The 276828-nt window shown below is 51.5% G+C and overlaps 5 protein-coding genes, 2 long non-coding RNA genes and 3 pseudogenes across 18 annotated transcripts; 4 read left to right on the top strand and 6 right to left on the bottom strand.

The window, feature by feature from the left end:
* Positions 1-4089: 4089 nt before the first annotated feature.
* LOC113913736 lies at positions 4090-18282 on the bottom strand (annotated as a pseudogene).
* On the top strand, positions 18093-21189 carry RNF26 (ring finger protein 26). The gene has a single exon (XM_027581360.2). The coding sequence runs from the start codon at positions 18652-18654 to the stop codon at positions 19954-19956; it is 1305 nt and encodes a 434-aa protein (XP_027437161.1). The 5' UTR covers positions 18093-18651; the 3' UTR covers positions 19957-21189.
* A 1359-nt stretch (positions 21190-22548) lies between these two features.
* C1QTNF5 (C1q and TNF related 5) lies at positions 22549-24812 on the bottom strand. Its single transcript, XM_027579455.2, has 3 exons — positions 24301-24812; positions 23750-24006; positions 22549-23411 (listed from the first exon to the last, which is right to left on the bottom strand). Exons 2-3 carry the CDS (start codon positions 23961-23963, stop codon positions 22894-22896), a joined length of 732 nt encoding a protein of 243 aa, XP_027435256.1. The 5' UTR covers positions 23964-24006; positions 24301-24812; the 3' UTR covers positions 22549-22893.
* A 39-nt stretch (positions 24813-24851) lies between these two features.
* On the bottom strand, positions 24852-29913 carry LOC113914315 (membrane frizzled-related protein). The gene is made up of 13 exons (XM_027579454.1): positions 29860-29913; positions 29646-29748; positions 29434-29547; positions 29142-29315; positions 28778-28991; positions 28216-28346; positions 27958-28083; positions 27686-27762; positions 27173-27321; positions 26533-26663; positions 26255-26386; positions 25436-25563; positions 24852-25344 (listed from the first exon to the last, which is right to left on the bottom strand). Exons 1-13 carry the CDS (start codon positions 29911-29913, stop codon positions 25120-25122), a joined length of 1758 nt encoding a protein of 585 aa, XP_027435255.1. The 3' UTR covers positions 24852-25119.
* A 6018-nt stretch (positions 29914-35931) lies between these two features.
* On the bottom strand, positions 35932-60178 carry USP2 (ubiquitin specific peptidase 2). 7 transcript variants are annotated; one of them, XM_027579165.2, is made up of 15 exons: positions 59996-60143; positions 58933-59222; positions 57883-58490; positions 51179-51996; positions 39584-39634; positions 38951-39074; positions 38655-38766; positions 38442-38552; positions 38201-38265; positions 37878-37981; positions 37706-37786; positions 37481-37559; positions 37167-37274; positions 36862-36982; positions 35932-36580 (listed from the first exon to the last, which is right to left on the bottom strand). In XM_027579165.2, the coding sequence occupies exons 4-15, from the start codon at positions 51953-51955 to the stop codon at positions 36493-36495; spliced, it is 1821 nt and encodes a 606-aa protein (XP_027434966.1). In that variant the 5' UTR covers positions 51956-51996; positions 57883-58490; positions 58933-59222; positions 59996-60143; the 3' UTR covers positions 35932-36492. The 7 variants fall into 7 exon arrangements, with proteins under 7 accessions (XP_027434966.1, XP_027434968.1, XP_027434967.1 ...); XM_027579167.2 differs by lacking the exon at positions 58933-59222 and having other exon boundaries at positions 59996-60116; XM_027579166.2 differs by lacking the exons at positions 57883-58490; positions 58933-59222 and having other exon boundaries at positions 59996-60140.
* On the top strand, positions 43464-214511 carry LOC113914188. Of its 4 annotated transcripts, none has more exons than XR_003517404.2 (6): positions 43464-43608; positions 59294-59508; positions 59975-60401; positions 178672-178730; positions 212398-212529; positions 214202-214511. It is a non-coding gene; the product is annotated as an uncharacterized LOC113914188 (long non-coding RNA). The 4 variants fall into 4 exon arrangements; XR_003517402.2 differs by lacking the exons at positions 178672-178730; positions 212398-212529; positions 214202-214511 and adding exons at positions 110601-110663; positions 114893-115188; positions 116313-116715; XR_003517403.1 differs by lacking the exon at positions 214202-214511 and having other exon boundaries at positions 212398-212977.
* THY1 (Thy-1 cell surface antigen) lies at positions 74799-80165 on the bottom strand. Of its 3 annotated transcripts, none has more exons than XM_027579173.2 (4): positions 80066-80165; positions 77749-77809; positions 76911-77246; positions 74799-76338 (listed from the first exon to the last, which is right to left on the bottom strand). In XM_027579173.2, exons 2-4 carry the CDS (start codon positions 77783-77785, stop codon positions 76226-76228), a joined length of 486 nt encoding a protein of 161 aa, XP_027434974.1. In that variant the 5' UTR covers positions 77786-77809; positions 80066-80165; the 3' UTR covers positions 74799-76225. The 3 variants fall into 3 exon arrangements, with proteins under 3 accessions (XP_027434974.1, XP_027434973.1, XP_027434975.1); XM_027579172.2 differs by having other exon boundaries at positions 79976-80133; XM_027579174.2 differs by having other exon boundaries at positions 80009-80105.
* Positions 89244-89342, bottom strand: LOC113915563 (annotated as a pseudogene).
* A 36503-nt stretch (positions 214512-251014) lies between the features above and the next one.
* On the top strand, positions 251015-256542 carry LOC113914190. The gene is made up of 3 exons (XR_003517405.1): positions 251015-251091; positions 254044-254135; positions 256221-256542. It is a non-coding gene; the product is annotated as an uncharacterized LOC113914190 (long non-coding RNA).
* A 16615-nt stretch (positions 256543-273157) lies between these two features.
* LOC113915163 lies at positions 273158-273416 on the top strand (annotated as a pseudogene).
* Positions 273417-276828: the final 3412 nt, after the last annotated feature.

Genomic DNA, 276828 nt, shown 5'->3' on the forward strand with positions numbered 1-276828 from the left:
TGGCTCAGGTCGTGATCCCAGGGTCCTGGGATCGAGTCCCACATCGGGCTCCTTGCTCAGTGAGGAGCCTGCTTCTCCCTCTTCCTCTGCTGCTCACCTTGCTTGTGCTCTCTCTCTCTCTGACAAATAAATAAAAATCTTTAAAATAAATAAATAAATAAATAAATAAATAAATAAATAAATAAAAGTACTTAAAAAAAAAAAAGCATAGTGATCGCTGTATACTGACCATGGAGTGATGGCCAGAACATCATTTTAAATTAAAAAGCTAGTTAGAGAACACTATACAGAGAATGCTACCTTTTCTGTAAGAATGGATGAATATTTTATATCTTACACATCTATATTTATTACTTTCAAACAGAAACATTAAAAGGACCAAAACCAGATAAAAATAGTTACCCATATAGAGAGGTGGAAGGAACAGGCCTACTCCCCGTATTTGTGGGGCCAGGTCGGAGTACAAGCGAGGGCTCACATATCCCTATATTGAAATATTTGAGTTATTTGAAAGCTAACTGTTAAATATGCTTTATCCCCTTACCTTGACAAATACACTTGACAAAAGAAAAAAATATGTAAAGTGATGGCTTTTGTATGACTTAAAGTCAACAGAATATCCAGGGAAAAGTAACTTAATTTTTTTAAAGATTTTATGTTTAAGTAATCTCTACACCCAACGTGGAGCTTGAACTCACAACCCCGAGATCAAGAGTCACATGCTCCACCGACTGAGCCAGCCAGGCGCCCCATAAATTAACTTAATTGTTATTGCACATGCCTGGGTATTCTCATGATGGGCCAGCAATGTTTGGATGGAATAATACAGTCATATACAACTCATAAATTATGTTTTTTAAAGATTTTATTTTATTTATTTGACAGAGAGATAGAGAGAGAGCACAAGTAAGCAGAGAGGCAGGCAGAGAGGGAGAAGCAGGCTCTCCACTGAGCAGGGAGCCCGATGCGGGGCTCGATCCCAGGACCCCAGGATCATGACCTGAGCCGAAGGCAGCCGCTTAACCGACTGAGCCACCCAGGCGCCCGACAACTCATAAATTATTATATATTTATTCCATTAAATTAATTTTTCTTGCCTTAATTTTGGCAAAATCTCTAATTGTATTGTTATAATAAAAATTTTCTCTTAGCACCTGGGTGGCTCAGTCGTTAAGCGTCTGCCTTTGGCTCAGGCCATGGTCCCAGGGTCCTGGCATCAAGCCCCGCATCCAACTCCCTACTTGACGGGAAGCCTGCTTCTCCCTCTCCCACTCCCCCTGCTTGTGTTTCCTCTCTCGCTGTGTCTCTCTCTGTCAAATAAATAAATAAAATCTTAAAAATAAATAAATAAAATTTATCATTATGCATATTCTGTTCCCAGTTATGCAAATTAATCAATCTTGCTTGAATTATTCTTGTTCTTAGTTGTTTAAAAAATTAATTCGGGGCACCTGGGTGGCTCAGTCATTAAGCGTCTGCCTTCAGCTCGGGTCATGGTCCCAGGGTCCTGGAATCGAGCCCCGCATTGGGCTCCCTGCTCGGCGGGAAGCCTGCTTCTCCCTCTCCCTCTCCCACTGCCCTTACTTGTGTTCCCTCTCTTGCTGTGTCTCTCTTTGTCAAATAAATAAAATCTTTAAAAAAATTAATTCTAATTTAGAGAAACATTGCTCCAAACTGAAATTATTCCTAATATTTTTAAACCAGTGTTCTGAGGGGTGTCTGGGGGGCTCGGTCGGTTAAGCATCCAACTCTACGTTTTGGCTCAGGTCATGATCTCCTGGTTCTTAGATCAAGCCCCGCATGGGGCTGAGTGCTCATCAGGGAATCTGCTTCTCTCTCTCTCTCTCTCTCCCCCTCCCCGTTTCCCCACTTGTGTGTGTGCATGCACACTCTCTCTCTCAAATCTTAAAAAAAAAATCAGTGCTTTTTTTTTTTAAAGATTTTATTTATTTATTCATGAGAGACACAGAGAGAGAGAGAGAGAGAGAGAGAGGCAGAGGGAGAAGCAGGCTCCCAAGGAGCAGGGAGCCCGATGCGGGACTCGATCCCAGGACCCTGGGATCATGACCTGAGCCGAAGGCAGACGCTTAACCATCTGAGCCACCCAGGCGCCCAAAAATCAGTGCTTTGATTCAGAATTGGATCATAAACTTTACGTCATGTTCAAACATTATATAGGCATTATATATGATAAATATTTTGTCCCAGAAAATATTTAAAATATTTTTCATATTAATCTTTGTCATTTATATTGCAATTTTCATCGTCTCTTAAAGCAATATCTAGATCCATTTGGTGTTTATTGTTTTACTCTTTTAATGTTTTTTTAAATTTTTTCCTCAGAATTTTATTTATTTTATTTTTAAAAAGATTTTATTTATTTATTTATTTGAGAAAGAGCGAGAGTGAGAGAGCACAAGAAGTGGGAGGGGCAGAAGGAGAGGGAGAAGCAGGCTCCTTGCTGAGCAGGGAGCCCGATGTGGGTCCTCCTTCCCAGGACCCTGCGATCATGATCTGAGCTGAAGACAGATGCTTACCTGACTGAGCCACCCAGGTGCCCCAGAATTTTATTTTATTTAAAAACTTTTTTTTAAGGATTTTATTTATTTGAGAGAGAGAGAATGAGAGAGAGAGAGAAAGCACATGGGGCGGGGGAGGGTCAGAGGGAGAAGCAGACTCCCCGCCGAGCAGGAAGCCCGACGCGGGACTCGATCCCGGGACTCCAGGATCATGACCAAAACGTTTTATTTGATCCTAGCTGACCCAAAATGTTACCCTGTGTACAACACAGTGATTTGATATCTCTATACATTGTTATTTTTTAAAGTTTTATTTATTTGACAGAGCCCCACATTGTTATTTTTTTTAATAGAAGACCTAGATTTCTTTTCTTTTTTTTTTAAGATTTTATTTATTTATTTGACAGAGAGAGACACAGCGAGAGAGGGAACACAAGCAGGGGGAGCGGGAGAGGGAGAAGCAGGCCTCCCGCGGAGCAGGGAGCCCAATGGGGGCTCGATCCCAGCACCCTAGGATCATGACCCGAGCCAAAGGCAGACGCCTAACGACTGAGCCACCCAGGTGCCCCGAAGACCTAGATTTCTTAAACTATTAGAAAGACAAAACAATTATCACTGAAGTACTCTGAGGACTTGATTCTAATTTCACTTATTGTTATGGAAACCAACCTAAGCCCTAAGCGGTTAGAAATTAAAGGATATAACTAACCTAAGAGGTATTAACAAAACAGACTGGTGAAACATGGTGAAAGGAATAAAAGCTAGTCAGAAGCATCTGTGTTAGTGATATACCATGTGGCCAGGATGTTTCCCAAGAGGCTCCCTAAAGATGCCTGAATGAATTAATCTGGGTCCCAAATTAGTAAAAAGACCCTTAACCCTGTGAAAAATGAGCAGAGGCCAGGATTTCTCTGAGATCTCTTTGTCTTTCTTTTTAAGGGGCAAGGGGACCCTTAGGCTCTAAAATGGTATATCTTAGATTCAGCCTCCTTCCTTCCCATCCAGTCTACCTACACCTTCAAGCGCCTGCGCATTCTCACCACGGAGGCCTGCCAGGTTACAGAAGATGCATATAGTGAAGGCAGGAACTCTGGGCCTACTCAGAGGGCACCTATACACACAGAGTTTTGGGGTAGATGATAAACTACAAATACCCTGTAGGTTAATTCACCTTTGTTAATAAAGGTCATAGTTTCTTTTGTTGCTGACAACTTTTTGTCTCAGTATAGTCTGTCTCAAAAAAGAACTGGTTCAGGGGCACCTGGGTGGCTCATTTGGTTAAGCAACTGCCTTCAGCTCAGTTCATGATCCTGGAGTCCCGGGATCGAGTCCCGCATCAGGCTCCCTGCTCGGCGGGGAGCCTACTTCTCCCTCTGACCCTCCCCCGCTCTCATGTGCGCACTCTCTCTCTCATTCTCTCTCTCTCAAATTAAAAAAAAAAAAAAAAAGAACTGGTTCAGGTAAATTTTGGAGAAGGAAAAGGACTTTCATCAACACCCACTCCACAGGAGAAGAGGCACCACGTTCTTCCCTAGTTATGAGCAGAATCCCACAGCTGCATAAATCATTCTCAGTGATCACCATCTGCATCCTCAAACTGTCCAGCAACCATTGGTGTAGTTTACCTCCATCCCATCTTCATAATCTCTTCTGAATCTTCTGTCCGGACTCCACTCGCAGACTGAGAAAGCATTCCTTCTAATCTCTCCAATGTGGCTTGGCCTTCTGCTGTTAAATGGGATAATCCTTCTTCATAGGTATAAAATGTAGGGATGTCTCCCGCCCTTGTTCATATATTCTTCTCCATCATAACCATCTCAATCCTCAGGGTCAGGATGCAAAGCCTGGCATTCACACACTGCGGTGGACATTGCCTCCCAGGCTGATTTATCACTAGGCACAAATCTAAATTCAGCGATAGGTTCAACCTCATCATCCCTGTTTTCTTCAGCAACAGATTCTTTTGATTCTTGTCCACATTGGGCATTCACCATGACATACAAATGCTCTTGTGGATAGGCATTTCGGTCCCTGGCCACTGCATGCAAGCTAATGGTGGGGGTATTCCAGTGAGAATCTTAGTCAGCCGGGCAGCAGGAAGCTTTTGGGGAAGCTCATTGCAGGAGGGAGCACGGAGACACAGGCCGGTAACTCTATACATTACACTGCGTTCCCAAGTATAGCTCCATCTGTCCCGTACAATGGTGCGACAGTACAATTGACTATATTCCCCGTGCTGTGTTGTTATTACTTTTTTTTTTAAAGATTTTATTCATTTGAGAGATAGAATGAGATAGAGAGAGAGCATGAGGTGGGAGGGTCAGAGGGAGAAGCAGACTCCCCGCCGAGCAGGGAGCCCGACGCGGGACTCTATCCCGGGACTCGAGGATCATGACCTGAGCCGAAGGCAGCCGCCCAACCAACCGAGCCACCCAGGTGCCCTGTTGTTATTACTTTTTAAAATAATTCTTCGGGCGCCTGGGTGGCTCGGTTGGTTAAGCGACTGCCTTCGGCTCAGGTCATGATCCTGGAGTCCCGGGATCGAGTCCCGCGTCGGGCTCCCTGCTCGGCGGGGAGTCTGCTTCTCCCTCTGACCCTCTTCCCTCTCGTGCTCTCTATCGCTCATTCTCTCTCTCTCAAATAAATAAATAAAATCTTAAAAAAAATCAAATAAATAAAATAATTCTTCAAGGCAGAGACCTTAAAAAGAAAACTCTGAAAAGCAGTATGTTGCTACATTTCTTCAAATCTCTCTTCAGCTGAGATTGTAACTTGATCGTGGCCAGAAGATAGTCTCTGGATAAGACATTGGTTTGGGGAATATTTGCATGTGAATCTTTTCCTTTATGGTCATGCAAACATTTTTATTTCCTTGTTTTAGTTTCCATATGTATACATGTAATTCTATTTTGAAATACTGTCAAACATTCAGAAAGTTGTAAATAGCGGAGAGTCCTTGTATACCCTTTACTTAGTGTCACAGGTTATTAACATTTTACCACGTTTTTTGCTTTTTTATTCTCTCTCTAAATTAAAATTTTTAATGATTTTTTTTGGTAGTAATCTCTACATCCAACGTGGGGCCCTAAGTCCCAACCCTGAGACGAAGAGCTGAGTGCTCTACTGACTGAACCAGCCAGCCACCCCAGAAATTTTATTTGGTAGGGCGCCTGGGTGGCTCAGATGGTTAAGCATCTGCCTTTGGCTCAGGTCATGATCCCAGGGTCCTGGGATCGAGTCCCGCATTGGGCTCCCTGCTTCTTGGGAGCCTGCTTCTCCCTCTGCCTCTCTCTCTCTCTCTCTCATGAATAAATAAATAAAATTTTTTTTTTAGATTTTATTTATTTATTTGAGAGAGAGAGAATGAGAGCCAGAGAGCACGAGAGGGAAGAGGGTCAGAGGGAGAAGCAGACTCCCTGCCGAGCAGGGAGCCCGATGTGGGACTCGATCCCGGGACTCCAGGATCATGACCTGAGCCGAAGGCAGTCGCTTAACCAACTGAGCCACCCAGGCACCCAAATAAATAAAATCTTAAAAAAAAAGAAAGAAATTGTATTTGGTATATGTGTGTGTATGTGTATAATTACTTTTCTTATGAATCATGAGAGTAGATTGCATACATCATGCTCTTAGGTCCCTTAATACTTCAGTATTTCCTAACAAGGCTATTCTTTCTCACTTTTTTTTTTCAAGTTTATTTTTTTTAAATCTCTACACCCATCATGGGGCTCGAACTCAATACCCTGAGATTAAGAGTCACACGCTCCTCCAACTGAGTCAGCCAGGGGCCCCAAGAAGGCTATTCTCTTATATAACCACGGAACAGTTATCAAACTTAAAAGATTTAAGTTGAGGGGCACCTGGGTGGCTCAGTCATTGAGCATCTGCCTTCGGCTCAGGTCATGATCCCAGGGTCCTGGGTTTGAGCCCCGCGTGGGGCTCCCTGCTCGGTGGGAAGCCTGCTTCTCCCTCTCCCGCTACCCCTGCTTGTGTTCCCTCTCTCGCTGTCTCTCTCTCTCTGTCAAATAAATAAATGAATAATCTTTAAAAAAAATAAAAGATTTAAGTTGATACAAGACATGTCTACTCTGGGGCGCCTGGGTGGCTCAGTTGTTAAGCGTCTGCCTTCATCTCAGGTCATGATCCCAAGGTCCTGGGATCAAGCCCCACATCAGGCTCCCTGCTCGGCGGGAAGCCTGCTTCTCCCTCGCCCACTCCCTCTGCTTGTGTTCCTGCTCTCACTCTCTCTCTCTGTCAAACAAATAAATAAAATCTTAAAAAAAAAAAAAGACATGTCTACTCTATGATCCATATTCCAGTTTGACAAAAGTCTCAAAATAATGTCCATTGCAGCGACTGTGTCTCAGCTTCGGTGCAGGATGCATCCAGAACTCTATTACACTGAGTCCTCAGGCCTCACTGTTCTCCTTTCATCTGCGATGATCCCCCAAACTCTGTCTTTCCTATTTGCCAATTTAGATTTGTCTGATGTATCCCTGTGCTTCAATTATGGGGATGCACCCAGGCTGGAATACTACATGAGGAACACGGTAGTATCCCTCAATGGTTCTGGCCCGAACAGTGTTCAGTTTTCGCTCTGATAGTTTTGCAGTGGTTATTTTCTACCTCCAGCCTCCCTCCCTGTGTATGGGTCAGCACCGCACCATAAACAGAAGCCCTCCTTTCTCATTTACTCATCTGTCTTACCAGTTTAGACTAATGGATTCCTATTTTATTCAATGGGTTTTATTCCTACTGTCCTTATTTATTTTGAAGCTGAAATTAGCCCAGATTTGGCCATCTCCCAGCTGGCTCTTATATCCTTTGACATTCCCTCCCCCATACACCATAATTTTTGGCACTATTTTCTTTCTGGCACACCAAGTTTACCTTGTACCTTCTCTGCCCGCCCTGTAATCAACCATTTTCCCAAGGAACCTCAACTCTTTTTAGTGGGGAATGGTAGTTAGAAACCAAGATCTGGGCATCAGATATGCTCCTTGCTACTGGGTATTACTGTTTCTCAGCCCTTTCAGTGGGCAGAGCTGGGGAAAAATATGTCATATCATGTACATATAATATAGATTATATATATATAAAATATCTATAAATAAGATAATACATATGTAATACAGCTAAACTAATACATATTATATGTAATATATATCTAATCTATTATTCTTTTTTTAAGATTATTTATTTATTTATTTGAGAGAGAGAGCACAAGCAGGAGGGGCAGAGGGAGAGGGAGAAGCAGACTCCCCGCTGAGCAGGGAGCCCGATGCAGGGCTTAATCCCAGGACCCTGAGATCATGACCTGAGCAGAAGGCAGACGCTTGACCGACTAAACCACCCAGGCTCCCCTAGACCTAGCCTAATCTATATAGTATATATATATGTGTGTGTATAATATATATATTGTTAGAAAGCATCATCCATGCTGGTAACTTCCAATGCTGATCCAGCTCCGGGGGATTCTACCTCGCCTTCCTGCATTCCATATTTATGTCTCCCTTCTTCCAAAGAACTCTGGCTCCCAGCAATATTTCAGACTTGCTACACCCACACCACTACAAAAAGCAAAGCTAATAAAAACAGTTCAAGAGGTCTTTTCTTCCCCCAGGCTGAGGGTGTAAAATTAGTTCTTACTTGTCTCATTTCTGGATGATTATAGTATTCATATGAAATATAGTTGGGTTCATTTGTTTCTGTTTGCTTTCAGTTTTAGATATTTTTTCTCATGTTTGTTGATTTAATTTTAATTTTTTATTTTATGTTATTTTTTAAAGATTTTAAAAATTTATTTATTTGGGGGCGCCTGGGTGGCTCAGTCGTTAAGTATCTGCCTTCAGCTCAGGTCATGATCCTAGGATCCTGGGATTGAGCCCCGCATCGGGCTCCCTGCTCAGCGGGAAGCCTGCTTCTCCCTCTCCCACTCCCCCTGCTTATGTTCCCTCTCTCGCTGTGTCTCTCTCTGTCAAATAAATAAATAAAATCTTTTTAAAAAAATTCATTTATTTGACACACACAGAGAGAGAGCGCACAAGCAGGGGGAGCGGCAGGCAGAGGGAGAGGCAAGCTCCCTGCTGAGCAGGGAGCCTGATGTGGGGCTCGATCCCAGGACCCTGGGATCATGACCTGAGCTGAAGGCAGATGCTTAACCAACTGAGTTACACAGGTGCTCCCCCCACTTTCTTTTCTCTAACAGCTGCATTGTACTCCACTGGATTTACCTACCATAGTTTTGTCAAACAATCTCCTCTTTGGACTTTTGGATGATTTCCAATATTTTGCAATGTTACAGATAATGTTACAATAAATTTTTATTTTGTTGAAAGTGTCTTAACAGTAAATTCCTGGAAGTGGATTGCTGGGTCAAAGGGTAAAGGCATATGTAGGTTTTTTTTGTTTGTTTGTTTGTTTTGTTTTGTTAGTTATGGTAAAAAAAAAACAAAACCAAAAACCCACATGACATAAAATCTACCATCTTAACCATTGGTAAGTGCACAGTTCAGTAGTGGTAAGTATATTCTGTTGTAAAATAGATCTCCAGAACTTTTTTTATCTTGAAAACTGAAGCTTTATATCCATTAAACAAAAACTCCCCTTTCCCTCTTCCTTTAGACTCCAGTAATCACTATTCTACTTTGTTTCTAGAAATCTGACTACTTTAGATAGCTATATAAGTGGGATCAGACAGTATTCATCTTTTTGTGACTGGCTTCTTTCACTTAGCATAATGACTTCACATTTCATTCATGCTGTAGCATGTATCAGAATTTCATTTGTTTCTATGGTTGAATAGTATTCCACTGGATGTGTAGACCACATTTGATTTGTACATTTATCTGTCACCAGATGCATGGGTTGCTTCTACCTCTTGGCTATTGTGAATAGTGCTGCTATTAACATGGGTGTGCAAATATCTCTTTGAGACCCTGCTTTCAATTCTTTTGCTTATATGCCCAGAAGTGGGGTTGCTGAATCATGGGATGGTTCTATTTTTAATCTGTTGAGGAAACTCCATACTGTTTTCTATAGTGCTGCACCACTCCACGATCTCACCAACAGTGCACAAGGAGGCTCCAACCCCTCCACATCCTTGCCAACACCTGCTATTTTCTGTTTCCTTGATAGGAGCCATCCCACTGGGTACAAGATGACATCCCACCTCAGCCCTACTAGTACCACTCTGATGACCAGAGATGCCAAGCTTCCCCCCATTTGTCAGCTGGCCAAACACACATCATCTTTGGAGAAATGTCCATTCAGGTCTTGCACACAATCCCCTCCCCCATGTGACTTTCTGCCGTTGAGTGGTAGGAGTTCTCCGGACATCAACCCTCATTAGATACATGACCCGCAAGCACTTTTCCCCACTCTGTAGACTGTCCTTGCTGCTCTGTTGATTGTATTGCTTGAGGCACAAGACCCTCCACATTCAATGTAGTTCAATTTGTCTAATTTTTCTTTTATCGCTTATGTTTTTGGTGTCAGATCCAAGAAGTCACTGCCAAGCCCAATGTCATGAAACTTTGCCTGTGTTTTCTCCTAGGAATTTCATAGGTTTGGGTCTTATGTTTAGGTTTGTATTCCATTTTGATTTAATTTTTGAAGATGGTATAAGATAAGGGTCTAAACTCATGCTTTTGCATGTGGTTGTCCAGTTTTCCCAACACCATTTGTTGAAGAGACTGTCCTTTCCCCATTGAGTGGTCTTAACACTCCTGTTGAAGATCAGATGACCATGTATGCAAGAGTTTATTTCTGGGCTCTCTATTTATTGGTCTATATGAATGTCTGTCTTATGCCATTACTACACTGTCTTCATTACTGCAGCTTTGTAACAATGCACATGTAGATATTGTAGATATTGCCAAACTCCTCCCCATTGGTGGGTAACATTTTGCTTTCCTACCAGCAATGTACCAGAGTGCCTGTTTCCGCAGAACCTTGCTAACAGAGTGTCCTGTCAAGTTTGTGTCCTTTTAAGTTTATTAGAATGTAGCTTCTTTAGATTTAGAAAGTATTTTAGAATTTAAAAGAAGTTATTTAATCCCTTGGGAAGTAAAACAACTACTAGATAGTTATATGCAAAAGAATTAATCTAGACACAAACCTTCCATGTTTCACAAAAATTAATCTCATAGACCTAAATGTAAAATGCAAAACTATAAAACCTCTTCCATCCAAGTGCTAACCAGGCCTGACCCTGCTTAGCTTCCGAGATCAGACAAGATCGGGCACGTTCAGGGTGGTATGGTCGTAGACAGAACTATAAAACTTCTAGATAACATAGGAGAAAATCAAAATGCTCTTGGGTTTGGCATGACTTTTTGGCATGATCTATGAAAGAAAAAATTGGTAAGTTGGACTTTGTTAAAATGAAAAACTTCTGTTTTGTGGAAGACAGTGTTGAGAGACTGAAGAGACAAAAAGCCACAGACAGGGAGAAAATATTTGCAAAACACATATCTAATAAACAGCTGTCATTTAGAGGCGCCTGGGGGGCTCAGTCAGTTAAGCATCTGCCTTCGGCTCAGATCATGATCTCAGGGTCCTGGGATCGAGTCCCGCATCAGGCTCGCTGCTCAGCAGGGAGTCTGCTTCTCCCTCTCTCCCTCTGAGCTCTCCCCCCACCCCAAATAAATAAATAAATAAAATCTTTCTTAAAAAAAAAAAAAAGAACTGGTATCTACAATATACAAAGAACTTTAAAAACTCAACAGTAAGAAAACAACCCAATTAAAAAATGGGCCAAAGACCTTAACAGACACCTCATAAAAAAAAAAATGTATACAGAAGATGTGGCATATATCTATACCTATATATACACATACATACAATGGACTATTACTCGTCCATCAAAAATTATGAAATCTTTCCATTTGCAATGACATGGATGGAACTAGAATGTATTGTGTTAAGTGAAATAAGTCAGTTGGAGAAAGACAAATACTGCGTGCCTGGGTAGTTCAGTCGGTTAAGCATCTGTCTCTTGGTTTCAGCTTAGGTCATGGTCTTGGGGTCATGGGATTGGGCCCCACACTGGGCTCCATGCTCAGCACGGAGTCTGCTTGAGATTCTCTCTCTTCCTCTCCTTTTGCCCCTTGTACTGCTCGCTCGCTCTAAATAAATAAATAAATAAATAAATAAATAAATAAATAAATAAATAAATAAAATCTTTAAGAAAAGGAGATATACAGACAGCAAATACCCATATGAAAAGATGTCAATGTCATTTGTCATTGGGGAATTGCAAATTAAAACAACAATGAGATGCTCCTACACATCAATTTCTGACGGCTAAATTTCAGAACACCAACCACACCAAATACTGGTGAGGATGTAGAGCAATAGGAACTCTCACTCATGGCTGGTGGGAATGCAAAATGGTGCAGCCGCTTTGGAAGACAGTTCGGTGGTTTCTTACAAAACTAAACTTTTTTTTTTTACCATATGATCAAGCAATTGTTCTTCTTGGTATTTACCCAAATGAGCTGAAAACTTCTGTCCACACAAAAACGTGCACGTGGATGTTTACAGCAGCTTTATTCATCATTGCCAAAACTTGAAGCAACCAAAATGTCCTTCAGTAGTACAATGGATAAACAAATGGGTAGGTACATCCATAGAGTGGAATAATATTTTTTTAAAGATTTTATTTATTTATTTGAGAGAGAGAGTGAGAGACAGCACAAGCAGGGGGAGTGGGAGAGGGAGAAGCAGGCTCCCCGCAGAGCAGGGAACCCAATGTGGGGCTCGATCCCAGGATCCTAGGATCATGACCTGAGCCGAAGGCAGACGCTTAACCTTCTGAGCCACCCTGGTACCCCTACAGCGGAATATTATTGAGAGATAAAAGTAAATGGGCTATCAAGTCACAGAAAGACATGGAAGAACCCTGAATACATATTGTTAAGTGAAAGAAGCTAATTTGAAAAGGCTCTGTACTGTAAGATTCCAATGATTTGACATTCTGGGAAAGGCAAAACTATGGAAACAGTACAAATATTAGTGATGGCCAGGAGCTGGGGTAGGGAGAGGGAGGGAAGAGATGAATAGGTGGAACAAGGGGGATTTTTAGGGCAGTGAAAATATTCCATATGACACTGAATGGTAGATACATGGCATTATACATTTGTCAAAACCCATACAGTCAACACTAATGGAAACTATGGACTTCAGTTAATAATAATAATAATGTGTTAGGGGAGCCTGGGAGGCTCAGCCAGTTAAGCGTCTGCCTTCAGCTCAGATCATGATCCCGGGGTCCTGGGATCGAGCCGCACGTCGGGCTCCCTGCTCAGCGGGGAGTCTGCTTCTCCCTCTGCCCCTCCCGCTGCTCGTGCTCTCTCTCTCTCGACTCAAATAAATAAATAAAATTGTAAAAAAAAATAATGTATTACTATTGCCTCATCAGTTGTAAACAAAGTAAAATAACCAAACCGATTTAGATTTTTTGGCTAAACTTTTGTCAATATTATTTATATGTATATACATATTTTAGAGAAGGAGAGAAGAGAGGGAGGGGTGGAGGGGTGGAGGGAATGGGAGACAGAGAATCTTTTTTTTTTATTATGTTATGTTATGTTAATCACCATACATTACAGCATTAGTTTTTGATGCAGTGTTCCATGATTCATTGTTTGTGCATAACATCCAGTGCTCCATGCAGAATGTGCCCTCTTTAATACCCATCACCAGGCTAACCCAACCCCCCACCCCCCTCCCCTCTAGAACCCTCAGTTTGTTTTTCAGAGTCCAGGGAGACAGAGAATCTTAAGCAGGCTCCACACCCAGCGTGAAGCAGGGCTCGATCTCACCACCCTGAGATCAGATCTGAGTCAAAATCAAGAGTCGGATGCCTAACCAATGGAGCCACCCAGGTGCCCCTCAATATTTTTAATATTACACAACAGTCCATCTCAAATATCTGCGAATAGTGCATATTCAAGAGTAATTTCGGGCGCCTGGGTGGCTCAGTTGGTTAAGCGACTGCCTTCGGCTCAGGTCATGATCCTGGAGTCCCTGGATCGAGTCCCACATCGGGCTCCCTGCTCAGTAAGGGAGCCTGCTTCTCCCTCTCACCCTCCCCCCTCTCATGTACTCTCTCTCTCTCATTCTCAATCTCTCAAAATAAATAAATAAATCTTTGAAAAAAAAAGAGTAATTTCATTTTCCACCCGAGACCATAATTTGCTCTTTGAAAATCTGTTGTTTTGCTTCACTCTTCAAGTTCTTTTTATATCTCATCTACATTAAATCTACTTGTTTCAACAGCTCCTAGCCAGGATTCCCATCATGTGTCCCAGAGAGGTAGTAAGGCCAAAGGTGATGTATGTCTTTCCAAGATGTTTCATCTTTGGGCAGATCCAGAAAACATTGTATATAATCTTTCTATTGTTCAGAGAATGCCATCATGGTCAGCATAATTGATGTGAGCTCTAGTAACAAGTTCAACCATGTGCCATACACGGCACGTGGCACAAAAATGCTTCTGGATTTTTGGTTCAAAAAATGACCTTGTTCACCCTTTACCTTTGCTAACCGTGTCAGTCCTATCATCATTGACTTGCCCTCAAAAAAAAATTTTTTTTAATTAAGTAGGCTCCACGCCCAGCATGGAGCCCAACACAGGGCTTGAACTCATGACCCTGAGATCAAGACCCGAGCTGAGATCAAGAGTCAGATGCTTAACCGACTGAGTCACCGAGGCACCCCACCCCCAACAATGTCTTAAATCAATGCCTAAAATTATGGGGTGCTTTTTTTCAGTCCTTTCCTTACGTCAAAACAGAGCTAAAACCTATTAAATACGTATGCATGTTTCATTTAGATTTATATACACATTTAAAAAATCTGAATTAATATTGCAAATGTTCCTCAGCTATTGCATTACTTTCTGAGTACTTCTGGAACCATAAATTAGAACAAGAAGAAAAGCAAGAGGATTTGACTAGGTAATTAATGTATTTCTTTTCTTACCTAAGCACTTCAACTACTCAAATCCTCCCCCACATAAAAATTCAGGAGTTTTGTTTGTGGCATTTGGACACACTCACCTCCTGTTTCCAGGACATTATGAGATTCAGAAAAAGGCTTTTTTGGGCCTGAACAGGGTCATTAGCAGAGCTGATGTTTAGGGTTATGAGTTCTGCTGGGCCAATGCCAAGCCCTGGATCCTGAATGACAAAGGAAAACATTTTTTGGTATGTTGGTGATTTGCGGGGCCTTTAGCTGGTGCTCGGAGGGAACAGGGTGGTGGGGGCAGAATGAAAACAAACCTATGAATGTACCTTTTAATATAGTTTTGACTTTGGGAAGCTGTGAATGATTTGTATAAGTCAAAAGCAAAATTAGATCAAAAAGGAAAAAAAAATCCAACTCTAAAAACCATGGAGGTAGTATAGATTATACTGAATGCTTGATGGGGAGCCAATGGGGAGGGTGATAGTACACATAATACCACAAACAAGACCTCTGAATTGGACGTTCTTTCATGGTTTTACCCCATCTCTAAAATCCCCTTTTATTGTCCCTGTGAGCATCTCCCACCTAGCAAAACAAAATCCCTACAGTTAGCCCTACAGCAGAAAGCAGAAACCTGGGGGAAGGTGCCCGAGGGCTTTAGTTGACCCCACTCCCCGATACAACTTCCATTATAAAATTCTGCAAGGATACCTCTAGGCATTCAGTTTTCTTAAGATCTGGCTGCAGATCTTCTCCATCACTGCAACTCACACTAGTAAGCAATTTGAACTTCTTTCTTACTGTCAGTTGGCGTTGGCTCTTTCCACCAACATTCTCGTCTTCTTTCTCCAGCCTCTGGACAGATGGTGACTCCCGTTTTGGCAACTGTGGGTTTGAAGAGGCTCTTACCTGAAACGCAGTCCTGGAGGAGAAAGAAACATGATCAAGTTAGTAGAGATGCCACTTGACTCCAAACCCAACCACCATTTCCGCGGTCATCTCAAGGGGAATGGTTTATAATCGTTCAGCACAGGGAAGTACATTGGCTTTTTTCAAGGGGGCATCATCCCAGCACTTCTTTTGCATTGTGTTCACATGGTACTTTTCAGCTTAAGAAGGGAGAGCATTTTGTAGTACAGCAATTCATTTGTCACAAGAATTGTGGCCGCACATAACCTCTGTCTGCCACAGCTGTGTCACCAGCTGAGTCAAAGGTTATATAGCTCATTCAAAGTGGCTTTGGTGAGGGGGGCCTGGGTGGCTCAGTCCTTAAACGTCTGCCTTCGGCTCAGGTCGTGATCCCAGGGTTCTGGGATCGAGCCCCGCATCGGGCTACCTGCTCCATGGGAAGCCTGCTTCTCCCTCTCCCACTCCCCCTGCTGTGTTCCTTCTTTCGCTGTGTCTCTCTCTGTCAAATAAATAAAATCTTAAGAAAAACAAAAAACAAAACCAAAGTGGCTTTGGTGAGTCTCAAATCACTCAGAGGGGAAGCTTTGGTCCCCAACTAATGGAAATACTGTTTTAGAGGATCTTGCCGAGAAGGTCTTTCTTGCTGTGGAAAGCTGGCTGGTTAATTGCACACAGTGTAGGCACAGCAAGTTTGCTGAGTTTGGTTTTGGACATGTTGAGTTTGTTTGTTTTTTAAGTGTGTGTGTGTTTTTTTTTTTTTAAAGATTTTTATTTGTTTATTTGACAGAGAGAGAACACAAGTAGGGGGAGCGGCAGGCAGAGGGAGAAGGAGAAGCAGACTCCCCGCTGAGCAAGGAGCCTGATGAGGGGCTCAATCCCAGAACCCTGGGATCACGATCCGAGCCAAAGGCAGATGTTTAATCGACTGAGCCACCCAGGTGCCCCTGGACATGTTGAGTCTGAAGCACCAGTGCAATATCCAGGCGCTGTCTATGTTGCAACCTAAACTTTGCAAGAGAGATTCAGGCTGAAGGCACAGATTTGGACATCATCAGGTAGGAAGGAGAGGGAGCCATGAAAGAATACAGGAGAGGGTAATGTCCAGGGGCCCAGGGTGGAGGAAGTGGCCAATGGTATCAAGTGCTGCAGGAAGACAGACTAGGAACACAGGAGGTGTTCATTGAACAGCTAACATTTCTGAAGAGGACAGGTTACGGGTGGGGAGATCAAATATCTTGAAGGGGAGGTGGGTGTATTTGCCAGGATTAGAAATTGGGGGAAAAGGCACAGTTGGACAATAAAAGCATCAGCAGCAATAACCACAACAGACCATGCTCTGAGCAGGAGGCTAAAACAAATCCTTATATTATTCTCCCTTGTTTAGAGAGATTAGCATTTTGTGGTTAGAGTTTAGCTTGGGTTGGGGGTAGAGACAGACTGTGCTGTAAGGTCAAATAACAAAATAGGAAGTTGTAGTCTGATGGCTAAAGAAAGGGAGAGGAAATCCCAAGAGGAAGGGAAAACATGTCTCCCCAGAGAAAACAATAAGTTAGGGCCTGACAGGTGTGAGAGAGAGGCTGGGCAAAACCAGTGGAATTTTAGAAACTGCAGTCCTTGCTCTGCACTGTGCTGTCACCCCTGGTGCAACTGACACATCTCAGTTAAGGCTTGCTGCATAACTCAGCTTCCTATCAGTGGGGCTTTGGGGGGTGAGGGATTCAGGTAGCGTTTGGGGTTTGGTGGGTGAAGGGGGACGAACACTTTTAGGAGTTCAGGCCAGGATGGAGATGAAGCGCTCAAACAAGCAGGAAATTAAAGCGATGGTGACCAGGGGAAGGATGAGAGCCTCAAGTAAGTATCTTGGCATTAGTAGAGAATACCAGGTTTCCCAACAGATTTGGGATGGGGTCTCAAATATATTTTGAATATTAAAGGAAAGGATAACTTATTGAGGAACCTAGAGCCGCCCAGGGGTAGATATCTAACTAGAATGTTTAAGTAAACAATTTAACAGGGACTAGTGAAGGACTGTGAGCTATTTCTGGTCTGTGGTCTCCTTGTCGTAAAGACAATGAGATAATCTCCTGAAGATGCGGAGAAAAGCTGATGACGCTGGAGGAAACAGTTTGGAATAGCAGTTTGGGAATCCCCTGTAACAATACGTTTCCCCTTGTGACCGGCTCGAGAGCAGGCACACCCTCTTAAACATTTTTTGTATCCAGTGTATTTGCAGGAGCTCAATAAATGATAGACTAAATGAATGAATGAATGAATGAATAGAGGAGGACGAGGCAGCGAGTCTGAGGAGGGTGTGGTGGCGGTGCAATCCCGGAGCCCAGCTCAGAGGTAGTAACCTTCAACTCTCCCTAAAAAGTTCACGACCGGGGGCCAGGACGAAGAACAGCACCGGTATTTGGCCCCGTCCAAAATCCTGCTCCGCTTGGGGGCGGGGCTAGGAGGAAGGCTTAATCCGCCTCTGCCCGTCAATTGACCAATCGCCGCCTCAAGGGGACGGGGATTTCAATCTATCCCCGCCCTTCCCTTCGGAGAGTAAATACGTTTGGGCGCTGTTCAAACGGACCAATGAGTGCTCGATGTTTCCTGCGGGTTGCTTCTCAACGATTGGCCGGAGTTCGTCGTTCCGCCCCCCTTGTCACGCTTTTTGCCCCACCCCTTCGCACACAAGATGGCGGCGCCCAGCGGAGTAGAGGCCGCGATTGGGGTTTGCTGAGGCTGACTCCCTTTCCCACTACCGCGTTGGACGCAAAGCGCCGCGAGCCCAGAGGACGGGGGCCGGGCGGGGACAGGGGTACCTGCGTAGCTGGACCGCGAGCCCGCGCCCAGCCTGCGCCGCCCCCACCCGGCCCCGGCCCGAAACCATCCGTTCCCGGCCTCCTCTCGGTCTGACCCACTGCCCGGCCCGTGGTTCGCCACCACCAGGCCTCCAAAGCTGAGCTCTCTCCTCCAGCCTGGGCTCACCTCCACTTTAGAGATGTTTGGCCTCTTCCCTCCCAGACAGCCCGCCTTCAAAACCGGGACTCCTGGACTGGCGCCTGGCCCCCTTTCCCTCCACTGAGACTCCACCTCGCTCTAACCCACTTCTTCCTCAGATTCTTGGTTCTCCCTGGCTTGGAGACTGCTCACTTCCCTTCCAGATTAATCCCTGACGTCCCCAAATATTATCAGCCTTGACACCCCCCCCTCAGCCTGGAGCCAGACTTCCTTTTGGATTAACCTCCACAGCCCTATCATGGAGGCTGTGTACATGATAGTGAATGGGGTGGGCCTTGTGCTGGACCTGCTGACCTTGGTGTTGGACCTCAACTTCCTGCTGGTGTCCTCCCTTCTGGCTTCCCTGGCCTGGCTCCTGGCCTTCATCTACAACCTGCCACACACGGTACTGACTAGTCTTTTGCACTTGGGCCGCGGAGTCCTGCTTTCATTGCTGGCCTTGATCGAAGCCTTGGTCCGGTTCACCTTTGGGGGCCTGCAGGCCTTGTGTACCTTGCTGTACAGCTGCTGCTCTGGCCTGGAGAGCTTAAAGCTCCTGGGGCACCTGGCGTCTCACGGGGCACTGAGGAGCCGGGAGATACTGCACCGGGGTGTTCTCAATGTGGTCTCCAGTGGCCATGCTTTGCTGCGCCAGGCCTGTGACATCTGTGCCATTGCCATGAGCCTGGTGGCCTACGTGATCAACAGCCTGGTCAACATCTGCCTCATTGGCACTCAGAACCTTTTCTCCCTGATGCTGGCGCTGTGGGATGCAGTAATGGGGCCACTGTGGAGGCTGACGGACATTGTAGCTGCCTTCCTAGCCCACATTTCCAGCAGCGCTGTGGCCATGGCCATCCTCCTCTGGACCCCCTGCCAGCTAGCACTGGAGCTCCTAGCATCAGCTGCCCGCCTCCTGACCAGCTTCGTGCTTGTCAACGTCACCGGCCTGGTGCTGCTGGCTTGCGTGCTGGCAGTGATGGTGACTGTGCTGCACCCGGACCTCACCCTGAGCCTGGCCACCCGGGCGCTCAGTCAGCTCTGTGCCTGGCCATCCTACCACCGGCTCCGAGAGGATGTCGTGCGGCTGTCTCGCCTAGCCCTGGACTTGGAGGCCTGGCGCCGGGTCTGGAGCCGCAGCCTGCAGCTGGCCACGTGGCCGAACCGGGGAGGGGCTCCTGGGGCCCCTCAGGGCGGCCCGAGGAGGGTGCCTTCAGCCAGGACCTGGCGACAGGACACTCTTCCCGAAGCAGGGCCCAGATCAGAGGCAGGAGAGGAGGAAGAGGTCGGGATGGCCAGAGCAACACCTGCCCGTGGCCGGGAGAGGCTCAATGAGGAGGAGTCTGTAGCTGGGCAAGACCCCTGGAAGTTGCTCAAGGAGCAAGAGGAGCGGAAGAAGTGTGTCATCTGCCAGGACCAGAGCAAGACAGTGCTGCTTCTGCCCTGTCGGCACCTGTGCCTGTGCCAGGCTTGCACTGAAATCCTCATGCGCCACCCCATCTACCACCGCAACTGCCCGCTCTGCCGCCGGGGCATTCTGCAGACCCTCAACGTCTACCTCTGAAGACGCCTTTCCTGCCTGCCCACTCTTCCATGCTCCGTGAAGCCACCTGCGCTAGGACAGCTTTAACACCTGACCTCTTGGTTCCTGGCCTGAATCCCCTCCCGCCCCCATGGCCGTCACGCCGAGCCTCCAATCCGTACGTCCAGGACACTGAGATAGGCTAACTCTGGAAGACTATGAGCTGGGTGGGGCAGGGTAACAGCTCTTCCTTACCCAGTGCGTCCCTGTGTGATGCCAGAGGTGGTGAGTGTGTCACTATGCAAGGCCCTGAGACTGCTGTGGACTCCCCTCCAGCTTGCCAGGGCCCATCCAGATGCCAACCTTTGGGGCTCCCCCTCTACTTCTGGTTTTTCTTTTGGGAACTTGCAGGTCCTCTCCCTGGCCCCTCCCCATTTCCTCCCCAGCTTCTGCAGCCACAACACATCACTGTGGTTTGGATGTTTTGGTAACTCAAGGGCCTTGGAACGAACTTGAACCTTTGCTTTCAGCCAGAGCACCTGTGCACTGGTAGGCCTCGGGGATAGTATCTCTCAGGTGCCCTTAGAGTTACCACTTCTGCCTGTCTTGATCTTATGAGGCTCCCTCCCAACCCGATCCAACAGCTAGGATCAAGAGTTTACCCCTCGGGGGGGTGGGTGTCTGCACCTGGCTTTGGGACCATATTACCCTCTGGCACCCCAGCTCCACTGGGAGCCTCAGGAGGGATAACCAGATTTCTACTCCTACCCCTTTCACTCCCCACATCACAGAGAACAGTGGCATTTCCCTTCTGTTTGTCTCTCCCGGGCATTGGGGAGGGCAGACTGTGCACATTTCACTAGGGTCCAAATACGGAAGGGGCCAGCCTAGGAGTATGCAGCTCCCTGATGGGTCTGTCTGGCCCAGATGGGTCTGCCGGCCCAGTTTCTGGTGAATACATTTCTGTTGACAGCTCTTGACAGCCTCGGTGTGCATCCTTACAGGGGTGAGCAGTTGGTCACAGTAACTGATGCTGCAGCAGGGTCCTTCAGTCCTGCTGGAGTTACTGTGGTCTGTGGGGGATCTGGTGGGGGAGGAGATAAGATAGGATGTGAGGACTATGCCTTGGGGAGAGCCCGTGCCAGGTGTGGCTGGATTAGCTTTCGCCCCCTCCAGTTTGTGGCCCTCATACACCTGGCTTTTGGAAAGCCCTCCCTATCTTTCCTGCTTTTGCCAGAATGAAGCCCTAGTAGAGAGGAGTGTGAACGTTCTCATCCCCTGAGTCAGCTTCCCAGCTTCTCAGTGCTGCACTTCCCAGGAGGGAATTTGGGGTTCTTGCTGCCCGGAGTCCAATCTACTGTCTGATCCCTGGAGGAGCCTGGTGCTTGTCTTTGTTTCGCTTGGGCTGGAGCGGGGCCATGAGGCCTCCTGGCGGAGAGCTGGGAGCTGAAGCCCAAGACCCGACCCCAGTCCCCACCCTCATATCTGCCCTCACAGGCCCAGCAAGAGGGAGGGGGGACACTCCCACATAATTGTATGTTAAATCTAGGAGCATAATGCCAGGGGCAGCCTTCTGGAAGCTGTGGGGCGGTTCTGGGGGGGAGGGGGAGGAAGGGTAGGTCAGAAAGAAACTGAGAAGAGGCCCCTCACATTCTCTGGGGTTGAGAGGCTGAACTGATTGTGGGTCTGGCAAGCCCTGGTTTGTTAGTCACTGGGGTGGGGGTGGGGCTGGGGCTGGCTTCTGAAGGTCAGAGGAGGGGAACCTTGAAGGGGCTTTGTGGCTGGCCTCAGACTTAGTGGCGCGGCCCACCCAGGCTATGCCCAGCACGGTGGGGGGAGTTCACCACATCCATCTTGGGAGTTGGGAAGCCTGAGGAGGGCTTTTCTCCCCTCCCCCCAACCCTAGAGAGGGAGCTGAGCAAGGGGAGGCTTGGCTCCTTCCAGTCTCTGTTTAATGTGAGGATAAACATTTTATGAGAGAAGATAAACTTCCTGAGCTGGGAGCAAAGGACCCCCTTCTCCTGCACCCCCATCCGGAATTACATTAGCGACCTCAGTACCCGTCCTCCCCCTAACTACCCTAGCAGTCGCGAGCTCAAGCTCTCCAGGATCTTTGCTGCATTCTGGGGTTGGGACGCCCCCTTGTGGTCAGCTCAGAAACGACTTATCTCTAGCCACCCCGGAACACACCACTTCCCTGGCGTGGGGGACAGAGAAATAGCTTTCCAGTCACCTAGAGACCGGGCAAGCAGCCAGAGCAGTCACAGCTGCAAACCCGGGGACCCCGACTGTTGATCAGGGTAGGGGTGTGTGTGGTGAAGGTAGCCCCCGCGCAGTTCATATGACATCTCTGAGTCAGAAAAAGGTGGCCAGAGCCCCATGCCAGAAGGGCACCCTCCTCAGCCAAGCACTCCTGTCCACATCCAACACAACTCAGGGGACAGCTCTACGGAGCGGCTTCTCATTCCCCGGGGCCTGCTTCCTGGATCTCATGCCCCAGGGCTCACCCAGCCCAAGAGCCCTTCCTTCTGCCTGAGCACCACCCTGCATATCTTCCCCATGTTCCCTCTCCCCTCCCCCATCCTCACCATCAGGGCATCCCCACCACTAAAGAAGGCTGAGCTGAGCCAGTAGGACTTTTTTTTTTTTTTATTGAATAATCTCTGAGAAAAGGGCCCAGGAATAGGAGGGACAAGGGAGGGCCCAGAGAAGCAGAACACCAGGAAGAGGGCACCCCCACCTCTGGGATCCTGGGCCAGAGCAACTGGGGGACCCACACCTGCCAGCACAGAGCGCTCCTTTGGTTTTGGGCAGAAATCCAGCCACTGCCCCTCACTGCCAGCCCTGATCTCAGACAGCCTCTGTCCCCATTCTCTGCCAGCAGCAGGACTGGAGTCGTTCACAACATCCCAAGGGGGGGGCCAGCCCTCCGGGGATGATGTGGCTGTCAGTGTCACACCGCTCACTTTCCAGTGGGCATCAAGCAAAGACAGGGGAGTTGTGCCAGTCAGAATACACCAGAAATCCCGAGAAGGTGCTGTCTGTCTTGATGCTGGCATAAATGCCAATGTAATCGCCCACGCCCACCTGCACCCACACCTGGTCCTCTGGCTCCAGCCTCACCATGGCGCCCCCAGAGAGAGAGGCTGGTTTGGGCCAGCCCCCAAAAAACTGGAAGAAAGAGGCGATGGACTCGCCATTCTTCACCAGATCGAACTGCAGGCTAGCCCGGTAGACGGTGGCGTGGACCGCGAAGTAGTAGACCCCGGGCACCTGGCAGGTGAACTTGCCGGTGGTGGCGTCGTAATGTCCCTGCTCGTTCACCAGCACGCGGTCGAAGGGTAGGGGCGCGTCGGATGGCGGAGGCACGCGGCTCTCGGAGCGCTTGGCGCTGAAGGCGGAGCGCGGAGGCACCGAGCACTCGCCCGCAGGCCCGCTGGCTCCCACGGGTCCCGCCTCTCCTCGCGGCCCGGGCTCCCCCCGGGGCCCCGGCAGCCCTGTGGGGGTGCGGGGCGCGGTTAGGGCCAGAGTGGCGGCGGCGGCTGGGGGCGCGGGGGGCGCCGCTCAGCACCCTTCCCACCCTGTCTGAGGCTCCCGGCCGCCGCTTCCTGGGCGAGGGCCGCCCTGCCGCTCGGCCCCTTCCCCCCCTCCCCAACCCCGGGCCCCGCCGCTCTCAGGAGACGGTCCCCGGAGCTGCGGCCGCCGCGCGCTGCGTCACCCTCCCAGCGACCCGCTCCCCGAGCCCGGCGGCGCCCCCTGGCGGGACCACGAGCCCCAGCCCTCGGCCCGGCGAGCGCGGACCGCCCCGTGGACGGCGACCCCGCCGCCTTCTTACCCGGACTCCCGCCCTCGCCTTTCTCTCCCGGAGCCCCGGGCGCGCCGTCGCGGCCGTCGCGGCCGTCGCGGCCGGGCAGGCCCTGGCTGCCGTGGTGGCCCGGCGTGCCGGGAAGGCCGGGGTGCCCCGGGCACAGGCTGGGGATCTTGTTGTCGTCCAGCGGGGGCGAGCCAGCCGCCAGGCCCAGGAGCAGCAGGGCGACGAGCGGCCTCATGGCGCTGGCACGGGGGCTCCGGCCGCCGGGGTCCTCTCGCAGTCTGCGGGCCAGGCGGGACGGGAGTCGGGACCCAGAATCCCGGCACCAGTCTCGCTCCCCGCCCCGGCGCAGCCGGGTGGGTCCCCACCCCACTGCCACGGGCCTGAGACTGAGCGGCCGCCGGGGGGGATGAAGGGGGGGCGCCCCCAGAGCCAGGGACCCGGCGGGCGCCGGCGGGTGGAGGGGGACAGGAGAGGCTGGCCGCTCCCCCCCACCCCACCCCGTGCCCCGCCCGCGCCGACTTTCCCCCAGCCCTTCCCGCCCCCACCCCCCTCCCACGCTCCGCCACACTCACCCCCTCCCGTCTCCCGGGGCCTCCGTGGGGCGCTCGCTACTCCGGACCCTCCAGCTGACCCCTGCCCCGCCTCGGCGCGTCTCCCCTGCCAGGCGTCCCCTGCCCTCGGCGTTCCCCTGGTCCGGGTGCACTCCCTGCCGGCTCCGCTCTGCTCCTCCCAGACTCCAAGAGGAAACCAGTTGTTCAGGGGCCAAGAGCTCCCGGCCGGGAAATAGCAGGGAAATAACTCGTGGTGTCGCCCGGCCGCCGGCCAAGGTTTGGGGGAGAAAGGAGGGGGAGGGAGTCTTAGCTGGGCACAGGGAGGCAGAGCTGTGCGAGACAGACACTCGGGGCACCCATTGCTCCAAGGAGCCCAGAAGGAGAGATGGTGCAGTGCCACAGACCAAGGACAAGACTAGTCCAAGGGAAATAGAAGCTGAGAATGGAGGGGGAGAGTTCTAGAGGCGGTTGGACAACTGGATCCCCAGGACTCAGAACAGTGCCTGCCACATTACTAGGCACTCAATACATTTTTGTTGAATAAGTGAGAGTCAGAAGAAGGCAGGTGGTGGAGAACCTGAAAAAGTAGGTCTCCCCAGAGGGGAAGGCAGTAGATTGGAAATTGGAGTCAGAGGCTTGGGTGGGAAGCAGTCCTCACGGGCAATGGCACTGTGTGGCGTTGGGGCAAGGAAAGGGACAGGGAAGCTTCCATTAGCCCTGCGGAGGACTTCTCTTTCCTTCCCTGGGAGGCTCCAGACAGGATGGGCAGAGTCCCCTGCCTGCCCGCCCTGATCGACAAAGGTGGATGGGCAGGCAGAGGGGCAGGGGCCTGCCTCAGGGTCAGGGCTGGGCACAAGCCTCCAGGCCAGCCGCCTCAGGTAGCCTGTTGCAGTTGAAAGGCCAGGGGGTACCCAGTAGAGCCAGGCCAGACTGGCACTGGCGCTCAGCCTCCTGGCAGACAGAGCGGCAGGGGGGAAGGACACTGCCTATGGGGGTGCAGTGGGGCACAAGCAGCCCGCAGAGGAGCCTCCGGAAACTCTGGTAGCAGGGCAGACTTGTCAGGCTCTGTGGAAGGAGGAGATCAGCCCTCAGGCACCCCATTCCCGAGGCTCCCTCCACTTTCCTGTGGGTCCCTCCTAATCTCTGCCTAGAGCACCTTGTAACCTCTGAGGATCTCCATCACTTCCTCCTGGGTGGCTATGCCCACCCAGACGTTTGGGAAGGCTGTGGTGTTGTAGCTCAGACCGATGCACATCTCCACCTGGACGGGCTCGCAAGCCAGCTCTGTAAGGGAAGAATTACTGGGGGAGGGTACACAGGCTGGTGACCTGGGGGCAAGTCACCCAACCACTCTATCTGGGTCATTTGGGGGTTGTTGTGGGAGTCAAACGAGATAACATGGGGAGATGCTTTGCACACATCACAGGTGCCCATTATCCACAAGAGTCTGCCCAAACATCCTTCACCAGCCCTGGGCCTGATGCAGGTGTCTCTCTGATCTCGGGAGCATGGGGCACTGACATTGGCAGGGCCTGCTGGGCATCTGGAAGGAACTCCCCTGCTCTCACTTTCATCGTCATCTTCTTTTTTGTTAAGTAGGCTCCACACCCAACGTGGGGCCTGAACTCACGACCCCAAGATCAAGAGTCGCATGCTCTATGGACTGAGCCAGCCGGGCGCCCCTCACCTTCCTCTCTGAGGTGGGCTGTATAGGGGGGCTCTCTGTGTGACAAGGCTGGGCTGGTTCTTGAAGCCCCAACCATCAACTCCCAGATTCCCACTTGCCTTGGGGGTGACGTTAAGTACCATTGCCACCACCGGGTGAGAATCCCTCCCGGACTCTGTGGAGTCCCCCCATCGGAGAGGACAGGGGTGAGCTGTTATACAGTGTGCCAGTGGGGTTTCTATGAATGGGCCCCAGCCTGCTCCAGCCTCCCCACCCCGCCCCCGCAGAGCTGTGGGGCGGGCCTCTCACCTGGGGGTGGGAGCAAGGGGCTGCTGCAGCTGTCATCACTGCTGTCCAGGCAGCGACTCCACGTGTCACACGTCCACTGCACACTCTTACACCCTCCGTCATGGCAGGAGAACTCTCCGGGCCCACAGGGATCTGTAGGCATAGGGGGCATGGCGGTGCCTTGGGACAGGCCTGTGCCCCCACACTGCCTTCGCGGTGCCCTGAGTGGGGTCCAGAGCCCTTCCTCGTCCTCCTGGAGGCGCCTCCACAGCCACACCCGCTCACCCAGGGCCACCTACTCTCTGTGGCATTGAGGGCCCGGTAGGTGGCAGAGAAGCCCCCGGTGCTGATGCCACGGTCTGTCCTAAAGAGCACCACCAGCTGCTGGTGCGAGGAGATGAGGCGAGGTGGTGGCTCTGCTCCACAGAACCTGCCAGAGGCAGAGAGCAGACCTGGGCAGGGGGCCCTTGGCCTCCCCCACCGCCGCCCGGGGGTGTTCCTGCAGGCCTCCCTCCGAGCTGGTGCTCTGGGCCGTGCCAGAGGGGGTGGGACACATGGCAGCTGACTCATGGCACTTAGGACCTGGGAGGAAGACACACATATTCAGTAGGCAAAGAATTAAGCAAACTGCTTGAACTTGAGCCAGTCGGAGATGGGAAACACCAGTGAGGGTTTGAGGGGAAGTGGGAGTGGGCCCCACGGGGCAGGAGAACCAGGCAGGGAGGGTACAGGGAAATGGCCTTCTGCACAGGGGCAATGCCAAACAAAGGCTTTGGGCTGAGGAAGGACAAGCCTCTTCCTAGGGTGACGGTGAAGAGACCCCTGGCTTAGAGCGGAAGGAACTGGAAGCCAGGGAGAGGGCAGTGTGAATCTGCAGGAGGTCTTGACCGTGAGACTGCGGAGGATGGAGTTTCTCCGGGGCTCCTGCTTGGCGGCTACCTTCCCAGGAGGCCAAGGGCCCCTGCGTCGCTGGTCTCATACACCGCCACATAGTCCAGCCTGCACTCGTCCTGAGCTTCCAGGCTGAAGTTGTGGAACCGCAGTTCTAGGCCGTGTCCTGCAGGCACCGAGATGTGCCAGGTGCAGAGCTGGGGGAGGGCACGGATGGAGTCGGTCAGGGCTCCTTCTCCTGTCCCGCTCTGGCCATCCAGGCAGGGCTCCAGAAGGGCTTTCTCCCTGCTGCAGGCCAGGCAGGGCGCGGGTGGGGGCGGCCCACCGAGCTGTTCCGCATCGGTGGTGGAAGGGCCTTTGAACTTGGCTGCTCTCAGAGAGTTTACCCAGCACGGGAACGTCGGTTAAGCACTAAATGCTGTTCCCTCACTGCCTGTTGGAGCTCTGACCTTCCCAAGAACCAGGCAGCGTCTCCCAGGCTGTTCCCGGTCACACTAACCCGGGTGCGCAGGTGTGTGTCCGCATGTGCCCCACTGCCCTCCCCGTGGCGCCCCGGCTTACCTGCTGGTGAGGGTACCTCTGCGGGTCGCTGGGGGCAGAGAAAGTGCCCTGGAGCCCAGTCAGATTCCCCCCGCACCCTGCAGAGAGGAGGAGGGGCCCAGGAGTTTGCCAGGGTCTGTGCCTTCGCCCCTGCCAGGCCCATGAGGAAGCAAGTTCTGGGCCAGGAGAATATCCGGGCAAGTTTGGGGCTGGGCCAGAGCTGGGGAGCCCTGGCCGGACCCGGGTCGGATGCCCGAAGACAGTACCCGCGCTGTGCCCGGCGGGGCCCGCACCCAGGAACTTGGCACTGCAGCTGGTTTCGTCGCTGCCATCAGCACAGTCGGCAAAGCCATCGCACACCGAGTCAGGCAGCAGGCAGACGAGCTGGTCGCAGGGGAACTCAGCGTGAGCACAGCTCCCTGGGGAGGGGCGACTGGATTCAGAACATCCCGGAGACTCCACCTCTTTCTTGGGGGCGGGGCGGGGATGTCTGGAGGGGAGGGAAGTGGGCGCTTGGGAGGCAGCCAGAGGCGGGGGTGGAAGACACTCACCGTTACCGGGGGTCACAGCCTGGTACCAGGCATGGAAACCAAATCCTTGCACGCTGCTGTCAGAGACGAATGCCACCCGGAGGCGGCTGGCGTTGGTGTTGAGTGTGGGGGGAGGCGCCCTCCCACACACTCTGCAAGGGGCCAGGTTGGGGGTGATGGAGGCTCAGAGCTCAGGGCCAGCCGGAGTGGAGGCTGCCCAGGCCCTGCGGTCCTCTTGCCTCAAGCCCTGACCTGGGGAGGATGGGGTCAAAAAGGGTCCTTTCATTTCCCAGGGAGCTCTGACTTTCCTGACCAGCACGTCCGTCCGTCCGTCTGTCCGTCCGACCGACCGTCCATCCTGCAGGCATTTCTTCCTGGGCAACAGAGGTGGGAGCTCCATCTGACAGAGAGGGGCAGTGACCTTCCCAAGGTCACACAGCAGGCTGATGGCAGAGCTGGGCCCCTGAGGTCAGGTTTCTCCGTTTCTTCCCAGTCCAGCCTTTCCCACTGCTGCTCCCCGGTTCTGTCCTCTAGACAGTGGTGCAGGGCAGGGGTGAGATCTCCTGGGGGCAGGGGGACCCACCTGAGGAGGGGGCCTTCAGGCTCAGGGGAAATTTCCAAGCGATCGAAAAGACAGGAGGCCACGCTCTCCATGCTGAGCGCTTCGATCTTGAGCTGTATTGCATGGTCTGCGGCCACCTGGATGTGCCACACGCAGTGGGCGTTGGGTGGGTAAGGGTCTGGGTAGTTGGGGCTGCTGAAGAAGCCCCTTGGGCCAGGAAGGAGGCCCCCACAGGCTGCAGAGATGAAGGTTAGAGTTCCGAGGTCAAAAGGAGAGAGACCCTTTTATTTCCAAGGCTCCCCTTCCTGGCCACCGCCCCCCCCGCCCCCCCCCCCCCGCTGCCATCTTGGGCTCTTCTCCAGGAAGATCTGCCCTGGATACTCACTGGGCTGGGGTGAGGGGCTCATGCCTATCTCCTCCAGCTGTCCTTTTGGGTTCCCAGATGCCAGAGAGGTGGTGGTGGTGGAGGGGGTGGTGGGGGTGGTGGTCCCGCTGGGGGTCAGGCCTTGGGCAGGCAGTGGCTGATAGGAGGCCCCAGACAGGGGTGTAGCCGACAACTCTGGAGGGGCGAAGATGGGGGAGTGGGATTCAGAGGAGCCGGTTCCCCAGAGGTGATGGATACAATGGCTCGTGCAATGTCATTCAGAAGCCCTTCTCCCAAGCAGGCCGGTGCTCACGGGCTAGAATGATGGCCGCCAGAAGCCCAAGCAGCAGGACCAACACGCAGGCCAGCAGGAGGACGCACAGCCAGGAGAAGCGGCAGTCGCGCTGCAGCCCTCGGGGCCGCCGACCTGTGGGTGGGCGGGAGGGCTGGTGAGAGCTCTGTCCTCGCTCCGGGGCCTTTCTGCGCCCCCCCGCCCCCCCGCGGGCCACTCCCTGAGATGGTTACCGTGCCAGGGAGCCGGGATGCTGTGGCCAGCGTCCTCCCGCGAGGCCGCTGGAGGCCACGGTGGCCCCGATTCAGGCTCAAAGGCAGGATTGCAGAACTCAGTCTGAAAGGGAAAGACTGGGGGTCTGAGGGCCAGTGGCCGCGCTGCCTGGCTCGCATGTGCCCCGGGCACGGCCGGCTCTAAGCGGGGAGAGTGGTCCTCTGTGACCCTTACCTTGCTCAGTTCTGTCGCCTCCACGCACAGGATGGTATCTGAGCGTTCCTTCATGGCTCGAGGCTCTGCATGGCTTTCTAGGAGTCCTTGTGGTCACCCAAGACCGCCAAGGGCCCACTCCCTGATCCCAAACTGCCTATCAAAGGGGTAGCCTCTGCCCCCTTCGGGAAGGGGCTGCCAGACTAGACTGACTCTCAGACTGCCCTTGGCTGACTGGTCCAGGCTACTGGCTACTCCCGGTGCTGTGGAAGGAGGCAGCCAGAAGGAATTCGCAAAGGCATGAAATGGTCCCTTAATCCAACTCAGCTGAGGATGCTAAGGTCAAGCGCTTGGCTCAGGGCAGCAGTCCTTAAAGGCACAGACCACGGTTGAGGACACCCCGCAGAGGACACGAGGCGCTCGTGGGGTGGGTGTGTGTGTGACCAGGGGAGCTGGACACCCCCCTTCCGCACCTCACCCCAAGTACTGAGTGAGCCCCCGAGGGGGGCTGGGAGGGAAGGAGGACCATGGCAGGCATGTCCAAGGCCTTGGAAGCTGGGCGTGAGGGTTTGGCAGCTTTAGGTCTAGGAGCCCTGAGGGGTCTGGACAAGAGCAGCTGTTCTCCCATCCAGGGCCTGGGGCGTTAGCCAAGTCGGGGTCTTTGGGAGGCCCCTGTGAGAGCACCTGTGTGGCCAGGACCTGGAGCTAAGCCAGTCCAGGAAGCACATGGTATGTACGCGCGGCTTCTGTCTGCGCTAATGTGACTAGGCGAGCAGGAGGGGTGGGCTGCCTCTTCCCCGGGGCCCGCCGGCCTGTGGAGGAAAGGCAGAGCAGGAGGAGGAAGAGGGGCCGAGTCCTTGGACAGGGTCGGCCGGGGCAGGCCCTCAACTGGGCTGCGGAGCCTGGCAGTTGGTACCATCTGCTGCAGGATAGAAAACCCACACTGTGCAAATTAGACCACTTCATGCCTCTTCCTCCGTGACGACAGTCTCTTGGAAAAACCCAGCCTGGCCCAGCTGTCCTCAGGGAGAAAGCAAAGGGCTTGTTAACCTTTCTTGTGTTAGCCATGCTTGGGCCGCGTTGGGCAGGGTCGGACGAGGGAGGCAGCATCATCTTCGTGGCTACCATTTGCAGAACATTACATAGTAGGCCCTGGGCAAGAGGCCTTACATGTTGTTTCCCTCCCTGGGTCACGCTACGAGGGAACGTAGCCACCTCACAAATGACAGCACCGAGGCTTCCCCAGGGTCACACAGCTGGTGCGATACAGAGCCAAGAGTGGAATCTCCAGCTAGGGAAATCCAAAGTGCGTGCTTGGCAGGACACACCTCTTTCACCCTCCACTGGGGCCGAGGCCTATTGGCAACAGCAGGGGACAAAGTGAGGAACCCAGAGGGGAGAGAAGAAACAAAGGAGACAGACTCTGTGGTCCTCACGCAGCTGTCCTCATACTCAGGGGAGACCCTTCACCCCCTGGTTCTTCTCCATTCACCCCCTGGGGAGCCCTGGGCTACTTGTGGAAGGGGGGGGGCAAGACTTTTTCCCCGGACCCTTGGTTGGGGACTGCTTTTCGAGGGTTTGAGAGGTCAAAAGTATTTCCATAACGACACTAAAACATTATTTGCCTTTTCATTTGTGAGCACAGAGCAGCTTTCCAGAGGCTGTGCTGGAAGCTTCTCTCTGGCTTTGCTGTTGTCCGTGGCCATCCTCTGGGCAAGGGCAATTAGGATGCTGCTCCAGCGGTGTCTAGCTCTCTTGGGCTTCGGCGTGGCTCCCTGTCACTCCCCCATGCTGACCCCACACAGCCTTCTCTTCTCCTTGACTCTCTGTGGCTCTTCTGTCACCAGGAAGGGTGAGGCCAGCCTGAGCTTGGCTAGAACATTCTGGGACTCCCGGCTCCTTAGGTTTCTCTCCTGCTAGTTCTCTAGCTCAAACTTCCACTCCAGCCAGACCAGCCTCTTCACTGGCCCTGGAACATGCTGTGTCTTTCCTGCTAAAGACAAGTTGCCCAGGCTTGTCCTCTCATTGAGAATGCCTTCTTTTTTCTTGTTCCCAGGGCCGGCGAAGGAGGTGTGCATTAGGGCCTGACTCTTCTTCCCCACCCAAATCTGTCGGTCATGCTCCTCCTCCGGTCCTTGTTCACTGCCACCCCTAGCCTTCACCCTCATCCCCTGGTTTCTGGATCTCCCCTAGTCTCTAGGAGCCTGGAAGACTGCAGCTCCTTTCCAGACCACCTTCCGTGATCTCCAAGAGGCAGGCCAAGCCAAATATCAGGCAATCAGAAATGCTCATCCCTTGGATTGGATTGTCCCTTCTGTGGCTCTACTTCACTAATTCTGGTTTGGGCAGCACTGTACTTTGCATTCCTGAGCCTTTATCATATGTTGTTCGGAGGAGAAAAGAAGGCACAAGCATCCTGAGAGGCTAGGGGAAGCAACGTTGGCTGAGCATCACCCACTAAGAGACTGTGAATGTTGATGGCGCAGTCCTGCAAACGTGGGGCTGTTTGTGGGACATGGACATTTGAATACCCAGTGTGCTCCCAACACAGCTCTGAGTAGGTATTGTCATGCTCAGATTACAGAGGGGGAAACTGAAGCTCGGGGCGACTAAGTAATTGGCTTGGACTGTAAAGGCTGGTCTCTTTCTGCTGCCTCCCGCTCAGGTGCTCGTTTCTGCCTCTAGAGCGATGAAGGAAGGACAGGGGCCCTCAGTGGTGCTCGGCCCAGACTCTGCCGGGCCCAGGTCTGTGAGAGATCATGCTGGTTTTGCTCTTGGGTGTGTGTGGATGGAGTTGGGGAGTTTCCTTGCTACCCTGCTGTTCAGCTCAGTTCCTAACAGACACAAGGTTGGAAAATTTGCTGCAGAAAACCCTGCAAAAAGCTGTCAATTATTCACCCAAAAGGCGGAGTACTCAGAGTACTCAGATGGAAAGAGAACTGTCCTGCCTCTGCCATTGACAAACCAGTGGACTTGAGCCAGGCTTCTCTAGCGCTTGTGTCCTCACTGGCCAAATGAGAATGTGGACAAGGTGACCTCTATGGTCCTGACTCTAAAGCTCTACAGAAAGGAAAATGTATTTTCTGAGGACTGGTCGTTAAAAAAGAATTTAGAGTAACTCTCAAAAACTGAGACCAGAGGCACGAAAGGCCCCGACTTGGGACTTTGAGGCACGTATTTAGAGAAGTGACTTAGGAGGAAGACACTTGAGCTGAGAACTTCAAGGTCCAATCTCCTTAACGCAGATGAGGCACAAGGCCCAGAAAGAGGGACGTTCTTGCTCAAGGTCACACAAGAGAAGTTGCATGGGGAGAGCCGCCCTTCCTCCCCAGGGGGAGGCCTGCTGGAATGCAAGCAAAGAATGGGGGCAGAAATCCCAGTTGCTAGGAGGCAAAGCTGATGGATAAAGAAACACAGGGACAGATTGTGTTTGGGATCTGTGTGGCGCTGGGACGTGTTGCCATGGGAATGAGAAAGCGCCACAGGTTAAGTGCAGAAGGGAGAGCTGGGAGCAAGGGTGGAGCAGCGGGCTGAGACCCTGCCTGGGGCATTACCTGTAGTCCTCTGCTCGCCTGTGGAAAACAACAGAAACCACCTCTGCTGTCCACATCCAGTGAAAAACTAGTCAAGGGAGAAGCGTGGCAAGTTACACTGGTTTGGGACTCACCCGTCCACTTTGCTAGAAGCCTGTTTCCATTTTGAAGACCATCCTGTTGACCTGTGGTTTGGGGGGGAAATCATTTGCATTTAAAATCTTGCCCTGGGTCAGGCTGCTTCCAGGGCAGGCCAGGGAGAAATCCTAGGGTTTGAGTCACTGTTTTCCCCACTTCTGGGAAACGCCCAGAAGCAATGCTCCCACCACTGTCTCATCCCATAATGTGAGTCTGACAGCAGGCACTGCTGTCTCAGCAAGGATGGAATAGACAGGCCTTGATTTTTCAGTGTCTGGAGCAGGGAGGCAGCTAGGAAAAGTCCCGATAGAATACTCTAAGATCAACTGGAGGAGGCTTCAGCTTCCAGAGTTCTAAAATCAGTGGCAGAGGGGCGCCTGGGTGGCTCAGCTGGTTAAGTGTCTGCCTTCGGCTCAGGTCATGATCCCAGGGTCCTGGGATCGAATCCCGCATCGGGCTCCCTGCTCCGCGGGAAGCCTGCTTCTCCCTCTCCCTCTGCTGCTCCCCCCTGCTCATGCTCTCACTCGCTGTCTCAGATGAATAAATTTAAATATTAAAAAAAATAAAATCAGTGGCAGAAAGGGAAAGTCTGAACAGTAAGTACTAAGGGCTAAAAGATAAAACCAAAGGAGACGAGTCCCCAAGTGCCCCAAAGAGGCAATCTCTTTAAAGGGTTAAGTCTGTTTAAACCTTGAAAAAAGCACTTTGGAGAACAAGACCTTTACCGTCAAAGCGGCTCTTTCTAGGTATTAATAGGGCAAGTTGAAGTCTCCTGTTTATCAAGGGCCAAGTCTTGATTCTTCCACATCCTGGTACAGCCCCTCTGCTCCGAGAGCAAACCTGGTTACAGCCAGCCTCTGCTGGAGCTTGTCCTAGGTCTGTACGGGCACCCAAGTGTCACGAGAACCGCGAGTCCACATAAAGAAGCGTCTGCTGGCTACGCATTTCTTACGGGTGAAGGCGGTGTTGGGCTTATGTGGGAGACGCATGCTGAAGTAGTTAGAGGTAGTAGTGACCCCTCACCCCTACGCGTTTTGCCCCCAAGTATCTAGAGACAAGTGTGGCAACCTTAACTGGTTAACTGATGAATCCAGATGAATCGAGCATTCAAAATGTGTGCTAGTTCAGTTTTGTAGAGTTGAAAAATTTACACTAAACAGTGGGCAACGTGTTCGAGAGCTTGGAATTCATGGTCTAGTCGAAGCGGTAAAAATACGTGGTGACTAATTTGCTCAGAGTGCTTCCTGGGGGCAGACCCTTCCCAAATCAAGATGCCGTCACTTACCAACTTCTCAAAGCTATTATTTATTCTATACAAGTTTCCACTGGACATCAGACATTCTTCTACTCTTGCTTACACAGTAAACAAGTGCACATCAGCCCTTTGGCTCAGGTTCACAGGGCTTCCCTGGGGAAGGGGGTCAGGCCAGTTAAACTTGGGGCGTCTTTCTCTGATGCCTCCTTCTGGGAGCACTGGAAAGCTTCAGGCTCCAAGGGGCACAAGCTGGGCCCAGCGGTGTGGATGCACAGGGCTCTGTGCCTTGGTGCTGAACAGCTTTACTCTCTGTGAAGCACCGAGTTTTGTCCAACTACTCAGGGCAAAATCATGCCCGTGGGAAAGAATGGTACAGCTGAGGCAAGATGTCCCCATACACCCAGGCTCCCGCTCCCGGGGTAGGACTGAAGACCGATGCCAAGAAGGGCTGAGGGGAGGCATGGGCATCCCTGAGAAACTCGGTCCAAAGGGCCTATGTCTAGGAGGCTCTGAGAAGGGGTGGGGGCACGAAGGTCAGGAAAAAGCACGTTAAAAGGGAATAAATTAAAGGTGAGAGAAACTCTAGGGATAAGGGGCTTGTGCTATCCTTCAAACAGCTGGGGGAGCAGACCAGGGGTGGCTTAGAGGGAGTGGGCAGGAAAAACTTGATACACTACCAGAAGAAATCTCCTTCTACCTACTCTCCGCTCCACCTCACTGCAATGCAAACCGAGCCAGGGGCTAAGGGCATGACCCCCATCTCCCCCAGCGGGGTTGAACATGGCACTGGGGAAAAGGGAACAGGCTGAGGGATATTTCAGGGAGGGGCAGTTACCCCCTGGTCCCCAAATGCTATAAGGCACAATTCTTGGAGGCAACTAGATTCCATCCAAAACATTAAAAAACAAAAAACAAAAAAACCCCAAAACTTGTTAGATCCCGGGTCTACTGTGGCTGTGCTTGGGGCCTGGCCAACACCCACCTAGCACCACTGGGGGCTAGCATTAGAAAAGCTGTACTTGAAGGAAAAAAAAAAAAACAAACAAAACAAAACGACCAGCACAACGTCCCAGCTGTGAAGAGGTGTGAAGGAGAGCATCTCCAGTCTGAAAACTTTAGTTATGGTAATTAAAAAAAAAAAAGTTGGGTTTCTAAAAACCAAAATCAGCTTTTTTCAAAGTCATCCTCTTGTCTGTCCCCCTGGAGTTAGCAGCGTTAAGAGGGCTCTTGGCTCATGGGTGTTTTTCTTGCTTCTGGACCGGTGAGCGGGGTCCAGGTGAAGACAGGTGCCAGGTTCGGGCGCCAGTGCTTCCAGGCGGCGATCCTCCCAGCAGGCTCCAGAGGGCGCTGTCTTCTCGGGAGGAACTGGGGGCTGGAAGGGCAGCAAGTGGACCAGGATCTTCTCCCCACAGACCGCCGTTGTTTATTACACACAGGAAAAAAACCACAAGCTTAAAAATGCAAACAAGAGAAGCCGAGGGCGCACTGGGCTGGCTCCAAGCTCTGTGTCTTGTCGATCTTCGTGCCAGGTGTGGCTCAGGAGCTCCCGGCTCCCAGCTCCAGACCCTGACCAGGCTGTAGCAACTCCTGCTCGGCAGCTTTAGTTTACTTTATTTTTCTCTTATTTGTCAGGTTTTCTTTTTTTCTTTTTTTGTCTTAAAAAAAAAAAAAAAACTTAGGGTGTGGGGCCACCACAGGGAAGGGAGAAAGGGATGTAGCTCCTCGCTGCTACATGCGGGAAGGTGGACTGGCCAATTCGTAGAAGAGCAGATAGGCGTCGCTGGTGCGCACTTGGCTGGAGGACATGGGTGTGACGCTGTGGAGAGAGGGGTGGAGGGAAGTCAGAGCCCTGGAGGGGGGGCCACTGGGACACACACAGAGTGGCTGAAGGACCGTGAGGGCCCATCGCTCCTCTCCCTAGGTGTCCCCGAAGCCAACCTCTTCTGCGGTGTTCTAAGAAATTCTGCAAAGAGGCAGTAGACTTGGACGTATCACATGGACTTTTGGCTCCGACTTCTATCCAAAGTGGAAGCCACACAGGTGGGTGAGGTACAGGTGTCTGGCAGCCAGGAGCCCTGCCTGAGAGCTCTGTCTCACCTGGAGTCATTGAAAGTGTGCCATTCGCCTGTCACTGGACTCCGGCAGTAGGCCGTATAATGGCCGCCCATGGTGGTTCCAGAGTGATTGGACACAGCGTACAGGTTGTAAACAGCGTGGTCTGAGGGGGAAGTACAAGGTTTCAGGCCCCCAAAGCATTCCTTGCCCCACCTCCCCTCTCCTTCCTGCCTCTATTCCTGATTTTCATAACTTGCTCTTCAGCAGCTTCCTTCTACCTCTTGGCCTCTCATCTGGATTTTAGGCACCTGTGCTTTGTTTCTGCCCTCCCAGCTAAAAATACTCACTGGTGTTTTCTGAGGCAAATTCTCTCAAGTCCAGGTCTCTTAGTGGGAAATTCACAAATGTTGTGAGCTTGCTGGTTCGTATCCTGGATTCTGAGAACCGCTTCAGATCTGGGGTTGACGTGAGTCAAGGACAAGAGAGGGTGGCGAGGGTAGTCAGAGTTAAAGGGGACTGAGTCCTGAGAGGGTGAAGTGCTTCTCAGAAGCAAAAGAGCAAACAGGGAAAGGAAAGTCTACCAAGTTGCCTTTTTCCTACTCTGTTCGCCCTCAGTCACTCCCTAAAGGCAAGCCCTTGCCATGGTGGGTGGTAAGGATACGGAGCACCAAGATCTTTGGGAACCTCTGGATGGAGAACTTCTTTATACACCGTTTTCTGGCTCGGCAGCGGCAGCATGTCTGCAACACACGACAAACAGGGCAACAGAGGACTCGGGGGGTCGGGGGCCAAGCCCAGTAACCCGCAGGCTGCATCTGCTGCGGACGGGCCTTCCCCGAGTGGTCTCTTGGATGTGTGCTCCTGATCCTACGGAAGGGGGACTTACTGGCTTTTCATCACCGTCAAGCACATCCTCTTTGGTGAAGAGCCTCATGCAGTCCGTTAAAGTTACCTCAGGGTAACCTCGCTGCGAGAGACAAAGAGTAGAAGTCACAGAGATGGACGACATGAGAAGGGAAGAGTGGGCGCTTCCCACGTGGGGCAGCAGGGGCACACACCTTAGCGATGGGCAGTGAGAGGTCCCAGAAGGGGTCAAAGACTGTAGAGCAGTAACCACAGTCTGTACACGTCAGGGAGCTCTTTAGCTGTCCAACGAAGAGGTCTGCAGGAGAGATGGGACAGCGGAGCTTAAACCTGGAGAAGGAGCACACGTCTTCTCTGGGCCGCGTGCCTGCTCAGCGCTCCTGCCTCTGTCCCTGGGCCACCGGGCAGGAGGAGGGTCCCCTGAGAGGAGGACTCTTAGGGCTTTTCACGCTCAGGCTCTGCTCAGGCAAAAGCAGTTAACAGGGAAAGCAGGCCTTCCTCCCATTCATGCGCTTACCCCCAATCCGACTGTCTTCCCGTTCTAGATATTTCCTCCACATCTGTCGTCCTTTCTCATCATCACTAGGAACCAGAGAGAGGGAGACAACCAGGTCAGAGCTCATGCCATGAGAAGTTTACGGGTCCATCAGTCTAACTCCTTAATATTTAAAATTCTCTCCAAATTATCACCCCCAAAGAAGTCAGCCCAAAACGCAAGTTCATTCTCCCGCCAAAAACCCACAGCATTCTCCTCTTACGGAAGATGATCGAGGTTCTCAGGGTTGGACTTGGGCCTCACTGTCACTCGGTTCACCTCGTTGTGGAGCCCATCCAGAAGAAAGCGAAGAAACTCCTGAGCATCTTGCTGACTGAGTCCAAAGGAAAGAGAGTGAGCAATACCTCTCATTCCAAGAACCAACCTGCTGTGCCTGGCACCCACCCCGGGGAGGACACGTCTGCAAGGCTCTTACTTATAGCCAACGAAGCGTGGCGCATATCTCTGGATCTGGGTCTTGAACTCAGATGGGCTCACCACATCATTGGGGGATGAAGTCCATATGGTCTGGATTAGTTTTGCAAACTCTATTGGAAGGAGAGGGTAGAGAGGGGGCATGGAGGACAGGTGAGACATTTTCTGTAAAAAACTCAAACTAGAATTCCACCAAAACGAAGGCAAAGAGAGAAAAGTAGGAGGGATACATATAACACCCAACTACTAATATGGCAAGAGCGGTGTGGAGCAAGTGTCCGGGGCCGGACCCCTCACCTTCCACGAGGGCTGTGTGTGCATTGCTGCTGTGGCCGAGATCCCGCATGTAGAGCCTCTGGAGGCAATAATCCCTCAGCTCCCGGGTGTTGCTCAGGCACTGCAGAATGGAGTTCATGAAGCACTGCAAGAGATCACCCACTCCGTAAGACAGAGCCCGGTCTGGCAGGTCCACTTACCCAGTACCAGAGGCCCTCTGGTTCATCTACCCCAGAAATGAACGCTCCCACAGCCTCAAGTTCCTCTTCTTGTAAGGGAAAAGGGAGTCATGAGGCCAATTCCCGCTGCCCGCACAGGTGACGTAACTGGTTATTGACTGTAGAGGTGTACAAAAGGGTGTGGGTGAGCTGGACAGAAGTGGGTGGGAAGTGATGGATGTCCTTCAGGAGAAGGACCCAGGAAAGTAGCCGACAGTGAAGAGGGCCACTCCCCTTTAGCAGTGCTTCCTGCCGGGGACCGGGAGAGAGGCAGAGCGCCAGCCATTCTGTAAAACCCACCAGCCAGGATGGGCAGGTATCAACTGGCCTCTAGAGGATAGGGAGTCAGCAGGAGACAGGAGGGAACTTCTGGTCAGATGTCCACTGGGACAGTAGGAGGTGGCCTTAGGAAAGAAGTGGGCTGGGAAGAGCTTACCGTGTTCCCAAGGTTTCGAAGACCAGCCAGACCCTGGGCGCTCTTAGAATTCTGTAGGCAAAGAACACAGGGCATATGAGGCTGAAGGCGAAGAGGCTGGGCCTGTGTGCTAGGCTTGCTCATGCAACTATCTGCTAGCTGGAGCCAGGAGCACCAGGCACACACATTATTCTCTCTTCAACACACAACACAAATATTCTTCAGGGCTTTTCTTTCTTTTGTTGACATGTGTTTTCCCCCAATCTGTACATGCCTCTTCATTCTCTGCCATACTGGAGGCTGGAGATTAGAACCAGAGCCTAGGAATTTGTGTATTTGATTCCCGGCTACAGGGAACGCCGGGTCCCACATCCGGGCACTATCTCAAATGACCCACTTTTCTACCCCTAGATGTCCAATACATGAAGCAGCTGTCGTAACGGGCACTTCAAGGAGAGCTTGAAATGTTCAATGACAAAACATCTGAAGTGCGTTTAAGATCTTCAGCTGGGGAAAACTGAAGTTGGCCCGCCATTCTGAATTGTCGGAGACAGGTGGAATTCCTTTCAGCTGAGCTCATCTCCTAAAGGCTGATTAAAGCCTGGGAGAATCCTCCTTGCCTGGCTCAGGTTTCAGCATCCTGACAGGTCCCTAGCTGAGAACCCTTCTGACGGCAGACTGTGGCCACGCAGAGGTAAGCGCCTGGCTGAAGGTGCCACTCCTGTTCTTGTCCCTATTGTGGAGGCTGGTGAGGGGGTCTGGAGGGAGACAGCTGCTAGGTCCAGGTCTCTTGGCTAATTCTGGCCCCACCTCCAAGGAGTCAGAAAACCTTCGGGCTCAAAGGGTTAAAGAAACAGTGTGCAGATGAGCCTGCCACCCCCTCTCTCAGGGAGGGGACCCGGGAGCCGGCAACTCTGGAGCAACACTGACTGGGGCATGCGTGGGGCCAGCTCAACCCTGATCAGAACAGGAGCCTGAAATAACTCAGCTAAAATTACTCATGCCGTGTGCCGACAGCCTCTGAAGCTGTCAGCAGCTCAAAGCCCATGAGGTTGTCAGCTCAAGGCGGTGGGGAGGGGAGAGGCAGGCTGAAGGAGGGCTTTTCTCAGGAATTGCCCTGCTGATCCCACAAGTAAGAGGATCCCCTCTTGCCAGTGATCAGGTCTAACACTAACAGGTAGGAAAGGAAATATACTCCGGAGAGAGACCTGGTTTCCACCTGCAGTTAGCGAGCAAAGCTTACTGGCAGCAGGTGGGCATAAGCATCCTTGAACTCTGCCAGTGCTAGCAGTATATGGCCCCAAACACAAAATTTAAATCTTACCTTTCTGACAGTCTAAACCCTGATGTTCCAGTAAGAGGACCACAACAGAGATAATTCCCTGGACAAAGACCTTATCAGTATTTTCAGGTAAACCTGGAGAAGGACTCCTCTGGGGCCCAACAAAAACACTAAAGTCTCGGTGTTGCCCATTCGGAACTAAACGTTAAAGCCCGTCCACAACAGGATACCTGTCCTCCCCTCCCCCAAGATCCACCCTCACTCCTATTTTTGGCGGTGCTTGTTAGTTCTTACCCCCTGTGCCTCAGACAACATCTGTCTAAAGGGCTGTGGAAGTAAAGCCTGGTGATCATATCAATGTGCACCAAAGTGCGTCTCCAGCTGAGACAGTCCCTCAGCCCTAATGGGGGCAGGGCAATGGAAAATTAGAGGCGCCTTTGTACCGAGGCACTTCTGTGGTGTTGACACTTTTAACTCTGACCCAGCACAGTGAGGGTCAAGAACAACACATCCCCACCTATGGTTACTGTTCTTGAGGATCTACCTCTACTATTGGCCTGGCAGGTGGAGAGATGGGGAAGGCTCCTTTAAGGCTTTGCCAGGACCCTCTGTTCGTTTTTCTTTTTGTAGGGGGTAGGGGTGGCTCGTGCCTTTGTCTAAAATTTCCTAAGTTCAAAACTACTTGCCAATTTCTAAGCGTTCTGTGTAGAAGGCGGCTGGATGAGAGGAGTTGGAGGGTGGGAGTGGAGGGGAGAGCAGGGCTGTTCTATGCCCAGCCAGATATTCTTCTGCCATGAATAGGAAATCAGGAGCTCCAGGGAAAGTCAGCACTTTCCATTCCAGAGAGGAACAAAATGTCCCAGGAGTGACCTTTCTTATGGGGAAAACAATCCTACCTCAGGGCCAACAGGGAGAGGCTAGAACTCGAGAGGTCGGGAGAGACCCCACACAGTGAGCCTCTCACAGGGAGAGAAGGAAATGACTCCAGCGGCTATGTGGAGTGCATGTGCAAAGGCTTGAAAGAGTCTGGATCAAGAACTTCCCTAAAATTAGTCGTCAGCAAACCTAACCTTGACTTAGGGGCAACCACTGCTCTAAAAAGTCGATGCCACCTCCACGGTTAGTAAACAGACAGCATTCACCCTCCGTGAAGGAGCAGGGGGCTCAGGGAGAGCCCGCTCTGGGTTAATGGGGAGGAAACGTTTGAGGAGGGGGGTCATATAAGCAAGGCTGATTGAGGTTTGTGTCTTCACACTCAAGACCCCAGTAAAGGGCCTTCCTGCTTACTTCACCTGTGCCATGAGGGTCAGCCATGAGTCCTGGCTGCGGCCAAGGAGCCTGGTGTGGCCCTGGCACGGGGCAGTGCACGCACTGCCAACTCAGGAGCCGGTGCCTGTTACATAAGATCTGTCAAGCTCTGGCCCCTTCTCCCTTCCCCAAGGGGGCAGTGCCCAACCTCCAGCCCCAGCATGACCCTGGGGAGGCTACTTCATTTGAGAGATCCACCGCCCACTTAGCAGAACTGGGGGAGGGCCGAAAAGGAAAGAGAAGCTGCCTTCTTTCACCTGTCTGCGACTCCTCTGCCCTTCACAGGGTCAAAGGACCCCCGTTACCAACCCTTCGGAAGAGCGCCCTTGGGGACCAGTGAGGAGGGGCCGGCTCTTTCCCACCAGCCTTTCTTGCTGGGTTTTAGCCTTGGAGGAGTCACGGCCGCAGAGTCCAGCGTGCTGCCGGCTCCCTCACACAGAGAGAACTAGTCAAGGTTACGCTTTCCTGCACCTGTCCTGAGAGGTGCCAGGAATTAAGAGCCCGAGGGCCACCTGGTGCCCGGGTCACGAAGAGGGAGAGGAAGAGGGGAGGGGGGGACCTCAACCAGGGGAGGGGGCCGCGAGTAAGCCTGAGATCACCTGGGGAGGGGGCATTCCTTGCCGGGAGACCCCGGGAAAGGAGGGGTGGGGCTGGGAAAAATCGGTCCCCCACCTCCGGCGCGGGGGGGCGGCGCGCGGCAGATGGGGGTGGGGGGGCGTCCGGGGGAGGAGGCGGAAGCCCAGTCCCCCGGCGTGTGGGTCCCAGAAAGGGGCCCCGCGTACCTTGGCTTTGTTGAGCAGGAGCCCCACGAAGGTGGAGAGCAGCAGGGAAGGGGAGAGCGGGGAGCGCGGCCGCAGCTCCTTGGCGAGGGCGGGAAAGGGGGAGGCCGGGGGCTCCTCGGGCAGGGTCACGGTGTACGAGGTGCGCATGCTGGGGGGCGGGCGGCGGGCTCGGCCCCACGCCTAACGTTGGCAAAGGGGGCGCGGGGGAGGACCGCGCGGTGCCACGGCCCGGACGCTGAGGCCGGCGAGGCCGCCACAAGACACCGTCCGCGACGCCCGGCGGTAACCGCTCCGGCCGTCCGACCGCGCGCTCCTCCGCCTCAATCTCCCCGGCGCGCGCCGCCAACCGCCCCGGCACCCGGCTCTCGCGCTCCGGCGGACTGGCTGCCCCGCCGGCGCCTCGGGGCCCACGACGTCAGCGCCGGGGGGCGGGGCCACCACTGCGGCCCCGCCCCGGGGCCCGCACGCGGCACCGAGCGCGGCCGAGGCCCCGCCCGCCCCCGCGCCTCCCGCGGTCCGGTCCCCCGCCCGGGCCGCCCCCCGCCCGCTGACCCCGCGGGCCCGACCGCCGCCAAGACCCGCCGTCCCCAGGAAAGGCGGGACGGGCGCGCCGAGCCCCGCGCCGGCCTCGGGGTCGGGACTCAGGAGGACCCCCACAGGACCGTGTCAGCCGGGTGAGCTTTCCCCCCGGGCCGCTTACAGTTCCTGACTTCTGGGGGCTGCCGGGCATTTGGCTTCACCCGGTGAAAGTTCCGTGCTCTCCTCGGGGCGGGGAGGGGGGGAATGCACTTGCGCACAAACTTTTGCACTTCGTTCAGGGGGGACTCAGGCCCTCTTGGAGCCCGACACCTACACAGCTCGCGAGGGTCGATGGGCCCCTGGGTTAGAAGCATGGATTTCCCTGGCGTCGGGACTGAGCCCCCCCCCATCTCTCCCCAGTCCCAGTTGGTCCCATTATCAAGAGAGGCAGTGCCCCTATTTTATAAGGTACAAGAGGTCACTGTCCCATTTGGCCCCAGGGAAGAACATTTTCTGGCTTCTTCTATCCAGTTACCCAGCACCAACTCTCACGGAATCTGAAATTTTGATTTGTTTTGGGAGGTGGGAAGAAAGTACCACGGTGGTGGGGAAGCAGGTGCTCAGCTGGGGTGGGGGCGAGCGTACTGCTCTGACCCTGAGGGCTTCGATGCTTGAAGAGCAGAGATCTTTGCGTTTTATTTCGGATGCTCCCCACCCCCACCCCCCCTCACCTATCAGGGACCCACACAGAATCTGCCTAGAGAAAGTATCTTGTTTGGAGCCCGCTGGCTATTTTTAGCCAGTATTTTTAGCATTTAAAAATACTCAGAAGCAGCAGCGTGTGCTGTTACTCATCTGTGGCCTCCTTCTGTTCCTCTTGGCATGCTCATCGCCACATGTACACGCGCCCTGCACACCCGACTGCAGCCACATGGGGAATGTGTCCAGGACACATGTATGGAGTGGGCATGAGGCAGGAGCGGCAGGGCATTCTACTTGCTGGTCAGTGAGGGCACCGGTGTGAGGATGGTGAGCTCCCCAGTCCCTGTCCTCACTCTGTGACCAAATCCCGGACGCACTGCGCCAGGCTTTCCTCCCTGCTTCCTTCTTTCTAGGCACGCCCTTTCTAGTGAGTCCCACAGTGTCCAGCAACGCTTGCATTTGGTTACACCACACTTCTGCCCCCGAGCACCTAGAGCACCTGACTCTTGCGTCCGGTCCAGAAGCTGAGGTAGCTCTGTCTGTGAGGCTGTCCACAGGCTCTTTTCATTGTCACCACCCTCGCTCTGCTCTGATCCCTGCTGCTAACCAACCTGCTCTTGTTTCTCTGCTTCAGCACTTGCCTTCTCTCACTTAAAAGACAAAACTGCCACTGATTAAGTACTTACTAAATGCTAGGCACTGGCTAAGTGCTTTATATAGATTATCCCAGTTAACTTGCATAATTAACACAGTGATGTAGGAACTATTATCTCTATTTTCTAGATGAAGGTCCTTAAGTCCTGAGAGGCCAAATGACTTGCCAGAACCACAAAGCTAATAAATGACAGTGTGGGGCTTTGAACCCCAACCTGTCTTACGGCAAAACCCGTGCTCTTAACAATTACCAGGAGATTCTGGAATGCTCTTCCTGCTCCCAGCCAATTACCTGCTTGTAAAGTCTGCTCAAAACTTGTGTTTTCCACCGAGCCCTCTCTAAAGAACTCCATCCAGCTCGAAACACCCCATTACTGCATACCCCCCCCCCCCGGTCTCCTGGCGTTCTGCTTACACTGTGTTAATTTATCTTAATATGTTTATTTTTGTTTTATAAGTGTCTTTAAGGCTTCTGTAAATGGTTTTAGATCGGGTGTGGCTTGTGCCATCACACTGAAAAATCTCCTCAGGGGCAGGGCTGTGGGTTCTCTTAGTGGGTGCTTAAAAAATGGTGTTGATCTCATCTCTAAGTGGGGGCCAGACCAGGCTCTTTTGGGTATCCTGGAAATGCCACTGAGCCTCACAGGGTGGGGTGCGTCCCGATTTGCCCCTTGAATAAGCGTGCTGTGGTAAGCACTGTCTTAACAGCTGCTTGCCCACTGGAGCGTTTGGCCTCCCGCCCCATGACTTAGGCCAGCAATGTGAGTACTCCCACCCGAGGACATCCTGGCATTCTGCTAGCATGCTCACTCCCTCTTTCCTGGGAGGTAGAAGGCTAGGGGCATCGCTGGGAGAAGGGAGGCCCCGATGAGGAAAGCTACCTGCAGGGGAGCTCTTTGAGAAGCCTGGGGTGAGGGGAAAGAATTCATCTAGGGTCCGGTCTTGTCGAGCAGGTCTGACTGCTGTAGGACACAACCAGCAAGGCACTGTGGCTCATTTCTCAACTGGCCAAACCCCCATGACACCCCTTCTCCTCAATGCCATTTCTTGAAGTGGGATGGGGAAAGGATGTAGTCTTCTGGGATCTGAATCTGGCTCGGGCTCCCTGACTCTCTGCCTCAAATATGCTGAGCTGATCTGAACAGGACTCATTCCTACAGCCTGAGGCTGCCATTTCTCAGAACCTGTGCTTGGCCTGTCTTCCCTGTGGTTAAGAAATCTTCTTCACCTCAAACCCTTTTTGGCATGGATGGAGTATAAATAAATTAGAGTCAGGGTTAGCTCTGTGAGGGCAGGACCGAGAGTGTATCTGGCTTCCTCAGGTCTCAGTGGTGGCTTGGTTCAAGGGTTTTGGAAACACTGCTCAGACCCAGGCGAATGCTTCCCCGCAAAGCATGCACCTGTCATTACCCTCACAAATGGATAGACTGGTGGCTTGATTGACTGAACTGGGAGGGGCTCAGAGTCCTTGTTGGGGGTTGGGCTTTCAGGCCACAAGTGCCCCTGGGGACAGAGGGCTCTCTGCTTCCCTGCATCACTCCAACCCCGGGAGGCCAAAATCTCTGTATTCTTTTGAGCTCTAGGGCAGGCTGGCCTGAACCGGCTGGATTCCAGAGGCCCACCCACTTCCCTCTCTTGCTTTTATTTCTGTGTGGGTGCCAGTTTTACCTATCCATTGAGGCGAGAGGGTGCAGGGGGCCACGTGTGCAGCTCAGGCCCCGAACATGATGTTCATTTCTGTAGCTGCTGGTCAGTGGAGCGGCTCCCCCATGGGCAGGGAACGTTTTGCCAGGCTTGGATTGACTTCTCCATTGCTGAGCCCCACCCCAGCACCATGTCACCTCATGAAGACATCCTGGAGCGGGGGTGGAGGAGAAGGCAGGGAGGACAATGCTGGGCGTGGGCCGAGCACCTGCACCCGGGTAAGGCAGCACTGGGGCCCCCAACCAGGTCACAGCACACAGCCTTGTCCTCAAGGGATGGAGACCATGGGTGCCTTGCTGACTCTAAACACAAGCCCAGAGCGCCTGTCCTTTCTCAGCAGCTAGTACTGGTCCCGGCCAAGGGACGCTTTGGCTTAAGGTCTCCTCTGAGCGACCTTCCCATGCTGTCAACAGAGATTCAGGCCCTCAGGAAGTTCAGCTTCCTCAGGGCCCCTGAGTGGGTGAGGGCATCCCCAGGGTCTCAGGCTGCTAAGCCGGACAAACAAGACAGCGGGGAGGCACGTCAGCGTGGCTGAATAAACAGACTGAGGAGGCAGGGGAGGACAGAGGAAGGTCACACTTCTCCACTTCTCCCCTGGGGCCTCGAGGACAGTTCCTGCCGCCTTCGACTTGTTCTCTTTGGAGGAACCCCTGCTCACTGCAAGGCAGCAGTTAAGTTCAAAGTCCCACCCGAGAGTAAAATCACATGACCTCCGCTTATATAATCTCCCTGTCACTGAACAGCTGGGAACCCGAGGCTTCGGGAGATGAGTCAGCAGCCCCTTGGCAAATAGGACCCAGGTACTCTAGGTTCCCAGCAACAGGTTTCAGAGCAGAGGGCAAGGGTTTGGAAGAGGCTGCGTGGGGAGAATAGGCGGGCAGGCTCTGAGCCTGGCTCCCTGGTTCTGCGTCTGAGCAGCAGGTTCTCGGCCTGATGACTGTGCTCTGCAGGGCCCTGGGCCAACCGCAGCGTTTCTTGGGGGGAGAGCAGAGGGTGGCCTGGGCAGGGCAGGGCAGGGGCAGTGTGAGGGCAGGGCTGAGGCTGCAGGCAGAACGCCAGGGCTGGGGAGGGAGCAGTTGGAGGGCAGGAGCGCAGGAGGATTAGGATGGGCTGCAGGGCTTAAAGCGCGGCCCTGGCAGGGCTCAGTGGGAACAGCTTGTCCTTCCATAGGGGACAGGACAGGTGGGGCGGAGGGGGGCCGTAACCGTGCTGGGCGCTCGGGCTCCTGGCTTTCCACGGGGCCAGCCCACCTGGCCTGGCTTGGAGTCCCCACAGGTGATGGATGGGGGGGAGGGGCGGGTAGTGAAAGCTATTTTTTTTTTTTTTTTTTTGCCACTTTTGAACTATCAGTCCCTCCCCTTCAATCGGTCTGCATTTTAAACAGAAGGTGGAGCCTGGGGCAGCTCTCATTATCCTAGGCTGAGCTGCACCCCCCCATAGACTGGTGTTTTGTTGGGGCTTATGCAAGCATGGGGGGGTTTTCAGGATTCACATCCCCCCCTGTAACAGTCCTTTACTTACGCTCAGCTGAGTCTGTAATATTCTAAGTTCACGTTGGCTGTTAACTATAAATGAGGGCAATGAGCCTGGTTAGAACTGTTCTCCTCCCTGTTTGGGGCCTCACAAAGGACTTTCCTTTGTGAATGTCAACTGTAGTTCAAGTCAGCTACCCGGAGAGCCCCTGGGGCCAGGGCCACCCCAGAGGACCCCAGAGGAGTCAGATCACACTGGACCCTGCCACATGATACAAGGGTGGTCCCCTCCCCGCTCCACTCAGCTGCCAAATGCCCCCTTTCTGTCTTCTCCTTTTCTACCAACTCTTCCATAGCATTTTATAGGTTTCAGATTCCTTCACGTCCACTGTTTGCTTTGAGCCTCATGACAGCTTGTGAGGTAGGCAGGGCAGGTACGACCCATCCCTTTTATGGATGAGGAAACAGAGCTCAGATGAGAGGTGCCTAAGGTTAAAGAGGCAAACTGTTCCTTCCAGCCTCAGGTGACCCCTCCCTTTCCCACCACCTACGACACTTAATGACACCTGGGGCTGCCTCCTATTGCAACTATTATAAGAACTTATTTCCCCAAGTAAATTGTGAGTGCACCGAGGGCAGGGACCATGGCTTGCATCTTTCTTGCCACCCCAAAAGCACCTAGAAGGGTACAAGGAGGACTAACATTTATCGAGCACCTACTATGTGCCGTACAACCTTTGACTCCTCACAATGATCTATGAAGTGGGAACTATGGACACTCTCATTTTATCGAGGAAACCGGCTCAGAAGTTAAGCAACTTCTCTGAGGTGGCACTGCTGGTAAACTGAGCCCCAAAATGAATGACTGTGAAGTTTAGCACCCCAAATGGAGATCTGAAAAGACACTGGACCCACTTTTAGAAAGAAGTGCCGGCCCCACGGGCAGGATTGTTCTCACCTCAGGAGATGGAGCCGGCCGCAGGAAGTAAGGCTGAGAACAGCGAGGAGGGGGGTGAGGCTGTATCAGGGGCCCCATGAGGGGCCCTGCCCATTGGCAGTGTCTTCTTGAGTGTGAGCTTAGGGTGAGACACTAGCTGCACTCTAGGGTGTTCCTAGCTACTTAAGTGTGCTGTGAGCTATTTCTGGATGGGAAGGAGGGATGTTAGGGTGGCTGAGTTTGTCCCAGGACAATCTGCCACCCCTCTGAGGTCCTCTCTCAAAACTCTCCTCATCTGGCCCTGGAGGTAGAGGAGGGGCTGAGGTGTCTCCTGTGCGGGAGAGGGGGGAAGGCAGCAGACTCCAGGGGGGGGAGGGTTGAGATACGTCTGTGTGAGAAAGAGGCAGAGCGCCAATGGAGTTTGACCCCCCAAAAAGGAGAAGACCCTGCTCTCATGACTGGGGCTGAGCGTGGGTCTGCAGTTTAGTCTGTGGAGAGCAGGTCTTCAAACCTCAGCATGCTTAAAGGTTACCTGAAGAGCTTATAAGAAGGACAGATTCCCAGGCGTATTCCTAGAGAGTTTGATTCAGGGGATCTGGGTGGGGCCCAGGCCCCTGAAGGATAAAGCCCTGCAGGTAATTCCTGCAGACTTCACTTTGAGGAACACTGTGTACCGTAAAGAACCTTTCTCTTCTGAGCAAAGGGAGGGAGCCTCCCAGTGGCCTGTAGGGCCCATCCACTAAGAGCTGCTTTCTGATTGCCGCCGAGATGAGCCACACCAGACACATCTAAGTGAATCATGCTCCAGTCCAACCACATGTCCCTCTGAGAGTACGTACTTCTCCCAGGCCAGGTCTCTTGTCCCCCATTTGTCTTCCACACCAGCCCTCCAACGTAGCCGGCCGTGCCCTGTCAGGTTCTGAATGCTCTGGGAGATACCAACTTTCGTGTCACCCACGGCCCTTCACACAGACAGCCCAGCACGGCCAAGACTCTCTAAGTAACGTTATCAAAGCTGTCCCCTCAAGCCCTTTAGTTATGACAAGCTTAAGGTCTATGACCCAAAGCCCTGCACCTATCTTGCACCCCTGCTCCATTTATCTGGACAGGCCCACCAAGCAGCATTTATTTCTTGCTGTGGCACAGCTATTATTTCCAAAAGGCACCTGTCCTAGAAGTAGGGGACTGGTACATAAGGTAATGAAGGAAACACAACACCCAGCTGTCCTGCCCATTGGCTTGTTTATCTGCCCGCCCATCCATCCATCCATCCATCCATCCATCCATCCATCCATCCATCCATCCACCCACCCACCCACCCACCCACCCACCTATCCATCCATCCACCCACCCATCCGTGCAATCAGTAGGTTAGCTGAACTCTGCGCGGTGCTAGGCACATGGGGAGGCATCTAGAGATGTGATTTCTTTCTTATCCTCTGAGATTTTGCCACCTGATGGGTACACGAATAACTAAAGAAAAGGCAGAATGTAGTCAGTGCCCCAGAGAGGTGTGTTCATGGATTAGAAGCAAGTCAGCCCTTACTGTCCCTGGCAGAGCCTCTTCCCTCATTCTAGGCCAGGCAGGATTGGAATACAGAGGTATGGGATTGTCTAAAGCCTTAGACAAAAATGTCTCCAGCATTTTCTCCAAAGACACATGAAAAGCACTGCTGTCCAGATATCCTGGTCCTGAGCCGGGACTGGTGCCCATCAGAAGGGAGCCCCTCTCCCCCTGATGTCTTATGCCCGAGTGGTAAGCCAGGTCCCCAGGCTGGGAAGTAAAAGCCCGAGCAGGAGGAGAGATGCAGCCAGAGCAGGGAGGCCTCTCTTACCACAGGGAGCACTGGTGGTTTGGGGGCCTCAGCATTCAGTCCAGGGTGGTGCAGGGCCTGCGGGGGACCCTGGCATGCTGGGTGGCAAAGTGGAGGGTGAGCACTGCAGTGTATGCGGGGGTAGCCGAGCATTTCCGGGAGCACTGCTGGATCGGTGTCCAGTGCATGGGTCGTGAAATGGGTTTCCTAGGGAGAGTGGGAAGGCCCCTGAGCAAGGCACCGAGCCGCAAGTGTACCAGACATGCTGAGATGGCCTCTCCGGCTCGGGCTACAGGAGCAGCTGTCATGAGGGAAGGTCTCTGGGAAGGAGACCTTTGCCTTTGATCATCAGTCAGATGGGGAGTCCTTCCCTCAATCTGGGTCTTCTACATCATCTGCTGCCTCCCCAGCCCATCACCGGGTCCCCAGAGGGGAAACTCACCATGGTCTCTCGCCCTGGGGAGCTGGAGTGGCTGGACCCAGGGGCCTGGCCTTTGCTCTTCTCCCACAGACTGTAACGGCCACTGGGTCGGTAGGTGGGGCTGAGGACTTCGGGGACTCGTGAGGGAGGGGCCTGCATGGGCACCTGAGGCGCACTGCCCTTTCGGCCATAGTTCTCCAGGTAGTCGGCCAGGTACTCCGAGTGGCTGGCTGCCTGGTAGAGCCCCTGCAGGGCACACAGCTCCTTGCGCGTGCGGGCCAGCAGGGGGCTGCGGCCCAGGTTCCCAGGGTCGATCCGGTAGCTATCTGAGGTCCGGAGGCTGGAGAAATCCCGGGCCAGGTCTGATTGACTGTTCGACTTCTTTTGGGTTAGGGTTCCGCCCTGCTCGCGGGCAGTCACAGGCAGGTAGCTGAGGGAGTTGTTGGTCACTCCATAAGGGAATCCGCTGCCCCCGCTGAGTCCACTCCCTGAAAGCCGCTCAGTGCCCCGAGTCTGACTCTCGGCCCGCTTACCGCCCCCGATGATGTCAGTTCTCAACAGGGGGCGGCCCCTGTCATAGTCCAGGATGGAGGAGGGACCATAGGTACGGGGACGGGTGAGGAAGCTGGTTGGGGGGCCTGGCTTAAAACCAAGCTTCTCCTTCTCCAGGAAGGAGGCAGCCAGGTTGGCCCCATAGGAAGAGGGAGTGTAGGTGCCATAGCCCGATTTGGCATAAGGGGCCTCTGTATAGCGGGCCGATTCTGTGTAGCGCTTCAGGGTGGAGGAGAGCTGGGACATCCTTCAGGGCGGCACTCAGTGGGGACTGGGAGCCTCATGGGCTGAAAGGCAAGGAAAGCAGTTGTCAGAGGGCCCTGCCACTTTCAGGCGCCCTCATGTGTGCTCTTCATCCCCAGCTGGCCGGGACCATCACCCAGAGACCACACGGTCCATTTCCACGAGGGGCTGGCCCACCGCTGAGAAACACACCTGTGCACATGGGTACACACACACGCACCCGTGTATTCACACCTGAGTGAGAGCACAAGACGTGAGCCGGCTTTTACAAACCACACCGGGCCGTCAGTCATCAGGCTGCTCCGAGTGCTCCCTTGCAAAGCCCCAGACATGAGAGTGGGGGCTGCCCTCCCTCAGCAGCCCTGCAGGTGACCCATAGTATTCTAGCCCAGGTCTCGTCTGCTTCCTCTCTTCAGCTTTCGGGGGAGGTGCTACCGCCCTCAATCCCTGGATTGAAAATGCTGGACATTTTAAGAATTAAGCCTTAATTCTTTCGGCTGAAAGGAGGGGCAGGAATCTTTTTGGAATCATACGTTGTCTGAGCTGGAATGGCCCGAGGATCATTTGGTCAGATCCCTGGTGAGGAAAAGGAGGCTCAGGAGAGGAAGCAGTGGGGGCTAGGAGAGGTGGTGGTGAGTGAGCATGTGGTAGAAAGTGGACTTGACCTCAGTCTCCAGATCTAATCCCACAGTTCTTCCCTGGACACGGGTCACCTGCTGTGGTGGGGAATCTTCGTGTGACAGAAACTACCCTCTTTATGGATCTAACTCACGTGTTCTATGTGGAGTTGGGGTCCTGTGACCTCCCAGGGGTCCCTCTACCAACATCCAAGTCAACCGGCTCGTGGTGATCACTTGCGCAAAGGGGGCCCCCTAGAGGCTAAAATCCTTCACTACAGGCAGTACCCCCTGTCCCCTCACCCCGCGGCTGGCGCTGGGGAGGGTCTGGTGAAGGCACACAGGAATCTGAGGAGTTGTAAGGGTCCTAAAGTCATCTCTGTGTGTGTGTGTGTGTGTGTGTGTGTTTTAAGATCATTTATTTATGTGAGAGAGAGAGAGAAAGTGAGAGAGTATGAGTGGAGGGGGAGGGGCCGAGGGAGAGGCGGAATCAGACTCCCTGCTGAGGATCGTGACCTGACGACTGAGCCACCCAGGCACCCAAGAGTCCTCTGCTTTAACGTCTCCGTTGTACAGATGGGAACAGCGACACTGACTTGCCCAAGGTCACAACGAGCAGAGCCAAGACTGGCATTCAGGTCTTTCAGGTTTCTAGCCCAGTGCTCTTCCTACTGGACCTTGATTCACCCCTCCCCATCACGTTTAGGCTCACCTGGGGACCACCAGAGTCCTCCCCATCACCCTAAGTGTGAGGCTTCATCTAAAATGGAGCTGGGGGGCAGGCAGGGGTGTTTTGGAGGGAGGAACAGGTAGGATCAGGACCCTTGGACATCAGGGGTTCTTGGGGGCTCCTGTGGCAGGGGCGGGGCTCCTGCGGGGGGCGGGGCTCCTGCGGGGTGGGGGCAGGGACCTCTAGGGACCTCAGAGTAGTGGTACAGGGCTGGTTTCGGCTTGCCCCATGACTGGCTAGCTGGGTGATTTTGCACTAGTCATTCAGCCCCTCCGAGCCCCAATCTCCTCACCTGTACAATGAGTATAATCATCATCATTATGGTCCCTACCTCACAGGGTTGTTGCGAGGAATAAATGAGATAATAACATGTGGAAGTCCTCAGCTCTGACAGTGATTATCATCTCTTCCCCCAACCCCTGCCAGGCTCTGGGCCCCTCCTTCATAGGCCTATAATAATGTCAGGGCTGGCTGTCTCCCAGCCTGGCCTGCTTCTGACCTCAGCCCAGGGTGCCAGGCTTCCCTTGCACCCCTCAGTGAGATGTGTGGATGAGCAGGCGGTGGGCAGAATCTAGCCATGCTGCAGACACTGGCTCGGGCAGCCCACAGCCTGCCCCAGTCTGGCAGCCCCGCCCATTTGGGCAGAGAGGAGTTGGTGCCAAGCCCCAAATGCTGATGGCTTGGCAGAGAGCCCCAGAAACTCAGTCCATGCAGGGCGTGGGATAGGTGCAGGGGTGGGAGATCAGCAGGTGGCAACCTCCATATGGATCCCAGAACAGAACTTCTAGACCCTGCCAGAGACCAGCAGCAGTTTTCAGTCTGGGCTGCCTCAGAAAGGCCTGGTCTACATTTACACTTTTTCCATCTGGCCTGGGGACCCTCATCTTCATATACATGCCCTTGCCCACTGCGCTTCCACCTCCAGCACAGCTCCCACTACTTTCTAGGAATAAGTAATTGGAGGGGGACCTTGTGCAGGGTAAGAGGGGAACCACAGCTCTCCTTCCATCTGCTTGGCTTTCTGGGGTACAGAGAAGAAAGAGCGTGCAGGCTGAGGGAGGCCGGGGGAGACACAGACAGAGGCACCGGGACGGGGGTGTGGGACGACTCCTGCTCTATTTCACTTTGGAGAAACTCCATCAATAATTCAAAGTAAAAGAGACTCCAGGTCTCAGGAACTGGGCTCTGGGACACGGGGCAGCCAATCAGATATGGCCTGCCCCCCCCCCCCCCCCCCCCCCCGGGGCATGAGCTCATGCCTCCTCCCCATGGCTCTTACTCCTCCTCCTCCACACTAAGGCTCCCAGGGAATTGGTATTCTGCAGGCAGTGCCCCAAACTCGTGACCTCTCCTGGCCCCGCTAATGACGCAGAAGTGCTGGGGCCAAACAAGGTACAAGGGACAGGGACAGACAGCCCTGGGAAGGCCTGCAAGTATTCCTTGGGAAGGGTTGGGGCTAGAGGTGGAGTCACACCTTGACTCCCAGGAGGCCTCCTAAATCCCCGCTCTCCTGTCTGCTCCAATCTGGCAGGCAAGTGGCAGACCATCCCCCCTCCCCACCTTGCCACAGAAGCCCTGGGGGGTCATGCCATCACCAAGAGCTCCCTGGCAGCTGCCTTTCAGTGCTGACACTGGGCTTAGAGTTCCCCTGTCTGGGCAGAGGGTCCTTACTGGGGCTGAGGCCTTTAGCATGCCTCTCCCCTCCCTAACCCCTAGTTTCACTCTTGAGAAAAGTGTCAACACCTTCCAGGTGAGCTGAGACAGCTTGGGTTGGTGCCCCTTGGCATTACCTGGCATGGCTGTCCCTGGAGACCGCAGAACACACCACGGGTGGGAGAGCAGGCTGGGCCCAGGCTGTAGCCTTGCTGCGCAAGATAGGGACAGGACGGGCACTCACATGGCTTTGAGTCTCCTCGTTGCCACAGGAACGGCCTGGACTGAATGGCCCTTTCATAGGGCAGTGGGAGGCAAGCCGATTGGCTGGGATCCCCCGTCTCCCTCTCTGCCGGGCATGGGGCCCCTGCTGCCCGTCTCCTTTTGCTGTTTACCCAGAGTTGGCAAGTATAGGCATGTGGCTCTAGGCAACTCCTCCCCAGGTGCCCGCCACCTCGGACAGCAGGGGCACTCCACCTGCCAAGCTCCTCCTTCATGTCATCTCTTCCCCAGGCACCAGGCACCTCCGCTCTTCCCTGCTCTGCCAGAGCTCCCCCTCACTTTGCTCAGTTTCCCCCTCTTGGGAGGTGCAGCTGCATTCCCTGCACAGAGTGCTCAGCTTCCTGAAAGGACACGTGAGCCCAGCGACTCTGACCCGCCAGCAGCACCGAACACCTCCGGACCAGGCACCGTGCTGAGCGCTTCACCCACAGCTCCTCGCGGGTCATGCAGCCTTCCCTGGAGCACTGCCTGCCCGCCCGGTGCTCCTCTAAGAGCACTTCCTGCCCGGCGTCCCCAGAGCCTCCGCACAGTTTTAGGTTTTCATTCTTTTGGAGAATGAATTTAAACTTAGAAGCATTGTGTGAAGGTTTAATGATTTACATTAAATCGAAGTTAGTATTTTTATTCGAAATTCAACAAATAGGGAATGAAGTAAAGAAACTTTTAAATGAAGCGTTTAGCTTTCCTATTTCTGAAGTTCCTGAAGTTTGAAACTGCACGAAGACTTTCGGGACACCACGTACCAATGTGCTAATCCTCACGATCGCCCTCAGCAGTGGGTGCCATCCTTATGCCCACTGGCGGATGAGGACACCAGCGTTGGCGGAAGTGACGTGGATTTCCCAAGGTCACGCACGCGAGCAGTGGCAGCGTGGGACTGGCACCTGTGCTCTGCCTCCCTAGCAGCCACCCTGAAGCCAGCGCCCCCCACCTCACACTTCCCTGGCCTCTCCCTGAGCTGGCACGGGGCAGGACCTGTGGCACGGGGCCCGGAGGACGCAGGCATCCACTGTCTAGGCCACGGTGTGGCAGGTACAGGCTCCCGGAGGAGGCGGCCCTTCGAGTTTCCACTGCGGGCAAATGAAAGCCAAGCCAGGTGCAACCCGAGCGCCAGTACAATCCTGATCAGCCAAGAGATGGTCCGGGAGGCCTCCGTTTCACCCACAGCGCCGAGCTCCCGAGTGTTTCCCGGGCACTGGCATTTAGCGCCAGCCAGGGCTCTTGGCCCGAGGCCTGGTTATGGACATGGCCCCCAGCCTCCTACCCTTGCTGCAGCTTGGCCCACTCCCCAAGGTCCCCAGGCTAGATGAGTCAGGGGTTAAAATGAGCCCTGTCTCCCTGGGGCAGCGAACCCCCCCCCCCCCCATGCGTCAGCAACTGTCATTTCCTGTTGCTCACCTGAAGGGCTCCCTAACCTGCCCAGCCAGGGGAGGGACTGGCTCCCCAGGAATCTCAGGCACTCCTGGCCCCCAGGGTAGAGGATGGGTAATGCCCCACATCCCAGCAGCCTTCATGGCCCCTCTCTGCCCAGATCCACTCTGCTTTCTGGGGTGAAGGCGTGTCGGCTTCTGTGGTCTCACTACTGTGGCTGGATAGAGAGCCCCTCGCTGGGTTTCAGAGGTGCACCTCAACAGAGATCAGTCCTTCCCTCCTACCCAGGTGTCCAGGCCAGGTAAGTGGGGAGTCCCAGCCAGTCCCGCCAGGTGCTTGGGAACCTCCACAGTGGTGACCTCAGAACTTCCCAAAGCCACTTGCTAACACCCCCGGAATGAGGCACTGCTGATGTGCTGACCTTGAAAGATAAAGAGGGCTAAGAGAGGGGCCCTGTCTCCCTTCATTGACACTCTCTGACCCTCGCTCCTATCTGCTTGGGCAATGTCTGGGCACAAGCATCAACTCCTAGGTTGAGGGATGTCCTGGCAGGTGTGGTGGATGCAGGTTGGGTGGAGGACCCAGGTGGGGGCTGTTTGTGCTTGCATGTTCCAGGAGCTCTGTGGACACCTCTCAGTCCCCGGCAGTCTCAGTCTGCCCCCTCCCCGCCAGCCTATCATTAGTAGCTCTGTCTCTCAGGGGCTTGCAGCCAGCGGCCTACCAGTTTAGTGCCTAATCCTCTTGCATGCCTTGGCAGGGGACCATTCAAGAGAATTTGGGTCCAGCTCTGTCTCTCTTGCTCCCAGTAGTTGCCCAAGGGCTGGGAGAGGGAGGAAGGGATGAGGGAGACTGGAGATGAGGGTGAGATCCTGACTGGTGGAGGAGGGGGTGGGCCCAGGGTAGTATCTCAATAGCACGCTTCTTGATTTCGGATTTGAAGGGGGTGGCCATCTCTGCACTTCCAAGAAAAGGCGAAGGAATGGGCCTACAGGCGGTATTGGTATCTTTAACTTCTCTTTCCTAATCACTCTCTGTTGGGGGGTCTCCTGGTGTCCCCACCCCAGGGGACAGTCCCAGTCTTCCTCCATTTCCTCCAGGCCTTGTCTCTCCTCTGTCCTTGCTGCCCCTGCCTGCCTCCTCTGAGCCTTCGCCGCCCGTCTTGCCCCAAGCACACTCCAGGCCCAGTTAGGGCAGCCTATCACATGCTCCCCCAAACACACTGGGCTGTCTGGACAGTGGCCCCATGAAGCTCGCATAGTACAGGGGCAGCTACTGACCTGTGTCCGGGGGCCCTGGACAGGATCTGGGGGCTTCTTCTTCCCCAGAGAGGCAGGGAGCGCGGTGGAGAGCCCAGAGGCTGGAGTCTGACTGGGGCTGGGTAATCCGGAGCTCAGGTTACCGACTCCGATATATATAGTATCTTATCTGACCTCACAGAGATGGCGAGCTCAACTCACTTGCATTCCAAGCCCGGGGAGAATTAAAGGGGCAGTGGCAGGCCCTCCCTCGAGGTGCTGCCCTGATGGGCCAGTGCCAGGCGAGGAGAGGGTGCGAGGGCTCTCTGAAGGGGGACATTCTGAGGTGGAACAGAAGGGGGATCCAAGGCGAGACAAGTGGAAAGAGGATAGAGGGATGGGGGTGCAATGGAGAGATGAGGAGGAAGCCTTGGTGCTAGTCCAAATCCTCCCTTTCGAGGTGGAGTAGACCTAGAGATCCGGGGGGCGCACAGGTAGTGAGAGGCAGGTGGGACCTGCCCTCAGGTGTTCAGTCCAAACTCTTTTCTAATGGACCTCTACGCCTGGGCTTGTAGTCCAGTTCTTTCCCTTCTATTGGCTCTGAGACAGTGGGAAAGTCACGTAAGCCGTCTGAACCTTAGTGATTTAATCTGTAAAACAGGAGTAAAAAGTATAATAATGCTATACCTCACAGTTGTGAGGATTAAATAACATAATATTTGTAAATTTCCTAGCACACGGTAAAAGTTCAATAAATGACAATAATGATTATACTGAATACTTCCACTCATTATTCTAATTAGCGGCAGTCTTTGTAGTAGCACCTACCACGGAAACCTTCCTAGGGAGAATAGGGCCTCTGGGCCACCCCTTGGGAGTGCTCTGTTCTAATGCCAGACAACAGCCCCATGGTTTTCTATCCCATAACTGGCAAGGGCAAATGACTCTTGCTATATTCCCAGAGGTCCAGCCCATCCAGTGGAGAAGGGCCAGGCCTATTTTGGCTCCTTCCCCCTTTGCCTAGCAAAATATAGCAAGCCCAGCTGCCCGAGGCTACCAGGAGAAAGGTGCTCTGGGGTGGTTCCACTCTACCTGTCAGAGTGCTCAGGATTCCAAGGCCACAGAGCTGGGCTGGGCAGGCTCACAGGAGGACGGAGCAGGATTCTTAACCTCTTGGGCCTTGGTGCTCTTGTCTGCTCCCAGTCTGTGTCTCCTGTTTCTCGATGGCTCTCCCTGAGGACTGGGAGTACCCAGGATGGTGCCTCCACCCTGTCTCAGCAGAAGCTACTGACTCAGCTTGGGTCCCGGTGATGCACTTCAGAGGACGCCCTCGTCCCCGGCCCTCATTCCAGTCCTCATTCCGACTCCAGTTTGGCGTGCATCTACAGTGTCAAAGGAGTGGGGGAATGCCCCAACCCCAGCCCAACCAGCTCTCCTTTCCTCCACTTTACAGGGTTGGACTTGGGGGAACCTTCTCATGAACATGCCTGGGGAGGTGAACATCACCACGATCTCCAGCTCAGCCCCATTCTAAAAGCAGCCGGATTGGGAGGCAGACATTCACTCCCCAGAGGACAGCTAGAATGGGTTGGCCAAGGGCTTGCCCTGCCTGTTAAGTAGAAGTTACTCGCCTTGGAGCACCGCGTGCCTGCTTCTGGTTTGGGATTGGTGAGAATTTCAAAGATGCCTCCTTCTGGTTTGGGATTGGTGGAAAATCTCCCCTTCCACTTAACTGCTGCCCTACCCCCACCCTCACCCCTTTGGCAAACTGACCAGAGACAGCCCCCAGGAGCTTTAACAGGGCGGAGTAAGTGAACCAGACGCAAACGTGGGGAAGGGGTTGTCAGTGTCCAGGCGTCACTCTTAGGCCATATACCGCGCAGGGCACAGAGACGCGGACCTGCCCAAGCAGCATTTCCTTAGAACGCACTGATCAGCACACAGATGGCTCTTCCTGGCACCCTGGGGTGTCAGCTGGCAGCCCCCCTCCCACAACTGGCACCCACAGCTGGAGCTCCTCCGCACAGTTGGCGCTCGCTGTACATGTCTGGTGCCCATTCTACCCAGGCTGTCGTTGACACCTCACTTTTCTGAGCCAACAACGGCGCTGACCTCCACATCCCGCCTCCCTAAGTCTCCGACAGGTGGCACGTACCTGCCTCTTCTCCGAGGATGGACGAGCGGAGCCGGGCACAAGCATGGAGCTGCGGGTGAGTCCCGGCTGGTACTGGCGCGGCGCGGTGAGCAGCAGCTGACGCAGAGGGCTCCCTGGCCTCGGCTCCTGCCCGCCTCTCCCCCACCTCCGCCGGGGGCCCGGTAAGGACCTCCCCGGGAAATCGGCGCCACCCAGCGGGCAGCCGCCTCATTGCGCCCCGGCCGGCAAAGCCACGCCGCGCGTCTCGCGTCACTGAGACGCGTCACGGCTATTGGCTTGTTCCTATTGTGGCGTCAGGAGAGCCCCGCCCGGCCGGGGTCTCCCAGGCGACCGGTATATACAGAGAAGCACGTGGAGGAAAAGCGCGCGAGCTCAGAGGGGGTGGAGCGCGACAAGAAGTGGACCGGTATGTGGCAGGACGGGGACAGCGGGGAAGGTACTGGGGACGAGGAGGGGTTGGGGAGGAGCCTCAGAATTTGAGCCCTAGGGTATATATATCAATTTCCAGGTTTGAGGGAAGGCTAAATGGTCCGGCTCCTTCCCACGGGTCTGGGAGGGGGCCTGTTCTTCTGCCTCTCCTTTTCTCTGGTCTTAAACACACCCTCTGCTCATTTTGCTAACACGAAACCAGTGGTTGTGGTGATGATTGGTGATGGCGCCCTGAGTGGGTGAACAGAGGCACTCAGGTAGTGGAGGGGAGTCTTTTTACTTTTTCAAGAAAAAGCCGAGAGACGACTTTGACGCTCCCATTCGTTGTATATCCCATGGTGTTGAAGAAAATCGCACAGCCTGGTAGATTGGTGCCAAGGCAAACCCAGGTTTTCAATTTCACCTGGATTGTCGGTCCTTCGAAGTGTCCTCAGCTCCTTCTCCCGTTCTCCATGGCTGCCAAAGCTGTCCATCTCCACTCTCCTCAAGTCCTTCCTTGTCTTCTATGTCCCAGAGAAACTGTGGCCAACCAGGAGGGAAATACTTAAAGTTCTGCCTTCGAACCTATCTGAGTCCGTTCTTACCTCCGCTCCGGGGCAGTGAAAGAGGAGGCTTCCCTCTTCTTGTCCAAAGTGAATCCCTTCTGATCTCAACTCTTCATACTCCCTTGGGGCCCTCATTCCATCACATTTTATGGATAGCTGTTGCATGTACTTGGTACCCTTCTAGGCACAGAGGAAACAGCAGTGAACAAAACAGGCAAAACTTTTGCCTTCAAGGAGTGTGCATTCTAGGAGAAGCAGAGGACAATAACAAAATAAGTGAAATCTCTAGTATGTTAGATGGCAGTAGGAGCTATGGAAGCAGATAAAACGGGGGGGGGATACAGAGTGTATAAGGTGTCATCAGAGATGGTCTCAACGAGATGACATTTGAGTGAACTGAAGGAGGTGAAGGAGTGAATCATCTGGCTAGCTAGGAAGAATGTTCTAGGCAGAAGGGGACTGTAAATGCAAAGGTTGTGGTAAGGTGGAAACACGCTTGCCATTTTTTTTTTAAACATTTTATTTATTTAACTGAGAGAGAGAGAGAGAGAGAGACAGCATGAGAGGGAACACAAGCAGGGGGAGTGGGAGAGGGAGAAGCAGGCTTCCCGCGGAGCAGGGAGCCCGATGCGGGGCTCCATCCCAGGACCCCGGGATCATGACCTGAGCTGAAGGCAGTCGCTTAACCAACTGAGCCACCCAGGCGCCCCGTCACACTTGCCATTTTTGAGGAAGAGCAAAAGAGTCGGTGTGGCTGGAGTGAAGAGAGGGAGCGTGAGAGATGAGGTCGATGAGAGCAGGCAGGGATTGCGCCACGTAGGACCCTAAGGCGATTTTGATGACTTCCACTTTTACTCTGAGATGGGAGCCATTGGAACATTTTGAGCAGAGGATGGACATGGATCTGACTTTTGTTTTAACGGACTCCTTTCAGCTGATGTATGAGAACACATCTGAGCCAGAGCAGAAGCAAGAGCCCATTTAGGATGTCACTAAAATGATCTGGTGAGGGATGGTGGTGTCAGTGTGGTAGGTAGCAGGAGGGTGGTGAGGAGTGCTTGGGTTCTGGATGTATTTGGAACGTAGAGCCAATGTTTTCTGATGGGTGAGGTGGCGGGCATGAGAGAAAGGGAGGAATTTTTGGTTTGAACATTAACTGAGAAGGTGGGGTGGGGGGAGGGCAGGAGCTTGGTTTAATACATATTAAGTTTGAGGTATCTATTAGGCGTGTCAAGTTGTCAAGAAAGCGGTTGGATGTACAAGTTTTGCAGGGTCTGCGTTGCAGATAAAGAATTGAGAGTCATTGACACGTGGGTATTGTTTATAGCCACGAAAGTCACTAAGAGAGGAAAAATAGAGAGGTGCCAGGACTGAATCCTGAAGCTCTCTGACATTAAATGGCTTTAGAATTGAGTAGGAACCATCAAAGAGACTGAGAAATGGCTATGAGGTAGAGAAAAAAAAAATCTGAGGGATGGTGTTACACCGGAAGCCCAAAGAAGGAAAGTTACCGTGGAGGAGAGAAAGATCTGTTGTGTCAAATGCTGTATATGGATTAAGTAACACGAGTCTGGGAATTGATTTCCAAGGGCGTTGGTGACCTTGACAAGAAAGGTTTTGGTGGAGTGGTGGGGTGAAAGTCTGTGGATGGGCTCAAGGAAGAATGGGAGGAGAGGGATGGGGTACAGTGTGGGCAACTCTTTGGAGGAGTTTTGTGGTAAAGGAAGGAGAGAGGTTGGGTGGGAAGTAAAAGGAGAAGTGAGGTCAAGAAACTTTTATTATTTTTATTTATTTATTTATTTATTTTGAAGATGTTATTTGTTTGACAGAGAAGGACACAGCGAAAGAGGGAACACACGCAGGGGGAGTGGGAGAGGGAGAAGCAGGCTTCCCACGGAGCAGGGAGCCCGATGTGGGGCTCGATCCCAGGACCCTGGGACCACGACCTGAGCTGAAGGCAGACGCTTAACGACTGAGCCACCCAGGCGCCCCAAGAGACATTTTTAAATGGGAAAAATAACCGTATGTTTGTATGCTGATGAGGAAGAGCCAGTGCAGAGCAAGCACTGGTGATGTGGGGGAGAGAGAAGAGCCCGAGCAACGTCCTTGAGGTGGTGGGAGGGGAGAGAATCCAGTACAGAAGCCAGGGCACAAAGCTTCCATCCAAAGGTCAAAGACAGAAGGCACTATGCAGGGCCGATGGATGTGGTGGAAGTGAGAGGGCACCTTTCCTGACGGTCTCTTTCTCTCAGTGAAATAGGAGGCAAGGTCAGCTGAGAGTGAGGATGAAGCGGGAGGGTGTGGACATTTAAAGAGAGAGGAGGAGTTATAAACGAGTTGTCGAGGGCACTGGTTCTCACGTGAGTGTGTAACAGAATCATCTAGAGAGTCTGTTAAAGCCCCGCCCAGACTTTCTGATCCCGGAGGTCTGGGGTGGGCAGGAGAACTTGCATCTCTGACAAGTTTCTGGGTGCTGCAGAAGCTGCGGGCAGACAGCCCTCAGAACCACGGTGCCAGAGAGCGGGACAACGGCCCGACTGTGGAAGTACAGTGTGGTTGTCAGCATCCAGGGCCCGTGTGAGGTTAAAGTCAGGGATTGAAGGTGTCTCCAGTGTTCTTTCTCTTCACACTCACAGTCACTGTCACAGCTTCCGAGGCCTGTATCTTTAAAACTTTCATCTTCTACTGACTTCCCCTTTGCCGTGGAATAGTCTCTTAAATTGTTCTCCTTTTAGAAATGACCGTGTTCGACGCAGATTCTAGCCCTCTCCTCTTCACAGCTCTCTTGGAAGAGTCGTGCTCCCCGTATTTCCCCACCTCCCGGCCCATGCAGTGCCCACGAGTCTTCTCCCTCCCAGATGTCAGGACACCTCCCTCCCCCGGGCATTACGAGCTCACGAGCTCCCATGTGCAATCCTAGTGGGCCTGTTTAATTATAATCAGTTACTGGATCTCTTGGAAATTTGGTGCCTCCCACCATTTGCTCCTTGAAGTCCTCTCTTCGTTTGGGTTTTGTGATATAAGGCTTTTCTGGTTTTCCTCCTGACAGCTCCTTTCTCCTCTTTGCTTCTAGTCTAGCTTATAGCATGTGGTTGTCCCATGTGCAGATTGTAGATTTCCTGAGGTGACCTCTGATTCCTCTGGTTACTCGCTCCGAGGCCTGAAACATTGATTATCTGTTTCGTCACATGTCAAAAAATGAGGTTAGTAGGAAGACCTGCCCCGTGGGGTTGCCTTGAGGATTAAATGAGTTAATATGCGCGAAAAAACTCAGCAGTAGTGAGCACATGAGATCACTGTGATCCGCTACTCACCCATCAGCTGCTGCATGTGTGGACCCCATGACGCCACAACCCATAGTTTCAGGTAGACCTCATTCCTGAGCACCAGTCCTCATTACCTGGCTGCCTCCCGGCATACCTGTGGATACCCCATCAACATCTCACCCTCGACACATCCAAACCTTCAACTCATCATTCTCCACTCAGTTTGCTCCCATTCCTTCATTCCCTACATCTGTGGAGGGTGTCCTCTATCCAATTTCCTAGCCGGACATTTGCTGGTTTCCAACTATTCCCCCCCCAGAATTCTTACAGAGGGATTATCTTAGTCTACCAGCTCAGAGGTGCAGGAAACATAACGTTGTTTTTCTGTAATATGCCTACATTTCTACTGGGAGTGGTGGACACTTAGTTTCAAACGGTTGAAGGAGTAGCCCCTCCTTTCTCCAAAGGATTGCCTGAATCTTGGGAGAGTGTCCTATATGTATTTGCCAGAGCACTAGAGGAAGTGGTCCTTGTTCTTAAATGGACAGCCAGGTATCCACTGAGATGTCTACTGCCTGGTTCCTGCTTGCATGGCTTCTTTGGGTCTGGTGTCTCTGCTACTCCCAGGTTAGTCTTGCACGCATAGGAATCATTCTGGGGTAGCGAGAGAGCGTGTGACGCTGTCAGGGTTCCAACTGCCTCCAAAAGAGGTTACCCTCAGCAGTCATTTCCTCTCTCTGGGCCCGGGTCTCCTTTCTGAGGCTCTACCCGGGATGTTGGGGTGGGGCCCTATTGCTATCAGATCTCAGAAACCGCTTGAGGTCCCTGAGGACAGAACCCACCGACTTCTGTGCTCTTATTTCTTCCCCTCTGGCTCTAGTCTGCTGGGGGTAATGCCAGTGGGAGGCCCGGCTTTACCCAAGGTGTTGTCCCTGCATCTCTTGTATAGGTTTCGAGTCCTTTCTGTTTTATTAAGGGCCTAGGCAATTAAAATCCAAAAGCCAGAAGGGGCTTCCCATTTTTTCCCCCTGGTTTTTGCTGTCTCATCCCTTTACTGAGGCATAAGCACAAAGGCTTGGCTGCTTAAAGTGAGACTATGTGGAAAAAAACCCACATCCTATTTAGAAATATTATCTCACCACACTCCCTACATCTGCTGGGGACCACATCTTCTTTTTTTTTTTTTTTTTAAAGATTTTTTAAATTTATTTATTCATGAGAGACAGAGAGAGAGAGAGAGAGAGAGAGAGAGGCAGAGGGAGAAGCAGGCTCCCAAGGAGCAGGGAGCCCGATGCGGGACTCGATCCTAGGACCCTGGGATCATGACCTGAGCCGAAGGCAGACGCTTAACCATCTGAGCCACCCAGGCGCCCGGGACCACATCTTCTTGATTCTGTTTCTTTTGTTCCCCTCTCCATCCCTAATGCTTTTCTCTTCTTTCCAAGTTTTTATTCTATTTCTCCTGGCTCAGGCAATATTCTTCTCCCCCCCAACCACTGATAGTCGAGGTGCTGAAACAGTCGGAGGTTTTGCATCTGAATACCCTTGATGAAAAATCAGATTAGAAGGACTGAGTGATCCTATGAAATGCCTTATACATATTTTATGTTCACTAACATCAAACACTAAAAACGCAGCACGCTAAATAAAGGCGGTATCAGTAACATTTTACAGATCTTAAATTAGCAGTAATGTCTATATGATCGTCCCTGAGTGATTGCACCTTTTTAGGATTGCCCCCACGGTTTCAACAAGTGTGGTAAATCTAGTTTGTTTTGATGCACGTGCTATATAGTTGGGGTTCTCCTCATGCCAAGTTTCTTCTCCAAACATCCAGTGCCTTCCTGGCTTCCAACTGGTATGGCCCCAACCAACTGGTCCCAACTGGTCCCTTCATGTCTTTAAGCCAGCTTTGGGGAGACTTCTACATGGGGAACCTGCCCGAGACTGGGCTCTATGATTTTTGGCACCTTGGTAAGGAGATACAGGAAAAGCCAGCATTTAAAAGTTGTAAGCAGTTTTCAGTTTCTAGAGAGAAAGGGCCTTCAATTCACCTTAGGGCTGACCAAGTCTTTGCTTTGGGAAAATCACTACAAAGTGCTTTTAGTTTTCTCAGTGTAAAGCAAGTATCTACCACTGGGCTGAGAGGAATGTTAAATCTGGTGGAATGGGAATTGTGTTCTCACCTTTTGCTTTTTAGAAGGCAGTGGGGAGAGAGGCATTTCTTTGCCCTCAGTTTATCTCTTTATTTTTAAAGATTTATTTATTTGAGAGAGAGAGATTGCAAACACGAGCAGGGGGAGGGGCAGAGGAGAGGGAGACAAGCAAACTCCTCACTGAGCGGCCCCTCCCCAACCAATGTGGGGCTTGATCCCAGGACCCTGAGATCATGACCTGAGCCGAAACCAAGAGTCGGACCCTTAACTGGCTGAGCCACGCAGGCGCCCCTCTTTGCCCTGAGTTTTGAGTGTTCTGTGCAGAACACTGTTGGCTGGGTTGTGGCCCAGCAGGTGTTTACAGGAACCAAGGAGCAAGACAAAGGGCACTGGGGAGGACAGGAGGTGATAGACGTGAGAAGGAACCGGGTGGACTGTGAGCATCCTACAGACCTATTGATGTCCCACACAGCAGGCAAATATGGACGTTTCTGAATGTACTGAGTTGGCATGTGCTACGACTATATGAGTAGCTGGTTAGGGTTAGAAGCGTACCACGCCTTTGCGGGTGAGGGTGTGTTTGTGTTCCTCTGAGGGACGTGGAGTTCCATGGTCGGTTGTGCTGCGGCAGGAGGTAAAAGAATATGTGCGGGGGTGCCTTAGACTAGCGGTAAGAAGAAACTTTCCCCTCCGTGGGCCTCACGACCCTGTGTTCTGGGCTCAGAGGTGTTGGTGTACTCGGAGCATTCCTGGGGCTGGAGGTGAGTGGGGCTGAGAGGTTTCCCCTAAGGGCCCTTTAGTTCTGCCTCCTTTTCATGAGTTCAGCCCACTGCTGAAGGGCAGTGGTTCAGGCAGCCGTGGTTCCCATCTATTGTCCAGCCCAGCTCTGTCCAACAGAACTTTCTGTGAGGATGGAGATGATTTCTGCTCTGCCTGGTGTGTCAGCCAGTAGTCACATATGCTTTCAGGCGCTTGAAATGTGACTGGTCTGACTGAAGAGCTGAACATTTAATTTACGTAAATATAATTCCTTTAAGTTTACATCTAAGTAGCCACCTGAAGCTAGTGGCTACCGTGTTGGACAGCTCAGGGCTAGATGACGGGAAACTATGAAGACGTTAAGCCCCAAAACCTGAGCCCAGAGCTGTGATGACGGCTGTTGTCATCTCAGGACACGAAGGTTCCGAGAGGCTGAGTCACCCCCACATGAGGGGTGGAGCTGCCCCAGAAGGCCCTACAGCAAGAGGGGGAGTGTCCTGACTGTCAGGGCTCATGCCCAGAAATTTAGTGGCTCAAAACAACACAGTCTATAGGTCAGAAGTCCTGGTGGGATCAGCTGGTTCTCTGGCCAGAGTCTCACGAGGCCAAAGTTAAGGTGGTGTTGGGGCTGGCTCTTATCTGGAGGCTCAGGGCAAAAATCCACGTCCAAACTCATTTAGGCTGTTGGCAGAATCCAAATCCTTATGGCTGTAGGTATGAAGTCCCAGTTTCCTTGCTGGCTGCTAGTTGGGATCTCTCCTGTCTGCTCCCAGAGGCTGCCCACATTCCTTCTCAAGTGGCCCCCAGTGGAATGTTGAATCTCTCTTGTGCTTCAAATCTCTCTGGATGCTTCTCTTTCTCTTCTGCCACTAGCCAGAGACTATTCTCTGCTTTTGAAGGGATCGTGTGATTATGTTAGGCTCGCTCTCTTTCTCTCTCTCTCTCTCTTTTTGTGGGGGGCAGAGGGAAAGGGAGAGAGAGAATCTTAAGGGAGGGGTTAATCATTTTTAAAAATTGTTTTTAAAGATTTTCTTTTTTTTATTTATTCATCTGAGACAGAGAGATAGAGAGCATGAGCAGGGGGAGGGGCAGAAGGAAAGGGAGAAGCAGGCTCACCGTTGAGCAGGGAGCCCGATGTGGGACTCGATCCCAGGACCCTGGGATCCTGACCTGAGCTGAAGGCAGAGGCTTAACCATCTGAGCCACCCAGGTGCCCCTGGGTGGGGGGCTTAATCTTAATCGATGTGGGGCTCGATCTCACAACTCTGAGATCGTGACCTGAGCCGAAATCAAGAGTCGGATGCTTAACGGACTGAGCCACCCAGGCGCCCCAATAATATCCCTCTTTTAAGATCAACTGTGCCATATAACATAACACAGTCATGGGGATGACATCTCATCTCATTTATGGACTCCAGGGATTAGGAGGTAGGGAATCTTGGGAGGGTATTTTTAGAATTCTACCACGCCCACTTTTTGATAGGACTTTTTTATTTTTTATTTTTATTTTTTAAAGATTTATTTATTTATTTATTTGACAGAGAGAGACACAGAGAGAGAGGGAACACAAGCAGTGGGAGTGGGAAAGGGAGAAGCAGGCTTCCTGCTGAGCAGGGAGCCCGATGCCGGGCTCGATCCCAGGACCTGGGATCATGACCTGAGCCGAAGGCGGACACTTAACAACTGAGCCACCCAGGCGCCCCTGGACTTTTTTATATTATCTACTTTTCTCCAACCTGTCTCATCTTCCCTCCGTCTTCTCAATCAGCCGATGACCTTGCTGCTTGTGTGAAAACCCCTGACCTTCCCACCTCCAGGTTCACAAACCTCCCCACCTCCCCACGTGCCTCTTTGCCTCTCCTCCTCCTTCTAGATCCCTTCCTCTGGGCTTCCTAAGGACCCAGTTTTGTTGTTTTCTTCTTCTTCTCTTTTGTCAATCTTTCTCTGCTCCAGGAATAATCACCATCAACATACAGCCATGCTGTAGTATCTCCTATCTTAAAAACAAACCAAGCTCTCCTGGACTCCACCTGCAACACCAGTCACAGTCAGACTTCCTGGAAAAGCAGCCCACACTCTCCCACTTACCCTCACTCATCACTGCAGTCTGGCTTCTGTTACCAGAACCCCATTGAACTGCTCTTGTTAAAGTTACTGTCTGGTTATCTGTTGCTATATCACAAACCACTTCAAAATTTAGTGGGTTTCAACAATTTATTAATGTATGTCATGCTGCTGTGGTTGATGGAAATTCTCACTTGAGGTTTCTTTCTCACGGGTTGCGGTCCATAGGAGCTGGGCCTGGAGTCATCCAAAGGCTCAGCTGAGCTGGACTTCCCAAGACAGTGCACTGACATGACTGGCAGTTGATGGTGGCTATTGGCTGGGAGCTTAGCTGGGTCTGGTGACTGGAGTGCCTACGCATGGCCACCATGTGACTTAAACTCCCAGAATGGCAGCCGGGTTCTAAGAGGGAGCGTCCCAGGAGTGAGCATTCCTGGAGAACCAGGTGGAAGTTGCAAGGCTTCTTATGCCTAGCCTTGGAGGTCATGCAGCATGACTTCTCCCGTATGCTGTTGGTCATAAGCAAAACACAGGGCCATGCCAGGTTCAAGGGGAAGGGCTTACAACAGGGGCATGGTTTATTGAGGGGGCCATCTTTGGAGACTAGCTACCATGGTCACCAACAGCTTGGTCCTCTTCATCTTCTTGACTTTTTTTTTTTTTTAGTTTTATTTAATCATCTTACTTGACTTCTTAACAGCAGTTGACCTAGTTGATTGCTCTTTTTCAAAACTTTCCCTTCTCTGGCTCCACAGACCCCTGGCTTTCCTCTTCCCTCTCTGGCTCCTCTTTAATCTCCTTTGCTTCCCCCAGAACTTGAAATATGGGACCACCTCAGATTCTAGGCCTAGGCTTGATTATTTCTCTATAATGTCTCCCTGCATAATGTTACTTGTCCCATGGTCAGTGCCTACCACCCAAATGCTGATGTCTCCCAAGTTTTACCTCTAACGCTACCTTTTCTCCTCTGCTCAGAACTGGGATATCCAGCTGTCTTCTTTTTACTTCTCTTTGGATGTCTGATGGGTATTGCTGATTTAATACATCCATTTCTCCACCCCCGTACTCCCCCAGCCTTTTCTATCTCAACAGATGGCATCATTATCCATTCACTGCCCAAGCAAAAACCTAGGGGTCATCTGGGATTCTTTCTCCCCTCCTTCCAAGACTTCCACTTCCATCCAAACCACTAGTAAGTAAGTCCTCTCTGTTCTTTGGGGCAGGCATCAACATATTTCTTTAAATATATTTTTTATTGCCTAGCACTGATATATTTATAGAGAAAAAAGAGTATTATATTACTAGGTTTATCACATAAAAGCAGTCTGTTTCCCCATTCTGAATTCTCGTTTCCCAAAGCAACCACTCTCAACTATTTTGGTTAGTTTTTCTGCCATTTACGTCTGTACTTTAGAATTTCTCATATAGATAACTCTTTCCTGCGTTTTCAGTTTTCAGTATTATCTGTTTACTTTCACCCGTGGGAATGAGGTTTAGCTTTCTTATATGCCTGTTTTGTGCCCCCCCCCAAACACACTTACCCTTCTTGCATCTCCAGGACTGTGTTATCACAACTTTTGGTTAAAGTTTCGTGCTCATGACAGTTCAGTGTTTATACATGAGAATGACTACGTGAGTGTTGTTTACAGCCAAGCTGAGTAATGTGCTCTGATAAGAATTCCTTTATTCCTCCCTCCGGAGTTAGTACTTGCCATCTCTTTTTGGGTGTGTGCTTGCTGTTGAGAATTAAAAAAAAAAAATATTTACAAATAATTATACATTTATGGGATGTTGCAAAAATAGCATAAAGAGGTCCTGTGGACCCTCCACCCGGTTTTCCCAATGGTAACATCTTACATAGCTGTCATACGTTAGAATGGGGAAACATGTTGTAAAATCCACGGACCTTATGCAGATTTCACCAGGCCTCTCAGTTTTAACTGCGTGTACCTGAAAGTCACCACTTCCCTCCACTTTGGCCGCTACAATTCTTGTCCAAGCTGCCGTAGCGTCTCCTAGGATTGCCATAACAATCCTTCTACTGTTCTCCTTCTCCAATCCATTTCCCACTGAGCAGCAAGAGGGATCGTCTAAAAACATTATTAGGTAGGTCAAATCCTTTATCACCTCCCTGTCGCCCTTAGAATAAAATGCAGACTTTTCACTGTGACCTGCAGTGCCCCAAGGGACCTGGCTCACGCCTGCCTCTTCAGGGACATCGGGGTGTACCATCTCTTGCCTGGACACCTTGAGCACGCCCTTACTGTTCCTCTCAGCCTGCACGCACTTCCTACTGTTCTTGGAAAGGCAGGCTTCTCTTCCAGGTCTCTGCCCCACAGCCCCCTCCTCAGGTTCTCCCGGGTTGTCTTAACTAAAGTGTCCCTTTATCACCTCCTACATGGAGATGATCTCAGTCTATACTCATCAGACTTACTCATTGGTTTACTTAATGTCCATCCTCTGTAGACAGTGTTGGTTTTGTGGGTAAGGAACTTGTCTGTCTCGTTCACTGTTCTGTTCCCATCATCCCGCCCAGGGAATTATACTTTCTGGCGTGGAGTGTGCACTTAGTGAATGTGTGAATGAATACTGATTGGGTCGGGGCTCCTGATGATGAGCCCATGTGCTCAGGGAGCTGTTATAACAACCAGCCATGGTGAGTTGCCCTAGAAGAGAGGCAAAGGCCTGTCCTCAGACTGAACCCACAATAGCTTCCCCTCTCTCTTCCCATGTTTTTCAGGATATAGAAGAAATAAAATAACGTTTCTTTCTTTGTAATCAGCTTATAAAATCGTAGAGCCTGCTTTTTGTGCTAACTCCTACTCATGACTCCTCTGGGAAGCCCTTTAGCCTGGCTACTTACGTATTCCCATGGTACCTTCGAGAGGTCTCATTGACATTTAATGAAATTCACCCATTTTCAATATGTAGTTTGATGAGTTTTGACCCAGCAAACATGCATTCATGTAGGCATTCCAGAAAGTTCCCTTGTGCCTAGGCTGCTGCTGCTGCTTTTTATTTATTTATTTATTTATTTAAAAGATTTTATTACTTATTTGACAGAGAGAGACACAGTGAGAGAGGGAACACAAGCAGGGGCAGTGGGAGAGGGAGAAGCAGGCTTCCCACTGAGCAGGGAGCCCGATGCGGGGCTCGATCCCAGGACCCCAGGATCATGACCTGAGCCGAAGGCAGACGCTTAACAACTGAGCCACCCAGGCGCCCCTAGTTCTTTGCTTCTTACTGGACTGTAGATTTCCTCAGCCAGAGGCTGTGTCTTACCTCTTGGCCCAGAGCCAGGTCTTTAATGTTTTTATACAAATAAATGAGTCCAGCCCAACCATGTGATTTGGAACAGTAGAGAAGTGAGGCATTGAAGAGTGAAGTGACCAGGGTCATCCGGTCCTGGCTCCCATCGAATTCAGGAAACTGCTTTCCTGCAGACTGGGCAGGTGGCCTCCACTGACCATGCCCACTGCTGGGCGCTGCCCACCAGCCAGGGCCCCTTCCGGCTGTGGAGCCACACTCGGCCTCCATGGAACTCTTCCACTGGTCCCATGTTGCCCCCCTACACCGTGTGTCCACTTTCTACACCTTTCCTCCAGGCAATGATGTCTCCTGGGAGTCTTCATAGGACATGCTCCTCTCTGAGGGGTCGGGGGGAGTATTCGGAGCCTGAGTCTCCTGAAGCTGAGAGCCCTGGGCAGGAAGGCAATGCCACCTTTGTCCTGGGCTGCGTGGGAGAGAGCTGATGACCCCCACCCGTGCTTCGCCAGGACTCCGAAGGGATCCAGCTCCAACATTTCCTCTTCACCTGAGGTGGCTGCTTTCTCCTGTAAAGACAGACATGCCCTTCACAGCATGGAAGCTACAAACACTGGGAGGAGGCTGGAAGATGCAGATCACAGGTCCCCTGGACACCATATAGATTTATTGGTTGGCCGGTGAAAGAGTCCCTGCGTTCTCCTCATGGTGACCTCCTTGCCCTTCCCGAGGAAGTCCCTAGATGTTGGAGAGACCCTTGCACTGTGTCCTTTGCAGCTAGTCCTCTGTCTGCATGGATGATCCAGTCAGAAATGGGGGTGTAGAAAGGGGCTCTGTTGCTATCGGCCAAGAAGAATTCCATGCCCCAAGGTAGGGACCGAGATGGCTGAAGGGGACATAGGAGGGGGGTGAGGAGGAGTGGGGGATAGGTTGATGGGTTGGGGCCTGGGGCATGTGTGCAGGAACCAGGACAGGCCCCAGCCCTCTTCAGAATTAGCCATGTCACTGTGGCCATCCTGCAGCCTCTATAAGACCTCCTGACTTGCTCAGAGAGGACCAGATGGCTGTTGTGGCCTGCCTCTGAGAGCCCACAGCATGTTCTTTCTTGACTTACATGGTGAGGCCTAATGGCCCAGACTTTAAGCTGTAGGGTGCCTGCGCCCGCCCATTCTCCCCTTCTCTTTTCCTGCCTTCCTAGAGCCCCTGGTTCTCTGATGGCCTCTCTGTGGCTTCTCAAGCTAGCCCCACCCGATGCCGGCCTCAGGTTCTCCTCCCCCAGGTGTGGCTGCAGCACCATCTCCCAGGACCCTCCCTCCGTAGAGTGTGGCTGCTAAACTCCAGGGGAACCACACCCCAGGGTATGACAAAGGCCCCATAGGAGGCTCTACACAGTGGTATTCTCAGAGACGCTTCACACATGGCTTCCCAATTCCTTCCAGAAGCTCCTTCCAGCTTTAACTCTTACTACCCCAAGGGTGGCATTCAAACTCCCTTCCCCCACAAAGGCTCTTTTTATTTTCTTGGCATGGCACGTGAAGCTCCAAGCAGGGCAGAGCAAGAGGAGCCTGTGTCCCCTGGTGTTCTCTGGAGACCCCAGGCTGGCTGTGCCATGCTGAGTGGTGTGGGCCTCATGGTCGGTGATCCAGGCAGCTCCCTCTCCAACTTGCAGGCTTCTCTTGCCATCTCTGGGCGTGGTCACTGCACGGCCACTGGCAGGGCATGGGCATCGATAGGAGGTGTCAGGGAAAGTGGGGGCCAGTGGCATGAATTTAGACCCTGGGCCTTTAAGTAAGTGCTCAGAATCAGCCTACATCGTGAGGAATACCAAATGAATAAGCCTCTGGATAGTGTCCACCCCCTTCTCCCACATTTCCTGGCAAAGCCGGTTGGTTAGGCTTTCTGGGGGGCCCTGGGACCACCCCGTGGTCCCATTCTAGCTCCCAGCACCCCCAGGATGACCGCATGTTCACATGCTACTCATTGACTTTTAGGGGAGGGAGCCAGGCCCAGACTGCCCCTCCCCCACTCCCCCCCCCCCCCAGTCCTGGATATAGGCGTGTGTCGGATTTAAGAAGAGATGCTTGTCCTAACATCTTGATGATGTGGGCTGCCACTGTGCCACCTCCCATGCTTCCTCTCGGTGCCCCAGTACCTCCCCTCTCTCTAGCAGATGTCACTTGAGGGGGCGTTTCTGAGAACAACCAGATCCAAGAAAAAAAAGCAGACTCTACCCCGTAGCACTTGTTAGCCTATTGGGCCATGTGGCTTGGCCCACATATGGGCAGGTTTGTCTGTCGTTCCTGCCAGGTGAGTCAGCGGAGATGGAACATTCATTTATTGGGGCAAATGTTCCATGTTAGAATGGTTCTGAAAAGTCCAGCATGCAGTGCTCCCTGCCCCCCCCAATCCTCCAGGTCCCCGAGAAACCAGACCCGGGGGCAACAGGGGAGGGGAAGGGCTGATGAAGGCAGGGAAGAGGGAGAGTTCAAGGTGGCAGTTCGGAGCTCCTAGATGCGCTGCTAGGGGAAGGGAGGCGGGCCTGGGGACAGGCGGAGGAGCAAAGCAGAGGAAGGCAGGGAGGCATTCTCCAGAGGCTTGGTTTTATTGTGCAGTTCTCTTTGTCCTCACTGACACTATGAGCTGTGGTGCACTATACAGTCACAGGACAGGGTACAGCTGCCGGGATGGGGGCGGGGAGCTGGGTGTTGGGAAAAGCCATCTGTCAAGGCATGTCCTGCCTACAGGTCTCACTCCATGGGCTGCCTCAGACCCCCTCCAATCCCCCAGGTCCCCGAGAAGCCAGACCTGTGTGTGGGGCAGAGGGCTGTTGGAAGGCTCAGCCGCCAGCCGGCAGGGAAAGAAGAGCCTCCCAAACACTTGGGCCAAACTCTCCTCTGCTCTGGGACTCCGCCTGGCCTGGCTTACTGCCTCCAGGTCAGAGATCTGGAAGCTCGTAGGACCTTGGGACAGGCTGGGAGGAGGCTGGTCCTCTGCCACCCTCTCAACTGCTGGCTGAGGCAGTGAGGGACAGTAGGCTCTTAATTTTATTTTCATCAGGTAGAGAGGGATGATGGGCCCTCTCTTCTACCCCGTCTCCAGCCCTCCATTAGCACTGCTCCCAGGCAGAATCTGCTCTTTCACTGGGCCACGCCAGGCCCAAGGCCCCTAGGGAACCTCTGCAGTGGTAAAAGGACTGCTTCTTGCTGTGGCAGAGGATGCTCCTGGAGACGTTCAGTTCTTTCCTCTTGTGATGGGCCACAAATGCTTGGCAGTGCCCTCACATCCGGGGTCTTCGGGCACCATCCCCGCCTGCTGAGGGATGTGCCCAGCCCAGATGCACCTCCTCTTCCTCCAAGTCTCTCCCAGGCTGCTGGTCCTGGTGGGCAAGGATGACCGCCCCTTGCCCCCCTAGGACTCGGACCCCTCTATCCTTCTACCCCCCCATGCCCTCACTCCCCATCACGTCCCCAACCCTGGCTTCCCTTTTCATAAATTCCCAAAGAAAAGGAAGGATAAGCCAGACAGAAGCAACTCTGGCACCAAGAGTACCAAAAAAAAAAAAAAATAAAAGAAAGAAAAGGCAGCCAGTGGCGTGCGGAGAGGGTGTGAGGTGGCGGGGGGGCGGGGGGGCGGGTAGGTGATGCATGCGGCAGTGGGATTCCTTATGAGGGGCGGGGTCCCCGTTGCTCCTTGAGATGGGTGAGGGATGCGGGGAGGGGCTCAGCAACTCGTCTCTGGACTGGGCGATCACAGGGAGATGAAGTCCATGGCCTGCAGGAGAGGCAGGGAGAGCAGGAGCATCAGCAGCCCCGACGTGTTCTGGGCCAGCAGGCTTATGCCCTCACACTTGACCAGTTTGTCTGTGGAGAGAGAATGGGGGGGGGAGGGACAGGGCAGGAATGAAGAGGGACTGTGATTCAGGCAGGCACAGGCCCGGAGCTGGGGCCCATTCCCTTGGGCAGGCTGGTGTCACGATGTCTTAGCTGGAACCAGGGCCAGTCTGCTCTAGGAGAACCAACCATTTTTCCCATTTGCAGGTTCCTGAGCTCTTGAACAAACATCATATTAAATCTTTTATCGAGCATCTTCAAAAGGAAACTGTGGGTGAGGTAGCTAGTGTCATCCCTGTCTTCTGGGGGGGGGGTGGAGGAGGATTGGGGAGGCCAGGTGATCTGCCAAGTCATGGTAGGAGTGTCTGCGACACCGTTCGGCCTGTCTCACTGTGCCCCCAACCTTTCCCCCCATGCACACAGTAGGCAGTGGTTCCCCAGGGCGCCAGGCAGCAGCTGCTGGGCGGGGGGAGGAGGAGAGAGGTTCTGGGGCTCCTCTTGTCTCTGGCCCAGCCAAGAGGACTGCCTGCTGTCCTAGCTAGCCCTCTCCTCCCTAGCCTCCCTCTCCCAGCTCACTTGGCCTTGTTGGGAGCTTGCCTCACCTCTGAGCACAGAGACAGTCTCGCTGGAGGTGACGGGAGGCTGGCCAGAGAGCCGGAGTTCACATGTGTACGTCCCCTCGTCCTTCGTGGTGAAGCTGGATAAGTAGAGGACCTTGATGTTGTACTTGCTGGTGAAGTTGGTTCGGGAGCGGTATGAGTGCTCAGGCACCCCCATAGTGCCATAGAGCACGTGCTTCTTTTTCTCCCGGGTCAGGCTGAACTCATACTGGATGGGCGAGGTAGTAGTATTCTCGTGGCGGCAGTCCAGACGAAGGCTCTGGTCCACCAGGCAGGCTGTCAGGCTGGTCACTTTCTGCCCACGGGCTCCCTGCAAGACTGGCACCAGCGGTGCCCACTCCCGAGTTGGAGGGGGAGCCTGCAGAGCAGGGGGCCTCCCACCCACAGTAATAGGAGAGGATGGCCTGGCCAGGGAGGGCACAAGGGTCTGCTCTTTGGGCCCCTCTCCCCACCCCAGAGGTCCCTGTGGGCCACTTCCACTTTTGTGCTGCAGACCCAGCCTCCTTCCCTCATCTTCTTTACTCTTGGGCATTCCTGGGGTGGGGGGCGGGGCAGGAGATCTTGGGGAGTTGATGTAGTCTCCTGGTTCCCATTTGGAGATTCCAGCTCAGTATGGGGCAGACTCAGTGGACTGTTTTTTCCAAAAACCGCCTCAGGCAGCCGGAAGATGAACTAGGTTACTCAGCAGATTTAGGGATGAAAAAGAGCCCTCTCTCCCTCAACCACCTCCCCCTTCTGAGGTTGGGAGGAAGAAGCTAGCTTCTCTGAAGGGAAGGAAGCCAAGGTGCTTGGAATCCCAGCCCTGCCCCTTGACCAGTACCTGTCAACAAAAGAGCGAAGCCGATGGTGGGGTTCATGGTGCCCGAAGCTCAGTCCTTGATCTGGGGGTGCGACAGTATAGGAATCAGCCAGGAGATGGGGCAGGTGGACCCACACTTACTGCTAGGGCTGGAGGCCTCTGGGACACATGGCCATGGCAGGCATGAAAGCTTCTCTCTGCAGTCCTCCCCTCCCACTTGTGAGTGAACATGACACTGCCACTTGGTGCTTCCCCCCTTGGGGAGAGTAAGGGGAGGGAGAACACACCGTATGATGGTATGTCTCTGTGTGGAAAACTTGGAATAAAGTGATTTTGACCATTTCCTTTTTCCTTCAGGAAGGCAGGGACATCCTATTTCCTAATTGTGGCAAAGTAGAGCTAGTGCGAAATTCACTACCTTAATCATTTTTTAAAAAGCTTTGTCTATTTTAGAGAGAGAGAGAGAGAGCACGTGTGCAAGGGAGGGGGGAGGAGCAGAGGGAGAGGGAGGGGGAATGAGTCTCAAGCAGATCTGTGCCCCCTGCCTAGTGTGACCCAGGGCTTGATCTCAGGACGCTGAGATCCCGACCTGAGCTGAAACTAGGAGTCAGTGCCTTAACTGACTGCTCCACCCAGGTGCCCCTGTCTTAATCATTTTTAAGTGTACGATTCGGTGGTGTTGTATTCACTCACATCGTTGTGCAGGCAATCCCCAGAACTCTTTTTATCTGGCAACACTAAAACTCTACCCAGATCTCCCCATTCGGGTAATTTTCTGTTTCTTGTTCAGAAGAAAATCCCTAATGCCCAGACAATTCCTGGCATATAATAGATGCTCAAAAGATCCTGAATGAATGAAGGAAGGAAGGAACTTTAGATACCCACAGGGTTGTGATGGGGATTAAGAAGAATGACAAACATCTGCCACTAGGACTGCTCCATAGTGAGTGACCCCTAAATGTTAATTCCCCTCCTCTAGAAAGGGCTGTGTGGCTAAGGTGCTTCCAGATGGGCCCGTAGTTGGCACACAGCTAAGGCATACAGTGCTCTCTGATTGCATATGTTCTCTGATTGCATAGGAACCAAGATGTTTCCAAATGTCCAGCTCTCTGGGCAGGCCTCCTGGGCCTGCTGTTTTCCAGTCTGGCTTCAGTAGACTCCTTGCCTAAGCTCTGTGCCCTGCCTTTTTACAAAGCCTAGTCTGGATCAACGTCCTGGTGTCACAGAGCAGGTAGCCTGGCCTGTCCACACTGATGCTGGCCAGGGAGAGGCCACACAGGAGGGGCTTGCGCCTTGGAGGGCCCGTGGGGCCCTGATGGGTGTACCTCTGGCTGCATCCAAGGCCCCCTTGGCGCTCTGTCCTGCCGGCCCGGCCAGGCTGGGGTCCTGCAGCACCCTGCAGTCGGTACACTCTTTGGAAATAAAACCCGAGAGGGTCCCCGGGGTGCTGCTGGGGAAGAGAGGGGGTCGGCATCTGGCTTTGATTCGCACACACTGAGTTACAGAGGTGCGAGCTCGAGATCTAGGAGGGAAAAGGGGAAGCCTGGGCTAGAACGGGGATGAAATGGGGCTGGGGCTGGAGAGGGATGGAGAGCCAAAGGGACAGGTGGAGAGCGGCAGGGGAGGCACAGATGTTTTCGTTTCCTCTGCCTGGTGTCCCCGCAGCCCAGAACCCAGACAAGTTCTGCACTCCCTCCCTCTCCAGTCCCCGCACCCCCCACCCCCGTGCGACTAGCCCCACCCTCATTCCGTTTCCGTATTCCACCCGTCTCCTCTCCCAATTGAGATTCCCCTTCCCCCTCTCCTCCTTTCCCAGTTCTCCCCTCCCCCGTCTGCCCGCCTTCCAGTCCCCGCCCCGCGGCACTGCGGTTTCCCTGTCCTTTGACGCCCCGCACCCAGCCCGCTGCGAGAGGTCGCAGGGCAGAGATTCCCTCCAGCTCTCGGTCATCCGTTCTCTCCCGCAATGTCATGGCCCCCACCCCACGCCTTTGCGAGCTAGGTTTGGGGACGTCTGCGTGGAGAACAGAACCCAAGGCCGTCCTTGGCGCTTTTCGTCCCGGTTCTCCTCCTGCGCCCCAGCCCCAGGCAACCGTCCCCTTAGGGGGTGAAAACCGGGGAGCGCCTTCCATAAAAGGCAGGGTGCGGCACGGCCCCTGACCTGCAGCAGTTGCGTCCCGCTCCCCCCTACCTGGGAAGCAGACCCCCCTACCCAAGCACCGCGAGGCTCCTTGCCAGGGCGCCCCCGAACCTTTTCTCGAAGCCTCGGGTTGGGAGGGCTTGCCTGGGCGCTTGGGGCCTCTCCCAGCGCCCCGGGTCCCGCCCTGGCTCCGGCTCCCACCTGGGCTCCTGTCCTCCGCTGCTGCAGCCTCCCCCGGATGCGCCGCCGCCTCCAGTGGCAGCACCCTGCCCGCGCCCCGCAGTTTTCACCAGGGGTGGGAGTGGAGGAGCGGGGAGGGCCCGGGGACGCGGCCAATCAGAGACTGGGGGGGTGGGTAGCGAGGAAGGATGGCAGCGGGAGGAGGAAGGAGGAGGCGGTCCGGTATAGACGTGGGAGAGTGGCCGTCTGCCGCAGAAGGCGGACCTCACCCTCTGGCTGGCAGGCCAGGCCAGGGATAGGAGGGCTCAGGCCCCGAGGATCAGGGTGGGGCAATGCGGGGAACGCTAGTTGCCTTCCAGAACCCCGAAATGATTGCTCCCCATTTTAGGTTTTAACCCTTTCTTCTGACTTAGGCTTCAGAAGCCTATGGGAAAACCAAGGGGTAAGGGAGTGGAGGATGCAGGCCAGCAACCCTCCCCTTTGGTCAGTGCCCCGCCTCCTCCCGCCTCCTCCTTTCCTTTTCAGCTGGAGCCCACCTCCCTGGAGCCTCCAGTGAGAAGTTTAGGAGTTGGAATATTCCAGGCTCTCTCCAAGGGAAGATGGTGGGGTGTTTTTCCACATTGGAGCAGCCCTTCAGAGGCAAGGCAGGCGCTGCATCCCATCCTTCCTGGTCCTGAGCCCTGCCCCACTCCCTCATCCATACTAGGACACCCGATCCTTCAGGGGCTTTCTGCTCTGGGGCACTCAGTCTCCCTCAGTTCCTGGGCTGGCACCTCCCGGAACAGAAAGCTAGAATGTTCTCGATTTCATATGCTCATCCTGACCCTCCCCCCGCTCCTCCTGCCCCACCTCGACCCTGAGAGTGTCTGTTTGTCTGGTCTTCAGACAAGAGAAGGAGTACTGTTTTCTACTGAGCACTGCGCCAGGCGCATTACATCCATGGCTGTGTTGACCCCACGACAATGTGCTGGGTTCATCCCATCCCACTCCGCATCCTGTTTCAATGGCTCGTAAGTGGGAGAACTGGCCAGTCACCCTGGGCTGTGGAACCCCATGTCCTCAGTGCTGAGGCACTCCACCCTTGCATCCCAGCCCAGTGGGAGGGGACACTGTGGAACTGCGGGGGAAGGGGAGGAGACAGGACCATCTAGAAAGGAATAGAGGAAACCAGGCTCTTAATCCTGCGAGGCACTGCCCCTACCCCTATCAATTCAATTTCAAGTCACCAGAAGCCTTTGGATCTTTTTTCTTTCTTTCTTTCTTTCTTTCTTTTTTTTTTTCCTCATGGCCAGTGCCAATGACTTGTCTCTCCCACCCACAGGTGAAGTGAATTTTTTTAGTCAAAGGTTTATTTGTTTGATTTGCATCCTCATGGCCTCTTTGTGAATTCTGGCTGGGACATCCTGTGGGCTGGCCCTACCTCCCTGCCATCTGCCTGCCCATTCTCCTATTTCTTCACAGAAGTCAGCCTGGCACCTTAACTGCAGTTTCCATTACTGCAGTGCTACTGTTAGAAGTCATCCCTGGGCTAGCAAGTGGGAGATTCACTTCCCTCTCCCTCCCTGGGAGGTTAGGTGGCCTCCCGGCACTCAGAGTGATGGGACTTGCTAACTGGAACGAGCTTCGAGGATGGTCCAATCTAGGGGCCATTCACTGGGGTAAACAAAAGAAGCTCCGGCGGCGGATGGGGGAGGTTTATGAAAAATGAAGTTGTCCCTGCCTGCCTGGGATCTCCCTCGTCTAGCAGTACGCTGCCTGTGTTTGCACTTTTCACAAGCTCCACAGGGTCTGGGGAGTGCAGAACGCTGGTCTGGTAAGACCGTCTCTCTTCAGAGATCAGGTCACCTGGCTTATCATTGTCTGCACAATGATTTTTAAGGCCCTGGATGTCCTGGCTCCTGGCTGTCAGCCTTCACCACTATCTCATCTTGCCCATTCATCTTCTGGCTACATTCCAGAAACACTGGCCTCCTCCCTGTCAATGCACATATGTGGTCTCTCCTGGTTAACAGCTTTCTGATTCTCAGTCCAGGGGGGTCTTTCCTATTAGAGCACAGTTGCTTTAGGCTGGGGCCTAACCCTCCTCTCTCGCTCTCTCTCTCTCTCTCTCTCTCCCACACACACACACACACACACACACACATGCACGCACAGGCACACATATGGATGGGACTGGAGACAGTTCCTTTTTTTTTTTTTTGGCAGAACATGTGGATACCCAGAGGCCTCCTAACTACAGACGATATCTGGGCTCTGGCTGGACACGACCCTGGCTGCTATTTCCTACTCTAGGGCGGAGTCTCTGAGTGTTGTTGGATGGAAGACCTAGCTGTGCTATTTTGATAAGGTTATGAGGACCTGGCCTACTTTCTAGGTCCCCAAGCACTTTAGTTCAGGAAGGGGAGGGGAGTGTGGACTCTAGAAGGTATGGCAGTTGTCTGTCACAGAGTGACAGAAGCCATCCCATCATTTTATAGCTGGGGACTGAGGTCCAAGAGGGGAAGGATTTGTCAAAGGACCAACAAATACTTTGGAGCACTACTAGGACTGGCTATATCCTAGATCTCCTGACTCCACATATAATGCTCTCCACTGCTCCCAGGGTGGGCCTTCTGACTTCTACTAGACTGATTTCACTGGTCCGTGGTGAACAAGAAAAGCAAGTACAGTGGGGGATAGTCTAAACATAGCTGCGAGGTTGCTCCCTTGTTCTGATCACCTCCTCTTCACTGTGTTGATAAGGGAGGGATTTTTACCCCTGGGTTTTGGAGATGGCTGAACACATGACCCCTGACACCAGACAGATGAGATGGACAGTAGCTTATTAGTCATGTATACTCACAGCCCAGAGGAGGACACCACACACAGAAGTTGCACAGGAGCGGAGTGAACAGCCAGTAGCTATGGGAGGTAGGCTTTGTTTGTTAAACAATGGCTTGCTGAATAATTCTGTGGGTTGGCATGGAACTGAAGCCCACTACTCAGAGATAATCAGGAATTATGCCTCGTCCCCATGATAAGGAAGGCTGATTGGCTAGGGGAACTTATTAGCAGAAACTAAGTTGGAAGGAGGACTTGTGGTTAGGCTATTGAGGTGGTCCAGATTTTTCATGTCAAGAAAGCACATACTGTTGAGTCCTAATTTGGGGCTAATTGAGGTCTTATGCCACATACCTGCCCTTCCTTGGGAAGGCCTATGCTTTCATGCTAAGGTTATATCTGTTTGCTTCTTTGAAGTGGCGGTGGTTGGTGATAGAAGGCATGTGTGTTTTTAATGTCCAAAGGCAAAAAAAGAAAAAAAGAAATTTGGTAACTTCTTGTTGAGCTGCAAATTTCTTTGAAAACGTGACTAGTCTATGAAATTCAAAAATCTTGGAATCAAGGGCTCTACACTCTGCTTCCTCTCCTAATCTCTAGTTGAGGTTAGCTCCCCAAGTGAGGTCACTCTCTGAAGAAGTGCATATTTGGTTGGAGAGTATGACAAAGAATAAAAGTTATCTCTTAGAACACAGGGCAGAGGGCAAGAGGACAGAGAACCAATGGAGATATAATATTTGACATTTTATTGATTGATTGTTTGATTGAAAGAGAGGGAGAGAAACATGGGATTTGTTCCCAGGACCCTGGGATCATGACCTGAGCCAAAATCAATAGTCAGAGGCTCAACTGACTGAGCCATCCAGGCGCCCCTCAACATTTATTCAAAAACTTTATTCATGGGTGTATAATTAAGTAATTAAAAGACATTATTGATCTAGGCGCAATGTTCTAGGCACAGGGCTAGACCCTGGAATTACACAGATCAACAGAGCACAATCTCTACCTTCAAAGGCTTGTCCAATGGTGGAGACAGAAATGGTATAGAGATAGTTAGAAAGCAGTAGGGTAAGGGCAATGGTAGGATGTGTATAGAGTATTGTGGGACCACAGAGGAGGGGCAAGTGATGACCCAGTTTGTCAGAGAGGGAGGTGAGATATGAATTGAGTCTTTAAAGATGAACGAGAGTTGCCCAGGTATGGTAGATTGTTACATTAATGGTCTCCAATGAATCATGCATCCCAGTACCCATGCCTTTTGTGTGATTCCCTTCCACGTTTATTCTGGGCTTGGCCATATAAACTGAGGTGCCTCAGTTTATATCAACCACCATTTGGGATCAACTAGCCCCCAGTTGACTGCCACATGAGTGATCACAAAAGCATGTGTAATCCAAACTGATGCCACATAGAACAGAAATAAACCATCCCAGGTAAGCCTACTAAAGTGGTTCTAAAACCTGGATACAAATTCTTTGGTATCGCTTCATCAAGAAGTAAAGTCTGTGTCCCCTCATGAATCTCAATGGGGAGGTAACTGCTTCAGTCAATAGAATATGGCAGAAATGATGCTAAAAGACTTTTGATTATTTATTTATTTTTTTAAAAAAGATTTTATTTATTTGTTTGAGAGAGAGAGTGCACAAGCCGGGGGGAGGGGAGTGGCAGAGGGAGGGGTAGAAGCAGACTCCTTGCTGAGCAGAGAGCCCAACATGGGGCTTGATCCCAGGACCCTGAGATCATGACCTGAGTGAAGACAGATGCTTAACCGCCTGAGCCACCCAGGTGCCCCAAGACTTTTGAATTTAGATCTTAAAAGGCCATATAGCTTTTATTTTGTTTGTTGGAATGCTCCCTCTTATGGCCACTGTATAAAATGCCTGAGTGTCCTGAGGCCATGCTGTAAGGAAGCCCTAGTCACATGGAGAGGCATTATGTAGGCACTTTGGTAGACAGTCCCAGGAGAAGTTAACCTTCAGAGTCATTTCAACCCAGGCTCCAGACATGTAGTTAAAGAAGCTTCCAGATAATCTTAGCACCAAAGCTGTTTGAGTTATCCACCTAGATGCTCACATTTTCAAGCTGAGGCCCCAGATGTTGTGGGACAGAGACAAACCTGTCCACAGAATTCATGAGGTTAACAATATGGTGGTTGTTTTAAGCTATTGTTTTAGGTGGTTTGTTATGTAACAAACATATGTAACAAACAAATATAATACCTAAATTGGCACCTAGAATTGTGGTGTTGTCTTAAAAGCTCAAACATGTGACATTTGGAACTGGATGGTGGGTGAAGGCTTGAATGAGAGGCAGCAAGAGTTGTGAGTGCCCTGGAAAGGGAGCTGGAAACTGCTTGGACCAAGGCTGATCAGTATTATATAGTGTTGAGGCCACTGGCATAAAGTGTGCCTAATGAATTTGTGGGTTTGGCTTAAGAGATGTAGAGGTGAGATTTTGTTAAAAGTGCCATCTGGGTGCTTCCAGCTGGCATGTCAGGTGTTATAAGGGAGAGATGAGCTAAATAAGGATCTGTCTAGTTTGCTGGGTTGGAAAGGAAAACTAGTTCTCATTTCCAGTCTCTCCAGCAGGCAGCAGATTCCCCAAGTTAGAACTGGCCTAAAGGTAAAGATGAAATCAAGGGCATGAATTATAGAACCTTTGTTAAGACCCCGAGAGGATTTAAGGTGGTGCCTAGTAGACCTTCTCAGTTAAACAAAAGGGTCTTTAAGAATAGTAAAGATGTCGTTTTATAGTTGAAGTAGAGTCTTCTTGAAATTAACTGTATATGTGGCTTTTGGAGCAAGAAGTGAACCCAATAATACTTGTAGAAAAACCATAAAGTTTCGAAGATTATTGTTTTGGAAAAGATTATGGGAGTTCGGGCTGAAAGGAACTGAAATAGTTAAAAGGCGAAAAGAGGCCTCTGGGCCACCAGCTATCTATGGATAGTAGACTGGCCAATATTCACAAGGGCCTTCTCTTATGGAAAAGAAAATCTTCTCAGAGGGCAGAACCAGGAGCCCAGCAGGTGTAACTAGATGCCAAGGAGAACTGTACTCTATTCAAATAACATCCCTGCCTCCAAAGGAAGGGTCCTGATAACAGAATCTGATTGGATTTCAAAATTGCTTTGAGTCAGTGATCACTATGTGCCTCCTTATTTCTCTCTCTTTTAATGGGAATATCTGTTGAGGCTATCCTATGCCTGCTCCAATATGCTGGGCACATGGAGGGCAGACATCTTGTCTCATTAGTTCACAGGTCTTTGGATCAAAAGGAGCCACATGTGAGGAGTTGTACCCCAGGAGGCTCAGCCACCTCCAGACTTGCTGCACATTGTGAGATCATGGACTTTGAGCCCAGTGTATGATCGGATACTATTTTGGGTGTTTTGGGAAGGATGAATAAATTTCACATGTGGAAGGCTGTGTGTGCGTTAGGTAGGGGTAGAGGGCAGACTCTTAGATTGCTACATTAATGGCCCCCCAGTGAGTCACACCTCTTCCACACTGATTCTGGGCTAACTATATGACATGCTTTAGTCCTCAGCAGATGTGACCTCAGCAAATGTGACACAGGCAGAGACTTCATAAGTGCTTGCCCATTAGGGATTGCTTCTTGGAACCCACTTGGCATGTGAGGAGCCCAGGCTAGCCGTGGGGAGAGACCTGAGCTGAAATGCTCCAGCTGGCAGCTTCACCCTGTGACTAGACACTGCGTGAGCCCCTCTTAGAGCATCCAGCCCCAGTGCACCTGTTAGCTGACCACAGTGCATGGGTGAGCCCAGTCAACTCAGTTTGGAGCATATGCATACACTGTTCCAGCTGATCTCTAACCAAACTACTGATTCACAGAATTGTTGTTGCCTTTAGTTACTAGTCTGAGTGGTTTGGTACACAGCAATAGATAAATAAATCAGATGAAGAGAAGGAAGGGCATTAAGACAGAGGAGATGGTATGAACAAAGACATAGAGACAAAGCAAAGTGGGTGTGGGAAAATGCAGGCAGTTTGGGGTTGTCTGAGGCAGTGACTGTTGAGAGGGAACACTGGAAAAATGGGGAAGAGCCTTCCAAGAAAGCCCTTGTCTGTTTGGGTGTGGGTGATGGGGAATCATCGGTGGTCTACAGGAAGGGTGTGAAATGGCCAGAGAGATGCATTCTTTAGAAAGATTACTCTAGAGTCAGAATAGGGGATGAACACAGGGCCATGCAGACCCTCTCCTGCCCAGGTTGTTTTTACTCTTGTAGTGTGTTCAGAGTCAGGCTAGGGTGGTAGAGGCCAGCTTCTGGGGAAGCAAGGTGGTATGATAGACACTGCCTTGAGGTCAGGGTCTGTGTCTGTCTTGTTTACTGCTGTATCTCTCTGGAGCCCCAGCACGAAGTTACTTCTCAATTTTATCTATCTATCTATCATCTATCTATCTATCTATCTATCTATCTATCTATCTATCTATCTATCTATCTGTCTGTCTATCTATCTATCATCTATCTATCTGGCATATAGTTGACATACATATTTTTTAAACGTTCTATTTAAATTCCAGTTAACATACAGTGTAATATTAGTTTCAGGTGTACAACACAGTGATCCCACAATTACATACATTATGAAACACTCACCATGGTAAGTGTAGTTATCCTCTGTCATCATACAAAGGCATTACAGTACTGTTGACTGTATTCCCTATGCTCTACTTTTCATCCCTGTGACTTATTTATTTTATAATTGGAAGTTTATACCTCCTAATTCCCTTCACCTATTTTGCCCATTCCCTCATCTCCCTCTTCTCTGGCAACTACTAGTTTGTTCTCTGTATTTATGTCTGTTTCTGGTTTTTTGTTTGTTTTGTTTTTTAGATTTCACATATAAATGAAACTCTATGGTATTTGTCTTTCTCTGTCTGACTTATTTCACTTCACATAATACCATCCATGTTTCTTTTTTGTGGCTGAGTAATATTCCATTGTGTACATCTACCACATCTTTATCCAATCATCTGTCAGTGAACACATAGGTTGCCTCCATATCCTGGCTATTGTAAAGCTGCAATAAACATAGGGGTGCCTATATCTTTTCAAGTTAGTGTTTCATTTTCTTTGCATAAATACCCTGAAGTGGAATTGATGGATCATATGGTAGTTCTGTTTTTAATTTATTGAGGAACCTCCATACTGTTTTCCATAGTGGCTGCACCGATTTACATTCCTACCCACAGTGCACCAGGGTTCCCTTTTCTCCACATGCTTGCCAATGCTTATTATTTCTTGGCTTTTTGATACTAGCCATACTGACTAGTGTGGGGTAATCTCATTGTGGTTGTGATTTGCATTTCCCTGATGATTAGTGATGTTGAACATCTTTTTCACGTGTCTGTTGGTCATGCTATGTCTTCTTTGGAAAAATGTCTATTCAGTGGTGCCTGGGTGGCTCAGTCGTTAAGCGTCTGCCTTCGGCTCAGGTCATGATCCCAGGGTCCTGGGATCGAGTCCCACATCGGGCTCCCTGCTCAGCGGGAAGCCTGCTTCTCCCTCTCCCGCTCTCCCTGCTAGTGTTCCTGCTCTCGCTGTGTCTCTCTCTGTCAAATAAATAAATAAAATCTTTAAAAAAAAAAAGAAAAGAAAAATGTCTACTCAGGTTCTCTGGCCATTTTTTAAAATAACGTTGATTGTTTTTGTTTGTTTTTGGAGGTGAGTTGTATGAATTCTTTATATATTTTGGATATTAAACTCCTTATCAGATATATCATTTGCAAATACCTTCCCCCATTCAGGAGGTTGCCTTTTCATTTTGTTGATGGTTTTCTTCACTGTGCAAAAGCTTTTTAGTTTGATGTAGTCCCAGTTGTTTATTTTGCTTTTATTGCCAATGCCTGAGGAGACAAATTAAAAAAAATATTGCTAAGACTGATGTTTAAGAGGTTACTGCCTATGTTTTTTTTTTTTTTTTTTTTTTAGGATTTTTATGGCTTCAGGTTTTACATTTGGGTCTGTAATCCATTTTAAGTTTATTTTTGTATATGGTTTGAGAAAATGGTCCAGTTTCATTCTTTTGCATGTAGCTATCTAGTTTTCCCAACACCACTTAGCAAAGATTGCTTTTAGCCATTGTATCTTCTTGCCTCCTTTGTCAAAGATTGACAGTATAAGTGTGGGATTATTTCTGGATTGTCTATTCTGTGCCATTGATTTGTGTATCTGTTTTTGCACCAGTACTGTACTGTTTTGTTTTCTATAGCTTTGTAGTAAAGTTTGAAATCTGAGACTGTGATATCTCCAGTTTTGTTCTTTTTTCTCAATATTGCTTTGGCTATTGGGGTCTTTTGTGGTTCCATAAAAATTTTAGGATTTTTGTTCTAGTTCTGTGAGAAATACTGCTGGTATTTTAATAGGGATTGCATTGCATTTCATCCTTGTGCAGGGACCATGCTAATCTTCTCTGTATTGTTTCACTTTTAGTATACGTGCTGCTGCAGTGAGCACTGATAGGGATTGCATTGAATCTGTAGGTTGCTTTGGGTAGTACGATCATTTTAACAATATTCTTTCAGTTCATAAATGTGGTATATCTTTCCATTATTTGAGTCATCTTCAATTTCATTAATATCTTATAGTTTTCAGAGTATAGCTCTTTCACCTCCTTTGTTAAATTTATTCCTAGGTATTTTTTTCTTTTTGATGCAATTGTAAATGGGATTGTTTTCTTAATTTCTCTTTCTGCTAGTTCATTATTGGTGTGTAGAAACACAACAGATTTCTCTATATTAATTTTGTATACAGAAACTTTGCTGAATTTGTTTATTCTAACAAATTGCTTGTGTGTGTGTGTGTGTGTAGTCTTCAGGGTTTTCACTTTATGGTATCATGTCATCAGCAAATAGTGACAGTTTTACTTCTTCCTTACCAATTTGGATGTGTTTTATTTCTTTTTCTTGTCTGATTGCTATGGGTAGGACTTCCAGTACTATATTGAATACACGTGGTGAAAGTGGACATTCTTGTCTTGTTCTTGATCTTAGAGAAAACGCTTTCAGCTTTTCACCATTGACTATGATGTTAGCTGTGATTTTGTCATATGTGGCTTTTATTATATTGAGGCATATTCCCTCTGTACCCATTTTGTTGAGAGCTTTTATCATGAATGGATGTTGAATTTTTTTCAAATGTTTTTCTGTATCTATTGAGATGATCATATGATTTTTACCCATCATTTTGTTAATATGGAGTACCATGTTGATTGATTTGTGGTTATTGAACCATCCTTGCATTCCTGGGATAAATTCCACTTGATTGTGGTGAATCATCCTTTTAATATATTGTTGAATTCAGTTTGCTAATATTTTTAAGGAATTTTGCATCTGTGTTCATCAGGAATATTGGACTGTTCTTTTCTTTCTCTCTCTCTCTCTTTCTTAAGTAGGTTCAAGACCCAGCATGGAGCCCAATGCAGGGCTTGAACTCACAACTCTGAGATCAACACCTGAGCTGAAATCAAGAATTGTATGCTTAACTGACTGAGCCACCCAGTGGCTTACTCTTTCTTTTCTTTTCCTTTCTTTTTTTTCTTTTCTCTCTCTCTTTCTTTTCTAGTGTTTTTGTCTGGTTTTGGTATTAAGGTAATGATGGGCTCATAGAATGAATTTGGAATTTCTCTTTTTTCCTGATTCAGCCTTGGAAGATTGTATATGGTTCTAGGAATTTATCTGTTTCCTCTAGGTTTCCAATTTGTTGGTGTATAGCTTTTCATAGTAGTTTCTTTCTTTCTTTCTTTTTTTTTAAAGATTTTATTTATTTTTTTGAGAGAGATAGAGGGAACACAAGCTGCATGGAGTGCAGAGCCTGACACGGGGCTGGATCTCATGATCATGAGATCACGATCTGAGCTGAAACTAAGAGTTGGCTGCTTAACTGATTGAGCCACCCAGGTGTCCCTCATAGTAGTTTCTTGTAATCCTTTGTATATCTGTGGTGTCAATTGTAATTTATCTTTCATTTCTGATTTTTTAAAAAGATTTTATTTATTTATTTGAGAGAGAGAATGAGATAGAGAGAGAGAGAGCATGAGAAGGGGGAGGTTCAGGGGGAGAAGCAGACTCCCCGCTGAGTGGGGACCCCGATGCGGGACTTGATCCTGGGACTCCAGGATCATGACCTGAGCTGAAGGCAGTCGCTTGACCAACTGAGCCACCCAGGCACCCTCATTTCTGATTTTATTTATTTGAGTTCTCTCTCTTTTGATGGGTTGGGTTTGTCTGTCTTTTCAAAAAACCAGCTCTTAGTTTCATTGATCTTTTCTAGTTTTTTTTTTTTTTGGTCTGTATTTCAGTTATTTCCACTCTGATCTTTATTATTTCCTTCCTTCTACTATCCTTGGACTTTATTTGTTCCTTTTTTAGTTCCTTTAGTTAAAGTTAGATTATTTATTTGAGATTTTTCTTATTTCTTGAGGTAGGCCTGTATCACTGTGAACTTCCCTCAGAACTGCTTTTGCTGTGTCTCAAGGATTTCGAACTATTGTGTTTCCATTTTCATTTGTGTCCAGGTATTTTTTGATTTCCTCTTTGATTTCTTCATTGACTCATTGGTTGTTTAGTAGCATGTTGTTTAGCCTCCACATGTTTGTGTTTTTAGCAGTTTTTTTTCTGATAACTGCTACTTTCATACTATTGTGTTTGGAAAAGATGCTTGATATGATTTTATTCTTAAATTTATGGACACTTGTTTTGTGGTCTACCATGTAGTCTATCCTGGAAAATGTGCCATGTGCACTTGAATGGAATGTGTATTCTGCTCCTTTTTAGATGGAATGTTCTGTATATATTTTGTATTTATCTTGTTAAGTCCATCTGGTTTAATGTGTCATTCAAAGTCACTGTTTCCTTATTTATTTCTGTCTGGGTGATCTACCCAGTGATGTAAGTGGGGTGTTAAAGTTCCCTACTATTATTGTATTATTGTCAATTTCTCCTTTTATGTCTGTTAATATTAGCTTTGTATATTCAGTTGCTCCTATGTTGGGTGCATAAATATTTACAATTGTTATATCCTCTTGTTGGATTGATCTGCTTATCACAATGTCATGCCTTTCTTTGTCTTCTGTTACAGTTTTTGTTTTAAAGTCCATTTTGTCTGATATAAGTATTGCTACCCCAGCTTTCTTTTCACTTTCATTTGCATGGGATATCTTTTCTCATCCCTTCACTTTCAATCTGCATGTTTCTTTAGGTCTGATGTGTGTCTCTTGTAGGCAGCATATGGATTAGTCTTGTTTTTTTATCTGTTCAGTCATCCTATGTCTTTTGATTGGAGCATATAGCCCATTTATATTTAAAGTAATTATTGATAGGTATATACTTATTGCCATTTTATTAATTGTTTTCTGGTTGTTTTTGTTCTCTGTACCTCTTCCGTCTCTTGCTCTCTTCCCTTCTGATTTGATGAATTTCTTTAGTGTTATGCTTGGATTTCTTTCTCTTTATTTTTTTGTGTATCTATTATAGCTTTTTGGTTTGTGGTTCCCATGAGATTCATATATAATACCCTATGTATAGAGCAGTCTATTTTATGTTGATAGTGACTTAAGTTCAAACACATTCTCAAAGCACTACATTTTTACCCTGTGTATCAATGTATATGAGATATTTTACATCTTTTTATTTTGTATATCCTTTAACTAATTATTGTAGATATAATTGGTTTTAGTACTTTTGTCTTTTAACTTCTGTACTAGCTTTATATCAGTGAAATTTTTTCTTTTCATAATTCTTTTTCTTTTAGTTATGGCCTTTTTTTTTTTCTCCTTAAAGAAGACCCTTTAACATTTCTTTTAAGAAATGTGGCTTATTGGGATGAACTTTTTAAATTTTTGTTTGTCTGGGAAACTCTCTCTCCTTCAATTCTGAATGATAACCTTGCCAGGTAGAATATTCTTGGTTGTAGGTTTTCTTCCTTTCATCACTTTGAATATATCTTGCCACTGTCTTCTGGCCTGTATAGTTTCTGCTGAGAAATCAGCCGATAACTTTATGGGGTTTCCTTGGTATGTAACTAGTTGCTTTTCTAGTGCTGCTTTTAAGATTCTTTATATTTAATTTTTGACATTTTAATTATTCAATAAATATTTTTGAATGAACATAAAAATAAATAAGAACAATCAAGTATTGTAGGTGCTGTCTGTGAGGCAAAAAAGGAGGGAATTCCAAGGAGAGTTTGGGAGAAAGCAGTATTTGTTTTTCTGGAAAGAACAAGAAAGGCACTTTCAACAGAGGGAGTCTCAGAAGCAAAGGCATGAAGGAAGGAAGTGTTTCTGGGGAATTGCATATTCTGAAGTTATATGTGGCTCAAGCTTGGAGTGGGAGGAGGGGGTAGTACCTGAGATATGGTTGGGGAGGGAGAAGGAGCCAGGTCACAAGAAACTGGATTTATAAGGCTAAAGATTTTATCCAATAAGCAGTAGGGAACCATGGAAAGCTTTAAAGCAAGGGAGAAGTGTGATGAGACTTGCATTTTGGAGAGATGAGTGGAGACCAGGGCAACAGTGTGGGATTGGAAGGGTGCACAGGAATGGGTGTAGAGCAACTGGGAGCATAGGAGCTCATTTGAGGGGGCAGAGGGCTTGAAACAGGCAGGAGCAGAGGAGATGGAGGAGATAGGTGAGAGAGACCCATGTGGAGAATTCATAATACATAGGCACTTCCTGGATGTGTTTGGTGAGGATTGCAAGAACTCCCAGATTTTTGGTGTAGCTTCTCTGAAGGATGAGAAGAGACAAGGCAGCTTTGGGGCAAAAGATCATGAATTTAGTGTTGGCCGTGTTAAGCTTGAGGTACCTGTGGGACCTACTTGTGGAGAGGTGCAGGTTGGGGCTGAGGAGTGAGGTCTGAATGGAGGGTAGATATCTGGCAGGTGTTGGCAAATAGGTGATAATGAGTACCCAGGGAGCACTGTAGGCCTAAAAGAAGACAGAACCTAAGACAAGATCTGGAGGAGCACTGATATTTAAGGAATAGCAAGCAGCAAAGGAGTGTGAGAAGGAGTACCAGAAGGCTAGGAGAGCCAGGAGAGGGGTATACCATGAAAATGGGCTTGTTTCAGTGAGGGAGTGCTCAGGGTGTCAAGTAAAGACTAGATTGTTTTTTAGAATTAGTAACAAGGAGGTCACCTGGTGAGGACAATTCCAGAAGCAGGTCAGAGCTGAAGTCTGAGGTCATTGTTTAAAAATATAGGTTTTATTATTATTTAGGTATGGTAAGGCCAACAGATCAGGAGATGACTGCCATTGAAAAGGTAGTTTGTTATAGTCACAGATCCTAAGAAGAGGGACACACGATCCATAGGGGGCTTCCCTGGGAAGTACTCGGCTTGGTCAGGAGGCACAGGAGGGAGAGGGAGCTTCTGTAGGAAAGAATGGGTGGGGCAAGAAAAGCAGGGTTAGGATTGGCTAGTTTGAATAATTTCAGTGGGTTCTGGGGGCACAGGGGTGACTCTCATTGGCTGGTACCTGGCCTTGCAATGATTAGGGAGGGTGGCTAGTGGCCTGGAGTGTGAAAGCCTGATAAAGGAGATCGTTGAGGATGTGGGCACCGTCAAATCAGATTGACTAGCTAAGCTGGATTGGTAAATTGGGTGGATTAAATTAGATTGGCTGGTTTGCAGTTGAAAGGTGCTCTTGGAGGTGAATGGTGTATTAATCTCTAGGAATCAGTTAACCCTGGGGTGGGTAGCCACCCCAGATGTGGAAGCATCAGAATACAGAACATAAAAGACCTGATTAATACAGTTATGGGTTGGGAGCGAGTGGGAAGAGATTGAAGATGTAAAGGAGAGGAACCTTGTACGTGAGAGTGGTATAACTGCTGGTGGCTCCCTCTTCTCTCAAGGGTGGTTGGAGGTGGAGAGGTGGGTTGCTAGTCTCTAAAGAATAGGGCTAGAGTCTCCCCTGAAGGCCAGGGCCTGCCTGCTGGGAAGATCTTGCTCACGCCTGCCTCCTGTGCAGCAGCCCCTGCCAGAGATGCTTGAGAGCGTGGGCTGGTGGGGCTGCTTGGGCTTTTGGGCTCAAGCTTAGGGTTTTGTCTTGGCCAAGTTCAGTTCTTCTCAGTCTGCACCAAGTCAGGGGAGGGCCGGAAAGGGCTGCCTGAGAGAGGTGAGAATAGCCCCCCTGAGTCCTGACTCAGTCTCTCCACGAAAGGGAAAACGAATTAGCAGTTTTTTGGCAGGTCCATCTGTGCCTAGGGAGAAACAAGACTCATCCTTGTGGAATGTGAGCAGAGTTAGCATTTTTTTTTTTTTTAATCGGCTTTTGGAAAAAGAAAGGGGGAGGCAGAGATCCCACAGCTGTCTGAGGCTACCTCTATCTCGACTTTCCAAAGTCAGGACCCATCTTCTTGGGCAAAGCTGCTTTGTAAGCAAGCTGCGGTCTCCTGATTTACAAGCTCATAATATCCCTAACTCTGTCTGAAGAGGCTGACAATTACCCAACACTCCTTGCCAGCTGGCTTCAGCCAAGAGAGCTGCATGTAAATGCAACATCCTGTAGCTACTCTGGGTCAGGCTAGTCCAAAGTGAAGAGAAATTCAACACTTAGATGGGGAAAAGGAAAAAAATCTGAAACATGTTCTTTATGTTAGAGGCATTTCTGCTGCTCATTGGCAGGAAGGAAAGGCAGAGAATGTCGGTGGGTGTATGAAAGCATGTATTTCAGCTTCTCTGGGTGGGCATCAGGCAGATCTCATCCATTCAGCCTTCTAGGAGCTATTGGAGGTATGGGTGGACCTGGGGGTGGGGGCGAAATCTTTCTCAGCCCAAGTCCTGGGCATCATCCTTTCCTGCTTTCACCCCCATATCCAGTCACTCATCCAAACTTGAATTCTACCTGCAAAGTGCTTCTGGGAACCAGCTCTTCCTCTTCCTCTTCATCCTGACTGACACAGTGCCAGCCCTAATACTCATTTTCTCTTGCTTGGACCATTGCAATAGCCTGCAAGCTGGTTTCCTGCCTCCAGTCTCTTACTCCCCATTGCTACCAGAGCAAATAAAAAAAAGAGTTTATTTATTCACTAGATAAATAGAGAGAGAGAGAGAACACAAGCGGGGGAAGCTGCAGGCAGAAGTAGAGGGAGAAGCAGGCTTCCTGCTGAGCAGGGAGCCCAACGTGGGGCTTGATCTCAGGACCCCGAGATCATGACCTGAGCCGAAGGTATACACTTAACTGACTGAGCCACCCAGGCACCCCTGGTACCAGAACAATTTTTTCCCCAAACCATGGTTTTTTTTTTAATGTATATACTTTAAAAATTTTGTAATATGTGCATGTGTTTTTAAATACAATGATACTAAACAACATGGAGTAAAAACTAAATCTTCAGCTTGTGTCCTCTAGCCATTGCTACGGTTGTTAGCAATTGTGTTATCCTTCTAGAAATATCCATGTATATAATATTAGCAAATCTGCTCTTGGTGGGGAGGTAAGCAGACAAACGTAGACTGTGATACATTTTGTTGTGTGCCTTACATTTTTTTAAAGATTTTATTTATTTATTTTTGTGTGTGAGAGAGAGAAAGCGAGTGCATGAGCTGGAGGGAGGGGCAGAGGGAGAAGCAGACTCCCTGCTGAGCAGGGAGCCCGATGCTCAATCCCAGGACCCTGAGATCATGACCTGAGCTGAAGGCAGACGCTTAACCGACTGAGCCACCCAGGCGCCTGCCTTACATTTCTTTTTTACTGAACAATGTCTCTTGTGGGTCATTCTGTATCAGGATATATAATGTTGACTTTTTTTAAAATCAGTTCTGTGATAGTTCATTTATGATCATATTACAGTATATTTAATCAGTCCCCTATTGGTGGCTGTTTAGGTGTTACAAACTGTATTATTATAAGCAATAGTTTAAATATTATTACTAAATGTTTAATTCAAATTAAATTATTCAGTGTTTTCTCTCTTTGCAAATGATGTACAGGCTTATATCATCAGTCCAGACTCTTCCCTGAGCTTTGATCCATTGATCAGCTATTATGTTTTTAGGATTTATTTATTTTAGAGAGAGTGGAGGGGGAGGGGCAGAGGGCGAGGGAGAGAGAAACCCAAGCAGACTCTGTGCTAAGCATGGAGCTTAGCCCCATCTCACAACCCTAAGATCATGACCTGAGCCAAAACCAAGAGTCAGATGCTTAACTGACTGCGCCACCCACGTGCCCCTTGATTAACTATTAATATGTCCACACGACTGTCTCAAATCTAGTATGTCTTGTCTTGTCCACTGCATAAAGGGGACTCCCATCTACACAATTGCCTAAGCCCGAAACCTTGAAGTTGTCCGCAATTCCTTCATTTCTCTCCCTGCCCACCCACCTGGCCCATCTCCCTCCCATAGAGCTCTTTTTTGCCCACTTCTCTCCAAGCTTTTGCATCTTCAGTTAAGCCTTTTAACTCCACAGCACGCTGCAGCGTAATAATAATTTCACTACCATCACTCAAAGCTTACAGTCACCTTTCACCAGGATGAATGCAGTCATAATAAGAGTAAATGGCTTATAAAGCACTTGCTATGTGCCAGGCACCATTCTAAGTGTATTATAAATCGTAGTTGCTTTTAATACTCAAAATCACCCTCAGGGTATGTGGACTACTACTACTATTATTATTTTACTTGCTTTCAAAAAATTATTTATTTATTTACTTATTTCATTCCAATATAATTAACATACAGTGTTATATTAGTTTTAGGTGTACAATGTAGTGATTCAGCAATTCTCTTCGTTTCTCAGTGTTCATCGGGATAAGTGTGCTCTTAATCCCCTTTATGTATTTCACCCGTTCCCCCCACCCACCTCCCCTCTGGCGACCACCAGTTTGTTCTCTGTATTTAATGACTTTATTTTTTTTTAAAGATTTTTATTTATTTATTTGAGAGAGAGAGAATGAGAGATAGAGAGCACGAGAGGGAAGAGGGTCAGAGGGAGAAGCAGACTCTGCTGAGCAGGGAGCCCGATGTGGGACTCGATCCCGGGACTCCAGGATCATGACCTGAGCCGAAGGCAGTCGCTTAACCAACTGAGCCACCCAGGCGCCCTGTTCTCTGTATTTAAAAGTCATTTTTCAGTTGTGTCTTTTTTCTTCATTTGTTTGTTTTGTTTCTTAAATTCCACATTTGGAAATCATATGGTATTTGTCGTTCTCTGACTTATATCATTCAACATTATACCCTCTAGCTCCATCCATGTAGTTGCAAATGGCAAGATTTCATTCTTTTTTATGGCTTAGTAATATTCTATTCTGTATATATACCACCTCTTTATCCATTTATCTATGGATGGATACTTGGGTTGCTTCCATATCTTGAGTATTGTAAATAATGCTGCAATAAACATAGGAGTACATATATCTTTTTTGTTTTTGTTTTTTTTAAATATTTTATTTATTTATTTGACAGAGAGAGACACAGTGAGAGAGGGAACACAAGCAGGGGGAGTGGGAGAGGGAGAAGCAGGCTTCCCGCCGAGCAGGAAGCCCGATGTGGGGCTTGGTCCGAGGACCCTGGGATCATGACCTGAGCCGAAGGCAGCCGCTTTAACTGACTGAGCCACCCAGATGCCCCCATATATCTTTTTTGAATCAGTGTTTTCCTTTTCTTTGGGTTAATACCTGGTAGTGGAATTAGTGGATCATAGGGTAGTTCTATTTTTAATTTTTTAAAAAAGATTGTATTTAGTTATTTGAGAGAGAGAGAGTGAGAGAGAGAGAGACAGAGTGGGGTGAGGGGCAAAGGGAGAAGCAGACTCCCTGCTGAGCAGGGAGCCCGTTGTGGGGCTTGATCCCAGGACTCTGGGATCATGACCTGAGCCGAAGGCAGACGCTTAACCAGCTGAACCACCCAGGTGCCCTTCTGTTTTTAATTTTTTGAGGAACCTCCATACTGTTTTCCATAGTGGCTGCACCAATTTGCATTCCCACTAACAGTGCATGAGGTTTCTTTTTTCTCCACATCCTCACCAACTCTTGTTACTTCTTGTGTTTCTGACAGGGTATGTGTACTATTATCTCCATTTTATAAATGAGGAAGTGGAGGCACAGAGAAGCCCATCAACGAGTAAGAGGCTGACTGTTCAACACTATTCTTTCTGCAGAATGATCCCTCTTGTGTCCCTTGCAGAACATTCTCCAAATCAATGCTCTTTTCAAACATGGAGCAAGTCACGTCCTGCACCTCTTTAAAACCCTTCAGTGGCTCCATGTTTTCTCCTTACTCTTAGAATAAACCCCAGATTCCTATAAGGGATTGCACGGAAGCCCTACATGTCTCTGCCTTACCTAGCATCACCGTTCTCACCAGCATCATTCTTGACAGGCTCTCTTTTGGTTCTGGGATATTTCCACCTTGTCCCACCTCAGGGCGCTTGAATTTACTCTTTGTATAGACATGTGACTCTCTCCTGGAGTTATTCCCTCTCCTTCCTCTCCCGTCAAGACCCCCGCCCTTCTCCCTGACACTCCACCAAGTGTGGTTGTCACAATTGGGGCAAGGGGAGGGGCTGCCGGCATCTAGTGGGTAGACAGGCCGGACGCTGCTGAACATCCTGCAATGGCCGGAGCCTCCCCGCAGCAAAGAATTCTCTGGCCCCAAATGTCAGCAACTGATAAACCTGTCTCTTCACATGCTTCATTCACTTTCAGTTGTAGATGTTGGTGGAAAATTTGGTCTCCCCAGAAATGTCTCCCTGACTCTCCTCTTAAAAGGAGAGCTAGCCTCATGCCCTGCCCAAATGATCTCTGGCCAGTTTCCGAATTATTAGTGCCTTTGCTTTATTTTGTTCTTCTGGCTTCCTGGTTTTCAGTGCTTTAGGGCACTGTTTCTAACCTTCTTTTTGGAAAATACCTTCGTGAGATATTCTCAGTTTTTTAATTTGGGTCATGTATGGTCTTTAAAATTTATTCTGTATTTTTGGTGCTACTGTTATTGGAGTCTAGTTTTACATTATACTTTGTGACCTACTTGTGTTCTCATGTACATAGGTACTAGTGTTTGAGAAGTGCATTATTGAATTGGAAAGACCTTGCCAATCAATATTGAGTGAATCGAATGTTTTCAAAATGCTATATAAATTTGTGCTGTTTTATATAGTACAGGAGCAGGTGGTTATTTAAATAATTTTAAAGTTAAACTAATTAAAATTAAATAGAATTTGAAATCCAGTTCCTCAGGCAGGCTAGCTGCATTTCAAGTTCTTGAGAGCCAGTTGTGGCTCATGGCTACCATGTTGGTTGGCGAAAATATAAAACATTTCCATCATTGCAGAAATTTCTGTTGGATTGCATTGTTCCAGAATTTGGTCCCATTTTAAGATAAGGCATATATACCACATGGATGTTCATATAGATGTAGACATCAATTTTTTTGATTTGCATGTGAAATCTTTTATTTTTATTTATTTATTTATTTATTTTTTAAGTTTTATTTTATTATGTTATGTTAGTCACCATAGATTACATCATTAGTTTTTGATGTAGTGTTCCATGGTTCATTGTTTGAGTATAACACCCAGTGCTCCATCCAGTTCATGCCCTCTTTAATACCCATCACCAGGCTAACCCATCCCCCCACCCCCCTCCCCTCTAGAACCCTCAGTTTGTTTCTCAGAGTCCATGGTCTCTCATGGTTCATCTCCCCCTCCGATATCCCCCCCTTCATTTTTCCCTTCCTACTATCTTCTTCTTCTTCTTCTTCTTCTTTTTTTTAACATATAATGTATTATTTGTGTCAGAGGTACAGATCTATGATTCAACAGTCTTGCACAATTCACAGAGCTCACCATAGCACATACTCTCCCCAATGTCTATCACCCAGCCACCCCATCCCTCCCACCCCCCCACCACTCCAGCAACCCTCAGTTTGCTTCCTGAGATTAAGAATTTTTCATATCAGTAAGATCACATGATACTTGTCTTTCTCTGATTGACTTATTTCTCTCAGCATAACACCCTCCAGTTCCATCCACGTCATTGCAAATGGCAAGATTTTGTTTTTTTCCTGATGGCTGCATAATGTAGATATCAATTTTATAGGTTTTGTTATAATATGGTTTTTAAAACTTTATTTTCTTTTTATACAGTGTACCTTTACTAACTCGATAGGATACACTGAATTATAAAATGCTAAAAATCACCACATTCTTTGGAGAAATCTCTACTTTGCCACATTTAAAAAATATACTGCTTCATAAATATTTATTTGTTTTTTCCTTTTTTAAAAAAATTTTTCTTTTATTATGTTGGTCACCATACAAACATCATTAGTTTTTGATGTGGTGATCCACGATTCATTGTTTTCGTATAACACCCAGTGCTCCATGCAGTATGTGCCCTCCTTAATACCCATCACCAGGCTAACCCATCCCCCCACCCCCCTCCCCTCTAAAACCCTCAGTTGTTTCTCAGAGTCCATAGTCTCTCATGGTTCATCTGTCCCTCTGACTTCCCTCCCTTCATTTTTCCCTTCCTTCTTCTAACGTCCTCCATGCTAGAAGAAAAATGTTAAGACTCTGTCACTTTCCCTTGGATGTCAAGGGAAACATTTCTCTTCATGACGGGAGGGTCTGATTTCATAAGTGAATCCCCAGGAGTACAAGAGAAAGAAAGAGTACTGGAAAAGTAATGCCTCATCCTCTTGTCTTATCTCCTGAAATGCGCATTCAAGACAACTGTGCTTACATTTGCCCCCTCAGAAAACAAAGGACCAAACAGCACTTCTGGAAGTGAAAGTGGCTAACAATTATGGGGATGGGGCATGCTCACTTACGAGGGTCCTCCTGAGATTTCCCCATGACGGACTCTGGCTACTACCTTGTATCCAGCTTCTTAGCAGACAATGTGGGGCCATGGGTCCCTGCCTGCTAAGTAATGCACCCTCTCAGGGGCCCAGAAGTTGAGGGGTCAGGAGGCTTGGTGGAGTGTCAGGGAGAAGGGTGGGGGTCTTGTCAGTGCCACCTGAGGCGGTACACCCCCCGTATTTGTGTGAGCATTCTGGGTTGGAGCCAGTGCAAGGCAGATGAGGGCAGGTCACCCTTGTGATTCACCGATGGAGCCAGCTTGAAACTAGGGCCGGGCAGGACCGAGGTGATGTGAGTGAGGCACTCTTCGTGAGAAGTGCAACATTTAAGAGGATGCTAAAAAAAAAACCTCAGTAGCCAAGATAAATGCTGTTTTAATGGCAGTATTTCCAAAAACATAACACATGCAAAAATGCCATGATGGATAAAATATCAGTGTTTGAAACAAAGGCAGGATCTGACCCTGCATTTGCACGATTCACCTTACTTGCATCAACCTCACCTTGGCCCTGTCACCAGATAAAAGTTGCCGTCGCCATCTTAAATGCGCGAGAAGAATTTCCCTTTTTAAAGAGTACAAAACAAAGCTTCCTGCTACTTTTATAAAATGCATGGAGGTCACAGCACACGTCATCAGGGTATAGGTGGCTGGATTCTCACAAGGTCACACACAAGTGCAACCAGAACCCAACCCCCCGGAAGCTGCCCTTGTGCTCCTTCCAGGCACTACCCCCACCTCAAGGTGAAGTTAACCCCTAGCCTGAGTCTTTTTCTTCATTTTCTTTTTTTTTTAATTGAGCTGAAATTCACACAACATAAAATCAACTATTTTAAAGTGTATAACTCAGTGGTGTTTTATATACTCACAGTGCTATGTGAATGACCACCTCTATCAAATTCTAGAACATTTTCATCTCCCCAAAGGGAAACTGTACCCATTAAACAGTCATTTCCTGTTCTCCCTCCCCCCAGGCTGTGGCTAACACCAATTTACTCTGTCTCTCAGGATTTACCTATTCAGGACACTTGAAAGAAATGGAATCATACGGCAACATGTGACCTTCTGTGTCTGGCTTCTTTCACTTAAGTGTAATGTTGTCAGGGCTTATCCATGTGGTAGCAGGTGTTGGCCCTTTACTCCTTGTTATAGGTGAATAATGTTCCATTGTATGGATACACCACATTTTGCTTATCCAATCATCTGTTGATAGGCATCTGAGTTGTTTCTATCTTTTGACTTTTGTGGATCCCGCGGCTATGAACATTCCCGTAGAAGTATTTGAATACCCGTTTTCAACTCTTTTGGGTTTATTCCTAGGGGTAGAATTGCAGGATCATATGATAGCTTTATGTTTAACTTTTTAAGGAACTGCTGAACTGTTTTCCAGAGAGGCTGCACTACTTCCCATTCCCACCTGGAACGTACAAGGTTTCCAGTTTCTCCCTGTCCCATCTAATACTTACATTCTGGTTTTTGTGGTGGTGGTGGTGGTGGTGGTTTAAATTATAGCCATCCTATGGTTATCTCACTGTGCTTTTGATTTGCGTTTTCCTAATGACTAGTTATGTTGAGCATCTTTTTATATGCTCATTGGCCATTTGTAGATCTTCTTTGGGGAAACGTCTATTCACGTCTACTGCTTATTTTAAAATTGGGTTGTTTGTCTTGCTGTCTACTGAGTTCTTTATTTGTTCTGGGTGTTAGACCTTTTAAAGATGTATGGTTTGCAAGTACTTTCTACCATTCTATAGGTTATCTTTTTACTTTTTGGATGATATCATTTAATGCATGAAGGTTTTTAATTTTGATGGATTCCAATTTACCTAATTTTTCTTTGGGTATGTGTGCTTTTGGTATTATATCTAAGAATCCATTGCCAAATCCAGGGTTCATGAAGACTTAACCTTATGGTATCTTGTAAAAGTTTTATAGTTAGATTATATTTAGGTTGATCCATTTTGAATTAATTTTTGCATATGGTATGGTGTAGGGATCCAACCTTGTTCTTTTGCATGTGGCTCTCTAGTTGCCCCAGACCATATGTTGAATATTTTTCCCCATTGACTAGTCTTGGCATCCCTGTTGAAAATTAATTGGCCACAGATGTATGGGTTTATTTCTGGACTCTCAGTTCTATTCCATAGGCCTGTATGTCTGTCTTTATGCCAACACCACACTGTATTTATTACTGTAGCTTTGTGTAAGTGTTGAAATCAAGAAATGTGAGTCTCCTAGCCCTCCTTTTACTTATTTTGACTAGTTTTACAATTTATGTAAATGGAATCATATAACATGTACTCATAATGTGTTTGTTTTTTTCTACTTGATATTATGTTTGAGAGTTACCTTTTTAGGTTGAGTTTAAAAAAACCTTTTGAGGGGCTCCTGGCTGGCTCAGGGCACCTGGTTAAGCATCTGTCTTCAGCTCAGGTCATGATCTTGGGGTCCTGGGATTGAGACCTGCATGGGGCTCCCTGCTCAGTGGGGAGTCTGCTTCTCTCTCTGCCTCTCCCCCCAACTTGTGCTCTTTCTCAAATAAGTAAATAAAATCTTTTAAAAAAAACTTTGAATAAATAACACATTGAAATGATTTAAATGAAATGATTTAAAGCATTCAAATAGGAGGACAAGATTAAGGTGAAAAGCCAGGCTCTCTCCCAGTCCAGTTCTCCACCTCCCTTCCCCAGAGACACCCAGCGTTACCAGTATACTGAGCACTTATGGAGAGAAATTTTACGTATAAAGAGGTCTCGGATTATATACCTTCCCCCATCCCTCCACAGAGAAGGTAGCACACACTACATACAGAAGAGAACACTTTATTGGACTGAACTTTGTAGTTCTTTCCTTGGCTTATCTTCTCTCCAACTGCATTATCATTATTTAGTTTATTTTTTAGAGTTCAGGGCTGTTACTTTCTAGGAGGTAACTCCATTTTTCTGGTGGTTCCACATAATTCGATGCGGCATATATAGTGATGTGGTGCCAATCTCAGCCTATCATATCAGGAATCAGTTCATGTCAGTTTGCACTATTACTGGTGAAATAAATTTTGAGCACTAGGTTAATGTGGAGACTGCCAGGTTTCTCTATTGCAGAATTATCAGGATTTTTTTTTGTAATTAATAAATTCATCTTTGGGGCAATGTATATCTTGTTACTCATCAAACATTCACTTAAAGGTTTTAACATCCACCGATGATTTTTGCCTGAATCAGTGATTACCGTGATGATTGGAAAATGGTGTGTATGAATTTTGTTTGCACTGTTCTTGAGCTCTGCCCATACCAAGAGTGAGGCTAGGTCGATAGTGCTGTAAGGTGCCTCTTGCAGTGCTTCTGCGTGTCTGTGGCTCCCAGAGTCCTGCTTAGGGTCTCCAGAAGGTTTAGCTTGTAGTCCATCGGAAGAGTGAAGACCCAAGAAGAGAGAGAGATGTGGGGCCCAGAGTGACAATATCAGATACACTGAACTTGCCTCCTACTTCTGGCTCCAGAGAAATCAGAAGCCATCGGTAAGGTTGGTGCTATTTTGTGTAACTTCTGTACCTTGAACCCTTTCATCTCAGAGATCATGTTCCTGGTCTTATTTTTGTTCTCAGACCTCATCAGGTTTTTTTTTTTTTAAATCTGGACAGGGTAACTAGATCTTCAGTTTTGAAACCAAATTTGGACTCTGTTCTGGAACCCCAATTTCTTGAGAAAGTCATCCTCTGAAATGAATTCTAGAGTTAAGGGTTGTTCTTAAATGGCTTGATGAGGGTATGTTACTAGGAGTTGAGAGAAGGTGTAGCTGGTATGACACCAGCTTGCTTCTCTACCTTGAATCTTCTCTTCAGGATGATCTTTTCATGGCCTTGGCTTGATTCTGAGGCCTCTGCAGAATCTGGTCTTCTCTGAAGTAGGTGTCTAGCTCTTTGACCCTGAAACCAAAGTTGGATTCTAGACTTTTTGGTCCTGCTTTCTAAAGCAAGCTTTTGTTTGGAAGCATAACTGAAGTAAGATTTTTGGTTGAATGTATGGATGAGAATTTTTAATGGATTCTCTGTGAAGTTGTTGTAACTGTGCCTACCATATGCAGCCACAATCTTGTTTGGAGACTTATCTCAGGAGGAGAGTCCTGGAGTCCATCCTACAACGCAACTAGCTAGAATGATCCTGTGAAAATGCAAATCTCACTAGTCCTGTGCCCTACCAAAGATCTTTAGATAGTTATTCAATACCTACAGCATCCCCAACTTTATGCCACCAACCCCTGGGCTCTGTGAATCCATACAAACACTCCCTAACCACTGTTATTTTGATCTGTATTTAGCATGAAAAATATGAGATGTGAATAGTTTATTTGAGGCCAATATAGCTAATAATACAAACAAAGCCTTGTTGGATTCATCATCGTTTTTGTATCTGTGGTTCTAAAGATGTGGTTTTTATGTCAGTGGGACCTTCAGAATAGTTTGACATTAAAAGAGGACAATGGAATATTACTCAGTGATTAAAGGAATTGATTATCAAGCCAAGAAAAGACATGGAGGAACCTTACAGGCATATTACTAAGTGAAAGAAACCAATCTAAAAAGGCAACATAGTGCATAATCCCAACTGTATGACATTCCCGAAAAGGCAAAACTATGGAGACAGTAAAAGAATTGGCGTTTTCCAGGGACTGATGAGTAGGTGGAGCACAGAGTATTTTAGGGTGAAACTATTGTTTGATATTATAGTAGTAGATGCATGTCATTGTACATCTGTCAAAACCCATAGAATGTACACAAGAGTGAAACCTAATGTAAGCTATGGACTTTAGGTGATAATGACGGGCCGACGTGGGTTCATCCATCATAACGAATGTGCTACTCTGGTGTGGGAATTTGATAATAAGGGAGGCTGTGAGTGTGTAGTTGGGGGCAGGGAGTATATGGAAATCTCTGTGTCTTCTCAACTTTGCTCTGAACCTAAAACTGCTCTAAAAAAATGAAGTCCATTAAAAAAAGAAAAAGATTCTTACGTTAAAAAAATGTTGAGAACCCCCTAGCCTTCTGGGTGAAAATCCAAATTCCTTCATGTGCTGGGCCCTCCACAGTTAGGCTCAAGCACCTTTCTGGACTCCTCTTTCAGCCCGTTCCCTCCTCCCAGCAGGGTAGGCTGTGTTCCCGCCACATGGCTCCTCTTGCCTGCCACCTTCTTCCTTGCTTGGTGCCTTCATCACTCCCTCTCCTACAGCGCTTGTCTTTCTCCTCTGTCTCTGCCTACAAGTCCGTGGGCTCAGCTCAAATGTCTTGCCCATGGTGAGCCTTCCTCGGTGCATTCAGTTCCAGGCAGAATTGTCACCCCCAAAGCCCTTCACCACTGCACTTCTAGAACACTGTGTCTGTCTGGCAGATGCAATGCCATTAGAAGTCTAGTGTAGTCTATGGTTTATGCTTCTTGTTCTCCAACCAGACTGTTCTTTTATTTAAAGGATCAGCATGGCATGGAGTATGTGATGGTTAATTTCACGGGTCAATTTGACTGGGCTCCAGGATGCTCTGGTAGCTGGTTAAAAAAGATTTCTAGGTGCGTCTGTGCTGTTGTTTCTGAAAGAGATTAGCTTTTGTTGGTGAGCTCAGGGAAGCAGATGGCTCTTCCAAAAGTGGGTGCCATTATAACAAAGACCTGAAAATGTGCAAGTGGCTTTGCAACTGGAGGGGTTTTGAAGTGCATATGCTGGAAGAGCCCTGTATTATTGCCACCGGGCTCTGAGGAGAGGTTCTGGAGAGAACTCTGGAAGAAAAGAGGAGAGCACTAAGAGAAAACATCCATCCTTTTTTTTTTTTTTTTAAGATTTATTTATTTATTTGAGGGGCGCCTGAGTGGCTCAGTTGGTTAAGCATGTATGTGCCTTTGGCTCAGGTCATGGTCTCAGGGTCCTGAGATCGAGCCCTGTGTTGGGTTTCCTGCTCAGCAGGGAGTCTGCTTTTCTCTTTCCCTCTGCTCTTCCCCCCTGCTTGTGCTCACTCGCTCTCTCTCTCAAAAAAGGATTTATTTGAGAGAGGGAGAGAGAGAGAGCGAGCGGGATGGGGGGAGGAGCAGAGGGAGAGGGTGGGGAAGAGGGAGAGAATCCTAAGCAGACTGCACTGAGCGAGGAGCCCGATGCGAGGCTCAATCCCAGGATCCTGAGATCATGACTTGAGCCCAAATCAAGAGTCAGACACTTAACCAACAGAGCCACCCAGGTACCCCGAGAATGTCCGTCTTTTTAGAGAATACATAAACAATCAAGCACAGATTGTTGGTAGAAAAATGAATGGTGAAGGCCATTTTGATGAGGCCTCAGATGGGAAAGAGGGACATGTTATAGGACAGTGGAGAAAAGGCCGTCCTTGTTATAAAGTGTTCTAGTGTTTTCTAGAAGGTAGGACTTGGGTGCAATGAAATTGCAATGAAATCGGGTATTTAACTGAGATTTCTTAAAAAAGGAGTGGCTTGGTTCCTCCTGACTGCTTACAGTAAAGTGCAAGAAGAGAGAAATGAATTGAAGAAATGAATTGAAGGTGGGCCCGAAATTGTTAAGCAAATAGGAACCAAAACAAAGATTTGAAAAATTCTGTCTGTACTGTGAAAAAAGAGAAAGTGTGTTCAGAAGAGAATACTGAGGGCTGACCTAAGGAGAGTAGTGTGATCGTGAACCAGGCATTTAATTAGCCACCTCAACAGAAAACAGGAACTGAGATGAGATCATACCAGCAGAAACACTGTCGTCCGGGAAGAAGGATCCTGAAGGAGACTTAAGAGTCATCAGGGCTACTGTCTAGCTTCCAACAGGGCAGAGAGCCATCTGGCAGAGCTCTGGGGGTGTGATCCCCACTTGGCAGAGGGCCTTGGCATAGGTGGCACCTCACCAAACTGTGGGGGTGATACTCCATTCCTCCCCTCCCCCCGCACCTGCAGTGGCCCTGGAAGGCAGAGCATCTGGCTAAAGAGGATTGCTTTCCAGGCTTCAGATCTCATGGAGTTTGTCCTGTGGGTTTTGGACTTGCTTGAGACCTGCCATCCCTTCCTTCTTCCCTGTCCCTCCCTTTTGGAAAGGGAATGTCTGTCTGGTGCCCGCCCCCCCCCCCATTGTATTTGGGAAGCATGTCACTTGCTTGGGTTCACAGGCTCATAGCTGGAGAGCGGTCCGCCTCAGGAGGGAACTTAGCTCCAGTCTCACCCACATCGGACGGAGGCGACAGATGAGACCACAGACTCCTCCAAAGAGCTGACACTGGAATGAAAGAGTTTGGGGGTTGCTGGGATGAAATGAATGCATTTTGTATGTGAAAAGGGCATGCATTTGGGGGGCCAGGGGTAGAGGGCTATACACTGAATATTTGTGTCCTCAATTCTGATATGTTGAAACTTAATCCCCAGTTGCGATGGTGTTAGGAGGTGGTTAGGTCATAAGGGGGGAGCCCTCCCTTTTCAGTGCCCTTCGATGAAGAGGCAGGAGAGTTTGCTTCTCTCTGCCCTCTCTGCCGTGTGAAGGGTAGTGAAAAGCAGACACACAGCTGAACTGTGGCCTTTGTGGCCCTGCTTTAAGAGATGGGGACACGGAAGCTCAGCTGGTCTAGGTTTGCTTCCTGGCTCGAGAGCATGCTGGAGGTGATGAGGGAACAGAGGTTTGGTTCCTGTATGACTTTCTTCTGTTCCATCCAGCTGCTGCCTTCCAGCTGGGCTGGACCTCTTTTCCCAACACTTGGCACATGCCCTCGGGAACCTGGGTTGGGGGTGGTGGCAGAGCTCAGGCCACTGCAACCCGTATGTCTCCCTCAGACCAGAATACAAATGCTTTCTTTCCCCTAGGGCAGTCCCTTTCCTCCTACAGCAACTCTTGGTCCTGTGTAACCCTGGGCAAGGTCTGTCATCCCTCTGGCCCTGTATGATCCTCTGTGAAATGGGCTAAGGTCTGATCTGCCCACCTCAGTGAAAGCATCCAGTGTAGCCTGGGTTTATATGTCGAGGCTACACTCCAGGGCCGGCCACACGCTGTGTCCTCTGAGAATAAGCCACCTGCCTAGGCTATTTTCAGACACAGCTGCAGTTGAATAAATCATGATCAGGAAGAGGACAGCACTGTGAGCCCGGAGCCAGCTCTCGAGAGGGCTAGGGATGCGGCCAGCCCTCCTGCCCCCACTGCTCTGCTCCTCTGCTCCCAGCCACACTCTCCTCCTCCCCCTGGAGCTAGCCCAGCTTCTCTTCTGCAGGAGACTTGCCCCAAGTGACTCCACCTGCCTCCACTCTGAGCGACTTGACCCAATCCCCATTCTATGCACTTAAAAAAAAACCCCACCAGTTGAGTCCCTGCCTGTGGTGTGGTGGGGTGCAGGATGGGGGGCGGTGAAAAGGTGTGGTTCTTCACCTCCAGCTGGTCGTCCTCCGTGGGGATTTGAAGGCCAGAGCACAGCCACACGAAGGAAAGCAGTACATGCGATAAGACGAATGCCGGGTGAAGTGCAGAAGAGGGAAGCAGCACATGGCCTTGGGAAGATGGAGAAGCTAGCAATGGGAGGAGGTGCTGGTCTGGGCTTTTCCCTGTGTATCTTTTTTCCTTCCCATTTTTCCTTCCTCTGACCTCTCAAGCATGCTATTCCGTATCAGATACTCTGCTAGGTGCCAGGGGATACGGATGCACTGATTTTTTCTTTTTAAAGATTTTCTTTATTTATTTGAGAGAGGGGGAGAGAGAGAGAGGGAACAGAAGGAGGGGCAGAGGCAGAGGGAGAAGCAAACTCCCTGCTGAACACAGAGCCTGATGCGGGACTCAATCCCAGGACCCAGAGATCATGACCTGAGCTGAAGGCAGACGCCTAACTGACTGAGCCACCCAGGCGCTGCCAGATGCACTGATTTTAGTTAATTAACTCAGATATGCAAGAAATGATGTATTTATTTTTCAGGCTCCAATTCTGCTGGGTTGGTGGGAAATGCATCTTTGCCATCTTGGAGCCTCCTGAGCCAAGGTAACGCAAAAGCCCAGGTCAGACATGGAGCCATGGCCCCCGGAGGCCGTGCCTATTGGCGGCTGTCAGTCTGCTCTCCATGCTGCTGAGGCTCCTCAGTTCTGCTCTGCTGGGTCTCTGGGACTCAGGCTCAGCGTCCAGGAATCCCAGGCCTGGCCATCTGCTGGGAGCTGCTAGGGAGCAGGGTGTGGTTCCCCCCGTTTGCCTCTCTAGCTCAGGGGAACCTCTTTTTAGTTCAGAAGACTCTCTCTCTGTGCTTCCAAGCATTTCTCCTCTCCCTCAGGGACACCTAGCATATTCACTCTGGGGAAAACAGAAGGCAGGAAGAAACATGTATTAGTATTATGGGCTGGGTTGTGTCCCCTCAAAATTCGTCTGTGGAAGTCTTAACCTTTAGTGTCTCAGAATGCCTTTTTTAAAGAGGTAATTAAGTTAAAATGAAGTCTTCAGGGTAGGTCCTAATCCAGTATGACTGGTGTGCTCACAAGCGATTTGGACCCAGATGTGCGCAAACAGAAGACCATGTGGAAACCCCAAAAGAATATGGCCATCTCCAAGGCAAGGAGAGTGGCCTTGGAAGAAACCAACCCTGCTGATGTTTGACCTTGGACTTCCAGCCTGCAGAACTGTGAGAAAATAGGGGTGCCTTGATGGCTCAGTCAGTTTAAGCATCCGTCTCTTGATCTCAGCTCAGGTCTTGATCTTAAGGTTGGGAATTCAAGCCTCGTGTTGGGCTCTACCCTAGGTGTGGAACCTACTTAAAAAAAAAAAATTGTGAGAAAATAAATTTCTGTTCTTTAAGCCACTCGGTAACATTTTGTAATGGCAGCCCTAGCAAACTAATACAGTTAGGATATGTGTTTGGTTGGTGTGACAAAGGAACCCAAAACACAGTGGTTTAAACAAGATGGAAGTTAATTTTTATGTCATGCACCAGTTTGAACGTGGGCTTCGTAGCTGACATGGGGCTGGGGATTCACACTTCTGACCTTCTGTTCTCTCATCCCCTGGGGTGCTGTTCTTATATTTGTGATCCCAGAGAGCTCCCCATTATGTCCCTAGGTCCACATCTGGCCAGCAGGAAGGGGAAAAAGGGGAGGGGAGAGGAGGGCCCCTTTCCTTTTAAGGGCAAGAACTGGTAGGTGGCGACATCACCTTTTTTTTTTTTTTGTAAAGTACACCGATTTAAAAAAAAAAGATTTTATTTATTTATTTGAGAGAGAGAGAGAGAGAGCAAACAGGGGGAGAGGGAGAAGCAGGCTCCCCGCTGAGCTGGAAGCCCGACTTGGGGCTCGATCCCAGGACCCTGGGACCATGACCCGAGCCAAAGGCAGATGCTTAACCAACTGAGCCACCCAGGCACCTGGAGACATCACTTCTGCTCATATGTTCATGCCCCGAATTTGGTCACATGGCCACATGTAATCACAAGGGAGGTTGGCAAATGTCTTTACTCTGGATGTCTATGTGCACAGCTAAACTTTGAAGGTTCAGATACTACGAGAATAAGAGGATACTGACTTCTGGGGAACGGCCAGCTGTCTCTGCCCTCCCTGAAGCAAAGAAGAGTAGGCATAGAGGAAATAGAAGAAAGGGAAAGGGATAATGACAAGGAGGATCTAAAAAATTAATATAAAAAATTACCCACCACAAGGAGAATAGTAAGACCCGTGCAGAGCCTGCCCTCAAGTTGCTCCCAAATGCTCACCATCTCTAGAGAACAGTCTTTAAAAATAAACGATTATGACACAGCATGACCATATACCATGGCAATGAAGTGGACGTTATTAGAATTACAACCTACACCGGACATCACGGAGGGCAACAGAAGGAGCCGAGTAATAGGTGGGGAGGTGGAAAGTGAATTGATAGAATTCTTAGAACAGGATGCCCAGTATTTAACTTTAAATCATCTGGGTTCTCTAATGTAACTCCTACAAACCTCTAGTCAAATCTACTAACTATGTAAAGGCCTGCGTGTGTCACTGGGAGAGTCACATCTGGGTCATTTTTGTGCAGGGCGGGGAGGACAGTGCCCCTATTTTCTGGACACATCAGGCGCAGCAGGACTGAATCGAAGGTGGCCAGAGAAGCCAGCACTGCGCATCCCCTATAGATTCCAGAGAGCCCGGGGTGGAGGTGGGAATGGAATTTCAGCCAGTTTTGTTGAATTTCAAAAATCAAAACCATGCCTGGATTATAACCATTGTAGGTGGAAACCAGTTTAAATATGTTTCTAGAGAGTATTTCCCTCGGCCCAGGGGAGTGAAAGACGAATTACAGAGAGGGGACACTTATGGTGGCCTTAAAGGAGAAGAGAGGGCTTAACCTTAGTCATGGGAAGAGGTTTGGCTAGGAGGCACCGGGAAGGGTTTAAGCAGGGGGTCCCATGATTGCATCTGGCCTTTCAGAACGTGACGAGGACGGGAATCTGCTCTCTGGATGTGAGCGGCATAGTCTCTCGTCCTCTGCTCACTAAAGACACTTGTGTCTTTTTTGGAGGATCTCCTTCCCGATCTGCCCTCCGTTGGTAATGGCTGCCTCTGCCATCTTGGTTCCCGTGGTTGGGCTTGTGCAGCACAACACTGCTGAGGGGGCGAGAGAGAGGGCAGAAAGAGGCAGAGAAGCCAGGATGGCGGTGTGCATTGGGAAGGGCTGGGATTCACTCCTGGGAGATGTTGGGGTGTGCAAGGAGGCCTTCCGAATAGTACCCCTCTTCCTTGCCTAAATCCTGGAACAGCGAAAGTGAAAGATGGGGTGTCAGGCGGATGGAGATGAACTTTCACGGTACGAAGGAGCTGTTGTCGGAGATGGCGACTTTTTTTTTTTTTAAAGATTTATATATTTATTTTACAGAGAGAGAGAGAGAGAACACATGCATGCGCCCGAGTGGGGTCAGGGCAGAGGGAGAGAATCTTCAAGCAGACTCCCCGTTGAGTGCAGAGCCCAAGGGGGGGCTCGTTCGCACGACCTATGAGATCATGACCCATGAGATCACGACCTGAGCTAAAACCAAGAGGCGGACGCTTAACCGACGGAGCCACCCAGGTGTCCCAGAGATTGTGACTTTCTGTGTGGGCCTCATAACACTAAACTGCAGAGGAAGACCTGTCCATTTTTGCACCCAGTCCCAGGCAGTGCCGGGCAGATCCTTTGTAAAACTTCCAGCATGGAGGATGGAGTAAGGGACGCACCTGTGAAGGCAGTTTGATTTGAGGAGAGAGGTTAGAGGAAACGTCAGGGTCCCACACGCCAGGTTTGCCTTCCTAAGTCACCAATCAGACCATCTGGTGTGATTCCCAAATCACCAGTCCTCCATCTCTCTTGGGGTGGAGTGTGTGAGAGGGAGGAAGGGGGCCTGGAGCGTGGTATTGTGGGACCCCTTTCACGTGGAGGGAACATTGGGATGGGGAAGAGGTCTCACGCTCCTTGGGTTTCTTTTATTAATGCTTTGGGCTTAACCATTAAGCCTTTGATCAGCCAAGAGCGGGTGTGTGTCTGTCCCGTCTGGAGAGTTGTTCACAGTCTCACTCATCCTTGTATTCCCAGCACTTAGCACCATGCCTGGAAAATGGTAGACACTCAGTACATATTTTCTGAAGGATAGAAGAGAGGAAGAAAGGCAGGCATTGCTTCAGAGGAGGAGCGGAATCAGGAGACCTCACCCTTGCCTCTCGGTTATCCTGTAGCGTATCTAATCCACATAGAAATGCAGGGGAGAAGCTCAGGTCTTTCTTCAGGATCCTAAGGGAGGCGGACACGCCCTTTCCTTTTGTTACTTCCCCATTGTTTTCCAAGGTGCAAACCAATTTAGTAGGGTGTGACCATAAATAAAAAATAAAATAGACTATAACAGTACAGGACAGAATGGCATTGAAAATATGAAAGCACATTATATGTAATAAGGTAGGGGTTGCTTTATGAAAATTGGGGTGTGTGTGTGTGTGTGTGTGTGTGTGTGTGTGTACTGGTTTGTTATGTAAATTGTATATTTTACTATGAATTTTTTTGAAAAAATTTCAAAGAAACATTGACTTCTTCCATTTAGCAAAACTGTATTGCAACTTCCTTCTCTTTTCCTGTAAGGAAGTGAATTCAACTAGTGGGGTATATTTAATTGAAGGATGAGAAAAGAAGAGGGCAGTTTGGGCTCAAAATGACTAGCTTGTTTGTCAACTCCTTGGGGCTTATGGCTCAAGAGCCTTAACTGGGTGACATTTTTTTTGCAGTAGTGAACGAAGTAAAACAGAGCACTTGCACTGGAGCAACTGGCTGTCATTGTGTTTCCACACCCCTGCCAAAGCAGGAAACCCAAGAGCACTGTGAAGAGCTTGATTTTTCATCTTCCTTGTGTATGGAACCGTGCATGAAATCTTGCTACTGGTTATCACGGTGAACGTTACAGTAATAATGGTATCAGCAGTACTAACGAGCCGTAAATGTGTTGAGTTCTTTTCAGGTTTGAAAGCTTTTCCCACCTGTCTTTTCATTTAATTCTTCAACAACCTGGGGAGCAGTCAGTCAGGTAAGGTTATACCCACTTTATTTTAGAGGAAACAGGCACAGACCAGGGTCCCACAGTTCCGAAAGAATTGCTAATAGGGACTCAGATACTTGTACACCAGTGCTCATTGCAGCATTGACAGTAGCCAAAAGGTACAGACAGCTCAAGGGTCCAACAACAGATGAATGAATAAACAAAATGTAGTATATACATGCAATGGGATATTATTCTGCTATAAAAGGAGCTTTGCTACATGTTGCAGTATAGATAAACCTTGAAAACATCATGCTAAGTGAAGGAAACAAGACACAAAAGGATAAATATTATATGAGTCCACTTAATACGAAATATCTAGGGGTGCCTGGGTGGCTCAGTAGGTTAAGTGTCCAACTCTTGGTTTTGGCTCAGGTCATGGTCTCAGGGTCAGGAGATCGAGCCCTGTGTCGGGCTCCATGCTGAGCTTGGAGCCTGCTCAAGATTCTTTCCCTCTCCTTCTGCCTCCCTCCACCCCCGCCTTGTGCACGCTCTCTCTCTGCATGCTCTCTTTCTCTAAAAAATATATATGTGTATATTATATATAATATATTTTTTTATATTTATATTATAAAGATATTTATAATATATGCTTATATATCTAAATGATATATAATATATATCTAAAATATTTATATATCTAAAATATATATGTATATTATATATTTTTATATTTATATTATAAATATATATAATAAGTATATAACATATATAACATGTAATATACAAATATATAAAAAGTATATAAAATATGTAATATCCATAAGAGGCAAATTCTTAGAGACAAAAATTAGGTTACCAGGGCCCGGAGGAGGGAGAAATGGGGAGTTATTACTTAATGGGTTCAGAGGTTCTGTTTGAGGTCATGAAAAAGTTTTGGGAATAGATAGTGATGATGGATGTATAACATTGGGACTGTAATTGATGCTCCTGAATTGTACACTTAAAATGGTTAAAATGGCAAATTTTGTGTGACATGTATTTTTACCACAATAAAAATATATTTAAAAAAATGGATCAGGGGCATAAATATAAAGCCTCAATCTGTAAAACTTGAAGAAGAAAACTAAGAATATTTTTTTGTCCTTGTGGTTATGCAAATATTTTCTTAGATACGACACCCAAAGTGTGATGCATCAAAGAAAAAAATTAATACATTGGACCTCATCAAAATTAAAAACCTCTGCTCTTCAAAGGAAAATGCTAATAATGTCCATCCACTGATGACACAGTGATAGACACATATGATGAAATATTCTTTGGCCATGAGAAGGAACAAAGTACTCACGGATGTCACCACATGGAAAAACCTTGAAAGCATTATACGCAATGAAAGAAGCCAGTCACAAATGGTCACATATTGACTAATTCCCTTTCTGCTAAATATAAATAGGCCAATTTATATAGATTAGTGGTTGCTAGGTTTGGAGGAAGGAAGGGAAAATGGGATTTACCACTAATGACTATGGGGTTTCTTGCACAAAGGACAAAAATGCCCTGAGATTGTGGTGATGTCTTCACAGCCCTGTAATATACTGAAACACACTGAATTGTATACTGTAAACGAGTAAATTGGATGCTATGTGAATTATACCTCGATAAAGTTATTTAAAATAAGAATGCTTAGGAGATGAGAAGATAAGCCCCAGACTGGGAGACAATATCTGCAAATCACTTATCTGATAAAGAAGTTGCAACTAGAATCTAAAACTCTCAAAGGCAGTAATGAGAAGAGAAATAGCCCAATTAGAAAAATGTGCAAAGGATTTGAACTGTTGCTTCCCCAAAGAAGACATATAGATAACAAACATAAGATGCTTGATATCATTCATCATTGGGTAGGTGCAAGCTAAAACCACAGTGAGATACCATGCAAACCTATTAGAGTAGCAAAAAACTAAACAAAACCCCAAGTGCTGATAAGGATGCCGCTTTGGAAAACAATTCAGCAGTTTTATAAAGTTCAGTGTACACTTACCGTAGAATGTAAGAATTCCACCCCTAAGTATGTACCTAAGTGAGATAAAAAAAACTTAGGTTCACCTATTGTAAACTATGGGCTTTGGGTGATGATGATGTGTCAATGTGGGTTTATCCATTTTAACAAATGTACCACTGTGGTGTGGCATGTTGTTCAAGGAGGAGGCTGTGCGTGTGTGGGGGCAGGAGGTATATTATATGGGAAATTTCTGTATTTTCTGCTCAATGTTGCTGTGAACCTAAAACTGCCCTTAAAATCTTTAAAAAAACCTTACCAACTTATGTTCACACAAAACCCTTTATATGACTGTTTGTTTGTTTTTCAGAGGGGGAGTGTGGGGAGGAGCAGAGGGAGAGGGGGAGAGAGAATCTGAAGCAGGCTCCGTGCCCAGTGTGGAGCCTGACTTGGGCTCCATCTCACAACCCTGAGATCATGACCCGAGCGGAAATCAAGAGTTGAATGCTTAATGACTAAGCCACCCAGGTGCCCCTTTATGTGACTGTTGATAGTGGCTTTATTTTTAATTGCCCCACGCTGGAAACAACCCAGATATCCCTCAAGTAAGAAAACAGTGTAACCAATGGATAAATCAAATATGGACACATCCATATAATGGAATAGTACTGTCTTTCTAGTAAAAGACAAGAATTGCTAATATAGGCAACAATATGGGTGAGTCTCGAATGCATTATGACAGAGGAAAGAAGCCCTTCTCAAATGGCTATGATAACTTTTTATGACATTTTGGAAAAGGCAGATCTCTGGGGACAGAGAATAGATACTGATTGCCAGGGTTTTCCGGGGACAACACTGACCACAAAGAGGACTGACAAGTTTTTGGATAAAAATGCTCTGTCTTGGTTATGGTATGACTTCATGTGTCTTCAGGATATATAGAATGTTATTCCTAAAAAGGGTGAATGTAAATTATACTTCAATAAACCTGACTTAAAACAGGTTCATCAAAAGACAAGGCAATGGATACATGTTCACAGCAGCACTATTCACAATAGCCAAAAGGTGGTAATAACCCAAGTATCCATCAATGGATGAATGGATAAACAAAATGTGGTATATCCATAGGATGGTATATCGGGTAGCCGAGCAAATGGATGAACCAAAGTATGTTCAACTTGGATAAATTTTAGTAAAAATACGAAAAAGCAGGTCACACAGGACTACATACAGTATGATACCCTTTTTGTAAAATCCAGAATCAAACAAAACTGAAGAGTATATTGTTACCCATATTTGCAATAAAAATCAAGGAAATGCCAAGCACAAAATTCAGGTTAGGGTTGCTTCTGGTAGGAGTGAGGGGCATCCCCAGGAGGATGCAATGGGGAGGAGCTCATAGATCAGTATAAGTTACTGGGAACAGTCTAGTTCTTGGGTAACAGGCAAGTGGCAATAATACCTATATGTTATTACAACAAACAAAGAGGGACGCATGAATCAGTAATAGTATATTACGAAACAGGGGATTATGACTAATTCGATCATACCTGATTCTCCTGCAAAAACCAAAAACCTCACTAGAGGATGTGGCTTGGAAGCGCGGACACATTAGACTTGGTATTTCTTCATCCCCAGTCGGTGGGCACCTGCACGTCTCTCCCCCAAAGACAGGTCCCTTTTCATGTGACAAAGAGCAGGCTACAAGGAGGGTGGCTTTATAGAGAGTCCCTCTCATAAACTCACTGTCAGAAAAGCTATGGGGAGGAGGAAGTGGGGGACCAGCATGACTCTCTAGTCACAGATTCTCCCTGTGGAAGCACAGGACCTGGGAAGCAGAAGCGGGTTCCCTCTCTGCTGCCTTTTCTCCAGCGTTGTACCTCTGTGTCCCAGAGCTCAGGGAGCTCCCTCTTCCTGCTGGTACCACCCTCTAAACCAAGCTTACTGGAAATCTCTCCATATCACCCCAGAGATTTCTTTTTCTTTTTCCAGTAGACAATTCTTTAGAGCAGTTTTAAGTTCACAGCAAAATTGAGCAGGAGGAGGAGAGATGCCCCATATACCTCCCGCCTCCCACGATCACACACACAGCCTCTCCCATTATCAATATCCCCCACCAGAGTGGGACGTATGTTATAATTGGTGAACCACATTGACATGTCATTGTCCCCCAGAGTCTGTAGTTCACATTAGGGTTCACTTTCGGTGGTGCATGTCCTATGGGTTTTGACAAGTGCAATGACATGTATCCACCATTATAGTCTTGTGCATAATAGTTTCATTGCCCTAACAATGGTCTATGCTGTCTTTTCACTCCCCTGTCCTTGCCCCTACAACCACTAATCTTTTTGCTGTCTCCATAGTTTTGCCTTTGACCTTAGATTGTCATATAGTTGGGATCATACCATTTATAGCCTTTTTAGATTGGCTTCTTTCACTTAGCGGTATGCATCTGCATTTCCTCCATGTCTTTTCGTGGCTTGATAGCTTATTTCTTTTTAGTGCTGAATAATATTCCATTGCCTGAATGTACCAAAATTTAGTTATCCACTCCTGTACTGGTGGACATCTTGGATGCTTCCAAATTGTGGCAATTATGAATAAAGCTGCTGTAAACATCCATCTTGCAAGTTTTGGTGTGGACACAGGTTTTCAGCTCCTTTGGGTAAATACCAAGGAGCATGATTGCTGGATCTTACAGTAAGAATATGTTTTGTTTTTTAAGAAACTGCCAAACTGTCTTACATAGTGGCTGCACCATTTTGCATTCCCACTAGCAATGTATGATAGTTCCTGTTGCTCCACATCCTTCCCAGAATTTGGCATTGTCAGCGTTCCGGACTTTGGCCATTCTAATAGGTGTGTAGTGGTATCTCAGTGTTGTTTTAGTGTATTTCCCTGATGACATATGATGTGGAGCATCTTCTCATATGCTTATTTGCTATCTGCACATCTTTGGTGAGGTGTCTGTTAAGGTCTTTAGCCCATTATCTAATTGCATTGTTTGTTTTTGTATTGTTGCATTTTAGGAGTTCTTTGCATATTTTGGATAACAGCCCTTTATCAGATATGTTTTTGGCAAATATTTTCTCCCCGTCTATGGCTTGTCTTTTCATTCTCTTGAAATTGTCTTTTGCAGAGCAGATGCTTTTTAATTTTAATGAAGTCCAGCTTTCAATTATGTCTTTCATGGATCATGCCTTTGGTGTTTTATCTAAAAAGTCATTGCCGTACCCAACACCCAGTGGTTTCTTTAGATGACCTTTCAGTATTTCCTACCTTGTGGGAATAAATTGTAATTGTCTAGTCAGCATTGGATTCTTGGTTTCTCATCCTTGAGCTTACACTGGTTGGTTCTGAAGTCAACACAAAGGGTGCAGATCTCATAGAAAGTCATGATAGAACCACAACATACCACCTGTGTGAATGGTCCAACGTAGCCAGTTTCCCCCAGCATGGAGCAGATCACTTATTCTTCAGCTGAGCACCAGACAAGGTAATTGGCCTATATTTGAAAGATGTTTACTTTTAAACATCACAGTAATGCTTAGCTCAGCAGGATACCCAGACTATGAGAGGCACACAGAGCAGATTCAGGTCTCTGGTCTCACAGACTCCCTGTGGGGCAAGCACTCATTGGGTGGGACAGTGAGTATAATTGCCCCTACTACTTAATTTGGCACTTTGCCCTCTGGTGAAGCTCAGAGATTTGAATTTATGTGAGTTAAGTTGCTTATATGATGGACTGTCTTGTATTTACCTTTGGAGTTTCTGGCTATGACTATACACTAATTTCCTCTCTGAGTTTTATAAAGTTCTCCAAAGTAACATGAGAAGAATGTCTCTGAGGAGTTTGTGCACAAACCACTAGGGTCAGAGGTGGGCCTGCCCCCTTCCTTAAGTTATGGGTCAGAAGCTGGACCAGAAAATGAAATCAATACCAGGGACTAGATCAGTATACTCTCAAGACACGTGGAAGATCCTGGGTGGGCGGAAGTGGGATGCAGGGAGAAGTCAGAGAGGAAAGGGAAGAGCCAGGGAGAAGCTGTGTCCAAGAGAAGAAAATGAATGGTTATCAGGATCACTGGTGCCCAGGCCAAGAGGCTGGGACAGTTCCTGGGTTTGGCAACCAGGAGGTCACTGGTGAACACAGCGGGGGCAGCTTTAGTATATCAGTGGGGGCCGAAGACAGCAAAATGGGAGCAGGTCAATGGGAGCTGTGACACAGGTCATTTCCTTGAAGAGGTTAGGTTAAGAAGGAGAGCAGAGTGGTAAGGGACAGCAGTGACAAGCAAAGGAGAGGGAAGACCGTGTCCTCCTCTGCTTGGCACCCTGACAGGACCCTACTTAACACTGAAGGAATGAATGAATAAACATCCAAAGGTCTGTTGGTGAAGGGAGGGAGCCAGTGGAAAATATTAAAGATGGGCCAGGAGTTTAAAGCAGACAAGGGGTGGGCATTTCAGAAGACAAACTGTGGGAGTTACAGTCTTGTCCAGTGCCTGCGTCTCTAGAGCTGGGAGGTCCCAGGTGGGGCTGGACAGGAAAGCCAGAGACTGAGCTGTAATCGAGGAAGACTGCCTGTGAGCTGGGGCTGATTGGGGTGTCAGTGGTGCAGTGTGGCCGATCGAGGGGCTGGGGCTTGCGGGCAGAACAGGGGTCGGGGTACCCGGGGAGCCAATCTGGAGGTACAGGTTGGGGCGAGAGTTCAGGACATGGGAAATGAAGAGTGAGGGGGTATTGGAGGTGTGCTTGAGTGTGTGATTGAGCAGGGAGCGGCGGGATGGCTTCACCCAGCAGCGTCTTGCCTGAGATACGTCCCTGCAGGACTGTCCTCCTGCTTCCTTGCCTGGAACCTCCTGTGCTGACTTTTGCTAAAACCAGGATTGATAAGCCATAGCACCCATGCCATTCAGGCAGGGTTTGGGGCCCCAAAGCATCTCTCTTGCCCTTCCCCTCCACTGTCAGAGATTATACCAGCCACTGAGAAGGTAAGTGCAGATTTTCTTAATCTGCACAAGGACCTTATAATTTATAGTCCAAATTGGGACACTTTTGAGTGAAAGGAGATGTTACCAATAAGTATGCCAGGAGAACAGGTACAAACTGGAACTGTCCCAGGAAAACTGGAACGTATATGGTAATGCCCTGCCTCTAACCCTCTATATCAGATTCTCTGATAAAAGCTAGATTTGAAGCTCAAGAAGGGAATGAGGACATGGATAACGGGCAAGCGGCGATGCCGCCCCGGACTCAGTGGCCCACTTGCCAATCAAACATGGCCCAGTGGGGTCAAATTCCAATGCATCATGTTAACGACAAGAGGAACAAGGTGGAGAGGGGTTTCTGTTGCATTTGTCCGCTTAGGGAATGAAAGCAGGAGGTGAAGGAAGCCTGTGGAATAGTTCTTTCGCCACCACGACCCGGCATGGGGCCGGGTCTTCTCCCACTGCCTTGCAAAAGTTGGCCTCAGAAAACAGGCCTCCACCTCAGGCATCATAGGTCGAGAGGAAGCAGCTAGGATCACAACGTTTAAACAATCCAAAAAATAAAAAATTATGCCAGGATGTGGGGAAATGGGAACCCCTGTGGTGGGAATGCAAACTGGGGCCGCCACTATGGAAAACAATAGGGGGATTCCTCAAAAAATTAAAAATAGATCTGTTGTCTGATCCCAAAATCCCACTCCTGGGTGTATATCCTGAGGAAATGAAAACAGGATCTCAAACAGATCTTGTGCTCCCATGTTCATTTCAGCATTATTCACAGTAGCCAAGGTGTGGAGACAACCTAAGTGTCCCATCAACAGATGAGTGGATAATGAAAACGTGTTACGTGCATAGAATGGAATATTATACAGCCTTTAGAAAGATTGAAATTCTGCGCTATGCTACAACGTGGATGAACATGGAGGTGGTTGTGCAAAGTGAAATAAGCCAGTCACATGATTCTGCATGATTCCACTTAATATGAGGTATCGGAAATAGTCAGACTCATAGACAAGGGGTAGAATGGTGGTAGCCCAGGGATTGAGGGGAGAGGGAAATGGGGAGTTACTAATCAAGGGGCATAAAATTTCAGTTATGTGTGGTGAGTAAGTTCTAGAGAGTTGCTGTGCGAAATTGACAACAATGCAGTCAATAATATTGTGCACTCAAAATTTTGTTAAGAGGTAGATCTGTGTGAAGTGTTCTTACACAACAAAATAAAATTTTAAAAAATTATGCGAAGGAAAAAAGGACTAGAAAAGAGACACAGAAATGCTAACAGGATTCCTCTGATTTGTGGCCTTTAGGTGATTTAAAATATGTCTACTTTTCAGTGCTTTCTAATTTTAAACAAATGAGTATTATTATTATTTTTTTAAAGATTTGTTATTTATTTGTGAGAGAGAGAATGTGAGTGGTGGGGGAGGGGCAGAGGGAGAAGGAGAGACCTGAAGCAGACTTCCCGCTGAGCGTGGAGCCCGGCCCGGGGCTCGATCTCACCAGCCTGGGATCATGACCTAAGCCGAAATCCAGAGTCCGATGCTTAACTGGCTGAGCCACTGAGGTGCCTCAAGTGACTATGATTTTTATGTTGGAAAAAAAAAATTTTTTTTTTTTTTAATTCCTGCATTTGTTACCCTTGACTAGTCTAAGCTCCTTTAAGTGGCTTGCAAAAGCCCCCTCTCCTGCTCAGTTGTACCCACTTTTCCAGGAGGATGTTTGCCTGTGTTACTCACCGGGCTGTGACTGCTGTAGGTCTTCGTCATCTTTGTGGCCTCAGCACCTAGCACAGAGCAGGAGGTCCGGGCGTGTTTGCTGAGAGAAAGCTCCTTGCACGACACCTGTGTCCATCGTGTGCGACCCGGAGAGTCCAGACGAGTACACCCTTCATTCCTTAGAGGAGAATATTTGGGGAAAGTGCCTCCCCGTCCCCAGGAGCTCTCTGTATGTTGAAAATGACAGAAAACTGGTCCCAACTTGGCTTAAGCAAGAAAGAGAGTTTGTTGCCTTCACATAACTGAATGATCCAGGGATTATGTTAGCTTCAGGTGAGGCCATACCCAGCGCTTTGATTACCTAACAGGGACCCAGTTTCTCTTTCCCTTAGAGGGGAAGAGAATATTGAGAAACTGTTACCGGGTGGGCGGGGCGGGGGAAGATGCTGCGCAGTCAAAACAATGAGGAAAATCCTCCACTTGGACATGACCATAGATAATAGGGATGTTGGGATTGCAAGCTCAGCCCGCACGTCTCAGCAAGGCTGGGGCGTAGAGATGAGCAGGAGAGTTCTGGTTCTGGGGGAAAGCAAGCCCAGGGTAGCTCCTGGGGGTGGTTGCTTTGAGTGGGCATGGATGGCAGAGCTGGAATAGCACAGATGGGGCAAACTTGAAGGTTCGTTGGGGAAAAAATGGGGTGTTAGCAAAAGAATCTGGGGTGTTAGCAAAAGAGCTCTCAGGACGTACTATAGAAAAAAAAATGAAACATCTATGTCCCTCGGGTTTAACCAGTCAAGAGGAGAATTTGTATTGTAAATAAAAAAGTTTATTCGGTAGTATTTAAAAGACCCACCATATGCCACATGCTGAGAAACCAGTCGTTAGTAGGGTTCCTGTTCCTGCCTCTGCCAACAGCTTGTCATGTGAACTTAGATTATGTCCCCTCTGGGCTTTAGTTTTATCATCTGTAAGAGTGAGGGTGTTGGATATGTGCACAGGGCCCCTCACCTCCGGGACCCGACAGGCAGAAACTGTTAAGTGATGGAAGCGGGCAGGGTGGGGACTTGCGTCAGACTGTAGGGCGTACCCCTGACATGGGAGCCTCTTCCCACTGCCTGTCCAACGTCACTAGGAGAAACGTGGCCAGATCTTCTGAGGTTTTTTTCCCAAGAAAACAAAATCTCTATTTTTCTATAAAGTCTGATTTTGACCTGTTAATAAAATGTTAAGTGGCTGTAGAGGCCAAACGTAACATGTGTGAGGGCCACTTTGTTTCCTTCGACCAGATGGTCTGTAGGCCCTTCTGGCTTAGTTGTTCTGTGGTGGCCCCTAGCAGAGGGAGGCAGGTGGGGGTGGGGGGAAGGTGCAGCACTTCTAACTGAGGCTGAAAAAGAAAACAACAAGACAAAACGTTAGATTAATAAATACATGTAGAACTGGGGTCATCTGGCAACAGGGTGTCCTCCTTTCCATACTCTCTGGAAGTGGTCTCTGTACTACTCCTTCCTTGCACATCCCCTACGTGCTGCCCGGGGTCCAGCCAGCTGAACCAGTCTCTGCCCATGCATAATGGCGGGGAGGGGTATCTCAAAGGTGTCGTCCACAGTGATTTGACCCTTTAGGAATAGTGCTGAAGGGAGGAACTCCCAGAAAGGGGAAGCTACTTCACCTTCATCTGTCCGCCATCCATCCATCCATCCATCCAGCCAGCCAGCCAGCCACCCACCCACCCATGCAACCATTAGTTTACAAATTGTTGAATGTCCATTTATGCTTCACGCTGTGCTAGGCACTGTGGGCCCTTTCCTCAGTTAGTAGCTCTTTTACCCAGAGGTCCCCAGCTGCTGCTTAGAATACAAGTTCTCCTGTTGACTGGTTAAACCCGAGGGAGATAGATGTTTTTTTTTTTCTACAGTACATCCTGAGAGCTCTTTTGCTAACACCCCAGATGCATCTTTTAATCAGGAGCTCAGCACTTAGGAGCATTCAGGGCATCAGCTCCTTATCTAAAGACTCAATAATTTAAGGAGTCTTCCAGCTTGCAGTTCCTCCTTAATATATTATAAAGGCAAATTTTCTACACTTCTCGGGCCCTCTGGAAAGGTCAGCCTATGGGTGTGGGACCCATAGAGAATATGTCCTACCTGGCACGTAGGAGCTTTGAAGGATGATTTCAGAGTTCACAATAGCCTCAAGTACCTAGTCGACTTGCCAAACCCTCCCTCCATTTATTTCATTAAGCCATTTTCTTGAATAAGAAAGTTCTGGAAACAGATCAAGTTCCTGTAGCAGCCTTCCTCTGGCAGGCGAAAGCTCAGCATCCCTGCTCCCAGATCACTCTGGCTACTGGTCCCACTTCCTGGGAGGGGAGGGCAGGGTGGGGCTGGAGGGATGGACCCCAGGGCAAGTCTTGAGCCCAGTGGGGGATACTCAGAGCTCTTACTTTTCTTTCCCCTGTGTGTGGTACCCAGGGCCAAGAGACCCTGAGTTAGTTTGCTGTAGTGGGAATGGTCCCGAGCTCTGGAGGTCTACGCTTCTGACTGAGCTGTGGCGGACCACGAGGCCAACACTCACCAGGGGCTTCATGGGAGCTCGTCAGCGCCAGCATCCACGTGAGTGCCAGACAGCTGTGCCTGGCTGCCCGTGCCTGTGGGTAGCTCTGAGCGAGCAGGGCTTCCTGAGCACGTGTCAGGAGTGAGCTCCAGGTATGCCGAGGTGTTGACCTCCTCAGCTGGGCGGAACCCAGGGTCGCTCAGCTCCCCTCAGTTCCCGGACCTTTTACCTTCAGCTCTGAGCAGCTTTGTTTATTCCAGAGTGCCCTAAAATGTTATTTTCTATCTGTCCTGACATGAAACAGTTTGGCAAATAATTGTCCTGGTTGTGTATAAGCAGATAGCAGCTGGGTATCTGATCACATGAGGCTGGCCTGGTAAGGATCAGGGCGAAGGACCGGTCTAGATCAGAGATTCTCAAGTTTCATTGGGTGTGAGAATCTTTAGGGGAGCTTCTTGAAGGTGCAGAGAGCTAGCCGCAGTCTCTGTCTCCAGAGCATCTGGTTCAGGTCCAGAGGGTCTGGCAAGCTCCGGAGGGTCTGAGGTGGGAGGGAGCTGTCTTCTGCCACTGAGGGTTTGGGACCCCGCTTTGAGCAGATCTGGCTTGGATGCTCATTTGATTGTTCTGCTTTTCTTGAGGCCCTTCTTCTAGGCCCCCGGGGCTACAAAGCTAAAAAACGACACTTGCGAGATTAAACAAGAGATTACAAGGCAGAGTGGTTAGTGCCAGCATCCAGCAAGCACAGAGTGTCCGCCGAGGTCCAGAGAGACGGCTGCTTCACCGGGGGAGATGGGGGCGGTGGTGTTTCCCAGGGAGGGCAACTCTCTGCTGGTCTTTTTTTTTTTTTTTTTAAGATTTTATTTATTTATTTGAGAGAGACAGAACACAAGTGCAGGGGAGAGGGGAAGGGACAGAAGGAGAAGCAGACTCCCCGCTGAGCAGGGAGCCCGATATGGGGCTCGATCCCAGGACTCTGGGATCATGACCTGAGCTGAAGGCAGACGCTTCGCCGACTGAGCCACCCAGGTGCCCCTCTCTGCTGGTCTTAAGGAATGAGGAGTTTTCTGGATAGGAGAGGAAGCTGAATGCACTGAAGCTTTGGGGCAGGAACATCTCACCTTCTGGAGGCAAGCCTGGCCATTCTGGAGTAATCTGGCTAGAGTAGAAGGCAGGCTGGGACGGCTTGAGGATGGTCTTGGACAACATCCTGAGGAGTTCGGATTTTGTCTGGAGTGCAATGAGGAGGTATGGACTGGTGAGATGAGATTTGCATTTGTGGGAGCAGGTTGGAAATGCATGGGGCCGAGGCGCTCAGGGCAGGCCCACCCAGGCTCCAAATGCAACTCTGTCTGTAGTGGTGTTAAGACTGGAGCAGGTTAAGGGGCATCTGGGTGGCTCAGTCAGTTAAGTGTCCGGCTCTTGGTTTTGGCCCAGGCAAGCCCTGTGTTGGGCTCTGTGCTCAGTATAGAGTCCCCTTTGGATTCTCTCCCTCTGCCCCTGCCCCATCTCTCTCTTAAATAAATAAATAAATCTTTAAAAAATTCTTAAAAAAAGACTTGGGCAGGTTGCTTATGTTTTCTGAGCCTCAGTTTCCCTCATAAATAAAAATGGGTATAATAATATCCAATGTACAGGGTGATCAGAAGATAAGTGGACTGGCATATGAGAAAGTGCTTGGCATAGTGCCTGGCACTTAAGCTCCCGATATAATAATGTCCCCTCATTCCCTAGCTATATGACTGTGGCAGCAGGGGGAGGGTGGATGGGGGGAATCTCTGGGCATGAGCTGGGGGAGGCTGTCTTACCAGGTCTGAATAAAGGTATCGGGTGTGGATGGAGGACTGGGGGTCATTGTGGGGGGAACTGGAGCATCAGGCCCTACTACGTGGACTGGAGGTCAGGCACCTCCTCAGCATGGAGGGATGGAGGGAAGGGGGTCTGGATTCAAGGGGACCTGGGAGGGGGTGGCGTGAGAAGAGGGTCTAGGACACAGAACTCTGGAGAACTGCATTTTGGAGGGGCTGGCTGAGGAGAAGAGTCTGAAAAGGATTTAGAAAAGCCATGTTCAGAGAAACAGGAAGAAAACCCGAAGAGGCCTGTCGTGGAGGTCAAGGAGTGGGTGGCAGTTACTGGCACGGCCCACCTCAGAGAGGGCAGAGACACGGGGACGGTGTGGGCATTGGATCAGGGACCAGAAGGCCAAGGTCCCCTTCCTGAGAGCAGGTGGGACTGGAGTAAGCTGAGGAGCTCCCACAAAGTGACCGTCCCTTGGAGAAGATCCAGGGTCACAGGAGGAGCCGAGAAGGAGCCTTTGCGCTGAGAGGGGCTTGGATGTGGGGAGGGAGGGGGGTTGGAGGGAAGACACAGAAGACTGTGTGGGTGGGGTCAGCAGGGTCTCCTGTAGGTCTCTGAGGGAGGGGCGACTAGAGCTGGGCCTTGGAGGAAGGGAAAGAATGCAGCAGGTGGGGCAAAGGGTGGGCAGAGTTAGGGTGAGGAGGGGGAAGCAGGGGGGTGTGGAGGAGCTCACTGGAGGGAGGAAAACCTTCGGTAGCATTGCAGAAAGCTGGCCTGGCAGCCCAGGAAGTCCTTGAGCTGGAGTGATGGAGGCCAGATCCTGTCGCTCCCGAGGGGGCCTGGGCCCTGGAGGGCTGGAGTCATGTCGAAGGGTGTCAGGGAGCCCTCCTGGAGTGCTCAGGGGAGTGGCTGCCTGGGGAGCCGGTCCAGAGCTGGCCCAGGCCCTGCCGTGTGGCCCGCAGGTCGGTGCTGCATTGTCACATGGGCACTGACAGTTTGCGTTTTCTCTCCTCAGTTTGTGGTTGTCCCCGCTGCCCACCCCCCACCCCCGTGCCCACAGTCTCTGGAAACTGAGCCAGGGTCTCCATGTTGCAGTGACATCCCCTATATTTAATTTGGAGCCTTTCATAAACTGGGAGGTAGGGTAGAGGCTGCAGGGGAAGGGTAGAATTAAAACCACATCCTGGGGGAATGAGATCCCCATGTAGCCTTGCTTACTTCTTTTCCCACTCCCAGACCCTGCTTGGCTGCCCTCCTTTCTTGCAGGGAACCACGTCTCCCGCTTGCCTGGTGGAAGCCAGTGGAAAATCCAGTTCACATTCCATATGTAGCCTTGTTGGCATGCACCAGTCCCGTAGTGGGAAAGCTGTCGGGAGGGGAACATAACTCGCTTAGGATCATGTTTGTGGCTGCACACTCGCTCCTCAGGCAGAGTGGGGTCGGCTGGGAAGGGAAGACGGGAGGATTTCCCACCCATGGAGACCCTGGCGGGGACGGGCGTCCCCCTCCGCCTGCCTCTGGGAGTGCGGAATGGGAGAAGGCTCTGCACTATGTGACCCTGGGGAGGACTCCTGGGTGGGGGAAGCCAAGGAACATATCTGGACACTGGGAAGCTGTCGTTAGAAAGACTGGCTGACTCAGTACAGTCAAATCCCAGCTCCCGGGGGTTGGCGGGGTAGAGGGAGGCTCCCATTTACAGATTAGGGTTGGATTCTGAAGTCTCAGCTGCTCCCCCGGGGATGCTGCTCCCTCTGCCACTAAAGAGCTCTGTGGACACACCCTGCTGGCTTTAGGTGGCGGGCCCAAGCGTGAGCTGGAACTGGGATCACTGGCTCGGTATCCCTAAACACAGCTGAGTCGAGATTGAACAAAATACTGCTCCAAGTTCGGGACGACAAAGGGGAAATAAGCACAGGCAGTCACGTGAACCCAGCCCACGAGCCAGGTACAAGGACTGTGGCTTCTTCAGCTGGAGGACCCTCCCCCGACAACCCTCAGGCTCTATCCTGACCTTCTGTCTGTGACAGAGGTCACTGTTCTCGACCTCTCCGGTCCTGGGAGAGGTCCTGAAAGGACAGCTTCCTTAGAAGTATCAAATAAGCTCTTACAAAAGATAAACATCCAGTAGCAGGAAGCTTGATTCGTGACCATTCTTCCGCTGTTTTCCTGGACTTTGGGGTATTCTCTCTGGCAGCCGTCCATAATGACAACGTCCCCATTGTTGCATCCTGGTGGGTTTTTTATTCTTTCCTTTTCTTTTTTAATTTTTCAACTTTTCCCCCCAATTGTTCAGAAACCAGAGACACACCCCTGGAATCAAGATACAGTTGTGACAGAGGGGGGGGAAAAAAAGCCCAAACCATCCAAATGGAGCTTAATTCATTAAGTTATTGTGTTTCTTGGCAGGTCCTTGGTTGAGGCTTCCTTCCTGGGGGGAGGGGGGCACTCTCCATAAATCATGACGAGGAGGTGGGGCCTAGGAAGCCTGGCCCTTCCCCAACCTTCCTAGGTGAGGAGAGAGCCCAGTTCTCTGTAGCCAAACTGTGGAGCCAGCTCCCCCGGGGGCTGAGGTGCATGCACGTTCTAGAATAAGAGCATAGTCTTCCCCTGTGGGCTTCTTGGAAGCCTGTGATCCCAGTGGAAGGCTGGGGTGGGGGCTGCTGAGGGTCCCTTGGGTGGTTATCTTCTGGCCTCTGGGTCTTCCTTTATGCTGAGGATGGGTGATGTGGCTGTGGTGGTGGCTGGCTACCTGGTTAGGCTTGCTGATTTGTGGCTTGGTCCCTGTTTCTGTGAGGGTCTTACTGATTTCCTCAAGCTAAGCTCCCACTCTTGGGAAGCATTGTGCAGTCTCTCTAGGATGCAGCACGGAGCAGCCCACGCTGGACTTCTCCCTTGTGAACACACGTCGCCTTGCGGGAGACAGAAAGTCCAAGTATTAAGTAAGCGCATTAAGACTCAGTCCCCACAGTTTTGTGCTAAGTGGGTGCCAGATAATCCAGTTATGAAATGAGAGATCACGTTCCTGTGAGGTTAATGAAAAGTGAATTATCTGGTGGGGCATGTTGATAATGGGGCAGGCTGTGCATTTTTGGGGGCAGGAGGATTAAGTCTTTTAAAAAAGGAGTTCTGGGTTAGAAACATGGTTTCTTAGCATCACCAAGAAAAGGAGGGATTAGGTAACCACGTTCGCCTTCCTAAAAGAAGCTCTGTGTAAAGTAATGTTTTCAATGTCTTAAGCACCTTTGCTCTGCCTATAAAGTTCAGAGCTGTGGTGCTGCTCTCAGCAGGGCAGCCCGATCCACAACTTTGACAGCTGTCCTATGTGAAGTCATTTTAAAAGTCATATGACTTTTGGCTTTCGGCTCGGGGAGGCAAAGGTGCAACTTTCTTCAGTCGTCCCGAATCCAGGTTCATCCGACACCAGCCACCTCCGCCATGCCACCTAAGTTCGACCCCAACGAGATCAAAGTCGTGTGAAGACTGAGGTGTGAAGAAGTCGGTGCCACGTCTGCCCTGGCCCCGAAGATAGGCTCACTGGGTCTGTCTCCAAAAAAGGTTGGTGATGACATCGCCAAGACAACCGGTGATTGGAAGGGTCTAAGGATTACGGTGAAACTGACTGTTCAGAACAGGCAGGCCCAGATTGAAGTGGTACCTTCTGCCTCTGCCCTGATTATCAAAGCCCTCAAGGAACCACCAAGAGACAGAAAGAAGCAGAAAAACATTAAGCACAGTGGAAGTATCACTTTTGATGAGATTGTCAATATTGCCCGACAGATGCGACACCGATCTTTAGCCAGATCTGGGGACTGCCCAGTCTGTGGGCTGCAATGTAGATGGCTGGCACCCTCATGACATCATAGATGACATCAACAGTGGTGCGCTGGAATGCCCGGCTAGTTAACTACAAAGGAAAATGTTTCAATAAAGGATCATTTGACAACCAAAAAAAAAAAAAAAAAAAGTCATATGAGATGGTTTTAAAAGTAAAAAGTCATAACCTGCAGACTGTAAGAATACTGGGAAATTAATACATTTTTAGTTTGGAGACTTGTATTTTGCGAGCTGAAGTAAAGAAAACCTTAAATTTAAAAAGTGAATTCTGGGGCACCTGGCTGGTTCAGTCGGAAGAGCACGTGGCTCTTAATCTTGAGGTCGTGAGTTCGAGCCCCACATGGGGTGTAGAGATTACCTAAATAAATAGAACTTAAAAAAATGAATTCTTTTTCTGTTGCAAAAAGTAGAGAGTGTGACTTAACACTATCCTTGAACTTGCCCTGAAAGGACAAGGTCCTGGATAGTCACGAGATTGCTACTTCCTGGACATCCTGTCCCTGGCCCCAAAGACATGACCTTGAGCTTTCCCTTGTTCCGGGAGAGTGGCGGTGGGTGGCTGGAGGACAGAGGGAAAACCCACCAGTGCTGTGTGCCTCTCTTTGCCTGGTTCCTTCTCTTGTTCCTGGAAGGGCAGCTCCTCAGCATCCTGCCTCCCAACCAGCCACGCAGAGGAGCAAGACACAAAAACTACCCAAGTGTGTATTTGAATTTGGCCTATTTGCCAGGCACTGCACTGAGTTGCTTTATGTGGAATTTCTTACTTGATTTTCAAAAATAACCTTATGAAGTTAAGTACTGTCAAAACCTCCATCTTGGGGCACCTGACTCTTGATTTCAGCTTAGGTCATGATCTCGGGGTCGTGAGATGGAGCCCCGTGTCGAGCTCCGCACTGAGCGTGGAGCCTGCTTGGGATTCTCTCTCTCTCTCTGCCCCTCCCCCCACCCCCCCAAAACCCTCCATTTTTTCCTGGGAGTGCAAAGTACAGCAAGGTGACCGTAGTTAAGAATACTGTATTGTATATTGGAAAGTTGCTGAGAGTAGATCTTAAAAGTTCTCATCATAAGAAAAAGTGTTGTTAACTATGTGTGGTGATGGATGTTAATGAGACTTATTGTGGTGGTCATTTTGCAATATATACAAATGTTGCATCATTATTTTGCACACATGAAACTAATATAATGTGATATGCCAATTATATCTTAATAATAAAAAAGATTAACAAGTTTTGAGGCTCAAATTTACAACATGGTCATTAGAGCTAATAATACTGTATTACATACTCAAATGTTGCTAAGAGAATAGATCTTAAATGTTCCCATGACAAAAAAGAAATGGTACTTATGTGACAGGAAGGAGGTGTGTTGGCTCATGCTAGCGTGGTCATCATTTTGCTATATATAAATGTATCAAATCAATAAGTTATACACCTTAAAATCACATAACATTGTATGTCAGATATATCTCCATAAAGCTGGGAAAAAAATAAGCACAAACCAAGTCGCCTCCATTTTACAGATGGGAAAGCAGGGACTTAAAAAAAACCAAGAGGGTTGGGGCGCCTGGGTGGCTCAGTTGGTTAAGCATCTGCTTTTGGCTCAGGTCATGACCCCAGGGTCCTGGGATCGAGCCCCGCATCCGGCTCCTTGCTGCGCGGGAAGCCTCCTTCTCCCTCTCCCACTCCCCCTGCTTGTGTTCCCTCTCTTGCTGTGTCTCTCTCTGTCAGATAAATACATAAAATCTTTAAAAAACAATCAAGTGGGTTATTCAGGGTCTCTTAGCTAGTCAGTGAAAGGGCCAGGAGCTGAAGGTCACCCGGACGGAGGGACAGCTAAGCTGCTGTTGCTCCAGGAGCCGGGGGAGGTAAGCAGGTGAAATGTTGTGTTGGCAGGATTGTATGGGGGAGGTGTCGGCAAGGGAAGGGTGTTGCAGTTGAGGGGAAAGCGTGTGCAAAGGCCTGCACCATCTGCTCTGTGGCCCACCTGGGTGCTGCCAGGTGAGAAGATGGAAATTTTTATCTTCTAGGACACGAGCATCTCAAAGACAAGGGCTCTTCTTACCCACCTGTGTAGGCCCAGCACCCCGCTCATCGTCAGGTGTGTGATATGGCTCACAAATATTTCTGGGCTGGGGAACCTTAAGGGGAGGTGCTCAGTGACAAGGAAGGGGGGACCGAGCTGGGAAACCTTGCTGCAGCCCTTCCTGCCGGTGTCTTTCCCTGAGCCCGGCAGATACTCCAGGAAAATGGGCCTATGCCCTTCCCACAAGCCCTGGGAGGCTGCCCTTGGCCTGAGTTTGGACATGGTGTCCAAAGATCATTCAGCCAGTGTCTCCTCACCTTTCTGGGGCCACACAGGGCTTTGAGTCACGTGGGAGAGCTATTCCTGCAGAAAATGCACATACTGCACCCACATGATTTGACATGGAGTGTCCCGGACACCCCTTCCCCTGAGGCCCACCTGGGAGGCTGCCCCAAGTGGAACCCCGGAATCTTCCTCCTCCTACCCCTGGCAGGACCCTCTCCCTCTTTACTCTCTGATATGGGCTGGGCCAGATGTCCATCTGGGAAAACTGGCAACCAGACCCTGCCTCTCTCTTTGTGCCCACAGCTGGTCCCTGAACAGTCCATCCTACTTCCGAGGGGTTGTCGCCAAACCAGAGGCCCTGAGTCCCCAGGGCCCCTCCCTTTAGCCAGCTTTGCTCCATCCCTGCCCCTCCCTTTCTCTTCCCCTTCTTCCAGCTGCCTGGGAAAATCCAGAGCATACAGGGTCTCCAGGGGGAATGGCTCCCCTTCCTGCCCACGGCTCAGCAGCCCTGCCCTTCTTCCCTTCCCCCCCCCTTCCCGCACTGTGATGTGTGTGATCTTCCTTCCAGTCATCTCATCCAGTCAACCATGTACTTCAGGGCAAGAGTTTTTTTGAAAAACGCCACTAGGACTTCTGTTTTCTTTTCAATCCTCTCCTGTGTTCATTTGCCTTTCTAATCTGCTTCGATGACATCATTTCTACCATTCTTGTGGTAAACTCTAAACTGCCTTACCACTTTGCCCTTTTGCTGCTCCTACAGAGCCAAACCCCAGCCTTCGCTTGCCTTGGGGCAGGAATCCTTCCCACCCAGCTCACTGTTCTCCAGGCACAGGCGTTTCTCTCCCCATCTCACGCTTGTGCTCCAAAAGCTCCTTCCCTCCCTCCCTCTCCGGGCTGTTTTCTCCTTCCCAGGGACAATGGCCCTCTGAAAGAGGACCGCAGTCCTCAGGGCGGGTAGTGGGAGGAGGGAAGAGATTTAACTGAGGGGTCCTCAGCAGTACTCAGCAGGACGCAGTGTGGACCCTCCCTCCAAGGTCTTGAATCCCCCTGCGGACACCCTTCTTTTGGCCCCGCCAAGTCACGGGCTTGGGTACCCTGTGTGGGGCTGGACATGGGAAAACGGCTTAGCACTTTGATCCCTCACCCCTCCGGAAGGCAGACTGAACAGAAGGGGCTGGGGGTACCCCCCGAGACCCAGCCGCCCTCTGTCCTGCGCTGGCCCCTGAGCCCGGCTGGAGAAAGTCGTGCCCTTGGGCAGCTGGGCCACTCTCCTTCCTTCTCACTTGATGGCCTTTACGTGGGTGTGAAGTCAGGCTTAGAAGTCCCACTGCTCTTCAGTGGTGTGGTTGTGTAGTGACTGTTTCCAGCCTTTGCCTCCCTCCCCTCCCCACCTTGGGCTCAGTTCAGCATCGAGCTCCCTGCTCAGCGCCCTCCAGGGAGATCCCTCCTCCACTTCTCTGCTCTACTCCACCCTGACTCAAGCATTCCAGATACCCCATGCAGCCTCCCGCCTTCCCCCTGGACGGCTCACAGGGATCTCAGACGCCGTGTGTCCGGAACTCAGTTCTTGATGTTTTTCCCCTGCATGTTCCCCCTGCCAGCTTTCTCTCATCTCAGTTCCTGTCTGCCCGGGAGTCACCCTCGCTCCCTCCCTCCCTTCCTTCCTCCCCACTTTCCATCCATCACTGAGCCCTACCCTTTTCCTCCTCAGGGTCTCAGAGATCCAGCAGCCAGTCTCTGCCCCATCCCCTCTCACCTGGACATCTGTGTCTCCGCCCCACCCCAGAGCTCCGGGGGCCGGCGCTCCCTCCTCTGGTCCTGCCCTGCCCCATCCCGACCTCCCCCATCTACTCCTCTGATCACACCTCTCCCTGCGAAAAACCCATCCATGGGGCCCCATGGCTATCAGGAAAAAAATGCAAACCCTTTTTATGACCGGCAAGGTCCTGCCTTCCCTGGATGCTTGTACCTAGACCTTTTGGTTTCTTGCAGTCCACTGAACTCATCCGTCTTCCTGAAACCCGTCACCTGCCCTGCCTGACAGTCACCACCACTGTGCCTGGGAGTTGGGCAGTGATCACCCCTGTGAGGGGCACGCTGGGCACACATGGAGGAAGCAAGAGGCCAGGGCTTCGGGGCTGCCCTCAGCAGACTCCTCACCTGACAGGAGGGATGGTACACATAGGAGACCCAGGAGCAAGGGTGAGATGCATGCGTAGAGCTTCACATGAGGCCTCCCCCACAGGGCCACAGGTCAGGGCATGATGATTCTGCTTAGGCCAATCCAGAGACCTCACCCAGCGTCATCCCCATCTTCACTGGTATCATCAGCATCGTCATCACCATCAACGGCCGATTATCACAGCTGGTGTTCACTGAACACCAGGTACGTGCCCAGCTTTACACATTTTACCTTAGTAGCCCTCACCACTGTCCTGAGACTCCGCAAGGGTAATGACATCACCTCTTTGGGATCTGTTATGGGCTGAATTGTGTCCCCCTAAAATTCATATCTTGAGATCCTCACCCCTGTACCTCGGAATGTGATTGTATTTGGAGAGAGGGCCTTTAAAGATGTGATCAAGATAAAACGAGGTCAAATGAGTGGGCCCTAATCCAATACGACTGATGTTCTTACAAGAAGAGGCGATTAGGACACAGACACCCACAGAGGGAAGACCGTGTGAAGGCAGATATTTGGGATAGCCATCTGTAAGCAAGGAGAGAGGCATCAGAAGAAACCGGCCCTGCTGACACCTTGATCATGGACTTTCAGCCTCAAGAACTAGAGAGAAATTTCTAGCAAAGAAATTTCTGGCGAAGCTGCCCAGTCTGTGGTACTTACTATAGCAGCCCCAGCAAACAAATGCAAGATCTGAGAGCTGGGAGAGACTTCAGAAGTCATCCCATGGTTGACCCCCTTCTTTTTACTGAAGGGGAGTTGAAGCCCAGAGAAGGGAGGTGCAAGGCCATAAAAAAAGTCAAAGATAGGGGCGCCTGGGTGGCTCAGTCATTAAGTGTCTGCCTTCGGCTCAGGTCATGATCCCAGGGTCCTGGGATCGAGCCCCGCATCGGGCTCCCTGCTCCATGGGAAGCCTGCTTCTCCCTCTCCCACTCCCTCTGCTTGTGTTCCCTCTCTCCCTGTGTCTCTCTCTGTCAAATAAATAAATAAAAATCTTTAAAAAAAAAAAAAAAGTCAAAGACAGGACTCCCAGCCCAAGGCTCCTCAGACCAGGATGCCAGGGCTGCAGGCATGGAGCAAGTGGATCTGGTGGAGGAGGGGAAGAGGGACGCCCTCCTAGGCACAGGGAGGGAACAGTGTTCTGAGGTCACCCCTCATCCATGGGCTCGGTTACCTGACGTCCGCTGTGGCGGGGTGGGGGGAAGCAGGTGATCATCCTCTCCTACTGTCAGAGGTCAATAACCTAATAAGTCTGCCTCACCTGCCTATGTCCTTGAGCTCACTCTGTCTCATCTCACATCATTGCCAGTGGGAGGGTGTGTAAGGTCGTTGCAGAGAAAGAGACCTGATCCTCATCCTTTACTGCAGCGTATTACAATTGTTCTATTTATTATTGTTGTTCATCTCTTACTGTACGTAAGAAATAAATTGAACTTTGTCATAGGCTTGTATGTATAGGAGAAAACATAGTCTATATAGGGTTCAGTACTATCGTGGGTTAGGCAGACCCTGGGGGTCTTGGAACCGGGGGGTCTGGAGGAGGAAAGGTGGCAGCCGGCAGCCTGCCGAGAGGCGCCTGGGGAGTCTCCTGACCTGGGAAGGCATCGAGGTGGATGAGGGGAGTGTGGAAAGAGGAAAAGCTGGACACAGGAAGAGGGGAGGCTGCTTGAACCTCCCCCAGGACCTTTGAGTTGACCTGATGGAAGTTGTTTCAAGAGCCTGAGAGGAGTTCAGCTCAGTAGGAAGAAGTGACCAAGAGTCAAATGTGTCCCGAGGCGGGTTCCCCCAGGAGGCATGGAAGGCGTGGAACTCGGTCAGCAAATATTTATGCAGCACGCACCTCAGTGCAGGCTCAGCTTGGGGGCCAGGGAGCCAGCAGTGACCCAGGCAGACCGGGTCCTGAGTCTCTGAGCTCACCCTCTGACGTAATTACACCTGCAATCCTCATAGAGGCTAAGGAGAGGCTGGAGTGGAGGGCTCTGAGAACATTGCCTCAGCAGGAGCTTCCGGAAGGCTGGAGGACAGAAAGGAGGGAGAGTGGCATTCACTCTGGGCAAGGAGAGGTCTGGTGCGGAGCCTGCCGGGCTGGAGGGAGTGACGAGCCGGTGCTGGGCTGGCCTGACACTAAATGTCGCTGGAGTGGGAGGCTGGTTATCACGGCTGCTCAGACCGCAGCAAAGACCTTGAACTTTGCCCTGAGACTGATACAAAGCCACTGGCGGGGTTTAGGTGGGGGAATGGTGCGACTCCATTTATGTTTTGAAAAGACCAGTCTGACTGTGGTGTACAGAAAGCTGCTGGGAGTGTGAGATGGGCGGAGGGAAGGGCGACTGTGGGCCCTGGCCGGGAGGGGGCCAGGGCGGGAGACTGGTGCTTGCACATGGGTGTGGGCGCAGAGTGGACAGGCTGCGGAGCTTGGCTGGGCTGGGAATGGTGGAGGTGGGCTGAGGGGCGCTGGGGGTGCACCGTGGTCACTCACTGCATGGAGATCAGGGGTCATGGTTGGGCACAGACAACATTAGGTCCCTGAAGACATCCAAGAGATCAGGAGAAGCAGGTGGGTAGACCGGTCTGGAACCCATGAGGAGGACCTAAGCAAAAGGCTTAATTTGAGAATTAAGCCTAGGTCATGGGAGCGGATGTAGCTACTCAGGAAATATGTAGACAGAAAGAGGAGGAGAAGCCTGAAATGGAGCTTTGAGAAATACCCACACCTACAGAATCATCATTAGAGGAGGCGCTTCTGTGAGCTTTCTTGTCTGTAAAATGGGTAGAATGATTTGAGTTGCTGTAAGGATTAGGTAAGATCAAATATATACAGTGTTTGACGCAGTGTTGGTGCCCACTGAGAGTTCTCGTAAGTGTGATGGCTCCACAGTGGCCTTCCACCTCGGTCACCTTGACTTATTAATGCCCCTTCGAAAGATGTGACCAGAGGCTTGGACTTCCTTGCTGCTGACTACAGTTCTGTAGTAGGTTCTGTTACTGCAGCCCATGGTTGCCCTTGTGCTTTTAGCCTTGCTGGCTGAAAAGCATGTGCTCAGCCAAGATCTCTGTATCTATGTGAGGGGTGCTTTGAACCCAAGAGCCTACTAGGAAGGGACCAGGCCCTGCGGCAGGACCTAGCATCTGTTCTTGCCCTTTACAGCAAGAGCAGGGAAATTGGCAGGCACCCCTGGCTCCGCCCTTCAGGGTCCCCCCCCCCCCCCCGCCGCAGGTGTCTGGAGATGGGGAATGTGGAGGGAAGGGGCAGGCTTGAGGATATGCTAGGTTGAGGAGGGAATGGTCTCCAGGCTAGGGTATGGATACGCTGGGTCCCCCATCCAAGTCTCTTCCACCTCTCAGTGAGGCTGCTGCCAGGGAGTCTGACTTTGCCCATTTTTGGGAAGCTGGACTCCAGGCTCGTGGGCGGTGGCTGGAGCAACACCGCCCTCTCCCGGCTTGCTCTGCGAGTGCAGCCAGGGGGTGCATGGGTGTGTCCCGAGCTCAGGGCACCCAGGGGCACCCCACCCCACCTCTTCCCAGGTCTGCCTCTAGTCCTTGGCTGTCTTTGGCAGCCTGTCAGGCAGTCTCGAACCGTGTGGGCCTAAGAGTGGCCCTTTGTTTTTGGCTTGCGCTAGCTGTCACTGGTGGGTGTATCTCTGCCCATCTGTCCTGCTGGCTTGGGCTGTCTGTCTCTGCGTCTGTGACCACCACCTCCTGTCTCTATAGACTTACCGTCAGTCTCCACCTCATTTTCTGTCCTGGTCTCTGTTTCAGCATCTTCTTCTGCCTCTGACTTGCTCCTTGTCCCTCTCCACTGTCCCTGTGTCCTGGAGCTGGGGTCACAACTGCCCTCCCCCTCTAGCATTGGACTGATTCTTGAGAAAGGCTGGGATTTTCAGTTTTTTCCGTGATGAGTCAGGAACTCTTGGAGGGACAAGGGCTTGGGCCCCACCTAGTAGTGACCTCAGAGAGGATGCAGGAGGTCAGAGAAGCCTTTGGCCAGGCTGGAGACTGTGACAAGATTTTTCAAAATATATTCATGGGGCCGGCTGGGGCTGGGTGCATTCCAGTGGACATCTAAGAAGAAGAATGAGTAAGTTAGCTGGCTACCAGCGTGGAGCTGTGCTGCAGGGCCGTTCCGGCTGCCGTCTGTTTGAGGGCTTTCCTGTTCTCCTTAATCCTCACTGGGCTTTCTGTTGCCTCAGGGCCTTTGCACAAACTGTTTTTCCGTCTTGGAACAGTCTTCCCCTAGGCCTCATCTTGGAAACCACTTTCTCTAGGAAGTCTTCCCTGCTTTGCACTGTCTGAGATGGGGCCTTCCCCAATGCCAGAGCAGCACCCTCTACTTGGTTAACAGGGTGTCTGTTGCTGTATCATCAGTGTTTGGCCCTTCTTGGCTCTCTGTAAATACTTGTTGAAAGAACATTCTGGAGTCCCACCTGGCCCCGCCAAATGTTGTCTCCTCCCTGGAGTGTCCACCCCTTCCCTCTCTGTGCTCCCACAGCTCCTAGGACTGTGTTGTCCAATATAGTAGCCATTAGTTAGTTATGTATGACTATTTACATTTAAATAAGTCCCTTTAAGTAACATTAAAAATTCAGTTCCTCAGCCACACTAGCCACATTTCAAATGCTCAGTGTCCACTGTGGCTAGGGGCTACTGACATATCAGTGCAGATAGAGAACATTAGCATCATGACAAAAATTCCTTTGGTTCCAGTGGTCACCATTGGTCAAAGTTTCATTGAACAGTCTTTGGAAGCTGCTCCTTTTCTGAGAGTCTTTCCTACCCCGAGAGGGAGAAGGACCCTAATGGCTCCCCCTCAGGATTCCCAAGGCCTGGCACTGTCCGGTAATAAACATTTGTTAGGTGGATGGATGGCGGCTTGCCCCGTTGGGGCCCCGGGGACCGGGGAGGGTGACAGAGCCCTCTCTGAGCTGGCCAGGCGAGCTTGCATGCTGGTCTGTGGAGATGGTGCTCTGCTCCAGGTTCTGCAAGTGAATGGAGGGCCTTTGGTGGCTCTCAGCCTGAAAACTGGGACTTGGAGCTGTAGGAGCTTGGAGGTTCCTGCAGGAAAGGTGTGGGACTGTAGGCCAGACTTGGAGGCCTCATGTTTTGGGGCGAGCTCTGAGCTGTGGTGGAAATAGCCAAATTGGCTGGCAGTGAATGAACTGTAGAAGGGGTTCTAGTCCTCAGGGGTGGCTGTCGGGGGCTCCCTGTTTGCAGAACTGAGCCCCAGGAGAGGGGCCCTGGGAGCGGGAAGGGGCAGCTGCAAGGTGAGAGTCCAGCCCCGTCCAGGGCAGGACCTAGGAGTTGAGGCAGATCTCACCGGCAGCTGAGCTTGGACAGTCATGGTAGTTGGGGTCACACCAGGGATCTGACCCAGCAGGAGGAGCAGGAGCTCATTGAGGGCCCCTGTTCTGCCCCCATGAGCCCCTCTCCACTTGGTGCCCCAGAAGGCTCCGGCAACAGTCCTGTCTTGTTTGCGCTGCTGTGAGGCAAAGGGGACCTGCCCACCCCTGGGCAGGAGACAGGGAGGTCAGGCCCACAAGACACACACACACACACACACACACACACACACACATGCACACGCACACACTTATACAAACATACAGACGCCCTCTCATTCTTACAGACCTACTGACAAATGCTCACATATGCACATGCTTATAGACACATGCATGCATGTGCACACACACACACGCTCAAATACAAGCCCCTGCCCCCAATCCCTTTAAAGGCTGCACTGCTCCCTGGATGCTCTGTCCTTTTGTCTGACAAGCTTGGAACGGGCCTCCAGGAGACAGGACGGGATGAGATCTGCACTCATGTCTGACCCACACCGGAGTGAAGAGCCGGCCAGCAGCCTGAGGCCCCAGGGAGGCTGCAGGAATTAGGAGTCCCTGCCAGCCTGCAGCGGGCACAGAGCTCCAAGGGGGCAGAACTGAATCGGGCCTTGGAATTTGGGTGGCTTTCTGGGGAGGGGTGGTGGGAGTTTTCCTGTGCATAGACACTTGCCAGGAGCACTGGGGAGGAGGGGGACCCGGGGGGCCCAGATGGGTGGGGTAACGCCCTCTCCCCGCCCCCACTTGTTCTGCCAGTTTCTTTCAGGCACTTCCCTCTCTCTGGTTTCTCAGCATCTTTGTGCCCTAGAAGTTCCAGGAAAATCTCCTGTCTGGCCTCCGGCCTAGAAACAGGCCCCAGGAGATGGTGGAGGAAGTTGCCTGCTCATCCTGTCTGCTGGCTCCTCTGGGCGGGCATCGCAGGGGGATGGGGACTACCTGTGGGCTGCCCAGAACCGTGGAGGAGGGGTGGCGGGGGGAGGGGGAGGACCAGGGACACTTAGAGCCTGAGCCCTCTCTGGGGGAGTGGATGTGTCTTAAGGTGGCTGTGTGGCATGTGTGGCATGAAGCAGGCAGGAGGGATGGCTTTCCCGAGGTTCGCACATGGCTCGTGGGTCAGCGGGCAGCCTGGAGTTGTGCTGGCACCGTGGACTTGCCCAGAACTTTGTCAAGGCGTCGGGGCCCAGCACTCACACACAGAGCTCCAGAATATATCCCAGGGAAGGGAAAAGGAAATACCTGAAAGATGACTTCCGGTGCAGGTGAGGGCAGGGAGCCCCCCCTCCCCTGGATTTTTTGGTGGGTCATCTGGACATCCCTTGAAGGCTGACGCCTGCTATTGATTGGCTGTGCGACCCTGAGTGATGGGGTTAGCCTCGTGCTTCACTAGGAGGCTCTGTTGAGAAGTGAGTGGACCATTTATAAATGATGGGGGCTCTGCAGGGGTGGGGGGTGCTACACGGTGGGCAGAAGCTCTGGACCTGACAGTGAACCCACCGGTGGAATCTAGCCCAGGACTGCTTGGACAGATCTGAGGCAGTGGCCTCCAGAGCTGAGGCTGGAAGCCCAGGGGTGGGGCAGGACAGGCCTGGGGTGCCATCTGAGTCCCAGCTCAGAAGCCCTTGCTCACCAGGAGCTGAGGGAACACTGTGGAGAGGTGTGGGCTTTGGCTTTGGGGAGGTGAGTTTAGGTCCCAGCTGGGGACATTGGCCCTGTCCCTGGCTTCTCTGGGCCTCAGCGTCCTCATCTGTGAAGAGTGGGGCACCAGTACCGTGTGGGGCATCTGTGAGCCGGTGTCTGGAGGTGCATGGCACATACGGTTAGCTCCCCTCCTCTTCCTCTGTTCCCCCAGGTTGTCCTGGCAGACTGTCCAGACTGGGTAATCAAGGACTGTAGGAAGGCTTCCTCTGGCTCGCACAGTCCATGGGGACTTTGGGAGACACTGCTTTGGACGACCCCTCTGCTCCCCTGTGACTCACAGGCTCACCTGGCCCCCTGTGCCCCGTGGAGCCGCCACTGGCCACCCATATGGCTGTGCACTCTCCTTCACCTGTGGTGGCCACTGGGGTGCCAGGATTGTCAGTTTCTGTGGTCTCCCTGACACCCACCTGGGCAGGGTGTCCCCTGCGGAGCCCATGGAGCAGTACCTGGGTCTCTGCAAGGAAATTGTCTCCTGGGGGAGCTTTGAGCCTTGTTGGCTGGAGGATGGTGAAGTGCCTGTCTCGTGGGTAAGTGAGAGGTTCCCAGGCAGCCCGAACGCCCGGGAAGGCAGGCCTCAAGTAAGCTGTCCTCCCTTCCCACCCGTTTGAGAGTCGCCCCATTGGGATAAGCGCTGGCTTCTCTTAGCAATGCCTAACGGTCCCGAAGTTGTTGTTACATGCTGTCCAGTGCACCTGCTCATTTTATAGATGAGGAAACCAGAGGACAAGGCCCAGGGGGACACTGTGGGGTGGGGGTGGGAAGACAGAGCCATTCATTCAGTACGTTGAACACTCCCCGTGCACCAGCTACGCACCAGCCAGGTGCCATGCATGTATAGGTCCTGGGGTCTGGGTTGGGGAAGCCATAGCCTTGCCCTGGAGGAGGGCACAGGGCTCTATCAGAACGTCCTGGGAGCTTCAGGGCTTGGGGGAGTGGAGTGAGGCAGGTGGAGGAGGCTGGCCCACGCTGTGGATTCCCAGGGGGCGGCAGCGCTCCCAGGTCAGCCTGTTGCCCCACGAGGGGCTGTAGCACCTGGGGCTCTGGGCCAGGGGACTTAACCTCTTGTGCAGTCTTCCGGTTTGTTTGTTTTTAAAATCTGCTATGAAGTGAAGGTAGCCATGGTACGGAGTCCATAGGGTTGTTATGAGTTCACGTAGGAAGTATTTAGAGTTGTGCCTGGTACACAGTAAGTGCTACGTAAGTGCTTGCTCTTATCATCATGGCAGCTGCTTCCCAGGCCTTTGGTGCCTTTGGTTTGGTGCATTGATCATATACCTTCCTCCCTGGAAAGTGGCTGGAGAGGAAGAGCTGTGGAGGAGACGGGGTGGCGGGGGGGAAGGGGGGTGTTGCCGGCTCTGAGGGCCCGGCAAAGGGAAAGCTGGTCAGGACCCGGCCATGCTCTGGCCAGGATTGGCCACTGCCTCCAGGGACACAGAATTGCCTGGGCTGGGAGGACGCCGGCCCAGGGAGGAATGGGCCCGTGCAAGGGGTGGGGAGGCACGCTGATCCTTTTTAAGTTACAAAAGCATCTATGCTCCATGTTACAAGTTTTAGAAACATAGGAACGTATAAAATAAGCAACGAAAGTCCCTCTCTAAAACACTTTCTTTTTTTCTTTTCTTTTCTTTTTTTAGAAGATTTTATTTGTTTATTTGACAGGGAGAGACACAGCGAGAGAGGGAACTCAAGCAGGGGGAGTGGGAGAGGGAGAAGCAGGCTTCCTGCCGAGCAGAGAGCCCGATGTGGGGCTGGATCCCAGGACCTTGGGATCATGACCTGAGCCGAAGGCAGATGCCCAACGACTGAGCCACCGAGGCGTCCCTCTAAAACACTTTCAACCCCTTAACTGCCCTCAATTCCTTTTCCAAAACCTGCCCCTCAAGATTAAGTGCCACTCACAATCTCAACTGCATCCTTTCTAGACCTTTTATGTATTGTAATAACGTAAATATGCACACACAAATACCATTTTTGTTTACCAAAAAAAGGGGAAGACAGTTGCCTAATATCACACACATTATTGTGCAACCTGACTTTTTCCACCTAACAAAGCGTCTTAGAAATCCTTTCGTGTCACACATACAGGCTTCCCCGTTCTCTTTACTGTGGTGGAGACTTCATAGCACAGCGTACCTGGATGTATTTCAAAATTTCCCCAGGAATGAACATTCTGGTGGTTTCTAATTCTTTGCTATTACTAATAACGCTGCCTGAAACATCCCTGTACATGTATCTTGTGTCTACTTGCAAGTTTTTCTGAGGCTAAATTCCCCAAGAGGAATTGCAGAGTGGAAGGGAATGTGCATTTAAAATTGCGAGGGCAAACGTATGGGCATCTTTTAGGGTTTGCAGTTGCAAACCCCCACGTGTGGACCTGCATGTTCAGGGACCAGAGCCGTGTCGAGTGGAGAGCACAGTGCCTGTCACTCACGTCCGCACGCTGTCTCAAGGCTGGGGGAATGCATGGGGTGGGGTGGGACCCCCCACCCAGCACACTTACTGCTGCTGCTCAGCCTCCCTGACAGGGGCCTCATCGCCACCCCGCAGTCGTACTGAATGTTCCCAGTCCATTCATTTCCTCTGTCCCTCCTAGACCGTCGTTCTGTACCTTTGCTCTTGCTGGAGCCTCCCTCTTTGCTCTTGGCCGATGACCTCATTTCCTGGGTCTCTGAGAAAAGAGAAGACACCAGGAGAGAATGTCCATGATCGCCCACACCACCCCCACCTGCCTGCCTGCATCAGAGACTGTGTCTTCAGCCTCTTTCCCAGCCCAGGGCAGCCCCTCTCATCTGCACAAGCATATCTTTTAACAAAATTATTACCGACATATAATTACAAAGCATAAAATTCACCCTTTAAAAAAGTGTACATTTCAGCGGTTTTTGGCGTATTTGCTGAGTCGTGCAACCATCACCACTACTTAATTCCAGAACATTCTCACCACCCCAAGTGAAACAACAGCCACTTCCCACTCTCCCTCTCTGCAGCCCCTGGCAAACACGAATCTGCTGTCTGTGTGGAGAGGTCTGGTCTCTATGAATTCTCCTAGGCTGGGTATTTCATATAAACAATGACATAGTACGTAGCTAGCTCTTTCTAGCTAGCGAGCTAGATGAACCAACAAGGTTCATCCATGCTCTAGTGTGTATCGGTACTTCTTTCCTTTTTGTGAGTGAATAATATTCCCGTGTGTGGATGGACCGCATTTTGTCTATCCACACGTTAGCGGATGGACGTTTGGGTTGTCACTTTTTGGCTCATGTGAACAAAGTTGCTATGAACATTTGTGTACACATTTTCATGGGGCCGTATGTCTTTCTTTCTCTTGGGTATACCTGGGAGGGGACTTGCCGAGCGCATGCTCACTCCATGTTTAACTTCTCGAGGAAACTGCCCAACTGTTTTCCAAAGTGGCTGCACAGTTTCATATCCCCCCCGCCCCACCCGGCAGCGTACAAAAGATTTGATTTCTCTGTGTCCTCACCAACATGTGTTACTGTGTTTTTGATTCTAGCCCTTCCAGGGGGTGTGAAGTGGTATCTCATCGGGATGAACAACCGGATCTCATCTTTCTTCCCCTGCTCGCAGACAGTGCTCTCATGACTCACCCCTACCTCTCCTCCCACGGCTTCTCCCCTTTCTACCCAGCCATGCCTGTCACTTTCAAGCAAATTCTTATTTTTCCCACCTTAAAAAAAAAGGAACCCCAGGGGTACCTGGGTGGGGCTCAGTCTATTAAGTGTCTGCTTCGGCTCAGGTCATGATCTCAGGATCCTGGGATGGAGCCTCACGTCGTCGGGCTCGCTGCTCAGCGGGAGCCTGCTTCTCCCTCTCCTTCTGCTGCTCCCCCCGCACGTGCGCTCTCTCTCTCTGATAAATAAATAAAATCTTAAAAAAAAATACAAAAAAAAACTCAAACCTCTTGACCCACCCCCTCCCCACCCCCTCTCCACCTCCTTACCTATTCTAAAAAAATTTTTTTAAGGATTTTATTTATTTATTTGGGAGAGAGAGAATGAGCAGAGTGGAGGGGCAGAGGGAGAGGGAGAAGCAGACGCCCTACTGAGCAGGGAGCCCGATGCGGGACTCAATCCCGGGACCCTGGGATCATGACCTGAACCGAAGGCAGACGCTTAACCGACTGAGCCACCCAGATACCCCTCGGGCTACCCTTTCAACTCCCTGCTCCCTTTTATAAAAAAATTCACCGAAGGGTTGTCTCAATTTGTGCCCAGTTTCTCTCCTTTCATTCTTGCTTGCACTTCCTCCTAGCAGGCTTTTGTACCCACCCTGTCTCCAGACCCGGGCCTCTCAGGGTCACTGGGACTCTCTGCATTTTACTGAAGCCAGTAGACCTTCCTCAGCCCCGACTTGAGGATCAGCAGCTTTTGACATGGTCGCTCACTCCCTCCTCTTTCTTGACATGAGTTCTGGGACACCAGCCGTCGCTGCCTTCTCCCTCTCTTGCACTTTCCTGCAGCATCTTCCTGAGGACGCCGAGAAGCTGAGGGCTCCCTGGCTCTGACCCAGGTCCCTTCACTTTTCTTTCTATCCACCTGCATCTCATCCAGTCTTATGGCTTTAATGTCACCCAAGGGCTGATTTCTCTCAGCTGATAGCCCCAGGCAGGCCCTCTCCCCTCAGCTGCAAACTCATTCATCCCACCGCCCATTAATAGGCAGCTCTGACCTGGCAAGTACCGAGCAGAGCCCCCGGTTCCTCCCACCAAGTCTGCCAATCCCACAGCTTCTGCTCTGGTCTCACCTCCTACTGCTGTCCCCCCTGCCCCCGCCCCAAACTCCCTTACTTCTCGCCGGCCCTTTCCTGTTCCTCAGACACAACAGGCCTGCTCTGGCCTGTGCATTTGCTGTTCCTTCTGTCTAGAATGTGCCTGCCCAGAAATCCACACGGCTCTCTCCTCATCTCCTCCTGGACTTGTCTCAGTAAGGTTGTGTCTGACCACTCTATCCACAGTCACACAACCCCTTGAGCACTCCCCACCTGCTTCCTGATTTATTCCCCCCCCCCCCGGTGCGTACCCGTCTCGCATACTGTGTGTTGTATGTGTCGGCCTTCTGTATTATTTGTCCCTCCCCGCCCCCCAGACTGTAAGCACCCTAAGGGCAGGGCTTTCAGTCTGTTTTGTTCACTACTGTATACTCAGCCTCTGAGGTAAAGGCCGCCACACAGTAGGTGCTACGTCAGTATTTGTTGAATGAGTGCCTGGATGCCAGTGGTCTGGGAGTTCCTGCAGCTGTGGAAGGACAACCCCTCCCTGCTATGCCATGTAGCGCTAACAGGTGGCACTGTGGCCACAGAAATGGCAGGCTCCTCCACCACTTTTGTTCTAGACGTTGCTGCTTCGGGAGGTAGACTGCCGAAATGTGTGTGGGACAATGTATGTGCTTCCGGGCCAGGCTGCTGCCTGTTTCTGGCGGGATTCAGAGGCCCCATCATTATTTCTGGGTAGTGAGGGTCCCCAGCTCTGCCTCCCCCTTCCAGCCCCAGGCTCAGGGCATGGTGAGGTGTATGGGACCAGGCAGCCCACTTTATGGCAACTGGCTGGGTTTGGCTAGACCCTGGGGAGTCTTTCAGAGCCCTGGGAGAAGGGAGGGCCTCCCACCACTGGCCTTCTCTCTGCTCTCAGCCAGCGGACCGGTCCCACAGTCTCCAGGTAGCCTAGAGCCCTGAGTGGCTCTGTCCAGCTCTGACCATTGTCTGCAGTCAGAGAGCACTTCTTTTTCTCCTTGGGAGGGGCAGCAAGCTAAGGCTTCTTAGCCCTGCATTCCTGCTGCTTCTCACCATCGACATGTGGAGGTGTGAGCCAGGACTCCAGACTCAGATCAGGACCCGTTCCTCACTCTGCCACTTGCTAGCTGGGTGATCTTGGCCAAGTGCTGAGCCTCATTGTCATCTGTCCAAAGGGAGAGACGTGTCTGCCTTATCGTGGGGAAGGTTAGATGCTTTGTCGCACTCCTGTCTGGTTCTGGGCTGACGCAGACAGGTGCTCTTGGTAAGTACTGGTTCCCACCTTGAAGGCAGGTAGTGTGGGGACTGACTAGGCACCGAAATCAGGCTAGGAGAGACGGCGGATGGCTGGGCCATTTATCGTTCATTCACTTATTCTAACCACTGTGCGGTGTGCCTCCCGTATGCCTTGGGCTACGTAGGTCATTGGACCAAAAAGACTTTGCTCCAACATTCAAGGAGCTAAGAAGTAGTGGAAGAGACAGGATTACATGTAAAAAAGTTAAATAACAAATATGAGATGGAGTACAAGCGACGTCAGCAGGTTCCTCATGATGAGTTGCCCACTGGGCAGGACAGACTGGATTTGCTGTCAGCCTGGTGCCGAGGAACCAGGGCAGTTGTGGTCTGGCGAGGCCACGGCAGGCTTGGGGGAGGAGGCAGACAGAGGCCATGGCTGCAGCTATGGAGGGAACCAGCCTGGGAGGATGTCTGCCCACCCACCTTTACTGTCTTCTCCCCATGGTCGGGTCAGGGGCCAGTTTCCAGTTTCCATGGGTCAGGCTGGAGGGGTCCTGCTGCCTGCCTGGGACTGTGGCTGGCATCAGCTGAGGCCACCTGGAATTGGACCTAGCCCTCACTGAGGGAAGGGTTCTAAAGATGCGACTGCTGTCTGCCGACCAGAGCACACCAGGAGGATGTCCTAAGCAAAGGGCAACCTGGTCCCACTGAGGCTGGTTGGAGGTGGGGGGAAGGAGCCACCATGAAGATGGGGAGCTCCTACCCAGGGGGGTGCCTGTTTAGGATACCTCAGATGCTGGAGCTGATGCCCTCCTGCAGGACCCCGGGGGCAGGGAGCAAGATGAGGGACATCTCCATCCCACAAAGTCCTAGTGTAACCTTGAGGAAACAAAACTAAGAAGAGCCCGTGAAGGCCGCCCTGTACAGTGGATGATGGATGAAAGTAGAGATCTTGAGCGCTGTCTCCCCGTGAGACCTCCACCACCATGTCTGAGAGTCCTGGGGGCCACTCCCTTCCCCCAGCCCATTTGCCATGCTATACCTAAGGCGGGAAGCCTTCGGGACCCTGGCGTTAGCATTTCCAAGGGCAGAAATAGTTACAGCCATGTCCCACCTTCCTCCTGTCTCAGAACCTGTGGTCCTCCGTCCCTGCCAACTTCCCTCAGGGCAAAGTCCAGCCTGTGCCTAACTTCCTATACCAGATCTTAGACCTGCTGCCATTGACCTTCTTCCTACCTTCCCCCTCCCTTATCCAGGTGCTCGAGGTTTCCCTGAGGCAGCAGTTGAGGCACCAGGGAAGGACCCAGGAGCCCTTCCATCCCTCACTGACCTCCAAGACCCTGCACCTGTCAAAGCTCACTCCCCAGAGCATCTGGGCTCTGTGGCTCCCATCTGCCAGGGAAGCTGCCCTCCCACGTGGCCCCTGGCAGGCCTGGGCACAGAGGCCCAGACGGGTCCTGGACCGCCCGGCTGCCTCTGCCCCTCTCCCTGCCAGTGGGGGCTTGGCCCTGTTGTTCTTCCCACGTCCTTGCTCTGCCCAGCTGCCTGTCTGGCACAGAGGATCTCCGTCGGACCCTCTGGGGCAGTAGCTGGGAGGTGAGTCTGTTTACCCCACTGCCCCATTCTCCCGTGGCACAAAGCAGAGCGCTCACTTAGATTAATTAATCCGCTGCCCAGCCTGCTCCTCTGACCCATCTTTTATTCATGGACACGCGGCATTCTCTGCTTTACCAGGACTCGGGCATCAATATTTTATCCTGGCTTCACTTGCCAGCTCCCCGCTCCCTCCTTCCTGTTTCCCACCGGCTCTAGGACCCTGCTGCCTCTCAGGCCCTTTACCTGCTCAGCCTGCCAGTGCCAACCAACATCAGGCAGAGTCAGGGCCTGACCCAGAAGCTTCTCTGAGCGAGTGAGCTGGAGAGGTAGAGGAATCAGAGGGCCAAGCCCAGAGTGAGCATCTGGGCTCAGGATTCAGAAGGGAGGAGGTAGATAAGCCCGGGGGATGTGTGTGTGTGTGTGGCTTCTGGCCGGCTGGCTGGGTAACAGATTTGTTGCCAGGATGAGAGATGAAGGTTGTGGGGCCAGGCATAGATCTGGTCACATAGGAAGTGCTCATTTTCCTTCACCTTTTAGGCCATCTTATTAATTTTTCTCCCCCCGCCCCACCTCCGGCAGTTGAAAGAATGACTATTTGAAGGAATGAAGTGGTACTGGTGATCAGGAGTGCAGGTGCTCCTCAGCCAGCTTGTATTCCTTGCTTCATTAGCTCTGGGCTCTCCAGGCTCACACGGAGGCGCTCAGGACTGTGGGGGCTGAACTGCACATCTGGAAGGGCCCTAACCAGGATCCCAGCCTAGGGCTCTCAACCTGGGGTCTGTGGAGGGCCTCTTGGAGGGTCATGAACCCTTGGAACACAAAATCAAGCGGTGTGTGTGAGTGTGTGTGTGTGCGTGCATGTGCGTGTGTGCGTGAGTGTGGTAGTACTGGCTGGGTGCTGGGTGGCCACAAACAGATACGGTGCAGTCGTGCCCCGGAGAGTGTGTAGCCGGGATGGAAGCAGTAACACTCAGGTGGCCCGTGGACAGGCCGTCGAGCTGCCTTTGATCTCAGCGCGGCCCGGTGGTCAAGGGCGTCTCCCTCGCTGAGCCTGGCCGGGGGGGTGGGGGGGGGTGGGATTTGCCCTGCACCTAGCTTGTGCCAAGGGCGGGATGAGAAGCAGCATGCCAAACACTGCTGTGCTTGGTGTGGAAGGCTCCCTGCGGGCCCTGCAAGGTGCCCTGCTCCCTTCCTTTCCTCATACCCCATCCCTGATCCATCAGGACATCCTGCCTGCGAAACCCTCAAATACATCTGGAATCTGAGCCCTTCCACCATCTTCTGCCACCCTGTCTGCACCCACTCTGTGTGTGGCCTCTGCCTGGCCTCCTGCTCCTGCCCGCGTTCCCCACAGTCTGAGCTCAGCACAGGAGCTGTGACCCCAGCTGGCTGCTTTACCAGGGTGCCTGGCTCATGTGGGTCAGCCACCCTGACCCCACACGCCCTCAGGCTCCACCTGGGGCCTCTGAGCTTTTACTTTCCCCAGGGGGCCTCCTGGCACGCTGTGTCACCTCCTTCAAGTCTCTGCGGAAATGTTACTCCAGCCCACCCCTCAACCCTGTAACTGTGATTTTCCTCCCTGATCTGTATCCCCTTGTACGGGGCCAGTTACTCAGCGGCGTGTCTTTACTGTGTACTGTTTGTCTCCTGCCCCTGCAGTGGACGCTCCCTGAGGGTAGGAATTCTTACATCCTGTTCACTGATCTGTACTAGAGTAGTGCTCACTAGCAGGAGCTAGTGGGGCAAATGAATGAATGAATGAATGAATGAATGAATTCCTCACCACATTACTCCGTGGCCCGTTTAGGACAGCCCACAGATGGTGTTATTTTTTCCTCAGGCCTAAGAACCAGAAGAACCTTAGCCTGCGTTGAGAAACCGTGTTCATTCATTTATTTATTCAGTGTATTTACTGAGCACTTAACTATGGGCCAGACCCCATCCCAGGTACTAGGGAGACCACGATGAATAAAATAGGCCAACACCTCCTGTTTTCCAGTGCCAAGTATTTATCTCACGGATCTCGAGGGGCTTGTCATGGATCTTGTTGCTATTTCCATTCTGTTTTGGTGGCCCCCATGCCCAGTGCTAATTTTGTGAATTTTTCAGAATACTAAAACTGCTCCTCTGATCTCACCTTGTTATTCTGTTTTCCTTCCTTGTGTCTTGGTTCTTTTCTTTTCCTTTCTTTTCTTTTTAAGATTATTTATTTATTTGACAGAGAGAGAGAGACAGCGAGAGAGCACAAACAGGGGGAGTGGGAGAGGGAGAAGCAGGCTCCCCGCCGAGCAGCGAGCCCGATGTAGGACTCGATCCCAGGAGCCCGAGATCATGATCTGAGCCTAAGGCAGTCAACCAACCAACTGAGCCACTCAGGCGCCCCATGTCTTTGTTTTTAACAGAAAAGGAAGTGTTTCTGGCCCAGGAATCTGGGGAGCTGCCGGGGACCAAGGCTTTCTCTTGGTCTCTCTCTGGAGTCTCTCTCGGACGCCATCTGTGGACACTGTCACCTCCATCTCTGGGTCTCTGCCACCTGCCTCCTTCTCGTGTCACTTGTGGACCAGCTTCCCCCTCACGCAGCTGAAGATGAGGCCCCGCCACTCTTTTGCTTTGAGGCAACGGTCCATTTAATACATAGAATCTTAGAGTCTTGTATGCATTCTTTCAAACTGTTTCAAGATCCCATGGCAGCGTGGATTACCTCTGTAGATGGGTGTGCATGTGTGGGGGTGGGGCGGGGCTGGCTCTGGCCCGAGGACCAAGTAAGAGATGGAAGAAGCCCCAGAGAGAGGAAGGGGAGAGTGACAGACCTCTTGGGTGGGGGGATGGTCCTTGCCGCCCCTCCTCCTGACAGGCCCTCTTTAAGAGTCAGTGTGATTTGCTCAGCTTTTTGTCACCGGCCTGCCATCTCCTGAGCAGTTCGCCTGTCCCCGGCCACGCCTAGCCAGTCTCGGACTTCACAGCCTCATGCCCAGGTGAAGTCGCTGTCCCTTTGGCTGTTGGCCTCCTGTTACTGTCACAGTGGCGGGGGTGAGCCCTGCGTCTGAAGTTGGGTGCCAGGAAAAGAGCTACGTGGGTATGGGGGAGGTGGGAGCAATTGGCACAGAAGGCCAGAGGCATGGGACCCTCCAGGGGGATTGGGAGGGTGGGGTGGGAGGAAGCAGGCAGAGGTACTGGCCTAACAGCTGTGTGCCACAGGCATGCCCATGTCTCTCTACCTTGAACCCTCCCTGCCGCCATCAGCGCCTTAGCCTTACGCAGCACTAACCAGACGGCTGGGGGTGGAGAAATGGGACTTTGGCCTGAAAGCCAGAGGCAGAGGTACCCCCACCCTCCCTAGGTCTGGGGTTCTCATTGTGACCCTTAGCCCCACTTCATCCCATGGTCCCCCTGCCCCCCGGCCCACGCCATTCCCCCTGGCTTGAGAAGAGGAGCCTGCAGTAGGGAAAGCAACTTCCTTGGTGCCAGACTGGGGCTGCAAGGTGTAGTGGCTAACTGGTCATGTGCCTTCGAACAAATTTTATAGCCTCTCTGCGCCTCAGTTTCCCCAGCTGCATATTGGAGATAATGGAATCTATCTCATAGGGTTGTTGTAAGAGTTAGATAATTTATGCAATGAAGAATTCAGAACAGTACTTGTATATAGTCAGTGCTCAGCAAGTGTCAGCCACTGTTATTGTAATTTAAGAGTTCTAGAAGTTTCTTCCCACCCCTGTATTTCCTCCAAATATGCAGAGCCTGAAATTCTTCCTCCACTTATTTCTTTGGATGATAGTTTTTCTTTTTCTTTTTTTTTTTTTTTTAAAGATTTTATTTATTTATTTGACAGAGAGACACACAGAGAGAGGGAACACAAGCAGGGGGAATGGGAGAGGGAGAAGCAGGCTTCCTGCCAAGCAGGGAGCCTGATTCGGGGCTTGATCCCAGGACCTTGGGATCATGACCTGAGCCGAAGGCAGACGCTTAACCGACTGAGCCACCCAGGTGCCCCCGGATGATAGTTTTTCAGGGCTTCTTTTAAGAAACACAGACTAGTTCCTGACAACGCAGCGTGAAGGTCAAGAATGAGGACTTGAGGCATGGCTCCATGCCGTGTCTGCTGTGTGATCTTCGGCAGTTCCATAGCCTCTCTGAACCTTGATTCCTCCTCTTTAGGTGAGATGACAGCAGACCTACCTGCCGGGTTCTTGTGAAGACAGAACGACAGCATGTGTTTCAGACACTCAGGGTGGTGTGTGGCATGGCCTGAGTGAGCAGGAAACACGAGGCTGTCCCTCTCCAAGGTGCCTGCCATGCATCATTGCATCAGAAGCTGGCCTCACCTCTGAGCTGGTAATGCAGGGCTCAGCCTGCCCCTTCCAGGGGAGGAGTTGGAGGCAGAGAGAGGGGCTTTCTGAGCAGGACTGGAACTTGGGCCTGCTGGCTCAGGCCTGTGCTCTCTTGAGGCCTCAGAGGCCTGGCACCCGTGGCCGGTGTTCTCGGTGTGATGGGGATAATTAGGTGCTTTGCCTTGACCTGAGGCTGGAGGCGGGACGTGAGTGGTCCCACAGGGCAGTGACTGGGGAAGGCCTGGAAAGGGCCAGCTGGGTGGTCGTAGCTTGTGAATTTATGAATGCAGTAGAGGGGTAAGTGTAGGGGGGGTTGTGCTTCAGGAAACAGAGCCAACCTGTCACTTCACAGATTTGTCCCAGCTCAGCCTGGCTCTCTGCCTCTGTGAGGCCCCCACCCCTATCTTCCCTGCCCTTGCCTCCCCCAGGGCCTGGCCTATGGGCTTGGGGGACCCTGGAATAGAGCCTGTCCACAGGGCTAGAAGCTGGGGTGCCTGCCCCCCACCCCCTGGGGCATGGCTTTTTCTGATGCCTACAGGTCTTAGGAGGGATAGTGACTGGCCCCAACACAGAGAAAAGCTTTAGACATCTCATTTTCCCCTGAGATTGTGGGGGAGGGAAAAAGGCAAGTAACAAATAGTCCACCTAGACTGAGCAGGGGGAAAAGCAATTTCCTTCCGAAATCTGTTTTTCTGATTCTTGAAAGATGCAATTTAGAAATGTGTTGGTGGTGGCTCTATCTGGGGTGTGGGCCAGGCCACCTACAAGGCATTGGGGTGGGGACCCAGGGGGGTGGTTGGGGAGCAGCGAGGGCTGTGGAGAAGCAGATCATGCCTTGCCGGGTTTCAGCCCAGCCTCAAGGACCATCCAGAAGAGGGAGATGTGAAAGGGATGGTTCAGCAGAGGGAGAGCTGAGTGAGGGGGGCAGGGATCGAACAGACAGCGGGAGGGGGTCTGGGAGTCCTGATGGGTGGAACAGTGCTAGGAGAATTCCAAGCCTGGATGGGGTAGAAGGGTGGTCCATCACCGGAAGGATGTCCATGCCTTGGGGTCAGCGTCTTAGGAGATTTCATGGGGCCGAGGCCCAAATCTGTCCTGAAGGACAACATATTTCAGTCCCCTTTCTGGAAAGCCCTCTGGGTGCTAGGTAATCAGCTGGTAGCTTGGGTGCTTTGTCAGAGCCTGTAGGAGCAGCTGGGGCCCAGCATGGGTTGGTAGAGGGATGTAGGCCAGCCTTAATGCCTATTACCCCCTCAGGCCACTTTCCGTGTTCTCCAGAAGCCTTCTCCTCAGGCTGCTGCTTCTGTTTGCAGAGATGTTCTGGTAGCCATGGCATGGCTGTGAGGGTTCCAGCTTGAGGGGAGGGCTGGGCCCCTTTGGGTAGGGCAGAAATGGAAACTGAGCCTTACTGGCACTGTAGGGGCCTCCCCGGGCCTTGTCTTTCCCTCTGACATGATGCTAACCCCATATCCTAAAGCACTAACCTATCAAATGACTCAACCAGCTGAGTCCACCAACCTGCCAGTCAAGCCATCACCCCCCTCACCAATGTGCCAACCATCAACCAACATATTACCCTAGACCATGTCACACCACCAACCCAGCAACCTTCTAAGCAACTACCAAGCAGCCCACCAACCAACCAGTCCACCAACCTGTTCTCCCACCATCCTACCACCCCACTAACGAGCCTACCACCCCACTAACGAGTTAGCTTACCAATCAACCACTACCTCACTGTCCAATTAGGAGATAGAAACTGCACAGTAATATTAACAGGAAAGGTTTAATATAAAGAATTATTAACTATGACAGGAGATAACTTATTAAGGTTTACTTACTAGCTGTAACAAGGGATTGCCTCCCTCCTGTAGAGAAACATGGGAATAGCAGATGTGGAGAGTGGTCACTACCTCTGGGGCTGTGGCAGAGCATCAGAGGAAGGAACAAATCCCATAGAGCCTTCCCTGCATGTGCATACCCTGGGCCGATGGGACTCCGTTAAAGGAAGGTACAACGAGGCCCACTGGACAGCAGAAGAATTTGCTGAGGTGCCATGCTGATGGAACTCCCTGGAAGGCTGCCTTCTGGGGTGCTGGCAGAGGCAGTATGCTGAGGGATGCCTCCTTGCGGGAGCCTGGGAGAGAAGTCCCTTCATCCTGCAGTGTTCCAGCCCCTTTGACAAAGCTTAACAGAACCAGCTGGTCAAGGAGAAACAGTTGCAGAGTCCAGCCATGATCCCAGGCAATCAAGAGGAGACAGATAGTAGGGTCATAACTGGTGCACCCATTCTCCCACTAACCCCCCACCCCCAGCAACCCTCTAACAGATTTGCCAGTCCATCTACCATTAGCCTGCTCATCCGCTGACCCATCCCGTCACCCCATCGACTGGCCACCCTCTAACCACCATACCAACCCATCTACCCACTTACCCGCCAACTCAGAGAAATGAAGATTTCCTGGTGGTAGCCTGTTCCAGGCTGTGTGCTCAGGGCTGGGAGGACACAGTCTCCACTTTGCAGGAAAGACACTTTGGAATAATTCATCCAGTTGGGGAGATGAATGCAACTTATGCATGTGACCAGCTAAGGGCCAACAGGGACCTGTCACACAGGTGACACCCATTGAATGGACAAATAGTGGCAGATGGTGTGTTCTGAAGTTGGTGGTGGGAGAGATGGCTATGGCTTAACGGTATGGGGCAGCTTCACGGAGGAGAAGCGTTCTGGGTTCTGAGAATGAATAGAATGGAAATTTACACTGGACAAGGGCTTCAGAAAGAAGGCAAGTGGGGACAAGCATCTCTGGCATCTCTAGCATTGAGGAGGACTCAGGCACGTGAAGACTTCTTCTGCAGGAAAGACTCAGCATGCTGGGGAGTCCTTCACACGCAGCTGCCCTGGGCCCCCAGGGAGCGAGTCTCCATTTGGCCCATGACAAGGAAGAGCCATCATGGCTGTGGGAGGAGATGCTGATCATATCATCAGCTTCTTTCTTAGGCAGTGGATGGGCTTTCTTCCTAATAGCGCTTTTCCTCTTGCATCAAGGAATAAAATGGGGGGGTGGGGGGGAAAAAGGCTCATCCAGCATCAGGCAGACATCAAGAAGAACTTCCAGTCCAGGCCAGCAGGAGTCTCAGGAATATGCTTCTCTGGCTGAAATACTGACCTGCTTCAGAGGCAGGGGAATAATTCCAATGACCCTTCCTAACCCGGTTGTTAAAGCGTTCCCTGGGCCCCGGGTCCACCTGCTCCCAGGCTGCCATCAGCCCAAGTGCCATTAAGTATCTTGGAATAAAAACTGGACTTCAGAATCAACTGATGGAGAGAGGTTCTCCAAACATTTGCCAGAGAAGGTAATTAAATTCCGATAGGAGAAAATGGAGCTGTGTGACAGGGCGGTAGGGCAGCGTGCTGGCGCTGGGCTGCTGAGCAGTGAAATCACAGGCGTGTGCAGCCCAAAGCTGGCAGCGGCACAAAGGAAATTGGAACAGTCAAATATTTCCCTCCTCGTTGAGTTCCATTTACATGTTTATAATAGAGGTTCTTAAGGCCCTAATGAGAAGGCTGCTCATTGCAGGGAAGAGCATGATTAAGGCTCTGTCAGACGAGATCAGGGACAGGAACAAAGACCTGTTAATTACTACAGAGGGACGGGAGGGAAGCCAGGCTCCACTTGCTGCTCCCCTAGAGCCTTCCCAGACTAGTGCCTTCTTGCTCTCGGGGGTCACCTTTGCCCCCAGCCCCAGTGACCTCCAAGGGATGGGTTGGCTAGTTCCCCAGGGCTCCTTTCAGGGGCTCAGGGATGTTTCCACCTCTCCTCCCTAGGGGGGGTCATTCAGGGCTGTATCCATAGCACATGGACACCTGTCCCTGGAGATGCCCTGTTAGGGCGGTGGGGGGAAGGGCTCAGAAGAAACCACACTGCTTAACTGCTGGACCATCGTGTGAACCTACTGCCCACTAGGAGGCAGCTCACAGAAGCTTCTGGGCCCTAGAAGGGGATCATCAGAGGCGGAGGAGAGGCCCTTCTTCCCAGCCTTAGGACATCCAGGACACATGGATAGGCCACACCCAGGCCAGATTTAGTGACTCTATGAGGTCATCTGACAAGAAGGCAAAGAGTTCCTGCCAGGTTGATTTTAAGGTCTCTTTAACAACCAGAGTTCAGGGTGTGGAAAAAGGATGAGCTTTGGGCCAACAGACCGAGGGCCCGACAGACCTGGGTTCAAATCCCAGATTTGCTATTTGCTAGTGAGCCTCAGTCTCTTCGTCTTTAGAAATGGGATGGTCACGCCCACCAACCAGCACAGTGGGTTGCTTTGATGATTCAGTGAGATAATGTAGGCAAAGTCTGGCACATAATAGGTGTTCAGTTCATGTCGGTGACCTTCCCCCTACTCTCTGGGGCTGGATTGGCAGTCTGAGGCCGAAGACCTCTAAAGTCTTCTCTGGGGACTCTTCCCACGTCTGGGGCTGTAGAGGGGAAGAGCAGCTCTCAGTCTGGCCAGGGTTGGGTAGAAATCCGAACCCTTGCACACTGCCTGCCTCGGTGTGCTCTCCACTGTGCACCCACCTGAGGACCTCACCTGGGTCCCATCCTACCCCTCAGGGCTCAGGAGATGAGGGGAAAATGAGAGAGACAGGAGGAAAAGACTTGGGGAATCTCTCTGATTTCCCTATGGGGAAGAGTGATCAGAGGGATGAGTTACGTCAAACAGAGTAGAGTGAATCTGGCCATCAAGAGTTGAATTTGAAAAACTTTGATTTTTAGGAAAATGATCATCTTGTAAAGGCCCAAACCAGAGATTTCTCAATTAGAATCTAGATTCCAGGCCCAGGGGATGTAGGGTTCTAATGATTCTGAAGGAAAGGGAGAGACCCTAAGATGGGAGACCTAAACTCTCTAGAGGATATGGTGCTACCTTGGTCTTCTCAGAGGTCAGTCTTGGGTGAATAGCTCAGAGTCGTGATGTCATTGGAGGGATGGTGTGGGAAGGCAGCTAGGAACACCTCAGGTGCTTCTTTGCTTACCAAGGCACTTTCCTTGGAGCTGTCCACGGTGCTGGCCTCAGATCCCATCTGGCACTGTGCGGCCGGCTGTCTGCCAGGCTTGTCACCTGCAGATCTCCTGCCCAAGCCCATAGCACTGATCCTCTGCGGCAAATCCCAGAACCCTCAGACATATCTAACTCTAAGATGAATTTTAGCTCAAGCCTTAGTGCTAACAATAACCTAGTCCCCAGTCACAGCCTGTACCCTAGAGCTCCTCTTAACCAGAGTTTTAACCAGAACTCACACTGGAACCCGATACAAATCTGAGGTTCAGCCCAACCCTATCCCTTCCCTAAGATGAATCTTAACTTAAACACTATCTTCAGGTGTAACCTCAACCCTAGCATTTCACTTCACCCCTCACCATCATCTCAGACTGAAGCTGAACCCTTAAAATTTGGGGTTGTGCAGATTGGCTCTTCCTTCCCTCCTCTCCTATCCCTCCTTATAAACATGGCTGAGAATCTGTGGCAGGCACTAGAACTTGGCCATGTGCCCCAACCTCCCTCACTGCCAGGGATCGACAAACTCATGTCGAAGTCAGCATTGACAACATTCCTCCAAGTGGGGAGGTTTGGAGAAGACAACGTTATCACTTTGCAAAGGCAAAGGATGGAGGTGGGCCATGGCTCCTGCCCATTGCTCTCCACCTGCCGTGTGTCTCTGACTCTGGTCCATTGTGCATGCTGTGTGGGGGGGGGAAGAGGAGAGTGGAGTACTCCTCATGGAGGAGGAAACTCTCACAGAGGCAAAGCAGGTGGCTGGTTTGTACGTTAAATGCTGAGGTGTGCTGAGGCTGTGTGCCTGTGAAGCTGCGGAAGTTAGGAAGGGGAGGGTCCTAGAAGAGAAGGTTTTGGGGGAACAGCTGCAGGGGTGAGGGCATGGGGCTCTTCTAGTGTCAGGAGGGGTGAGCTGGGGACAGAGGGGAGCGTTGAAGGAGAGGGGCTGGCCCAGGCTGAGACTGGCCAATGCAATGTGGTGGCAAGTATGAGCTGGTCTGGGCTTTGCCTCGGCCCAAAGCCTGGCACTGGGGACCTCAGAGGGGGAAGAGAACCCATGGCCAATTCCCACCGAGGGTCCTGCTCTTGTGTTCCATGTGGAGAGCCCAGGGCGTGAGATGGAGAAGGGCGATGGGGGAGAATGGCAGCTGGGGGAAGGTATGTGATGTTCCTGGGGGTCCACAGGAAGGCCCATGTGTCCCTCTACTGACCCTCCACTCTTCTCATGCCCCAGACCACAGCCTCTGTGCCCTCCCTCCTTCCTCCATCAGGTCTACTGCTCCCAGTCAGAGGGACCTTCTGAGATCCTTGTAAGGGCTCTTCTCCCCAAGAAGCTGGGCTGCTTCCTCTTTCCTTTCAAATTCCACTCAACTCTCTGCTCCTTGGCTTTCTAGTCACTTATAGTCGGGGTGAATGTTATCTGTCTTCCAAACTGGGACATTGCTGAAAATGAAGGGAAGGCTGTTAATGATTTTTTGGAGCAGTACATTACCAGGATGTACCCCATAGTCTCACCCCTCCAGGCCAACCCCAGGACCCCTTCCCCCAACAGCACTCTCAGCTCCTTGAGAATCTGCCACAGTGCAGGCCTGCAGCTTCCAGGGCTCCGAAGGCTCTTTGCCATGAGGGTTCTTTATCAGCATGAGGTCAGGAGCTGAGCCCCAGCCCCAGCTCTCCACTCACTGTGTTGAGACCTTGGCGGAGCACCCTTCCTCTCTGGCTCATCTCCCCATAAAATGGGATGGTCATGCCTGCTCTGCTCCTTTCCCAGTGGGGTAGAGGATGTGTTGGCAAATGGATGCATGCACCCGTGAGGCTTGCTGGAGTTACCATCCCCTTTCCTGTCCACATTTTGGCTCCAATTATTATTTAAAAATTTTTAAAAATTATGGTAAAACACACATTATACAAAAATGCCATCTTAGACATTTTAAGTCTATGGTCCAATAGTGTTAATTATAATTACATTACTGTGCAAGAGATCTTCAGGATTTTTTCATCTTCCCAAACTGAAATTCCATACCCATTAAACAACAACTCCCCATTCCTTCTCCCCCACCATCCCACCATCCCAGACTTCTCTGGGAATTGGACTGCTCTAAGTACCTCATGTAAGTGGAGTCAGACAGTTTTTGTCCTTTTGTGACTAGTTTATTTCACTTGGCATGTCTTCCAAGTTCATGTATCTTGTAGCATGTGTCAAATTTCCTTCCTATTTAAGACTGAATAATACTCCATTGTATGACATACCCCATTTTATTTACCTGTTTATCCATCAGTGGATATTTGGATTGCTCCCACACCTTGGCTGTTGTGAATAGTGCTGATGTGAACATGGATGGGCAAATATCCCTTCGAGGCTCTGCTTTCTTTTGGATGCATACCCAGAAGTGAGATCGCTGGCTGATGTGGTAGCTCTATTTGTAGTTTTTAGGGGAACTTCCTATTGTTTTCTATAGTGGTTGCACCATTTTGCATTCCAACCAGCAGGGTACAGGGTTCCAATTTCCCCACATCCTTACCAACACTTGTTATTCTCTGGTTTATTTTTTGTTTTGTTTTTAAAATAGTAGCCATCCTAATAGGTGTGAGGTGATATCTCATTGTGATTTTGATTTGCATTTGGTCTCAATGTATTTTTTTTTTTTTTTTTTTTTTTTACTTTTTTGGCCCCCATTTAGTTTAATTGCCCTCGTCCGTAGAAACTTCGTTCCCTATAGCACCCAGCTAACCCCCTCTGTACCTTCCAGGATCCTCAGGCTGGTCTTGCAGTGGTCCTTGATTATTGCCTCTCCTATCGGACATGGACAGCCAGCCCAGTGCAGGGGAGGTGGTATCTTTCTTCCCTGCCAGCCTTAGCATAGCCCTGGGGGCCCAGGGAGCTCTCTCCATCAGGTTGACTGGATGCTGGTTGAGCAGGTCTTTAGTTCAGCTGCCCTCAAACCTAACCCTGAATCAGAATTGTCCTGTGGGTTTGCTAAACTCCAAAGTGCTGGGCCCTGCCCCCAATTTCTGATTCAGTAAACCTGGTATAGGATCTGTGAATTTGTATTTCTAACAAGTTCTCGGGTGATGCTGATGCTGCTGGTCCAAGGACCACACTTGGAAAACCACTGCTGTTTCCCACAAAAGCCTTGCTGGCCTTCCAGGGAGCCTTGTCTAAGGGGTGTGTGTGGGGGGGTGGCGTGGGGGCTTGGAGGAGCCTCACCTCCGACACCCAGGGGCTGAGCTCCTCTTGCCTAGAGGCAGAAGCAGCCTCTGGTGTTTCTGGAGAATGTTAAGTGTTGGATGTCCTCAGCCAGAGCTGTGACATCCAAGTTTAATCTGCAAGGAGCAATTAGAGGGAGGGGGCTGGGCGGGGAGTGGGAGCTGGGAAGGCGGCTGCGTATTTCATGCTGTCCCTGGCTTTGAAGGTCCCAGGAAGGCAGGCACTGACAGTCGGGGACACCTTCATCGTAATGAGTGGTGGGGAGATGCACCCTGCTGGGGGCGGGGTGCAGAACCTGGGGCTCCTTCCCCGGGGTGGAGAGACAGTGGATGGGGAGGAGCAGGGGAGGTGCTGGGTGGGCACAGATGGGAGGAGGGGAGGAGATTCTGTGATCTGGGCCCCTCCCACAGCTCAGCCCCCTTCTCCCACAGGATATAGGGGTGGTGGTGAGCTTCCTGGAGGACGTTAAGGGCCTGCCTCTGTCCCTAAGGGGCACATCTGGAACATTCCTCCCCCCTCCAAAAAGGTGTCTCAACAGCTGCAGAAGCGTCTGGTAGAGCAAAGCCTCAGTGTTCCCGGAACTGCTCCCAACTGGGCTTTGGTGGTATCAGAAGCCTCTGAATTACAAGGGAATAGGGCTCATTACCATTTGGTCTCGGATCCACTTCCTTTCCTGATCCATTCCCCGTCCCCAACCTCCACCAGTAAAGGCCAAGGCCATTTTTAAAGAGTTTATAATTGAGGGCTTAGGGAGAATCTGTGAACATTCTGAAAAAGCCCTTTCCTTTTTCTCGGTTTTGGCCACATTGGCCCCACCCTCAGCACGGCCGTGATGTAGCAATTTAGCATCTGAGATCCAGGATGAGGGGAGGGTAAAGGGGTGGGGCCTCTGCTCAGAGACAAGCTTTGTTTGGGGACACTCTCTGGGACCAGAGGTGGGGGGGCAGTTTGCATGGGGTCAGTGCCTCCTGTTCTCAAGGTAAAGACTCAAAGGGCTCTCAGCACCCCTGAGTTGGCTGCATTGACAAGCGTGCCCCCCCTCCTGGCTCAGCAGGGTGCCGTGCTAGTCTCTGAGGAGACAGAACCATTTGGAAAATGACCTCGGTTTCTTTCCTCACAGAACTCCAAATCATCAGTAAGAGACTGGGTGGAGGGTGGTTACCTGGGCAGGACTCAGGCAGATTCTGCTGCACTTCTGCCCTGCCCTGCCCCCTTTCTAGGGCTCCACTTGCCCTTCCAAAGGACTATGCAGGCATGGAGCAGGACAGGCCCTGGGAGGTGGGGAGCAACGATGGCATTGCAGTATGGCTTCGCATCAGACGGGTCTGGGTTAGAATCTCGCCTTGGCTTCCCAGTCGCTGGAGATGGGACCTGGGGCAAGCCCCGTGACCTTTCAGGGTCTCCACTTGAAAATGGGGACATAACTGCCATTTTGCAGGGATGTTGTGAGGCTATGAGACGTGGAAAACACTTAACAAGGTGCCTGGCACCCCGCGAGCTCTTTTTTTTTTTTTAATTTTTTTTTTAAAGATTTTATTTATTTATTTGACAGAGAGAGAGAGAGACAGGGAGAGAGGGAACACAAGCAGGGTGAGTGGGAGATGGAGAGGCAGGCTCCCCGCTGAGCAGGGAGCCCGATGCGGGGCTCGATCCCAGGACCCTGGGATCATGACCTGAGCCAAAGGCAGACGCTTAACGACTGAGCCACCCAGGCGCCCCCCGCGAGCTCTTAATAATAGGCATGTGCGAGACCTTGAGATGGATGCGTGGAAAGCAGTGCAGGGCCTTCCCCAGCCCCATGGACCTTCCCTCCAGCCCAGACCAGGTGGAACCAGGGACCAGGCCTCGAGCCCCCTCCCTCAGAGCGGGTTGGAGTGAGCATTCAATCCTGATTAGCTCTACCGGCTCCCTCGTAACCTTTTCATTAGGAAATTATGTTTAATAGAAATTGTTCTGACACCTCTCAGCGCGTTTCCCTGCAATTCATTACCATCTCCGGGGAGGGGGCAGGCAGCTGCGTGCTCTATCAAGGGAACCCCCCCCCCCCCGGTCCAGTCACTGCCTGTGTAGGTGGAGGGGACGCCGACAGAGGTGTTCCAGCTTGGCGTCCCCAAGGAGAGGCAGGCCAGCTGCTGGAGCACATCTGGATGGGACCCGCCCGCTCTTAGCGACCTCCCCTGGGTCTGATTTGGGACCTCCCAGCTGCTGCCAGAGCTGCCTGTGTGTTGATGGCATCTGATTCTTGTTCTGTCCTCAAACTGCCCCCAGCAGGGAGAGAGCGTGGTGGTCTCCAGCTGCAGCAGAACAGGAAGAACGGGTGTGCTCTGTGCCCTGGTGCCTCTGTCTGTCCTCCCTCCCCGCTCCCTTCCTCCCGGAAGCCTCCCTGGAAGAATCCCCTCCAGGTCTGCTGTGATTGTCTCTCCCTTCTGCACCTGGTCCCTGGATAGGAGGAGTTCATACTTGCTAGTCTCCTGACTCTGGGAAGTCTGGTCTGCATGCCCCCCCACCCCGCCCCACTGGCTGGGACTGGGGAAGGCAAGGGACTTCATCAATCCTTGTCCTCAGCCATCAGGAGCTCTCAGGATTCAGTTCTGAGGGCAAGGCCTTCCAGAATCCTCCTGTCTGTCTCCTGTAACTCTGGACAGTTCTGTTTCTCACAGTCCACCTTGGGAGGAAATGGGGGGGGTAGGTGGAAAGTCACCCCCCATCTCTCTCTCTTCCACCTTCTTCCAGACCTGAAAACTAGTTGGGAAGTTCTCTCAAAATGTCCCTCCCATTTTGGTCCTAGGCTCCTGGTGGCTGCTTTTCCCTTTCTTAGTGCCTTGGATTTTGGCTCTGTGAAATGAGCAGGGACCCTCATCCTGTTCTCCCCCGAAGAAAAGAGGGTGCCAGGAGCTTGGTGCTGAAACAGGCCCTGCCTCCCAGTGCCAGGAGATCTGGGGAGCCAGCTCGGATGCCCCAGCATGCTTTTCCTGACCTGACAACTAGTGAGACCCCCTCTTGCCATTTCCGCAACCAGTATCTGAAATTAGCAGCAGTCTAATCTCTCTCTGCCATATCACTCAATGGTGTAATTGTGCAGAAAAAAATGTATTAAAATGCAAAACACTCAGTTGTACTTCTTTATGTTAAATCCCTTCTCCGCTCTATCTCCCTCTTAATTTTACAAGGTTTTTTTTCCCCCTCTCCCCCTTTCATAAAAGGGAGAACTGGGCATGCAGGGAATCATTTCAACTCCCCTATAAATCTCTAAAATGAATACTTAAATTCGAGAAAAAAATACATTCTTACACCTTTAATTTCCCTGCTATGAAATGTAATGAAAAAGCCTGATTATTTTTAATTCTTCCCTTTAATAATTCAGCGGCAGAGTGATTTAAGACTGGGATTCATAATTACCTTTCCACTTTCTTGGCAAATGGACTTTTAATAGAAATGAGAGCTTTGGCAACTGAAATGTATTTCAACAGGTGGCTGAGGGGTCAGGCCTGATGCCGACTGGTGCAGAAGGGCTCCCAGGGCCCCTCTGGGCCGTGGGGTCCAGGCCAGACACGTGGGCCAGCTGGCTGAAGGGAGAAGCATGTTGCTTGTGCTTGCTGAGAACCATCTCCCGGGACAGTAATGAATAGTCACAGTGTGGGTGTTAAATGACCCATTTATCCTGGAAGGAAGAAACTGGTACACAATGGCCATGAAGAAAGTCTTCTGATTAGCAAGAGCTTAATGATGGTGCCTGCAGTTAACTGAGCAAATACTATGTGCCAGAAACTGTGCTAAATGCTTCCAAGACATTCCCTCTTCTCGTCTTTGTAACAGTCCATTCTAGGTACGTGGAAACGGAGGTGCAGAGAGGACTAACAGGCAAAGTCAAGGTAAATGGGTAGGGCCTCGTTTCTGTCTGACCCTAGAGATGCCACTTCTTTTCCTAGACTGATCTCCCAAGCACTGGCCAGAGTCCATTACCCAGACCCGGTACCTGCCCCCGAGAAGCTTACAGACAGAGGCAGACACAGTGGCGGGGTAGGATTGGAGAGAGACCATGGAAAGGCATTGGGCTAGGTAAGAGTCAGGAGCCCTGGGCGCTTCCATTAGCTCTGCTGTCAGTGAGCTTGGAGATACTGGGAAAATCACTTCTCGGAGCCTCCGTTCCCTCATCTGTAAAATGGAGATAATAAAAACTGACTTGTCTAGTACAGAGGACTGTAATGAAACCAAATGAGGAAATACGTGCGGGCAAGCCTTGAAAATCGTCAACTGCTCTTCAAGGATCAAGTGTGGCTATTGTCATTTGATAACAAGAATGCATAAAACTGATCCATTTCTGTCCTCTTCCCAAAGCCGTTTTCCCTGCCGCCTGCACGCCCAGCCTTTCTACCAAAATCCAGCTCAGACTTTACCTCTTCCTCCAGGAAGCCTTCTGGATTGACCGCTCTCAGCACTCATCATTTCATGACTCTCCAGCCCCCTCTTTCTCTCATTTTTTATATTTAGTTATTTGCGTCCTTAAGTTCCTTGAGAGCAGAGGGGTGCGGTGTGTGTGTGTCTGTCAAACCCACTACGAGGCTTTTACTACCTTTCTTTTTTAACTGGAAAATGCCTCTGCAGTCTGACTGTAACACATCTATACAGCTGATTCACTGCCTGAATAGAGACATAGATGGTGAGAACACACAGATAATCCCAAACCATGAAATATTGGTATTGAAGTGCTGTAGCACGCAGGGAGACAGCTACACACACACACACACACACACACACACACACACACACACAGGCACATGTGCACGCCCGTACATGATGTTCACGCGCATGCACCCTTACCATCCTGTGCCTGCATCTGGCTCATCTGAGCTTGCTTATATTTGTGATGAGGATCCAGCTGGGGACAACTGGACCCAGCCCTTATTTTACGGTTTATCAGTGCTTTCCCATACATTAAAGAATAGGATTCCTACCAGAGCCTCCTGCAGGATCCTCGTCCTTTGTTCAGAACAGGAGAGGTTAGGTGGCTTGCCCAGGGTCTTCCTCTGAGTGGGGAGAGCCTTAAAAGGCCTTCACATTCCTGAGCCATGACTCTCCAAAGATCGCAGCGGGGCTGTCTGGTTAAAGAGAGGGAGTTTTTGTACGTGTCTGGAGGAGGAGGTGGCTGCCCGGGACAGGGACTCAGGAACCTGGGGCCTGAGCTTTGGGGACAGAGCTGTTCTTGAGCCCCACAGGAATCTGAGTTCTGAGCTGGCCTTCCTGCACACATGCCTTTGAGCCTCGCTGTGCCCCAGGCTTTCCAAGGACCCAGGAGTCTCCGCTCTGGAGTCCTCACTCTCCACACTCTGGTTTGCTGCAGCTTGCTTCTGGGGGCCTCAGGAGGAGAAGAGGGGGCTAGAGTCAGAGGGATGGGTCATGAGGGCCTTTGCCCAGATCTGGGTGGCTTGGGTGCCCCTTCCCCACCTCGCATGAATGCTCCCTGGAATGAGAAGGCAACAGAGGGGCCCTCAGAGGTACTTGAGCCCTGATTAGGAATAAGTGTCTGATAATGACTCCCATCAAATGTCAAGCGGCCTTCTCGGCTCCTCTGGGGCTGATTGCTCCCCCTGGGTTGGGGGCGGGGGGAGGCCTGGCCCCCTGTGCTTCTCTAGCATTGAGATCCCACCCCAGGGGCTTTGTCAGGGTTTTGTCTCTGAGGTGAGCTCCTCCTGGGGCTATGGACAGCCTCAGGTCTCATGGCAGCCCTTCCTGGTCAGAGCACTGGGGTCCTTACCCCTCCTGGATACTGCCACAGAGTGGGGGGGGGGGGTTTGCAGATGCCAAGATGGGTGGGCGGGGTAAGACTCAAGCTAGAACTGACCTCACAGGTCCTGGGGCTAGACAGAGGAGGCAGAAGCTCCATCAGGCTCTTTACAGAAAGGGCCCTACCCCTTCAAGGGCCCGTTGGAGCACAAACCCCAACTTCTGCCTTCAGCTATGACTTGTCTCTTCTGAAGGCTCAGTGTATTTGTTGGCTAGTGTTTTATAACTGCCCCAAAATTCAGTGACTTGAAACAATTAGATTTATGGTTTCTAATGAGTCTGTGGGTTATCTGGGTGGTTCTTCCAGTCTTGGCTGGGGTCACTTGTGTACTTGTGGTTGGCCATGGGTTGAGGAGGCACCTCTGTTGATCTCTGGGCTCTCATGTCTGGGAGTCATCTGGCCCTAAGCGGGTTTAGGGAGGCCTCAAGTGGGACAAATGGGCTCTTCTCAAAATACCCTCATCCTCCAGCAGGCTAGCCCAGGCTCACTCACATGGTGCTGGCGGGGTTCTAAGAGTGCGTGGAAGGGTCGCAAGGTCTCTTGAGGTCTAGCCTTGGAATTGGCATGTCATTACATCTGTTGAACTCTGTTGGTCCAAACAAGTCACAAGGCAGTTGCATTCAATAGGAGATGAAATAGACTTGACTTCTTGTTGGGAAAAACTGCAAAGTCATGTTGTCAAGGGGCACGGATATAGGAAGGGGAGGATTTGGGGACATTATGCAATCAACCTGCTATATCTAGCCTCTGAAGTCTCTTGTTTCCCCTCCTCCAAGGTCTGAATGGGAGAACTTGGCTTGATCACCAGGGAAGGACTGGGTAGGGCCTTGACCCCGTGACCTCCTGGGTTGCTTCTAGTCTGACATTGTGTGATGAGCTCCTGTTCTTCTGTTGGTGGGTCCCTCACATCGCCATCCAGCTGGGTGACCTTGGGCTCTTCACTTCTTCGCTTTCTGCCTCAGTTTCCTCCTTGGTGAAACGATGTAGTTGGATTAAATTTGATAATTAGATTAGATGATTAATTATCAGGAACCTACTCTGTGCCAGGAGATCGCCAGATCTTGGGCTGGAAGATCTGAAAGGGCCTGCCAGGCTGGTGTGGGAGGACGTGCTGACTGACAGGGGGCAGGGTGCCCAGTGGGGCGGAGAGAGAGACTGATTACAAAGTGAGTTCATATCCTTCTCTAAAAATGTGGAGAAGCTGGTTCCCCAGTCTAAACTAGTTTCCCCTTTGGCAAAACTGGTCGGTGAAAGTATTTGGTAAGATCCTAACTGACAGCGCATTTGTTAACTGCAAAGCGCGGTGCACGTGCCAATGGCTGGAGCCACTAGCCCTCTCCCGGACATTGGCCTTCCTGTGGAGGGCTGCAGGGGTTTTACTTACTTCTGGTAAAACCTGATGTTGGTTTCTCACCATTAAATCAGTGCTCCTTGGGCTGAAGAAACACGGCGGAACTTGCTGGGTTAGACACGGAGGGGTGAAGGTTATAGAAACAGGGTTATTCTCTGTCGTCAGGTGGAGGATGCTCAGGGAGCTAAGTCTGGCTCACTGAGCGTTTGAGCAGATCCATTGCACTAACCTCTTCGGCCACCTGCCATCCCAGGCGCTCTCTCAGATGTCACTGCATTTGTTTCCATCCTCGCCGTGACTTTGTTGGGGACAGTGCTCCTTTCCCACGTACAAACAAGGCCGCTGTGGCATGTGGCTCAGAGAAGCAGAGCGTCCTTCGTTCGTCCACACAGCTAGTCCATCGCGTATTTAGAATCTGTCTCATGCTGACGGGATGTAAAGAGATCATGGCTATAGACTTGAGATGAGGTTTGGATGTAGCTCTTCTGCTTCCAGTACTATTACTTTTCCCACCACATCACACTGGAGACCGCTCAGTTCCAGGACCGTTGGGAGAAGAACAAGCTGGTATGGCCGTCAAAGGCAGTGTGGATAGCATTCAGGTTAGATGGACCAAGAACTTGCTGATGACAGGGACCCAGGATAAAAACAGTCATAGCTAAGATTATTAAGGACTTTGTGCCAGGCACCGTGCTAAGCCCTTTGCAAACAGTATCTCATGGAATCCTCAGAAGACCCTTGTGAGGTTTGTACTATTTAGGTGGCTTGCCCAAGGTCACACAGAGAGTGAGAAAGGGTCTGGGGTTTGCATCCTGGTGGCGTGGCTCCGTCTGTAATGTAGCACTCTTGGCTAAGGTGGTGGGCCAGGTACTTTGTGTGCCTTAGGTCTCCCCAGGCCTCCGGCTGATGAGAGGCTGTGTGCTACCCAGGGAAATGGAAGTACAGGTCCTGTCTGTGTCCAGGAAGGTGCAGCTGGGGCTTCTGTGAGTCTGCTCCAAGTAGGGCAATGTATGGAGAAAAAGTGTGTGTGGAGAGAGCATCTGAGGTCAGGCTTTCTTTTTCAGGGAGTTGATGCATCACTCAGATACCCAAGGCCATTAGCTCCCTCAGTGGGTGTTGCTCTCTTCTTAGTTGTTTATCATGCCCAAGGGCGTTAAATTGATTCCAGAAAGCTTGTCTATTTCCTCTGGCTCTCCCTACAGAGGGGTAGAGTGGGTGTGTGGCACGCAGGGCTGACCAGGATGAGGGACACCCTCGGGTTGGCAACATAACTTATACGGGCATATTTCTTCAGGAGCCTTTGGGATGTCATCTCCGTGTCCAAGAATGGGTATCTTCCTAGGGCTGAGAGGGTCGAGGGTAGAGTGGCGCCAAGGCAGAAATGGGAAGAGTGGGTTGGAAGGAGCAAATGCAGTGTGCAGGCGAGGGTAGAAATGGAAGTGTCCAGCTTTGGGTAGAAGTGTTAGTAGGACTGAGTTCCTGGCCCAGAAGCCCGCCCCCAGATCCTGGACGACCTGGTTGGTCTAAAGTCATCCCAGTCGCTGCTGGCAGTTGGTCAGGATGAGCCAACGAGGTGCAAGGAGAGTTTTTCTGAGGGGTGCGGGAAAGTCTTTTGTACACTTCTGGAAGAGTCTCTGAGAGTTGCTCTCTTCTGGTTTTCTCTGAACATTGTCATGGGTGGATATGAGGCTCCTAACTGCCTTAGCCATCTTGTGGCCTAGTCTGAGGGTGATGGATACACAACAGAAGAATCACAGGGAAACAGGACCAGACTTCCAGATCACATCAGGTCTACACCCAGATTCTGCCCTACCTCCAGGTTTCCAGAGCTAGTAAATTTCCATATATGTGAGCCACTTTGAGCTGTTCCATGTTCAATGCCCCTGAAAACCCTCTAATGGCTACACTGATTGCTGGTTACTCATGTGTAGTGGTGGCCCAATCCAAGAGACTGCAAAGCTGGTATCTGGGGGGGGGGCGCTAAGGGGACCAAAGAATGCCCCCCTCCTCACCCTCAAATGCCTTCCCGTTGGCACATGGATGGTGTCCAGGATGTGTGAAGAAAGGTCCTTTCCTTTCGAGGCAGCTCTTTGCCTAGGGACCACCCTGTCCCCCTTCCTCCCAGAGGGAACCCTGTTTCAGATAGAAAGACTCTGAGAATAGATGATGGCCCATAGTCACTCAGCATGAAGGGCTCAGAGTATGGAGGACTTTGTCAGGGAGGTAAAGCCCCCACTGCTTGGGACTCAGATGGAAAGAGACCTTGGGCAGAAGGGGAGGGGCTAGAGCCCCCTGACCCATTGTCACTCCCCAGCAAACAGAGTTGGAGGAGTTGTTTTCTGCCCACATCCGTGGCCTGGCTTGGCCATAGTTCTCCCCGGGTGGGGTGGGGGTAGGTCAGCCTGTGGTGAGCACTTGGCCTGTCTTGTGACCCCAGCTAGGACAGAGGCTGTCAGGGGCCTTTGTGTCCGAATCACCACCCCCCAGGGGCATGGGCTGGTCCCATATTACTTAAAGAGAAGTGGAGGGCCCTGGCTCCAGAGGGCTCCAAACTGCTCCATATTTCCCTGGGAGGGGAGTCGGGCGGTACATAAATAAGACAATTTATTCAGAGAAACCATCTCCCCTATTTACATTTAAATTGAATAATTTAAAACACCTTTACCCATTTCCATAAATTATCCCCCATTGGACAGGCAGTCCAACTGTGTGGAGGGGGTGCCTTCCTGGGGAAAGGCCTAATTACATTCCCTGCTACAGGGCTGAGGTGGGAGGGGAGGAGGGGACGTGGGGAGGTGTGGAGGGGCAGGCAGGCCTGGGAGGAGGGAGCTCCAGAGGAGGCAGCCATTTGCTTGGAACTGGCAGGAAGAAGGAGGGAGCTAAGAAGAGGTGAGGTCCCTTTAAGAGCTTTGCAACTGAGAGGTGAAGGGCAAAAAAGTCTTCCTTTTCTCGGAGGAGTGAAGCATTTGGGACCAGCCAAGAACACCCCTCAAGTTTGATCTGGGTCAGCTGTCCTCTGTTTCTGGCTCCTGCAGACCCAGTGTCTGGCGTGGGAGAAGGGGAGGAGGGGGAGAGAACAGGCTTCCCTCAGGGATGACTTCCTTACGGGTGTTTCCCAAACACCTGTTATTTGCCAGGCTTCCCTGCGGAGTGCAGGGGACGCAGGGCTAAAGCCCTGCCCTTGTGGGCTTCCACAGAGGCTGGAGGATGGATCCGAGGGGAGGTGGGGGGAGCCAGGCTCACAGAGGAGGGGCTCTCTGGATGGCCCTGGAAGGACGTGGATTTCGGGAGGTGCTGAGGAAGAGAGAAGGCCTTGCTGAGAAGGCACCGGTGTGGAAAAAAGGCTCTGAGGGGAGAAGGCTCCGGATCTAGGGCCTGAGCAGACCAGAGTAAGTTCAGGGGAGGAGGAAGAGTTGCTCAGGAGGCGGGCCTGGTGGCATCACCACAGCGGTCTCCCTTCACGGCCCACCTGTGAGCCTGCGTGGATGGAGCTTGGGCCTTGCGATCCTCTGTCACTGACTCTGGTTAGGCCCTTCTATTGCCCAAGTGCCTCAGTTTCCCTGCCAAGTGCCCAGGGAAGCTGCAGGCTCTTCCCAGGCCCCCTGACGCAGAGGGATCGGATTCCTGGCATTGGCCCAATTCGTCTTCAGGGCCCTGGGGCCCCTCTGCCTCCGGAATCTCCTGGGCTGTCTCCCTACATCCCTGCCCTCCCGGGATCACCTCCCTCTGGCCTTTCCCAGAGATGGACGTCTCTCCAACTTCCCTCCTCTCAATCAGGGTGGCTCTGGACACAGAGTAGAGCCCCAAATGACTCAGTCTTCTCCCCCATTGAAGACAAAATGGCAGGTGAATTGTGTGGAGTAGGGGTAATTTGGCTTGGAGAGGGGGACAGTGAAGGAGGCTGGTGACAAGTTCTCTGGTGCTTATGACAAACCTGGGAGGCAGGCATGATTAGCTCTGCTTAAGAGATGAGGAGGCAGAGGCTTTGAGCTGGAGAAACCAGAACTTGAACTTTGTTCCGTCTGACTTGGAAGCCCCTGCTGTTGATCGCAGGCCGAGCTGTGTGGCTCACCAGGATGCCGACAAGCAGTTGCTGGTGAGTCGTGCTGTGCTGTGGGCCGTGTGAGCAGATGGGGCATAAACCTCTCTTCGAAAACAGATTAAAGTGGACATGGTGGTGCTGAAAATCTGTGCAGTCCCCTTGCATGTTAATGGAATCTTCCTTAAGTGTTTCTTTGCCATCGTCATGGGCCCTCCTGGGGGAGGAGGGCACATCCGGCACATCCGAAAAATGCCTGTGGGTCAAGGCACACCTGGTCCCTTCTGATTTTCAGAACTAAGGCTCTTGAAATAAGCTCCTCTATTCTAGGAAAGAGGTATCTCCTCCAGTGGCCTCTGAGCCTGTCCCCAGCAGCTACTGCCCCAGCTGGTCAAGCCAGGGGTTTTGTCCTCTCATACTGGAACCAGACAGGTGTAGGTTCAGATCCTGAATCTGTCATTTGCTAGCTTTGTGACCTTGGGAAGGTCACTTGCCCTCTCTGAACCTGAGTCTCGTTAGGATCAGAATGCCGATCTCAGAAGGTGGTTGTGAGAATCAGATGAGATTGTTTAGTGAGCCACGTGGCAGAGAGCTCAGCACACAGAGCAGTTGCTCACTAAACGTCAGCTTCTTTTCTGACAGGTCTGCCTGATAAGGAGGTCCTCGCAGCTACCCCTCGCCTTTTCTGGGAGACCTTCCATGGCTGGCTCCCTGTGATGGCCGTCTCAGTGCTCGGTGTCCTCTAGACATTGTGGTGTTTGCTTTGCCGCAATTGACTTAAAGCCGCTTGTGTCTCACTCCACTTGTGTCTCATTTTCCTTTTTGTTGAAAGATACAAAAATAATACTTACCTTACAAAGGTGCTGTGAAAATTAGGTTAGAAAGAGCGTGGGTTCAGCACCCCGTACGATGTGGGGCACGCCGCCCTCACTCTGCAGCTGCACTGTTGCATGTGGGTGGGTGGGGTGGGCTGCTCCCCATCAGGTTGGGTCCCCCCCCGGCGGAGACGCCTCCTGTCTGACTTTCCCGGCACCAAGCAGAGGAAGTCCTCACCCTGCAGGGTTCAGGCTCCTGGGGAAAAAAAGTCTCCCTCCCTCCCTTCGTAGGCTCTCAGGGCATTCCTCTTATGAAGTTGGTAACTGTGCATTAACTATCGATGAAGCGGTTGCAGGTGTGGCCGGGATGACAGTGGAACTATTTAGGGATGATTTTCAACCCTCTGCTGAGGTTTCTCATTTGAGGTTAGGGTGTCCAGTGATCTTCAAAATAGGGATCTCCTATTTAATCAACAAAGAGCTTTTGAGCATCTGAACGATTGAGCAAAGCAATCCCTGAGCTGCATCCTGGGCTCGAATTTGGGGACTAGAGACACTTCCAGGTCCCAGCCCAGACGTATCCCCTGATATCATCTTGCTCATGCCAGCCCAGTCCCAGGGATGGTTAATTAGCCAAGTTCCATCACCGTGGGAGAAGGGGGCCAGCAAAGGCTGGTGTCATGGGGGAGTGCTGTTGTGGACGTTCTGGATTATGACTCAGACACAACTAGTTGTTTGATTTTTTTAAAATATTTATTTATTTGACACAGAGAGAGCACAAGCAGGGTGAGCCGCAGGCAGAGGGAGAAGCAGACTCCCTGCTGAGCAGGGAGCCCAATGCGGGACTCGATCCCAGGACCCTGGGATCATGACCTGAGCCGCAGGCAGACGCTTAACCGACTGAGCTACCCAGGCGCCCCTGGTTGTTTGATTTTTTAAATGAATTTCTTATTTCTGACTTTTAATGAATTTCTAATTTCCCCGGGCTTCAGTTTCCTCATAAAACAGGGATTTGATTAGATGAACTCCAGGGTCATCTGCAAGTTTTAGAGTTCTGAATTTCTAGGTCTAACCTGAATCCCTCTTGCTATATTTGAAGCCAACCAGAGACTAAAGACTTGGTGTAGACACTTATATTTGGTAATAAGTGACCTCAGATAAATCCTAGAGGGCTGTGGTTTTTAGTCTTTCATAGTAGAAGAGCTTTGGTGGGACTGTATTCTAATTAAATATTTAATGGGTTGTATCTGCCTGTTAAAATCACTGCCACCACCATGGGAATGGATCTTCTTTGTGTTCTTGTTTGCAGCTTGTCTGTAAATGGCAGAGCTAAGGCCAGCTGGAAATCTAGCCCCCAAGACCATGTGGGATCCAGCGATCCAAAAAGGTTGTCCAAAGAGCAAAGGAAGGTTTCAGGGCTCTGAAGCTGCCCTTCCTACTCCATTTCCTGGAGCCGATTATGGTACTGCCAGCAGGATCCAGGGAATGGGCTCAGGCCCGGGTTTGGGGCTGCTCTTTATTCTGCCTGCTCTCTGAGAGCGGGGGAGAGAATATGTGCTTTTTCTCTACGTTAATAAAGCCCAAAATGAGTCTTCATTAAGGGCTCCATTAAGAAGCCACGGTTATTCTTGGCACTCATTAGCGTTGCTGCTTACCGCTAAGTTTCCACACTGTTGCTTCCCTGGGGCTTTGCAGGGCCCCCTCCCCATGCTGGAGAGCTGCTCATAAGAGAGACCCCAACTGGCTGAATCTCAGAGGTGGGAGAACTAGGGCTTCCCCAGTCCATTTCATCCATTCCCCTGTCTCTGGACAATTGCCTGTCTGCCTTCTAGAGCCCCTGGGAGCAGCCTGTGTAAGGGGTTTGTAGCTCTAGTTGGAAGTTCTTCTTGTCTAACTGCCCTCTTTTGCTGCGGTGTGAGCCAGTTTGAGCCCTTCACTAGGATAATGAAGAGTTTCTTTCTAAGAGCACCTTCTTTCTTTCTCCTTCTGAGTTCAGGTGCTAGATTAATTTCAGTAACTGATGAAACCCTGTCTCCTTCCTGTGTCCCTGTGGGAAGACCCATCCCTAGATAACATCTGCATGTTAAGGGTGACTCTTAGGGTCAGTCCCACCTCCCCCCATTTGTGCCCTTCTTGTGTCTCTACCTCCTGTCTTCACCCATGTTTTCTCCAGGCCTCCAGACAACTCCTGGGCCTTTATCAGGACCTGTGGCTGCCTGACCCCTTCCCCACAGAAGCACCATTAAATGCATACTGTGTGCCAAGAACGGTGCTAGGTCTTCTATCTCACTTAGCCAGAGTCTCAATCCCGCCAATGACTGGTTCCATTTTGGAAACGAGAAAAACAAAACAAAACATGACAACAAAAACAAAAAAACTGAGCCTCAATGGGCTTCAGGTTTTTGGCCACGCAGGTAGTTAAAGGTAGAGTCAGAATTGAACCCAGGTGTCCTGACTCTAGGTAGGATGCACCTGCTTCACTGAGTCATCATTGTCTTCTCCCTCCTTCAGGTTTCAGCATAAGGACCAGCGAACATAAGAAAGGGCTTGGATCCACAGCTAGTGGCTTGCTGCCGATGTGACAAGAAAAAATTAGACTAAAGTTCTTCTCTCGGGTGCCTGGGTGGCTCAGTTGGTTAAGCGACTGCCTTCAGCTCAGGTCATGATCCCAGGGTCCTGGGATCGAGTCCCGCATCGGGCTCCCTGCTCAGCGAGGAGCCTGCTTCTCCCTCTAACCCTCCCTCCTCTCATGTACTCTCTCTCTCTCATTCTCGCTCTCTCAAATAAATAAATCTTAAAGTTCTTCTCTCACATGTCTGAACTTCCACATCCAAGTGTGTGTTGTTCCTTCATGTAGCCCACTTGGACAGTTTGGTATATGCACCAATCATGTCACATTGTCGGCACCTTTGGAACTCCCCTGTGGCATATGGTCTTGACTGTCGGTGACTATTTATCTTTTTCAGGGTGAACTGTATCTTTGGAAATACCCCAGAGTCATGTGGATTCAGGTCTGAGGAATCAGGTAAGGCACCAAAATAGGTGATTCTCCTTTGGCTCACTACCGTTTAAAACATTGCTCAGTGAAATGTGGTATAGACATTCACTGTTCCACAGGCCCCAGCTTATTGCTATGCAGAAGATTTCTCCCGAATGTCTCAGAATCTCGACGCATGAAATAAAGCTTGAGCGGCTATTCGATGGGGAAGAGGGACGAGGGACAAGTGGACACTGATGCTCAAAACCAAGTGGTCCATGACATTTCCTCATGATTTTGAGCCACTTTTTGGGCCTGGGGAGTTGGAGTCCCCCTGGCAGATGCATTGGTTCTCAGATCCTGGGTCAGTGGGGGTATCGGTGCCGCGTAGTCTGACTTTATCTGGAAGACACAATAAGTAGAAATGATTTCTCTTTTGTCCATGACAAAGGTTTGGCTGAACCTTTTATGAAACAATTCCCTGTTTGTTTTTTGTTTGTTTGTTTGTTTGTTTTTTACAGGAGTCTGTTTCTTTGCCTTAGCTGAACAATTCAGCTATCATTCTCATTGTTAAGTATCCCTTTCAATGAACTAAATCTTTTGCCTTTTTCAGTATTTCCACTGGCTTCTGGGAGGGCAGGAGAGGGGCTGGACAGTTGCTTCTGGCAATGTCCTGGTTGTCTTCCTTTCTTTAAAACTGGTGTGTCTGTGACATCCCATTGTCTTGGACATTATCTCACTTCCAGACACTTCTCTGAGCCTCTCAGGTGTCCTCTTTGCAAGATTTCCATGCCTTTGGCCCTGTTTGGCCTTGATTTTCAGGCTTCAGGAATACCTGCTCGCTTTTTGATGAGCCAGCCCAGCACACATTTCCTGTCTGCATCAGGCCAGCTGGGGCTGGCTGTGGTGGGGATGGGAAATGCGTGATGGGTCGATACAGGTCAGTCTCTTGTCTTCTGCTTTCAGGGAAAATCTGTCTGGTGAAGTTATTGTCATATGAAGATTGTACAGTTTAACAGGGGCCCCTGGAGTTAGGTGCCCTTGCCTTTGTTACTTTAGACAAGTTCAGTGAAAACCTTGGAGAATTACCACCTCTGTGGGCTTCAGTTTTTTCATCTGTGGAGTGGGAGTAATAATAACTCCATCCTGGGAGGTCGTGAGGACCAAAGATGATTCACACAAAGAGCTTGGCTAGTGACTGGTACATAATAGGTGCTCAAAAATGAAAGCTATTATCTTGATTACCAACTTAATAGTGACTCCAGTTGGCTGCGAGCTGGAGCTGTTTTTGGTCAGGTGAACTAACTGATCACAGAGCGGGGCAGGAGTGGAGGGGGCGGGGAGCTGTCCATGGTTCTGCAGCCATTCCTCCGAGATGGTAAATGTCAGCGATCACCTCTGTTGTGTCTGGTACTCTTCTAAGCACACGAGTCTTTAGACAGAGCGAAAGCCTTTTATCTGGACGCCCAGACAGTCACACGTGTACACAGGGGAGAGCGACACGCCCCTGTTAGTAAGCATGGGACTGTCTCGTGTGCCTGCATATATGTGGGCATTTTAAAAAAATATGGTGTGTGTGACACGAGTGTATTTTGTGTGTGTGCATGTGCACGCGTGTGTGTACGCACGTGGGGTGGGGGGAGTAAGTGATGAATGGGTGGGGTTGAACTGAAGAAGGGAAGGAGGGGTACTGCTATAATGTAACTCACCTGGGTAAACTAGCTGCTGAGAAGGCCCCAGCTTGGCTACCAGGGAGAGGCTGACTTCCTAGAACTTCCTGGGGAGAGTGAGATGTACACTGGCCCCCACCCCATGCCCCTCCTGGCCCACCAGAACAGAGTAAATCTGAGGCCAGAGTGGAGCTTCTCTCCTGCAGGGCATTCCAAACTAATTTTCTGGTGCATTATACACTTGGCCTTTTGAACAATCAATAGCCTTAAATGCTGTTTGGTTCCTGCAGCCAAATCCAAGAGAAATAAGACATAATCCATCTGGCTGATATGGCCAGAGCAGGAAGGGAAAAGGAGAGAGAAAGAGGGAGGCTAGAGCTGCCCTGGGGATCCCTGCTTGGCTCAGGGAGGCGGGGGGAACTGGAGGGGCCTGCCAGCTCTCGAGAGAATGGGCCTTTAAGAGATACTGATGGCTGGCTAATCACAGCCCCATTTGTCTCAGTGCATCCTACCCATAGAGCTGTCACTACAGCAGAAGTGGAGTTCAAGTGGGGAAGGGCTGGGATAAGACTCAGGATGTGGGGTTGAGAGTGAGGGACGGTGTGGACGTCTTAGAATTCTGGATGGAAGCGTCTGGCTTGGGACATAATCCCCTAGAAGTCCTGAGATGGCACCAGGGAGAGTATCCCTGGGGACAGGGAGCTGTGGTCCCAGAACAGGCTTGGGGCTGCTCAGAGGAAGCCACACCTGGCTCAAGAGAGGACAGCATGGTCCCTGCAGGCCCTGCTCTGGGGCTCAGCCCGGCAGAGGGTGGGATGTGAGGAGGTGGATGGGGGGTGGTCCTAGACAGTAAGAGGAAGAGCAGAATCCGCCTCCTTCAGAGCCTCTGCTCCCACAGGGTGGGACTCCTAGAAGGACAAACAGTGAGCATCTCAGGTGTCCCTGCTGCCTCTGGCAGCGCAGCTGGGAGGACTGCTTCCAAGGACCTCCAAATGTCCTCTGCTTCTCCCCCACCCTCAGACCTAGGCCCCACTCAGAGGAACAAATTGAAGGAGTCAAGTGCCCAACTCAGGGCTCAATTTCCCCATCTCTCCTAGAAATGGTCTAGAGACCATTTAGACTGTCTAGAGACTGGTAGGTGGAGGATGCAGGCCTCTGCTGGACCCAGGGGCTTGGGTCATTTCCCTTGAGGATGGAACACCCAGACAGTGGGAGAAATGACATTCACAGTGTGAAGTCAGTCACGTAGCCACTGCCTGGCGAGGTGTGGGGTAGGCATAACCAAAGGGTTATCTGGGAGTGGTTTCCCCGGAGAAGGCATGGAGATGGAACGGCGGGGAGGAAGGCAGTGGCACCTCTCTTGCCCTACCCTGCACCTGGCTCTGGGGAAGGGGACCCCCTCTAACTACCTGTCTGCATCTTCAAGCACTGCAGTGGACACCTCAGCCTCTGGGGGCAGTGGGGTCGTGGAGGGTGGGAATGCCAATAAAGGGCCTGTCAGGGGCCAGGAAGCCTAGGGTAGATACATCCCCCATCCAGAGGGACCCTCAAGATGGGCAGGCGGGGACTAACACTGGTGAGTGGTGAAAAGGTGGGAAGAAGCCAGGCTCAGCATTTGCTTGGGCCGCTGGAGGCTCCCCAGCTACTCATGGCCGGGGGCCTGGGGCACCCCTCTAGCGCTTGGCTTGAGCTGGCCCTGCTCAGCTGGAGAACCGTTCCTGCTTCCTAGGTCCAGGGCAGCTGAGCCTTCAGCTAGCGGAGCGGCAACAGTCCAGCGGTGGCATCAGCTCTGTGATAAGGGCGGGGCCTGCACACTTCTCTGATGGGTAATTATGCTTGGAGCATGTTCTATGGAGATGCAGGGCTTGTCTGACAAGGCATGCTCTTGTTCCTGCTGCTGAGGCAGAGCGGAGAGGCCAGGGGCTGCAGGTGACGTTGCCGCTTGGGGAACCTCTCGGGAATAATGAGCTGCAGAGCCCCAGGGGCACTCATCCAGTTGGGCACCCCTGTCTCTCCCCTGGCCAGGGGAAGGAAAGCAAGGGGGCGGGGGGGGGGGCGCTCAGCAAGAGGACTCCTTCGACACAGGGAGTGCTGGGAAACCTCACGTATTTATGGTAACAGTTATAACTTTATTGTTTATAATTATTATAACAGCAGAGACACCAATATTTATATTGTGTTCTATACTTTTCAAAGCATTTTCACATTTGATTTCACCATAATCCTTTCTTGGAAGGACAGATTTTTATCCTCATTTGAATGATGAAAATGGGAGTGGCTTGGTCATGCTCACCGGGCAGAGCCACGTCCTCAGCCTGGTCTCCTGATTTGGATGTCAGAGCTCCTTCTCTGTCTCCCAAGTTGGGCAGGATGTCCCTCACAGCCACTCCCTAGCCTGGTGTCACTCCAGAGGCTCCCGTGTGAGGTGACCCCAGGGCAGGAGTTGAGGGAGGGGGCGAGAGAGGAGTCCTGGGTCCCTGCATTGGGAAGTTCCTGCAGCGGGACAGGCCAGTCACCAGAGGTGGAGTGAAGCTGATCTAAAGGCGCGATTGAAGGGTGGGCATGAACGCGGGAGACAGGCCCGCTGAGTATTTCCACAGACTCGATGCCGCAGCCATGCCGCCATTGTGGGAGGAAGCTGGGACACTGATTGCTATCTGTGTGAGCCGGTCCACTTTAAATAAAAGGCACTGAGTGACAAACAGCCCTTCCCATGCTGCATGCACATGAAAATGGTGCCAATGAACACCTTGTGGATTCTGCACTGAGAACCTGGGACCCAGAAAAGATGACAGGAGTTTTCCTTGGGGCCGAGGTCAACCAAGGAGGGTGTCCTGTCAGAAGCAGTTTTGAGTGGAGTCTGGAAGGAAGCAAATGACAAGCGCTCTAGAGGCAAAACAGAAGGCCTGGGGTGAAGGGGTGAAAAGTTTGGGATGGTGAGCACGTTAGCTTGGATGGGCCTGGGGTGGAGAACGTAGGTGGGTGAGGGGTCCCGAGAGCTGATGATTGAGGTGGAAGGTCAGACAGGAATTTGATAAGCTAGAAATTACAGAGACTCTGAGGATCGTTAGAAGGTAGGAATAAGATAGAGTGCGGAATGCTTTGCAAAGCTTTGGGTAGAATGAAGGTTGGATGGAGAGACAGGAGAGGTGTGGACAGGTGAGCCCCCCGAGTTTTACCTGTGTCCCATTCTGACTTGGAGTTCGAAGGGCTAACTGTGGAACCTGAAATTCTCTGGATGGCTGCAGGGCTTTAGGACCCTCTGCACATTCTGCCCCAGGTTGGGCTGCGTTCTGGAACTTGGCAGGATGGATGGCTCCCACACCGCATTGCCCCGCCCCACGGCGCCTTCCTTCCCCCAGCCAGAACTCAGCCTTCCCTCTGCAGGATGCCAGTTCAGTGCTGCATCCTGCCTCAGGCTCCAGGAAAAAGCTTGCTGCTCTGGGAAGAGGCCCTGCTGCTCCTTCTGCTCTGCTCTGGGGTGATTGATGGCTGTGGGGAGGTGGGTGAGCAGCCTTCCCTCCCCGCCAGCCTGGTTCAGAGGGTTGGAATGGGTGGGAAGCAGACTCCCAGAGTAACCGAAGAGGAGTGGCAGGGAGGGTAGGCCAGAAGGTGGCCCAGATGCTCCACAGGGTGGTTCTAGGTGGAATGACTGGTTCCAGGGACCAGGAGATTTGTGCAAAGTACCAAACAGTTAGCTTAATACCGGATTCTTCTGAGTAGACAAAAAATAACGTTTTGCTGCTCAATTTCTTGGTTTCTCAAGCCCCCCTGGACTAGGGCTTTGAAAGACCCATGATGGTGGGGAGTGAGGAGAAACTGAGGCTCAGGAAGAAGCAGGTGGTTTATCCTTAAAAGGGTGTGCTCTGCCCTTATCTCTGGGCCCCCACAGTGTAAGGTCGGGAGGGGGTTCTCTGGGTCGCTCTCTCTGCCAGGCCTTCCTGAGGAATTTTAAAGGGACAAATCCTCTTCTCCAGATTGGGGGTGGGGGGAACCCAAGAGCTATCGGCACCTGTAAAACCAATTTAAAAATCAGTCTAGCCAACCAGCCCCCAAAGGAACCAAAGGGAGCTATAGAGTAACTCAAAAGCAGACACTAATGGAGGAGAAAAGAAATGTAGTTACATATTCATCAGCTTTTAAATATTCATGAGGATTGTAAAGCAGATTAATTTTCATGCCTCATTTCTCCCGCGGTTCTTGCTGTCCATATTTTACCGCAGCAGTAGAAGAAAAAGGAGCTATGGATCACTCGGCCAGTGCCCTCACCATCACTTAAGGGGCAGTGTGCGTGTATGCGTGCGTGTGTGTGCATGGGCGTGCGTGTGTGTGAGGGGCAGGGGAACAGGAGGGGCTGTCACTGTGGAGGTGAAGGTGTTCGTCTCCCGAGGGATGGGCCTCTCGGCCAAGCCAGGACGCTGCCAGGACCGCAGCAGGACAATGTAGGGAGGTCGTGGAGGGGTCTGAGGGAGGGGAGCCATCTGGAGCAGAGAGGACTCTGGGGGCATCGGGTTAACTTGTGACGTCCCCTGGGTGAAGAAGGAAAAGGACCTTCACCAGGGTCAGCAAGGGTTTCCTCTCCACTTCCCTGAACTGTCTGAGACGGACGGTCCACTGATGGAGCGAGGTGAGAGAGCAGGGCGGGCACCAGACAGAGTGAGGAAGGTGCTGGAGACGCGGAAGAACAGAAGGGAGGGGAGAGCACCCGGGAGGGAGCAGAAAAGGAGAACGAAACGAAGGGGCCGCTGGGGGCCCATCTGTTCCAGGTGGAGTGCATTAGATAAAAGGACAGAGGATGAAATGATGGGGACGAAGGTTAGATATCTGGAAGGACTTGCAGATCCCAGGGCTCTTGGGAGAGATCTGCTGGGGGTGGGAGAGATCTTCCCCTGAGTCATATCCCAGCTGCTGCTAGCCCACAGAACGACGGCAGCCTGAAAGGAGAGGTGTCACAGCGGCTGCTTGGGAAGCACAGCCAACAAGCGTCCTGGTTAGAGGGACCAGGCAGAGTTGGGGGGGGGAGTAAGTGTTAAGTGCAGGGTATCAGGTGAGCCATCCTAGAGCCAAGGGCAGCAAATGTTGTTGTCCAGAGTCACGAATGGGGACCAGATGGCCTGCGAAGGAGCAAAGATGGGCCTCGGGGGACAGAGCCATGGATGCAGCCTTTCCTTGGGGCCCAGTGTATGGCTCCTGGGCACGGATGCCCCTTGACAGCCCTTAATGGCTTGAGCCAACTTTCTTGGAATGAGTGGGGGGATGAGCTGGCCTCTGAAGGGCCCATCCTGGTTTACCAATTCCTGCCCCCTTCTGTGGTGGCAGAAGGGTATTCCATGAGTACGATCCTTAGGGTGCTCTCTGGTGACCTTTGGGCATCACTAGGCCAGACCTCACAGGTGGGCTCGTTCCCCAGCTTCATTCCCTCTGTGCTGGATATCTCCATGCGGGTGTCTAGTACACATCTCAAACCTAACATGTCCACACTCCAACGGACTGCCCCCAGCACGCAGACCCGTTAGCTTGCAGCCTTCCCTATATTGGTCAATGGCAACTCTACCCTTCTGGCTGCCCAGGCCAAAAAACTGAGGAGTCATCCTTGACTCCTTTCTTGCCCAGTCCTTCAACGTAACACCCAGAATCTTCTGACTTCACTGGCCACTACCCAGGCGCAAGCTCCCGCCTTCTCGTGTCTGGATGATCACAGAAACCCTCTGGTCTCCTTCTGGGGCCTGTGGGGCTCCTCACCGTCTGGCCCCTCCCATTGGTCTCTCAGAACTTGTCTCTTTGTCACTGGAACCCCCAGCACTACACTGGTCTCCCGGCTGTTCCTGGAGCAAGCTTCAGGGCCTTTGCATGCGTGTTTCACTCCTTCACTTCCTCTAGGACTTTTCTCAGTTTGCCTTCCTAGTGAGGCCTTCCTGAGCACGCTGTTGCAGACACTGCTCCCTTCTCATAGGAGAATGCCCCTGTGCATAGTTACTGCCCAGGAAGCTTTCCCTTCTGGCCACAGAAGAGTTTACTGCTACAGTAATTGTGCATCTGATGAAAACAACTGAAAAGTGGATAAAAAGTCTGAAACAATGACTTTCAGACAGGAGGAAACAGGTAGCACAGGGGGGGTCCCTGAGAGAAGTGAGGCCCCACTTGTGCATCAGTTTACCTCCAGGCCAAAGTAAAGGAGGGGGGATCCGAGACAGAGCCTGGGGCTTGAGTTGGGACCCAAGTTTGAGGATTGAGACTGGGGTCGAGGAGGCTAGAATTCATAAGGAAGAACACTGGAGAGGGGGAGCTGTCCACGGAGAGTTCTGAAAGTCTGCAGGAGGGTCCTGGAAACTTTAACTATGAACGCTGATCTGCACGTAATCGGGGTGAAGCACCATGAGGTTGGGGAGAGAGCTGCTGGAAAGCAGAAGACCGAGCAGTTCCTGAGCTCACACAGGGCTGGGAATGGCTCAGATTTGTATGTGTCAGGGTGGAGAGGGCTTGTAGTATGTGGCGCAATGGATACAGTCCTCAGAAGGATGTTACCTTGGTCAGAGGCCAAAGGCGGCCCTGTACCCATCTAACAGAGCTTAAGAGCAAACCTTCATAGGGTCACAGTGATTCCAAATAACTGGGAGCCAGAACAGAGTCCCGCTCTCTCTAAAGGCACACAACGAAATCCAGAACCCAATGCAAAATTCACAGTACCCATCACCTAATAAAAAAAAAAAAAAAAAACAGTCAAGCAAAGAAAAAGGGAAACACGACCCATAACCAGAAGACAAATCAATCAACAGACACAGGTGCCCAAATAAGAAGGATGACGGAATTAGCAGACAAAGATGCCAAAGCAGGGATTACAAATATGCTCCATATGCTCAGAACTGTCGAGGAAAACATGAATACAATGAGGAGAAAAATGGAAGATTTCAAAAACGAAATGGAACTTAATAAAGATGGAAACAGAATATCTGAAGTGAAAAATACCATTAAACACATAAGTGATTTTTATTTCTGGCTCAATCACTACCAAAACCACGTGGAGGGTGGGGGCATTTTCCCCTTCTGGCTTATTCTCCCAGCCTCCAGTGCCTCCCCCCTCCTGTGAGGGCACTACATTTGGTTTCTCAGTTCCCCAGGACTCTAGAAAAACAGGCTTCTTTTCTTGTTGATCCCGAATGCAATCTGGACCTCAGGGAGCAAGCAACAGCTCTTCTGAGTCTCGTTTCAGCTGATGTTTCCCGAATCCCTCCTGCGTCCTCTGATCTGAGTGCTCTACCGCCTGCCCAGCTCCATAGTGAACCCCTCTTCTCCGTCAGTCTCCCTTTATCCAAGTAGTTACAGGGCTCTTGTAATGGGGTAAGAAGCAAGAGCTGCCCTGCCCTGTAGAGTTCCACAGCTAGCCCGGGCGGCACCATGCAAGGAAGAAAGTGACAGGGTTCAGGAGGCCAGTGGGGATAAAGTACTTACGGAGAGAGCGAACTTCATCTGGAGGTCAGGGTAGCCTTCATGGAGGAGGTGGCATTTCTGTGCGGGTTTTGAAGGATGGATAAGGTTCGGGCTGGTGGGAAGGAAGGTGAATGCTATAGGTGAAGTAGGGCCTCGTCTTGAATTCCCTCACTTCTTGTCTTCCCTTTCTGAACCCCCAGGCTCCCCCCCTTCCCTCGGGGTTCTCATCAGCTCTTTTGCTCTCAGGAGTGAGTCCTGCGGGCTCCGGGCACCCAGGTTTCCCCAGCAAACTAGTGACACTCGTGCGGGCAGCCTCTGAACTCAGATACCCTTCACCTCCTCGGGCTCTGACCGGATGGAACAGGGCCCAACATGGACAGTTTGTGGTAGGTCTTTCCTGGACAGGTTCAAAACCCAGCCAGAGGGAGCGGGTTTGAGCCAAGACTGGATGACTCAGTCTCTCTGGCCCCCAGCCCCCCATTCGGCTGCTCCTTGACCCCCAACTCAGCATATCTGCCGTGAGGTTTGGGGGGCTTCTGAGCATCTCATTTCCCCTCCCCTCTCATCTCTCTCCCTTCCCCCACTCTCTCCCATCCTCCATTTTGGGTGCGATATGCTCAGCTCCTAAAAAGGGCAGTTTTTCACAGGCTGCTTCCTACATGTCGCCTGACCTTCGGGGCCACTCTGGGGCATGCTGGGTGTGTGCAAATGAGCGCGGCCAGGAGAATGGTGCGGGTGCCCCTCCTTCAGGCATGTTTGGTATAGATAAGGCAGCGCCTGTTTGTGGTGGTGATGTCCCTGCCCCAAAGCCCGAGGCAGGAGGATCAGGAGCAGGTTTCCCTGACGAGGGAGGTTTGAGCGCGGTGGGTGGGGAGCTCAGGTCGGCCACCTCATAGTCTCCACATGTCACCCAGGCCAGATGTTTCTCCTCTTCCTCCCCCACAAAAGGGTGGAGCGGTGGTGGTGGCCGTGGGGCTGTCAGGGAGTCTGGGCGAGCTCTCCATCCCCCACCTGCAAGCCCAAGCCCCAAGTGGGGCCAGCGCTCCCTGTGGCCCCCGGGGGGAGGGGAATGCTCAGAGAGGGCACCATGCGGGCTGGTTCTGAGTCCTGACTTCGGTGCCAGGAGGAGCTGAGCCTGAATTCCATCTCCACTGTCTGCTCCAGACAAGCAACCTAACCTCCAGTCCTTCCTTATCTTGTCTGCAAAAGTGAGACAGTTGCCCCCACCCCCCGCCTTCTAGTGGGGGCATGTTGGGCACCCGCTTAATGGCAGGTGTTGTTGACGGGCTTGCTGAGAGGGGCAGAGGCTGCACCCCCACAGGCCTGTCCTGGCTCCCCTCTGCCTGACTCCCCACCCCAGCTGCTTTACTAAGCCCCCCCGCTCCCAGACCCTTGTTCTGGAGCCTTCTCTGACAGTCCCCCAGAGGGACCCATTGCATCTTTAAATGCAATTCTCTTGCTCGGCAAAGCCATCAGCACCTAATGTCCCATGTCATTGCTGCTTCTCTGCCTGTGGACACCTCGCTCCTGGAGGGCTGCTTAGCCACCCAGGGCAACTCCATCTGGCCAGGAATAGCCACAGTGGGGAGGGGGCTAGGCAGGGCCAGGACCTTCCAGTGGTTCTTTGATGACAATTTGCTTACAGATAACTTAATATCAGAGGGCAAAGGTCTCCATGAGTCTATCATTAGTCCTTTCTACCACTGTGGACCTTCATTTGTGGCTCCCTAGAAACCACAGGGGTACCTCCAGTCTCTTAACACCAGAGCCTTACGCATCTCTTCACTGCAGGGAAGAACCCCCGAGCGCAGGGAGAAACTGAGCTCCCCTACCTCTGCCTCTCTGCGCACCCCCCCCCCCCCCCCCACCGACATGGCTCTGATGCCCATGCCGAGTTTTTAAGGTAGGGCCCGGCAAAATGTCAGGGCCGGGGAAGTTGAACTTGGAGGAAGACCTTGTGCCAGGGACTCAGGTTCCCATTCCCTGGGTCCCAGGGCAGGGCCCCCTCCTCTGGGCTAGCACCTGTGTGATCCCCGTCCCTGCCCCAGCGCCGGCGGAGCATGCAGGGGGCACAGCTTCTTCAGGAGTTCACGTTCAAGACTGGCCTGGGGGTGGCTTTGGCGGCCCCCAGATGGGGCGGATAGGAAGTGGGCAGCTCTGCCACTTTCTCAGTCAGCTCAGGACAATAGACTTTGTTCAACGGAAGCCCAGGGCTTCCCCATATTTGAGAAAGAGCTTGGAAAGAGACCAGGGGAAGAGGAGCCTCTCGGCCGCGGTCCTTGTCCCCCTCCCTGCCCCTCCCCTGTCCTCCTGGCCAGGTTCCTGCCACCTCTGTTCCCAGGCTCCAGGATGTGTCTCTTTTACCTTGAGCCCAGGAAGAGACACAAACCCCTTTGCTGGTTCTTCTCGGCATTGCTGGGATCTGCTGGCATTTTCACAAAGGACTTCCATAAATACTGAGGGAGAACAAAAGGGAAGTAATTACAGAAAATACAAACAGCATGAAAATAGTCAAGTTTCTAAAGTACAGGTTTCCCAGCCTCAGATAACCACCCTGGAGCCCAGGAGGCTGGCCCGCCTTCCCAACAGGCCCCGTGCCAGGACTCCAGCCCTCGCAGGCTGGCCCGCTGCCACCGCACACCTCGGACCCCCGTGGGGCCAGGGGCCAGGGGCCAGGCCGAGTCCCCTCACCCTTCCATTTCCCACTTGAGGCTTGGCCTCGGCCGCAGCTGGCCACTTGGGTGTCCCTCAGCACGTGGCTTCCGGGGGAGGCCTTGACCACCTTGAGAGTCCCTGCTGAGACAGGGAAGCCCGGGTCTCCGCCCCCAGGCCCGGCTGCCACACACGAGCCACCCAGGGGTATTCTCGCTGCTGTGGGGGACAGTGGTGCCGTTCCTGTCAGACTCACCGTGGCCCCTGACTTGGCCCGCTGCCACGCATTGGTGAGCCCACGGCAGCCACCGCATGACCCAGCCCCCTGGACGGAGGTGGATCGGATTAGAACAGGTGCCTGAGCCGAGCTGGGCCAATCAGGGTTCATCTTGGGGGGATCGGCAGTAGGGTGGTGTCTTCACATCCTTCTTTGTCACGTGTGGCCCTGGGAGCCGTGGTGGCCATCTTGAGTGTTGGGTTTGCCCAGATGCGCCAGGAGAAGCAGAACGGTGAGATGATGAGCAGGAGCTCCTGGTGCCTGTGGGCTGTCCTGCCCTTCATACCAGTCCTTGACCACATTCCGGCCTCCAAGACACTCCTGTGTCCTTTCAGTAAACTTCCCCTTTTATTGAAATGCCAGTTTGAGTGGATTTCTGTAGACTGCAAGCCCCCCATCTCAGCCCATCCCGCCACTCTGTAAGTGGGACAGACATGGCAGGGCAGCCGGGCCCTCGGAGAACCAAAGGGGGCCCACTCAGGGACTCGAGTGAGGCGCTGAGAAGTCCCTGGGGAAAGGGTGACAGCATCCAGGAGCATCAGCCTTTTCCACCCTGTTGTGGGTGGGGAGCCTGGGGAGCTCATGGAGGGGGCGGTGCTATAGCAAAGGAGGACCTTTAGAATATTGCTTGCTCCTTACTATTGACGTTGAGTAGTCAGTGAGTGGACCTCAGCTTTCCTTTGAGCGTTCCACCTTCTGCCCCCCCCCCGCTGCCCCCCATTACTTTATTCCATGGGGGTGTGACTCACAGACGAGGAGTCTGAAGCCTGAGCTTGAGCCCCATCTCAGCCACTGATGAGCTGTGTGACCTTAGATAAGTGACTTCACCTCCCTGAGTCTGGCTTCCCCCCACCAATGAATGGTAACCACAACACTTTGGTACTTCGCAGGGCTCCGTCAAGCTTTTCCCTCCCTTGTCCCGTCTTTGCTCCTCCAGCTGCCTTCTCTTGCCCAGCCTGTGCCTCCCCAGCAAGCCTTCCCCTCTGACTACACCCTCTTCAGCACCTTCCGATCCCCTTCCTATAGTTCAGGGCCATCTTGTGTTGGTCATGGGTGTCTAGGGTTTCTTTGAGCCTTACTTTTGGGGGTGATGCTCACTCAGTCTCCCCCTTCAGACTGAGACTCCCCAAGGGCAGGGATCCCGTGCCTCCTCCTTCCTCTGGACCCGTCAATGTGCCTGGAACAGTGTAGAGCCCAGAGAGGGTGCCTGGAGGCAGTCTGCCCGGCCAGCTTCCTTCCTGACCTGTCCATCTGCTCTTTCCCTTCCCTCTCCTGGCAGAGAGGACATTCCAGAATCTACTTTCTAAACTGAGCCAGAGTTATGGGCTCCCCCAGCCTCTTTAGAAAACTAGCTCCAGCTACGGGAGGGTGCATTCTGGCTAATTCTGCCTTACATGGCTGCCCTTCCATTCTCGTACCCTTCTCTCTGCAGGGGAGGCGGCATGCCCCACCTGAGCCAGCCACCACGTGCCCACCCCCCTCGCAGCAGGCTCCTTCCCTTCCTCTCCCACTCCCTGGCTCTCCCTCCCATTGCTGCCACCCATCGTCACCCCCCCCACACCCCCCGCCTCTCCCAGCCTTTCTATTCCCATCCTGGCTTGTCTCCCCAGGCAGCTGGGAGCAGGGCGCCTTCGATTTCTCTATTCAGTCTGAGGCGTAGCAATTTTCTGCTCTCCCGTAATTAGGGGAATTTTAAGCAAACTCCCCGACGGATGATTACAGCAGGTTCAATCCAAGCTCCTTTGATCAGGGAAGAATGAGGACGTTGTTGGAATATTCCTCGACCTGCTGGCCAGACAGACTCTGAGGTGGAAGTCTGGCTCTTGGGCGCCCCCTGGAGGGCTCTGGACTTTCATCCTGGGGCCTGAGTGACCCTGGGTGCTGGGTCTCCCCAGGGGAGGACTGGGTTCAAATCTGGCTCTGTTAAGGATTATCCCAGATGTGGCTTCTCTGGCTTTGGGCCAACATCTGGACTCAAAGCCTGGGTTGGGGCTGGTGACTTGGGTGGGAAGGGAAGTTCAGGAGGCACAGAGGGAGGTCTCCCAGGACTGCTGGGAGTGGTTGTGCAGGCTCTCAGTAGTGGGCCATCATTCCCACTGTGGCCTATGTGAGCGAGGATTCCTGGGGCTTTCCAGTGTCCAGCCTACACCGTATACTTGTAAGCTCGAACCTGCCTCCAGGAAGTTTGAATGACTCCATTTTTCTAAACTGTCAGAGGGAGGGGTACCTTCTTAGAGTTGAAAGGGCCTCTTTTCTTAATCTTGTCCATTTCCCCTGAGTCTTTTGTGTCGGCCAGAGGCAGTGAGTAATTAACAGGGAGAGTATGGCCTTAGGAGCAGCCTGACTAGAGAATGACTTCCAGTTCAGCTACTTCCTGGCTGTGTGGCCTTGGTCAGTTAATGAACCTCTCTGAACTTTAAAATCTATCCTAAAGGATTATTTCGAAGATTAAAGAAGAAACAGATTAACACTGCTTGGCTCATGATAGGTGCTCAGTAAATAGCATTCCCTTCTCCTTTCTTGACCACTTCACACAGTCTAAACATCATCACCCTTCAGGGCAAACCCTATTCTCCTCTGTCTGCGCCCCCCAGCCCTGTGTGCCCCCAGTGCGGTGCTTGAGAGTAGACAGAGTATATTAATAGACTACTGATGTCTCCGGCATTCCCGAGCAGTGGGCCTGGCTTTTCCATAGGTTAATTAGGTCATATTTCAGGATAATTATGGCGGTATATTCCTACACTAATTAAGTGGCTTTAAACCATCTCCACAACGCAACTCCATGAATCATAATTAAGCCTTACCGCCGAGTGCCTCTGCCAGCCTCAGAGCCCCGCACGCGGCTTGCTCTGCGTGCTGTCTCGGGAGAGGATGCCCTGGAACCACGGGTTTGAAAAGGACTTATTTTCCTGGGATCATGTCAGGAGGACTCCTAGTGAATATTGGATGAGGCTTTGTGCTGTTTCTCTTTTGTTTTCACAAGGAGAGAGACGAAGAGAAATAGAGTGTTGATATAGGTTTATCCTCTTTTTTCCCCTGCTGCTCTGTTGGCTAGATTTGAATAGATCTCCAGGGGAGGCGGGCAGGGGCGAGAGAGGTGATGATGCTGGTGCACATGGTCGCAGGTGGCAGTTGATGGCGGGTGTGCGGAAGAATTCATGTTACTGCTGTTGTTCACTGGGGACCACGTCTAACACGAGCTGGCTCAGTTCATGGCTACCTGGGAAGGAAGACAAGAGCACCAGAGAGCACGTGTTTGGGAGGGCCGGATGGACCTCCTCACTCCTAATTGTTTTGTTCTTGATGCGCCTTGCAAGGTGGGCAGCTCGCACCTCAACAGTGGCCACCATTTTGGTTACTGTCGGTTCTAGCTTGAGGCATGGCGGGCTTATTGGCGCCGCCCATCAGGAGGTCCGGTTCTGAGTCTTGGCTCTACTGCTTGCTGGTGGTTACCTTGGGAAAGCCGTCTGGACATCTGAGCCTCAGCTTCCTTCTCTGGAGAGTTGGAAAGAACCCCAGCTGCCTTAGGACTGCTGAAAAAAGTTGAATGAGAAAATGGGATGGGGCCAACAACTCCGATGAGGAGTTAGCAAATTCTGGGCTATTCTTCCAACCATGGAGAAGGGCTCACACGGACAGAGCCACACTCCCTTCCAGGACTCCTGGGCGCCAAGGCGCTTATTAATCTGCTGGCTCTTGGGTCTGGTGTGTTCCATTCCTGGTCATGGAAACCACAGATGTCTCTGGGGGACCAGGATCCGGGACCTCAGGTGCATAGCACCAAGCGTAGACCACGGGGGGTGCTGGAACACACATTTTCTCCTGCCTGAGAGAAAATACAAAGGCTGTCTTACCCACTCCTACCACTGGAGCTTGGAGAGGCCACCGTGGGTGGTGATGGCATGTGGAGGATGATCACGGGATGTGACCTGGAAAAGGTTTAGGAATCAACAATATCTGGGAGCCTTGATCCTCGGCTCATGGTCCTCAAAATTCCTGGCCTCTGTGGTTTTCCTTTTCATGCCTCCCTGACCTCACCCTGCACCATCTCCCCACCCTGTTCCCTACAGTCCAGCCTCTTGCACCCAGCACCTTCCCAGAGCTAGCAGCTCAGGCAGCAAAGGGGACAGGGGGGACTTGTCTTCTCTCTCTCTCTCTCTCTCTCTTTCTCCCTGCCCCCCCTTCTCTCTGTGGAGAGATGGCCCCAGGCATTTGGAGAAAGACACTAATCAGCTAAGGACAGTGACAATATACCAACATCTGTGGAGGCCACGAGACGCTCCGCTGTCCTCAGAGAAAGGACAGGGAATTGGGGGTAGGCAGATGGGAAGGATGCAGCATTTATATAATTTGGTTGCCACACGCAGCCCTTGACTCCTCTGGCAAGAGAACACCATGTGAAGGTGCAGATAAGCCGCGCTGGAAAATTGACAGCAACGGAGGCGGCCCCGACCCCCGACTCGCTGCCATGGCCTGTGGCTTATGGCTCTGTTAGAATAGAGAGAGGTTAGAGGCCAGAGAGGCTTCCCCCAGACACCACCTGTAGGTGGAGGGGAATGAGCCTTGTTCTCCCTGATGGGCAAAGGGCCGTCCTGGGCTAGCGGGAGTTGAGAGCTCCAGGGTGGGGGCGGGGGCATCCTGTCGAATTCAGATGGAGAAGAGGGGCTGCTTCTTTAGTAGAGCTGCAGGTCAGATCCAAGGTGAACTTCCTGCTGTCTGCGTTGAGGAAAGGACGAGAGGCTGGAGCAATGGGCGGGGGCCCAGCACACAGCGGCGTGGGTGGGGCAGCTTCTGCGGGCTTGGACGGAGGCCCCGTGCCCACAGAGCTCTGCTGACAGCAAGAACGGCCTGTTGGCGATCTCAGCCTAGGAGGAGGACCTCTTCTGGAGGGGGAGGTTGGGAGGGGATGGAGAGAGTACTTGACAAGGACCAGACAGCAGATAATGGGGCTGGATAGTACTCCCCAGCAAAAGAATCGGGAGCCATGGGGGCCCAGCTTAGGGAGACAGCTCCCCCTGCATATGGCATTCCCATTGACTTCTTGTGCCCAGGAAGGCCTGCACCATGGACATTTAAACACTTCATGCACGTCTGCATGTGAACACACGTCTGTGCGTGTGCACCCATGTAACCACAATACGTTAGCACGAGGTAGGAGAGGATAGTCCTTGCTAGACCACCAATTCAGGGTCATAGGGCAGCCTTTGGTATATGACTTTACCTCGCTGGGCCTCAGTGTCCTTGTCTACACAATGGGAATGAACAATCCCTTGCCTACTCGCTTCAAAGAGCTGTCATGGTAAAAGACAGAGGGTGGGAAAGTCTGCTGCAGCGGTGAGGCCTAGTGAGGGTCATGTTGCTGTCCTACCCAAGCCTCTCCTGACAAGGGAGTGATGGGCACAGTGGCAGCTCCCTGCGCCTCCTCCACCGGCATCTGGTCCAGCCCCTGTGGAGGAGGATGAGTGGGAACTTACTCTTGTCAGAGCCCAGGGGGTTGCAGGAGGGGACTCTGGGGATGAAGCTCTCCTTCCCTCCAGCCCAGTTACACATTTGGGTCAACTAAACCCAACCCTGTGGAGCATCCAAGGATAAATAAGTCTCAAGGATCTCTCCCAGGGATAGAGAGAAATGCTGTGAGAACATTAAGACATGGAGGATGGGAATACAGTCACTAATAGGTGTCTATTATGGGGATGAGAAAAAATAAAAGAGTACCTAGAAAGGAGAAAATGCTGGAAGAGACAGTGCCTTAACTTTTTCCTGAATGAAAGGGACATATATACTTTCAGAGGGGAAGGGATTAAGGCAGTGCTGAACAAGATAAAGAAGAAAAACCTCATTTACAGACACATTAGGGAGACTTTTTAAGTGCATCTCAGAGAGGAAACGTCCACGCAGATCACCTACAAATAAGGAGGAATCAGAATGACAATGAGATGACAATCAAGTGATAGCTAGAAACTGTTGAAGTCTGTATGTAGCTAAATATTTAAATGTGGGGGCAAAATAAAGATATCCTCAGGCATAAAGAGGTGTGCAGAATGTATTCCAGCAATTAAAAAAAAAGTGAATCTGAGAAGCAGATAAAGACAAATAGGAGTGAAAAAGAATTTATTAGATATTACTGTTGCTCGAATGAATGATGAATATATGGCACAATCTGGAACTAAAGTCCAGATCATGTCAACGGGATAGCACTCAGGAGAGACAAGAGGTGGGAAGAGACCACAACCAAACCAAACCAAAATAGCCCAGGGGTGCTCAGTAACCTGGGGGGCTCAGTTGGTCAAGTGTCTGCCTTCGGCTCAGGTCTTGATCCCAGGGGCCTGGGATTTGAGTCCTGCATCGGGCTCCCTGCTCAGCGGGGAGCCTGCTTCTCCCTTTCCAACTCCCCCCTGCTTGTGTTCCCTCTCTCTCTCTCAAATAAATAAAATCTTAGAAAAAAAATAGCCCAAATATCCTACATGTGAGAAAAATAAAAACATACTACCAAATAGCCCTTGGACTAAAGAGAAAATTTTGAGGGAAATGGTGAATTACTTAGAATTAAATGTCAAAGAAAGCTCTACATGTCAAAATTTATGGACTACAGCTAAAGCAGTCCCATGAGGAAAATTTGTAGCTTTAAATACATCTATCAGAAAACAGGAAGGGCTGAAAAGAAATGAGTCATGTATTCAAATCAAAAGGAGGAAAAACAAAACAAAACAAAACAAAAACACAAAAAACCAAGCAGTAGAGAAAGCCCAAATAAGCAAGAAGAAAATACGATTAGAACAGAAACCAGTGAAATAAAGAATGATGCTAAGAACAGCAAAAACAGTATAAATGAGTACCAAAAACAAATTTCCCTGAAAAGACAAAATGAACATCCTTTAAAAGACCCGTAAAATAAACATCGAGAAAACAAGAGAGCAGATTTTAAAATAAACTGCAGGATTAATCCAACTCTGCAGAGCATCAGAGGGTAAGTGAGAGCGAAGGGTCCCCTCCCAGGGGTGAGAAAAAAAGACTGAGGTAAAACTAAGATTTTAAAATATAAAAATAATATTAGAACAATATATGTGTATAGGCAAGTATATGCAGTTGGCCCTACATGAAATGTAGAAATTTCTGGAAAATATGATGAAATCAACAGAAAAGCAATAGAAGGCCTGAACAGACCAATCGGATGTGGAGGAAAAGGATGTCTCGTGCACTCCTGGTGGGAATGCAAACTGGTGCGGCCACTATGGAACACAGTATGGAGGTTCCTCAAAAAGTTAATAATAAACCCCCTTACCATCCAGTACTTCCACCACTGGCTATTCATCTGAAGAAAATGAAGACACTGATTCGAAAAGCACCCATTGCCGTGGAGGGGAAGCTGTGATGGAGATGACGCAGTCTGGACCGATTGTGGCTAAAATGTTCTACTTTCTTGCAATTTTGCAACCGCACAGACACATTTTGAGACCCCTCCCAGGATCCCCAGAGAGGACAGCAGACCTGTATCAGATAATAGCCCTGAATATCACAGAGGCCTCAGGCATTAACAACAAAGGCTCAAGACTGCAGAGGAGGAAAACTTAAAAAAGGATTAAACTTTACGAAAACCATTAAATGAAAGACCTAAATAAAAAGAAATACTATATCCATGTTTGGATGACTTAATTTTGGAAAGATGTCTATTAGCCCCACATTAATTTCTACGTTCAGTTAAATTCCAGCAGGAATTTTGGGGAATTAAACAAAGTGAGTATAAAATTTCTCTCGAAGAATCGAGATCCACAGATCGCTAATCCAATTAAAAAAGAAACAGCAAAGAAGCAACATTTGTTCTGATAATCAAACCGATTACAATAAAAGTGTAATAATAAAAGCAGTGTGTTATTGGCATGGGGACAGACAGATAAACCAAAGGAACAGAATAAGGAACCAGAAACAGACCTAGACACACAGAAATAAACGGAATAAAAACAAGTCTAAAAAAAAAAAAAAAAAAAAAAACCGTAAGGGAACTCCGTATGAGAGAGAGGTGGCATCACAAATCAGTGAGAGAACGAATTATTTTGTAAAAGTCATCAGAAAAAAATGGTTCACTGTTTTGGAAATGAATTAAGTTGGATTGGTACTCAACACTAGATTTAAAAAAAATTTCCAAGTAGAGAAAGACCTAAATGTGAAAAGTAAAACTATAAACACAAATGGAAGAAAATGCATTAAAAATAATTCTAAACCTCAAAGTGAGCATTTCTTGAAACGATTTAAAAAACAACCAGACACTAACCATAAGGCACAAAATAAAAAGATTTGATCACATCGACGTTAGAGATTTTTTTTTTTTTAAACAGTATGAACAAAGTTAACAGAGGAGTGACAGACTGGGAGTAGATAGTTTTGGCAGTTTACAACCGACAAAGGTTTAATATCCAGCATATACAAAAAACGGCAAATCCATAGGAAAAACACGAGCATCTAAAAGAAAAAGGGGAAGTAGGATGTAAACAGGTCATTCATAGAAGTGACCGTTTGAAATCGCTATTAGCTATTAATTTCTTTAACACAAATTAAAATAAGAAGCTATCATTTTACCCCTCAGATTGGCAAAAATTAGAAAATGGGTGAGGCAGCGGGAAAGAGAAAGCCTTTAGTTCCTGTTGGTGGAAAGCGTAAGCCATGCGCAGAGAAACGCGCTGACCTTGGTACAGAGGGTCTGGTGCCCCACTGCTGCTGCTCACACACTGCGGGTGTACAGCTGTGTACAGCTGTGTACAGCTGCAGAGAGTCTCTAGCAGGTGCACGGGAGCCGTGTGCAAGGAGGCGTGGGTCGCGGGCAGGATCCGAGCCAGCCCCGTGTCCTGCACCAGGGGCCGCGGAAGTAAAATGTGGCGTTGGGGCTGACGGAATACCGTGCTGCAGTCCGCGGCAACGAACTGCGTCTCCGCTGAGCAACTTGGGGAGATGTTGCAAAGCAACCCAGGGGGAATTGTAAGAGACAGAATGGAATTGTTAGCGTGAAACCATTTATGTAAATTTCAAAGCACCGGCCGACACCGTGTTTTTAAAGGGTGCCCATATGTCTAAATAAACAAAACTCCAAGCATGAGAATGGAAGGACGTTTTAATTCCTCAGGTGGGACACAGGAGACATTTTGATGCACCTGTGCCTAAAGGGAAGTAGGTCTGTTCCTTATTATCCAGAAATGTTTGCTGTGGAGACTCTTGCCTCTTACCTCACCCCTGAGGTGGGGTTTGGGGATGGGGTGAACAGTCTGCTTTGCACATAGCTGACAATAAGAGCAAGCTAAAGGTTTAATGGCTGTTTTTGAGGCCACATCAAGAGCCTTTATGTCAAAATGGATTCATCAAGATGTCACTTACCCTCCCAGAAATAAATTAAAAGGCCCTGTGTTCCAGGGAGTTCTCTGGCCTGTGGAGGGGCTAATCGTATCTTCTCCTGTGAGGGTCACTGACCCTGTGAATCTCTGTGCTGCTGAAACAGGTCATTTTAAAATGGGAACATTGGTCTTTTCTGGGGGAACCACATCTCGAGCCAGGGCGCATGCTCTTTGGGTCCTAGGTCTCATTAGACTCCTTCATGGCCTCACCTTGATGATACTGCTGCCTCTCTGTTTGCATTTAAAAGCAAAAGAGAAAAAAGAAGTAAAATAAATGAGATCAGGAAAAAAAAGGCAAAAGGATTACTTAATAAAATAGTAGAGATCAAAACAGTAAAAACAGACAGCGCTGGTAAAAATACAAAAAGCTCCACTGGATGGGGCCATAAAGGGCCAAGTGAGGTCTTTTGTCTAAATTAAAAATAACTAAGCCATAAAGTAGGGAGCCCAAGCTTCAGCGTGTGGAGATTCCAGAGGCTGCAGCATGGGGCCAAGCACAGGGGGCCCTCCTGCCTTTCCCTTAGGCTCCAGACCCCAGGCCAGATACGGAGATGCGCCACCTGACAGCACAGGGCTATCGGAGTGTGTCTCCCCCTGGCAGTCTACAGTTCGCTGCTGGGAGCACAGTTCCGGCCTCCCAGGTCACCTTCCCTGGCCTCTGTTCATGCATCCCCCTGCCCTTTGCCCAGGTGGTCCCCGCCCCTTTCCTCCCTTCTGCCCTCCTCACTACAATTGCCTGCCCAGTAGGGAAGGGCAGAGTCACAACCTGTGGGCTCCTGTCCCAGTTCTGTCCCCTGTTGGCCACAGGACCCTATCTCTCAAATGGGGAGAACCATAACATTGGCCCTGCCTGCCTCCCAGGCATCCTTTGGAACCCGAGAGTACTACGGAAGGTGGAGGGGTTTTTGCTGATGGAGGATCAGTTTAGGACTCCCTTCCCCATGAAGCCTTAAGTGAATACTCCCACCCAGGCTGAGAGAGTGCACCCGGTTATCCGTAGCTGAGTGCTGTCAACACCCAAGATATTCCTTCCATGCCTGGAAAAGTGTGGAGGGTATTAGTCGGCGCTTAATAGATATTGTTTGATTAATCAAAAGGGCTTGCATTCTCATTGTTTTCCTGCCTCTCCAACCAGACTGAGTTCTCTGAAAGATTACCCTGTTCCCTCTCCTTCCATCCCTTCCATTGGTCCCATCTGTCATCAAATACTTGAGCATCTACTATGTTCCGAGCCCTGTTCTAGGCCACAGACACCGCTCCGCCCTCAGAAAGCCTGCATGCTGGGTGGCAGAGGAGGGAGGAGGCAGTTAAAACTCAGAGAAACAAACCAATAGCAAAAAGAATGGCAGATTCTGCGAAGTGGAGCGGTTAACCAAAAAAGACTGAGGCAGGAGCCACTGGGGGAGGGTGGCCAGGGCGGGCCTCTCCGGGCAAGGGGCATTAGGTGGGAGGATGAGGAAGGGCTGGCTGGTGACCACAGTGGCGGGGCTGAGGGGGAGCATTCTAGCGAGAAGGAACCATGTCTGCACGGGCCCCCAGGTGTCAAAGTCGGGATCGGTAGCCGGTAGGACGGGAGCCAGAGGAAGCCAAAGGGAGGGAGGTGAAACCCGAGAGGGAATCCGGAGCCAAATTACATGGCAGGTTCCTGTGGGCCAAGAAGCGGGTAAGGATTTTCTTTTTAGGACAACAAGGAGCCACAGGGGGATTCTAATCCGGAGGGCAGTGTGGTCTGTTTTATGCTTCGGAGACACTCTCTGTCAGGGATCGAAGAGGATGTTAGACACGGTGAGGATGTGGGACATTCTACAGGACAGATGGCCTGCTTCAACAGGGCCGGAGCGGGGGGTCAGTTAATGACTCAGAAGGCTCAGGAGACATCGGCCAAATGCAACGGACTGGACTTGCTTGCATCCTGATTTGAACCAACCGACTGTAAAAAGTCGTTTTTGAGGCAACTGGGGAAACCTAGATTGAGTATTGGATAATGCTTAGGAGCCATTGCTAATTTTGTTAGGTGTGTTAATGGTATGGTAATTAGGAGAAAGGAAAAAAAGTCCTTATCTGCTAGAGACGCAGACTGAAGTCTTCGCAGGTGAAATGAAATGATGTCTGAGATTTGCTTTAAAATACTGCAGGAAAAAAAAAATCTGTGTCTGGGAGAATAGATGAAACGAGATTAGCAAAATGTTGATCAGTTTTGAAGCTGGGTGATGGTACATGGGGGTTCATTACACCAGCTTCTGAAATTTTCCATAAGAAAAAGTAGGAAAAAAAAGAAATTTTTTATGCGAGGAATTGGAAGGAAACCATCTGTGGACACCCTGCTCACTGCCCCGGGCGTATGCCCAGCCTGTCCCAAGCAGACGTATTTGACCGTGAGCTGTGGACTCGGATAAACCTGGGGCAGTTTCTAAGTTGGCCAGTTGCTTTCTGTTACCTTGAGTCGAGCCACTTAGTTTCTTATCTGTAAAATGTGGGCTTATTATAAGTAGTAAATAAAATAGTGCACGTAAAGCCCAAGCTTAGCGCCCAGGCAGTGGTGACTGTTCAGTTCCTGATAGCCATGGTGGACGTGGTGTAGATGGGGCTGAGGCATAGCATGACTATATTCTGGAAACTTCTCTCGGGGATTAGTCTCCAATATCTTAGAAAGCTGAGGCCAAATACATGTGTCGGGGTGCCCAAGCCATCAGGCATGTGTACACACCCCTGGCTTGCATTCACGCACCTGCACACACACACACATAGCCACCCCTCCACGGGGAGGCCTCCTCATGGCACAGCCTGAGCAGGCTTGGAGTTTGACCTCTAGCAAAGGCTGGGGTGGTCCTCCTCAGAGGACTAAGAGTGAGAAGAAGAGGGTTATGCTCAGAGGAGACCGGCTGTGTGGCCCACGGAGGAACTGGGTACCGGGTGGCCCAGGTGAGAGGGCACAACCGGAAGGAAAGGTGGTGCCATGGGGTGAGCAAGGGGCTGAGGAGACACTAGAGTGAGAAGGGGGGCAGCTTGGGGCCTTGGGGGCCCTGCAGGAGGGGCAAGAGGAAATGCCTGACTGGAAGGTCTTCAAATACAGGAAGAACAAGGAAAGCAATCACCAAACGTACAAGCAGCGTGAAAACGGTTATTTCCCAGGGGCCTGTTTGTAGTCTCCGAGTGGCTAACCTTGAGCCGCTGAGAGCTGGATGACCTCACAGGCCCCTCGCGGCCCCCCAGCTCCTCTCTCTGTGGTGGGGACAGAGAAATACAGGCTGGCCCGGCCTCCCGAGACCCTTCCTCTCTGTCCCGGTTTTTGATCTGAGAACCTTGCAGCTTCTAGAGCCGAGAGGGAAACGCTTGGATCTGAGAGACGGCCCCTGTGGTGTGTGGGGGAGGGTTAGCCCCCACCTGCCCAGGTAGCAGAAATAATCACAGGATCCTATGCTGGAGAGAGACAGGGAAGCACAGAGGGGCCTGTGCCCGAAGGATGGGGAGTGAGGGAGAGAGGGGGGTGGGGGCAGAAGAGGCATCTAGAGCTCAGGTCTGGGGGGAGGGGCGGGTGTGCCGAGAGAAGTTTGGGGTGCTGGGGCACCTCCAGCTCCCAGGGAGAAAGGCAAGGAGGCAGGGCAGAGAGGGCCAGTGCCCCCTCCCTTCCCCCCACCGCAGGCCCTGGGGCAACAGGCTAGTCGTGCAGTTCTGTGGTCATCACCGGGAAGATGCTTTTAATCAAATCCGAAGTTGAGTGGCAGGAGGGAGGAAGGAGACCCATTCTGCCTTCACTTGCTGTATTCCAGAGAACGGTCTGGGGAGTTGCTAATCCTGCCCACATCGCATTAACACCGATAAAACACCCTGACGACTCCCACTCCTCAAATGTCAACATTTATTAACTCCAGAGCCTGGTGCCAACTTCCAAGCGGCCTCCCTCCGAGGGCAGGCCTGGCAGGAGGAGCAGGTGGAGGGGCCCTGTCCTGTGGTCATCAAGGCCCCCTGCCCTTGGTTCGGCTCTGAGCTCTTGGGGTCAGTGCTGGGAGTCGGGGCTCAGAGCTCCCAAAGTCTTGCGGACACCTGTGTCGGAAAGGGGGCTTCTCTTGCTTCTCCTAGCCGAGGGAATTTGTCCCCTCTGCCCATCCTAGGAAGGAGCAGTTTCCCCTGCAAGCCTGGTCTCCTCACCCCCACCGTGGAGAGGAGTCCTCCCGGTGGTATGGTGGGGAGTGCCTTGCTGGAGCCTCAGGCTTCCTTAGGCCAGCCAAGGCTGGGGACTGGGGCTCCTTTGACAGACCAGACAACCAGACACCACAAAGTTAAAGTGGCTTGCTCAGGAGCTTGGGGTCAGGGCTGGGAGTCAGATGAGCTTTTATTCTGCCCGGTCCACTGCCAGACCCGCCTCACCTCAGGGCACACCCCAAGAGCCTTGGGACTGAGGAACAGCTTCTGGGAAGCCAGGCAGGTTCCAGGAGCTGAGCCTCCTCGCGTGATGGTTGCAGAGTCACCTCCTGTCACGCCGGATTTGCTACTGGGGGAGATCTCTGTCCACAGGGGTGAATGTGGGCATCCCAAGGCGGTAGTGATCACAGGGGCATCTAGGAGCAGAGCCCCAAAATAACCACAGCTTTCCCTCGAAGCAACTTTCTTATCTGAAAAAAATTCAGGCACATGGGCCCCCCCCCCGCCCCACTCTACACTGAGTATGCCTCTTTGTTTTAAATTACTTACCAGTCAAATCACTTAACTTTCTCCTGAGAACCTTTGAGTAAATTCACATTCCAGGAGGCGGGCCGTGCTGGGTGGGTGTCTTCATGTGCTCACCAGAACGCTGAGGGACTTAAGAGGCCGAGTTTGGGCAGCGAGGCTTTGAATGACCTTCGTGCCTGTCTCACCGGCTTGTGGCACTCACGCATAGGAGCACTTTTTATTTGGAGTGAGGGGAGTCTTCATTAGGGGCTACAGTCATTTCCAAGGATGGCCGCGACAAATTACCACACGCTGGGTGTCTTAATACAACAGAAGCAAAATCTCTTACAGAAAGGAGACCAGAGGTCTGAGAGCAAAGTGGTGGCCAAGCCATGCTCCCTTGGAAGGCTCTAGGGCAGGATCTTGGCCTGCATCCTCCAGCGTCTGGTGGCTGCACGTGTTCCTTGGCTTGTGGCCACATCACCTCCATATCTGCATCTGTCTCTACATCACCTTCTCCATTAGTCCAGAAGAGGAGTGACCCAGGCTTGTGGGGATGGAGTGTTTAGGGAAAAGCAGCCCCCCACCAACCTTGGAGTCAGATGAGAAGAAGGTTTGGCTCTAGGTTTGGGGTGATGGGGCCCAGGCGGTTCATAGGGCTGTGCCACTCCCAAGAGGGCCTCCCACTGGGGTGGTGACATCAGCTGGGGTCAGTCCCCTTCTGTCTCGGCACTTTGGGCTGAGCTTCGGGGGCAGCTTGGTTCATAAGGAATGTGTCCCCTGCTTCACAAGGCAGTCTTCCCTTCCACAAACATGGCGGGGGGCGGGCCGCCACCCCTGTGCATCGTCTGCTGTGGGCTCGGGGGGCTACAGCGTGAAGAGCCCCAGCCCTGTCTCCCTGGCACCCCGGTGAGGGGGCATGGAGTCAGCCTCCAGGCTTCCTTCAAGACACTGGAAAGTGCCATGGAACCTTCTTGCGTGGAGAAGGGACTGGCTGGGGAGAGGCTTGAGTATTTGCTCTCTGAGGGGAGACCCCTGCACGTGACTTCCCCCTCACACTGCCTACATTATCACGCTCTACATTTGAATACCTGTTGTCCCATGAAGAGTCCCCACGTCTAAGGTAGCACACTTAGGCCAGCAACGCCACCGTGACTCAGGGCACCTCTCAAACTCCCTCTGGGCACTGCCATCAGAGTCCGTTTACAGTGAGAGGACGCCTTGCTTTACAATCTCTCCTCCTAACAGCATTGACCTAAGAGCTGCCCACAGCCTGAGGGCTCCCTGTGTTCCAGGCTTGGCTCTGGATGCCTCCCGTTTTTTTTTAAAAATCACATCTGGTGCAGTCAGTGGCCTTCAGCCAAAGCCTTCGAGAATCCAGAAAGGCAGCAGCTATTTGTCATTTGAGGATGGGTTTGGGTTTTGGAAATGATGCTGAGGCTCTCCGAGCTGAGGCTAGAGAACCATGTAGCAGGGAGAGTCCTGTAGAGTGAGGAATAAGGGCTCCAGAGGGCCTGGCAGGCTGCCCACCCCTTCCTCTGCTCTCAGCCCGCTGTTCTGCTGCTGTGGCACCTCTGGTGGTCACAGCAGATGCGGCCATGTAGTGCCTGGCTTGGCTTGCTACGTGCTCCATTTTTCTCTCCCATTCCTTCCTTGTCCTGGTGCGTTTTGTATGGTTCGCAGGGGTTCCCAGGGGGGACTGAGCCTCAGTTGCCTCTACCAGTAACCAGCTCAGTTACCTTTGGGTTGGCCTTTCTCCTTCCCTGTTTCTCTCTTCCCACCATGGCTTTCCCAGGGATCAATTCCCCAAAGAAGCTACCTGCATGGAAGACTACATTTGGGGGACCCAGGCTGACAGCTGCCCTGTGGGATTTCATTTGAGGTTTTATGAATGAATTATTACAACAGAGCCTGACAAATGAGGAATGGCAGATCCAGTGACATGTGTCCTTAGGCATTGTCTCATGTGCCATTTTTTTTTTTTTGCTCTCTTCTTATTTTAAAAAAACAGGTTTATTGAGATCTAACTCACACAGCATACAACTCACCCATTTGAAGTGTGCAATCCAGTGGTTTTTAGTATATTCACAGAGTTGTGCAAACATCACCACAATCAATTTTAAGAATATTTCCATCCCTCTAAAAGGAAACATGGCGCCCATTTGCAGTCACTACCCATTTCCCCCTCAAACCTGCCCCCCACCCCCAGGCAACCGCAAATCTACGTCCTGTCTCTATAGATTTGCCTATTCTAGAAGTTTCATTTAAAGAAAATCATATAATATGTGGCTTTTTGTGTTTGACTTCTTTCCCTTAGCATAATTTTTTCAAAGTTCATCCAGGTTGTAGCATGGATCAATAATTCATTCCCTCTTTTTTTTTTTTTTTTTTTTAAATCCCCATCGCCTATTTCACCCATCCCGTAGCCTCCGACCCCCTGGTAACCATCAGTTTGTTCTCTATCAAGAGTCTGTTTCTTGGTTTGTCTCTTTCTCTCTTTTTTTTCCTTTGCTCCTTTGTTTTGTTTCTTAAATTCCACATATGAGTGAAATCATATGGCATTTGTCTTTCACTGACTTATTTCACTTAGCATAATACTCTCTAGCTCCATGTCATAGCCTTTATAATACTGAGGTGTGTTCCCTCTAGACCTGCTTTGTTGAGGGCTTTTATCATAAATGATTGTTGAACTTTGTCAAATGCTTTTTCTGCATCTATTAAAATGATCATAGGGTTTTTATCCTTTCTCTTATTGATGTGATGTATCACACTGATTGATTTGAGAGCAATCCATTCCCTTTTATGGCTGAATAATAATCCATTGTATGGATATACCACATTTTATTTATACCTTCATCAGTTGACAGACATTTGGGTTGTTTCTATCTTTTGCTATTACGAATAATGCTGCTATGAATATTCATGCACAAGTTTTTGTGTGGATGTGTGTTTTTATTTCTTGAGGGTGTATATACACCCAGGACTGAAACTGCTAGGTCAGCTCTCTCTTCTTTTAATTTTTACTTTTATTGTTAGATTAGACAATACATTTCCATATTATTTCACAGTTTAAAAGGTGCAGAAGAATTCCTGTTCTTTCCTCAGAGACAACCAATATTTCCCAGTTTAAATGTATTTTGGGGGCACGTTTCTAGCATATATGAACAATTATGAATATGTGTTCTTCCTTTTTTTACACAAGTAGTGACATATAATACACACTGTTCAGCACCTTTCTTTATTCATTTAACATTAACTCTTACAGATTATTCCATGTCATTACAAAAAGAACTTTTTATTCTTTATAAATGTGTAGCACTCCCTTGGATGGAAGGAAATAATTTATTTAATTTGAATAATTTATGTCATCAATTTCCTATTAAAAGGCATTTAGTTCTCCCCCAATCATTTGTTATTACAAACAATGCAATGAAAAGCCTTGAAAAAATACCATTTCCCAGGGTGCGTGGGTGGCTCAGTCAGTTGGACGTCTGCTTTCGGCTCAGGTCATGATCTCAGGGTCCTGGGATGGAGCCCCAAGTTGGGCTCCCTGCTCACTGGGGGGTCTGCTTCTCCCTCTCCCTCTGCCCTTCCCCCAGCTCGTGTTTTCTCTCTCTCTCAAATAAATAAATAAAATCTTAAAAAAAAAACACCATTTCCCTTATGTTGAGCTCATCCATAGGATACATTTCTAAAAGTAGAAGAACCTTATCAAAAGGTATGTGAACTTTAAAGATTTTTTATTTATTTATTTGAGAGAGAGAATGATCTAGAGAGAGAGAGAGCATGAGAAGGGGGAGGGTCAGAGGGAGAAGCAGACTCCCTGCTGAGCAGGGAGCCCGACATGGGACTCGATCCAGGGACTCCAGGATCATGACCTGAGCCGAAGGCAGTCGCCTAACCAACTGAGCCACCCAGGCACCCAGTATGTGAACTTTAAATCTTGACACCTAATGCCAAATTGCCTTCCATAGAGGTGATACCAATTCACTGCCCATCCGCAAGGTATGAGCATGCCTGTTTGCCCACACCTTCACCAATCTGATGGGTGAAAAATGTGTGATTTTAAATTTGCAGGTGTTTTTTTTTTTAGGTTTTATTTATTTATTTGACAGAGAGAGACACAGTGAGAGAGCAAACACAAGTAGGGGGAGTGGGAGAGGGAGAAGCAGGCTTCCCGCTGAGCAGGGAGCCTGATGCAGGGCTCGATCCCAGGACCCTGGGACCATGACCTGAGCCGAAGGCAGATGCTTAACGACTGAGCCACCCAGGTGCCCCTTAAATTTGCAGTTTTCTTATTATAAGTGAATGAAAGCATCTTCGATTCTCTTTTCTGTAAAATGTTCATATCTTCTGCCCGTTTTTCTACTGGATGTGGTCGTTTTCTTGATGATTTGTGGATGCTTTTTATTTATCAGAGAAACTAGCTCTTTGTCTATAATATGAATGTCTAAAACTGCTTCCGATGAGCTAAGCCTGTTGCTTTTGTAGATTACTGTTCATAAATATGCAGGTTTTTCTCCCTGAGAAGGTATTCTATTGCCCACCCTGTTGACCAGGGGTAGCTGTGACTTGCTTGGGCCAATTAAATGTGGGCAGAAGCATGTTTGTCACTCTGGGCATAAGTTTGAATTGCCAGTGCTCTGCACCTTCTCTTTCCTGCTGCCATGGTAATTGGCATCAGCAGATGATGGCTGTGCCTCCAGCCGAGGAACCCAAAGTGAAGGTGGCAGTGATGACAACATGGGAGCAGAGACCCTGGCCAGTCTGCGAGAGAACATGTAGCGTGGGCAAGAAAGAATCCTTTGTTGTTTGATGCTACTAAGACTTCGGCTTTTTTCTTTTTTTCTTGCTGCAGCATAACTAGCCTCTCTTGACAGATATAGATGATTTTTGCCACCAAGAAAATTTTTTCATTTTGATGAGGTTAAAACGATCAATTCTTTATTTCAAGACTTCTGGGTTTGTATCAGAAGATCTTTCCCCAGTTCTGGATCATTATTTTAAAAATTCTCCCATGGTAGGTTGAAAATCCATGATTTCTCTCCCAATTAACTCTTTGTCTATAGACAAGGAGATCTGAATCAGGCAGATCTGAATGTTGTTGTTTCATTGTTAAAGAAGCAGGGGCCTGGGGTAGCGGCCGAATCAGCCACCGTAACCAATGTTGGATTACGTCTGGCTGCTACTAGGAGACTTGACTGTGGACGCTGACTCCAACTAGGAGCTTGTTCTTTCACACAGAAATCCAGAGTTGGGCATTCTGGGGCTGCAAGGGCAGTACCAAGGGACATCAGAGACTCAGGCTTCTTATGTACTTCTGTTTTACCCTCCTTAAAATGTGGCTTTCTTAGACTTCATGGTCTAAGATGTCTGCAGGAGCTCCAGCCATCAAGTCTGAGTTCCAGGCAGGAAGTAGGAGGAAGAGAGTAGGGTACAAGGGCCTGTGCCAATTGTTCATCTCCCTTTGGAGGAACTTTCTTGGAAGTCGCACTCAAAAACTTTTGCTTATTATCTCATTGCTCAGAATTTAGTGGTAGGATCATGACTCGTTCCAAAGGAGCGAGTATGTATACTATGTATATATTTTCAAGGAGTGTTTCACTAAGTATATTTGCTGGGCAGTCTGGGTGTTGGTGTGACTGAATGGTGCCACATGCCCCTGGAGTGTGGTAACAAGGTCCTCTGGTAGCCTCAGGGCTTTGGAGGCAGTACCTGCTCCTCAAACAGGAGCTCCCTGGGTGGTGAATGCCGGCAGAAGGCCCCACAACCATCAGCTTGCCCTCCTTGCTTCTTCACCCTTCGCAGGCCGGCTCCGGCTTTGGGGGACTTCCAGGATGTGGCTGCACCTGTGTGAGGGAGAGGACCCCTGGGGGGGGCAGCTGGCCTCGGCTCTGGGAGTCAGAGCTCTGGCGGTCTGTAGCCTGTCCAGCCCCAACCAGCACTGACTGCCTGAGGCTTCCCCTCCCCTGAGCCCATTTCTTTCTCTGTAAACTTGGGTAATGAGAACCACTTCCCAGGGCTGCTGTGACAACAGAATGAAATCATGTCTAGCAAGGCCTTTGGGGTTGCCGCTGTTGACCTTGGGACAAGAAGAGAAGACTGCCTGAGAGTCCCCCCCTCCCCAGCCCTTGCCACCAGGTGGCCCACGGAGCAGGGGCGGCCCGTGTCATCAGAGAAAGGCCCGGAGGAGAAGGGTGTGCCCCTCCCCTGTTCACCTGCTCCCACACTTGCCACTGCTTCCTGACCTTCCTTCGGGATTTCTTCACCAGCTCCACAAAACTGGAGTCACTCACTTGCCATCAGACCCGGCTTCCCTCCCCACTCCAGCCCTGGGGTGGTGTCGCTCAGCCAGTGGCCACTCACTAAACTCATCAGCCCCTTTAATACCTTCATCTACTTCATCCTCTCCTCTGCTAACATCTCTAAACACCTCTCCCCCCCCGACCCTTTCTTTCTCCCCACCTCCACCCTCTCCCTGACCCGAGTCCCCTCAGCCTCCTGCTCTTAGTCACTCAGGGCCTTGTATTAGTCAGGAGAGGCTAGACTTGCGCCCTGGTAACTAGAGCCTCTCCTCTCAGTGGCCTAATTAGTATATACATGTTTGTTTCTTGTTCACAAAAATTTGCATGACTCTCTAGGACAGCTGTCCTCAGGGATCCAAGTCGCTCAGATCTGGCAAAGGCACCATCTTAACTCATGCCACATTTGTCACTGAGGGTGAAGAGAGACTAGGGGTTCTGCTCGTCTCTGCTTCCAGCAGAGGCGACACTCAGACCTGCAGCCCATTGGCTACAAGGTGCCTGGCTCTGCCGGCTGCAGGTGGCTGGGAAATGTGGGGAGCACGCATCTGCAGTCAAGTCTCTGTTTCTCGAAGTAACACATGCAGCAGCTGCCTCTGCCAAGAGCCTATGGGAACCTCCTACCAGTTCATATCCCAGTTCCTGCCAGCCCCGCGATGATTTGGCCCCACCTGATGCTCCCCAGCCCATCACCTGCCACTGCTCAGAGTGAACTCTCCACTCCAGGTGTATCGAGCTAAGTCCTTCCTCCAAGCCTCTGCCCACGCCGCTCTCCTTGTTTATGTCTTTTGCTACTTCTTTCCTACATTCTTCAGGGCCCAAGTCAAGGTCAATCTCTTTTGTGAAAAAGCCTCCTCTTGGCTCAGCCCCTAGTGCTCTCCCGCCTCAGAGCTCTTTCTCGGCTTATTTTTAAGCTCTCACTCAGCCCTGAGCATATGTTCCTTCAGTAGCCGGTGTAGATTGCAACCCTTGGAAGTCAAGGGCTGTCTCATCGTCTTTGCCTTCTCAGTAAGGGCTCTCAGTGATTTTAATTCATGAATGGTTATTAAACACCTACTAAATGCCAGACACCACACTCAGCGAGGAGGATGCAAAGAACAAGGAAACATGATCCCAGAAGGAAAGAAACTAGCATTTTTATGTGCCTGCTGTGTAACATTTAATGATTAGGAGAGCGCTCCGTAGTCGGCTTGGGGTCGAATCCTGCCTCTGGTTAGATTAGCTACAAGACCTCAGGCTGTTACTTAACTTCTTTAGCTTGAATTTTCTCACTTCAACAAGAATACTGATCACTATCTCCTGTATTTGCTTCTCAGGACTGCTGTAACAAATTACAGAAGTGTATTCTCTCCACAGCTCTGGAGACCGGCAGTCTGCAATCAAGGTGCTGGCAAGACTGTGCTCTCTCTGAAGGCTCTAGGAAAGACTTCCTCCCTGGCCTCTTCCTAGTTCTGGTGGCGCCCAGCAACCCTTGGTGTCACTTGGCTTGTAGGTGCATTATTCCAATCTCTGCCTCTGCCTTAATATGACATTCTTCTCTCTCTCTCTCTGTATGTCTTCTCCTTTTTTAACAAAGACATCAAGCTGTTGGACTTAAGGCTCGCCCTCATCCACTATGACCTCATCTTAACTCATTACATCTGAAAAACCCTAGTTCCAAATAAGGTCACATTATGAGGTTCTGGGTTGACATATATTTTGGGAAGGGACACATACTCAACCCACGACACCCACCTCATAAGATTATTGTGAGGATTAAATAAGATGGTGCCTGTAAATCATTTGGCACAATGCCTGGTGCACAGAAAAAACTCCTCAAATGTTACTCATTTTAAGAACAGTATGTTAATCAGGATTATGTTATTTGCAAGTATCAGAAAACCAACTCAGCCCTGGTGTGGCTGGATCTGGGTACTTAAATGAGGCTATTAGGAATCTTTCCCTCTTCATCTCTCAGCTGTCTATGTCGTCTTTATTCTCGGGGCACGATCTCCCAGCGAGGTGGTGAAGACACCCCCTAAGCAGGTCCAGGGCTCCATTTGACTAGCTGATCATCCTCAGTGGAAAAGCAACACTTTTTTTTCTCAAGAGCTCCAGCAAAAGTCTCAGGGCTGACTCTCATGAAGCTAGTCTGGACCATGAGCCCATCCCGGAAACAATCTCTGTGGTCAGGGAGATGAATATCCTGAATGGTGTTGGGGGGTTGGTGAGGGATGGGGTGCAGCGTTAGCCAACGTGGAACCACGTGAACAGCAGGTGGAGGAGGGGTGGTTTGCAAAAGGGAAATCCCAGTGCCGGCCGATCAGATGCTGAGCGGGCAAAAACACAGCTCGTGTTCTATAGATCGTGGCAATGCTGTGTTCCAGCTCCCAGCCCGGTGCCTGGGACTGTGCAGGAGTGTAGTAGGTGCTTACTGAAAGATGGCATGGATGGTGCAAGAAGGAACACGCTAGTCACCAAGTCAATTTGCTCATGTTTTTTCGTTACTTCCCGCAAAAGCAGGCAAAGGAGGTATTATTATTTTCAGCTTGCAGGTGTAGAAACTGAGGCTTAAGTGATTGAGGCTTAATTGAGTTTAAGTGATCTGTCCAAGATGACTGAATGAACAAGTGGTGGAGCCAGGATTCAAAGCCAGGTGGGTCTCATTGCAGAGCCCGTGCGCCTTCTGTCGTACCACACTATCTTTGTCCCCCAGACTCACAGCCAGAGAAGAAAGAGTTTGAAGCCATACTATGGCTTTTCGATGCAACGACAAAATAATGCATTTCCTAGTCACCTTCCAACAATTTACCACTCCAGAAGCTCAAACTCCCCTGTTCCTTTGGTCACTTCTTCCAATGTGTTGCCCTTTGTTAAAAATGGTATATAAGCCCCTGGACTTAACCATCTCTTTGGGTTTTCACTTCTTTTCTGTGAAGCTCCATGCCTGTAAAAATATTGACATCAATAACATTTGTATGCCTTCTTCTGCTATTCTGCCTTTTGTTAGTTTAATTTGCAGACCTCAGGTACAGAACTGAAAGGGTAGAGGAAAGGTGGTTCATTTCCTACAATGATATTTAGGCTGTTTCTAGTTTTCAGCTATTAGGAATAAAGCCACTCTGAATAGTCTTGCCCATGTCCTTTGGTGGACATAAGCCAAAGCACTCATTTCTTTTAGATATGAACCTCAGAGTGGAATCGTTGGGTCATCTGGATATCTTCTATCAAACATTTGTTGCTCTCCAACTCTTTCCTCTTGGAGTCCCTCAGATTGTGCAGAACCCCTGCCTGCCTAGACCTCAATAAGCCTAAACGCAGAGGGTTGGACAAAATGACCTCCCGAGGGCTCTCGGCATTTCCCAGAAGGATTTAGCCATAGGTCTCTGGCCCCAGCTCCCGCCAGCGCCACTGTTTGCTCATGAAAATGTTTCAGGTGATTAGCCAAGTAATGACATCTTAAAACTGTAGAGCTAATATATTATGTAATAAAACACAGGAGCAAATCTCTTTGACACATACTGGTGATTTACTCTGCCAGCCATAAAGATAATTACATTTCAGGTTGATATATAAAAGGCAGCAGGCAGAGCTTAAGAAGAATTAGCATAGTTTTGTGTCGGACCTCTCCATCCACGCGGACCTGTTCATCATTCCTCTCGCAACCAGCCAGCAAACACTGACTCAGCTGGGCCTGCCCAGCCACTGGCCACCGCTGCCACTAGAAGGACCTGTTGGCGGCATTGAAGGAATTGCTGCAGAGGCTTAGGTTTGGGGTACAAGGCATTCATTTCTATAGGCAGCTCTGTAACATTGCAGGAAAGACTCCAGCCTGGGAGACAGTGCACTTGTCTCTGAGCCTGCTATGCCTCTTCCTGCCTTAAGCGAGTCACCAAGTCACCACCCCTCTTGGAATCAAAATATGCCCTGGGCAAGATGCTCCCCCCACTTCCTTGGCCTGTTACCCAGGAGAGGCTTATAATGAATGCTCTGAGCTTTTTAGGACCAAAGCAGAAGTCAAGTCTCTCAGTCTGTTAAGTGTCAGTGAACTTCTAAGGACAAGGGGGCAGGGCATTTGTACCCGAGCCTGTCCTGGTGTCACTGACTTCCGGGATTCCCTTCCCCCATGTTCCCTGCTGCCCCAAACCAGGAGGCAGGGGCCCAGAGGGGGACACTCAGGCAGAAGTGCCCAAACTCCCTGTTTGGAAACAGGAAACTGAGGAAGAGAGAGAATGTATGGCCATCTGTATTTACAGAGAAAATCGGTGTCAGAGCTGAGACAAAAAGTATGGAGCCAAAAATGGGAAGCTTTTGCTACCATGCCAGGTGAGGGAGCCTGGAATCCCCCATGGTATCTGCTCCTTTTACCTTGGCACAAACCAGGATTTCAAAGGGAACTCAGCCCAGTGCTGTTAGGCTCTGGCTTCCCCATCCCTTCTCTGTTGCTCCAATTGGTGGTAGGTTGTTTAGGGGAAGTTCCAGCTGTATGCAGGGGGATGGACATAATGAGCTCTAGAGAGCCTGGTGGCAAATCCTTAGACCTGGGGAAAGCGGGGGGGGGGGGGGGGGGGGGGGGGGGGGGGGCGGGGCGGGGGGGGGGCGGGGGGGGTACTGGGAGGTGATTATGGTTGGAGTAGCCATCCCGGTGAGCCCTCGGGAGCTGGACGCTAGGACTTGCGGGGTCTCCTGCCCTTCCCCCTCTCCTGTTGATCTTCTGAGGCCCTCACCTTTGGTTTTCCACGAGAAAACGTCATCTTACCGAACCCGGGCAGAGCACCTCCTCCTGGTCGGAGGGGGACATCCTTCAGTGAGCCCCAGGACCTCAGAGTTTGGGAAGCAACACTGCAAATATGGGGTTCATCAGAAACAAAAGCAAAGCAAAGCAAAACAAAACAAAAACCCACGCAAACGAAAACCAAAAAACCCCAACGCTTCCAAGGGGTTGGCAAAGCATCCTCGGGGCCCCGGAGCCCCTCCTCCTTGGCTCAGTGCAGGCAAGGCAGGTTTGGGGCACAATTAGGTGGGAGGACTGGGAGGACTAGGGGGGTGCGGAGAGGAAGCCTGTTAGCAGGCCCAGAAGAACCACACAGAGTCCCTCCCATGTTCTGGAATGTGCAAACTCAAACACACCTTACACCGCTCAGCATCCGGCCCCAGCCCCTGCCGAGTCATTGAGGCAGACGGTGGGCGGTGGGGTGTGTGTGTGTGGAGGGGGGGTGCTTGTGAGCCCAGGTGCGGCGGCGGGGGTCCCCAGAAAGCCCCAGGCCCCTCCTCCCGCGCCTTGCCTCCTCCCCCCGCAGACGGGGCTTCGGCGCCGCCTGCCCGGGCCCGGAGTCTGGGCGGCAGTTAGGCGGGAGGCCGGAGCACGGGAGCGCGGGCTCCTTGAGTGACAACGGGGCGGGGGGACCGCGGGGCGTCCATTTGTTCTCCTGGGCGGAGGAGGCACATCGACAGCGCCGCTAACGAGCGTGGCGCCACGTCCGCGGGCTTCGGGAGCCGTCCCAGCGGGGAGCCCGGGAGAAGATGAATCGCGTTGAATGACACAGGACATGGCAGATTGGATGTTTAATTTGGGTATCTCTGTAGAACACCCCCACACCCACCTCCTCGGCTCCCACTTAGCATCCTGCCCGAGAGAAAGCCCTTCTCCTCACAAATTGCCTTGTCAGGCGCCGATAAAAAGCCCAACGTGACCGATGTCTTTCTAGATGGGTCCCTCCAAGTGCGGGGAAAGGGACCGGCGCGACAGCAGAATGCGCCTTCCTCCGAAGACCGGGCGTGGTGCCGGGGCCGGAGATCTGAGTCAGACACCGGGAGGGACCGCCCGGCGGGTGGGGGGAAGGGCCACCAGCTGGCGGTGGGGGTTCGTTTAGGGGTCCGTCGGAGGCAGGAGGAGGGCCCGGCGACCGCTGCTGGGGTCTGGCGGCCGAGAGGGCCTGCAGGGCGGGGAGGAGGAGGCTGGTCCTGGGTCCTCGAGGGCGGGGCGCCCGGGGCGGGGTGCGGAGGCGGAGCGCAGCCTCCAGCCGCCAGCCAGTCTTCCCGAGACTCCTCTCCCCAGCAGTCTGATCACAACCTGTCAGTCCCGCTTCCCCTCCAGCCTCACCTTCCTCCAGATCTTTCCAAACAAGGAAAGGAGCTGCAAACATGGCAATCACCTTACCTGACAGCAGCAGGGAGCTGCCAGGGCCCAGCTAGGGCTGGAGCCGGGCCTGGGCCTGGGCCTGGGCCTGGGAGGGGGAGCCGCCGGGGAGGGGGAACCGGTAGTGGCAGTTCTCCGGGCCTCTCTGGAGCTCATGCCTCCCCCTCACCCTACCCCCCTGCGCCGATTGTGAGGGTGACCGTGGACACCACTGAGCCAGGCCAGGGCTCAACTTCAGGGACCAGCATCTGAGAGGCCACCTGCTCAGGCAGCAGTTCTGGAAAGAGCCCTAGAGATTGGGGAGAGGGGTGAGACTAGGGCCAGGTATTGGCATTTCTTCGAAGCACTGGTGTGGTGTCACCTGAGTAAGTCCCTTGTCCTCTTCAGTTGTGACACACAGGGGCTGGGGGCCTCCTCCCTCTAGCCGGTCCTTCTGTGGTTCTGGAGATCCCTTAGGAGGACGCTGGGTGGCATTTAGTCTCTGAGGAAACCACACTTGCTAGGCTGTGGAGTGGCCCTGCCCTCTCCTCTTCGCCCCCCTGGCTGTTTGGCACCAACGCCGTGGAGCGTTGAGGTGGCTCATCCAGGCTGTGTGGGATGAAGAGGCCTGTGGAACAGACTCCCTGGGCCTGAGGGATCTGGGACTCCTCAGTGTCCCCCGGGGGCTGGAACAAAGAGGCTGATGGAGGGGCATCTGGAGCCTTCCCACCTTCCTTCCCATCAGCCTTCGGAGTCTTCCTGCACATGCCCAGGATAGCCCAATGGGAGCACCAGATTCCCCGGAACTGTCTGCCCCTCTTATTCCATGAGCTGGCTTTCTGACGCTGCACGACTCCCTCTGAGCTCTTGAAAGCCTGGGGACAAATAGAAGAGGGGGTGTTCTCCACATGAATGTGGGTTGTTTGCTTCCAATGAAGCCACAGTGTGGATAATTTATCTGCACAAATCGCGACGGATTTTCCATCTGGTCTCACTGAGATTTCCTCTCAAATCAGAAAACATCTACTCTTCAGCTCCTACTCCTCCACCAAGCCCGCCTTCCTGTCTTCGTCTTCCTCCCCTGCAGCACTAGATGCCCCCCCCCCCCCCCGCCCCCTGCCACTCAGGGCTAGCTGACTGGTCCTAGGATGAGAGAGCTGAGAGCTGGGGATGGGGAGGGACTCTGAGAGAGAAGGGCCACTTAAAATGTTCCTTTGGCTTAAAGCATGAGGTAGGTGGGGAAAGTATCCTAATCGTGTGGAAGCTAGGGCGGGGAAGGATGTCACCAGCTCTTCCTGACACATCACAAGAAAGATGTTGTGTCCCGGATGCTGAGGCAGCCCCCAGCAAGCCGTGTCAGAGCTCCCCCTCCCATGCCTCACCCTTTCGGAGTCCTCTGCCGGGAGGGGGGGGGCCTTAAGATCCTCACGTTCTCTGCTCCCACATTGTGTCTTTAGCAAAGTATCTATAGGAGCCTTTACACCTGCATTAGAAGGTAGGTTACCAGGTGACATTGTATGCAAATTCCTGGCTCATCTTTTCTGAAGGTTTTGTAATCAAGTTAAGTAAGACTTTAAAAAATCTAGCTCTGGCCTTTGTTCCCTGGTCAAGTAAGACCAACACTGATGGCACTTGGGGTCTCGGGGGGGCCCCGAAAGTAGCAGGCAGGAAGTGCGTACTGGGGCATCAGATGAGGCGACCCTGCCGAGACTCTGGTGGTAGAGAAGCTTAAAAGAAGGCAAGTAACGCAAGTGGCCTTTCTCTTTCCCACCCTCTGCTCCGGGTCGGTGGGCTGGACACCAGGGCTAAGCTTCGGCTAAGCCCAGACGGGACTGAGGGTTGGTCCTCTTCTAAATCAGCCATCTGGGGGAGCAGATTACAGAGGCAGGCCTGAGGGAAGGGCTGCAGCCGATGTGAGCAGTGCCCCCCCAATCCCAACGCCATCCCTCTGGGGGGGCTGCTGGTTAATGGGTGCCCATGTTTCCTAGCCACTCGCTCTCCCCTGCCATCCCCACCCTTAGCAGTGCTTGGTGGAGGCACATAAATGGGCCTCTGGATTGGAGTAGGTAAAGGAGGAGCTTCAGCTTGGGGACAGAAGAGAGAGGAGAGGAACTGAGGCTGCCGCTCCTCCCCTCTGCCCAGCCGCTGCACCCCCCCTCTGTCCTCCGGTGAATCATGCGGGATGGAGCAGAAGCTCGAGAGATGTGCAGTGGGAAGATCCGAGTCCTCTTCCCTGCTAAGAGTCCCCTAACTTCATTTAGCCTTAGTTTCTTTTTTGCTGTTGTTGTGTTTTAGCCTTAGTTTCTTATCTATAAAGAGGCAGGCTGGCGAGAGAAACGCTGGGCTGGAGGATTAAAGGAGCTTCGGCACGGGAAAGGACCCGATGTCTGCAGAGCAGTGTGCCAAAGTGAATTATTACTGCCATCCCCATTCCAATGTAGCAGGAAGGGAGAGCCTGGCCAGGCCGCTTTGCTTCATAGCAGACATGGCTCATCAAGCCACCACCCCACCCAGACAGGTGCTTGGTCCATGGTAAAAGGTGAAAGAGCAACCACCACCAAACACTGGGGGTGTGATGCTTATCCACAGGGGTCCCTCTCCATCCAACAGGAGGCTCTAGGACCTAAGCCAGGTGAGGACCCTCTGAGCACTCATGGAAGCTTTCATGGGCTCCTGCAGAAGGGAGGGAGGCTGGAGAAGGGGAAGTTCTCCCCAAAGAACAGGTTAATACGAACTGAGCCACCCCATGCCAACCAACGTGGTTAAACATCCCCTGGGTGCCCATCCTGAGCTTTCGAACGCTTAATAGAACCTACAGAAACTCTGAAGGGTTTTACAGACCAGTTGAGACAATAAGGTAGCCCTTCAAGCAGGGAAATAATTGGCCACATTCCCAAGTGTAGAATGAAGGAAGCTGTTCACCCCCCAGGCCCTCCCTGCAACAGTGGCCCTCTTTGGGGAAGTGGAGTCCTCTTCAGCTGGGCAGGGAGCTCGAGAGGCTGGAAGAGGGGGACATGGGGTGCCAGGTAGCATGCAGGCCTGGCTTCTACCTTTCAACATAGTTCTCTGACACCAGCTGGCTGTCCTACAATTCAAATCAGTTCTGACATGTCGCAGGTCACGGGGCTCCGTCCCACGAGACTGCCCCCACCCCGGATGCCTGCTGCAAGTCCTGGGTCCCTGAGCCACCCACACTTCTTCCTGGCTGACTATTAATTCTGGTGTTCCCACACTGACCCCCACCCCTTTCAGGTTCAACAGTTTTCTAGAATGACTCAGAACTCACTGAAAGCGGTATGCTTATGATTATCGTTTTATTATAAAAGACACAAGTGAATACCTAGATGAACAGGTGTAGGAGGTCAGGTGCAGAAGGACCCCAAGCACAAGAGCTTCTGCCCCACAGTGTCAGGGTGCATCTCCCTCCCAGTACAGCTACGTAGACATATTTGCCAACCAGGCAGTTCTCTGAGCCTCGTGGTTCAGTTTTAATGGAGGTTTCATTACTTAGGCACGATTGATTAAATCATCGGCCACTTGATTGAACTCCAGCTCCAGCCCCTCTCTCCTCCCTGGAGATGAAGGCTTCAAGTTTCCCTGCTCACTTGCAGTTGGTTTTCCTGAAGACCAGCCCAGCCCTCATTCTGAAACTATCTAGTTCCTCCCCGTGAGTCATAGCATTAGCATAAACTCAGGTGTGATTGAAAGAAGCACGAAAGAGGCAAGTTATGAATAACAAAAGATACTCCTAGCGTTCAGGAAATTCCAAGGGTTTTTGAAGCTCTGTGCCAAGAAGGGAGGACATAGACCAAATCTTTTTTTTTTTTTTTTTTTAATTTGAACACAACCTTCCTACTCATGAAGGGTCCAGAGCCTGGCTGCGATGGGGGAATCGGGACGGTGGTAGGGGTTGGTGGCTTCACGGAGGAGCAGCTGAAAGAACTGGGGGGTGGGAGGTTGAAGAAGAGAAGTAGGAGGAAGACAGGGTCAGAGATAACCTTTAGTTAGCTAGAGGTCTGTCCTGGGGAAGAGGAGGCTCTGCAGGAAGGAATCTGGACCAGGGAGTAATAGGGAATCAGTTTTTGGCGGGAGCTTCCTGGCAACAGGGGGGCTGTGTTGGGAGGTAGTGAACTCACAGCGCTGGAGAAATTTGAACCAAGATGAATGCAAGTTCCATGTGAGCAGGGACACAGATGTGATCTCTGCTGTATGCCTGGGACCTGGAGAATTATCAGGCAAAGAGTAAATATTTGGTAGATATTTATTTGTCAAATACCCATTTGTCAAGGCTAGAGAAGCTAGATTAAATAGCAGGAAGGCACAGGCCCAGGGAGAAATCCTTAGAAGTTCCTACCATATCCAGCCATTGTGCTGTTTGCTGTGTTTTTTTTTTTTTTTTTTTTTTTTTTGAGGCCAAAAAAAAAACAAAAACAAAAGCAGGGGGGGAAAAAAAGGAATCTTAAGCTCACAGTTAGTGGAGAGAAAGACATGTATATCTAGAAAGAAGTTCAATAAAGAACAATGCAGTTCCAGTTAAAGATGGCAAGTTGAAACCATCCATTGGTTTGTATCTTCTCAAACCCCGTGAAAATGGGAATAAAGGGATTTTTATTAAGGACCATGGGCCCATCCGTTCACAGGTGAAAGGCAGGTGGAAACTTCTAAGTAAAGATAGTGAACTGAACACACCCACTTAATTTTGCTTTTCTTGAAAACCCTACTAAAGGGACCATAAAGGGATTTTTGAAAAGTCAGAAACCCACGAGGATGGAGAGAATGGGAGGGGTGAAATCAGCAACAGAAGTACAGAAACTAGAAAGCAGTGATGAGGGGACCTAGCTGAGGGGAACTGCTGAGGGGGCTGGTGCTGAAAACCCACCCTCTCCCCCCATCCCTCCACAGTCTCAGGTCTCACTGGAAGTGGAGCGAGGGAGGGAGCTAAATTAGGAATCTTGGTTGAAAATGGAGAACTTTGATCTCTGGTTCCCCTCCCTGAATTTGTGCAGGTGGATAGTTGCCCTTTCCCCATGCCGGCAGAAAACTGAGGTTTGTTCCCAGAAATGGTGAAATAGAGGGTCTTGGATTGGGAGACCAGGTTGAGGATGGATACCATGCTGAAAAAGGGGAGGGGGTATGCAATGAACTCCTGTATATAGGACACTGAGAACTCCACATCCCCCTTCCTAGAATGTGGGTGGCCAGGGCTTCTCTGGAGACTCGAGGCAGGAGACCCGGGAGGTTTTCCCTGGAGAATCCCATCAGCTCAAGAGGGGAGGCTTAAAGATACGGACGTCAGGGGTTCCCCAATTAAACAGCCAATCACCTACATGAATCTCACTGTCAGCAAGTCCCATTCACCTACTAAGAACTCCCAATCAGCATTGGGTGCTCTACTCTTATATTGTTGCTGACAACCAAGGAGCGCGATTTATATGAGGAGAGTCGCCAGTGTGACAGATAGGGGCCAAGACAAACAGAAAGAAGCAACTCAGCAGAAAGATGTACTACGCAGGAAGAGGAAAACAGCAGAAAAGTTACCATGAGTATCCTACATGAGATAAGTGAGGATAATTACAGGAAATAAGAAATGGATGCTATAAAAAAGGATAAAAAAAGAGTTCTTGTAAATTAAAAATATGATAGCAGAAATGAAAAATTCAACAGACGCAGAAGAGGATAAAATCTAAAAAGTCTCCCAGAAAATAGAACAAAGAGGACAAAGGCAGAGAAAACAGGAAAGATAAGAAAATTGAAGGGGCACCTGGCTAGCTCCGTTGGTGGAGTTTGCGACTCTTGATCTTGGGGTTGTGGGTTTGAGTCCTGTATTGGGTGCAGAGATGATTTAAAAATAAAATCTTAAAAAAAAAAAAAAAACAAAAAAGAAAAAAATTGAAGTTGTAATTTGGGAGGTCCTTTACATGAATCAAAGGGTTTCTGGTAAGAAGAAACAGAAAGGAGGAAGTTGGGAACCAACTAGAGCCGCTCCAGGCCTGAAGGATTCAAGTTTCCCTAATGAAAAGGCCCACCAAGGGTGCCTGGGTGGCTCAGTCCTTAAACATCTGCCTTCGGCTCAGGTCCCGCATTGGGCTCCCTGCTCAGTGGGGAATCTGCTTCTCCCTCTTCCCCTGCTTGTGTTCCCTCTCTCACTGTGTCTCTCTCTATCAGATAAAAAAAAAAAAAAATCTTAAAAAAAAAAAAGAAAAGGCCCACCAAGTGCCTGATAGTGGAAAAATCACCAAGGCACAACTTTGTGAAATTTCAGGACACTGAGAAGAGATTCTATAAACTTCCTGCAAAGGATCAGACCTCAGATCCTTTGCTCACAGGTGGAAAATAAGATGGATTGTTGGGGAGACAAAAAAGCATGCAGAGGGATCTGGACTTAACCTGGGGGGGCTGGAGTGACTGGATTTTGCTTTTGGTGTGCCTGAAGAAGGTGCACTGGCCCCGCCAAGAGCAAGACAAAGCCAGAGGAGAACCTGGAGGCAGGGAACCTGTCAGTGACTTCAGAAAAGCAATGATAGGCTTGAGTGATGGCCAGGGGCATGGAAGGAATGGAGGGGGGTGGGGTGGGGGAAGCAGCTTTGTAAATTGAAGGAGAAGACCTGGTGATGACTGAAGGGAAGGGATGGAGGGAGGAGCCTGAGGGGGAGACTCGGGAGTCCGAGGGTGGAGTCATGGGGAGAAACAGGAGCGGCTGGAACTGGGAAGTTTCGGCAGTGTGCCTGGCAGAGTGCGGGGCTGACTCCAGCAGGGGCTACTGTCTTGGCTGTTGCAGTTCTAGAGGAGATTTCCCGGATGATAAGACAAAGCCCAGCATGACAACTGACGTGTCTGGGGCTTTGCACTTAGAGTCCCTTCTCAGACCTGGCCTCATTCAGCATTGCCCGGTCGGGAAGGCAGGCACTGTTCTCCTCATTTCACCAGTGGGGAAACTGAGGCTCCCAAGAGGTTAGATGACTTACTCCATGAGCTCATAATCACAGCTCATCTTTTACCCCCCAATTCCATAGCTTGCCCCAACCCTCCCTGGTAGATGATAGAAGTGGCATTTGCCTCTGAAGGAGGCTTGTGGACGGACAGGCATGGAAGGTCCGGAGGACTGAGTACCCCTGGAGGGGAGGCAGGAGAGGCAGAGGAGGAGAAGGAGGGCCCGGTGACAAGAGAAGGAAGTGGCTATCCCCGCGGGAGAGGAAGCCCAGGCTTCAAGATGACGTTAGCAACAAAAACATAGGCAAATGAGGTGTCTCGGGCTCCTGCCCTGTGCCAGGTGCTGCGCTCAGCCCCTCCCTTGGTCCTGGGCCAGCTCCTTGGAATAGGGATGTAGCCCTCTCCAAGGTCATTTCATCAGTGGGTGATGGAGCCGGGATTTGAATCCAAGCATCTGCCTCTGAGACCTGGAAACCCAACTCTGCCATGTGCAAGGCCTCTGTAGGGGACAGGGGTGGCATTTTTCTTATTGAAACATCTTTTTAGGGGCACCTAGGGGTGTCGGTTAAGTGTCTGCTTTCGGCTCAGGTCATGATCCCGGGGTCCTTGGATCGAGCCCTGCATTGGGCCCCCTGCTGAGCGGGAAGCCTGCTTCTCCCTCTCCCTCTGCCCCTTCCCCCAGTCCTGCTCTCTCTCTCTCTCCCCCAAATACATAAATAAAATCTTAAAAAAAAAAACCCAAACCCACATCTTTTTACCATTAAAAAGATATATTTCTTTTTTACTGTTTACCCAAAGTAGTGATGATCATCATACAAACAAGGAAAAGTAAACCGTTCTTGAGAGATAATGGAACTTCCCATCCCCTCTTCCACCCCCAGCCTTTTGTGCACTTTTTGTGCACTCAGCCTAGTGAGGGCAGGAACCGGACTGCCTGGGACCCCCAGATTAGGAGACTTAAGCTGGAGACCCTGGGCAGGTTTCAGAAAGGGTATACATGGTTGCACTGGTGTACAAAGATTTGTGTGTCCGTACATTTTCCTCTGTGCGGACAGCCATTCCTCAGAAGCTGATCAGCGCCCTGGTACTGCCTCGCAGCCTGGCCTGCTTTGGGGTGTGGGGACTGCCTGGGTAGAGGGGAGAGTGGGTGGGAGAGAATTCATTAAAGTGTGGGCACGCATGCTCGCACGTTTGTGAGTTTCATTGTGTGACTCTGTGTGCAGGCCTTGTTTGTGATTATGAACCGTGTGTCTGTGAACAGATAGTTGTGTATGTGGAGCCTGTCAAACAATGTGTGTGTGCAGGTGTGCGTTCGTGCATACACGCATGTGAGTTTGTATGTCGATCAAAGTGTGGGATGTCTGTTTTGTGACTGTGAGTCACTTGTAAGAGAGCAGATTTATATAAACACGTGTGTAACTTATGTGAATGTGTCCGTGGATGGAGGTGTGAGGGGGTGTGTGTGGTTATAAATCCTGTGTGTTGGGTAGGTAGGTGTGTGTGTGTGTGTGTGTGTGTGTGTGTGTGTGTGTGTGTGTGATGGTACCTGGGAATGAATGAGTACATGGGTCCAGGTGTGTATGTACATTCCGTATGTGCTGGGAAGGAGGGACATCAGGGATTTGGGCCATTTTCCATCCCCCACCCCCAAGCCGTCGGGTCCTGCTCTCATTTGGGTCTAGAACAGCAAGTTAGAGAGAGAGGAGAACATCCTTTCAGCTGCCTGTCACCTGTCCAGGGAACAGTGACAAGAAAATGTGCTTGTTTATATCCAAATATCTTAATAACCATCAATTTCACGTGTATCGGGGGAGGGGTGGGGACAGGCAGTATTCACCTTGAAGGACACCCAGATATTAAACTCAGTGTGCGAGTTAATTCGGGAGCCCCCAGGCTGAAGGCTGCTGGAGCCAGACTCCCAGGCCACCCGGAGATCTCGGAGCACCATCTCCTTTTTCACTCCTTTCTCCCTTACATGCCTTTTAGCAGAGCCTTGGAATAACATTAATTTATCCAAGGCGTGCATGCCATAAGTTACTTTTTTAATTATTATGATCAAAATATTGCTTAAAATTGATGCCAGCTGCATGTGTTTCTGTCAGAGATCATAATTGCAATTGTAAATTGGGGAGCAGCTCAGAGCCGGGAGCTTCCCTGAGTAACGGCCCCTATACCATTATAGAGAGGTGGATAAAAATAAACCAGCAGATCGCGAGGCAAAAATACGCCAGTGCGAGTTAAAAGGATAATTAGCAGAGCAGAGAGGGAAGACGCCAGGCTCCGTTCGGAGGCTCCCTGGCTGAGACTGGGTACCGTGTGGGGGTGGTAGAGGTCGGGGATAGGGGTGGTGCAGAGCCTGGGATCCAGAGGGAGGGTGGGGGTGGGGAGTGGGGTCTGCGAGGGCGGATGGCGGTGGGAGAGTGGGATCCGGCAGGGAGGAAGGGGTTGGAGGATGGAGAGGCAGACAGGCGGGGTTCCCTCTCTGGACCCCAGCTTCTCCTGTAAACTGGAGATGCTAAAAACACTTATAGTGGTTCAAACCAGATGATGCATGGGACAAATTTCCAGAACCCCAAAATTCCATATCTCAGTAAAGGGATTGTTATCGATGCGGCTGGAGAGACTGGGTGTTTTTTTTTTTTTTTTTTTTTTTACCTTCTGGGTCAGGAACTGGTTAGGTTGCCTTTACAAAAGAGGCTGCGGGTCTAGGACCAGAAGGCTGCCTGAGAGCATGATGGTTAGGGGCAAGAGCCTTGGACTTCTTTCATTCCTTCCTTCATTCGACAATGGAGACTATGTTCTGGACCCATTCTAGGCAGGCGGCAAAGGCATGGCAGCGAGCCACGTTGGGATCCCTGCCCTCGTGGCGTTAACATTCTAGTTGCCGAGCCCATAAACAAGCTAAGTAAACAGTGTGATTTTATAGAAGTAAGTTCTACGGGCCAGTTACTTAACCCAGCCCTACACGACCTGTGTGACTTCGCGGCACGTGCCATTGTCATCATAGCAGTACTAGCAGTCACAATAGTTCCCAATTATGTCGCACCTGCCATGCGCCAGACATTGTTATTCTAAGCACTTGTGGGTATAGTAAGCTATCTAATCCTCAGAATGAACCTGCGAGGCAAGGAGAAAATGGTATTTTAAGGCCTGTGGGGCAGACCCACGAAGCTGCCACTCTGGCTGTTCCATCCTTCTGTCTTCACTCCCGTGTCTTCCGTTTCGGCTCATGTCTCTCCGAGCGCGGACTTCCCGTAGCTGAAAATGTGCCCAGCACACGAGGGTTGAGAAACTGTCTTGGGAGGGACTCAGCACATAGCACGGCTCGGAATCAACTGCGTTCATGATATGCTTGCTTTTGTAACGAAGCGGTAAGCCTTGACAGGGGAGTGTCTGGAGACTAGGTGGGAGCCAAGAGGGGGCAGGTCCCACCCATTAACCATTAACCAGGCTCCTTGCAGAGCTGCTAGGGCATGTGCGTCACGTGGAGGTCACTGGGGACACATGGCCTGTGAAAGGCCATTTCAAGGGGGGGGGGGCGCGGTCTTGTTCCTGGGCTGTTATCAAATAAAGAACAAATCAGGCTGAAGTGAGGAGAGACTTTATTCGAAACGACAATTGCAGTAGGAGGAGAGGACTTCAGCATCTCTCGGGTCAGACAGAAAAGACTTTTTTTTTTAATAGAGGAATGTAAACAGGTGAGAAGAACCAGATAAGGGATGGGACAAGCAGGTGGTCTGGATGGAAGGTTCTGCTCTGAGGTCAGGCAGTTCCTGGAAGAGGTGGTTAAAGGGAGGGGTTGTTCCCAAGTGCTGATGCTGACTCGGGCCGTGGGCGGCGGGAGGGGGGGGGGGCGGTCAAAGTCCAGGGGAGAGCTGCAGGCCTGAAGTTTGGTCAGGTCAGGTGAACAGGCATTTTGTCCAGGGTGGCCAGTGGGGACAAATGGTTTGGCTTACCATTTATGAGGCAAAAAAGCGGCAGTTTGCAGGGGTTGTCTGGCCTTGTCCTAGGTAAACAAGGGGGCATCTTTGAGTCTGATCTAAGTCATATGGGGAAGCATTGTTTTCTGCAGTGAGCCTTTTCCTGGAACCCGAAAGGATGGGGGATTTCTGTAAAATTGCTGTTTTCCAGGAACATAGAACTTAGTCAAGACACTGTCACTGACCACAGCAGGTCAGGGTGGGTGATGGAGAGAGGAGGCTGGTTGGTTGTCTCCTGATTCCCTTGGTCCCCACTTTGGAAGGGGTCCCAGGTGGGGGGCACTTTGGAGGGTGGGTCCTGTCTGTTACCATGGAGACCATGGTGCTGGGCAGTTCACAGCCTGCTTGGCCTCCCCATCCTCCCCGCCTTTGGCCCAGGTCAACGACAGTGGGGGGCCGGGAACTCGGGGGTCTGGGCCACCTCTGAACCACCCTCCCTGTTTGTCACATGAGCTTCCCTGAATAACAGGAAGAGGAGGAGCTCTTTCCTCCTGGGTCTGAGCAGAAGGTGAAGGTGAGAGCCCAGGTCCCACCAAGTCAGTGTACAGCCAGCTCTAGGCCTTTCCCCTCCCGAATCCTTTCCCAGCAGCTGCCCCGAGGGCTGGGAGTCTGCCTTGCGCTTGTCTGTGGTTGCAGGGTGCAGGGAAGCCGAGCTGGCACCTGGAGCGCAGATGGAGGGGCGCCCCTTTGTCTGCAGCCCCCTGCACTGGGCTGGTTGCCTCTCCCCACGGCCCTCGTGCAGCTCTGGCTGTGCCAACTGCAGGCTGTTTCAGGGCGAGATGGAGGCCTCCCTGCGGGGAGAGGGCAGGAGAGAAGCCTCACCCCTGCTCTTCTTCCAGGCTCAGCTCTCCAGCCTGAGCTGGCCCTGTCTCAGCTGCAGCCGCCTCCCCCTTCCAGGCCAGTGCGGTACCAGCCGCCTGTCTTCCTGTCGCTCCCGGTGACTCCCTAATGACTATAATCAGGGTGTGTGCTGAGAAGCAGGGGGGGACAGCAAGTGGAGAGTGCGTCCCAGCCACCCAGTCCATTAGCGGGCAGCACTGGAGGCCAAGGTCCGGGAGGCGCTGGGCAGGAGCCCCCGTCTCCCTCACCCCTTCTTCCCTTCCCTCTCCCAGTCTCCTGCTCGGAGCTCTGCTCTAATTATAAATGGTTTGACAATGTTAGGCCAGGCCCTGTAATTAAAAATAAAGAGGAAGACAGGCAGCATTGTCTTCTAACGATGCCTTTAATTGGTGGAGTTAATTTTAACGGGGTGCCTTGGAGGAGGGAATTCCAGAGTTGGGGCTCTTGCTGATATCCCTGTAACGCTCACGCAACCCACTTACCCATCTGTCTCCCCATCGGAAGGGAGCTCCGCAGGGCAGGGGCTGTGTCTTTCTTTATTTGTTTTTATGCCTAGTGCCTGGCACACAGTAAGCGCTTAATAGATATTTGTGGAATGAACAAGGGAGTGAATGGCCTGCTGTGCAGAAGACAAGGATCATGAGCTTCTAAGGGTGGCCCCCCCGCCTCCCCCCCCCCCCCCCCCCCCCCCCGCCCAGAATTCTTACTCTTAGAATCATGCCTTTGGGCTAAGACACTGTTCTAGTCAGAGATGGTGACTTGGAACTAAGAGAAAGAAAGCCTCGCAGACCAGCTTGACAGGGGAGATGTTGAAAGGGCAAGGAGGAGGTGCCTGGGTGACTCAGTTGGTTGAGCATCTGACTCTTGATTTCAGCTCGGTCATGATCTTGGGGTCCTGGGATCAAGTCCCGCATTGGGCTCTGTGCTCAGTGTGGAGTCTGCTTGAGATTCCCTCTCTCTCTCTCCCTCTGCCCTCCCCACCCTTTAACAAAAGGGGAGGGCAAGGAGGGGGCTCTCATGGGTCCCCCAGGGCAGGAAGGGAGCTGCGATTAGAACAGGGGAAACCAGGAGAATCAGGAACCCAGCTTCTCTCCATCTCCCGAGGTCTCCCCACCAGCCAAGACTCCTCCCCTGGGTCTCCCGTCTGCTTGGGGACCAGCCCCTCAGAGGGAGGGTACAGCTTTTCTCTTTTAACTTCAGCTCAGGCTGAAGTTCAGTCTTTTCTTTGGTTCTCTGAACATGGCCAAAGACAGGCTGCTATTTTAAAATTTAACTGCATTTTGTGAAAAGATGGAGGGTAGAAATAGAAATACCACTAGCAGAATCAGTTTATCTGAATGCTAGGAATCCTGCTAGAAGTATGCGCTCACTTTTCTAAATTCCAAATCACATGAGGAGCTCAGCCTAGCCTCCTGAGAGCCTGCACCGTTCTACCCTCCGTCCCCCAGGTGAGGTCCCCACAAGGTGCTTTAGGTGAAAGTCACAGAAGCAAAACTGTCTCAGCGTTTGGGGGAACCCTTTCGAACAGAGCGTGCCACAGAGTAGGTGCTCAGTAAATATATGCCAGCCTATTTCCCACCAAGTGGAATAGTTTGGCAGGCTGGCTTAGTTTCTCCTAGAAGGAACAAAAAAGTCCCCCCAAAGACAAACCTTTCTATAAATCAAGCCCCTTGGATCTAATCCTCCTCTCATGCCCCATCCCCCAAGCCTCATCCCTAAATCCTGCCGGTATCCTGAGAGGCTGAGCAATGTTCTTGAGATATTAAGCTGCCGTGCGAGGCAGGGTGCCCTGCACCCACTGAGTCAATGGCACCCATGCCTCTGGGGAGAGCAGCTACAGCCTAGAACAAAGAAGTCAATTGAGTTGCGGAATGGATTGTTCGACTTGAGGCCGACTAGATACAATAGTCTATGAGCAAAATGATTTTGATTGGTAAGATCTAGAGCTTAAGAAAGGAACAGTTTAGCTTTAAATTCCAAGAAGGCTTAGCTGATCACTGAATTTTTAAAAACTTAACCATTGAGTGTTTAGGGAGGTAGTAGATGCTTATGAACCAATTGAATTAACCTTTCTCCGTTTGCAAACATCTATAGGACTAAACCTTTATTCTCATGCAATGCTTCTGACATTAGATTGAAGATTTAATGAGTGATAGGAGTTAACATTGTGCTTACACAGTAGCTTGCTGTGAACGAGGCACCGTGCTAAGTGTCTGATGTATCTCATTTAATGCACTCAACAACCTCATAGAGGGCTATTAGGATTGTCCCCAGGTTACCGATGAGCGCCTGTGAATCGCCTACTGCTATGCCCTAGAACAGTGTCTCTCTTTACATCAATCTTGTGACTTCTCTCGTCACTGCTGCTGCTCTAGTCCAGGTTCTTTTGGGTGCTCTTCTTTAGGGGAAGATCTGTTGACGCTTTGTGGGCTTGGGGAGACCCAACCTCCCTTGTCCTGAGGCTTCTCGGGAGAGGTGATCATTCCCTCTTCCCTGCTATAATGAAGCCTGTGCACATGTTGATTTTTGTACTTTATATGCAAGACTTTCCTATCATTATTTGGGTGTGTGGGTCCCTCTTATTGCTTGCTCCACAAGTAGTGGGTTTTTTTCTGTGTCTCTGGCATCTAGCAAATGCTTGGCACAGAGTAGTGATCAAGGAGCGACTGGAAGTAAAGGACTAAATGAATGTGTGAATGAGAACACAGTTAACCACAGGGCAAGGGCTTGAGGGTAGTTGCCCAACACACAGGAAGGCGCTCCTTCCCAGGAAGTGGAGGGGCCAAAGAGGTAGAGAGCCAGAGTTTAGAAGGGGCAGTTGAGCCTCTCCTCTGTCCCCCTGCCCCCAGGTTTCACTTAGGGACCAGAATGCCAGGGGGTGATAGAGACCATCAGGTGAGTCTGCCCTGCCTCCCTGGAACTCCCAGAATGTCCTGCACCGGCAGAGGATAGACAAGGCAGAGCAGAAGGGTACCTTCTAGGCTGAGAGAGCCTGAGACACTGCCTCTTGCGGCAGCCTCCCGCTGCTGCCCCTTCTGGTTCCTGGCCTGTGGCTGGCATCCGGGAAATCCAGAGTGGCCCCCAGCCTGCAGGAGGAGGGCTGGTGGGAGAAATCAGGGCTAGCAGGAGAGGAGCAGCCCAATAATCAAGATGATAATAATATTTTAATGCAATCCTTAAACAAAAACAAAAACAAATTGGCTCACCATGGCCCTTGGACTGGCTGCTTGGTTTTATAAATAAAGTTTTATTGGAAGCGGGGCTGGGATTAGAAATAGGTGAGGGAGACAGGGTCGTGCAAGGGCTGAATTGGAACCTTCCCCTATTAAAATTTTGATATTTCATTCCAATTTTCTGGCATTAATTTTGATTCTTAGAAAATATTGCATTCAAATATTATTTATCTCGATTGCTGAGTTTTTTGGCACTGCCTGAAATTTGTGCCTGAGCTGAGGGCTTTAGTCTCCTTATTCTTTCAGGTCCTGGGAGATGGGGCCTGCGTCAGAGTGGTGGGGATGGGGGAGGACTGCTATCTGTATCCGGTCTTCGTAGGATTTACGAAAAGCCTCCTCTTCTGGGAGGATAAACTACCAAGGGACCCTCTCCTCTGGACCAACTCAGCAACTGTGCACGGCCTGGTGAGCAGGGCGCGGGCTGGATGCCAGCTCCCATTCACCCCCTCTGCAGAGCCCTCTGTATGGAGCATAGGATGCATGACCATATGGATGGCCTCATCCTGAGAATAGACCACAGGTCACCCTACCCACAGCCACTTTAGTGGCAGATGCAGCAAAGGTTGAAACCAGTGCCCAAGGACCATGGAGGGTGAGCTAGCCCTCGGGGTTACTTCAGCCTCCTCCATCGGGGGAGAAGCAAGGGTAGAGAAAACCAGAAGCCCTGATAGGGAGTTTGAACTTTGAGTTTGAGTCTGGAACCAACTGCGTGTTGGCCCCAAAGAGACTTAACTTTTAAAAAGGGAAGTGACTCGATCGCCTTTACTTGGCAGGATTAAATGTTCTCTGCTGTCAGTAAGGACTAGGGCTTCGGAGCTCTATTAGTTCTCTACTGTACAAATGATCTCAACACGGAGTGGCCTGGCACATCAACCGACTTTTATTATCTTTCACAGTTTCTGTGGGTCAGGAATCCAGGGAAGGCAAGCAGGTGCAGCTTTTCTCTGCAAGGTGATGACTGCGGCCACCGCTGGAAAACCCAGAGGCTGGGGTTATCTGAGGACCTCACTGGGTCTGAGGCTCTGCTTCCGGGTGGTGCCCTTACATGGCTGGTGAGTTGGTGCTGGCTGTTGATGGGAGGGCTCATTCCTTTCCCTCTGGGGTCTTCACGGGGATGCTTGGGTATCCTCATGGCATGGCAGCGGGCTTTGTCCAGAGAGAGCAATTGAGAGGGACAAAGAGAGAGAGAGGGAGAGAGACAGACAGATGTATCCTCTTATAATCTAGCCTTAAAAGTTAACGTACGCATCTTCACATTCTACTAGTTAGAAGTAAGTCCACATTTTGAGGACTTTTTTTTTTTTTAAAGATTTATTTATTCTAGAGAGAGAGAGCGAGCAAACATGTGAGCAGGGGGGAGGGGCACAGGGAGAGGGAGAGAGAGAATTTCAAGCAGACTCCCCACTGAGTGCAGAGCCCGACTCAGGTCTCAATCCCAGGATGCTGAGATCATGACCTGAGCTGAAATCAGGAGTCAGATGCTTCACTGACTGTGCCACCCAGGTGCCCTGAGGACATTTTTTTTTAAAGCCGCCGCAAGAATGAAGTTGAGATAAAGAGAGTCATGTTTCTGCACACCTCAGTTAGGACTGTGTATGTTTAGACCTGTTACATCCATCCTACATGCTTCTTTCTTTCTTTTTTTTTTTTTTAAAGATTTTATTTATTTATTTGAGAGACAGAGAGAATGAGAGAGAAAGCACATGAGAAGGGGGGAGGGTCAGAGGGAGAAGCAGACTCCCTGCCGAGCAGGGAGCCCGATGCGGGACTCGATCCAGGGACTCCAGGATCATGACCTGAGCCGAAGGCAGTCGTTTAACCAACTGAGCCACCCAGGCGCCCTTTCTTTCTTTTTTTTAGAGAGAAAGAGAGAAAGTACGTGAGCGGGTGTGTGCAAGCCGGGGGGGGGGGGGGGGGGCGGGGAGCAGGGGGGAGGATAATGGGGGGTTTGGGGAGGGGCAGAGGGAGAGGGAGAATCCCAAGCAGTCTCCTTGCCCAGCGTGGAGCCTGATACGGGGCTCAATCTCATGACTCTGAGATCATGACCTGAGCCAAAATCAAGTCAGACACTTAACTGACTGAGCCACCCAGGCGCCCCCATTCTATATGCTTTTTGATCTGACCTTTTCTGTCCACCCCCACTGCCCTTCCTTTGGGTGGGCTGCCATGATCTCTCTCCACAACTCTGTTAAAACCTCATAAGCCAGGATTTCTCTGCCTCCGGCCTGTTTTCCACACAGGGCCCAGAGCACATTCTTTTTAAAATGCAGACAAACCACATCACTCTCCAGCTTAAAACTATTCAGTGGCTTTCTTTTTGTTTTTATTGACATATAATTCACAAATCATTGAATTCACCATTTTAAAATATACAATTCAGTGTGTTTTTGTATTGTCACAGAAGTGTGCAACTCTCAGCAGAATCAATTTTAGAACATGTTCATTGCCCCAGAAAGAGACCGGGTGCCCATTTAAAGTCACCTCTTTAGTCCCTCAACAAACCTAGTCCTCGGCCACCACTAGTCAACGCTCTGTCTCTGTAGATTTGCTTATTCTGGGCATTTCATCTAAATGCAGTCCTATAATATATGGCCTTTTATGTGAATTCTTTCACTTTGCCTATTTTCAAGGTTCATCTGTATTGTAGCATGTATCAGGACTTCATTCCTTTTTATGGCTGAATAAAATAAAGTAGGCATTGTATGGATAAACCATATTTGGTTTATCTATTCATCAATTGAGGGACATTTGGGTTGTTTCCATTCTCTGACTATTATGAGTAATGCTGCTATGAATATTAGTGTACAAGTTATATATGGACATATATTTTCAGTTCTCTGAGGCATATATGTAGGAGTGGAGTTGCTGAATCATATGGGAACTCTACCATCCTAGTGGGTGTAAAGTGGTGTCTCATTGTGCTTTTGATTTGCATTTCTCTGATGGCTAATAATGTTGAGTATCTTTTCAAGTGCTTATTGGCCATTTATATTTCTTCTTTGTTTATTCAAATCCCTTGCCCATTTTTAAATTGAGCTTTATGTCTTTTTATTGCTGAACTGTAAGGGTTTATATCTATATTTATGTATATAGGGGTTTTTATGTGTGTATTTTCTGTATCCCAGAGCCTTACCAATGGCTCCCTTTTGTCCCATAGGATGAATTTCAGTCCCCTTCATCTGCCTACAAAGCCCTTGCTGATCTAATCTGGTTTCTTTCAGGTGCTTCCAGCTCCCTTCCACGCCCTTCCTTTCACTGATAATCTTTTTTCACTTCCTCGTCCAAGAAACGTTCTCTATCACAACTCGCTCTTTGCAGATACTGTTCCCTCTACCAGGACACTCTTCCCCCTTCTTGCCTGGCTAATATCTACTCATCCTCTACTTAAGGTCCCTCCCTGAGGGCTAAAAAGGTGGTGATGGCAGGCAGATTCTGTGGCTGAGGGTCAGTCTGTGTACGGGTCCCAGCCTTGAGGGGACCCCTGGACCCTGGAGCTTCAGCGATAATAGTGAGGGCTATAGGGCTCTGACAAGAGAGCCGTTCGTTTCCTAGGGCTGCAGTAACAAAGCACTGCAAGCTGGGTGGCCTAAAACAACAGAAATTCATTCTGTCACGGTTCTGGAAGGCAGAAGTCCAAAATCAAGGTGCCGGCAGGATCAGGCTCTCTCTGAGGTTCTAGAGAAGAATTGGTTCCATGACACTCTCTTAGCTTCTGGTGGCTTCTGGAAATCATTGGTGTTCCTTGGCGTGTAGAATCATCATTCCAGCCTGCTCTGTCTTCACATGGTACTCTGTCCTGTGGGTCTCTACTTCCAGATTTCCTTCTTAAAACGACACCAGTCATATTGGATTTAGGGTCTATCTAATCCAGTGTAAATTCATCTTAACACGATTACAACTGCAAAGACTTTATTTCCCTAATAAAGTTCCCATTCACGGGTTCTGGATAGAAGTGAATTTGGGCGGGGGGGACAATATTCAACCCAGTACATTCTACCCTGTGGTCTCTCCAGATTCTTACCTTTGTCTCATAGGCCACATACGTTCACCCGATCTCAACATTCTCAAAAGTCTTAATCATTCTAGCATTAACTCAAAAATCTCATCTAAATATTATCAACTCAGAAAAGTTCCAGATCTCATCATGTAAGTCCTTTACATTGGGCATGGATGGGGCTCTGAGGGTAAGCCTTCCCAGGGCAGAATTGCCCTCCATCTGTGGACACGTGAGACCAGAACACAAATTATCTGTGTCCAAAGTCCAATGGTAGGCCAGGCATAGGATGGACATTCCCACTCTGAAGGGGAGAAAATGGAAGGTATAAGGGGGCATTACTGGTTTAAAACAAGTTTGCCATCTAGCAGGGAAAGTTTCATCAAGTTTCAAGGCCTGAGAATAATTCTCTGTGGCTGGATCCCCACTCTAGGCCCTCAGGAGTGGCTTCCCTCTTCTGGCCTATGCATCTGTGACGCAGCCTTCCAAGTCATTCTTCCTTCATTTTGTCCCATCCTTATTCTTTTTGGTCTAGACTGCTAGTATTTCTAGTGATATAAAATTCTTTAAAATCTTGTGGGTCTTCTAGTATGTCAAAAGGATCCATGCCATTAGCCGTGAGGGGTGTCCACAGGTCCTTTCTAGCTAATCACACTTCTATTCCTGACTTCTGCTGAGGTGGCTGATTGAATCCATAGGTCACATGCCTCAAGTCTTTAGCAAAAGTTGTCCAGTCGTACCCTTGGCCCTGTCCCCAGAGCACACTGTTTAGATAGGCTGAGAATTTTCCACATCAAATGCTGGTTCCTTTTTGTGTAACAACTCATTCTTCCATTTATCTTTCCTCTTACATTTTCATAGAAATGGCAAGGAAAGACCAGGCCGTGGCTCCACACTTTGTTGAAAATCTCTCTGCTAACTCTACATGTTCTGCTTCCCCATCCAGTGGTAGAACACAGTTTGACAAAGATTTCTTTGTAACAAGGGTCTTTTCTCCAATGTCCAGTAACAAACAGGTCCCTTCTTTCCTCTTGAGGTCTCACCAGAAGCACCTTTAACGTCCATATTTCTACTCTTCCAGCCAGTCTAGATTTTTTTCCTACCTTAAACCTCAACATTCTTCCAACCTCTACCCGTTACCCAATTCTAGAGCCACTTCCACAGTTTTAGGTATTGGTTATAGCAGCACACTACTCCTCATACCAAAATGTCTCTTAGCTTCCTAGGGCTGTAGTAACAAAGTACCACAAACTCAGTGGCTTAAAACAGCAAAAATTTATTCTCTCATAGTTCTGAAGGCCAGAGGCCCCCCGTCAAGGTGACAGCAGAGTCATGCTCCCTCTGAGGTTCTAGAGAAGAATCTGTGACATGCTTCTCTCCTAGCTTTGGGTGGTGGCCAGCAATCCTTGATGTTCCTTGGCTTGTAGAGTCATCACCCCAGTCTGTCTCTGTCTCCACATGGCCTTCTCTGCTGTATGTCTCTGCTTCCAAATTTCCTTTTTCTTAAGAGGACACCAGTCATATTGGATTTAGGGCCCATCTTATTCCAGTATGACCTCATCTTCACTCATTATATCTGCAAAGAACTATTTCCAAATAAGGTCATATTCATAGGTATAGGAAGGTATGAATGGGGGGGGGGCACTAATCAACCCAGTACCGGAGACCGTCCCGGTTCTCAGGGAGCCCACGGTTGAGTAGAAGGGGGAGCAGACATAGGAAGAGGAGTGATGCAGTAAATGGGGAGAAGGCCATGTTCTCATAAGCAGAGGGCTTATGTGTGGGAGGTGGGGTAAGGGGAGAGGGAGGGGGGACATCTGAACGGAATCCCCCAAGGGCTAAGTTAGTAAGGGAAAGGATGTGAGAGCGACTCTCCAGGCGTGGAAGCAGCGTGAGCAAAGGCATGGAGAAATGGCCCAAGGTGGACAGAGAACTACCAAGAGTTGGTGATGTTGGAGCATAAAGTGGGGGTCAGGAAGTGAAGAGGTGAGGCTGGAGTTGTGGGGGCCAGGCTGTGGGACCACCCCCAGCTGGTGGAGGTGGAGTGAAGCATGGAAAAGCGCAGTCCAAGGGAGGTGGCCTTAGGGATGGCTGCCTCGTGGCCCTAACATCTGCTTTCATTGATCACTATGGGGGAAACGTTGGGAAAGACTAGCACATTCTTGTTTGGTTTTGTTTTCTTTTAACCTGTCATTGTCTTTGAGGTGTTTTACAGCTCTGGGAGTTGTAATGCAAATGCTTGTTGTCTTTAAAAATACCCCCCTGGGTTCCCTGGGATGCAATAGACCCTGTTTACATCTGTCTGTAAGTTCATTTCAGCTTTGCCTGTTGTTATGGACTGAATGCTTGAGTCCCTCTCCCCTCAGATTCATAGGTTGATGCCCTGACCCCCAGCGTGGCTGAATTAGGAGCTGGAAACTGCGGGGCAGTAATAAAGGTGACCTGAGGTCATAGGGTGGGACTTGGGTTGCCCCCACCTCCTTGCACACACAGCAAGCCAAGGCCATGGGAGGACAGAGCCAGAAGGCAGCCATCGATGAGCCAGAGGGAGCTCTCATCAGAAACCTACCCAGCTTACGCTGATTTTGGACTCCCAGCCTCCAGAACTGTGAGAAATAAATTTGGTTGTTTCAGCCACCCAGTCTGAGGTATTTTGGTATGACAGCCTGAGCAGACGAAGATATTTATATCTGAGGTTCTTTTGAGTTTTCCTTTGAACCAATCGCAACACCTTACTGATTCCCCCATTAATTAATGAGTAAAATAAGATTTTGGAAACAGGTTGAGTTCATATTTGTATTTGTATATGAGAGTCATGATTTTATCCTCAAGACAAAAATTATCCCTTGACCGTTCAGTCATTCAGCTGATGTTTGCCGATGCCTTCTGTGGCCCAGGCACTGTGCTGATGGTTGGGGTTACAAGGAGGAATGTAATAGGGTCCGTGTCCTTGCAGAGCAGGTGCTCTAGCGCAGAGGCAGCAGGGAGGGAAACCAGTGACTACTGGGAGTCCCATGGCCAAGGCTGTGGTCAGAGGGCATGGCTTTCAGGAGGGATTTTAGGCAGGTTTGAGTTTTTCTTTGCATGAGCAGCATGAGTTTTAAGAATCAGGGCCGGGTCCAAGTCCTAAATCCACCACTTCAAAGTTTTGTAACTTGGGATCCATTAATTTTCTCCTCTGTAAAGTAGAAATGGTTGCATTTTCATCTGAAGGCTTTGTGAAAAATAAATGAGGCGCGGTGCACAAAGTGCTTAGCTCAGCGCCTGGTGTGTAATAAATGCTCAACAAATATGAGTCTTGGTGATTTCAGAAGTGCAAGGAAGGCCCCCCGTTCCTTCTTCTCCCTGTTGGATGACACCTCACATTCCTTGGGAGGAGGAAGACCCTTTCCTTACCCAGCTAGCGCAGGGCTTGCCGTGGAAACAGTCGGGGCCAGGGAACTCAGTGGCTGTGACCCACGTTTGCCACGTCATTTGCTGATGCCGGGACTCCCGCGTGGAGAAGGTTCTGATCAGAGTAACCCCTTGCCTGTGAGAGCCTCTGAAAGCCCTCCTCCCCGTGCCTCTGGAGAGGGCAGAGCCCAGACCGGCATCCTCATTTGGCCGAGGAGGGGACCTGGGCTCTGAGCAGCGACACAGACAGCCTGCTGCAGGCTACCCAGCTGGTCAGGGAGCCAGCCTCAGACCTGGGGCTCTGGACTCAACATGCCCTTCTCTCCGAAGGTCGAGGGATGGGAGAGAAGGAAGGAGGGAGGAAACGGAGGGGAAGGAATGGCTCTAGAGCGGGGAACTCAGAGACCCTGTACTCAGAGAAGCAGAGAAGCAGACGATCGGCTCTTCTCGAAAGCGGTGGAGACTCTGAACGGGGGGAGGGCAAGATCCTGCCATCGACAAGCTGGGCGGCCATTAACCACGTTGGGCCTCAGTTTCTTCTTTTAGAAAAAAGGAGATAGTGATGCCTATTTCATAGGGTTGTCATAGGAATAAATAGGATAAAATGAGCCACGTTGGCAGGCACAATCCCGGAGGAGAAGGTCGCAAGCTGCACAGGGGCAGGGACAGATCTGTTGGCTCAGGGGGTATGTCCAGCAGGCGGCGAGTACATGGAAGAATGAGTAAGCGGCATGTGTCATGAAGGCCGTTGTAATCACGGTGTAGGGTTTGCTGGTGGAACCGAGCAAGCTGGGGACGTGGAAGGGAAGCTGGAGGAGCTGGGTCTGCAGACATCTTCCAGATGGCTGTGGGGAGGACAGGCTCAAGGAAGAGCTTGAGCTTTCTGGGCACCAGGGCTCTGGGACGTTCTCTGCTCTGAATCAAGGAGCCGGGAGCCAGGATACTCTGCACCCGGGCGGGGGTTGTAGGCCTACAGGTAAGTCCCTGAGAGCAGAGGGATCCAGAAGCCCAGGTCCATGCAGGCCAGCGGGGGCAGCTCCAGGGGGGCGGTCCTGGGGGTGGCGGGCAGGGGGAGGCTTGCTGTGGCCCTGTGGGGGTGGGGGTTCTGGGCGGCCCGGGACGACCCAGGCCACCACAGTGTTTCCCGAGCACGGCCTCCCCAACCTCCGCCTGGCTCCCAGCCCTGCTGCGGGGCCAGGACGGTCCATCAGGAACCATCTCTGCTCCTTCTGTGACCTCCCTGGGACCACGGCTGGTGCCCAGGCCCAGATTTCCTAATGGATTTCTACTGATTCCGATGTTTCTGACAGAGGCTGTCTTTAGCCTTCTGTCCCTGAGCCACAGAGGTCTCTGGTCTGTCTCCATCTGAGCCTTCACTTTTGCAGGCCCTCCACCCACCGTCGCTGGCTCCTTCCCACGACCCTCTGCGCTTGTTCGACCCGCTCCCTTCCCCAAACCAAACTCTCTCCCTTCCCCAAACCGAACCCTCTCTCCCTCGCGTCAGGAATGAAACTGGAACGCATTGTAAACATCCCCTCCCCGCCTTCCCGCCGTGGTCACTACCTCAGTGAACAGAGACCCAGTTGCCTGTCAGAAATCTGGCTGATTCTTGCCTCCGTTCTCGCTCACCCTCCAAGGTCGATCCTCCTGTTGGATTTGACCCACTTGTCCATTTTTTCCCTCCTCATTAGGTTCCTGGTCTATCCCCAATTTCCTTCCCTGGGGCCCCCATGCTAAGGTGGGGGGCCTGCCTCTGTTCTAGCCTCCTCCCAGGCTCCCTGCCTCCGGGCCTGCTCCAGCCTGCTGGTCAGCTCAGCTGGTCTGGGCTCTGCGAATGCTTCTGCTTTCTGTCTGGCATGTTCCCCGACCTCCAGGGTTCCCTCAGCCTCGCCTTTCTGAAGATTAGGGTCACAGTTAAAAGGGGTGGTTCAGGAGCGGACAGAACTGTTTCCAGTGCACTAGCTCTGTGCCTTTGGGCAGATTTCTTAACTGCACACTAAGCCTCAGTTCCTTCCTGTGTAAACGGTGGTCATTGTGTCACAGATTGTCGTGAATCAAGTGTGTATCTCTAGCTGCTTTTGCATTCTAGAGGAAGGCGCTAATCGCTGGCAGGGAGACAGGGATCCTTGTTTTGGAAAAGGACCCTTTTGAGTGTGGCAGATAAACATCTCCAGCCAGCCCTCACCCCCAGAGGAAAATGCGGGCAGAGCGAGCCAAACTGGCGTGGGGCAGGTGGGAGGGGGCCCAGCAGCCGGATAGAGGCTGCTGACACAGAGGGTAGAGGCTGAAGACACAACTCGGGAGGTGTAGAAGGCAGAGGAGAGACTTGCAGCGACAGGAGGGCTGGCTTTTTAATTTCAAGCTGTTTGCTAGGCTCAGAAAACTTCCAACTCTTCTCCAGTTACTCCCAACTTTCAGTAAAATTCTCTTAAAGGTTCTGCGTTCTGTCAGTAATGTTCGGGTCGGGGGGAATGAAGGAAAAGGCAGAACCTCCTCCACCCTCTTCCAGGCAGCCTTCCTGGATTCTCTCTGCCCCCACCCCAGGTCTGGTTTCAGAATCCCCACTTCTGCAAATCAACATGAAGACAAAAAGACATGGACTCCGGAACTCAGAGCAAAATTGAGAAAGAAGAGGAAATCAGAGTGCGGCGGGGAGGGGAATTAAGAAAATGCCAGGCAATTCCTGGCAATTCTCAGGAATCTTGGAGAGCATGCAGAGTGGAGCCGTGTTTGAATATTAAAGGAAAGAGTGACTCCAGAACCCCTAAAAGGGCTTCAAGAGAGCATGTGGATCATTCAGAATCAAACTAGATAATGTATCTAAAGCTCTCAGCACTGGGCCCAACATATAGGGCACTCTTAGAAGTTTAGGAGTTACTATTCTTAAAAAAAAAAAAAACACATTATAATGTCCCAGTTTATATGTATCGAGGAAACAAAGACCTCAGAAGTGAGGTGGGCACCCGTCTGCAGGGGCAGGTGCAGGACATCTCCTTGTATCTTCTCTTGCTACCCAGTCTCCCTGGTGACTCTCCCCAAGCAAGGGACAGTCTTATTCTCCCTGGAAATGTCCATTTTTGTTGTTGTTATTGCCAACAATAATTGTTAACTAACTGTAGTTACAGTAACAACACTACTCTTCTTCCTCTGGGTTCCCAGAGCATTTCGTGTCTGTCCCCACTCCTCTTGCCGAGTGCCAGTCTTAAATGACTATTTTTCTACTTAGGCCTGAGAAAGCTGGCTGATTTTCATGTGTGGTTTATGGAAATGGAATTACTATTTTTTCGTTCCGTCATCTATTCCTGTCTCCTTCCTCCAATTGTACTGTAAACTCTTTGAATCGGGAATTGAATGGACAGGTCTCTTTGGATCCTTTTGTTTTAGGCACGGTACGGCTCCATAGATGTCTGTTGCAACAGTGCGTGTTAATTCCGTCCCCTGCCAGGCTGAGAGCCCGCACTCGGGCAGAAGGAGGCTGGGATTGGCCTAGAAGCCCCTCCTCTGGCTTTGCCTGTGTTTTCACGCCAGTCTCTTGAGAGAGTCTTTGCTGCCCAGATGTGGCGGTGAAGGGGAGACTCATCGTCTCTCTTCTCCCTGTCATGCCCTTTCCTCCTTCCTAACCACCCTCCTCCATGTGCCAAAGGGAGGATCCTAACTGGCCTGTGGAGTCATAGCGAGCTCGTTTCCCTTCCCAGTGAATGATTTAGGCAAGGACATAGCTGTGTGACACAATTCTCGCTACAGAGGTGGAGGAGAAGCCTGGGGGCGTCTGGGAAAGATTCCCTCCCTTTGAAAAAGACAGAAGAAAAGCTGGCCTCTTTCCCTATTAGACATTTGAGCCTGCATGTGATGGTTGGAACCGTGGCAGCTATCTTGTGACCATGAGGGGAGCTGACTTGAAGGCAAGGTGCATAGACTGAAGCTAATGGGGCAGAAATATGTAAAAACAAAACAAAACAAATAAACATACCAGCAAGCAAGCAAACAAACAGGAATTGGTGCTGTCACCGAACCGCTGAGTTAACCAGCTGTGGAGCTGCATCTACCAACTTAAGCAAATCCCCAAAGCTGTTAACCTCATTTAAAACAGGCTGTCAATGAAATGGTTTACATGACCTACAACTAAACAAGGACTTTCTTTTTTTTTTAAATTCCAGATGCAACTTTTATTTATTTTTTCCCTTTGTTACAATTTTTTAAAAAATTTTTATTGTTATGTTAATCACCATACATTACATCATTAGTTTTTGATGTAGGGTTCCATGATTCATTGTTGGCATATAACACCCAGTGCTCCACGCAGAACGTGCCCTCTTTAATACCCATCACCAGGCTAACCCATCCCCCCACCCTCCTCCCCTCTAGAACCTTCGGTTTGTTTTTCAGAGTCCATCATCTCTCATGGTTTAAACAAGGAATTTCTAATCCCAAATGCATGTGACTATAAAGGACTTTATATTCATCTCTGTTAAATTTAATTTTGGGGCTCTGATTTAACCTTACATCTTTTACAGACCTTTGGATTACCAGTTTATAGAATACCTCCAAATTCCTTTCAACTCTGTTCCTTTTGATAAGCACAATTTCTTCATTCAGAGAATCGATGAAGAAGTTGGAACTGGGCAAGACAGAGTTCTGTAAAACGACACTGCAAAGCTCAGGGCACCGTGGTCCAGACCTTTTGAGCCCTCCTAGTGGTGCCGCGCAGCCCATACCTCTCTGCCCTGTTTATTTTTGGACAAATGTCTCGTTGAAATCAGGATAGAGTGATTAATGATACAATAATCCACCCTGCCTTATAATAAAAAACAGAACCAAGGTTGGCAGGCCTCGGCTGGGTCTGTGTGTTCGCAGGGTTAGGACCTTCTCTGTACAAGTCTGTTCGTGTGGGGACACCTAGTCAGTTTGTGGCCCTTCTGCACACCTCTTGTAGCTGAGGGCACAGTTCTGGTTTGGGGGTGGTGGGGGCAAGGCTTGGGGATGGGACGCTGGCTGGAAATACGGATGATGGCACGAACTGCTTTTCTCGTCAAAGGCCAGGAAGGTTGTATCAGCCCCAGGTCCTTCTTAGGCCCCTTCACCCACGCACTCCCTTCCGCTGCCCCGGCCTTCTGCTGGGCCTTTCTCCTCCAGAGCTCCCTGAGCCTCTGTCAGGGTTGGCTCCATCTTTGATTGATCCCCATTATAGATCTTGGGTGGGAGGGGGGCTCTTGAGAAGGGAAGTATTGGTGGGGAAGATGAAGGTCCCCTGAAGCCTCTTCAGCCCAGGGGGGCCTAGAGGAGATGGGGAATTGTGGGAGAGGAGGTGTTTATCCTATCTAGAAGATGGAGGCTTTCCTAAGCTGCCTGGGGGTGACCCATTCCTGCCCCCCTCCCATCATTGTTCACATGAGCCAATCTGATCTGGCATCCTCTGGCCCTCATTGGCCCAGGAGGAAGGAGAAGGCAGACTCGGATCTTGGAGATGGCTGCCTCCTGGTCCAGCGCTCTGGGGACTGTGCTGCCAGGCCCCACGGCTCCCGCTCTTCCAGGGCCTGGTAGCCTGTGGGCAGATGTGAGTAGTGAGGGCAGATGGTGGCCTTGTGGGGCCCTGCCTAGATGTCCCCAGGGCCCTCTCCATCAGTGGCGCATGAACTTGCTCTAGAGATGGAGCCTGTACCAGGCACAAGAGTCTGCAAGGTGGGAGCCTCTCTCTATGGCTTCCTGGGTTGGCTCTCCCGCAGTCCAAGCAGAACCAGATTGGCACAGGATGGGCCTAGAAGCGTTGTGAGCTTGCTGCCTGAAGATCTCACGGTCGGGGAGCCCCCAGGCCTCTTGGACCTCTTTGTTTCTGATGGTGGGCAAGGGGGGCTGACAGACAGAGGTGACCCAGGCTCTGAGCGGCCAGCAGAAGCTATGATCTGCTCTGAGTTGCTTGACTCTTTTAGGGGATCTGTCTATAATGCCTGAGGTGGTGAGGAGCAGGAAGCAGGAGCTTGGTATTTGAGTTTGGAGGCAATTTGAGGGGTTCCGGAAAGCTGGGGGAGCTGCCTCATGGGGAGGAGGTGAGGGGCAGTGGTCTCAGGCCTAGAGGCCTGGATGCTGCTCTGCTTGGGAGGCCGAGGAGGAGTCAGGGTGGGAGCTCTTTCTGGAAGCTTCAGTAAAAGGATGGAGAGTGTGTGGTGGTGGGGAGGCATGCACACCTGCACACACTCGTCCATGGGCGGGGCGTGTCACAATCCTTCACTCACACGTTCACCCCTGTCCCCTCATGTGTGGGGCCAGAGGGAAGTAGAATCTCAGGGCTCTCTGGGTCTGGGATGCAGGATGAGCCTTCTGTCCTGGGCTGGCCTTGAGTAGCAGCTGTGGGCCAGGGTGAGTATGTGAGAGGGGCTAAAGGCTGCGGGTTGAGTACGTTAGAGGCTGGTGCGGAGCCCAGGGAGACCAGTGAGGAGGCTGGAGGCAGCGGCCCCAGGGGTGACAGGGGGGCAGCCAGCAACAGGAAGTGGCCTTCCCAGATGTCAGGGTGGCTCTGGAGGGCTAGGGGCCTGGCAGGTCTTATCCTGGAGTTCTAGGGAAAGAGGGGAGAGGCAGAGGGAGGGCGGAGGAAGGGGATTGGTGAGAAAGATGCCCACTGCATCTCCCCCCTCTCCTCCCCCCTGCTGGAAGGTGGGTTAGCCCACATCACTGAACCTGGCTGGGACATCTCGGAGTCTCCGGGTCCCTGAGACCCCCATGTCCTGCAGCCGCTGCCCTGGGGGAGCTCACCCTCGGGGAGGCCGGGGTACATTTCCCGGGATGTCCAGCAGGGGGAGCCCCACCCCCACCGACCCCAATTCCTGTGGTCTGACTACCTAGGGCCAGGGCAGCTGAGACAGGGGAGGCCAGAGTGCCTCTGCCTAATGAGCGGCGGGGCCTGGCCGGCTCTGGGGAAGGCTTCCCTGCCCTCTCTGCCCCTGGCCGGCCTGGCCTGTCTGGCCTGGGCGGCTCCTGGCCTCCTCCCGGGGTTGAACATAAGATGCGGGCCATTTGGCTCCTAAGCCCCTTCCAGGTGTGAGCCTGGGTCTCCTGCTATCCCAGGTCTAGAGAGAAGGAGGAACCCCGGAGGTGGCGAGGGGTCCCGGGAGCAAAAGCTGCCCTCGGGAAGGGAAGGGAAAACTAAGCAGAAGGCCTGGGAGCGGGGCTCAGGCTGGGGGGCCCCCCTGTCTGCACACCACCACAAAGGGATTTGTGAGGTGGAGTGAAAACTTGCTGCTCTGGGCAGCGCTCCACGCTCCACCCGCCCGCCCTGACCTGGGCCTGGGGGGCTAAGCCGACGAGGCTGCCCTGGCGTGTGGAGTTCAGGGGGCAGGAACTTTTCTTGCCCAGCTCACCGCCCAAAATACCCCACGGGCCTGCTTCGGACAGTGGCCCTTGCTGAGTGTGTCTGCTGAGGAGGGGGGGCAGAGGCCAGACATTTTGGTGGCACCTCTGTCCGTGCAGCCCCTTGCCATGTGTGGCTGTTTAAATTAAAACGAAGATGAGATAATATTGTATTGAGTAACGGTCTGGGGCTCGTGGCTACATACCGGAGGGCACAGAGGTGGAACTCATTCGTTATCACGGGCGACTGGGCAGCTCTGGTCTGGGCCCTCAGCACCTAGGGGACCCTGGTGTGTGTGTGTGTGTGTGTGTGTGTGTGTGTGTGTGGGAGGGCTTGCTGAGCCGGCAAGCCAGGAGGGAGCAGGTTGCTTTTCTTGGTGTGTGGGGGCAGGTGATCTGGAGGGTGGGATGCTGCCTTGGGGAGCCCGGGGACTGGGGGGTCAGGGAGGGGCTTTGGGGGGAGGGGGACAGTTGCCCAGGGTGGGGCCAGTGCTGGGCAGGGCGGGGAGGAGGTGCAAGAGTCCCAGGCTGTGGGGCAGGCCGGCAGCACCCAGCCCCACCTGGGTTCCTTGGCTCTGAGCTCCCATATGCCCCTTTCCAAGCTGAAAAATCATCGCCATCAGAGGGTGCAGGGGGTGGAGGGGGCAGGCCCCTTCACCTCCCTGAGCCTCAGTCACTTGCTGGTGCAATGGGCCCAGCAGAAGCTCTGGGAGAGGCAACGAGTGGCTGGGCTGCCGGCTGTGGGAAGCAGTGTAGACTGTGGATCAGCTTCCAGCCTCCTGGTCCTGAGGGGCTCCAAAGCCTCTAGTTCTGCCTCCTCGGTTCTTTAAAATTATAATGTATGCACAGTCTGCAGCCGAAGGGGGATTTGAAGCAGCTAACCCCTTATTTTACAAATGAGAAAACAAGCTTCAGGAGGTTTAGGGACTTACTCAAGTCACGTCCTCCTTGAAGTTCCCTGATGTTCGGAGCCAAGAAAAGTTTCATAAATGCAGCTTCGGCCTCTCAGCCCCACCTCTCAGCCCATCCAGACGCCATCATCTCCTTGAGGGATGTGGGGCCAGGCCAAGCTGAGAGGGAGGCCCCGGGCCAGAGGCTGGGGAGAAGGGGCTGCAGGGGCAGGAGGGTGCAGGCCGGCCACAGGGCCAAGCATTTGGCGGGGCTGGGGGGCGTGGGCTTCCAAGTGGCCACCACAGCTTGGCGAGGCCCTGGCTGGAGAGCGGGTTCAGGATTGGGGGGGGGGGCGGTTCCTTCGGGGCCCAAGATGTTTGGGGCCACAGTGGGCCTCACTCCCTGGACACTTTTGCTCTCATTTCGACACACTCTCGTCTCTGGAGGACTTTGTAATAACAGTAATATTCAGAGCAACAATTTATTGAGCAGCTACTGTAAGACAGGCATAGTACTGGATACTTGACCTGCATTCCCTCTAATCCACTCATCAGTCTTATAAGGAGAACAATAGCCCATTCAGACATAAGGTAGCTCTGTGTCAGAGAGGTTCAGTGACCTGCCCAAGGTCACACAGACAATAAGGGGCTGCCTGTATTAGGTTTCCGGCTAGGTTTTTGAATCCCAAGTGCTGGGAACTTTCCAACAAACACAGCAGCCTTTCCAGCATGGGGCTCTGGCCGAGAACGTGCTTCCTGGGGTGCTGGGATGTGGGACTCTGGCCTGTCAGGGAGAGTTACAGTCTAAGGGGGTGGGGGTGCTCCTGGCAGAGCCCAGGCTTTGATGGGGCAGCCCAGCTTTGATCTCCTTTTGAAGTCCCGGCCTCTGGAACCGGCAGCTTCAGTGGGGTGAGCTCCAGGAAGGGGGAGATGAAAGGCCAGGAGAAGCCGGGGTGGGAGAGAGAAGGGAGGGTAGCGGGGGCAGTGAGGAGCCAGGAGAGAGAACAGATGTGTGAAAGAGCGCTGCGAAGCCAGCAGCTGGTGGAAGGGAGAGTGAAAGTCCGGCGGGGAAGAGACACTGGGGGATCAGAAATCAGAAATGCTGTGGGCAAACAGGGACTGGCTAGGCCGGGGCCAGAGACAGGGAAAAAGCCTGAGTTTGCCTGGGGGCACTGAGGAGGGAGGCATGGGAGAGGTGGCCTGGGAGGGGAGCGCGGGCCGTGGGGCCCCAGCTTTCAGCCTCTTCTGCCCAGGAATCTGGGCTCTGGGGTGAGCCTGCGCAGTGAAGCCCACGTGTCCCTCATCCGCCATCCCCCCTCCACTGGGCACCTCTGTTTGGCTAGTTCGCCACCAGCTGATTGTTGGTCTAATGATCCAGAGGCTCCAACAGGTTTCTGGCCAGGGTCTCACTGAAGGCATCAAATGGCCCAAGGGATGGGATGAGAGGGAGGTGAGGTGCTCACCCCTGGACTTCTGGGGTTCACGGCCCAGGCTTGCCATGAAGGGGAGGGTCTGCCCGCATGGCTGTGCACCTGTTCCTGTCTGACATCTCAGTTCTTCTTTTGGGGCTGCTGCAAGCAGGGAAGTGAGAAGGCTCTGTAGTAGCTCTTCTGTCCTGCCTGCAGCACCCCTTCCTCGGTGGTGGGAAGGGGCCAGGGGCTGGGACCTGGGAGCAGGCTACCCCCCCTGCCCAGCGGACTCCTTCTGCTCCCCAAACCGGCAGCTCAGAGCCCTGCCCTGCCCTGTGCTTTTGCTCTGCCCTCCCACCCACACTGCCTAGGTAACGGGGAACCTGGCCCAGCACCTTTCAGACCCAAACAGGGCCTCCCTGGGACCTGACGGCACCCCTCAGGTCTGCTGGCTGTGGGAATGTTTGGGGAGGGGAGTGCCAAGTGAAAGCTGATGAGGGCAGTGGCGGCAGAACCCTTCCCTGTCCTGGGTTCCTGCCAGGAGCGCCCAGGATTATACCCGCCCCAATTCCCTGTACTTCAGAGAGGCCGGGAGGGCTTCCAAATTAGGATTTACGGGATTAATGCCCCATTTTCCTGCCCCCTCCCCACCCAAACCAGTCTCCCTCACTGCAAGCATCATGCCCTCCTCCTGCTGGGCCTCCCCCGGCCCAGACCTCACAAGAAGGCTCTGTAGTAGCTCCTCTGTCTTGCCTGCAGCACCCCTTCCTCCGTGAGGGGGGCAAGGCCAGGTTCTCCAGGGATGGCCTTGCGGGGGCCTTGGGGAGGACCCTGCGTCCCTCTGGGTCTTCGCTCCTCCATACCTGATGTGGGGTTTGGGGCTTGGCAAAGTTCTGTCTGTAGAGGTGGCCGGGGGATGGACGGGGCATTGCTGAGATGCAGCGGGGTGGAGAACAGCTGGAGGATGGTCGGGGGCCGAGCCCTGGCCCCCCTTGGGCCCCGGGACCCCGTGGAGGAAATGTTCTGCAGGGGCCGGCCGTGAGTCCTTCCTGGGTCATCCCCGCCATGCCAGCCCTCACTGGCCTCCGGGGACTTTCCTCATGCTCAGCACCACCACGTTTCTCCCAGCCAGTCCTGCCCTTCTCCATCCTGTCCCTTTCTCTGTCCTTCCCCACCCTGCTCAAGCACAGGGCCTTGAGCCCAGGCTTGCTTACCTGCCATGGAGCAGTGAGCCCTTGGACCTGAGTCTCCAGCCCTGTGATTCTAGTGTCTTAGTTTGAGGGGCCCTCAGCTTCCTTTAACCCCTCAGGGAGGCTTGCATGTTTGCCGAACCCCCAGTGACCTTACTGTCTCCCTGATTCTCTGCTCTGTGGCCTCCATGCCACTTCCAGGGGCCAGGCTGCGGAGCAAGCCCTGCTCACCACCCCCTGCAGAGCCCAGCGGGTCCCCCTTCCAGCCCAGGGGCTCAGGGACCCTCCACTCTGCCGGGAGCCCCTGAGCAGGACCTTGCCTTGTCCCTCTCCGAACCCTGAGCCCTTAGCACAGTGCCTGGCACAGAACAGTTGCTCAATAAAGGTTGGTTGAGTCAAGCTGCTCAGCTGAGCCAAGGGAGGTCAAGAGGAGAGGGGAGCATGCAGCCTTGACCACGAGGCCCTGTGATTAGAAAATAAAGTGGAGCGCCCAGGTGCCTGGTGAGGCTAAGAAGCCGCCTGTGATGCTGGCAGTGAGGCGGCTGCTGGGAGCGGTGTGTGCCCACGGGAACCACAGAAGGATAAATGGGCACTGCTGGAGCAGGAAGGAGCCCTAAAGATTGGTTCTAACTGCCTTGTTTCACAGGTGGGGAAACTGAGTCTCCCAGAAGGGGAAATGATAAGCTCGAGGTAACACAGTACATTGGTGGCAGAAGTGAGACTACCTTCTAGACCTCCGGGCTCCTGGTGCAGGTACCCTCTCCTGCATGTGTCTGGCCCACCTTCCCTGCACCCCTCCAGCCCTCCATGCATTTGTCCTGCTGGGGAGAGTGAGGAGAGGCCAACAGGGCAGGAGGGTGGTGGGCAGAGTGTACCTGTAGTCCAGAGTCAGGGCTGGGCGGCTAGGGGTCATGTGCTAGGGTGGACTCAACTGGATGGTGGTGTATTCCACAACCTCTCCAGGCCCTGGCACGGTGGTCCATGACTCTGACACGAGCTCCAGGGTGGAGGTGTCCAGCTCTGCATAGTGGACGTCAGTGTCCTTTAGGCCAGAGCCCTAGAAATGAGACAGAGGGAGAAGTGGCAGGAGGGGGCAAGGTGGGTAAGGACAGGGACAGAGCACCTCAGGGCCGGGTGTCGGGATGAGATGGGGTGGTGTGGGAGTGAGGTGGGGGCATGAGGGAGAAAAGAGGGCCATGGCAAATTGTGAGGTATGGAGGGAGGGAGAGAGAGAGAACCAGAAAAACAATCTATCCGTGGCAACAGAGAAGACAGGGGTTTGGTGAAGGTGTTTACAAAATTGGTCACAAAGCATTTGTATGCACTGCTAAACTGCGTCCCTGTAGATCACTGGGGGGCTTTGGGGTGGGCCCGCTGAGAGGCAGGGTGCGTCCTGCTCCTGGCTCCGCTGTGCTTGGCTCCAAGACATTATTTCGGCCACCCTTCTCATTTTGCAGAGGGCAGAGACTGAGGCCTGCAGAGGGCAAGTGATGTGCCCGGGGTGCCAGGGAAGATGCTGGCAGAGCTGTGGTGCCATAAAATGGAACTTAAAGCCAGAAGACCTGGCTTTGAACTTTGGCTGGGCTTCTTGCTAGGGCTGGTCAGATTGGTTGACCCAACTGAGCCTAGTTTTTCATTTGTAGAATGTTGTAGGGGAGGAAAGCGTACGTGGATTTGCACTATCATGGGAATCTACGGCTCCAGCTTCTACCCTGAAACTGTATTACTTCCGATTCTTACTTGGATCTGGGAATTACCGGAACAAGAGGCACCGTGAGGCATCACTCTGGTGATGACTCACGCTATGGCTGGCCAAGCCCCTCTCCCTCACCTGGCCTCAGTTTCCCCTTCAGCAAGATGAAAGGGTAGCTCGATGACCTCTGAGGCCCTGCCAGCTCTTAGCTCTGGAGCTTTCCTCACCAGCTTCTCCTCAGCTCAGTGCCAGTGTTCAGACAGCTGGTCCTGTCAACAGAGCACGGGTGGAGGCTCTCCTAGGCCCGGGGGGGGGGGCAGGAGCCTGGGGGCAAGGAGGAGGGCTCCACATTGGGAGGCAGACCCCTGGGACCTAGGCTGGTGTCCACTCTTTTCACCTTGGTTGGGCTGCCTGCACAGCAGGGAGGCTGGGTGTCCTGATTTCAGTTCCTTTCAGCAATGCCCATCTCATGCCCATCGGTGACCAGTCAGGGACACGTGGCAGGGCTAAGATTAGAGCAATTAGCTGCTGATTTCCCAGAAGTGAAACTCACACTCTAATGCCTTTCCTTCTGCAACCCCCAGTGCTTCCAGAGCCTGCCTGGAGGCGAGGGGGGAGGTTGAGGGCACAGGAGACCGGAGACAGAAGGAAGGGAAAGGGGGCCAAAGAGACAGGAGGTCTGGCTCCCAAGCCATGATTTGGAGGGCCCAGGAGGGTGGTGGAGGGACGGGACGGTGGGCTCAAGGCAAGCAGGGCAGTGTGTGAGTAGCAGCTGCTGGGAGGAAAAGGCCTCCTGGAGGCAGTGCAGACCTGCCTCATCCCTGAGAGTCCCTGAGGCAGGAGGAGCTTGGTCTCCACAAGTGGAGACTCCCACAGATGGGAGGGGTGGCTGCTACTCTGGGATGGCATGAAGACCATCCTGCAGAGGCAGGGGATGGACACATTGATTATGATGTCCACTGTGTCCAGTGGCGCAGCAGGATGAATGGACCCTGCCTCTTGTCCTTCCCGTCATCATGCGGATGCCTTGGGACAGGTGCTTCCGGTGGATGGGAGGCCGGGGATGTTCGCACCGAGGCTATTGCTGAGAGACCATCAGTGTCCAGAAAATTTCTCTATGTGGACCCTTCCCAACTGAGTGCCGTCTATACGGAGCGGACTTGGTTCTGACCCCCACTGGGGCCTGAGAGACTGGGGGTGAAGGCAAAAGGTGGTTCGGGACTGTCTCACCCAGGTGCGTGGAGGGGAGTTCTCCAGTTCATTCTGTGGGTTCTGGCAGGGAGGGGTGCCCTGGATGCTTTGCCTTCAGCCTTAACAGAACTGTTTCACAGGTAGAGCAGTGACCTGACCCCTGCCAGGGGTGGGGGAGCCTTGGTGACAGGTCAGGGAGCCAGCGCCTTGTAGGCCAGGCACGGCCCTGGCCCTGGGCACCAGCTTGGCTCTGCCTCCGGGCCCCCTCCCATTGCAGAAGGCACACACCTTCCAGCCCAAGATCGGGGAACAGGTAGCAGTCATGCTCTGAGATGGCCCCTAGGAAACTCAGCCACCAGCTCCACCGCGAGCTCATAGATGCCCAGGTGTTCCTACACTCCGTTTTGGCTGGAGTGGTACCGACTGTGGAAATCCACCAGTCAGGTCTGCCGTGGGGGGCACTGCCCGGTGACAACCCAGCAGCCGCTGGACCCACCGTGGCATTGGCTGTGACCACACTTCCCCTGCCGTTCCCACCACTGAGGAGCGCGGCTGGGTACCCGTGTGGGCCCGTTCCCCGGGGCAGGACCTCTCTGACTCGGGCTGGGGGCTCCCTACCGGCCTGGCTGAAGCTCGCACAGCCGTGCTGCTGGGGTCTGAGACTCTCCCACATGCTCCTCCATCACCCCCTCCCCTTTCTCAGGGCCAGACCGTGTCTGACGCCTGTCCCCACCTTCTCCTGTCCCCTCCCCGTCATCCTTCACAGGCCTTCCCCAAGCGAAGCTCTTGGACATCAAATCTTGTCTTGCCGTCTCTTCTAGGAGGCCTTGAGCCCACACAAGCGATACCAGGCATGGTCTGAGAAAGTTGGAATTTGGGCCTGGTGGCAAGGAGGACCCAGTCCGAGGAGAAGGTGGGACGCAGAGTCCTGGCAGCAGCGGCAGCCCGGTGGTAACGCTGTCCCCAGTGGAGGCCTGGGAGGGCATCCTGGTGGAGGGGATCAGCTACCGTGATTCAGGCATTTGAGATGGGCAGGAACCAGCATCAGAGAAGCCGCGGAGTTGGCTGGTTGTTATTTAGTGACATGGGCACTTGTAGAGTGATAATGGGAAACCGCGGGCCACCAACAGTTAGAGGCTCAGTGTGAGAGCCAGAGGAACCTGGTGGTAGGGAGTTATCGAGAGCTCCTGCCTCCTCCCGCCGCGGAGGAGCGGACTGGGCAGAGGATCAGATCCAGGATTGGAGAATAAGCCGCACGGAGCTCCAGAGATGCTCAGCCAAGCCAGGTTTGCTGTGCTGAGGTCAGGGCTCTGGCTGGGAAGATCTGGAACTCTGCAACTGAGGTGAGGGTAAATGGATGTGTCCCTCAGAGCACGCAGATGGCCCACCTGTCCCCAGGGTGAACACCATTCGGTACTGGGAGACACTGCGAGGCAGCAGGCCCCTTCCTCAGGAGCTGCCCCACCTCTGTTCCTGGCTGCCAGGCTGATGAGTGAAGATAAAGCCCAGCAAGAGCCAGCCGGGGACAGCTGGCCTGATGAAGGAGGAGAGACTAGACCCAAGGAGAATACGGTGGCAGGAATCACCTAGCACATCCCAGCAGAAGCCAGGCTAGCCCTTCTGGGTTGGAATTCAAGGGTTCTTGACCAAAGGGGCCAGAACAAAGACAGGATAAGCAAGAATGCATTCACTTGGGGGCACTTTCTCAGGACATGGGGTTCAACACTCTGGCAAGGACCCAGAGAATGGGACAGATTCATTGCTAGGGGACATGGCATTTCCCATTGCAAGCGTAGAATTGGGGTTGCCGTGCTAACACCACATTGGACCCTTGGTTTGTGGGACAAGAGCCAAGAGGAAGCTTCTGGAACTGCCCCCCACCAGCCAAGACAGCCAATCAAAAGTGATGTCATACAGAGGTTGGGGAGAGGCTAAGGCCATCATTACAGCCCAAAAGGATGCAGGGGTGGTCTTTGTCTTAGCTCCATTTAACTCGTTGGTCTGCCTTACAGAAACCAATGGACCCCAGAGAATGACAGTTGACCACAGTAGACGTAATCAAATGGCAGCCTGTCTAAATGCCAGCAGACGTGCTAGCTCGGTGGAAAGTCTTGGAAAGGCCCCTCTAGGGTTCTGTGTCCCCAACAGGAAAATATATAGGTCCAGGGATCCAAGGGAAAAGAGTGGTCCCCCCGACCATCACTCCCAGTGACCCGGGGAGAATTTGTATTTCCTATCCTCACAGCTGTGGGCTCTGCCCCCACGGAAGTGTTAGCTCAGGCTGCCACCGGGCCAGTCGGCTCCTTGTGTCCAGCCAGCCCCACAGGAGCCCTTCTTGGTGGAGCTGCTCTGATCAGCAGGAGCAGGTGGGGTTGCTGTCACACGGCGGGGGAGGGTAGGAGGGGTGTGTGTAGGGCACAGGTGACCACTGGGGCTTCTCCTCCTTTGATGGTGAACGGGCACATGCAGCAGCCTGGCTGAGGAGGGTATGAGGGTCTGGGGCTCACACCCCCTCAGGAATGAGGATTTGGGTCGTTGCCCTGGGTAAGCTGCCAAGACCTGCTGAGGTGGTAGCTGAGCAAGGGGACACTAGAGGGGGTGTGGAAAGGAGAGATGAGTACCAGTTGTGGCCCTGAGATCTACTGGGGCAATGAGGGGGGGCCCACAGAGCAGGGAGCAGACCCCCGTGGTGCCAGGGTGGACCCTGGCATCCGTGGATGTGTGCGGTTCGGGTCCGCTGGGGGCAGCGTGGCTGCCCCCAGCGGAGCCAGATCCACCACCGCGTTTGTGCTGAGATCACAGTCCCCATCACAGTCCCCAGGCCGCTCCCACCAAGGACTGAGGGTGATGGGGATCCAACGCAGGACCCCTCCTGGGGGGTGCAGGAATCCTGCAGCTCGAGGACTCTCTCTGGGGCCTGCCCCAAACTTTTGTAGAATGCGCTGCAGCCTGAGACTTTTCCCAGCTAACCCTCCTTCCTTCCCCTCTCCCTTCCCAGGTGTCAGACCAGCAGCAGGGACTGACGGCTGTCCCCACCTGCTCCCTCCTTGGTCCTTCACAGCCGTCCCCCACCAGTGGCTCTGCACATCTAGTTCCATCTTGGTGGCTCCTTCTTGAGAGACCTCAACTGACACCATGGTTGCAGGACTCCATCCTTCTGGAGGTCGTTGGGTGTAGTCTTGTGCTCGCAGTCTGGGCTTTGTCCTCACAAGACTGAGGAGATGGAAGCCCCTCTCCTTAAGTATCCGGCAGGGTCTCCTCCTCCCAGCTCTCCTAGACATCTGGACAGTCCTTCCTGAGTTCTAGCCTAGAGTCACCAAGCTCTGCCAATGGTACCTGCCACCTGAGTGACGTCCTGGCCCAGAAACCTTGCTAGATATTGAGGGCTGTGCGGCAGGCTTGGTCAGCGCCCTCGGGTATGCGCGCAGCATGGCGATGGGGCCGCCTAGGCAGGGGCTGCGGAGCTTGGGTGAGGCTCTAGCTCTGGGCCCCCAGGCCCCCGGCAGCCCTCCCACTCCCCTCCGGAGCCCTGCCTCCGTGAACAGTGCACGCTCTCGGCCTGGCTCCCTCTCAGCACTTGTTGGGAAGGAGAATTGACAACATCGGTAACGTGAGTTGTATACAAACTGCACCTCCAACAGCCCTGAGGGCTGGGGAGCAGTCCTCTCCCAGCCCCGTAATTGCTCTGTGGGCCAAACGGAACACACTTCTTTTGGTGAGAACGCCAGTGTCTCCCCAGGACGCCAGAGTTGACCTCCCTACGCCACCCTCCAGGCCACTCTCGTGTGCACCCACCCACCTCAGTGCCCTAATCGCGTGGCCTCTGGCTTCAGAACATAGGATGTCCCCAGCACCCGGCCCCACCTGCCCATGGCTGGCTCGCTCTGTTCTTTGTCCCAAGAGGTCTTACTGTGTTTCTTGAATGCAGAAGCTCGGGCGGGGTTTCCCCTCAATCCAGTATGAGCAGGGGCGAGGGAGGGAGGGCTGTCAGGGAGGGGACGGGGTCAGAGCCAAGTGCTGAGGTTGGAGGCTTCTATGAGAGAGAAGGTTGCAGAGGGGAGTGTGTATTGGGGGTGCGGGGCCGAGGTGGGCTGTCCTGGGGTCAGGGGCTTGTATGAGAGAGGACGTGTGTGTGTACGCGCGCGTGAGAGCGTGTGCACTGTGGGGGGCTGAGGTGGCGGGACTGTCCCTGAGCCCAGCCCCTCCTGTGCCCCCAGGGAGGGCTGTGCATGCCCGGCTGAGAGGGCGGCAGTCGGAGAGGACTGGGAAGTCGTTAGTGGGGATTGGGGCTAGCTGCAGCTGTCCTCTTACATCACAGTGATTTTTATGCCGAGCCTGGGCCCCCTCTTCAGGGGATCCCATTGGAGTCTTCCATGACTTTCTAAATCACGAACTTCCATCACTTACCTCTCCCCCTGTGCCCCAGTGCCCCCCCTGCCCCCCCCACCTGCCATTTCTGCTTATTCTCCTCCCTCCCCCGTTCTCAGGGCTCTGGCAAGTTTATGCACTCTTGGCTAGGGGCTGAGCTGAGGAATGAGGCTGATTTGGGGAATCCTGAATGGGGCATGGCTTTCTTTCTGGAACTCTCAGGGTCTCTGCACCCCCTCCTACCTCAACCACGTTCAGGCCTGGGAATAGTGTTCTTTCTCACCGTCCTCAGGAAGGGGTGGGTGAGCTGAATCTCTGTGCTTATTGTGTGGCCCAAAGTGACAGCCAATACCCAACTCAGGACACCGAACCCAAGCTCTCGGGGCTGCCTCGTGTGTTCTCCAGGCCCCTGGAGCTGAGGGACAGCCAGGCAGTGGAGCTGGGCATTCTGCTGCGGACAGGAAGCCTGAGGCCCAAGATGGCTCTGCATCAGCTGCTAGCCACCCCGAGGCTCTGCAAACCTCCCTGGGCTCCTCTGTCTTTAGGTAAACTCCCCACAGGTGTGCTCATTGTCATGGCTGCTGTGTGGTTAGGGCCTGGACTTGGGAGCCAGAGGACCAAGGTTTAATTTGTTTCTTAGCGCTCGCTAGGTGGTCTTGGACAAACCTCAATTCCACTGAGCCTCAGTTTCCTTCTCTAGAAAATGGGGGCGATAACAGGACTTACAACATAGGTTGGTGCGAGGGTTGAACAGAATAGTGTTTGAAACCGCTCACACTGCCACTGTGGTCTCTTCTGTTGGAACGGGCAGGGCCGCACAGTACAACCTGGAACACAGGGGTGGGTGTGCACCCCACATGGGAAGGGGCTAGCGGCTAAGGAGTGACCTTTGTGTCCACAGTGAGTTCTAGCTCACGTCCAAGTCTCTAGGTTGGTGGAGGAACAATAAATGGCTGGTGGTCTTCTCCCCTGCATAGAATCTCAAAGTAGGGGCTAGGTTGGCCCTCTGGCCTTGGCTCCCCGGGAATGCTACCCCCCCCTTCTTGGGGGGGTAGGATTTGGCATCTCGAGATGGACTCACTTTGGCACTTCCAGCTGAGAGGGAGGATGGCTGTGTTGGGTGAAGACAAAGGCCTGGCTCTCCTATCAGTGCCCGGAGAGAATGTGTTATCTTTGGGTCCAGGTGGTCTGGCCCGGGGCTCTGGGCTGGCACCGTACGGGTGCTGCCCCAGGCTCCGTGTCTGCTGAAAGGCAGAAGCTGTGGGCAGAGGCGGCAGCCATTCATGTAGACGCTGGTCCTCTGAGCGGCTGGGAGTGGGGCCAGGGGGAGGGGCTGCTGCGGGTTTTGGGTGCTGGTTGGCAGGACTGGGGACTGAGTGCAGGACACAGAGCTGGAAGGCAGGGCTTGGCAGGGGGAGAGCAGGGCATCAGGTTGGGAAACCTCCCCCTTCCTGCCCTGGTCTGTGGGCGTCCAAGCCCCGCTTTGCCCAGGGCGCCTGCCGTGTGCGACCACGAAGGGCCACCCCTCCCCTCCCCGGTGGGGCCTATCTACACCCTCCCTGCCCTGTCTCCTGGGCTTCCTGTGTCCTTTTCCCCTCCAGGCAGCGGGGCTCGTGGCCAGGCTGGGTGGAGCTGGGGGCACCCTCCTGGAGGTTTGGGGGGGTCCTTACCGAGGGGCGGTGGGGGGGCGTGCCCAGATCACAGTAGGGGGTCTGCAGGGGCAGCTGCTCTAGTTCTTCCTGCTCCTGCTCCTGCTGCAGCTGCTGCCGCTTCCCCGGCTCCAGGTGGAGAATCTGGAAGAGGAGGAGGCCAGCGGCTACAGACTGTTCCCGGCGCCCTGCTCCAGGCAGCCCTCCTGGAGCTACCCGTCTGGTTCCCACGCACCCCCATCCCGGCATTCACCACCCTGGTGACTGTCTGGGAGGCAGAAGGGACCAGCACAGGGTCAGGCATCTGCTAGGTACTTGAGGATTTGCTTTTAATGAATGAACGCGCCAAGAGGCTGAGAGGTGGAGGAAGAGCTGTGGGCCCCGGACAGGGCGGGAGGGTCCTAGTGTGTCATTTCGCAGCGTGGGGGAGGGGGAAAGCCTGGGCCCAGGCCTCTCAAGCAGGCCTGGCCTTTTGGGAGCTGTGTACGTGGGAGGGCTGTGCCTTCGGGGTGGGGCCGTCTCCCATTTTTCATCCCCCCCCCCTCACTCCAGGGACTCAGGCCCACCTGGATGTCCTCGGGTGCAAGGTGGCTCTGTCGGTCGGGAGGAGGCTCCAGCTTCTGGGAGGAGGGCAGGGCAGTCCTGGGAGAACAGAATGAGGCTCCCATGGGGGGGTTCTGTTCCCGTGAGCCCCACAGGGTGTCCCCCAGGGCTCTGCTCCCAGGCAGCCTCCTGAGTGGTCAGAGCTTGGGGTGGGGTTGCCCAGCACAGCTGGGTAGAGGCTGCAAGGGCCCCTCCTAGCTTCCTGGGTGTGTCCGCCCCCAGCCCAGCCTGTCTTTCCCTCCAGCCTGGATAGGGGAGCCCTGTGCGTCTCAGGGGTCCTAGCTCAGAGGAGAGTGGGAAATCCAGAGGCTGCACACGGGCTAGGACCAGGGTGAGCGGAGCAAGACCTACAAGTGCACAGCTTATGGGGGACCAGAAATCTCAGTCGTCACAATAAATACTATTGTAACACAATATAAATAAAACCCAAATTAATGCAAAAATCCATGAACCAAATATCAACATGTTGAAAAAAAAAAAGGTAGGGTTGGGGTTACTGAATTTTCCTTTCTCCTCTTGCTCCAGGATAGCTTGCGTGGCACTCTTCCTGAGCGGCTTTCACTCAGTACGGCGATATTTCGTTCGTCATGGACTTCTGCCCTCACCCCGTGTCAGCGGCTGGGGTAGACTTGTGTGAGGTCTTTAACCTGTGTGCCTGGTCTCCTGGTCTGTAAACCGTGGAGTCCAGCCACAAACCTCTTTCTCAGAGTGGCCGCGGCAGCTGAGAGGGGGTGTCCGGGTGGGCGGGGGGGGGGGGGCTTGCCAACACTCACCCACTACCGTCCGTCTCCAGCCAGCTTTTCTGCTGCCAGCGATGCAGTAAGAGGACAGCAAGGGCCACGGCGAGAATGAGGACCACGGCCACGGTGCCCCCTAGGAATCTGGCCACGTGTCCTGGGCCCCCCTGGGGGAGGGGCTTTTCTAGAGCCAGGAGTTGAAGGGAGACAGAGAGAGAGAGAGAGAAAGGTTGAGAGAGAGGAAGAGAGGACTCTCGGAGTCAGAGAGGCGGGCACCAAGTGGAAGAATCAGACCCTGAGACAGTGCCCTGCCCTGCCCTCCCCTCCCCCATCCTGCTCCGGTCCTGGGAGGGGCTGTCCCCGTTAGGGTGGGGTAGGCCTCCCACCCCGCCTCCCCAGGGCCCTCTAATCCCAGATCTGGGGCATGGAGGGTGAGGGTGGGGGAGGGGGGAACCAGGGCAGGCGGAGGGGTGCTCAGAGATGGGGGTCCCCACCCCCCTCATTCTATCTCTGGCCCTGCAGGGAGGATTCCTGTTGAGGAGTTTAATTTTCTTCCCCTCCCTACCCAATTAAACAAGCCAATGAACTAATTGGTGCTTTGCCCTCCCAGCTCTGGAGAGGCAGGGAGGAGGGGAAGGAAGATGGAAACTCTGAGACTGCATAGGGACCCTGGGTTGTGGCAAACCAAGCCTGTCCACTGTGGAAGCTGAAAAACCCAGGGGGCCACTGTCTGAGCCCACCCTCTGTCTGGAGGCACCTGGCCGTTGCCCCAGGGCATTAGCTCCAGGGGAAGCAAGTGGGGCTGGGGGTCAGGCAGCCCCTCTCAGCTTGCTCTGTGGTGGGTGAGGCGAATCACTCAATTTCTCCAGGCCTCAGAAAAAAAGGGTCCTGGGGGTGTTGTGAAGGTTTGTTGACCCATTTCTCGGTCTGAGTCGGAGCCACTGGCTGTCCCTGAAGATAAGGACACCATGAGGCTGCTGGAAAAGAGCCTGAGGCAGGGAAGTGGGGGCGGGCACGGGTTGTTTTGTGAGCGGCCCTGATACCCCAGGTTGGCGTGCGAGACCACGGCTGCGCCTGGCCTCTCCCTTCCCTCCCTCTGCTGAGCTCTATTTCTCACCTCTGACCCTTCCAACGTGCAGGGAGGAAGGGACTGGTGAGAAAATCATATACACTTCCTCCCCTCTCTCCTCCCTACACCGTATTATATATAATTAAACACAAGGGCACCTGAATAGAGGCGCTAAATTGCAGTTTGCAATAAACATCATGGAGCCAATTTTCCTGAAGCGGGATTGACAAGCACCTGCCCCTCTCTCGGCGCCATCCCAGTGCCCTGATGGAGGCGGGGTCTGGGGGAGACCTCAGCACCAGCCGTGGCTCCCAGCGAGACTGCAGCGCCTCCTGGGCCGGGCTCCTGTCCGTCCCCAGCATCTGTCCATCCCCAGCTGGTGGGCCGTGGCCCCGTCGAGAGGGTGGTGTCTGCTTGTGTGTGTGTGTGTGTGTGTGTGTGTGTGTGTCCCCGTCCTCCTTGGACCCTTGACTCTCCGCTAGCACCATCTCCTCTCAACTGTCACAGATGCCCGGGGCCAGGACAACCGCGGTCACTTAAACAAATCTTGCCCCCTTTTCTGCAAACTGTAGCATTTCCACAGCCACCCCAGCCCCCTTCCTGGCCTTTATCCTCAAGCCTTCCTGCTTGTCCCCCTGCCGGCTTCCGACTTTGCAGGCCCGTACCGCTCCCCTGCTGTGTCCCAGGCACCGTCTGGCACTGGGCAGCAGGGAGGCACAAGGCCCAGGCCCTGCCTCCCAGCTCCGCTGGCTTCTATTCCTCTTCCTTCTGCGTCCTGGCCAGCAGGTCTCCTGGACAGCCGCTCCTCCCCGGCTCTGGTGCCACCACGCTGGTCCACACCACCAGCATCCCCTGAGCTGCTGTGACAGCTTACTCGGCCTCCCTGCCCCCAGTCTTGCCCCTCCACGCCCTTCTCTACCCTGGAGCCCGAGTGATCTTTCTCAAAACCCCATCAGGCCACATCCCTGCTTAAAAATCTTCCAAGAGACCCTCTGCTTCCTCCAGGGGGTGCAGAGGCCTCAGCGCCGCCCCCCGGCATTGGCCCCCGGAATTCCGTTTCCAGGGGGCACAAGGCAAACCTATATCCCTGTGCCCTCTCTGCACAGCCGAGGCAGGCTGGCGTGTCAAAGGGCTGGCTGGGGCAGCAGTGGGAAAGCAAACAAAGAAACGCAAGCCTGTTTGGCTCACAGAGTTCAGGTTTCTCTCCTCTCCCAGCCAGCTAGCCCTGGGGACTGGGGGACCACCCCACAGAGGATCTGGGCAGGAGGGAGAGACGGTTTCACGTCAGCCCTGCCCTAACTCCCTGCTTCCAGGTGGGGTGCCCCTGGGACTCTGGGGCCCCTTGAGCAGGAGAGGGAGGTAGCTGTCCTTGTAAGGGACATGCTTACAGTGCAGTGACATGGTAAATGACACCGTGGATGCGCCCGTGTGGGCATTAGGGCAAAGGGCCAACATGGATGGGGTGCTGTGGGCAAGACCTCAAAGGGGCCAGGGCCAGAGTGGATGACTCGGGTTTTGTTCCCTCCCAGCTGCCCTCTCTGCCTGTCCCACCCTCACAAAATAGGAGTGCCGGATCCCAGGAGCCCTGAGGCCCTGCCTGATCCCTCTGGACGGTCCCACCCTGGTGGGAAAAAGCCAGAGGGAAAACGAGAAGTGGAGACAAGGGAAAGACAAGGAAGAGAAACTGGCCGGAAGTCTGTGCCAGGCACCTGGGCTGATGTGGGGTCTGTTTGATCCTCATGTCAAGCCTGCGAAATTGGGTAATGTTACTCCCAGTGAGAAAAATGAGGCTCAGGGAGGTTGAGCAATTTGCCTAAGGTCACCCAGCCAGCCAGTGGCGGAGCGGGCACTGGAGCCTGTGTGACTTCTCTGATGAGGCTGCGGGTCGTCTTGGGGTCCTGGCCCCTCATATGGCGAGAAGCTGCGTCCCCCACCCCCCTCAGCAGACACATCCCTACCGACCCCCTCGTCCTGCATTGCTTTGTGTCTGAGCCCTCCCCACCCCCCCCCCAAGCCCAGCCGACAGCTGTGAGGTGGGCGCCCCACGCTGGCCCCAGCTGGAGCCCTCAGACATTCTCTGGTTACACCGGGACAAATCCGCTCCCCTGGCCCCAGCTCTGCGGGCTTTGGGGCAGAACTGGTCACCTGCAGGCAGCCGGGCCTGGCCGGGGTGGGAGAGCGGGGCCTGGGGTAGCTGGAGATCCGTGTGTGAGGGAGGGGGTCAGGCCTCCAGAAAGCATCTCCCGTGAGCCATGCTGGGTGCCGGGCTGAGGCTGGCTATGTTGGCCTGACGCTACTAAGAAAGCCTAAAGAGGTCAAGTGGGTTGTCTGGAGTCCCACCGCCAGGGACGCCACAGCTGGATTCGAACAAGATCGGCTTCTGAAGGATCTCTTTTTCTTCTGTTGGCACGGCCTGGTCTCTCCGCGACACAGGAACCCCCCCGCCCCCACCCTGGGCAGAGCTTGCACCTGCCTTGGCTCAGGCCCCAGGGACTACCTGCCTCCTTGCTGTTTCTCGGGCCGAGCCAGTGACACCTCTAAGCCTCGGTGTTCTCACCTGTCACAGGGTGACAACACACCCAGTTTTCCTGCCCTCAACACTGAGAGCATGAAATCCCCACTTAGGAGGTAAACACAGGCCTGGGTTCCAGTCTAGGGGGGCTGCAGGCCAGGGAGAGCCAGGGGCTTCCTCAAACCAGATCTGATCTGCCCTCTGCACTGTGAGGAGCTTGGATTCCACCTCATGTTCAATAATTTCAGTCTGCTTCTCCCTACCACCCTGACTCTCAACTAGTGCTCAGTGGCCCCGAACCCCAGCCCTTGCTCGGTGGCTTCACAGCACACTCACTTGCTCTATCCATCACCCCTCTTGCAGTTCAGTAAACATGTCCTGAGCACCTTCTATGTGCCAGGCACTGTGACGGGTGCTGGGGGTCTTGCCCCTGGCTCATGGGGAAGTCAGAAATGTACACAAATATGGGTCACCTGGGTGGCTCATTTGGCTAAGCATCTGCCTTCCACGAAGGTCATGATCCCAGGGTCCTAGGATCGAGCCCCTGCTCAGCGGGGAGCCTGCTTCTCCCTCTCCCTCTACCTACCGCTCTGCCTACTTGTGTTCTCTGTCAAATAAATAAATAAAATCTTTCAAAAAAATGTACACAAATAAGCACCCCATTTTGTGATTCCTCAAAAGAAGTCTGTCCCAGGCCCAGGACAGGTGTGAAGAGAGTGGGTAACTCTGGGAGTTCATGGCTTCACACAGGAGGAGACTTCTGAGCAGGGTTTTGAAAGGCTAGGGAGAAGAACATTGTAGACAAGGTGAGGAGTATGGCAAGGACCACGTGTGAAATGTGGGCTTTATGAGGGAAGTTGCAAGTTTGGGGATGTGGCTGGGAAATGGGATGCAAGGGGAGATGGACAGGGTAGGAATCTAGGGCAGGGGAGGAGGCAGACCCCGCTCAGAGGTTTAGCTTTTATCCATAGGTAATGTGATACCCTCTGTCCTGCTACCCCTGCCTGGGGACAGAGACACTGCTTTCTCAGGAGATTGACTGACCAGAGCGCCCCTGTAGCCGCCTCTTTCTGAGCCCCTTGGGGCAGCACTTGGCCCTTCTGCTCACAAACCTGTCCTGGGTTGGTCTGCCCGATGCCTGCATCTAGTGATGCAGGCAGACAGGTGTTTCTGGGGGACCAGGAGCTCAGAGGAGGCTGGATGTCTGGATGTGGCCCCAACGCCGGGAGGTAGGACAGGCTGGGTGGGGGAGGGGCTGGTTTCATCGCCTAGGGCCCACCCAGTGGGTCAAAGGCCACCCGGCCCTTTCCCCAGACCAGGTGTGCAGGAGTGGCTCCTTCCTGCTAGCCAGAGGCAGGTGGCAAGGGCTTGAGTGGAGGTGTTCTGGACCACTCTCCTCTCTCGGGTAGGTCTGAAGATGGCCTAGCAGTCTCACGGTTACCACCGCTTCCCCCCCACGCCCCCGCCACCGCCAGCATCTCTAAGTACCAGATGGAGGCAGGTCTCCCGAGACCCGTTTTAATCTTGTCATTATAGGGATGTTCAACTGCGAGAAGGCAGGTCTGGATCGGCAGGTGATAGGGAGCTTCTGACCGCCTAGGCCAGGGCACCAGTGAGGCTGTGGCTAGGGGCAGGGCAGGGCGGCAGGGGATGGGGCTCAGCCCCTGTGCTGGGGAACCAGCAGTGGTAGCCCAGGAGACCTGTGGCCTCAGTATCAAGACGAAGCTCCCAGCCAGCCCCGCACGAACTCCTTGCCTGGCTTTCACGTTGGAGGTTGTAGAAATCTCCTCTCCCCTTGCCCAGGAGTGGACAGGTCCCTCTCTTCTCCAGTTCAGCCCCTGCAGGAGGCACCTTCCCCTGAGCCTGGGTGGTGAGGGAACCCACGCAGAGGCCAGGAATGGATGCAGCCAGCCTGTGGCTACCTGGCCAGCATGGCTTGGACTCAGCCAGGCCTCTTGCCTTCTCTTTCCCTTCGGCTAGAGACTAGGAGGCCTGACCCTCTAGCCTACAGCCTGACGTGGCCCCAGGCTGGTGCTGGGGCTGAAGCTGCTGGACTGGGTTGTGCTTCAGCCCTGTGTCTGCCCTGCAGCATCAGCATTAATGCAAACAGCCTTTTCTCTTTAGCCACCAATTTTGCTTAGGTTCTGACCTCAGGTGGGGGTCACTTTGCGGTCACCTTGTTCAGACCTCCATCTCCTAGATGGAGACGGGAGGCTCCGGATGGGCAGCCATCCCTCTTTTCTCCCGAGCCCCAGACGTCCGTTCTATTTGTAGATATACATTATGGAAGGGGCCTAGCACGGTGATGGGCACATAGCTCGTGTAATGAATGGTCACTCCTTTTGTCATCACTACACAATAAATGTAAATTAATGGTAGTGATGTTGGTCCCTGGAGGTCTGGCGTCTTTCCCTAAACTCTGGGCCAAGGTACACCTGGGGCCATGTTGTCATGGTATCATTTTTATAGTACATGTACTGTTACCCAAATTATCTCATTTGATGCTTCCACCCCTTTGCCTCTGTTGTCAGATGGATAAGTGGAGGCTCAGAGAAGCTCAGTAAAACGTTCAGGGTCACACGGCTCACTGGTGATGGAAACCAGGCATACAGGTCCTCAGTGAGGTGCTCTGAGTGGCCCCCCTGAGGACCCTGCCTGGGGGGGGTTCATGCCCCCTGCTGCCTCTGGTTTTAGGTTCATCTGCCAAGGAAGACAGGCCAGCTCAGTCTTGAGCTTGCCATTTACTCAGCTGTATAATCTTGGGCAACTCACTCAAACGCTCTGAGCCTCAGTGTCCTCATCTGTAAAATGGGACTAACAACAGGGCTGTTGTCAGGTGTAAATGAGGTTCAGGCCTTTAGCATGGTGTCTTTGCCTAGTCAGTGCTTAGTAAATATTTCTAGTAGGACAGGGACATGTCTGCTCCTTGGGCAAATCCAGGTGGCTGGGTCTGGGGCCCCAGCTCTAATCCTACCTGTTGGCCTCTCAGCCTTGCCCTCAGCTTTCCCTTATTCTTTGCCAGTTGTGATCCACAAACCCCCAACTTGTCTGGGCCTATGTGGACTCCCAGTGTGTGTGTGTGTGTGTGTGCGCAGTGTGAGAGGTTATGACCCTCTACTTTGCACAAGGTGTTCTGGCCATCTGGAATGCTCTCCCCAATGTCACCAGGCCTCCCAGCCCCTCCCACCTGCTCTGCACACCTTGAGTTGTCGTTAGGAGAAGAAAGGATCATGCACAGAAGAGGCCAACTTTCCCAGAAGCTCACCCCTGCCATGGGTTTGTCTCAGAGCCCCCTCCAGAGGTCAAGCCCAGCTGGAGAGAGTTACTGGGATTTCACGCGCATTCCTGGGGGGAGAGGGACTGTCTCTCCGATGGGGATCCTGCCAGGCAGGGACTTGACCCCCAGTCCTCTCTGAGGGAGGGGATGAGCGAGGGGTATCCAGCTGAGGGATAGGGCTGGGGGCATGGGGAAGCCATTTATCTGCCTCTACCCTACAGGGCAAAGTCTGGGGTGTAAGTAGTGGGGGTGTAAGGGGTCTAATTGCCACCCCCGACTCCGATGTTCACACTGCCCCAGGTTTCAGGAACAGCCTGTTCTCTGAGCCCCGCTGCTGCCCGTTCAGGGGGACCCATCCCTCCCTCCCCATCTTGGTGGTGCTCAAGGAGACCCTCACCCACCCCACAAAGGCCAGGGCTTCCCCTGCATGGTTTGAGGATGGCCTGCAAGGGGTTGCACCTCCAGCTCTTACAGTCTCTTCTCCTCCTGGTGCCCCGCTCAACAGGCTCTGGCTCTCAAACTGCCCCTCAAAGCCCCCCCTCCCCCCAAGGATGTGACCCTGGCAGCCTAGTCTGCTTGCCACATCAGTCACTGCCCATAGGGCCAAGTCATTCTTCCACTTTATTTTGCTGGACAAGCTGAGCATTTTTCAAAATGAAAATAAGAACAGACAATATAAGAACACAGGAGCAGCCAAGTTCATGGAGAACCTATTTCTTCTCCTAATGTAATTTGTCATCCAGTCACAGACTCACTAGAAATCTCTGAAGGTCAGCGCTGCTGGCAGAAAGCTTGGGCTTCCCTGGAAGGGAATGAGGTCCCTGTCACGGGAGGTATGCTAGCAGGGCCTTGACGGCTCCTTGGTGGTCCATGATTTTGAAAGGTCATTACATAGTGATGATTCTTTACAGTCACAGAAGGGCAGGGCGTACAAAGGGCTTTCACTTGTGTTCTGTCTTTGGTATAATCATAGAAAGCAGGCATAATATGGATCAATGCCCTTTTTACAGGTAAAAAAACTGAGGCACCAGAGCAAAGTGGCTTTTCCCAAGGCTCCTTGAGGTGGTGACTGCCCTCGCTGGGGATTCACATTCTGAGCTCCCTGGGGCAGAGCTGCTTCTGCTTCAGGGCACCCGTGGTTCTGCCCCCACCAAGCTGGAAGTAAGTTTGGCCCACGTTTGCAAGGTACTTAGGAGGTGGCCAGAGGTGATTCTAGAGTTGATGGGCCCTCAGCAGGGACCCTGGAAGTATCATCTCTGCAAGGACACATTAGCATGACAGACTGAGGTGGGGGTCTCGAGGCTTCCAGGAGGGACTAGGAGGGCAGGGGACCAGAAGGGGTAGAAATCCTAAAACAAAGGCAGGAAGCTGAGGGGCTGTCTGTCTCCCTGGGAATGGTGAATGTTGATGGCCCAGCTGTCTGTCCATCCTGGGCAAGGGGCCCTCCATCATCCCGGGACCCCACATCATGGCTTCTCCTTGTAGGAAATCTCCCAAGTCAAATATATATTGAGAGTAATCACAGCACAGTCTGGAGTTATTGAATGAGAGGGGATTTCGATATGAAAATGCTTATGTTAAACTGTAATGAAACTTGATGGCTTTTCTCGGGGGCCTTGCCAAGGTGGCAGGTGCAAATCCTCTCCACTCAGGAGCGGCTCTGGTTCTCAGATGGGGTGTGTGGGGGCGGCTTGGCAATAAGCTTCAAAACCTGAGGGGGGTGCAGAAGACTCAAGAATTCTGGAAGACTTCAAGTCCTGGACACATTTAGGGAGGTGAGGAGTGGGGCAGTTTAGTTCTGGCAAGTTCTATGAGCAGCACCATGGGAAGCCTCGGAGAGAGATGATTTGATTCATCTGTTTTCCCCTCAGGGGAAAACAATCTCAAGAAGAGAAATGGGGACACCTGGGCTCCAGGTCCTCCGTGGATGAAGTGCTGGAGGGGGTCTGATGTGGACCGAGGCTGAGCGTTTGGGCGGACGTGTGGGGCGGTGTGGGGGTGGTGTGGAGATGGTGTGTTCTGCGCACAGGCTCCCCGATTGCGCCCTACCTGCCCCTCCCTGCAGCGCTCGAAGTAGGGGTTATCGCCTCCATTTTATCCTCCTGGCCCCACATCACCAAGCTAACAAGAGACAGATTTGGCGGCTGCACCCAGGCCTGTGGCGCTCCCAAAGTGGGCCCGCCCACCAGCATTCGCGGGTGTCTGGGCTCCGCTTCAAGACCCCGGAGCACTACCTCACATGGGACTGACTGTGTGTGTTCAGTGTGTTTTGCAAGTTATGAAACATTGTGAAACTGTGAGCCGCGGTGGCATTTTGGTTCTTTTTAATGTGAAGTTCGGTACATTGCAAAGAGCACTTGGCTTGGAGTCAGAAGGCCCGGGTCCAAGTTATGAGTCTACTCCTCACCACCTGTGTGACTTTGGGCAAGACATTTAACTTCCTGAGCCTCTGGTTAATCATCAGCTAAATGGGGCCGGGAAGACCTGTCTCCTTCTTCCCTCCCCAGCTGCTCGTGAGAATCCCGGGGCACTGAGCTTCCCTTCCTGCAGCCCCAGGGTGCCTGGCCTGGTCTAGTTGGTTCCTGCTGTAAACATTTACACGGAGGTCCTCCCGGTGCTGGGTTTTCAACAGGCTTTTCCAGATCACATCCGTTTTACCAAGTCATCTTTGATACCATCTTTTCCAGAAAACCTCCCCCCCACCCCCTCCCCATGAGTGCCGCCTGTCTCAGATGACTCCTTCTGATACCAAACGTGGTTCCCACAAGCTCAGTCGTATACTGCCTGGAGCTCTTGCTGCTTTGTGGGCATACTGAATCGTGCTTCAGGCCCAGAATTCACCCCCTCCCCCCAAGGAGTGAGGCTGGTGTGCCACCGCCCCCCCCCCCCGCCCACCGCCCTGGCTCTCCTCCAGGTCTGCCTTCAGGATATGGCTCTGCTCTTTAGAGTCTCTATGGTTGCAGGCGGTAGGCAGGGCATACAGTGGGCAGGGGGTACAGTGGTTAGAGACACAACTTCTGAGGCCCCCGCCCCCGCCCCCAGTGAGCTAACTCTGTGACTTGGGTAGCTCTCTTCATTTCTTCATTTCTGTATCTTGGGATGATGATCATAATACTGCCTACCACCCAAGACTGAGGTGAGGATTTAATATCATCAAGTGCTTTGAACAGTGCCTGCCACTTAGTGATATTGTTGAGTCTGAGCTCTTAGTAAAAGATCTTGGATCATTTTGTAATTTCCAAACATTATATAAATGTAAGGAAATTCTTACTGTTATTAGCCTTCTAGGACTCAGTTTCCCCGTTTGAGGGTTGGGGCACACGATCTTTGAGGTTCCTCTGGTTTTGATGATTTATAATTCTAAAACAGGCTGGTGAATGTCTTGCTTGGGACCTGATTGTGTGGCGGTTTAGGGCCAAAAGCATAGGGCCTGGGGTGACACCCAAGGGCCCAGGCTTGGGGAGGGAGAACCCAGTTGCTGGAAGGTGATGGCAGAAAGCATGCAAGAGGAGGGGCAGATGCTGGATGGTGAGCCTTCCCGACTGGGGTGGCCCTGTGTGCTGTCTCTATCCAGAGCCCCTAGGAAGGCCAGTACCCCCCAGGTGGGGGCCCCAGTTCTCATAGGGGGCCGGGAGGCCTAAGAGAGCTGTATGTAAGGGACCAACACATTCCATGGATCAAAATCCCCAATTTTCCTATCTCTGGAGGAAAATCCTGGAGACAGATAGCAGCCACAGTCTTTCTTGGGGGTCCGGCCCCCCCCCACCCTGGGGCTCCCCCAGTGGGCTGTCAGAAAGGACATTCTCACCATTCTCATTGTGATCTTCCCTGCTGAGGCCCCCTTCTCTACTCAGCTCATGTAGGGGCTTGGACCTTTGTTAGCAGGACAAATTCTTCACTTCTATGCAGAGGAGGGCAGAGTGGGGGTTTCTCACCAGTGAGAAAGGCCCAACAGGCCTCTGCCCACCCTCCCCCACAGCAAGCCAGACTCCTCTGGAAGCTGCCTTGACCACTATCGCTCTGGACACCTGCTCTCAGGATTGATTGCAATAGATAGAGGTGATGGATGGGGTGTGGTGACTCATCACTGTTGGGGTTGCCGAGGAGCTTCAGGGGACCTGCTAGCTCAGCCCCACTTGGTGTCTGGGAGCAGCCTGGGAGAGGCCACCAAGCTCCTATCTTCCAGGCTCTTTGTCCTGCATGCAGATAGGCATGGACTCAAAGGGGAAGAGCCTTGCTTGAGAAGTGACCATGATGGAAATAGAGCCCAATTCCCAGTCTGGCCGCTTCCCAGCGCCTACCTGCCTCTTGCCTGCCATCCGGCTCTGCCCACCAGCCCTTCCCCTCCAACCCATCGCAGTCATCAGTGGAAACTGCATCGGGGTGTGGCTCCCACGCCCTTCTTGTGAAACTGCAGGAAAACTGCATTGCTTAAGACTCAGTCCAGGCCGCAGGGGAAGGTTTCCCAGCCAGCCTCACCCAGCGCGGCCACTGCGGCGCTCCATGCGTCATCGTACCACTGGGCATCTCTGTGTTGTGTCAGGATTGGAGTTGCCTGATTGCTGGCCCTTCCTGCTACTCTGGGACTCCTCCCGAGCACACACCGTCCTCCCTCCTCCTCTGGCTCTCCCCATCCCCGTCCTGCCTCCTCAGTGCATCCTCGGCCCCCAGAACAGGCACCTGTCTGAGGAGGACCACGGCATGGCTGGTTGGACACTAACCCCTCTTCCTGGGAGTGCACAACAATGGGTTTTAACGTCTAGGGTCCTTTTAAAACCCCAAATCTCAGCTAGTCATAGGAAAACGGGCTTGCCATCCTTAGTCACCAGGGAAAGGCACACGAAAATCATAATGGGATGTCACTATGCCCTTGCCAGAGTGGCCAACCCTGAAAGCACAGAGGACACCAGGCACAGGCAAGGAAGTGGAGTCGCTGGAACCCTCATGGACCCCTGGTGGGGGCAGAAGTGGGCACAGCCACTTCGGAAGATGGCGTGGCTGTATCTGCAAATGCTTATCCCACTCCCAGGTACATGCCAAACAGAAACGAGTGTGGCGTGCCCCACAGTTACATACAAGAATGTTGTGGCAACTTTATTGATAATTGGCCGCAACTGGAAACGCTGATGACAGAATAGAAGTAATACATTGTAGCAGAATCACACAACGCAATGTTATACAGCAAGCAAAAAGACACGTCATGGATGCATCTCACCGGCATCCTGTGGGGTGAAAGAAGCCAGATGCACAAGGAAATGTATACTTTGTATGATTCTATTCCCCTGAAGTTCCAAAATGGGGGTATTGTCTGGGAGGGGGCTTGAGTGAACATCTGTGTCTTGATCTGGGTGGCAGGGGGAGTGACATGGATGTATATGTGTGCAGCTGTACCCTTAAGATTGGTACACTCTGTTGTTTGTACAGTATTTCTTAATGAAAAAAAAAAATACGTGGGGGGCGCCTGGGTGGCTCAGTCGGTTAAGCGGCTGCCTTTGGCTCAGGTCGTGATCCCGGGGTCCTGGGATTGAGCCCTGCATCGGGCTCCCTGTTCGGCAGGAGGCCTGCTTCTCCCTCTCTCCCACTCCCCCTGCTTGTGTTCCCTCTCTCGCTATGTCTCTCTCTGTCAAATAAATAAATAAAAATCTTAAAAAAAAAAAAAATACGTGGGCCTGCTCTTCACCGCTTCTGCGGGTTCTCCGGATCTTCACAACCCCGCCAGCATGTCTCAGGCTGAGCTTGACAAAGCTGCTGAGGATGTTAAGCACCTCAAGACCAAGCCAGCAGATGATGAGATGTTGTTCATCTATAGCCACAAACAAGCAACTGTAGGTGACAAAAACACAGAACGGCCTGGGCTGTTGGATCTCAAAGGCAAGGCCAATGGGATGCCTGGAATCATCTGTAAGGGACTTCCAAGGAAGATGCCATGAAAGCTTAGTCAAAGAAGTCGAAGAACTAAAGAAAAAATATGGAATATAACAGACTGGATTTGGCTGCCAACATTGCATTTCATCTAAACTGATCTAATGCCTTGCTTTTCTAATACTGTGGATGACATGAAATAATGCAAATAGCCTGTTAACTTAGGTCCTGAAGACCGCACAGGACATGGCTCCAACAGAGTAGGGCCTGCCATGGTTACTGACCTGTGCTGAGTAGTTTTTATCTATAGATCTATTAAAAGCACATTTGTTACTTAAAAAAAAAAAAATGTGGGATGCCTGGGTGGCTCAGTCGGTTAAGCATCTGCCTTTGGCTCAGGTCATGATCCCAAAGTCCTGGGATCGAGCCTCACATTGGGCTCCCTGCTTGGTGGGGGCCTGCTTCTCCCTCTCCCTCTGCCCCCCGACCCCCGTTCTCTTTCTGTCTCTCTCTCAAATAAATAAATAAATAAATAAATAAATAAATAAAATTTAAAAAAATATGTAAAGTTAAAAGCAACAAAGTACTAAAACCTTACACGGAATCCTGGTATGTAAAACAGACGGAAGCTGAGACCCATCGTCTTGCTTCCTACCTCGGGAGCCTCCTGCGCATTTCAGCAGATGCCACTCCGGAGGACCCACTGGGAGACTTTCCTCTGGAGTAAATATGGCCTCGGGGATCTCAAGCAGGGCCAGGCCTTGGAGGGACACATCCCAGCTCCTCCTTGCCCGTGTCCCTCCCAGGAGACGGTGGGTCCTGTGGGATGATGCAAATCATGGTGGTCACCATGTAGCCAGGAGGGCACAGAGCTGGGCTCCTACCTGGGACTTGGCAAGTGTCCTAAAACATTTCCGTGACAGGTTCCGTTTCTCTGCCGCAGTTGGCTGCTTAGGGCAGTTAGGCAGTGGGGAAAATAATAGTAGGAGATAATTCCAGCCTAACTTAACTTGACTGAGCACAGGCATTGTGCTGTTCCAGGCATTGTGTTAAGTACTTTACAAAGGGATGATTCTCCTTTAATCCCTACAGCAGCCTTCTGTGGTAGATGCCACTGTTATCTGCTTTACAAATAACTTTCTCTATATACAACTGTTTTTATTCATCTCAGCAGTCTATTCTCATAGGTTGAGTTATAAAGCTCAGGAAAGGCAAGCAACTTGCCTTAGGTACACACAGCTAGCTGATAAATGGTACAACTAGGGATGGAATCAAGGTCAGTTGGACCCTAAAGCCTGCCTCTTTCCTTTCACCAGGGTTTCAACAAATGTCTGCTGTGAACTGAACTAGTGATAGAATCATCTAAAAGGACTGCAACAGGCTGAAATACTGTCCCCAATCGTTAAGATAAATGGATAGCAGAGAAACGTGAAAATTACCACATTTAGGGGAAAAAATAGCCCAAGTACTGGGTGAGAGAGACCTGCTTAGAAGTAGCACACATGAAAAAGATTCAAAGGTTTACTCATCCATCCACCCATCCATCCAGCCACCCATCCACTCATCCACCCACCCATCCATCCTTCCATCCACTCATCTACCCATTCAACTCATCCATTCTCATCCATCCATCCACTCATTTACCCATCCACTCATCCATTCTCATCTATCCATCCATCTACCCACCCATCCATCCACACACCCATCCACCTATCCACCTATACTTCCATTCACTCATCCACCCATCCATCCTTTCAAGCATCCATCCGTCCATCCACCCATCCATCCAGCCACCCATCCACTCATCCACCCACCCATCCATCCATCCTTCCATCTACTCATCTACCCATTCAACTCATCCATTCTCATCCATCCATCCACTCATTTACCCATCCACTCATCCATTCTCATCTATCCATCCATCTACCCACCCATCCATCCACACACCCATCCACCTATCCACCTATACTTCCATTCACTCATCCACCCATCCATCCTTTCAAGCATCCATCCGTCCATCCACCCATCCATCCAGCCACCCATCCACTCATCCACCCACCCATCCATCCATCCTTCCATCTACTCATCTACCCATCTAACTCATCCATTCTCATCCATCCATCCACTCATTTACCCATCCACTCATCCATTCTCATCTATCCATCCATCTACCCACCCATCCATCCACACATCCATCCACCTATCCACCTATACTTCCATTCACTCATCCACCCATCCATCCTTTCAAGCATCCATCCATCCATCCACCCATCCATCCAGCCACCCATCCACTCATCCACCCACCCATCCATCCATCCTTCCATCTACTCATCTACCCATCTAACTCATCCATTCTCATCCATCCATCCACTCATTTACCCATCCACTCATCCATTCTCATCTATCCATCCATCTACCCACCCATCCATCCACACACCCATCCACCTATCCACCTATACTTCCATTCACTCATCCACCCATCCATCCTTTCAAGCATCCATCCATCCATCTGTCACCCATCTACCCATCCATCCACCTATCCTTCCATCCACTCATCCATCCATCCACCCAGAAATTTAACCACCAGCATTGAGCCCCTGCCACCAGGTGTTCTGCATCACTACCATTACTGCAGTCAGCTGGGTTGGCTGTATCCACTGTGTAAGAGCAAATAGGCCAGGTTCAGGGAGGACATGCAGATAATTCCCCCACCCCTCCGTCTCCCATCCCCTGCTGGTCAGATCAGTTCCAGAGAACAGTATTTTGTCCCTGGTCCTCAGAATGAGAGGGAGCTGGTAATGTGTTGTTGTTTTTCCAAACAGCTGGAGTATCAGGGACTTCTTTTTTTTTTTTTTAAGACAGTTTTTAAGAGCAGTTTCAGGTTCACAGCAAAATTGAGTGGAAGGTATAGATATTTCCCATATACCCCGTGACCCCATTATGCACAGCCTACCCTTCTACCAAAATCCTGCAGAGTGGTACATTTGTTACAATCCATTTTGTTATAATCAACAAACTTCTGTTGATACATTATGACCACCCAAAGTCCATAGTTAGAGGGGGGTTGGGGGAAGGGTGAAATAGGGGTTGGGGATGAAGGAGGGCACTTGTCACGATGAGCACCGGATGATGTATGGAAGTGTTGAATCACTATATCGTACATCTGAAACTAATATCGCACTCTGTTAAGTAACTGGAATTAAAAGAAAAACTTAAAAAAAGAGAAAAAAGCCAAAGTCTATAGGTAACTGGGATTTTTGATGTGGCTTTGGGAGCTTGCTCTGTGCTGGTCATTGTGATAATGCTTTTCCATAACTACTGGTCCACTGAGCCAAGCCTTGAAGCCAGGTTTGCCTGACTTTCAAGTTCAGGCTCCTAACAGAAGTGTGGCTAAGTGGCCTGGTGATTAGAGTAGAGGAATAAATATATTCGTGAGGTTTGGCCAGGACTAACCATCTCCAAATATTGAAGGACTGTCCTAGGGAGGTCAAGGAATTACCCAAACCAGTGGGTGAAACTTAGTGGAGGG

This window comes from Zalophus californianus, chromosome 11, assembly GCF_009762305.2.
Source record: "Zalophus californianus isolate mZalCal1 chromosome 11, mZalCal1.pri.v2, whole genome shotgun sequence".
NCBI lineage: Eukaryota > Metazoa > Chordata > Mammalia > Carnivora > Otariidae > Zalophus > Zalophus californianus.

Coding starts and splice junctions, on each gene's coding strand:
- THY1 (XM_027579173.2), bottom strand. CDS start 77,785: ATGAACCCCACCATCGGCTTCGCTCTTTTGTTGACAG. Junction 77,247..77,748: donor CTTCGCTCTTTTGTTGACAG/GTACTGGTCAAG, acceptor CGCTGGTGCCAG/TCTTGCAGGGAGCCCGTGGG. Junction 76,339..76,910: donor GACTGTCTCTGTGCTCAGAG/GTGAGGCAAGCT, acceptor CTCTCTCCACAG/ACAAACTGGTCAAGTGTGAG.
- C1QTNF5 (XM_027579455.2), bottom strand. CDS start 23,963: ATGAGGCCGCTCGTCGCCCTGCTGCTCCTGGGCCTGGCGGCTGGCTCG. Junction 23,412..23,749: donor AGGCGAGGGCGGGAGTCCGG/GTAAGAAGGCGG, acceptor GCACCCCCACAG/GGCTGCCGGGGCCCCGGGGG.
- RNF26 (XM_027581360.2), top strand. CDS start 18,652: ATGGAGGCTGTGTACATGATAGTGAATGGGGTGGGCCTTGTGCTGGAC.
- LOC113914315 (XM_027579454.1), bottom strand. CDS start 29,913: ATGAAGGAACGCTCAGATACCATCCTGTGCGTGGAGGCGACAGAACTG. Junction 28,992..29,141: donor GAGCCCCTCACCCCAGCCCA/GTGAGTATCCAG, acceptor TCATCTCTGCAG/CCTGTGGGGGCCTCCTTCCT. Junction 25,345..25,435: donor AGATCCTCAGAGGTTACAAG/GTGCTCTAGGCA, acceptor CTCCTTCCACAG/AGCCTGACAAGTCTGCCCTG.
- USP2 (XM_027579165.2), bottom strand. CDS start 51,955: ATGTCCCAGCTCTCCTCCACCCTGAAGCGCTACACAGAATCGGCCCGC. Junction 38,767..38,950: donor ACACACAGCCCTCGTGGAAG/GTGAGGGGTCCG, acceptor TCCTTCCAATAG/AGTTTGCAAAACTAATCCAG. Junction 37,275..37,480: donor CCCAAAGATCTTGGTGCTCC/GTATCCTTACCA, acceptor CGTCAACCCCAG/ATCTGAAGCGGTTCTCAGAA.